This window comes from Marmota flaviventris, chromosome 1 (genome assembly GCF_047511675.1).
Source record: "Marmota flaviventris isolate mMarFla1 chromosome 1, mMarFla1.hap1, whole genome shotgun sequence".
Taxonomy (NCBI): domain Eukaryota; kingdom Metazoa; phylum Chordata; class Mammalia; order Rodentia; family Sciuridae; genus Marmota; species Marmota flaviventris.
In genome coordinates, this window is record NC_092498.1 from 23,955,309 (window position 1) to 24,177,247 (window position 221,939).

At 41.4% G+C, this 221,939-nt stretch overlaps 1 protein-coding gene, 1 non-coding gene and 1 pseudogene across 16 annotated transcripts; 1 reads left to right on the forward strand and 2 right to left on the reverse strand.

Annotated features, from left to right (window-relative positions):
• Positions 1 to 54,345: 54,345 nt before the first annotated feature.
• Trnaa-ugc (transfer RNA alanine (anticodon UGC)) lies at positions 54,346 to 54,418 on the reverse strand. Its single transcript has one exon. It is a non-coding gene; the product is annotated as a tRNA-Ala (tRNA).
• Positions 54,419 to 61,230: 6,812 nt separating this feature from the next.
• Nrf1 (nuclear respiratory factor 1) lies at positions 61,231 to 197,903 on the reverse strand. Of its 15 annotated transcripts, none has more exons than XM_071611913.1 (14): positions 197,797 to 197,903; positions 179,604 to 179,695; positions 147,815 to 147,977; positions 146,190 to 146,421; positions 146,027 to 146,065; positions 136,295 to 136,409; positions 133,130 to 133,256; positions 121,964 to 122,104; positions 105,234 to 105,392; positions 104,245 to 104,436; positions 103,548 to 103,649; positions 99,068 to 99,225; positions 90,649 to 90,773; positions 61,231 to 63,230 (listed from the first exon to the last, which is right to left on the reverse strand). In XM_071611913.1, exons 4-14 carry the CDS (start codon positions 146,410 to 146,412, stop codon positions 63,067 to 63,069), a joined length of 1,545 nt encoding a protein of 514 aa, XP_071468014.1. In that variant the 5' UTR covers positions 146,413 to 146,421; positions 147,815 to 147,977; positions 179,604 to 179,695; positions 197,797 to 197,903; the 3' UTR covers positions 61,231 to 63,066. The 15 variants fall into 15 exon arrangements, with proteins under 15 accessions (XP_071468014.1, XP_071468012.1, XP_071468009.1 ...); XM_071611911.1 differs by lacking the exon at positions 197,797 to 197,903 and adding an exon at positions 182,287 to 186,533; XM_071611908.1 differs by lacking the exon at positions 197,797 to 197,903 and adding an exon at positions 182,287 to 186,533 and having other exon boundaries at positions 179,604 to 181,984.
• On the forward strand, positions 141,469 to 144,342 carry LOC114104101 (cytochrome c, somatic pseudogene; annotated as a pseudogene).
• Positions 197,904 to 221,939: the final 24,036 nt, after the last annotated feature.

Here is a 221,939-nt window from a genome sequence, read left to right on the forward strand (position 1 = left end):
CTGGACTCTTCAGAGCTCTTTGGAGTTCAGGACTTGGCTCCTAAGTCAAGTAGTCAGAAGGAGCAGGAACAGACTTGGGCACCCTAACAGAAAAACTCAAACTTTCTGGGAGCCCCGTAGTCAGTGAACCAAAGAGGCAGTGTCAGATGGCAGATGCAGTTTGGGCTTTGGGTCTCCTTCAGTTTGCCCTCCTATATCCCTAGCCAGCTATAGGCCACTTGTATTCATTTAAAAGCATGAAATGACCCATTCATTCATAAATTCATTTTGGGTACTGGTGATTAAACTCGGGTGCTTTACCACTGAGCTACACATCCAGCCTTATTTACTGATTGATTGATTGATTGATTGGTACTGGGGATTGAACCCAGGGATGCTTAATCACTGAGCCACATCCTCACCCCTTTTTTATTAAGACAGTGTCTGTGTCACTAAGTTGCTCAAGACCTCACTAAACTGTTGAGGCTGACCTTAACTTGCAATCTTCCTGCCTCAGCCTCCTGAGTCACTGGGATTACAGGCACTATGCCAGGCTGAAATGACCCTTTTAAAAAATACATTTCTACAGGTTTTTGTTGTTGTGGTGGTGGTGGTGGTGCTGGGGATTGAACTCAGGGCCTTGTGCATGCAAGGCAAGCACTCTACCAACTTAGCTATAACCCCAGTCCCCGTTTCTACAGATTTTTTAAAAAATGTGCCATCAAATCATTCCAGAAACATGTAGACTTTTCCATAACGCCTCCTTCCAGTGATGCCCACCACCAACCATGACTGAAGAGGGCTCTCCTTGTGAGCCTCACGGAGAGTACTCTGGTAAGCAGAACAAGCTTTGACTCTTTTGCCCATTAACTTCTTGTGAGATGCCAAGCAGTGTAGACACACAGGGAGAGGCATGGTTGAGGCTTGAACCTGGGGCCTCAGGCCCCGCCTGAGTGCCTTTCCAAGAGCTTATGCTGTGCTAAGCCCGGGTCCCATCTCCAGCCCCACTAGCTGTGGGCACCTATTATCTGTTATCCTGCTATTTGGGACCCTATCAGATGTCACCTATCTGAGCTGTCCAGTGGTCCCTCTTCTGATCCTGTGCTACATCTAAGGATCAGGGCTTATCCCCACATACATCCCCAACCTCTGAGGCCTCCAAGGGAGTCAGAAAATAAAACCAGATTTACTGGGGACCTGCTCCCTAGAGCAGAAATATAAAAATAGAATGTGGTCTACGTGAACGTGAGTAACCAAAAACTTTCTAGTGCCCACATTTTGTTAGCTTTGTTTTAAAATAAAATTAAGCCCGACAGTGGCACAGAGTCTGAGGTGGGAAGATAGTAAGTTCAAGGCCAGCCTGAGCAACCCAGCAAAACCCTATCTCAAAAATCTAAAAAATAAAAAGAACTGTGGATGTAGCTCAGTGGTGGAGTGTGCCTGGTTTCACTCCCCAGAGGCAAATATTTTAAAAAATTAATATACCCCAAATATTTCAGTGTATAATTAATATTTTAAAATTAATTAGTTATTTTTAAATCTTACCTTATAATTACTTCTTTGAAATCCAGTGTGTACTTCACATAACATATCTCAATTTGGACATTAAATCTTTTGTTAAATATTTTTTTAGTTGTAGTTGGACACAATACCTTTATTTTATTTATTTATTTATTTATTTTTATGTGGTGCTGAGGATGGAACCAGTGCCTTGCACATGATAGGCGAGTGCTCTACCACTGAGCCACAATCCCAGCCCCTGGACATTAAATCTTCAATTCACTGTTTAAAGTGATACCTAGACCTACCAAAACAGTTGTTTTGCAGAAAAACACTGCTTGTTTTCAGATTTTAATTTATTTGAAATTACATACCAGGGCTGGGGATGTGGCTCAAGCGGTAGCGCGCTCGCCTGGCGTGCGTGCAGCCCGGGTTCGATCCTCAGCACCACATACAAACAAAGATGTTGTGTCCGCCGAAAACTAATAAATAAGTATTAAAAAAAATTTTAAAAAAAAGAATTTAAAAAAAAAAAAAAAAAAGAAATTACATACCATGAAAAATCTGGTGCTCGCCCCACACCACAAAAAATAAAACATTGGGTACTCAATAGACACATGATTACCTGTTGCACAGGTAGCCCTAGAAAAATCCCGGCTTCTGCAAGAATTTAAGTGGTGGTTGGGGGGGAATCATAAGAGTGGAAACGCTGCTTTTCTTGGGAGTTTGGAGTCAACTCAGGACCTCACACTCCACAGAATGATCAGGGTCTGGAAGCAAAGTAGCCAGTCTTTACCAAGGGATGTCCCTGCAGCTGGGACCTTGTGTCCCTGTGGCCTTTGCCCTGACCCTGTCAGGGTGACCCCAACAGGCTCACAGGGACTCTTGGGGAGCACCTCCAACCCCTGTAGGGTGACTTCCAGAAACAGAAGGCCCAACTGGAGTCACTCTATGGGTACATTTCTCCACGGAACTCAAGGGTCCCCCAACTATCCCCACTGGTCGGGGACCCTTGAGTTCTGCCACCTGCAACAAGGAGCTCGCTTTGTCCTCTCCTTGACCACCAGGGGGAGCCCGAGCCTCACGTTGAGCCTCGACTCCAGTCTGGACTGGAGGCCCAGGAGCCAGCCCCGCCCTGGTTGGCAGGTACAGACTCCACTGCTTGGGAGGGGACCAGCCCCGACAGAAACGGGGTGAGGCCCTAAGTTCACTGCCTATGGGACAACACTGCCGACCCTCCCCTCAGGGGCTAGGGGCCGAGGGAGGCCAGGCGAGATGAGGAGACTGCCCTATCCTCCTCCCTCCACCTCCCCTCTGACTTGCCCACCTTTGCTAAAGGGAGGAAAAAGCAGGAGACTCCATAAAAAGGTCGGGACTCCCGGGAGGAGGGGCTGCCTTTGGGAAGGAGTTGGGTGAAGGGTGTGCCGGGGAGTGCAGGGAGGTGGGAGAGGACGGAACAGGGGGCTGGTCAGGACTACAGGGAAGAAAGTGGTGCCTTGGGACCAGATCGTGCATCAGAGGGACAAGGGAGGGTACAGAGCAGAAGAGACATGGCCAGGACCTGAAGCGTTCTGGGGGTGAGGGGCAAGAGGGTGAAGCCCAGGAGGAAGCTGAGCGCATGGGCCTTCGGGACTGCAGGCCGAGGGCCCTGGAGCCACGCACTTGGGCTAGAGGAAGGGCCAGGATGCAAAAAGGGGGCTTCAGGGCGTTCAGTGGCAGGCTGAGCCCAAGATTATGCTGCACCCTGAGGCGGCCCAATCATTCCTCTTTCTGCTTTGCATCTCCAGCTCTGGGGAAGCCCGCTGCTACTTTTGCGCTGACAGCTCTCTGGAGAGACCCACGTGTCTGGGAACTGAAGCTTTGAAAATGCAGGTTGGCAAGAGCCAAGGGCCACCAACCCCGAGGAGAATGAGCTGGAAGTCCATCCCCAAGACCAATCCAGCCATGGGGAGACCCTGGGCCATATCACCTGAGCGCAGCTTCCTGCCTGAACTCCTGACCCTTGGAATTGGATGGAAAGACATGTTTATTGTTTTAAGCCTGGAAGCTTTGGGTGTAATTCATTATGCAGCAATAGACACCCAATACTCCATGCCTTTGTGGAAGCACTGTTTTAGCCCGAGACTGCACATCTCTAGCCTTACAGAAAAATAATTTGTCATATTTAAGCCACTGCTTTAATATTTTTGTTTTCTATTCATTACAATTGAAACTAACCTTAAATTATTTGATAATAAAGTCTGGGAAGGATTGGAGATGTAGTTTTAGTAGTAGCAGTACACTTGCCTAGCATGCCTGAGGTCCTGGGTTTGATCCTTGGCACCCCCCCCCACACACACACACAAACACTGTAAACAACAGTAGAAGGGTTAGTTTCCTTCTCTCTGTCTGCAACCCCAGCTTTGGCCTCCATCTGCAAGGTCACCCACCTCTTGGTCCAAGATAGAGCTGCTAGAGTTCCAGAAATCATATCTCAAATTCCAGGTAGAAGGAGGAAGGGAAGAATAAAAGGTGCTCATCTCTCAGCCGACTGCTCCTTATAAAAAGTCTTCTCGGACGCTTCCACTTCCACTTACATCTCCAGGGCCAAACTGAGCCACGTGGCCACACCCTGCTTCAGGGAAGTTGGGAAATTTACTTCTTCAGCAGAGCATATTGTCCCCTTGAATAAAATTAGGATTCTAGCAAAGCAACATGTGGATCTTTTGTTTTTGGAATCTGTTGGAACAAGTCAGCTTTTTAAAAAAAATGACACATCTCATATATGTTCAAAAACACACTGATTTTAGCGGCTTAGGAGGCTTAGTAAGGAGGATCTCAAGTTCAAAGCCAGTCTCTGCAATGATGAGGGGCTTAGCTTACAAACAGTGAGACCCTGTTTTAAATAAACTACAAAAACAGGGCTGGGGATGTGGCTCAGTGGTTGAGTGTCCCTGAGTTCAATCCCCAGTACCAAAAACAAAAACAAAAAAAACACTGAATTTGTGGAAGAAACAATGTGATGTCTGGGTCTGTTTCAAAATAATACAATGGTGGGAGGGGTGTAACAAGCTGAGGAAAGGAGAAGAGCCACGTGTTGACAGTTGCTGAAGTGACAGTTACTTGCGAGTTCCTTACGCCATTCTCTCTGCTTTAGATTAGATGAAACATTTTTCATAAGTTTCTTTTTAATTAATTCATTTATTCTAATTAGGTATATATGGTAGAAGAATGCGTTTTGATCCATTGTACACAATTGCCGCACAGTTGTAAGTTTCTTTAAAGTTCTGTTTTTAAGTAAAAGTACTAAGATCCATATTTGAAAAATTGGAATCCTAAAAACTGGGATCCTTTTTTCTAAGAAATAGGGGAAATTGGCTCTGGGGAACATGCAGAGCAGTCTGTGTGTCAGTTACTGGAAGGTGACATTCCATGATCCAGTGTCCCAAATAGTCTTGTCCCTGCTCTCCATGCCAGGCCACCAGACACTTCACTGGCCTGCATGTGCCCAGACTTGCACTATGGGCGTGGGAGGAAGGAGAAAGCCAGCATTGGAGGCCTAGGAGACCCCAGCCCTGGCCCAAGCGGTTTCTCATTTATTTGCCCAAGGCCCACGCAATGAGCCTAGGCTCTAAGGAGCCAAGTCTGGCCAAGCGCACTGCATGTGCTATCAAAAAGGGCGAGGCCTGGGCCCTGACTTGACTCCATCAGGAGGCTCTGCCAGCTTCGCTGCCCACAGTGTGGCTTGGGGCCACAGGAAACGGTACCTCTGTGTCTATTGCTGTGGCTTGGGGCCACAGGAAACGGTACCTCTGTGTCTGTTGCAAGGTTCAGCATAAAAAGTTGGGCCATGAAGTCTCTCATCAATAATGACAGTGACCAACAGCGACAGCAGCTAACGCTGTCAAGTTCCAGCCACTGAGCTGAGGGCTTAACTTACATCAGGGTTGCGAGGCTGGTGCATCAGCCTGCAGAGGACACCTGTTACTCCTGCCTGCCCAGCAGCTGTTCCCTCCTGTGCTGCCACAGGTACTGCAATGCCATTTTGCTCATTCTCAGCCATATGGGTTCTGGAGGTTCCGCTCTCCCTCCCTCACAGGCAGGTGACTTGTTCAGAGAGGAGAACAAAGCCAGGGCTGCTGTTGGAAGGACTGGAAAAGAGAAAGGCTTTCTTTCCCCCCTCGGTGGCAAAGCTGATGGGAGCCTGGAGCCGGGCCAGGAGAGTCTGCCCGTATTAAGCCAGGTGGCATTGTCTCCCTGTCACCTACAGCCAAGAATCCTGACTAATCAGCGTTTTCATTATTAGGCAAGAAAACCCAAAGGGGCTGCTACAAACCCAAGTTTACTCTGTCCTCTCAAAAATCTAATGCAGTCAGGCATGGCGGCGCATGCCTGTAACCCCAGAGATTCCAGAAGCTGAGGCAGGAGGATCCCAAGTTAGAGACCAGCCTTGCAACCTAGTGAGACCCTATCTCAAAATGAAAAATAAAAAGTGCTGGGGATGTAGCTCAGTGGTTGAGCACTTGCCTCACACGTGTGAGATCCTAGATTCCATCCCCAGCACCGACAAAAGAAAAAAGAAAAGTGTCAGAGGCCGGGCCTCCCTCCCCAATTTTGTGCACTCGGTCTCTGATCCTCTCCCAACTGAGCAGATGACCAGAGGATTTTGCTAAGGAAAAAGTGAACCAGAGGGACAGGGGCACAGTTAGGGGAAATGAACTTCCCAGAAATCCAGGCTCAAGGTGAGAGTCAACACACTAAACAGTAGTACCTCAACTTCCTTCTCTCACAAAAGCCAGGCAGGAAATGGAAGTGGTCCTCTTTGGACACTTTGATCAACTCAAGAAGAAAAACCCAAAGATGCTAACGTTAGAAGTGCCCCAATGAAATCTGATCACAATGAATGAACATCACCCATTGACAGTCTCACCCACAGACGCAGAGCTTCTGATCAGCATTTTAATATCCCTCTTCTAAATACAAGGGAACAGGGGCTGGGGATGTGGCTCAAGCGGTAGCGTGGTCGCCTGGCATGCGTGCGGCCCGGGTTCGATCCTCAGCACCACATATAAACAAAGATGTTGTGTCCGCCGAAAACTAAAAATGAATATTAAAAAAAATTCTCTCTCTCTCTCTCTAAAAAAAAAAAATTAAAAATAAATAAATACAAGGGAACAAGTTCCAATATCATGCTATCTACAGGTGACACTTTAGATTCAATGATACAAATAGGTTAAAAATAAAGACTGGAAAAGATACATCCTGCAAATGGCAGCCATAAGAAATCGAAAGATACATCCTGCAAATGGCAGAAATCGAGAGTTACAATGCTAAAATCAGGCAAAATAGAATTTAAAACAAAAATCTGGGTGCAGTGGCCCCCCCTGAAGTTCCAGTCACCCAGCAGGCTGAAACAAGAGGGTCACTTGAGCCCAGGAGTTTGAGACCAGCCTGGGCTACATAGACCCTGTCTCAAAACGAAAAATATGTTACTAGAGGAAACGAGGGAGGTTTTGATTGACCCAAGGGCCACTCCATCAGGAACACCCTGTTACAGACATCTAAGGACCTTACAGCAGAACCGCAAAAGACATGGAGCAAAAAACAGGATCAAAGGAGGAAACAGACCCTGCCGAGATAATAGTTGGAAACTTCGGTGCCCCACTTTCAATAATAGATGAAAATCTAGATAGAAGAGCAAAAAGGAAATAGAACTGAAATGAAATAAGCAGGGAATTACAAGCCTGTGCACCAGGCCGACCTAATAGTTAGCCACAGAACACACCCCCTGACTTTTATTTTTCCCCTAGTACTAGGGATTGAACCCAGGGGTGCACCGCTATTGAGCGACATCCCCAGCCCTTTCTTTATATTTTTTATTTTGACACAGGGTCTCACTAAGTAGCGTAGGGCCTCTCTAAGTTGCCGAGGCTAGCCTTGATCTTGCAATCCTCCTGCCTCAGCCTCTTGAGTCCCTGCTGTGCCTGCCACATGGGACATTCTCTAGGATGGTACATCTGCTAAGCCATAAAAACAAACCCTAATGCATTTAAAAGAACTGAAGTCGATCCCAGAGACTACAGAGACCGAGGCAGAGGATGGCAAGTTTTAGGTCAGTCTCTGCATCTTAGCAAGACTCTCTCAAAACAATCCAAAGAACTGAGCTGGGGATGTGGCTCAAGCGGTAGTGCGCTCGCCTGGCATATGTGCAGCCTCAGGTTCGAGCCTCAGCACCACATACAAACAAAGATGTTGTGTCGGTCGAAAACTAAAAAAATAAATATTAAAATTTTCTCTCTTTCTCTAAAAAAAAAAAACAAAACAAAGAACTGACCCTGGGTTCAACCTCCAGTACCAAGGCCAGGGGTAAGGGGGGATCTCAAGGAAAAACAAAGAACTCAAGAAGGGACATTATTACTAACCTTACAGAAATAAGGAAAGAAAAAAGTGAATATCATGAACAACAACAGCCATCAAGTTTGATAACTTACATGATACTGACAACTTCTTTGAGAGACAAACTAATGACTTGAGAATTTCAAAATCTGAACAGACTTACAACAAAGCTTAAATCCGTAATTACAAAACCACCCACAAATGAATACTCAGGCTCCATAAGGCTCCCTGGTAAACTCTACAGAAAATGTAAAGAGGAATTTATATCAACTTTATACTCATATACATTTTTTTAATTAAAAATAAAAGAAGGGCACACTTCACAACTCATTCTGTGAAGCTAACATCATCACGATACTGAAACCAAAGACATTATAAGAAAACTGTTCACCATGATCAGCTGGGATTAGTCCCAGAATTGCCACATAGTTTTAAGGTGTAAAAATGAATTAATGTGGTGCACACCTATAATCCAAGAGACTTGGGAGGCTGAGGCAGGAGGATCACAAGTTCAAGGCCATCCTCAGCAATTTAGCAAGACCTTGTCTCAAAATAAAAAATAAAAAGAGTTGGGAATGTAGCTCAGTGGCCAAGTACCTTTGGGTTCCATCCTCAGCCCCAAAGTAATAAATAAATAAAATAAAATACTGGAAAGTATCTTCTTTAAAAAGAAAAAAGAATTCATATAATATACCATGTTATCAGAATAAAGGTCCAGGGGTGCATTTCTGTAATCCCAGCAACTGGGGAGGCTGAGGCAGGAGGATCATATGTTCGAGGCCAATCTGGGCAACTTAGTGAGACATTGTCATAAAATAAATAAAAAGTGCTAGGGATGTAGCTCGATGGTAAGGTGCCCCTGGGTTCAATTCCCAGTTCAACCAATAACCAATAGTTCTGGGACAACTGGTTATGCACATGCAAACAGATGAATCTAGATACCTATCTCACACCATATATAAAAATCAACTCAAAGTTAATCTAAGTATTTATAGAACTTTTAGAAGAAAACAGGTGTAAATTTTTTTTTTCTTTCTTTCTTTTTTTTTTTTTTTTTTTGGTGATATGTACCCAAGGGCCTCACACATGCTAGGCAATGGCTAAGCTCCAGCAATTGTTATGCTTTTAAGCAGAGTCTCACCAAGTTGCCCAGGCTGGCCTTAAACTTTCTATCCTCTTGCTTCAGCCTCCTGAGTAGCTGGAATTATAAATGTACCCCACCACATCTGTCTGTTTGCATCCACTGAAAATTAGGTAACAGTTTCTTAGATATGACACTAAAAAAACATACAAATAAAAAAAACCCCAGCAATTTTGAAACAATTTTGAAAAAATAAATTATTTTCAATTTAAAATGGTAAAAGCTTTTATTCTTCAAAGGACACTATAAAAAAGTGAAAAGAAAATATTTATAAGTCATTTAAAAACAAAAATACAAAGCCATCCTTTCACTGGTTTCCATGTTTAGATAATTTATTTTTCCACTCATATTTAAGGTATAGCAATGCAATTAATGTGTTAATAAAATAATAAATTTAATGATTATTAAAATCATACATTGCTATTTATTATTTAAATATCATAAGTAGCCACAGAATTCCTCCAATAAATGTGTGGCTATGAGTGTTTCAATGTGGTATTAGGACAGATGTGGTGGTGCACACTTGTAATCCCAGCTACTCAGCGGGGAGTCTGAGACATGAGGATAGCAAGTTTGAGGCCAGCCTGGGCACTTAAGGAGAATCTAATGTAGTTCAATGTCCAGTGCTTACCTAACATGTGTGAGACCCTAGGTTCAGTCCCCAGAACTAAAAAAAAAAAAAAATAACAAACAACAACAACAAAATAACCTCTGGTGTTAGGTTTTGGGGAGAAATTAATAAGAATCTTGTATTTGGAAATCAAAAAGAAGGCCATCATTTTTGTTATACACATATTTAAACTCTTCCAGTAATTCTAAAAGAGAAAAGCAAAAGAAGTAATCAATCTGTCAGCTGGCATATAATTTTATTTTTGTTAATAGAAGAAGGAAACATTAAAAATATTAGTAGATAAAATAAAGGTTAATTAGAATTGGAACATTATATTAAAATAATTTTTAGGGTTGTGGGTATATCTCAGTGGCAGAACACTTGCCTAGCATATGTGAGGTCCTGTGTTCAATTCCAGGACTGCAAAATCATATTTAATAATAATAACAATTTATGACAAAACTTAAAAGAAATTTTAAGTACCTTAGTATATAAAATATATTTTAATTTAGAAAAAAAAAACCACAATCATATGCAAATTCAAAAAGTGGATTTGACCAAAAAGTCAAAGGTCAAATGTTTTCTCTGATACATAGACACTAATCCAAAGTAAAGAGAGAGAGAGAGAAAGGAAAAAGTGGGCAGGGAATTCCATCAAAATAGAAGAAAGATAAATGGAGTAGAGGAAGAAGAGGGAGGGGGATGGGATAGGGGAAGAAGAGTGGAATGAATGTGGCCCAACCTGCCTCTGTGCACACATGAATATACCACAGTGAATCTCACCTTCAGTGTATATCCACAAGACTGCAATTAAAAAAAAAAACACCCAAAACCTCTAAGTAAATAACAGAAAGAACGGTAGAATAAAAGGAAGGGAACAGGGGGAAAAAGAAATAATTAAAATGGCTTACCAAAGTCCATTGTTAAGAAAATAAACAGCCTGGGCGTGGTAGCACACGCCTATAATCCCAGCGGCTCTGGAGGCTGAGTCAGGAGGATCTGAGTTCAAAGCCAGCCTCAGCAACTCAACAACAACAATAAAAAACTAAAAAAAAAAAAAAAAAAAAAAAAAAAAATACTACTGTTTATCCCAAATGAGTCCCCAGATACAAAAATAAAAAAATAAATAAAACATTAATGCTTTATAACACATTCTGATGGTATAGGGCTAGACCACCATTATGTCATAATATCTGAAATGATTGTCTGTTTCTATTTTCAAATGAATTGTACACGTATTTTGTCAAAACCCAAACAATTTTTTTTGAGATTTTCATAAGGATTGCAAAGTAACATAAATTTATTTGAGGCAACAGATACCTATATAATGTTTAGTCTATTCATTCAGGAATAAGGAAATTTTATTCATTTACTTTTGGTGCTGGGGATTGAACCCAGGACTTGTCTGTGCTAAGTAAGTGCTGTTCCACTGAGCTACACCCTCAGCCCTGGGAGTATTATTTTTAAAAAATATTTTTGAATAGATGATACAGAAACAAAGCACAAAATTTCAAAAATATATATGGTGAAAAATAACTCTCTGCTCCCACTTATACTTTACATTCCCATTCCTGTCTCAGAACAACCAACATTCACAGCTTCATAGGTGCCTGCTACAGATGAGCCTACCACTTTTTTTTTTTTTTTTTTAACCCAGGAGTGCTTAACCACATCCTCAGCCCTTTTTATTTTTATTTTGAGACAGTGTCTTGCTAAGTTGCACTGAATTGCTGAGGCTGGTGTTGAACTTGCCATCCTCCTGCCTCAGCCTCCTGAATCTCTGGGATTACAGGCATGCACCATGCCCTGCAGCAACAGATCCTTTATATGCAAGTGAAAGAAATCACACATACTGCTATGCATCTTGCTTTGTTTCATATAGCAATAATTCTATATCAGCATACAGAGAGCTGCTATGTTCTTTTTAGTAGCTGTGTATTATTCCATTGTCTTAAGATATCTTTAACCAATTCTGTTGTATTAATTTACTCTTTTAAGTAACCAATCCTTTGTTGATAAATGATCTTTTCCCATTATAAACAATATAGGAGGTGGGGATGTAGCTCAGTGTGATAGAGCACTTATCTAGCATGTGTGAAGCTTGGGATTCAACCCTCAGTACCAGAACAAGAGTACAAAAGGTATGGCACACATCTCAGTATGTATATATGTGATAAATTCCTAGAAATGGAACTACTGAGAAAATACGTACATTTTAAACTTTGACATATAGTTCCCCAGAAGAGCCTATGCAAATTTACACTCCCACCAGCCATGCTTGTATGTTTCTCTATACCCTGCCCCATAATAACCAAATTAATGATGAAGACAGAATCAAAGATAACCAAAGTAGCTCGGGAAACAAGGAAACATAACTGGGACATGCAGGAAAAAATAATAACAGATGACAGTCCTACAAACACTCCAGACATTGGAATTATCATATACAAGCTAAAAAAAAAAAACCCTACACAAACTCTGTTTATAGAAATGAAAGACAAGATTGAGAATATCTGTAAGGAAGAAGAAATAAAAAGTGAGATAGTAGATATGAAAAGAATCAACCAGAACTTCTAGAACTGGAAAACACAGACTGTGACCAAAATTAAGAATTCAATGGGTAGGTTTAACAGCAGATTAGACACCGCTGAAGAAAAAATTAGTGAACCTGTAGAAATTCTCCATAGGACCGTAGAGAGAGAGAAAGGGTGGAAAACACAGAAGGTCAGGGGAGAGAGCTCGGCTACAGGGGAATCTAAAAGTGCAGAGAGAAGATGCAGCACAAGGAACAGCTGGAGCAACGCTGGCTCAAGAAACTTCCTGTGCGATGCATAATACCAGTACCCAGACCCCAACGTCTAACAAATCCCAAGCAGAATGAATGAAAAGAAATTTACACGTCCATACTTCACATTGAAACTACAGGGGAAAAAAAGAAAGAAAGAAAGAAAAACTTACGAAGCAACCAGAAAAGTGACTGGGCAGTAGTCACCAGTAGAGTGACGGGCAGCTATTCTGCTATTCTGTAGACAGGAAGCTCTGTACGGGCCATGGGGGTAAGGCGGTGGGGGTGGGGCGGTGGCTGTGACTCCTGGAGAGGACAGTGGGGTGCTGGCCTGGACCATGGTAGAGTCAGGCAGATGGAGGAGTACAGATGTATCAAAGGGCTTTCGGTAGAACTGCAAAGGCTGGGCGACTCAGGACGAGGGAGAGGCGGGACAGATGGCTTTGGTACTGTCACAGCTGTGGGGAATGCAGGGCTGGAGGAGCAGTTTTGGCCTGGGGGGGTGGGGTAGGAGACACTCTAGGGTCCAGCTGCCCAGGGAGGAGGTCACACCTATAGAGCCGTGGCTGGTCCCACCCTCCATAAGGAATCAAGTCTTCCCCACTTCCCATTTAGCACCCCACTGTTTTCTGGTTTTGTTTTTGTTTCCTTTTGGTACTGGGGATTGAACCCAGGAGCACTTTGAACCACTGAGCCACATCCTTAGCCCTTTTATTTTGAGACAGCATCTTTTTTTGCTAAGTTGCTGAGGCTGACCTCAAACTTGTGCTCCTCCTGCCTCAGCCTCTGAGTACCGGGGATTACGGGTGTGCACCACCACTCCCGGCTGTAGTACCCGGCTGTAGTACCCGGCTTTTTCAGTGCTCAAGGCTCTCCCAAGCCCTCACTTGCCCCACATAGGATGTAGCCCCTCCCTCTCGCTTCCTCCTGACTCCTGACACAGGCCTCTCAATTCCCTCGCTGATGGCCTAATTCCTGGAGGCGGTTTTTTCCTCCAGCCAGATAGGTGGTCATGTAACAAGCCTTATCTCTCTGAGGGAGAATTTCAGGGCTCCTAGGAGAAGCATGTTTTGGCAGCCAGGAACCTTTGACCCAAGGAAAGCTGCTAGAAGCAGGCCACAAGCCTAGGACAGAGTCTGGGACCCTCAGGAGATAGCCCAGAGCTGCTCTGGGAGTGGAAACTGCCAGGTGGGTCCAGGGAAAAGGCTCAAACCCCTGCCCAAGAAGGGAAGGAGCTGCCTCCAGGCCCAGGCTGGATAGCTTCCCTCTACCAGGCCTGAGGACACTCTGTACGGGCCATGGGGAGAGAGCTGGGCCCCCTGGGCCCTGGCCTGCCCCTGAGCTGCAGGCCCCCTGCCCTGCTCTCCCTGAATCCTCTCATCCTCCTGGCCTGCTTAGTTAAAGTGCCTCAACAGGGGTCCCCCACCACTGAGACCTCCAATAGGGCAGGGGGTCAGATCCCAGATTCAGAGAGGGCCTCAGAACAGACCAGACCACTCCCCAAGAGGAAACTGAGGCTCAGCCCAGGGAGGCCTTACACCCTAGCAAAGGTGTCCTAAGAGGCCTTCCAGATTCTGTTCTCACTCTTCTGATGGCGGGAGCCTCTGTAAGAACTGACCTCACAACACCCGTTGGGGGAGAGGTAACCTGTTTGCATTTCTCTTCATTTCAATACAGAGGCTAAGGACAAGAGGCGGTGTCCAATGGCCCCACCAATGTACGGTGGAGTCTGGCGGGTAGGGGCGCCCAGGCTTGGGTTACTATCCTGCTCTGGAAACAGGGCGCGGGGCCAGCGGATCGGTGGCCATTACTAATGCATGTGCTGGCTGTGCCTGACCAGCTCTCTCAGCCTCCCCAGGTGGCCCCACGAGGGGACTGGAGGCACTGGGGCCTAAGGCCCATGGTCACCTCTGGCCCCAGCAACAGTCCTGGGGAAACACCAAGACTGACCTGGGGCAACAATTAGCCCTCCCAGCCTGAGAGCTCAGACAGCAAAAAAGAGGGGTCAAGCAGAATCCTGGCCCAGCACTCTTGTGTGACATGATCCCCACCCCTCAGAGCCTCCCAGGACCCATCTGTGCCCAGCTGCCTCCCCTGGAGCTGATACCTCCTTGGATTTGAATTTCATTTTTGCAAGGGAAATGGCCTGCCTTCCTTCTCGGGCCTCCACCTGGATGGTCTCCTCATTCATCCCAAGGTTCCCAGTACCCCAGGGGCTGCTCAGGACAGAGAAGCCCCCAGGAGGCAGTCTGCTGCTCCCTGAGGTAGGATCTGGGCACTTCCTGCCTTCCCGGGCATAGGGCTTTCCTGGGCAGGGCCTCAGTTTCTCCACTGGGTCCCTGATGCCTTGGGTATATTGATCGTCTGTCCAGCTGTTGTCTATACCTTGTCTTACTGCTGCAAGGACTGAAATTCATACCTAGTGGCCCATTCAGTCCTGGAAGGTGCTGAGGACAGGCTCATTGCCCTGTGTCACTTGTGCATTGACATGTGCTCAGAGAACTAAAGCAACTCGCTCAAGGTCAAAAAACTCACCCAAGGGCACACCTCCATCTCATCACCAGCCCAGGGAGCTTTCCACTGTGCTCATGTGCCGCCCCATGAATACTCTGCACCCAGCTGGCAGGGCCGACAGCAAACACATTCCTCGTCTCACCTTTCTGGAACATCGACACCAGCCTCTCTGTGCTCCCTGAGACTGTAGTGGCCCATGTTCCTGTGAGCCAGAGGACCATGTCTTCAAAATGCTTCGCCAGTGTCTTCCCCTCCTGGAGAGAACACAGTCAAATAAAGCTTCTATCCTCAGGTAGACGCATGTCCTCCCCCTCAAGTTGCCTTGTGTCATAATGACTTGAGTCTCATTCTCAAAATCATTCATTCAGGTCTGGCCCAAATGCAAATATGAGACTTTCACACCAAACACACACACACCAAACACACACACACACACACACACGTGCACACATTGCTCTTGTTGCAAGAGCATGTGCAAGAAAACTATTTTTTTTTTAAGTGGTGAGGACAAGACCCGGGTCCTTGTGTATGCTTGGCAAGCACTTTACCACCGAAATACACACCAGCCCCTTAAACCTCTTTAATTCATAATTTGACCTTCTAATGACAAGAGCAAGGAGAAATGCCCCTGTACACCCTATATGCAAAAATTAATCTCGAGTAAATAAATAGCACAATTGAGAACAAGGCTTAATATCCTACAAGAATCCAATTCACTCAGTTCAAGGTTGCCTTCCAGAGCAGGGAGACCCAAGGCCCAGGCAACCGTCTCCTTATAGTGGAGCCCTGGCTGTCTCCTGAAACCCTTCTTATGGAACAGATCTCAGGCTATCTGGGACAGTCAGGGCACTTGTGACCTCCTTCTTTATATACTACTGGAGGTCACGCTTCCTAAAGCAGAGGCTCTGATTGGGTTCTTCACCTTCCAATGTGGAGCCCCCCTGTCGGGCTCCACAAATCTTCAAGGGCTGTTGGCCTCCCTGAAGTCCAACATGTTGGCTCCAGCATCAGCTCTTGATGCAGTTAATCAGGGGCAGCTGGCACAGAACAGGACTGTGGGCACAAAACCTTCCAAGTGCCAGTTTCCAGTTTCATCAGAAAGAAACCTGACAACCCAAATGTCCACTAAAAGGAAGGACTGGAATAAACTACTCTACTGCAGTACAAACAAGGTAGACTTTAAATACCTTTTTCCACTACAAGGACCCAGGGCTCCCTGGAGCAATGGTTGATGCCAGGCAAGAAATGTTTTCAAAGAGGGCTGGGGTGTGGCTCAGCACTTGCCTAGCTTGCGTGAGACTCTGGGTTCATCCTCAGGACCTCCAAAAATAAAAATATAAATAAGAACAAATAAGCCTTGGGACATCTTGAGGCAACAAATAAGGACATGTTCAAAGAAATATAGGGACATGTCAAAAGGACATAGGAGCCTACTTGAGTGGGGTCCCACTGGCCAAATCAAAGGTGAATTAGCATCAAATATATCTAATGATATTAACAAATGAGAATCCATTGAATAAAATCTGAATCCATGAATTTATACTGCTGTAAATAAACAAATTAGGGTGGGAGGTATAACTCAGTTGTAAGCACTTGCTTAGCATGCACGCAGCCCTCGGTTTGATCCTCAGCACTGAAAAACACATAATACACTAATGAACAAACTAAGTGAAAGTTTGGTGAGAAACAGGATATCAACATAGTGCCAAAGCATTTCCTCATAAAATACGTATCATTAACAAAGCGGACAAGAGTCATTTCATCCTGAGACTCCATCTCTCTGGTAGGATACGGTGGGAACCCAGCATTCATGCAGAAGATGCACATCCTGAGGACTTCAATCATGAAGAGTCACCAGATAAATCCCAAACAAGGCCCATTCTGCAAAGTAAGTGGCCTGGCCAGGTGTGGTGGTGCACACCTGTAATCCCAGAAACTCTGGAGGCTGAGGCAGGAGAACCACAGTTTGATAACTTAGCAAGGCCCTAGCAATTTAGTGAGACTCTGCCTCAAAATAAAACATAAAAAGGAATGGGGATGTGGCTCAGGGGTAAAGTACCCAAGGATTCAATTCCCAGTACCAAAAATAAAAAAGAAAGACAAGGAAGAAATTTAAATGAATATTATAAGATGAACCATGAAAGAGGCCAGTTTGAAAGCTGCATACTGTATGAGTGTGAGAAATAAACACTAGTTGTTTAAGTATTTTGTTACAGTAGCCTTATTTATTTATTTATTTATTTTGAGGTATTGGGGATTGACCCCAGAGGCATTCTACCAGAGCTATACCCATTCCTATTTATTTATTTATTTATTTGCCCAAATTGGCCTCATAGAGGACATACCCCTAGTGCCATGACAGTTGACAATTGCCTTGAGGATAACTAGGAAAAAAAAATAAATGTAAAAGGAACAAAAATGCGTGTTGGTAACTTCCTAGGAAATCTCTGCTCATTTCCAGAAAAGAATATTCCTCCCCTTTATTAGCCTGTGTGTCCCCCCACCCCGAGTTCCTTTGCTCTATAGCTATAACCTCCCAGCTGCCAACTGGGGGAGAGATGGATCTGTTTGTCTGTGAGTCTGTCTCCCACTTCTCCTGTTCTCAGCCGAGAACAAAAGTCTCAGTCAGTGCCCTCAGTCTCATTATCCACAATTCCAAGAGGGAAAAAGGACCCAGTCTGGGGTGAAAACACACTCTGCTCATTCACACACACACACACACTTCTGACTCCAGATATGGGTTCCTCATCCCACACACTAAGCCTCCCTCGCACACCAACTGGGAGCCCCATACGTCAGTCCTGACACTGTCTACCTGCAGAGCCTCAGTCCCACAGACTGGCCGCACTTCAGGTGCCAATCACAAGTCCCAGGTGGGCACCTGTACTTCTGACCCACCAGCTATAAGTAGGGGTTCCCACACCTCTCTTCAAATTATTGGCTTCAATAATTTGCTAGGATGATCAGAGCCCAAGGAGATGCTTTATTATTGGCTTATTATTTTTAAAAAGGCAGATAAACAGCTTGATGAAGAGATGCCTAAAGCAAGGTATCAGGAAAGGGCCCAGAACCCACCCTCTCTCCAGGCATGTCACCTCCACACGTTCAGAATCTCATCAAATCTTAGTGCTCAAGAGGGGCCAGGTATAATCCCCGCATGCCTTTAATCCCATCCATGGAAGGCTGAGGCAGGAGGAACGCAAGTTTGTCTTTGTTTGTTTGTTTGGTACTGGGGATTAACTCCAGGGATGCTCTAGCACTGAGCCACATTTCCAGCCCTACTTAATTTTTATTTTGAGACAGAGTCTCACCAAATTGCTGAGGCTATCCTTAAATTTGTGATCCTCCAGCCTCAGCCTCCCAAGTCACTGGGATTATAGGCATGCACCATCATGCCCAGCAAGATGACAAGCCTGAGGCCAGCCTAGCAATTTAGTGAGATCCTTTCTCAAAAACTTTTTTGTGTTTGTACCAGGAATTGAACCGAGAGACCCTTAAACCACTGAGCCACATCCCTAACACCCCTTTTTTTAAGACAAGGTCTTTAAAAAAATATTAAACATTTTCTTTCAAGACAGGGTCTTGCAGAGTTGTTTAGGGCCTTGCTAAGTTGCTGAGGCTGGCTTTGAACTCACAATCCTCACACCTCAGCCTCCCGTTCCGCTAGGATTGCAGGTGCCCTCAAAGACCTTTTAAAAAGGTCTGGGCATGTCGCTCAGAGGTAGAGCACCCTGGGTTCAATCCTGAACACCGCATTTTTTTAAAAAGAGAGGATTTTGTTAGGAATTGAACCCAGGAGTTAGAATACTAGGCAAGCGCTCTACCACTGAGCTGTCTGCCCCAGCCCCATTCAAGAATCTATAGAGGGGCTGGGGATGTGGCTCAAGCGGTAGCGCGCTCGCCTGGCATGCGTGCGGCCCAGGTTCGATCCTCAGCACCACATACAAACGAAGATGTTGTGTCTGCCAAAAACTAAAAAATAAATATTAAAATTAAAAAAAAGAAGAAGAAGAATCTATAGAGTTTAATTGCATTTAATCCCAGCACCTGTTCCCCCTTCCAGAATTGTGTGGGGCTGAGTGTCCCAACCCTCTGATCACTTGGTTTCTGGTGAGCAGCCTTACCCTCAGGCTATCAGGGGCCCTAACCTGCCACCTCATCAGCATAAACTCAGGTGCTTTGGAAAGGAGCCCATTAAGAATAAGGAAAGTCACTCCTATGGCTAAGGAGGGAACAGAGACAGAGGTCTCTGTGAGGCCACAGAGAACCGAGATCTGAAACTCAGGGTGGAGCTTTGCCTGAGAGACAGACCTGGCTGTCAGCAGCAGGTGGTGGAGGTGGAAGTTGGGGGCATTGGGGACACCCCAGAACACCAGTTGTTTCCGTTCCTTGAGGCTGCTGTAACAAATGACCTCAACTGGGTCACTTGCAATGACAGAAAATTATCCTCTCCACAGTTCTGAAGGCCAGAAGTCCATAATCAAGGTGCTGACAATGGTCGCTCACTCCTAGACTCGGGAGGGAATCTGTCCTTGTGATTCGCCCACCTTCGGTGGTTGTCACCAGTCCTCAGGGTTCCTTGGATCATAGACGTGTCACTCCAAACTCTGCCTCCTCCTCTGCTGAGTCTGCCTCCTCTGTGTGGCTCTGATGAGGACACCTGTCCTTGGACTTAGGGCCCAGCTGCATGATCCGGGATCATCTCATCTCCAAATCGTCAACTCAATCACATCTGCAAAGACCCTTTCTCCAAACAAGGTCTTTCTCCAATTGCAGGTGCTGAAGATTAGGACATGGATGTCCCTTACTGGAGCTGCCATTTTACCCACCATGCCCATCTTAAAGAGAAGAAAACAGGCAAGGACCCTGAGAATCAACATTGATGCCACAGGACTACAGGGGACCTGCTAGGGACTGGAGAAGGTGGGAGCACACGTCTTTGCTTTCCGTTGATGCCACTTCTGTTTCCTTTGAGACTTAGCGAAGAAGTCTGTTTGAAAGTTCTGGTTTGGGTTGGGAGTTCAGTGGTGGAGTCCTTGCATGTCACAGGCAAGGCCCCCAGAAGCTCAGCTTCCTCACAAGAGACAACAACAGTACCTGCCGCATGGGCCATTGTTTGGGGAGTAAAATGGGTGACTGTGGTGGTTGCCAATGGTAGTAACTGTTACAGCATTACTCTTGGAGATGGAAACAGATTGGGTCTGGGGTGACAGGAGCAAGGGTTTGGGAGAGGGCGCTGTGAGCACTGGGACCATGATCCGTCTCTGTGAGGGCCTCCCACCTTGGGAAGTAGGAGCTCAGGAGCTGAAAGCAGAGAATTCCCGTGCCACATGAATGCCTTCCTGGACCTCACCAGGCTGATCATGGGAGGTCAGCAGAGTGCTTCCAAGACAGGAGGGCCCTCTTGTCCAATCCTTGTTACCCAGAGTGCTTTCTCAAAGAACTCTGGGAAAGATCCCACACTCTGCCTCATGCTCAAGAACCTGTCCCCAGGAAATCCTGCTTAGTGTCTCCTCTGTCCTAACGCTGGAGTCCTGTCGCATGGCCCTATATTGGGGGCTGGGAGATCAAAGGCAAAGGGTCTTTTGGTAAAAAGTGCACATGAGAATTGGAGGCTTCTTCCCAGCAACCCAGCGACAAGTACACACCCTCTGCTTTGGGGGACAGGTGGACAGGGAGGGGCCGAACCGCCACCTGGAGAACTCAGGCCTGTCCTGGAGCTCTCTCCCCGGCCTCTGTCAACTTCAAAAGCAATTTCCTTTATTGCTGGCGCCATTGGCTGGATCTCTGGAGGAACAAATTAATGTTGGGCGCAGGTGGGCACAGTTAATACCTGCGTAGGGCTTTATGTTCCCTCAGCGGTAAACAAAGATAACCTGAACTCTAAACAGGCACTTCCAGGCTGCCCACGCCGCAGATCCTGGGCTTCTTTGTGTGAAAGGCCTCGGAGCCCTTCCTCCTCTCCCCTGGGACACCAGGCAGTGCTGACTGACCCAGGATTCCAGGGCCAGGGGCCTCACTCCACACCCGCAGGCAGCAGCTCTGCCCAGAGGATCCTCCTGCCATCCTGTCAACCCTGCCGCTCCAGCCTCCCAGGGCCCCACCCGCCGCAGGAAGTCCTGTCTTTCTGCAATTGCTGTGATTATCTTGTGCCCCCTGGGGCCTCCAGGCTGGCTGGGGACCAGGCGCCTGGCTTCCCCATATCCACATCCACCTCTTCTGCTTCCTGCTGCGGGGTGGGGTCAGCTTTCCCTGCTGGTTGGGCTCCTGAGGCTGCTGGGGGTTAGTGGGTCCCTGTCCCTCACCATGCCTTTGAGGGCAGGCCCTTCCTGGGCTCACAAGCAGAGGCCCTCCGGGGGTGACACTGCAGAGTCCCGAGCTGACCACATGGGGGTCCCAGAGAAGGTCCCACTGGGGCCCCGAGTAAGACTGCTAGGCACTGCAGCCTTTTCACACTGATTAGGACGCGCTGACCACTTGGCTGGTCAGGCTCATTTTACCCTCCCAACAACAGTCCTGTGAGGCGGGCACCCTTGTGCTCATTTACCTGGCCTAAGAGATGAGACTCAGGGACAGATGGTGCCAGTGCACAGCTCTGAGTGGCCCCCTCACTTTCCACCCATTGCCTCATTTGACCCCCTCACAATCCCTTGAGGCAGGTGCTCTGATTACGGTCCATGCATGGGTCAGGGAATGGCATGTCTTGCGTGAGGTCAACCAGCTGTCTGGCTCTCAGACAGTCACTGAAGAAGCCAGGACACCTGAACAGAGGACTTTTTCCCCCCTATGGTGCTGGTGGGCACGGTTAATACCTGCGTAGGACTTTATGTTCAGGCCCCTCATACTTGGTAGGCAAGTGCTCTACCACTGAGCTACCTCCCCAGCCCAAATGGGACTTTTGACTACTCCTTTTCAGTGCTGCCCAGGTGGTAGCCAAGAGTCAGCTCTGGAAACCTTTCTCCGGCAGCCTGCATGCCCCTGCCTGTGCTCACAGCCAGCATCCTCGGGGACCCTGGGTACCAGGTGATGCCAGGTCATGGGCTTTCCAGAGATTCCTCTTACCTGCTCCCTCTGCTCCAGTCCGTCTTCTGCTTTGTCACCAGACCACTTTCTTCATGTCCAGGCCCCTGCTGACACCTACAGAATCACATGGAACGTTGTCAACCTCAACTCCTCCCAACCTTGTTCCCCAGGCTTCCTGCCCAGGCAAACAGGGCTCCCGCCAACCAGGCCACTGCTCTCCAACGTGAGGCCCCAAACCTTAGGAAGGAGAGGAGGGGTCTGTCCCAGGCAGCACGGGGGGGCAGTGGCTGGGGCCAGGAAGCTTCCAGCAGGAAGCATCCTTTAGGGTGGATGGCAAAGGAGCTGGCTGAAGGAGGGCCAGGCAGAGGAGTGGCCATGGGCAAAGCTGAGCAGCCCCAGAACATAGGAGGGGACACTGCCATCCCTAAGACCTCCAGGAGGGGCCTGGAAGCCCCAGGGTGGCAGATGGGAAGTGCTGGGTCTTGAAGGGCATCCTCTCTGCAGGTGAGGAGGTCTGATGGGACCTCCGTCTGGTTCCATCTCTGCCTCTCACTGTTGCCTGGTCCAAGCATTCTGACCTCTGGTTCAGTGTCCTGCTCTGTAAAGTGGGGGTATGGAGGACAAAGTAAACCAATAGTCCTTTTGCAAAATGTTTTTAACTTTAGAAGCTGGAGGGTTTTTTTGTTTTTTGTGGTCCTGGGGATTGAACTCAGGACCTCATCCACATTAGGCACGTGCTCTACCAGAGCTGCACCCCTAGCCCTTTTTTAAATTTTATTTTGAGACATGGTCTCACCAAATTGCCCAGGTTGGTCTCTATTTTGGGACCCTCCTACCTCAGCCTCCAGAGTAGCTGGGATGGCAGGGGTCACCACGTCGGACTGAAGCTTTTCTTTTCTTTTTTCTTCTTGTCTGAGAGTGGAACCCAGGGCTTTGAGGAGGCTAAGCAGGAGCTCTACCACTGAGCGACACGCTCAGCCCTGGGAGCTTTTTCTCAGAGCAGATCTTTCTAGGAAGCCTTAAGAACAGTGGATGTGATGCTAAGAGAAATAAGCCAATCCCGGAAAACCAGAGGTCGAATGTTCTCTGATAGGTGGATGCTAACACATAGTAGGGGGTTGGGGAGATAGAAGTTCATTGGACCAGACAACAGAGAATGAAGGGAAGGGAGGGGGAATGAGGGCGGTAAGAAGCGGAAGGGCAGCAGAATGAATCTGACATAACTTTCCTATGCCCATATATGAATCCATGACCAGTGTAACTCCTCATCATGTACAGCCACGAGAATGGGAAGTTATACTCCACGTGTGTATGTCAAGATACATTCTACTGTCATGTATAACTAAAAAATAAATAAATAAATAAAAGTTAGCCTGGACTGGTGGCTCATGCCTATAATCCCAGTGGCTTGGGAGGCTGAGGCAGGAGGATCAAAAGGTCAAAGCCAGCCTCAGCAGTTTAGCAAGGCCCTAAGCAACTCAGTGAGACCCTGTCTCCAAATAAAATATAAAAAAAGGACTGGGGATGTGGCTCAGTGATTAAATACTCCAGGTTCAATTCCCAGTACCAATGAATGAATGAATGAATAAATAAATAGAAGAACGGTGGAAGTAAACAGATCAGTAGGAATAAATGAGAGAGTAGGAGCCCAGGGGCCATGGGCCTCCCCTCCTCCTCTGTGTCTGCCGAGGAAGCAAAGTTTGACATTCAAAGTCCCTCAGATGACAGTCTCACTCCACCGGTGATGGACCTTCCACCTGCATCGTTTATCCCTGGCTCAGGCCAGGCTGAGGTCCTGCTTCCCCACAGTCCCCTCTAGGTCTGTGATTGATCTTGAAGTGGGGACAAAGAACCCCTGCCCTAGAGGAGAAGGAAGGGCCCTTCCAGGTATCGATACTGACTTGTCTGAATTTCTGTGGGTGCTGGGTCCCTGCAGCCTGCAGGAGGAGGGACACCTGCAGGGACCAAAAAGTGGGACTGGACCCTGCCTCTTCCAGTATAGAATCTTCTAGGCTCCCTTGGCCAGCAGGCTTAGATGGGCCCTGCCATGCTTCTGCTCTCCAATCAGCAGTGGCCGCTGGAATTTGCAACCCTGCACCACCCCTCCCAGAGCCAGGGCACCTATTGCATACAGGCCCTGCTTGTTGAAATTTAGGATAGCAAGTGTGTGCAGCTTCTATAACATGAACCAAAAATATTTTCAATTTGCACCTTCTTTGACCTAGAGATACCACTCCTTGGAATGGATCCTAAAGAAATTCACTATTGGGCTGGGAATGTGGTTCAAGCGGTAGCGCGCCCGCCTGGCATGCATGCGCCCCGGGTTTGATCCTCAGCACCACATACAAACAAAGATGTTGTGTCCGCCGAAAACTGAAAAATAAATATTAAAAATTAAAAAAAAATAAAAAATTTAAAAAAAAAAGAAATTCACTATTTTCTGATAGCAGGGAATTGGAAACTGCCCACCTGACTTAAGATGGGCTTGATAGATGAAGTCATCGTCATACTGTGCAGCTGTTCACTGTCATAGAATATGACTTTTCCCAAATGGGAAAAGGAGCCAGGTGTGACGGCACATGTATGTGATCCCAGTGACTTGGGAGGCTGAGGCAGGAGGATTGCAAGTTCAAGGCCAGCCTCATCAACTTAGCAAGGTCCTGTCTCAAAATAAAAATGCTGGGGATGTGGCTCAGTGGTAGAGGACCACTGGGTTCAACCTCCAGAAGGACAAAAAGAAAGAAACCAAATGGGAAAAGGTCACTTTGTAAGAAAAGTAAGACACTGGATGAAACAGAATGTACAAAAAGGCCTCATTTTTCATTAAAAACAACATGCACATAGAACAAAGACAGGAAAAGCATGATGCTTTTAGCGATTTTAGCGATTTTCTGGGGTTCACATTGCCTGCCATGGTCTCCACAGTCTAGTGATGGGGACACCAAAGATTCGTTTTTAAAGAAATCAGAGAAAAAGGAAAAAAATCAAAATTTCAGTGCACTCAAAAAAATTCTGTTGGGTTGCACACCCAGGCCTGGCACCCCCATGGCACGATTCCCCACTCCCTTTTGCCATCTTCTCTCAAACTCAGGTCATGTGATGTTCTCCATGAGGAGGGTCCCTGTCCCTGGGCTCTTCTGCCTGGGGCCAGCTGGGGTTCGTGGGAAACCCGGAACACCTGCAGCTCAGACTGAGCCCCACTCCAAGGGGCAGCCTGCAGCCGTGAAGGGGAGAGCCTTGAGGGTGAGCGGAGAATGGGAGATGAGGCCTCGCTCCCTCACAGTGAGGAAGACCCCAGGGCTCTAGGCCACAGCTCCTGCCATCCTGCCCTCCAGCCTCCTGGGAGACCCTGCTGCACCAAGGAGCAGGTTGGGGCCAATCCAACTGGAGCCTTGCCCTAAAGGGGTCAGTATTGTCCCTTGTCCCAGGGTAGGGGAAGGCAGCCATCCGTGGCTGGCCTCCTGGGCCCCACCTGCGTGGGGCAGAGTCGACTGGAAAGGGAACTTTGCCAGACTTGTCCCAGCAGGGCAGCAGGAGGACCTTCACAACCCGGGAAAGTTCCTTCACAACCCGGGAGAGGGACAAGGACCTGGCACCATCGGAACAGGCCTCCTGGCTCGTGTCACAGTAAACGAGTCACCTCACCTCTCTTCAGCCTCAGTTTCTTCATCTTCGTGGTGGGCTAAAAACAACTCTCCCTCCAGGGAGCCTTAGGCTTCCATTCTGTAATCTACAGAAAGCACAGAAATGGGAAGCCTGGTGCCATGTTTCTTCCCGTCCCTGCCGGCCCGAGCCATCCGAGTATCTCATTACAGGATAGCTCGCTGAGGGGAGGGGGCCTGGCAGAGAAGACCACCGCTCAATCCCAGGGGACCCGCAGACCCACCCCAACCACTGGTAGCACCCTGTGGGGGAGCCCTGAGGATTTGCCATCGTGTAGGGCAGCAGGATATGTGGGAGGGAGGCTGAGGAGGGACGGTCCAGATAGACAGCAGGGGACAGAAGGGCAGGTGTCAGGCCGACGGAGACAAAAAGGAGAGAGAAGCAGCCAGCAAGAGCAGGACCAGAGAGAGTTCCGGAGACTCCAAGGGACTGCCAGTGTCCACAGGGTCAGGGATCCTGGCTGCCTGGGCTGCAGGGGTGAGGTGGGGGTCGGACATGGTTTGGGACCCCAAGTAGAGTTGCCAGATTTAGAAATAAAATATATAAGATTTCCAGTCAAATTTTAATGTCAAGTGAACAATACTTATTTTTTTTTTTAATATTCCTATATCCTCTGGCTGTTCAGTACCATACTTATACTAAAATGTTTCCACTGTTTACCTTGAATTCCAGTCTGACTGGTGTTTGGGGTCTTACCTGGCACCCTAGGCCCAGGGCCCATGCTTTCCTCAGCTGCAGATGGAACTCAGTGGGCGATTGCTCCCTCTGGCCACTGATGCCCATCTCCACACAGTCAGGAAGGGGCCCTTCCTGTGCTGGTCACACTCAACGTTTGTCTCCTCGCACAGGGAGGCCAGGCCTTGCCCCAGTGCAGGGAAATGCTGACCCACGACAGGGCCCCTCCGTCCAGGGCCAGAACAGATCTAGAAACCATTCTGTCTGCCTGTGCCTTGCTGTCCTGCGCTCCCAGCAGCCTGCCAAGGGGCTCAGGTGGCCTGAGAGACAGCGCCTGTGAGTTCCTCAAGGATGGGTGGCAGCCGCTAATCTGGGACAAGTGCCCAAAGGAGGCACAGCCTCTGCTAAGGGTATTCAGGGGCCCAGGTGTGGGGACACTGCCAGGGAAACATGTTCACCCTGTCCCCAGACAGCTCTAGGAACACTGTGAATGCCATGGCTGGAGAGAGCTCTGACACCCCCTCTTGTGTTTTTTGAAATGGGATCTTGCTATGTGGCCCAGGCTGGCCTGGAACTTGGGATCCTCCATCCTCAGCCTCCTGAGTATCTGGGATTGAAGCTACTGGCTTAATTCTTTATTTTAATAATCTCTTGAGGCCCAAAGAGGCAGTTCTGGGCCCAGCGCCCAGGCCCCTTGGCCCTGTAGTGGTGCTGTGTTCTGCCTTGTGAAATGCTACCTCACCTCTGTGGCCTTGAGGCCTTTTTTCCTGTCTTTCATGGGGATCTAGCATTTTCTGCTTTGCAATATTCCTTTTTCTCTCATCTCTTCGAGGCACAACAAACGCAACTGTAAGGTCCAGCATTGCCCCTGGTTTCACAGCTGCATCAACAGGCACACACAAGCCCGAAGGCACACAGAGAGACGATGGTAGAGTTACAACCAGACCCTGAGCCCATCTTGGCCGGAGGCAGAAGGAAGAACTCCTGGCAACTAGTTGCTCATTCTTCATCCAGTCTGGGGTGGGACCCCAAGAAGATGCAAGCTTCTGCAGAAACTCTAGTTTATGGGCATGCTCAGATGATGAAATCGATTTTCTGTGAATTGGCCTACTAAAACCCCCCATAGTTAATAGATGTCATTTCATGCTTGAAAGGACTGTAAACTCATCAAAGGCAACAGAGTTGCCTGCAGCAAAGCCCCCCAACCCCTAGGTGAACCCCCACCCTGCTCTCTGCAAAAATGTGGGCTGATCCTGGGGCCCAGAGCTCTTGAGTTCTCCACGGCCCAGTTGGCTCAAATGGATGGCTTCTGATCTTCCCCGCACCTCAGTTTCCCCACCTGTAAAGTGGGTGGAACGGCACTGTCCTCTAAAGCTTGTGGGGCCCCCAGTGATACCCTGTTTGATTACAAAGTGGATTAAAAGTTGTGGTGCACTTGATACTAGTAACTTGATCAGGCACACAGATAGTTTCGTTGAAAAGCAGCCTCAGGTGGCCTTTTGCCAGCCTCCCTACCCCCCCTCCAAAGCCCCCATGGAACGGGCCTGGAAGGAAAGAGACAAGATAATAGGCTCCTGCTGAAGCCCCTGAAGTCTCTCCTACCAAAGGCCCCCGGGGAGACTCAGCTGGGCAAGCCCGGGGCTGGCCCCACCGGAGCTCTGTTCCTCCCCAGGCTGGGAGCTGCTTCCTGTAGAAAAGGTCATAATGGCCCAGACCACAGGACAGAAGATACAGGACTCCTGAGAGCACATGGGGGGTGTCCAGGTGCCCAACCACCTGGCCACTGTGTCCCACCCCAAATGCAGCCCACACCAGGTACCTTTGTGGAGCCTGTGTTTCTTTTTTTTTTTTTTTAGAGAGAGAGAGAGAGAGAATTTTAATATTTATTTTTTAGTTTTCGGCGGACACAACATCTTTGTTTGTATGTGGTGCTGAGGATCGAACCCGGGCCGCACGCATGCCAGGCGAGCGCGCTCCGGCTTGAGCCCCATCCCCAGCCCGAGCCCGTGTTTCTTAATGCAAGAGAATCTCATGTGACTCAAACTCAGGATCCGACCTCTGGGCAAGACCCCGTCCCCTCATGTCCCCTGGACATTCAGGTGGGGGAAAGGGTGAGCTGAGCCAGGGGAAGCAGCTGCCAAGGCCACTGTCAGTCTGTTCCTCACCACGTGTCCTAAGGGGTCACTGGGACCCTGAGGTCAGCATGTAGAAAGCTGGCCACGTTAGCCAGGGGTCCCAGAGGTTTTGTCCCCTTCCTTCTTGGGAGGAGGGAGATTGCTGCTCCTTTTGTGTGGACAGCTCTTTTTCAAGGTCTTCTACTGTCCACTCCTCAGACTTCTTCTAGAATCGAGCGTCAAGCAAACAAGCATGTAAATGAAACAGGTCCTGTTGGTCTTCAGGAAGCTGGACACTAATGGAATAGCATTACCCTCCCAGGGGTGGATGGGACTCAGAATGCTGATATCCAGGCTTCCGGTGGCCTAGGCCAGCTACACCACAGGCCACCAATGGCCACTGAGAGGCCGAAGGCAGTGAGGCTGAACTGTTTCATTCTCTGTTCTTAGTTTCATTCACGAGGGACAGAAAGTCTCCGGGGCCCATTCTTTGGCGCACAGTGACTTGCTCTGTAGGGGTTGACACTACATTAGAAGACTGAGTTCCAGAGAAAAATGGAATTCATAGTTGTGTGGCCAGCACACGTGGCTGGCATAGTTGGCCAGGAGGGGCCACGCCCTGTCAGGGACCCAGAGTCTCAGGTTGCCTCCTAGGTTGACCTGACCTCTGTGACCTGAACAAGTCACTTGGACCCTGCTTTCTCTCCTCTGTGTAATGGGCAGAGGGTCACCTTGGCACTCCAACAGACTCAGTTTGAGTCCTGGCTCCACCCATGCTCACTGACTGGCCAAATGACCAGAGCTGTTAAATCTCCATTTTCTCAACCATAAAGTGGGTGTAAAGACACTAACCTCACGTGCCTGTGCTGAGGAGGCTGCACACCTGCCTGGAAAATGTGATCCCCTTCCTCCTGGGTTTTTTAATTAATTACAAGTCCAGAAAGATATACCATGCTCATGAACAAATGCCATCATTCATTTATTCAATAAATTTTTTTTAAAAAAGTGCCTTTGATGTGTCCAAACAGATGCTGTTAACACCTGGACTCTCAGGCCATCAGAGATGGGGTCTGGGCCTGCAGGTAGGAGTATAATTCAGGGCAAGCTCTCAGCCTGCCAGGTGCCGAGGCTGTGTATGGATTATCTTCATGAAAACAGGGTGCAGCAAATGTGAGAAGGGTCTCCAGGAGGGAGAGCTTGGCTTTTTAATCTCAAGGCTGAGGGCCACCTGAGGCGGGGAGTGCATTGGCCTGACCGGCAAGGTCAACACCACCACAGCAGGTGGTGAGACAGCAGGTCTCCAGACGCGGCTCAGCTACAATTCGCTGGGACTGGCTTGAGGGCTGAAGCCCCCGTTAGAACCCAGGGCAGGGTGGGGGACACTCCTTCAATTCCACCTAGAATACTGGAAGTCAGATGACCTCCCCAGGGACTAACGAGGGAGCCAGAGAATTAAGATACTCTGATGGCCTGGCGTGTGACGCACACACCCATAATCCCAGCTGGGGATGTGGCTCAGTGGTCAAACACCCCTGGGTTCAATCCCTGGTACGAAAAACAAACAAACAAAACAAAACCAACTCTCTGTTCTTTTCTCAGCTCTGCCAGTCCCTGGCTGTGTGTCCTGAACAAGTCCCTTGATCTCCCTGAACCTCAGTTTCCTCACCTGTACTGAGAGTTTTCCTGAGAATCAGAAGGACATTGTGTGGGAAAGCTCTTTGCCAACCAACATCCAGCCCCCTTAAGGGGCTACATGAGGCGACCTGGGTCTGAACTTGACCCTGCCCAGTACCTTCTCGGTGAACTTGGAAAACACACACTCCCCTCTAGGTTCAGATCTTCCCGCCCTGCTGAGATCTGAGGGAAAATGAGAAAGTGAGAGGAATTGTCTAAGCTGTGACCCATCGGGCCTTGGTGACAGCTTCCTGCTTCCTCACCCATCCTTGACCCAAGTGCCTCAGGTTTCCAGGGCTCCGAGAGCCCTGCAGGCGGCACCTACTTCCCAACATTGCCTTACCACACTCTGGAGCCAGGCCCTCCCCGCCCTCCCCCTCATACCTACGCTCCCAGCACCCAAAAAGGGGCTCAGCATCACCAATCCTCAGGAAATGCAAATTAAAACCATGAGATATCACCACACCCCACTAGAATGCTAAAATTAAAACATGGGTGAACCTAGCGTCGGTGAGGTGGTGGATCTCAATTCTCTCGGGGGCCAAGGGAAATGGGATCAGTGGTATCATCCACAGCTGCGAATTGGTATAATGGGAGAATTTACATCCCAGAAACCCCCAAATACTACAAGTTAGAGCTTCCCCATTCCAGACAGCCAGTTGTTAAACACTTATCAGTGCCACCTCTGATGGAAACATATGTACACAGAGACTTGTACATGAATGTTCATAGTAACTTTATTCATAATAACCAAAAAATGGAGCTGGGGTTGTGGCTCAGTGGTAGTGTGCCTGCCTAGCATGTGTGAGGCACTGGGTTCAATTCTCAGCACCGTATATAAATAAATAAATAAAGAAAGAAAGATCCATCAATAACTAATAAATTTAAAAAATAACCAAAAAGTGGAAACATTCCAAACGTTGATCAACTGAGGAATGGTCAAAGAGACTGTGGTACTTCCCTATGATGGACTATTACCAAGCAATGAAAAAGGAACGGATTAGTTGGACTCAGTGGCATATACCTGTAATCCAAGCATCTTGGGAGGAGAAGGCAGGAGGGTTGCAAGTTTAAGGTCGGCCTCAGCAACTGAGCAAGACCTGCAGCAACTTAGTGAGACCCTATCTCAGGGAAAAAAAAGTGGGGGCTTGGGTGTAGCTCAGTGGTAGAATGCCCCTGAGTTTAATCCCTAGTACCACCAAAATAATAAATTAAAAATAAGTAAAAGAACCCGATTCAAAAGGTCACATGCTCCATGCTTGTATATAAATGGAATCTGGGAAAGGCAAAACTGCAGTGATAGAAGGCAGACTAGTAGTTGCCAGGGTTGGAGTGATAGTGTGGGTTGTGGTAGGGGGAGGGGATCACCACAAAAGGCAGGAGGGAAGTCCTGGAGAGATGGAAATGTTCCACTTGCTGGTTGCAGTACTGCTCACGTGGATCAGATAAAGGTAGATACGAAGCTCATTTAATTGTGAGTTTAACTTGATTCATTTTATTCGGTGTAAATCATAATTCAACAAAGCTGTCCAAACAAACCAGAACCCACCCTTACCATGCTGCGCCCCGCCCTCTGTGGGAGACTCAGGCTCACCCCACAAGAGTCTCCAGCCGCTGTCTCTGGAGGAGAAAGGGGCAGGGAAGCTGTTCTGAAGCCTGCCGCATCCTCCGGAGTCAGGGATGCAGACAGGCAGAGGCCACTCCCCCTTTGGGGGCCACCCTCTTCATTTCTTCCTTGTCCATTGAAGAAGTGGGTGACCTCAGGATGCTGACTGGCAAGTCCTCGTCTTTTTTTTTTCCCCAAAAGGGGTGGACTTGAGAGAACCAGGGTCATTAAAGCTTAGAGGAAAGATGATGGGGGTGGGGAGGAATCTAAGACCAGGAGGGACCAAGACCCAGCTATCATTCCCATGTGTGCTTGGAGGGTTAGCATATGGCCGGTAATGACCAGCTGTTCTCTGTCAGTTCCAGATGGATTCTGAGAAAAATGGGCTTTCTGTGTAGCAGGAAAGATGATGGTGGGATATAATGATGAACTTCCTGAGAAGGTTCTTGATAAAAGTGAACATGGTAGGGCTGTGGTGGAGTGCTTGCCTAGCATGTGCGAGGCGCTGGGTTCGATCCTCAGCACCACATAAAAATAAATAAATAAAATAAAGGTATTGTGTCCAACTACAACTAAAAAAAAAAAAGTGAACATGGTACGTGTGTGTGAGAGTGTGTGTGTGTGTGTGTGTGTGTGTGTGTGTGTGGTAACCAGAGCAAGGGAAGAGGGCACTTGAAATAATGCCTTTCTCTGAAGCACTTTAAGAATTGGAAAGATAATGGGGCTGGGGATGTGGCTCAAGCGGTAGCGCACTCGCCCGGCATGCGTGCGGCCCCGGTTCGATCCTCAGCACCACATACAAAGATGTTGTGTCCACCGATAACTAATAAATAAATAAATAAATAAATATTTAAAAAAAAAAAAAAAAAAAAAAAAAAAAAGAATTGGAAAGATAAACCTTGCTCTGAAAAAAGCCTGGATCCCTCTGGGCTGAGGACAAAGGGGTAGACTTAGGCTCTTTCGCTAGGTACCTCTGAGGGCAATTAGCTAGCTGGCCCATCAGTGAGACCCCAAACCAGGAGTCCGTGGAGCCAGATGGGTACTTACTTTCATGGCCAGATCCCCTCGCAGACAGCCCTTGCACTCCTCTCCCCATTAGGGCAGAAGAGACCATCCATCACCATGGCAGGGGGGCTGGTGCTATTGGAGGCAGCTGCAGGCCTCCATCCGACTGCTCAGGAAGATGGTTCCAATCCCTCCGAGGTGCTAAATCATTCATGGAGCAGAGAGCCTGGGTGGCAGGAGATTTACTGCTAAGGAAACACTTTAGGGACTTGTAGAAATCAATTCCTTACAGAGACCCCATCAGCTGGCAGGTGGCCTAGGGGTGAGGCTTGCGTGTGTGATGGGGACACAACAAAGTGGAGAAGGCGGGGGCGGAGGGGGGACAGCTCCTGGACTCTCCAGCAGAAGATGGAGGGGACCCAAGGCCTGGGCCCAAGGGAGGCCCGTGGTGAAGGAAGACCCCCAGGCCCTGCCTGCAAGGGGGCATCGGGAGAGGAGTTCCCAGACACCAGCCGAGCTCACCCACCCCTCCTGCCACCTGTAGGGAGCTTCTGTGTCCATTCCCAGCAGGGCTCTGCAGGGGAGTAGGACCCAAGGAGAGGATCGTTGTCAAGGTTGGCCCTTCAATCACAGACCACCCCACCCAGCTCTGGCTGGAAAGGGAACCCTCGCCAGTGTTGGTTCCTCCCAATGCAGCTGGAGCTACACACATCTTCATATCTCAAGGAGAATGTCAGTCCCCTGAAGGCCCATACAGTCTCCATTTTGTGATTCAGAATTCTAAGATTGGATCATTTAGCTTCTGGAGTATCCTCATGTGCTAATTTAACCAGCAGGAGACATCCGTGACCCCATGCCCCTTGGTGCATAGTGGAAGCCCCGTGTGTGGCCCAGCTGGGCTTTAGTGTAAAGTCCAAGTATGGCCAGCTTCTCTGCCTCCATTTCTATGGCTATAGCATACTTCCCCAGTGTGAGTGGGAAAAGAAAAATGAAAGGATGAAGGAAGACAGGAGGAGCACTTTCAGACCAGTGCTGCTAAACAGATCTAATTCCAGGGCTTCCTTCTGGTCCTCACTGCACAGATGAACCTGCTGGGAGCGCAGCCAGAGAATCAGCTCTTCCCAGGCTCATACCTGTGAGAAGGGAGAATGAGAAGAAGATGCCCCCCATGCCCAGAAGTTCACGGAAGAGTCTGCGACTCCCTGGAAATGATCTACCGAGACAAAACCCAGGCTGGACATTGCTGGCCAAGGCGGGTAACATAGAGCAGGAGGCTGTGGTGGAGAGGAACAGACCAGAGACAGTGCTGGCCCCTTTTCTGCCTGTAGTCTGTGCCTCCTCTCAGTGTGGCAGGGAGAACCGGTCTCACTCTTCTTGTGGCTCTTCACAGCAGGACCCTGGCGTTCCCTGACTCACCCAGCACCTTCTATAGGAAGGCATGGGATACAGTGATGGAGACAGATAGGGCCCTTGCCCCTCTGGGGCACCACTGGGGACTCATGCTGAAGGTATGGGCAGGTGTTTTCCTCCCCAAGCCACCCACCTTGGAGGCCCGGGCCAGGGTCCACCCAGCCTCTACTCTGAATGGCTAGCAGCCTGGCAGCTGCTGAGGGAGCTTCCCCACCTGCTTCATTCGCCCTGGGTCTTGGGAGGGCTTATCAAGCAGGTTCCCACTGGGCGAAGCGAGGGTGCGATTACCAACTGCTGGATTCCGATTATTGTTGGAGGTTCCAGAAGAGCAGATCAAAGAGAGATCAAAGAGCTTCAGAAATTCTTGATTGCTCTTGATTAAACGCTACAAATGCTACCAGCCCCCCACCTCTCCCAACTGGCAGTGGTCCTGCGATCCTGCCCCTATCTTCTGTGAAGGACTATTTCCCACCCACAACAGCGCATCCTCCCCAGGCAGGAGGGGCTGTCAGCCTGCAAGCAGCACCCCCAGGATAATCCTCTTTCTAGGCAATGCTCCCCTCAGGTGTGTCCCCAAGAACAGCCCTGCAGTTCCTAAGGTTCCTCTGGCCCCCTTAGCTAGAGGCTACCCAGGGAACCTGCCGGGCTCCATCCAAGCAGGTCCCTCACCATTTTAAAAAAGTTTATTTTTATTTTTATGTATTTATTTATCTTTTAAAATTTTATTTTGTGGTACAGGGGATTGAACCCAGGGCTTTTTGCATTCGAGGCAAGCACTCTACCAACTGAGCTATATCCCCAGCCCCAGCATTTTTAATTTTTAACTTTAAAAATATTTTTGCTGTACTGGGGATTGAACCCAGTAGGGTTTCACCACTGAGCTACATCACCAGCCCTCTATAATTTTTATTTTGAGACAGAGCCTCGCTAAATTGCTGAGGCTGGCTTTCAATTTGCCATCCTCCTGCCTCAGCCTCCAGAGTCTCTGGGATTATAGGCGTGCGCCACCGCGCACGGCCCGCAGTGTTTCTTCGTGTCCGGCTCCAAGAGTTCTCTGTGGATCTGTGGAAAGACTCCGGAGCTGACATCCAGAGAATTGGGCTCTGGTGCGGCTCTGCCCAGAATTTGGGGCCTAGCTGGGCTTCGGATCTCTCACCTAAGAAAACGACAGTTTAGTCCGCTTGACTCTCGGTCAGCGGCCACCACAAATGAGCAGGACCAGGGCGCGGGGCCCTGGGAGAGTTTGAGGGTCTGGGGGCAACCGGGAGGGATGCTAAGGCAGTCAGTCAAAACCAAAGCCCAAGACTTCGGGGCTGAGAGCAACAGGAGCGCTGGCACGCTGCAGGGCGCGGAGGAGGTGTCCGCGCCGACGACGCTGGACGCCGAGCGGATGCGCATGGGGAAAAGCCGGGTTGTGGGGATGGGGAGGAAAGAACCCGACGGCCCTGGACAGAACGCTAGTCCCCTCCACAGAACCCTTGGAGCAGGAGCACGTTCTCATTCTAGAAAGGCGGCAACTTCATTCCGGCAAATTTAAGGGGCCACGGCAAGACTAAAAAGAACTGTCCCCTGAAGAAGCGCTTTGCTGCCACAAGGCGCTGGGAAGAACACAACTTCGACTGATTCCCCCAGTAGTTCTCTGATCTGGGCGAGCTCCCACTCCACAGAAGAAACTAAAGCTCAGGCAGGCACCAGGCACCGAACGAATCCTTGTTGGAAGGTGAATAACGAAGATCATTCTAATTTGAAACATTTAAGACCTAACTCCTCCAAGCATCCCCAGCCCGAAAAAGCATTTGCCTGGTTTGGGGGCAGAATTATTCAGCTAAATTCTGCTTTGGACACAGGGAGTGAAACATGGCCTGTGGCCAAAACCATATTTGGGTCACCGACCTTTGGATAATCTGCTGAAGGCTGTGGGGGCCAATCCCCCAACTGCAGACACAATCTGGTTAGAACCTCGGTGTTTCTGATCCCTGACGCCATCCCCGGGCCTCAGGGCTGGTAGGCGGGCTCTGGAGTCTGAGTACCGTGAATGCGGGAGGGTGGGGGCCACTTCCCGGATCCCAGCTGGTCGCGGGTGGGGAAACTACGCTTCCACCATCGGAGGGACCCAAGCAGAAGCGGGGCCACGCGGTGGGCACGCCAGGCTCCTAGTGCACCTTCTCTAGCGCATCCTCTCCAACTTCTCCAGAAAAATGAGCGGCGGGCGTTTTTAGCTTTATTTTAGAAATGAGGCGACTGGGGTTGGATGCAGTCCCCTATCCCGCCAGTCCTACTCCGGTTGGGGATCCTCTGCAGTGGACTCTCGAGCCTCGGAGGCACAGGATCGAACTCAGTCTGGGGGTCCCCATATAGGGAAAGGGAAAAGACCTGGAGCTGAGAAACCGCAAAGCCCCCTGGCTTCACTCCCACTTCGAGCTTTCACTGGACTCGGGTTCTGGAAGCACTTCCCCCGGGAGCCAGAGCCCGGGGGGCTCCCTCCTTCTGCAGCCTCAGTCCCTTCGCTCACTCCGCGTCTCGCCCTCGGATTCCACCTTGTCCTGGCTTCGACATCCCAAAACATCTTTTTTTAAAATCGAAAATTTAATAAAGCATATAAACACACATTCGCTTCGAACAGTCCAGAAGGCCATAAAACGAAGTCCTTTAAAAAAAAAAAAAAGTCTTCAATGCTGGGGCGGAGCCCTTTTGTGCATAACAAACCTCATACTTAAACCCTTGCCCCATTTATATTTTTACACAATCGGGAGCCCACGTGCCCTTTGCGCTTTTCACTAAACACCCAGGATATTTTCCAGGATATATAACGATCATTTATATTTTCCTCATTCTTTTGAAGAGCTGGGTCGATTCCTTAAGACAGAATCGCCTTTCTTTTGTCGGTCTTCTATTTCTCATTCTTTCCCCAAATCCCACTCCACTCCCTTGCAGCCCGAACAGTACCCGCCGGGCTCAGGCAAATAGAATCCTACAGGGCCCTTTGCCGCCTGGAGAAAAACGCACAGATGCACAGACACACCGTCTTAAAAAAAAAAAATACTAGCATATTAGCTGGGTTTCAAATACCCCTGGAAGTGTCGGCCCACGCGCATCTAGATTCCCGAGGCCTGGGGCTCTGCCAAGATCAAAAGGCCAGCATCCCCAGCTCGTGGTTCTGGCCACCAAAGTCTAGGAGGGGGCAGCTTCAGGGGCCTGGAATACCGCGGCGGGGGATGGACACCCGCTGATGGTCGCGTGTGGAGGGTGCAGGGATCTCAGGGTCACCAAGTAATCGCATGCTCACGCGTGTATTTTCTTTATCTCCCTGAGAGGTCGGGGTTCTTCTAACCATTTTGCAAAAGGAGAAACTGAGGCTCAGAGAGGTGAAGTGAATTGCTCTGAAATGGCACGTATGGTAAAAAAACACACATTCACTTCAAATAGTCCAGAAAGACTAAGCAAAAACGTGGCTAGAGAAAAGGAAAAAATTCGGGGTTCTTTTCACTGGAGTTATGTTACTAGTGCAATATGGTCCCAGGTTAGCACGAGGACCTCACCATTCCACAGGCCAATGACAGAATTACCTGACTTTTGTGGGTATGGGTCGGTACTAGGGATTGAATCCGGGGCCTCCCATATGCTAGGCCGCTGAGCCACACCCCCAGCCCTCAGAACTACCTCTAGAGGCCTGAGAGGAGGCTTGTATCCCAGACACCCTTCTGCCCAACTCTGGCGCACGTAGAGAGGAAAGTGAGTTGGTTACTTCTTCGCCCAACACCTTCAACACCACGGGGACTGTCATGTAGAGGGCGAGGCGCTGGGGTTAGGAATTAGAGAGCCTGAGGACAAGACACTCAGCAAGAAAGAAGGGCCGTGTTTGAGGTCCCAGGGCAAGGCGCTGAGTCTTCTGCGTGCCGGAAGGAAAGGCAAACCTTTCCTAAAACTGGCGAGAGGGTCAGGAAACCCAAAACTACGCGTCCCGGGGAGCACGACTCCCAGCAGAGTGGGTCGTAGGGCGAGAGGGAAAGGGATCTCTTTAGGAGGAGGGAAATGCCGCAGCTGGCAGGCAGACGTCGGACTGCAGGAGGAGGGTAGGTTGCTTGCGGGCGTTAAGTGTGCTCCACAGGCCAAGAAAGTTGAGGACCCAAGGTCGGCCAGAGCCACCTCTTCCCCTACTTGAGCCCCGAGCCGTAAGAGATCCCGGGTATCGGGTCCCCAGGGGCCGCCCCCTCACCGTCCGGGTCCAGCTCCAGTTACCCGCCGAGCCTGCTCCCTAAAATATGCATGAGACCCTTGCGGGTGCAGTTTCCCGGCCCCTCCCAGAGTGAGGCTGGGGGCTCGGGGTGCGCAGAGAGCTGCGGGGGGAGGAAGCGTCGCTGGCTCCTAGGCCGCGACCGTCTCGACTTTCAGCAGCGCATTTAAGAAAAGGTGGAAATTAGATCCGTCTCGGCTGCGCCCCCGTGCAGGCAGCCTCGACGGCCGGACCGCGCAGGCCAGAGGCTAGCTTTCCGCGGTGCGGTGTCCGGTTCTCAACAGCAGGTGAATGAGCTAAGGGAGGGGCCCCGAGGGCGGGGCCCACGCTATAAAGGGGCTCAGCAGGCAGCCGAGGCCGCTCGCTGCCAGTGTGGCCAGTGTTCTGGAGCTTACAGCGCTTAGGCTGCCCAGTACCCTAAGGGTCTGGGGATCAGGTAGGGCGCGGGTGGGGGCTCCGCTAGGAAGGCTCAGGGCAATGGGGATGGGAGAGGATGAGTGGGTCATGGAAGGGTTAATATGGGACCGCCCCCTCTTTTGGTCTATTGGGTTGTGCCCTTTTCATTATCTCCTCTGCCCGGGTTCTGGCGCATCACCTCTCATTCTCGGCTGTGTGGGGAGAGGGACACTCAGGTACCGAGACTCGCCTGGCCATCCCACCTGGGGTGGGTCTTGCCTCCTGACCCATCTATCCGCAACATCGATGGCTGGAGCAGGCCCTGCCCAGGAATCGGGAGTATAGAAGGGTTAGTATCTGCGTGGTCACTCTCGGGCCCCCGCGGCTCAGCAGGGGCGGGGGGGGGCGGGGAGACTGACTCTCCCTCCACTTAACCCCTTCCTTCGCGCGAGCCAAAGACAGGGTGCTAACGGTTTTCAATCTCAGCGCAACCCGCCTTTAGGTTTGGCGGAGGAATCCGCTTAGGCCCCCCAGTCCCTGACGTGCCTTTTTAGAGGTTTCTAGGCCACCAGACCTGCCGGGGTCCATTGGAACAACTAGGAGCTAAAAGGGAGGAAGGCGGATTAGCGTTTTATTTTAATCTGGTTTTGAACTGTCGTCTGGGCGGCCGGGCGCGGCAGCGACTGGGAAGGACGCCCAAACAGCGGCGAGGGGCGGGGCGCTCCTGTGATCAGGATGTTGGAAGAGGTCACCCCAATGCTGACAGTTTGGGAGCATCCGACCCGAGCCCCTTTTCAAATACTCCCGGTGGTAACTGAGCAACAGTGGTCGAGAAGGATCTAATCGGTGTCCGCGCCCCAGCCCCGTTCGGCCCCGCCCCCTCCCGGGGGAGCCATTGCCGCAGTGGTGGTGGGGGGGTGGGGAGAAAGGGAGATGGGAACGGGTCTGGGGGCGGCTTCCCTTCCCCTCCCCCTTCCGGGACAAGCAGCCTTTGTTCCCGCCAGCGGCGGTGGCCAGACACCTGTGAGGTAGCAGAACTGGGCAAAGGTGGGTGAGGACATAGTGGAGAGCTTCTAGTTCCCACTCCAGTCCTGGGCCTCCAGGTCTGGGCGCATCCTCTGAGATTGGTCAGCCTTGAGCCTCCTTCTGCTGGGAGACTGTGGAGATCCGTCTAGTGGTCCCACAGTGGCCCCGCCGCCAAACTCCCCTCCCCTCCCCCCAGCCCAGAATCGAATTTCCAAGCATGCTAAATTACACACACCTCGGCTAGCTTCGGGCTCGGAGGGTGGTGGAGTGGCAGGGCGTCGGGGCGCACCTCTGCTAGTGGAACCCCAGCCCGAAGGTAGGAGGCGGGGATAGAAGGTGGGCGATGGGACCCCTTGAGGCCAAACCCCGGAGAGGTTGGAGGAGCAGGCGGGGCTCCCAGCGTCTCTGCAGTCCCCGTCGGGCGTGCCCTGCGTGGCGCACCAACCCAAGCCACATTCAAGGTGAATCATCCCTGGCCCGCCTCCTGTCCCTCCCCCGCCTCTCGGCACCTGAGCCAATGGCACGGCGCGGGGGGCGGGCGGGGCACAGGGGGCGGTAAAACCCTCTTGGAGTCATTATCTCTGCACTCGGTCGAGTCCCAGCGCCTCCGCGCCGAAGACCGCAGGCCTCCCTCCGTCTGCGCGGTCGGAGGCAGGCCGGTGCACCCTGTTCTACGGCCTCTAGGGCCCTAGTACCAGGGTGCCTTCTGCCTGCCGCGCGAAGGTGTCTGCTCCTCAGGTGGCCCGGCCGGGGCCTTTCCCTGCAGACCTGTCACCCGACACCCAGGAAGCGCGCGGCCCCATCCCGGCTCCTCTTTGTTCCCCTTCTGGGCTCCGCGCTGGGGCGCCGCCTCCTCCTGCCCGGGCAGTGGAGATTAGGGGCGCCGCCCTGGCCCAACCCTGGCGCGCCTCAAGTTCCGTCCATCCGGCCCGCTCCAAACGAGGGCCCTTTTTTTCTTGTTCTTCCCGTGTGGACTCCGCGCGGAGCTGGGAGGCGGCAGTGCGCCCAGCCCCGAGCCGGCGCAGGTGAGTGTTCGGGGCGGGGCCGGGCGGAGCCTGCTCTAGGCAAGGAAGAGAAGGTGGAGGCGAGTGCCCCGGGGCCAGCAGTGCTAGAACCTGGGTTGGGGGCGGGCGGCCGGGCCAGCGGAGGCTGTTCTGCGCGGCCGGCCTTCGGGGATGACGCGGCAGTGCGGACTTCTAGCCCTTTCGGGCTCCTACGGCAGAGGTGTCCACGGGGCGAAGATCCAGGGGTCAGGGTTCCCAGTTGCTTGTGCCCTGAGCTCAGCCGTTACCCAGGATCTGGGCAGCGACAGTTTGGGGGTGCGGATTGTGTTTGGCGACGTGCGTTATGGGCGCGGGCCCAAGCGCCGCCTCCCTGAGGAATCCGACTGGGGTCGCGCCGGCGTTTCGCCGCCCTGGTGGGCCCCGGTGGAAGCGCAAGGCTAGGAGGCGGGCCGCGACGCCGGCTGCTGGGAGCGTTCCGGCAGGGAAAGCTCCTTTCTTCGGCTCGTTTTCGGGGTTTCATGGCAGGTTAGTTACTGCTTCCGTGGTCCCGGGCCAGCCCCGCCCTGTCCCTAGGGAAAGTAGGTCTCTGACCTCCAGCTCGCTTCCACTTGTCGGCCATCAGTCCTGGGAGTCTGGGAGCGCGCGGCCGAGACGCCCCCTCCTGTACCCGCTCCCATTCCTGTTAGGGCTGGTCAGCACCTGCGACCCCTGAACCCTGCTCAGGGGTTCGCTGCCGCCTGGCGCGCCTGGGCGCCTCGCCGGCCAGAGCATCCTAGGGGGTCAATGCAGTCAGGGATCGCCCAATTCCGTCGAGCCTTCCGGGCTGAGTCATTCGCTTTCCCTTTCTCCAGTTTTAATGTCCCTACTCTGTACTTAAAAATACCTGCGGTGGCCAAACGGGTAATGCGGGCTCAGAGATTAGGGGCCGAGAGAGGGAGGTGCCCTAATCAACTTCCCACCTCGCCCCCACCCTCACCCCACTGCCTTTGCAAGACTCCTGAGGACTAAAGGAACCCGATTTCCCTTCTGCGGGGTAGGTGGAGGATGCCTGCACAAAGACCCTGGTCCTCGCTCAGGGTCATTCAGCTCTGCGGAGAGTGCTTCACCTTCCACCTGTCCCTCAGTAAGCCAGTTGGGCTTACTCTGTCTGTGCTGTGCGGGTGTGGTCTCACTGTGGATGAGCCCACCTCTCAGCCTCAGGCGGGTGTCCAGGAGGCCCTTGGTTTGTTTGGCCTCTTGCTGTGGAATTGCAGCCACCACTTTCTTCGCAGCTCATGGCCGCCCCTTCAAGTTCCTGGGGGTGGCATAGAGGAATTTCTGGAGTCGGCCTTACGCAAAGAAGAAAAAATTTCAGTGTGCTAGTGTCATTGTGAGAATTTCGTTTATTCCTTTTCTCCATAAGGTGGGTTAACTGGCCCAGTGGCTCCTGAAGCTAGCCCGCGCAACTCTAAAAATCCAGATTATTAGTGGGGCGCTGGTGGTCTGAGCTGAGCTGAAAGCCACTTGGGGCTCTGCGCTGGGACCTCCTTAGGAAGACAAATTGGCTGGGGCGCACCCTGGGCTTGTCTGAGGACCTGGCTTCCTGCAGCCCTTTGGGCCCCAGCGCATTCGATGGAGACCCAGGGTTACAGGCCCCAGGTGGTTGTGGGTGGCGAACTTGGGCTCCATATTCGTTAGGTGGAAGCCATGCAGAGAGCTATCTAGGTATAGGGCTGCATGATAAAGAAGGAGACCTGAATTCTCACTGCCCTGTGACTTTGAGTCGGGGGAGCCACCAGCACAGAAAACACGCATGGGGCCAGCCCATTGCGCCTGGGTGTGGGTGCCAGGGGAGAGAAACCTTTAGGGAAAGGAGGACTCTGAGAAGCCTCAGAAGGTCCAAGTGGAGTTCAGGAGGGTGGGGCTGAGCCCAACTTAAGTGGGCTGAGGGTGTGCTAGCAGAGACCTTGTAAGGTGTTGAAAGTATATATCCTGGGCAGACCCCAGCCTTCCCACCCGACCTGCAAATCTCCCTGGCACATCAGCTCTGACGTTATTTTCATTGTCAGGAGCTCATGTCACGCAGAACTAGGAGACTACTGTCTTCCACTGCCAGAAGTGGATTTTTTGTCTCTTTGATCTCAAGGTCAGGGTTGTGGCCTGCAGGGAGGACAGGAGAGGCTGCTCTAAGGACTGGCCCCAAATCTTGGGCCTGCTTTCCCTTTTGAGATTTCCAGTGGGGCTTTTGCTGCTTATGTCCCCAAGCTCCCCTTATGCCTGGTTCCGGGAGAGCTATGAGACCCTGCTTCATTAGGGCCCAAGGCCACCCCACTGAGGTCCAAGAGTTACTGCTTGCCTCTTGGGTGGACCGGGGCTTCAGAGGCGGGTGTGGCGCTGCCGGTGCACTGCGGCACTGATCTCTGCGGCATTTGTGTTAGGAGGGGCGAGGCCGCGCAGGGGAGGAGCCTCGTTCTGCTGATTAGATCCGGAGGCTGGAGGGGATTTGGCTTTGTAAACTGTTCGCTGCCCCTCCACCCTCATCAGTTGTAAAGATGAGGGAAGGGGACCGAGGTTCTCCAGAGAGATGCCACAGTGGGTGAGAGGGAGCAGGCCTGCCGGGCCACTTTCTATTATAGGGCTCTTCTCATCCTATGGTTTGTACTGGGAGTGAGCCGGGACAGCAGAATCCCTAAGCCAGTCCTCTGTTTTCAGGCAGAGACCTGCTTCTTGATTGCAAAGCATCTCTGTTTTTTCTTCCTCAAATCACCTCTCCCCACCTTGGCACCACCCCCCCCCCCCAAAAAAAAAAAAAAAGGAATTCAGGATTCTGTTTCCTTAGGTCCCCTGTTTTGAGACTTCCTGGGAAGTTCCAAGACATTTGCTCAAAATGGATTCTCATTTCCTTGTTGGAGCATTGTTTGGGTTTCTACTGAAATGCAGATTTCTGGGTGTGCCCACAAATCTACATTTCAAGGGGTCCATTGAGTGATTTCCTGGGTCATACCCTAAGCCCTTTTGACAACTACCTACCTCCACTTAATCCACATTCTTTGCTACACCCCTATGACTTCCAGGCTGGGAGGTGATGTCCTTGTTTTCTTAGGCAGAGTTCAAAGACTTAGTGGGGAAAACTGAAGCAGAAGATCAGGAAGTGACTTCCTGGGACCACCACTTTTATCAAGCCAAATTGGCCCCTGGGGAGATGTTTGGGCTGGAGGGTCAGAGTCCTGCAGTAGGCCTGTGTTGAAGCAGGACCGGGAGGCCCTGGAGGTGGGAGGGTGGAGTCCTGAGCTGAGGGCTGCAGGTGAGGGTTTTGCCTAAGGGCAGCCTGAGGTCATTGGGAGAATGTTCCTGGGGGTAGTGTCACCAAGAAGTTTACATAGTTTCTGGATCAAGGAACTTTCACTCTGACCCTTCCAAGGTGTTTTTCTAGCCATTCTGCCCCTGGGCTCCAGGCTGGTGTGGAACAGGCTGAGACCATTCTGTAGAATACCTAGCCCTCCTGTCCTGGGCGCCTGTTCCCCGGAGAACCATCCTCCCTCTCCCCTCCTCTCCCTTCCTTCCCCAGGGTGTTTGGCACCAGAGGCAGGAGGCTCCACTGTGACTTCTCTGGAGGCAGCCGCTCTGGCAACCACTGATGCAACCTCTCCTGCCCCTCCCCTGACTCCCTGGCCTCTGCCTTCCTCTGCAGTCCCCTCAGCCAGCCAGAAGCTGCTCCCCTTGCCAGAGGGCAGCAAGTCTCCAGCTCCTCCAAGCTGCCTCCTTGACGAAGGCCTCTCACCCTCCTGCCCTCCTGCCCTCTTGCTGGCCTTCTGCTGTGATCCGATCCAGGCAGCCGTGATGCTCAGCCCAGCCAGGTTTGGGATGAGGGTAGGATGAGCAGCAGGTTGGATGTACCCCCTGGGGCTCTGCCTGTGCTGCAGGGCCGGCTGAGGATGGGGGCTGCTGGAGACCAAAGCTTTTGGAGCTGGGGCTGCTGGTGTCTGGCCTCAGAGGCAGGAGAGGCATCTTAGATGTCGTCCTTGTCACTGCTCATTTAGGGCCGGGTGGGGCCTGTCATGATAGGTAGAGAGAAGATCTGGCCACTGCTTGCTACTCAGGGCTGGACTGACTGACAAAAAGATGTCTGGACCCACCTCCACCCCCACCTAGGTGAGGGTGGATGGTCTCAGGCCTTTGGGTTGAGATAGGAATGCCTTGATAGGCTTTCTTTCTTGCTCCACCCTTTGTGAAGCCATATCTGCCTTTCTCCACTCCTCTGTCTGTGTCCTTGAAGGTCACCTTGGGTTGAGAAGGCACGTCAGGCGGGTCAAGAAGCTGGTGAGCTGTGGTTGGTGGCAGTGGTGGGGGCACAGTTGCAGAGCTGGTGGGGGCCCAAGTGGGTAGACAGGCTGGGAGGCCTGGAGCTGGACGTTCTGCTTCAGGCTGCTGCGAGCTGGGAGCCGGAGTTGGGGGCAGCTGGCCTCTCCTCAGGGTCAGCGGGCTGGAGAGTTGACTCCTGTTCTGTGTATGGCACTGGTAGAATTCACTGTGAACAGTCTCAGTCAGTGAATTACCGAAGGGCCATAAACAGAGCAGAGACAGATCCGCGAGTGCCTCACCTTCTGCTTCCGAGAGGGCCTGGACGACGCTGATTAAAGGGGTGCAGGGATGCAAAGACCTCGCTCAGTGTGTCCCCAGAGGGCTTGTGCCAGTCCCATCTGCTTGGCCGATTTTGGCACTAGCACATTTTTGCTTGTGTCTCTCCGCTCTGAGCAATCATGTGCAGTGCCAATATGGGAAAAGCAGGTGTTACAGCGGCCACCTCCTTCTGCACCCTTGTCGGGGCCCGGTGTGTGTCTTGAAGCCTCCATGGCCCATCTGGTCCTGCTGCTGGGTGAGGCGGCCCCAGCCTGGTGGGCAGCCAGATCGCCTTACACTGCCTGGGGCCACAGTGGAGTGGGAGTAGGGCAATCTGAGCTAGGCCAGCAGATGGAGCCACCCAGGCCGGGTGGGGGTGGGGGTCGCCATCTGTAGGGCCGACCTGAGTGATGCCATAGGTTGGGGAGGCCCAGCTTGGCTCCCAGTACACCCTTGGGGTGAGACCTTGGGTGGCAACACGGGTCCTGGCCTTCTGCTGCATGTTCTGAGGGAGGCAGCTCTAGGCAGTGGGGGTATCCTTATAGTCAACCTCCATGTTTTGTGAGGTCGCTGTCCCTGGAGGCTCTCATGGAATGGATTATCTCTAGATGGCCCTCAGAGAAGCGGGGATTTGGTGGGGCTGGATCCGAGTGTTCTGGGGCAGGGGGAGTGTTCCTTCACATCCACACACTAGATATTTTCCTGTGTCCCTGGATCTGGGCTATGTCTCACTGAGCCTGCACTGCTATCCATGTGACATTATATATGTAATCTTATGGCTCTCTACCACCCTATGGGGTGTACCATTTGTAAAACATCTTATAAATGGAGAATCTGAGGCTCTGAGAAGAGAACCTGGCTGAAGACATTGGTGAGATGTAGAACAGGGACAGGTGACTCTTGTCACCATAACACACCTTATATGGAGTTGGCCTTCTTGGTGGGCTTTGTGCTGCAAGCACACACCCCACCGTTAGGGCTGACATTGGGTGCGAAGGCTGTCCCTGATGGCAGAGGTTGAGGCTGGGAGGCCTGGACCTGGTCCCTCAAAGCTAGAGAAAGCCTGCAAGCCTGGCTGTCCCCATGTGAAGCCCTGGTGACTGGCAGTCAGCAAGATGTCCGCAAGCTGACCTGGGACACTGAAGTCACTGGGCCAGCCCCTGATGGAGCTGCTGCTCCTTGGCGAGCTTCAGGCAAGAGCTGGCAACTTAGTTTAATCATTAAGAGTCATTTTTAGGTTGCTGAGCTAGGGGCAGCAACTGGGTCTCCCTTCTGGTCCAGTCCCCCATCCCCCATACCCAGGGTCTGGTTCTATCTACTCCTGCTCCCACCCACGGTGGCTGGTCTAGACAGAGAGCTGCCCCTGAGGAGAGAGACCCTGGCAGTATCTGGAGCATCCCTGGAACTTCTGGAAGGTCTGGCCACATTTCTGACCCTTTCTGCCTGACTGGGAAGGGTATTTCTTCCAGGGGGCTCCATCCTTAGACCTCAGCCACCCTCAGCCCCTGGGTGGTCCCCCACAGGCTCCCATTTCCCATCCCCCCACCCTGTGGCTTGTCCCATGGCTTTGCCTCTGCGCAGGTCAGTACCTCTGTGGAGCCCTGACTAGCTGGTGCTGGTGTGGGCTCTAGCAAAGAGCCAGTTCCGTGCCTCCCAGCCCTGCTACCTCTAGGGCCTGCCCCAGCACTCTTGGGGAGCAACCCAGGCCATAACCACTTTCTGGTTCTTCTCTTTTTTGCTGATTTCAGGCGAGCCCTGGGTGAAAGTGCACCTACAGTATGTGAGTAGAGGCCACCTCAGCTGGGCTGCTCTCCCCAGAGAGGCACCTTCCTGCCAACCACCGTGCTGGGGTGGGAGGGGGCCCAATCCTCGCTTGCAGTCTGTGGTATGGCTGAAGGATTTATCCACCCAGCCTTACCAGGGCTTGTTGGAGAGGTTTATCTGGGAAGCACTTTGCCCTGTTTTTCCATATTTTTCTAGAACAGCCACTCCCAGGTGCCTGAGTAAGGACTCCCCCCTGGGCCCCCTGCTCTGCTCTCCAGTGTTGGAGCTGCTGGAGCTGACGGCTCCCCAGGGCCCCTGGCAGAGTGGATTTTCCGGACTCCCACCCATCCCCCACCACTCCATTTGCTTATTCAATCCAGGCCATTATCCCAGTCCCTGCCCCAGCTCTGCTGGCCTCAGGCTCGTGGAAATGTGATCTGGCTCCATTGATCACCAGCGGGCGGGGCTGCCTGCCTGAGGCTGGCTGGTGAGGCCCAAGATGGCAAGGCCACTGATGGGGACAAGGGAAGGACCCCCTCCACACACTCTGAGGAGGGGGAGTAGCATCCTGACCACATCTTCAGGCTTTGGGGATAATATGGGACCAAGAAAGCCCATTTCCTGCTGATATCCGCAAACAGGCCTGCTCACCATAGGGAGCGGCTTCAGGGGCTTTGCCCTTGCTGGCTTATGACCTTCCCTACCAAGCAGATTTCTTTCTGGGCAGAGGAGTCACCCCAGCACTCAACCCCAGGCAGCTGGTCCTGCCCAGCTCAGGAACAACCTGGGTCTGTTTTAGCTCTGCTCTTTACAAGCCATCATCCCCCATTCTCTCTCTCTCTGCCTTACACGGCAGGAAGGACCAAAGGGGTGATGGCATTGCTATCTCAGGGTCCCTGTGGGCCAGCTGCTCTCCCAGCTTGGCCTTCAGCTTTACAAAAGAGTTCCCTTTTTATTTGGGGACACAGAAATGTACTATCTTTGGAGTAAGTTCCTGGAGGACTGAGGAACTTCCTCTCTGGGAATCAGATTGCAGCCAACCCTGGGAGGGGGGCCGTGGGGTGGGGGGTGGAGGGTGGGCTGTGCTGTTTGGAGCATGCTGTGTGAGTAGGATGTGCAACTAGTTTTAGCTTGGTCCTTTCCTGCCATGCCCAGTCCCATGGGAGGGGGGGGGGGGCAAGATCATGGCTGCCCAGACCTCTCCCAGAGGGGAGACCTCAGGTAGTGGAATGGTTTTCCCTTAGGCTTGACAGAGAAGAGGGAAGTTATGTGCAGAAACTACCTGCCCTTCCCCCATGGGGTGGGGCAGCTGGGGAGCTTCAGGTTTTGGGAGCGGTTTTCTTGTATTAACTGGGCACTGCCATGGGGTACTGGGTACTTGGTGCCCAGGCTGAGAAGTCCCTGGCCTAGGATGCACCTGTTCCCCGAACCCCTGCCATCAGGAGCCTGGAGAGTGGAGATGCTCTCTGGAGAGGTGGACGACTGTGGGGATGGATTTCCATACCAGGCAGCTGAGCTGTGGAGGTGGACACCTCCTGGCCCTGCCTGGTCTGCCCTAACGCCCATCTCTTATTCAGCATAGGCCGCCCCAGCTTCCCAGTCTGGTCCTGCTGTCGCTTGCCTCCCACCATTTTTGGCAATGGTAGAACTCACACTGGTGAGGTAATGGGATCCGGTGGTTCTAGACTTGCCAACTATGGTGGAGGGCTCAGCTGCTGCCGAGGTAGAGGGAGAGAGGGAGGGTTCACCACATGCTGGAACATGCAGCTCAACAGGAAGGAGGGGACTGTAATCCCCAGACCACTGGGCAGTGGCAGAGGGCAGGTGCAGTTGGAAGTGACACTGTGTTTCCCTGCACCCCCCTGAGGTCACAGGTCTCTGAGTCAGCTGGGATGCCATCCTTTTGGCCTTTCGATGGTGCTACCAAGAGGGATTGGGGTTCAGCCCTGATGCAGGCTGCCCTCATATCTAAAGGAATCAGATCTAAAGCCAGGCAAGTGAGGTAACTGGGGGTAGGGGAGCCTGGGCTTGGGGAGGAGGGAGTGTGGAGTTCAAGTGTCCTCGCCCAGGTCTTCTGGGGGATGTGCCTTCTCACCTCTTCCTGGGAAGGCCCTGCTCAAGGTGGGCTCCGAGGCCAGGAAGGAGGGTCTCCTGTTCCACACACTGAGAGTAGGTCTGTGCTTTGGACTGCTAGCTGGGAAGATGAAAGCAACCAGAGAGGACACACATACACCCACAAACACTGGGTGATTTGCTGAAACTAGAGAGGGATGGGATGAAGGCTCCAGAAAATGTGATGGGGATATGGGTTAAAGTCACTTGTATAAAGGCAGGGCTAGCCTCCTGGGGCACTGGTGGCCCATGGCCTGGACCTCTGTGCCACCCACTCCAGCTCTGCCGCCTTTGATGCCTCTGAACCCAGCTCCAGGGTGAGCATGAGTGACAGTTTGCAGAGGGTCAAGCTTGGGCAGACCTATTATGGAATCTGGGCCCTGGGGTCTCTTTCCTGTGTCTACAGCAGGTTCAGATGAGCCAGATTGGGAGGTGTGTGTGTGTGTGTGTGTGTGTAGTTTGACCAATAGCGAACAGTACAGATGTAAAAATAAAGGCCTTCCTACTGCTTCCCAGGCCCAATCAACCTTTCTTCAGGGAGATTTTGTCACCCCAACTTCTATCTGCCTCCCCCACTTCCTCCCTCCCCTGCCCTTAGAGAGTCATTAGTGGTTCCAGCATCTGAGCTGGGCGGACGGGGCAGATGTCCATCACTGTTCCAGGCAGGCCTAGCCCTGTGTAGCTCAGAAGCACCACCCAGGAAGAGTGGGCTGAGTAAGGAGTGGGGAGACAGGAGCACCCCAGAGGAGAAGGGGACTGCCCTCACAGGGTGCACACTGGGGAAGCAGCCAGGCACATGCCGGGCTGTGCTGAGGGCGAGGGAAGAGGGCTATGTGGTCAAGGGCATGGCTGGGGGTCCCTGGGGAATGAGTGAGACTAAGAAAGAGGAAGGAGGCTGTTGAGAAAGCATAGATGTTTGGAGACCATGCCAGGCTGAAAGGAAGGCCAATTTTTAGGCCATAATTGTTCTTGAATCTAAAAGCAGCCTGAGCAGGGTAGAAGGGCATATGATCAGGTGTGTGTTTGGTGAGTCTCACTGTGGTTAAGTGGAGAATGGAAGGAGGATGGTGGGGATGGTGGGCAGATGGGTCAAGGGCAGTAGGGACAGCAGCTGGATTGGAGAAAGTCCTTGGAAAATACTTCCCAGGAAGGGGACCAGAGACTAATCCCTTAAAGGTCTTTGTCCTTAAACCTGAAAACAAAACAAGGAGGCTTGGGATGCAGGGTTTAGTGTGGTAATAAACCACAGGAGACTTGATTGTTAATGATGTGCCTAATCACAGTGCTGAGGACTTCTGCAAAACCAAACGGTGAGCGGACATGGTGATGAGAGCAAGAGTGCATTTCATAGTCAAAGCATGGATGCATGTGTCCCCCTCCTCCAGCTCCACTGGCCTCACCTCACTTGCTGGTACAGCTGAGGGAACAGGCTGGTTTGGGACCTGGAGGAGCAGACAGGGCTGAGATTATTCTCCCCAGGTTGATGCTAAAGAAGTCTTTGAGGGATGGGGGAAAGTTTAGATAGATTCAGTTTGGGAGCACTTGGTGTATGCTGTATTTTCATGATTTCAACTAATCTTCACAATTATGGACAGAGCACAGACGAGCAAACAGGATCCGGAAGCTGAAGCACTTTAGCCAAGGAGAGTGGTAGGCAGGACCCTGAGCCCTGGCAGCTGCCCCCAGAGGCTGTGATCTCTGTGTTCTCTGCCACGCAGCCAGGAGCTGGGCCACTGTGGCCCATAGACACTGGCCTTCTTTGGGTGTTCCCTTTAGCCCCTGAAGGGACTCCTGCCCTCCTCTGGGAGTCATGGTTGCTTGGGGCCAGAGGCAAGTGTAGAACCAGATGCTGGGGAGGCAGGACTGTCAAGTGGGGTGGCCCCATGGGGATAGGGGTAAAACTAGCACCATCACCACCACCAGCACCACTACCTCCCCTCTGGGCCTCCTGTCCTGCTCCACTGACTGTCCTCCAGGCTAATCTGCCATGGTCCCCCCACCCCTTCCCCAGGGATAAGCCCAAGCTCCTTACCTGGGTTGTGAACTGGTGTGACCTGGCCCTGACTTGCAGTCTGGCGCTCCCCACCCCCTTCCTTCATGCTGGCTAGGAGGAAACTGCGGGCATGCTCCTGCCCTCCCTGCCTCGGTGCTCCCCAGCTGCAGTCAGGCAGCTTCTCCCTCACTCTGACCTCATTGAAGTCACCTGTGAAGGGTTCTGCACCCCACCTGGAGCTCTCAAGAGCATGTGATTTCACTCCCATTTTCATGCCTGGTATGATGCAGGCCCTGCAGCAGGGAGGGTTGGGTCCCTCAGGCCTGGGAATTCATCCCAGCTCATACGCTATGATCTTGGACCAAAGTCCTTTCTAGGAGGCTGCAAGGGACTCTCATGTGCAGGTAGTCCATGGGCCCCTGAGGTCATGAAATGGACTTTCTGGCTTTGACGTGGATAAAGGGAGGTGCTTGTCCTGGGGTCAGTGCTGATAGCTGGCTCCAGCAGGAGGGCTGAGGAGGCTCCACACAGCAGCCTTCCAGGGCAGGCAGCTGGAGATCTGAGCACCTTTTAGAACACAGACTGTGTCCTTGAAAGTGTCTTTCAAACCACCTATGAGAGGCTCCTGCGAAACCCAACCCTTGTGCAGCTGCAGTGAGTCCACAGATAGGCCAGCCAGCAAAGGGCTGGTGTGCTGCTGGAGGCATGGCCACCAAGAGAGATGAGCTGACCTCTGCTACAAATAAAGGGGCTAGGGAGATAGGCCTCCTGGGGACAGCCCTGCTGAGCAGTAAGGACTAAGGAAGGAGGCAGGTGGATGTTACAGACAGGTACTGGCACTGAAGAAAGGAATAAATAGCCCAGGACTGGGTTGGAGCAGCTGGCTTTGAGGGCAGGTAGCACCTAAAGTGAGCCTTAAGAAAGGAAGAAGTAGCTGCAGGAGGAGGAATGAGTGGCCAAGTATGGCGCTTAGAAGGAACAAGCCATAGCCACGTGATGGCAGGAGATTCACAAGAGGGTATCATGAGATGAAGCCCTGGGCACTGCCCTTTAGGCTGTGGGCTTAGTCTGCACGTCAATGCTACGATGTGTCCTGTCCCCACCTCAGTCATTTGCCACCAATATAGCAGAGATTGTGGTTAACATCAGGTCAGCACAGGACAGTGGATCTCCATGGGAAGTGATTTTGTTTTTTGCCCCTTCTGGGGATGATTGGCAAAACCTAGAAACATTTTTGATTGTCACAGCTGGAGAGAAGGTGCTGCAGGCATCTGGTGGGTGGAGGCCACTCAACATCCTACAGTGTACCGGATGGACCGTTTCAACAATGAATTATCTGACTCCAAGTGTCAGTAGAGCTGAGGGTGAGAAATGCTGGCACAGCGATAGGGTTGAACCAACAAGTTGACATCCAAGAAGAACAAGTGTAACATCTTCTTTAGGTTAGAAGAAAATCAACTGTACAAGAACAGGAGAGCAGGGTGAACTGAGATGAAGGTGGAAAGAAAGATTTGGCGACTTCAGTTCAGCAACTCTTCACCTGGGATGTACCTGGAGGAGGCACAGCTTGTGCATCACGAGAGGGAGAAGAACATCCCTGTGCCTTGGTCAGCTTCTGACACCTTCTTCAGAAAGGTCTGCCTCTGAACTGGACCAGATCATTGGCAGCCTGGATACCCAGGTTCATTTTGTAGATTATTATTGTACATTTAAAGAGATAGTTAAAAATACATCTTTTGCAGGGTGCTGTGGTGCATGCCTGCAATCTTAGCGGCTTAGGAGGCTGAGTCAGGAGCATTGCAAATTCAGAGCCAGCCTCAGCAACTTAATGAGGCCTTAAGCAACTTAGTGAGACTCTGTCTCAAAATAAAAAATAAATAGGGCTGGGGATGTGGCTCAGTGGTTAAGTGCCCCTGGGTTCAATCCCTGGTACAATAAATAAAATAAAAATACATCTTTTGGGGCCTGGGGGTGTAGCTCAGTGGTAGAGTACCTATCATGTGCGAGGCCTTGGGTTTAATCTTTTAACACTGAAAAGAACAAAACAAAACAAAAACAACAACAAAAAAACCCCCTTGATCCAGTTTATTTAGTTTTCATGGGGAAAGCCATTCAGGAAATCTAGTCCATTCCATTACTGGAAACAACTCGGCTATCTCCAGGAAAAGCTGAAACCGGTGATTTTACCTAGGAAAGGTCTGGGTGGGAATGAGGATGTTAGCAGCATTTGGAGAAGGTGAGGACTTGGGCCTCAACAGGAGCTGAAGCAAAGGGCAGAGGCTAGAGGAGCCTGGCTGTCAGCCTCCCAGAGCTCCTTAGCCGGTGGTGAGGGACTTGGTGGCTTCTTCATCTCCGGAGATGATCAAGCAAAGTGTTGAGGTCTGTGGTGGGTTAGGTGGAGAACTAGAACAGAGAACCTGGTCATCATGACAACCACAAGTTTGCGTTTTGGCTGGTTCCTCACTCAAGTGTGGGGGGTCTCTGTCCCTAGGCCCCTAGCTGTGTGCTGGGCATCATTCGGCTGTCACTGATCCCAGCTCTTGTGTGTGAGTGCCAGGGTGATGAAAAAACTGCACTGAACCTTGTGCTCATCGTGGTTGTACCTTTTCTGGATCTGCAGGTGCTGCTGAGCTGGTCCTGCAGTGGGAGGTAGGCACTACTGGATACAGGTTCTCAAGGCTCTTCTCCAGGTGTCGGCCGAGGCATGAGCTGGAACTTCAAGGGATGGAGGCCCCCCCCTGCACTGGCCCTGCTGGGGTTTCCTAGGTGAGAGGTCAGTTGGAAAAGCAGGCAGCAGGCCATGGGGATGGCAGCGGAGATGACAGTTAAGGCTTCCTCTTCCCAGCTCCATCAAATGATGTTTCTGGAGGGTCTCCTACATGTGGTCAATCAGCCTCAACTCCTGCCCTGTCCTGGAGGTCCCTATCATCTGAGCCAACCTGCTGCCTCCTACACACTTCTGAAAAGGTGGACTGGGGCAGGATGGGGGCAGAATACCTTGAGGACGTGTAGAGAAAGGACAGCTTCCCTTGGAATGGTGTGTGTGGGTTGCTGCAGGCAGAGGTGCCTGCCCATTCCCCATGTTCTCAAGGAGGGTGCGTGGATGGGTCTCAAACTTTTATGAGAACAGATTTTTTTTTTTTTGGTGGTGCTGGGGATTGAACCCAGGGCCTTGTGCATGCAAGGTAAGTACTCTACCAACTGAGCCATATCACCAGCCCAAGAATAGATTTTTTTTGTGTGTGTGAGCAAATGGAATGCTTTGGTTCTTAACACAAAATGGTTTTATTTTTTACAGTCACTACTTTACCATCTTCTGTTGACTCCTTGCTGGACCCTTAAGGACGTTTTGGGTGAATTCCATAATTCTGTGAACATATCCCACCATTAAGTCATCTACATGGAAGCTTCAGTCTCTGAGGAAGGCAAGTCCCAGGGAATTGGGTGTTAGGATTGTCTGCCTCCTGAACCTTTTCTTTCTTTCCTTGTGGTCCAGATCCTCCGGGATTGGGGATCTGGGTGGTGGACACATCTTGGAGGACAGGAAGGGAAGGCAGAAATTCTCAAGTGCTTCCCCAAGATGAAGTGCCCTAACAGCCTCTCCCATTTCCTTGCAGTCTCAAATGGACCTGGGAGCTCTCCAGAAGCAGGCCCATTTTGCAGCTTCATGCTCCTATGGTTGGCGGTTTTCTAAAGCATGTTCCAATGTCAGTTGTGGCTCTGGTCACCAATCCCAGGGAAGGGAAAAGTCCAGGCAATTTCTTGCTACACCAATTGACTTGCTTACCACCCATCCCACAGATAATGATCTGCACATAAACATTTAGATGCCTTATTATTCTAACTCTCAGAATATCTTTGCAATTGAGATGTTTTAAAGTAATTTATATATATAAAAGTAATACTTACGGCTTTCAAAGCCTAAGGAAATAACCAAAGTTATTTTTCAAGCTGGGCACAGTGGCACATGCCTGTAATCCCAGTGGCTCAGGAGGCTGAGGCAGGAGGATAGCAGATTCAAAGCCAGTCTCAGTAAAAGCAAGGCACTAAGCAATTCAGTGAGATCCTGTCTCTAAAATACAAAATAGGGCTGGGGATGTGGCTCAGTGGTCGATCCAGAGTTCAATCTCCAGTACCAAAAAAAAAAAAAAAAAAAAGTTATTTGAATATAAAATAACTTAGAATTATCTTAAGCTTTTAAAGGAGTACTTGGTGCTTTGTTCTTTATTCCCTTTCTAGGAACCCAGACACTTTGCTAGGCCAGAGCTAAGTGGAAACCTTCATCATTTCACCAATGTTGACTTGGAGTTGGCAATGTGGGACTTCCTCTGGTCTGACTTCTCGTTCTTGTTTTTTTTTTTTTTTTTTTTTAAACTTCATTGTATAAAATCTTTTATGTAACCTGCTTCATTTTTTTTTTTAAGTTTAAAATGCCTGATTTTTTGGAGATAATAAAAAATGTTCTAAAATTAGAGTATGGTGATTGTTGTACAATTTTGTAAATATAGTAAAAACCATTGAATGGTACACTTCAAACGAATTAACTTAACGGTATGTAAATTATATCAATAAAACTTAAAACCAAACAAGGTTATTGGGGATGGTGGACGAGGAGGGATGCAGCAGTCACTCTGATGACCCGGGACGGATCTTGGCCACTACACAAAGGCAGAGCGCCCCATTGGGGAAGCCCTTAGGATCCCTGCTCCAATGTTGCAAGGCTGCTGGACCCTGGGGTTTGGATCTAGTGGCTCGGTCCGTTGGCCATTGCTGATTGTACTGTGGAAGGACATGTGACCTTGGCCGGCCAACCGGATGCGCTCTGCTGAGACAGCGGGGGGTGGGGGGGGGTGGCTGAGACTGGCTGCGCTTTGCCAAGACCCCACTGCCGGCCCTGTCAGCTGCGAGTGAAACCATGTTTGCCCAGGCCACGTGGCGGGGTCTTGCTGTGCCCGGCTCGGAGAATTCGAGCCCTAGCTGGTCCCGGCATCCTCCTGTCTCAGCAGGTGGGCAGGGCACCTGTACTCGGTGGACCTGCAGGAGTGTTGGGGTAGGTGTGGGCAAAGGGAAACTGAGGCCAGGAACTCACATGTGGCAAACAACCTAACCCAGGTCATCACACTGATAGCACACCACGAACTTTCCTTGTGGCGAAACTGCTTCTGAACAGACGTGCACATTAAGACCGCGGTAGAGAATCCTATTATAGTGTGATAGGACCCCTTAATTTTTTTTTTTTTTTTTTGGTGGTGCTGGAATTGAACCCAGGGCCTTGTGCATGCTAGGAGAGCACTCTACCAACTGAGCTACATCCCCAGCCGGATCCCTTAACTTTTGTGAGTTAATTTTTTTTTTGGTCTAAAAAGGGGTGATGTGGTGTTGGGAAAGGAGGGGCTTGAGGGTGTAGCTCTGTGCTAGAACACTTGCGCTTTGTGTTTGAGGCCCTGGGTTCAATCCTTGGCACTGAGTGTGTGTGTGGGAGGGGCACAGTTTTCTGCTTTCTGCACCCATTTCAGGAAATTCTCGTAAATTATAGATTGATTTCTTTGACTTAAACATTGGTATCTCCAAAATAGCTCTGGTAAGGATTCGTAAGGTGTGAGTTAAAATATTCAGGCAAGGGGAGAAGACCAGTAGGAGAGAGAGCAGAGCCAGGTGGCCTTGGGCCCATCCCTGTCTCCAGGTTGTAACCTTCACAGCCTGAATGAGCGGGTGCAGGCTAACATCCTTCCAGCTTTAAAGTTTTTTTGTTTTTTCTTTTTTGTGGTGCTAGGGATTGAACCCAGGGCCTAGTGCATGCAAAGTAAGCACTACCAACTGAACTATATCCTCAGCCCTAAAGTTTGTTTTTCAATTGGGCATCTTTTTTTGAGTTAAACTTTTTAAAGAAATTTGTTCTAATTAGTTATACATGACAACAGAATGCACTTTGACACATCATACATAAATGGAGTGTGATTTCTCATTTTTCTGGTGTATATGATGTAGAATCCCACCAGTCATGAGGTCATATATGCACATAGGGTAGTAATGTCAGATTCATTCTACTCTTCTTCCTACCCCCTTCCCTCCTGTTACACCCCTCTACCCAATTGAAAGTAGCTCTATTTTTCCCTAGGCTCCCCCTCATCATTGTGAATTAGCATCCTGATATCAGAGAAAACATTTAGCCTTGGTTTTTTTGGGATTGCCTTATTTTGCTTAACAGAATATTCTTCAGCTCCATCCATTTACTGGCAAATGCCATCATTTCATTATTCTCCTTAGCTTTAGAGTTGTCTTCTACAAAAGGGCACAAGAAAGGAGCAAGGCTGTTTAGGTCTTAGACCTAACTGACCATTACACAATCCAACAACTTTGCCCAATGCTACTCATCATTAACCAATCTTTTATTTGGGCCTTGGGGTTTTTAAAGACCAACATAAGGTAACATTGAGGCATCAACATTTTTACTACCTTTCACCCCTGGTAGGATAGCACCTGGCCAGTTTATTGAAGTTGGGGTGTAGCTCAGTGGTGGAGTACACACCTGGCATGCCCAAGACCCTGGATTCCATCTCAGCAGTCAAAAAACAAATAAACAAACATTTTTGTGGAGGTCTTGAGTAATGGAAATGTGTGGGAATATAAGTTTTAGGCTCCCTGAATTTTCTGATTAAGGAACCACCAGTAAACCAGTTTACTCATCCATGTGTTGAGCTCCTGCTACATTCAAGTCTGTGTATATGTGTGTTGGTACTGGGGAATGAACCCAGGCGTGCTCTGCCACTGAGCTATTACCTCAGCCTTTAAAAAAAAAAATTATATATATATATATATTTAGTTGTAGATGGTCACAATGCTTTTATTGTATTTACTTATTTTTATGTGGTGCTGAGGATTGAACCCAGGGCCTCCCATGTGCTAGGCAAGCACTCTACCGCTGAGCCACAACCTCAGCCCCTATTACCCCAGCCTTTTAATTTTGTATTTTGAGACAGGGTTTCACTAAGTTGCGGAGGCTGGCCTTGAACTTGCAATCCTCCCATCTCAATCTCCTAAATTGCTGGGATTATAGGTGTGTGCCTGCCGCCATAACTGCTGTGTGTGTGGGGGTGGGCGGAGGATGGGGGAGATACAGATATGAAAAGGCCTAGCTCATAAGCAGCTGCTATGGGCTGGGGTTGTGGCTCAGTGGCAGAGCACTTGTCTTGTACAGGTGAGGCACTGGGTTTGATCCTCAGAAACACATTAAAAAAAAAAAAAAAAGATACTGTGTCCATGTATAACTAAAAATATATTTAAAAAGAAAAAAGAAGAAGCAACAGCAGCAGCAGCTGCTGTGGGTTTGGCAAGCCCTGGGCAAGGATCGTGGCACAACCCTAGGACTGTCCCAGAACATACTGACCTTGGGAGGGGCTGCACCTGGGCTGAGCTCAAGATAAACCTGGAGGCTTACTTAGAATCCTGATGTGCAGTTTGTTTTCTGTGATCTGCCTGAGTGATTGGCACAAAGAGTAGAGCTGCCAGGGCCAGACACCTGAGGTTATGACAGTCCTCCATTTGCTAGTTGTGCACTTGGGGATGATTCCGAGTGTGAATTCCCACATCTGCAAGATGGAATCTCTCTCCTTACAGGATTTTGTAAAGGATTAGAAATAAGGAGATAAAACATTTTACATGGTAAAAGGCAGAGCAGCCATTTAGTAATGGGAAGCTATAACTGTTAGTTTGTGAATAAATTCAGAAGAATTTTTAGTTGAGACAGTTAATTTAAATTTTAACACTTTTTTTTTTTTTTTTTTTTTTTGGTGCTGGGGAATGGAATCTTGCACATGCTAGGCACTCTACCCTCTACCACTGAGCCACATCCTTATCCCTGTTACCAGTTTTACTTGCAAGTGCATTAAAATGGGGCAGGAGGTTTCTTAGCTTTTTCTCCCAATATTGGTTAAGTATTTTAAAAATATAGCTGAGTGTTGGAGAGAGATATTGGCCAAATTATATTGTTATATTGTGTGCATGTATGAATATGTAACAAATCCCACCATAAATGTACAACTATAATGCACCAATAAAAAAAAAGTGAAAAGAAAAAGAAATATAAACGAATGCTCTTATATCCTCTGCTTTCATCCATCACAGACCATAAGAAAAGCATATCAAGTGGCACAGTGCTGGAACCAGATTGCCTCACACATGCTAGGCAAGCGCTCTACCACTGAGCTACAACCCCAGCCCTCAATTTGTTCTGATGAGTTTTGGTACCAACACCAAAGGGCCCACCATGAGCCTGATCCATTCTGCCATGCTAGCAGCTGAGGCTTTAGGGGCCTTACAAAGGAAGAGCACTCTGCTGGGCCTGAGTGAGGCCCAGGGTGCACTGCAGCCTGAGCTCTTCTTCTCAGCATGGTATCCTTCCTCTTTCATTCATTCAAGATTGGATGACTCCAGTGGTCACCACCATCACCTGTGCTTGCAGATCTGTGCTTGCAGCCTGGGTGATGACTTAACTCACAGGGCCCTGAAGGAGATACGAGGCAATAGAATTCTTTCTTCTGTGGCACCCTGTCCAGATGTCCCCTCATCTCCCTGGGCGGCAGCAATTTGCTCATACGGATGTCTCCTTGTCTTGTTTCATGGCCACTGAAATGCTTCAATCACCTGGCATGAGCTAGGCATTTATGATGTCAAGCAAACTGACCCTCAGGCTAGATCTGATCTCTAGATGGGCTTTATTTTACCTGAAGAACATGTAAACAATTTTTGATTGTTGATGAAATCAAGAGATTTCATATAAAAACCTGGGTTCCTTAGATTCTCTGGAAAATTGTGAAGATGTGGCAGCAGGGCCCACCTTCCTGTGAAGGGAAGATCTGCCAGCACTTAGGAGAGTCTGCCGCTCTAGATAGATGCTTTCAGGCTGGGACGAGGCTCAGTGGTACATTTTGCTTGCCTTGCATGCACAAAGCCCTGGGTTCAATGCCAGCACTGCCAAATGAAACCGAAGATGGCTGCTCTCCACTCTGCCTGTGTCATCACTCCTTTGCCATCTGAACTGCTGCTGCTGCATCCATTGCACTTACCTACTTACCTGACTGCCCGAGCAGCTCAGTTTGTAGCATCTGTAGGTGACTTAGGCTCTAATAGAAGAGGAGGTCTCTTTCAGATCCACCAAAGACAGTTTTAACAATGCTTGTGACGAAAGCAGTGCCTGGCTCAGGCTGAAGAGGAAAGTGTATTGGTAACCTTGCTGTTCCCTGGGTGGCTGTAATCACTCCTCCTTCTGGTCCATCCTCTCTGGTGCAAATAGGTGGCACTATGCCATTTGTGCAAGAAGGTGGTGAGGAGGGTACTTGGCTTTACCGAACCACTGTCAGGCTTCAAGGAAAATACTTCTTGACCTTCTCATTTAATTATTCTAATCATTATCACCAGGAACCTGACCAAGACATCCAACAGCAAAAAGAGGGATGGCAGGACAGGGCATTCCAGACTGAGGCACCGTGAGTACAGTCAGGAAGGTGTAGAGACTTGGGCCTGAGCTGGGGATGGGGCAGGACACAACTGGAAAGGCAGCAGTTGCCAAATTAAGTCAGTCAACTGTGTGAGAAACGGGGTAGGAAGGATGGAAGAAAATAATTCATGACTTGGGGCTTCTGCTGGGGAAAGGTAATCCACTCAGGTATTAGAGCTCGTGGTGAGAGAGCCTCCCAAGATGGAGGTTGGTTTTTAACGTGGATATCAAATTAACCCCTAAAAATAAAAAGAACTCCAGAATAAAGACTCTCAAACCATCTTTAGTATTTTTCAAACTAGATTTTTCTTCCAGAACATCATTATACAGAAAACACATTAAATGAAATGGAGCTGAGCTAGGGCTGGGGATGGCAGAAGCCCCTGATCTGGCCTTGACCACCTCCTGGAACTCTAGTGCCATGTAGAACAAAGACCACTGACTCTGAGTACAAGCACCTTTTGAGAAGCATAAGCCAAGTCTTTTGCCCAAGAGGTCAAGGGCTCCTAGAGAGATGAACAGTTCCACTTCCTGTTGCCACATTTTTAACTATTTATTGAATGAGGCAGTATAGACAGAATGGAAAACAACACAGAATCCATGCTCTGCTACTGGGATTTTGCTTTTTTCTTCTTGGCAATTTTTCAAACTATTAGGAAGTTATCTCACCACAAAGGTACACGGACTTTAAAGCCCCTGGACAGCTTCACAATGATGATAAAAAATAATAATTAAAAAAATAACAAATTAGAACTAGGACCGTTCATATGTAAATTTCCCTTCCCTCCCTCCCACCCATTACGTACAGAAAAGAACATACAAAGAACATTGGATAGTTTTATATAAAACAAGCAAATACAAGAATCTGAAACTTTTCTCAAAGGCTGAGCAAGACATGAAGAATCTTTTAATGTTGCTTTAAAAAAAAAAAAAAAAACATTAAATACACTATCACACATGGGGGGACATGGGAGGGGGAAGGAAGAGTTGTCCCTATACTCAAGGAGCAGGGATTTGGCCTGTCAAAAAGTCGGGTGAATGTAGCCACAGGAGACTCAGGGCTTGCAGCTAGGGAAGGACAGAATTTAACTGACAAATAACACCCAGACCAATCCACACTTGTAAGCAGGAGGGCCACACAGGGCCTGGGCCACTAGGATGCAGCTAGGAAAATGGGCCTCTTAGAACCACTCCCAGAGCAGGGCCAGATCCAGGTATGAAGACCCTTTCTCTTCTGACACATTCCATTGTGATGGCCACCCTTCCTAAGCCAGGTGTCCCTTTTCATTGCAGAGAAATGACAACTAGAGGAAAAGAAATGGCTCCCATTGGTGTACCCTGGTCTATGAAGACTTTCTCCCTTCCTCCTTTCCCTTCTAGCTCCTCCACCTCTTCCCATTCTCTCCCCTACCATGCACGCGCACACCCACAAGCACGCTTAGCACGCACTCCTCAGACCCTTATTACTTCTGTTACCTTCAGTTCATATACATGACCAATTCAGGACTGACCTTAAGACCAAAGCAACTCTTTAATGGTCATAAGATCAAGGAGGATTCCTGGGATATGGAGGAGATGGGAAGCTGAGGAAAACCCTTATGTCCCTGGTGGGAGCTTCAAGACATTCACCTGCCTGTGGCAAGGTCAGCACCTGGGCCAGGAGTGTCTCAGCTGGCGGACCATGAGATCCCTGGACCTTGCAAGTACTTTCTGGATCCCACTGCATCTTGGAACCTCCTTCCTCAAGTGAGTCCAGCAGGGAAGTTCTGGGCGGCCACTGGGAGGCAGCTTTGGTGAAGGGCATGGTCACCTCTGCCTGAGTTTGTCAGTAGCTCAACGCATAACCCTGGTATGAACAAAAACCAGGTGACTGTATCTGGCCACGTACCCTACCACCCACTAAACTGGGTGGATAATTGTTTCCACAGCTCACCTTGATTTCATACAGATAATTCCATGCGGGTTTCATACATATATATACATATATATGTATGTATATATATATTTTATATATATATATGTAAATGTGTATGTCCTTATGTACACATATACATATATTCACACTCACACATACACACACATAAGTATACACACGTTTCCGCAGAAAGAAGTCCTGCCACAATTTGGCTTTTTTGGGACAGTGAAATTGACAATGCAGTTTCTTACTCCACCAATCCCAGAAAATCAAGAGTGGTGCTTTAAAAAAATGCAATTCCAAAATCTGCTGCCTTTCTTCCTTTTAAAAAAAAAAGGTTAACAAAACTTTTCTTCCAAAGTCGTGAGACTTAATTCCATTTGATTGCACCTCTGCAAACGTGTAAAAAATTTTGAAGTAGACTAGAAAACGATGCCATGATACGGCTGCATGTCACTGTTCCAATGTCACCACCTCCACAGCCTGGCCGTCCATAGTGACTGTGCTGTCCGATATCCTGGTGGTTACAGGTGCCATGGCCACCTGCACTGGTCCGTTGCCCTGGGCGAGGCTGGTTACCACAGTCTGGTACATACTCACAGGGATCTGGACCAGGCCTGGAGAGACAAAGGCAAAACCATTGGTGGGGCTCATGCTCAGGTTCCCAGACGCTGGCCGGATGGGTGGGCAACGGACGCTAGTCCTCCAGAGTGTCACTGTCTGATGGCTTCAGGTAATCACCCAATTTTCAGGCACAGATAATCTCTTTTCTCACTCCATTTTAATTTTCCAAAACAGACTCTCTGGAAAGAAAAGTCTGGAGAAATTGTGGAAACATGCCTCAGGGCGGGGCCTCTACAACTTGCCCTGAGAACTGTGTCTGCCTCCATCTTTAGGAAGTATAGGCCCATCAGGTGTACATCCTCCCCACTTGCTGGCCCTCTCCTCCCACTACCACCTTCTTCTGGGAACAGGCCACCGTTACTCTTCTTTGATATTCTGCTATACTACCTGTCTAATACACCACTTTTCCTGCCTGATCTCAAGTTTCTCTGAGCTTGGTAAGAAAAAACAAACAAACAAAAAAAAACACTTTTCCCTCTCCTATGTCATCTGGCCTCTGTCCCATCTATGTCCCTCCCTTCAAAGTCAAGAATGTATGTATGTATGTATGTATGAATGTATGTATGTGTGTGTATGTGTATATATATGTGTGTGTGTGTGTGTGTATGTGTGTGTATGTATGTATGTGTGTATATATATATATATATATATATATATATACAAAAAAAAAAAACCTCCCAAAAACCAAAAAACCCTGCTTGATTTTACTTACTTATCTGTCTGTATGATTAGTGGTACTGGAGATGGACCCAGGGCTATAACAAACATTCTACCACTGAGCTACAACCCCAGCCTCTGCTGCCGGGTTTTAGATTTCACAGACCAATAAAATTTTAAAATACATTTGGGGTCAACTCAACCAAAAACCAAACAAACAAAAAACCCCAATCCTCAACTATCATCCTATTACTTAGAGCTGAGAGAACAGTTTATAAAGAAAGTAGTGCCCAGGCATGGTGGTGCACATATAACCCCAGTGACTCAGGAGGCTGAGGTGGGAGCATTGAAAGTTCAAGGCCAAGCTCAGCAACTTATTAGCACTTGGAGACTGTGTCTCAAAAAAAAAAAAAAAGGGGGTGGGTGGGTGGGTGGGCGGGCGGGGCTGAGGATTAAGCTCAGTGGTAAAATGCCCCTGAGTTTAATCCCTACTACCAAAAAAAAAAAAAAAAAGACAAGAAACAAGAAAGCAACATGCAATGTCAGAGAAGGGTAGTCCATTCCAGTTAACTAAGGCTGAGTACGTGCACAGGCAGACCTTTTCTTCCTTCTGAAACTAGAAGTACAGTAAATGGGGTAAGCATATAAGAGGGATATTAACATAGTTTTCAAGATGCAGGGCATATATAAAGTTGTTCTGATTTCTTTTTGGAAGTAGAAGTTGCAACCTCTTTGGGATGAACTCATGACCTGGAGGCAGGCTCCTGCAGAAAGGGTGGATGAGGCTGAAAACAGGAACTGGTGTAAAGTTTGTATCTGACTGACTGGATCAGTTAGTACCCCTAACTCTAATGCTCAGGCCTTTGTGACAGGACATTTGAGGTTCAACCACTGTCTTGAGGAACTGACCTGAGAGGCCCCAAGAAAAGACCTACAGTTACATTTGGTGGGTGGAGGTAGGCCTGCTGTCCTATTACTAACCCTAAGTCCTATAGGTCATCTCACTTTTTCCCTGCACATCACAACAAATGGCATTTCCGTGTGTCACTCTTAAGGGACACAGAAGTATATAGGAATAGCAGAGAAATGTGGGGAGCAGGAGAAAGCAAAACATGCCCTCAAACTCTACTTCAGAGATAAGAGATCTGTATCATAAAAAAATAGGATGCTAGAGATTGAGGTATAGTTCAGTAGTAGAGTTCTTGCCTAGCACATGCAAAGCCCTGGGTTCAATCTCAGCACTCATAAGAAAGAAAGGAAAAGAAAAAAAAGATGCTATGAAAAATGAATAGGAAAAAAAATTGAATTAAAAAAATCAAACAGACCTTCAAAAGAAGGTAAAAAAATAAGTCAAGGAAATCTTACAGAGAGTAGAACAGATTAAAAGATGGAAAATAGGGGAGAAAACATGAGATCAAATTTCTGATAAAGCAGAAAAAATAAAAAAGGTAGGAAATTATTAGACACATAAGTAAATTTCTAGAACTGAACAAACAGGCATTTCACATTGAAAAGGCACTTGATGCAAAACACATTTAAAAAAAAAAAAAGGTTCAAACACTAAGACACACCAGGGATAGTAAAGCTCCTAAAATTTTCTAGAAAGGAAAAAAAAAAAAAAGTCATATATGAAGAACTATGACTGGGAACATCGTAGACTTTTCAAGCTAAAAGATGATAGAGCAATGCCTCCAAGTGTCAAAAAGAAAATGTTCTCAGCCTAGAATTCTACATCCAGCACATGAAACAATACCCATATCAGTTAAGCATGGGGACAGAATAATAATGTCTTCAGATGCATAAGGACCGGAAAACCTGGCTATCCATGCACTTTCTTGGGAAGCTTTGAAGAATGTGCTCCATGCAAGTGAGAGAACTCAGAGGCAGTCACTGTGGAACTTAGGGGTCCATAGCAGAATGCGGAGGGGAGGAAGGGATGGGGCGAAGGGCCTGCAGGAACCTGGTGGGTACAGAGTGCTGTGGAGGATGGCGAAGATGGAGTGACCCTGGAAAGAATACCCAGGGGTCCACAGCAGACCTGGATACAACTGGTGATTACTGGTTAGAAAGAAAAAACCCTCCTCCACCCCTCATCCCACCCCCATAATAAGCATTAACTTGAAGAAAAAATATAAGTTAAAGAAAAAGGGAAATGTAATCGTAATTATAGTACATTCATCTTGGCAATGAACAATTTTTATGTTATTATAATATAGATACCAAGTCATCCAAAAATTATGAAAATGTCTCACCTAAAAAAATTATAAGACTATTATTTAGAGTAGAGAGAATACATACCAGGAAAAAACCCAAAATATTACCTCTGACCTACAGACCTTTTTTTTTTTTAAAATAAAAGACTTTTAGTCCTTTTTTGGGGGGTGTATGTCAATTTAAAATATAGTTTTTAAAAAAATTAAGTTGTAGGTGGACATATACTTTTATTTTATTTATTTATATGTGGTGCTGAGGATCGAACCCAGGGCCTCACATGTGCTAGGCAAGCACTCTACCACTAAATCACAACTCTAGCCCTTAAAATATAGTTTTAAGATGATTCATCTTCCACTTACAATACAGTGCTTATAAGGTGTGATGGTATTTCTGTCCCCTGTGTACATTCCATTTTCAATTTCTGAGAATGCCCAGGAATTTACCATACAGCAGCCAACAGCTCAACTTTAAATCTGCCTCAGAATTTGCCACAAATTTGAGTCCTTTAGTGTTTTGCTGTGCGGAACCCATGCTACACCAGTATACAGACAGTATAATCAATCTTTTTAATAGTGGGCCCAGGGAAACAATTGCTGGATAGAGGAGCTCCATCCACTACCAGGGAAATTATTTCTAGCACTTTTGACATTTAAACCATATGCTACTTTGATGAAAATGTTTTTCTTCTAGTTCTGGGTTACTTTACCCAGGGATACTCTACCACTGAGCCACATCCCCAGGTCCTTTTAAAATATTTTATTTAGAGACAAGTCTTGCTAAGTTGTGTAGGGCCTTGCTAAATTGCCTAGACTGGCCTTGAATTTGTAATCCCCCTGCCTCAGCCTCCCAAGCCACTGGTGTGCCATCGCACCTGGAATCTTTAAATTTGATTTTGAGACAAGGTCTTTCTTGCTAAGTTACCCATGCTGGCCTGCAGCTTGCAATCCTCCTGCTTCAGCCTCCCAAGGGTGGGATTATAGGCTTGCACCACTGTACCAGCTAAAATGAGTTTGACCAATCACCCTTTGAATTTACCCCTCCCAGCCAAATTCTCTTCCCATAACACATCACTCCCCCAATCTCAACATTTCGAGCTCTATGATGTTAATGAAATTCCCAAAGCCTAAAATATAGTTCAAATGTTTTGGCATGGTGTTTAAGGCTGCTCAGAATTGCCTTGGTCTTTCTGTTGTTTTGAGACAGAGTCTCACTATGTTGCCCAGGCTGGTTTTGAACTTCTGAGCTCAAGTGATCCTTCTGCCTCAGCCTCCTGAGTGCTGGGACTACAGGTACGCTTGGAGAGTGTCCTTGGTCTATCTTCACTGTCTCTATTGTGTCATTTCCTATCCTCTCACAGGTATTCTGTGCTCACGGCATTTCCCAACCCCCGGCCTATTCTCAGTTCCACAATATGTTAGTTACACTCCTTTCTCTGGGTCTTTGCACAAGTTGTTCGCTCTATGGAATTCTTACTCTGACTCCTTTTCCTTTATTTACTATTTTTGCAGTGCTAGGGATCAAATCCAGGGCCTCATGCATGGTAGGCAAGCACTTTACCACTGAGATACACCCTCAGATTAAAACTCAGTCCAGTTGTCCTTCCTCTTGGAGGCCTGCCCCACCCCAGCCCATACTCCTAGTGTCCTCCTCATTAGGTACCAGGACAGTATAGTGGACACTTATGGCATGTACATGGTCCTTTCCACCTGGGTCTGGTCAAGCCCAGGTCTGTCTCTGGTTTGTTCCACGTTCCCCATAGTATGAAGTACATGTGTGTCACAAATTGGCAACAAGATAGCCTTGAGGGCAACAGACAAAGGGAGCCAACTGCTGGCTTCAACCAATATGCAGCTAGGCCCTAGTCCCCAATCACATGGGCCTAAGTAAATGTTAGGACCACATGGCTCCTTGGTCTCCCACCTCATCCCAATATATCTTGACCATCATCACTTTTAAACTCTCCTCTGATCAAAACAGGCAGTTAATGCAATGACCCCAAACACCTAGCAGCAAATCCAGGACACCTGTGTCATCTTCCAAAGAACTCAAATGCTAGCAAACAGCAACCAAAAAGAGAAGCAAGGATGTCTCATGTCATTCTTGCCACTGGGCTTGATTCAGTCCTAAAAGCTTCCAACTTGATGCAGTGAGCAGGGAGATCTTTTCTGTGAGCAACCATGTGGGTTAGAGCCAAGATGGTTCAAAATCTAAAGAACTATTGAAGTTAAAGCTTCTCCATCTTGGCTTAAGATGTTTTTGGGTTTTCTAGCATATGGGTTCATGCTGTAAAGATGGTTTTTAGTGTCGCAGAAGATATACTCCAGAAAAGATGTTTCAAAAGGTTTGAATGCAAACATAGATATTGGCTAGTACTGCTGTAATCAGAATGATCTTTCAAATACAACACACTGATTTTGTTGCTACCCTTTACAATTCTTTAGTGGTTTCTAATGGCCCATGGGCTGTAAGTCTAAACCCTTTTGTAGGGTTGCATTCAACTCTTTATGTTGGCTCCTCTTGCTCCCTTAAGCCCATTAATCCCCACTCCACACACGCCAACCAGGTGAACTAGCTGAAGTCCTCCAAACACTGCATACACTGTAGCTTCTGCCTGGAGTTACTGTCCTCAGCTTATTCCCTGAGAGGTCTCCTACTCTTCCTCCAATAGTCAGCTCCAGTCTCTGCCCTCCTCTGGCTTGTGCCCTCTTCCTCTGTGGCCCAATGGCACTTTGTACAGACCTCCATGGAGGCAATGTCACATTCATTATCACTATTTGCATTTCTTGTTGCCAAGCAGACTAAATTCCTTAAGGAAGATATTGATCTCTGAGTCCCTAACAATTAGCAGGTGCTCAATAAATGTCTCCTAGGCTCATAAATGAAACTTGATTTCTTCGATTTAATTTGTTCCCTTCTAGGGACTGGGTAATTAGGATAGGGGAGTTTTAAGGAAATGAGGCTGTGTTACAATAAGAGATCCCAACTCAGAAAAAAAATGTAAAATATAAGTGCAAAAAATACTACATTTGGGACTCGTCCAAATAAAATAATTTCTTATAGATTCCATTTTATGTATTACATACATCAGGGAAGGGGAAAATTTGGTCTCTGTAACTGGGTGATAAAACGAGTTTCATACAAAGCTGTCTCAGGGTGAGTAATTGGTGACAGCATTACACATCTTAAAAGCTTTTCAGAAATTCCATACACAAAGTCACTGCACAACCTCAAATGTCTTGAAATTCCATTCCACTGTTTTCCACATGCAGTTTCAGTCCCCCTCCACCTTAAATAAACACATTACCATTCTACTGTGGGGATTCTAAGATCTCCCTCCCTCTCTCACACAGAGACATTTTGACATGGGATTAGATTAAATCGCCTCAGTGTCTCTGACCTAGCAGCCTTTATGGCCACAGCAAGGGAAAGGGGGTGGGACTGCAGGCTTTGAAACCCAGTATGCACTAAGTCGGGTGGCTGCCCTTGGAAGAGAGATGATTAAATGCTGAGGTACAGTAATCAGGCTGGGATTGTCCCTGCATCTGCTCAGCCTGTCCCTGATTAGCCCTAATCTAGAGGCGCATGTTAATCCGAGATTGTATTCTGGGTCATTTCGATTGATAATGCAACAAGAAGCCCTTCATGTTCCACTTTAAAGGTTTGGAGTTATCCTTTTTCCTTTTCAGGGAGACCTTATACAATTCTAGAAATGACTCCCTTGGCATGTGTGTGGCACTCCTCAAAGCCCCCTCACATGGCCACTTATCCCTTGATTTCTGCTAGGACCTTGAGAAGGGTGGGTGTCCTTGCCTTTTACAAATCAAAAGCAAGCTCCTTTGGCAGAACCCTGGGCTCATCATGAAGATTTGTAATGTCCTTAAGACTTAGCACCCTAATACTTACTTTCTTCTTCTTCTTTTTTTTTTTTTTTTTTGGTGCTGGGGATTGAACTCAGGGCTTATACATGTTAGGCAAGTACTCTACCAATGAGCTACATCCACAGCCCCAGCATCCCAGTTTTTCAAAGCTATAACGGAACCTTAGCATTCATTCAGTTTAGTAAATCCCATCCATTTTTTAAAAAAATATTTTTTGGTTGTCAATGGACTTTTTTAAACATATAAGTTTTATTTTTTAAAAAGTAGCTGGGCCGGGGAGTGATGGTATACGCCTATAATCCCAGCAACTTGGAAGGCTGAGACAGGAGGATCACAAATCACAAGTTCAAGACAGCCTCAGCAACTTAGTAAGGCCCAGAGCAACTTAGTGAGATCCTGTCTCAAAATAAAAAATAAAAAGGGCTCAGGATATCACTCAGTGGTAAAGCCCCTCTGGGTTCAATCCTCAGCAACTAAAATAAATTAAAAAAATAAAGAAATAAAAGTAGCTGGGTGGAGTGACATACACGGATAGTCCCAGCTGCTTGGGAGACTGAGGCAGGAGAATCGCCTGAGCCCAGGAATTTGAGGCCAGTTTGGGAGACATAGCAAGACCCCTTTTCAAACAACAACAATAACAAAAACAAACTAAATTTATAGTAAATCTAGGTGTCTAGGCCTTGGATCTGGGAGCCTTTCTATGCCCCAGAGTGCCTCTGACATCTAACACTCAGGCCAGTGGACCCAGAAGGGAGAGGACCATCGTCTTTGGCTCACTGCTGCCTCTCATCTCAGGCTTCATGATGAGGCATATGAAATTGGCCAAAATGGAAAAAAAGAGGTTAAAGGTGACTTAGAAACTTCAGATCCCAGCACAAGAATTTTCTTGCAGCCATTCCAAACTCTCTGGGAGAACTGCTGGCTCCAGAGCCATGCTTCTCTGCAAAGGACAATGAGGACTGACCCTGAATGATCTTTTTTAAAAAAACCTGTTGGGTATCATTCTTGAGCCCAAATGGTGAAACACACTCCTCCCAGTCTTCCCTTATCTCCTTACCTCAGTAAGTGGCAATTACATCCTTCCCGTTGCTTGAGAAACTCAGAAGTCATCCTTGACTTCACATTCAATCCAGCAGTAAATCCTTCAATTCTCCCTTAAAATGTAAACTCAGAACTCAACACTTGTGCGGCTGCCCCCCTGGACAGGCACAATCACCTGGATTGCATCTTTGCTTCCTTTGAGATTGACCTGGTTTAGCCTGAGGAGGGATCTTCCAAAACTTCCGTACAAACTGATAGATAGATAGTGTGTGTGTGTGTGTGTGTGTGTGTGTGTGTGTGTGAGAGAGAGAGAGAGAGAGAGAGAGAGAGAGAGAGATTTTATGTGAAAACTCCCAGGCCAGGCCAGCTCTGGACACAAGTCCCACACTGTGTATATGCAACACCTTTCCTCTCTTCAAGTCCTGCATTTCAGGGGAGAACCTACAGGGAGACTGATAGCAAGACAAGTTTCTGCTTTGTCTTCTGGCTCTTCTCATCAGGGTGATTATTCCTTATGAGGTGTTGGTCAGTCTCTCTATCTCTAATAGTGGGATTTGAGACTTAAAGCTTTTAAGTGATAGGGAATATACTTTTGGACAGTGGATAATCTTTGGACCTCTCTAGTCATATTACATGGGAGGCAGAGTGTGCTATCTACTCATAAGCCCAGCCTTGTCTTCTAATATAAGTTATCATTTGCTCACCTCAAGAGGCTTGGGCCTTGTGTTCTGCAAAATGGGGTTGTGAGGTTTTACTGTGGTACAGGATGGTAGCACCAAGGGAGCACTGTGGTAGACCGTAGACGCCAATGTGCATAACCATAAAGGTTAGGGTCACAGCCTTGCACACTCTGTGTATTTATCATTCATGAGCTGATCTATTCTGTTTGTGACCTCTCCTGAGATGATGAGTTTCGTCATCTGCCTGCTGTGTAATGGAATTTTCTTTCGTGAGTGTGTGTGTGTGTATGTATGTATGTGTGGCATTTATTATTTGGAGGAACTTATTTTCCTAAGACTTAACCTTTTAGTATTCTGATTTGATTTTAATCAAATTTTTAAAACCTACAAATCAGTCAGCTGAATCTTGAAACACTGTTTAGTTGAGCAAGTTTATCTAAGCCTTTCCCATAAACATCCTCCATTTCCCTTCATTACAACCATTATTTATCCCTCAATGTATCCCAAACACCACGTATACTTAGGCAGTACAAGTACCTCAGCCTACATTTATCTCCTGCCAAACTAAGTCCTACACTTGCAACAGTTTCCACATCTTCTCACAGCTCCACAACCCTGTGATTTTACTGTTTCCACCATTCACTGGCACCAGCTCTGTACTGATCTGCTTCCAAGTAGTTAAGGCTTTTCTTTCTATAACTCTGCTTACTTAAGCTGCCAGTAGGACTATGTTGTTAAATACTGAGCAATTTTGGCACTATTGAGGCCCTGATATAACTTACAATTGATCACAGCCTTCACAATTTTCAGTAACTGAACTACATCCCCTCTGGCCTGGCCCTCCACAAACTGAAGAGCCTTGAAGCCTTTCACTGTGCTTCAGAGTAAAATCTGACTTCTCCACAAGAACTTTTTTTTTTTTTTGGTGGTACTGGGGATCAAACCCAGGGCTTCACATATACATGCTAGGCAAGCACTCTATCACTCAGCTACACCTCCAGCAACCCCGACCCTTTATTTTGTGATGCTAGGAATTGAACCCAAGGCCTTCTGCATGCAAGGCAAGCACTCTACCAACTAAGCTACATCCCTAGTCCTTTTTAAAAATTTTATTTTTGATAGTCTCACTAAGTTACATAGACTGGCCTTGAACTTGTGATCCTCCTACCTCAGCCTCCCAAGTAGTTGGGATCCTAGGAGTGTGCCACTGTATCCGGCCCCATGACAACATTTCTTAAGGTGCTGTAGTCAAATCCTGTATGGAAGTTCTTTTCATGGTTGAGTAAAATAGACTTTTATTTCCATCGAAGCCTTCCTCGTCAGAAAGACCTACATGTGAATCTTGATTTTGCCATTTAATACCTTGTGAGCCTCTGTTTTCTGATGTTTAAAATGGTAATTACAAATCTCACGGGGCTGTCGAACCAGATTTGTCAACACAAGTAAAGTTTAGTATAGTGCCTGGAACACAGCAGGTCTACAGTAAGTATCAGCTGCTTTTCAAAGATGACTTTGAATGAGAAGTGTGAGGAAATCTAGTTGAGGTCATCGATGTTCTCTCAGGAAACAGAAGAGAGGCAGAGGTAGCATGTATCTTGCAAGAGTGACTTGCAGAGGAAGCACATCATTCACCAAAGGCCTTTGAAGACGTAAAGATTAGAGCTAAAACCATGGAATCAGGCAGATGGACCAGCAGGCAGCTTCTTCTCTGAAATGAAGCCAGTGGTCACAACTGGCACTGGAACTCATCATAATGGAGACGAAGTAGTTGCTAATTCCGTGCAGTGGTAAGTGATTAATCAAGGCTAAAGCACCCATCAATATTAAGAACGTTAAAAATATAATCAGGAGTTGGGAGTGTAGCTCAGTGGTAGAGTGCTTCTCTCTCTCTCTCTCACACACACACACACACACAATATCAGGGGCAATATGATATGATGTCATCACTGACAAATTTCTAACCTCCAGAAACTAACTGCATAGGCATAAGCCAAATGGTACAGGCTACAGGTCTGGTTGGTTACCCAGCACCATGGCTTACCCTATTCCCATCCTCCCCATAGGGCAGGACAGGCAACCTGTGAAAGAATGGACCTTTCATGTGTTCTCCCACCCTGGGGAACCTTTAGGAATTGTTTGCTGTAACTGACTCTTTCAGTCAGAAGGCCTTCTGTGTTGGCCATGGAAATATTTTTAGTTGGGAGAAAAATACTGATGTTGTGAGAGAAAAACAGAAAGCTAAACAAATAATATACACAACGATTGGTGGAAGGAAAATTTATGGTAAAATGCCTCCTGTAGCTTACTGAGATGAAAGCTAACTATATACACCAGGAAAACACTGGTTTAAATGGGGAACTAGAAGACTGTGACTGGAAAGTATAAGAATAAACAAGCAAGGAATGATACCAACAATTATATTAAGTAACTTCTAAAGTTTTTAAGAGCCATCAAGGATATCTACAAGTGTTTTCCAGGGGTGACAGGCAGGAGGAAAGTCCTTTGAAATTTTTCATTTGAAGGCTTGGGAAATATTTACATCAGTGGCTGATCTCAAGGAGATACTGGTACAGAAGTGGAAGAAGAGAGAAGGAAAACAGATATAGAAACTAGTCCGGGAAACAGGCAGTAGACAGGCTGAGAGTAACGAATCAGGACCAGAGGGAAAACAGATAGATGTAGGGCAAGAACAGGGAGGAAAGAAAAAGAATGTTAATATCAAATCAAAAGGAGGTCCAGGTAACCCTTATCATAGTAAGACAAGAGAGAAAAAGAGAAAGCATTTCCTCCCTGTGCTTCTGTTATATCAGCTGCTTTTGGGACATTTAATCTTCCTTTTCCGTGCTTTCTAAGTCCAAGGCTTTTGGCTGCATTTGGGGGATTTATGGATTAAAATATGCCTTACATCTGGCAATACTGAATATTCTCATGAAACCAAGAGCAGCCTCACAGGTGCCCTGGCATGCTGGACACTTTTGAGCACCTGATCATGCTAGATAATCTAGAGACACATTTAGAAAAACTGTTGGGGGCGGGATGGGGTGTTGGTAACATTCACAGAAGTGACTCTGTCTGGTCAGGAAAGTGTCACTCTGTCCTTCACCTGCTTTTTGCAGACTACTAGGAACTCCTTGGTGCCCCCCCACCCCCCAACATACCATCCTATAAGCCAAATGTCAAAATTGAATTCATTTTTACTTCATTAGTAAATGTACCTCAAAATATGTGTGTGTGGTGTGTGTGTGTATGTGTGTATTTGGTGCTGGGAATGAACCCAGGGCCTTGTGCATGCAAGGCAAGCATTCTATCAATTGAATTATATCCCCAGCCCTCAAAACACATTTTTATGATATAATTTTCCTCTTGAAATTACTGGAGATGCCCAGAAACATTATGAAATCATAGTTTTGTCCCTTAAAACTTAAAACCACTGTGGTTGGGTTGGGGATATACCTCAGTTGGTAGAGTGCCTGCCCTGCATGCACAAGGCCCTAGATTCAATCAATTCCCAGCACCACACACACACACACACAAAAAAAAAAAAAAAAAAAAAAAAAAAAGAAAGAAAGAAATTATGGTTTATTATCCTGGAGACTGAGCTCTCAGTGTGGGGCTGGGGCTGAACTAGCTAACTTCTAGGCCAACTGACCTGACCAGGAAAGCTTTAAACTGAAAATGGTGGGAAAGAAAAGCATTCCACTAAAGCTTGTGGAATATGCAGCTGCTCAGGACATCTGATCTGACTGCACAGAGAAGGGCAGGGTGTGCCCAGTAAATTCCAACAAGAGATTTCTGGGTGGAAGGGTAAGATCAGCATCTGAGGCCTCCAAAGCCCATGTACTAGTGATGGTACAATGGGTTCAAAGTGTGTACCAGGACTTTTAAGGAGAAAGCAGAGCGGAGATGATGGGACTTCAGAAGAAAACTATCACACTATATAAGGGCTCGTAATAGTAAGGTATAAAAATGAAGAATAGGCCCACACAAGAGTTACCCAGAAGTTAGGGATGGAGATTTATTTTTCTGTTATTATTTTCAAACTTTTTATTATGAAAAATTTCAAATAGGCATGAGCAAGAATGGTACAACGAATTCTCCTGTGCCCATTACACAGCCCTGCCTCTTCTATCTGACCAGGGATAGACAAGGCAACGAAGCTTCCAATGATGTACTCTTGGTTTTCAATCCCTTCACTTGGCATAATCTGTAAAGCATTATTTATTAATCTCAAACTTTCTAAGAGCATACCAAGGGCAGAATGACATTTGCTATAGGTAGTACAATACCTAAAGGCAGATAGTAAAGTGGAAATATGTGGACAGTTATGGGGTTTGAGAGTCACACAGAAGCCTATCCCAGTAGGCTTCCTCATTTTTTTTTTTTTTTTTAAACCAGTCCCTTTTATTGGGCGTTGATTCTCAGGATGTGAAAAGATACAGCAATGATTAAGTTCTCAGAGGGAACTGGAGCAAGGCAGTCATGGTTAGGAGTCCAGAGTACCCTGCGCACTGGCCCCTCTTCAGTGGTATCTGAGTCACTGCTCACATTTGTGTTCCTTGTAAGAAAGGCAGTAGTTGAAAAGCAGTAAGCTGCCAGCACCATGTTAATTCCAGCGATGCTTTTTCTTCACGCTGACATATTGTTGTGACACGGCAGTAACCTCTTTGAACGGCTCCAACCACGCCTCTAGGGGTGAAATCCCACATCAATGTCCAGCTTGGCAGCTGCCCTAGCTTGACATCCATGAGTTTCTTCTTTGCTATTACGACTGATGCCATCTTGGAATTTGGGTGTCCACTGAGGCTAGTAAATTCATCTTGCTCAAGTACTTATTCTCCCTCTCCTATCTGAATGTACTTGGCAAAGCCAAATTGTCACTGGGGACAAGTTCTTTATGAAAGAACCCCAGCTAATCAGTGAAAAAGGAATGATAACATTAGAAATATCCAATTTTCAATGGTTACTAAAGCTAGGTGACGGACGACGGGGACTGCATTGTAGAGGAATTACACCATCCACGTAGGAAGCAGAGCCTGGAGTGGTAGCCTTGAAGTTACTCCACCCTCAGCTGCTTCCTCTTTTCCCCAAAGATGAACCCACCTGCGGCCTTCTTGTCAGGATCCACTTGCAACCTCCACAGTCTGCCATAAAGAGGCCTGACAAGAACACAGAACTGTTAAAAGGCACCGGGCAACTTGGGCTACCAGAACCTGCTGCGGCTCCGCAGCCTCCCACATACCCCATATCACAGGGCATACGCATGGCATGTCTGATGTCCACCCATGGGGTGTTTAACAAATCCTTTGGTAAACATGTCAGCTTGCTGAGTGCTTACAGTGCACATGTTTATAAAACATACCTTACAGTCAACTTGGATGAGCTGAAGCAAGAGTAGGTCAGTTCCCCTTACTTCCCCCTCTAAACTCATATTTGTGATGTGGTTTTCTTGTAGCAGACTTACCTTCCTAATTATGCCTTCCCTAAGCTAATATGAAGACTAATTGGTATTCCCTAAGTACCCAGCAGCTGGGTTGGGGGTGGAGGAGATGGTCCTGGCTTACACTGGCTTGCTTAGAGAAACTGTCCAAGGATTTAAAATGTGTCACGAGTAATCTGCATGACAGATAATCTGTATGTGACGACTAAGATTTGTCTATATTTACATTTATAAAACCCACAGGCCACTTTGGCCTCTTTCTTTTCTTTTTCTTTTTTTTTTTTTTTTTGTGGTACATCGGGATTTGTGGTAGTAGGTTAGAAACTAGGGCATTTACCATTGAATTACATTCCCAGCCCTTTTTGTTTTTAAAAATCTGAGATAGGGTCTTGCTAAGTTGTCCAAGCTGGCCTTGAACTTGCAATCTTCCTGCCTCAACCTCCCAAGAAGCTGGTATTACTGGTATATACCACACTTTTGATTTCTTAGGGCTCCTATGAGCATATGTAACATTATGTTTATAAGATTTAAGTTACCGAGAGAAAAAATCCAGTCCAAATTTGAGGTAATAATAATAATATGGACTTTCTCCCAGGAGTCAGAGCAACTGTATAATGGCTACTGGAGGCAGACTACAGGAAGAAGCAAGAATAAAGGCACATCTTGGTTCCAAGGGCTGCAAAGAAGGGCAGGTGCTAGCAGCCCACTGCTCTACTCCCAGAAGTGTGTCCACACACCATTTTGTCTACTCAATGAACAATTCATATATGTAGTATTTACGTGTCCTATTGTTAGAGGCTGTTTAAGGAGAAAAGAACTCTCTGTTCCAAAAGCACAGTGATGAAGTGACTAAAACTTAAGGAAGAAAAAATCAGGGAGAGAGTTCAAATTGGACATTCCTAAAATTAGATTCCTTTCTCATTTGCTATAATTCAGAATTTCTTATTTCTTTTTATGAGATGTAGGGTAGGGAAAATTTTTTTTTTTGGCAGAGCTAGGACTTGAGCCCAGAGCCAGATGCATGCTAAGCAAGCTTTCTACCATTGAGCTATACTCCTAGTCCTTTTTTAAAATTATTATTTTAAATTTTTTTGTTTTGAGATAGGAGCTCCCTAAGTTGCCAAGTCTGCTCCAGAACTTTTGATCTTTCTGTTTCAGTTTCCCAATTATAGGTGTTTGCCACTTAACTCAGCTAAGGATGATATTCTTGGATGAAAAACATTTTAAAATATGAAAAAACGAAGAACAGGCTAGGTAGTAACATGGCTGGAAGGAGTTGTTCAGAAACATTCAAATTTCTTTTCCCCCCTCCACCAAGATAAATAGAAATTCCAAGACCTCCTGAAGCAGTCAACACATTTCAAGAGGTTCAGACCAATCTCTAAAAGCACCAACCACTAGAATTCCCTGTTAACAATGAACACATTCTATTTGTGTGCTGTACAACATTGTGGCTACACAGCAATTGAAGATGACTGATGTGACTGAGGAACTAAATTTTTAATTTTATTTATTTTAATTAATTCAAGTTTAAAAATTATAATGATCTAAATCTTTCCAGTTTCTACTATGCCAGACTCCACATCATAAATGTGCATCAGACACACACACACACACACACACACACACACACACACACACAGTATAACACTATAAGAATTGCCTTTGTTTGGATGGAAACTCAGTCTGAACTTGGATACTTTGTATTTCCCTTATTTATATCATGGTTCTTTCCTATATTGCTTACTTCCTCAACTTTTAAATGCTCTCCAGCCCCTTAGGCCCATATGTGAGAAACTTTATCAGCATTTAAGAACAATTCAGTGTAGTTGTAAGCAGTAAGGAGATGCTGGACCAGGCAAAGTCAGAAGAATTGCTGGACACCTCTTTAGTGAGCCAATCTGATAGCAACGCCTTTGTAGTCTTGCTCAGAGCAGTGTCTCAGTTTCCATATTGAGACCCCTTCAATGATTCTCAGATCTAATTGCTGGCTTTACAACGGCAAAGATGTTTTTATCAATTTCATTTTGAAAACCCCACTTAGGCTCTGAAAATCTCTAAATTGGGGTCTTAATAGAAGACTTGGTGTAATTATAATGTCACAGGCAATAGTGATAACAAAGCAAAACCAACATGTCTCCTTGCTGGGTCTTTGCTCTCAGTCTGACCAACAGGAGGAGAAAAGAGGCTTTGTCAGGAACAGATGTGCAGTGGGAGGCCCCGGGAAAGTAGATCTGTTGAATGAAGCAGGTGCCACTTAGATATTCACTTTACTGACTCCAACCACAACCCCCTTCATTTGATATCCTGCTCCTGGCAGGAGGATGGAGAGAGAGCATCACACAAAGAGGAAGCGTGTTTATCCTGTTCAGATTACTACTTCTGTCAGGCTGCTGCTGTTGGGTTCTGCACATTTGCTCTTTATTAAAGCAAATGGCAGAACTGGGCTCTGGGAAGTGAATCCCTATATTTATACAGGTAACCTGAGAGCCAGAGGGCCCCACACCATCCTGGCTGCGATGTGCAAGCTATTAGAGTTAATAACAGTGCACTGACATTCCTTCAAAATCCTAATGGAAATGAAAACAAAAAGAGGAAAGTCTCCTCTACTCAAGAACCTTAAAAATTTAATTCTGTAAGAATGTCCTATTATGATATTCTAGTTCCTGTGTGAACAGTGACAAGTGCCTCCTTTACACACGCACTTAAAACTTACTTTTTCATCCATGATTTGCACAAAAGTGACTCCAATTAAACTTGTCCAATTATGGCTCTGGATTTAGTGTATACATATAAAGTCCCTTTAGAGAATGCTGATGACAGGCACTGAGATTCTGTCTGTCTTGGTTTCCTGTCATTCTGTAGGCATGACCCCCAGCTAAAGGAGCTGGAATCATTCTAGACTTTTTTATACATTGAGTCTCAGAAAGATCTGAAGACCTAAGAGGAAGGTGAATGAGATACGGAAGCATTCAACTTGGTGTCCAAGTGCCAGATGGCAGAAACCTTCTAGGAAACTCTGCCTAGCAGCCCTGATTCAAGTCTTCTGCTCAGAATGTCCCTAGCTCAGATTGGTGTCCTGTTCATAGAATGTTCCCCAAGCTGGAAATACATGAAAGTCTGTAGAGCAGATGAAGGCATGCCAGGTTGGCTTGTCAATAGGTACTAATTCCTTCTGAGGCCCTGAGGAGTCAACTGGAGACATCCAGCCTTTAATATAGACAGTACCTCAAATCTACAATTGAAGGCCATGGCCATGGCTCAGATGAATACTCAGAATAGTGACTAAGGTCTAGTGGCCTACCATTTCATTGTGAAGGCCCGCTATGCCCCTTTTGTTCTATAGTTTTTAAATCTTTGAGCAGTGGAGCCTAGATTAGCAATTCCTGGTGTACAAATAATGAATGTTCGAGACCACACCAGTTTATAAAGACAGAGGGAGAATGACACATCCCCTTGGGACTTGCAGACTGTGCAAGGAGAAAATGGGCTAAGCCTATGCTGAGGGACAGGAGATCTCTCACCAGGCAGTGCTGCTCCTTCTGAAGGTTCACAGTCTAACACCTTTGTAGGAGGAGAAACAAAGAATCCTCCAACTGGAAGCCCCTTTAGTTGTGGGGTCATGCCTACGGAATGACAGGAAAGGCCTGGAAATTCTGAGTCTCATGTGACTGAGAGATATACTACACTTTCATCAGAAAATTCCTGAAGTAGAGATTCTCAGTGTGAAATTCATTATGTCCTCCCCACAAACAAAAACTTACAGGTCCAGGTCTTAAGAATGTTTCCCAGAAATGTGAAGACTGAACCCTCTGAAGACTGATTCCCTTCCCCTTCAGTATGAGTTTTAATAATAATGATAATGGCAATAACAACAACAGTAATACTAGTAGGGCTGATAGTTAATAGTTACTGCATGCTCAGGCACTAAATAGAGTAGCAACAAATAGTCTGCTACTCCCAAATTAGTGCCACAATTACATCTTCCTGAATGGGAGAGACTGGGGAATCAGGAGAACTGCCACTTCCTTTTAAGATCTATTCTGGAAGGCATTTTGGATTTCGGGAGGTCATTCATTATGAAGGGAGTAAGGGAAGGAGGACAAGTTTCAGGAGTGAAGAATGACCACCCAGCTGGCCCTTCTTCCCCTCAGTGCTGTGAAGAGGGTAAGCTCTTTGAGTGTTCTGGAATAGAGAGCACGATTCTACATCTCTGTGTTCCCATTTCTCAGCAGCAGCAGCTGTGTTTTACTGGGAAATTTGGAATTCATCCAATAGTAACGGCTCCTTTCAGTCTGTGACCCAGCAGGCTTTAGATGTTTGATTTTGGGGGGCCATTATAAATCCATTAGAGCACCTAGCTACAGTCACCTATAATCGTGAGGAGAAATTTGAATTTGTGAGGAATCTAAAATGAAAATATGCAAATGGCCTGTGTCATGAATAAAAAGACTAGGAAGTGAGTTTTGGTGTCGCCACTGCCTCCTGTCTCAGGTTTTCTTGCTCAGGACTCTGCAGGGCATAAAAATAGTCCAGTTCCTCTTGCAACCCTTCTGTCTGCTGTTTACTGGCTGCGGATTACTGCAGTCACATGGGTAGCTTTTTTTCCCCCCAAAGCAAAGCCATGCTGAGAAGGTCACTAGGAGACAAGGCTCATGAAGGATTCGTGTGGCCCTAACCTGCACTGAAGGGACACAACTTTTCAGAGGGCTACCTGCTGTAGCTATTAGATCAACACTATCCAAGAGAACTTCCTGCAATGATGGAAATAATCTGCAGCTGCTTAGTCTACTACAGTAGCCACTAGGTACATGCATCTACTTAAATTTAAATGTGAACAAATCATAATTAATAGCCAGGCATGGTGGGGCACACCGATAATCCCAGTCAGTGACTTTGGAAGCCAAGGCAGGGGATTGCAAGTTTGAGGCCAGCCTGTGCAACTTAGCCAAACCCTGTTTTAAAACAAAAGGGTTAGGGATATATCTCAGTGGTAGAACATCCCTGGGTTCAGTCCCCAGTACCCCCCCCCCCCCCAAAAAAAAGTGTGTATATATTTGTATTTGTTTGTTTGTGTGTGTGTGTGTGTATGCATGTATGTATACAATAAAAAAATTTAGTACCTCAGGCCATATGTGACTGTTTATTCTTTGAAATATGATTAATGTGACTAAATAATTACCTTTAACATTTAATTTAATTTTAATTTATTTGCATTTAAATTCAAATAGCCACATGTAACTAGTAGCTACCATACTGTACAGTGCGATTCAGCTGTTTTTATTTTTTTGAGACAGGTTCTTGCTAAGTTTCAGAGGTTGTTCTTAAACTTGCAAATCCTCCTGCCTCAGCCTCTTGAGTTGCTGGGATTACAGGTGTGTAATGACCACAAATGACTAGTTTTTATTTAATTTTATTTTTTAAATACCACTGAACCATATTCCCAACCCTATTTATTTATTTAGAGACAGGGCCTCCCTAAATTGCTTAGAGCCTCACTAAATTGCTGAAGCTGGCTTAGAATTTGTGATCCTACTGCCTCAGCCTACTGGGTCACTGGGATTACAAGTATGCACCACCATACCCGGTTAAATCTTTTTTTTTTTTTATTCGTTGCTCAAGACAATACAATGATCTTTACCCGGTTAAATCTTAAGTTTTTATATCTTGTATTTATTTGCTTCTCTAACATTTAGCATGACTCTGACTTCTCAAGTGAATAAATAAGGGTATAGTTTCATAAAATAATCTTGCAAAATAGCCACCATACTAAGTACAAGTTTAATTAGATGAATAACAAAGACCACATCTTTCATTTGTTTTCCATCTTCTTTTACTTCATAGATTGGGTAGGCTGGCAAGAAGCAGTGAAGGGGAAAGAAGGCAGCTCATATTGGGCAGTGGAGAGAGCACTAGAGATCAGGGTTTGCTTTTTCCTGTACACAGGTAATGTGTCAGCTTGATTTGATTGAGACCACCTTAGTGTCTCTGTTTTCTTTCAAGTCATCTACCAACAAGGAAGTCAGTGGAAAAGGGGAGCTAAGAGCTCCACATATGCTGCTCTTTTTGAGGACCTTCAAGAGGGGGGTGAATATGCTGGGACTCAGCTCATGCAAAAAACTGATGATCAGAGGCTGCATGCTTTAAGCTTTGGAGGCACTAAACTTAATACCTTTGGATTAAAGGTACAAACAGAATCATAAAATGCAAAAACATTTTTAAGGCTATTATGGACTGAAAATGTACTCTTACAATAAAACTTTATTTAATATATTTATTTAAAATTCTACTAAAATACCAAGGCAAAAAGTGATGCAGTGCACACTGGAAATTCAGCACATCAGCACCCTGTTGGTGAACAACATGGATGGATCTATTTCCTAAATTAATTTAATACATCTCCACTGACTCCTTTGGAAACAATTTCATATGCTGTCATGTCTTGAGAATGAGGAGCAGAAAAGGTAGAATGAGAGATGTATTTTATAGTATATCAAAATAAGGGCTGGCATTTTATTTTTTATTATTATAAAAAAGCTGGGACCAAGGACATGTAATAATAATAATGGATGATAGTGGTGGTAGTAAGAAAAATGTTAAAAAACAAATCAGTCTTCCCAAAGGAAGGTAGAGTTCAATGCAGTCATTGAGATCTACAGAGAGATGTCACCACTTCAGAAGTAAAAAAAGCCAACTAACTACAGGAAACTATGTACTGGAAGAGAACAGCAGCCCTAGACCAAGGACAGTGATAGAACCCAAAGTCGGAGACTTCAAGCAATGTCTCCTTGTATTTCCTTTAGTCAAGATTGCAGAAAAGATTTCTGGCCTATTCCCACAGTATCTACTTCTGGAGCACAGATCCTTCAGTTGCATAGAGAGGCATTTGGATTTGTCTTAGGGAAAGCAGGACCTACAACAGTACTTCGCACTCTTTGTAACTTAAACTACTTCAAAGAATACAGGATACATGGATAGCAAATGAGAATTTCCTGTTTGCAGCATCTCTATGGACCAGGCACTATGCTAAGCCCTTGACAGGAATCATTTTGGTCAATGCTCACCCTACCTTATGATGAAAGAATTATCATTATCCTAATTTTATAGCTAAGGCTCAGAGAGGTTAATTTTCTTTCCCATGATCACAGAGTTTATTAGTTGTGCAGTGTTAAGAGCAACCAGCTCTTAACAGGTCCTTCTATCTCCCTTGTTCCTCTTATTCTCAACATCTTGCCAGACATATACAAGTTAAAAGTCCCTCACCACGTTTTTTTTTTTTTTTTTTAAATTCTATTTTTGTTTTGTTTTGTTTTTGTTTTTACATTGTAGGGATATTGAACCCAGGGCCTGGCACTGGGCTACTGCTGAGCTACATCCTCAGCCTCATCACAAATTTCTTTGACAGAGGTTTTTTTGTGATGCTGAGGATAGAACCCAGTGCCTCACATATGCAAGGCAACTGCTCTAACAACTGAAATACAATTCTAGCCCCACTGACAGAGGCTTATAATCTTTTGTGTGTGTGTGTTAAAGTATATTTTATCTACTTAACATGTGATCAAAGTTATGGATCCTAGAGAAATACAAACAGTAGGAATGTATATTCTAATCTCATGTGAGGACCCAACCCAAGAATCCTGCTCCCTTCCATAAACCTCATGTTTGTTCTGACCCATCTTCTCTGTTACCCTTTTGCTAAAAAGAGAACATTTTAAAAAGGTATTCTATGGTGCAGAGTTGAGATTAAACATACACATTTTTAAAAGTTTTAATAAGCTCAAAGAAAAACAGGGATGGGAAAAGGTGATGACATGTTTAGTGTGAAGAAGAGATATGTTTTCTAAAGGAATCTCTAAATTCATTTAGTTTAATTTGGCAGTGGGATGGGTAGTAAAATGTACATTTGTTTTACAGTACAGCAAGACTAGTTGGGCTTCTTGGTTGTGGGAAATTTTAGGTTGAAGAGTCTCATAGGAGAACCTCAGCAGAAGACTTGCCAGCGTCTGCCCTGAACAAAGAGGGACCTGATGCTTTGAAGATAAATGAGAAGGGCTGACCTTTCTGTAAGTGTGGTGTTAATGCCTTGTTATTTGTTTTAATTTTTAAACAGCCCTCCAATCCATTTCCCTTCCTTTAGGGCATGAAGACAGACTGAGACCCCAGATCAAAACCAGGACAGTATAGGTAGTGCTGCTAAAAGGCTTGTGAGGATAAAAATGGTTGAATAGGGCTATATTCCTCTAAATGAACTTCCAAATTAGTGTGAAGTTCACTCCTCCAAAACACACTTTGGAATTTTTTTTTTTAGTTGTAGAATACCTTTATTTTTTATTTATTTATATGTGGTGCTGAGGATCGAATCCAGCGCCTCACATGCGCTTAGGTGGGTTCTCTATTGCTGAGCCACAACCCCAATTCCTGGAATTTTTTTAAAAATGTATTTTTTTAGTTGTTAATAGACCTTTATTTATTTATATGCAGTGCTGAGAATCAAACCCAGTGATTCACACATACCAGGTAAGTGCACTACTGCTAAGCAAGAGCCACAGCCCAACATTTTGGAATTTTAATATTTTTTTCCCTCCAAATTTAAAGATGAGTCTGTCACTATTGCTAATACTAACATCACAATGATAAAATATTATTGGTACAAAGAACAGACTTAATAGATAAAGAGCTGGGGGGTGTTGTTTGGTGGCAGAGGGCCTCTAGGCTTAATTCTTTGTGTGTGTGTGTATGTGTATTTTGCATATGATATTAATGATATTTCAAATCAATGTAAAAAGAATGAATTTCAACTTTGTGTGTGTGTGTGTGTGTGTGTGTGTGTGTGTGTGTGGTGGTGGGGTACTGGGGATTTAACCCAGAGGTACTTTACCACTGAACTGTATTCCCAGCCCTTCATTAAGAATTTTCTACTTAAAGTCAGGGTCTCACCAAGCTGATTAGGGCCTTGCTAAATTACTGAGGCAAATTTGCGATTTTCCTGCCTCAGCCTCCTGATCTGCTGGGATTACAGGAGTGTCCCACAGTATCCCAACTGACTTCAACCTTCTTAATGGAGAATAGTGCTGGTAAAACTGGGCTATGCAGGGAAAAAATACCAACTTAGATTACTACCTAATGTCATATACTAAAAGAAATTGCAGGTATTTTATAGTATTCAAAATAAAAATTAAGACCACCCTAGAACTGATAGAAATTATAATTAGTTATCTAATTTTGAGGGTAGGAAAGATGTAACATAATATACAAGCAAAAGACAAATAATTAGGGAAATAATATGAAAGTAACAAGTAAAATAAAAATAAACTGGGAGGGGCTAGGGTTGTGGCTCAGCACTTGCCTAGAATGTGTGAAGCACTGGGTCAGCACTGCATATAAATAAACAAATTTAAAAATAGGTTCATCCACAACAACAACAACAAATACACACACACACACACACATACACACACACACACACATCTGGGAAAACTCATTTGTAACATGCACCATAAAAGTTACAACCTTAACATGTAAAGAGTTTTTCCAATATAAGATTGCCTCAGCACCACATAAAAATAAATAAATAAAATAAAGGTATTGTGTCCCACTACAACTAAAAAATAAATAAACAAATAAATAAAAATTAAGAATAAAACAAGCCAGGTACAGTGGTGCTTGCCTGTAATCCCAGTAGCACAGAGGCTGAGGCTAAAGGCCAGCGAGATCAAAGCCAGCCTCAGCAATGGCCAGGCACTAAGCAACTCAGTGAGACCCTGTCTCTAAATAGGGCTGGAGAGATGGCTCAGTGGTTGAGTGCCCGAGTTCAATCTCCAGTACCAACAAAACAAAAGCATTCTATCAGGTGAAATTATGAATGATTTTTATAATCAAGACCAAAAAATAAAAAGTCCAAAGCAAATGCTGTCCATGTCCCTTCTTTTTTCTTATAGCATCATAAGAAAGAATATCAGCTACTTTAGAAAATGCTGAGACTTTTTTAGCAGCTTTGGTAAGAGACTTGATTACTTATGAACTTTGGTCATCTTTTACCCCCCCCCCTTTTTTTTTAATAATGTTGATTCTAATCTCTGTTGTTTTTTTTTTAAATATTTATTTAGTTGTAAGTGAACACACAGTATCTTTCTTTATTTTTATGTGGTGCTGAGGATCAAACCCAGTGCCTCACACATGCGAGGCAAGCACTTTACCACTGAGCTACAGCCCCAGCCCCTTGCCCCATCTCATTTTTGGGAAGAAAAGATAGTTGGATGAATCTGCAATAAGATCTCAGACATAAGAGTGGCTTTCTGAAGTGACCAAGTACATATATAATTCTTACATTTATTTTTGCTGCAATAAGAGGGAGAATAGGTCTACAGGCCTGTTCTCTGAGGCATGCTCACAGTGGGTGGCCCAGTCTGGGTGAGTGGTGAAAGGCCCCCACAGTGAACACCTATATTTGTTGGTTGTGAGTCCCTGAAGAGAGGATGGTAGAGTGAAAGGGGATGAACAGGCTAAAGAGTCTAACCTCTTATATTAAGGCATGTTAAGGGAAGAAAAATATGGAGGAAATTATGTTAAAAAAATAAAGAAGTAAAGGAAGGAACCCATACAGGAGTCTTTCCTAGTCTTTGGCAATTTGATCTCTATCTCAAAGAAAAGACACCTGTGAAAATCTTTAAACTGAACCAAACCTAGCCTAGAAACGCCATCCTAAGACACCAAAAGACTTATTTATCTCTATTGAAAAAGACAAAGAACGTAAATGAAATGAAGTAATGTTAGTGCTTGAGTTAAGTAGTTTCTTCAGTGTTGGAGTGAGGCTGGTGTCCAGAAAAAAGGGTGTCTTCAGATACAGAGTATAGTTTTTGTCAGGTTTGCCTTGGTACCAGAAGTTTAAACATCTGCCATGAGTTATTTTATTTTTGTGGTACTGGGGATCAAACCCAGGCCCTCTCCCATGCTAAGAGTCATATTCTTTTAATGCTACACTATAGGATACAATTTCATACCCTCACCCACCATTCTCTGGTTATGGGACTCTATCAAGCTCCCCATGCACTTGTCCTCCATTGCTCCTAGTTGTATCCCACAAACTCTTTCTGCTTCAGGTCCAAATCATACTCATATTGCTCTTAAGAGTCATCTGCTAATTGGTTTGTTATTTAACCATACTCTAGAATCTGTGGTGCATTTTTTCTAGGCATGTCTTTTTCTAAGTTCTATGTCTACAATTAGAACCTTGTTCTTTCATCATCTCATTCTTCCTAATAAGAAAAAAACCTTATGGACAGATTTCATAAGTTTGTCATTACAGAAGTGACAAAGATGGGCAACAGGACACAATATGAAAAAAATGATAGCCAGATAACAAATTAAGTAGAAAAAACGATTCTAGTTCTAGAGAAAATACTGTGGCACTCTGGGTGAAAATGTTAGAAGACAGAAGGAGTTATCAGAATTATCTGGCTTATCTCCAACATTGTATTAATTCTCTGGATTCACACGGGTATATAAAATTATTGGCCTTTGCCTGACACTGCTGGGGTAAAGCAGGAGGTAGCAATCTGATTTAATTCAGAGAAGCTATGTTGAGAAAGGGATAAGTCCAACTCTTAAGGTTCAAGTTCGGCGAGTGCTGGCAGTCACAAACAGTATAGCCTGCTTCAGGGGAACTATTGGCCTTTTTTGGGGGGTTGAGGGTGTCTCACTCTGTTGCCTCCTGAGTAGCTGGGACTTTAGGCATGTGCTACCATGCCTAAATGGAATTTCTACTGGCATTTAGGATGTAGACCAGAATTTTCTCTTATAAATTCAGGCAACAACACGAAATCAACACCTACAGATTCACATAACCCAATGCTACTGAAAAGAGACAGCTTCCAGTAATCAATGGTAATAAGTGTGGTTCAATCTCATTGTATGGCTGAACAGGTGTACTTGGCTGGAACCCCAGAGGGTCCTTAGACTTAACCATGAATTTATACATCTGAAAGGGTGAGGCTGGGGATCAGACAGAACTATAAAGCAGTCTGTTGTCTCCCAGACGGGTCAAGTCCATTAGAATGGGTAACAAAGTCTCTTACCAAGCCCACACAGGGAAGTGTTTTTAACAGTTCTATTGTGAATAGCAACAACTTCAGAAGGATGCACACAGCTAGTTGTCCTACCTTTATTCAGGGTAGATTAGGACTCAGATGAGGTACAAAAAAAGCAAGAATATAGGTGTAGGATTCTAGCTACAGAGGAATGTTCCCTTAATTCCATCTAAGGTCTATTTCATTCTGAACACTTTATCTTGCAGTATTGTGGCTAAGATCAGCCCCATTTAGGTCAGTACAAGAAAGTACCTAGGCCCTTGGAAAAAGAAAGTTGTAGTTGTAGTATTGGATTTTCTTCCAAAAATGATTCTCAGAAGCCATAAATGCCCTGTACTTCCTATGTTTTTCTTCTATAGGGAGACAGAGTACTTTATATCTTCCCAGTTCCAAAGGAAGATATATTGTCTTTCTTCAAAGACTTTCCCAACAACTAATGGGGTATTCAGATCTTAGGAACCCACCATCAAAAAGGGGCCAGGAACTTCTCTGTCGGCCTCTAATGACGTTAAGGAACTTTCTGCCTAAATAAAAGTATATTATTTATCTATTTCATTTCCAGGATGTAAAGCAGCAATTTTCCCCAAACCAAAGAGTACTTAATTTCCTGCTTAATTATATACTTTTAAAGTTTAAGAAACAAGCACAGAGTCTCACAGATTGGGGCTGGTCCTCCTCTTTGATCCAGACTTCTGAGGCACTTCTCTGGGCAGCCCAAGTCTTGGCCACTGACTCCCAGAGCCTGCTGAAGTGGATCCAAAGAGCTGGATCGGAGTTGTAAGTTTTTGCCACCATAGTTCTATGAACTTTGTCCTTTTTGTTTATTCAGGATATTCACCAATATCCAGTAAGACAAAGAGCTGGGAAAGGGCAGGGTGGTGGCATGTTACTGGCTAAATCCAGATGTCCTTAGTGAGGCCACATATAACAGGAAGCAGAACCCACAGTACCAACCAGAAAAATGCCTTTGTCACAGCCTGCTGCCTGACCCTGGGGCAGGTGAAATGATGGCGCCTTTCTGGAGGGAGTCAGAACATTCCACCTGCCCACGGGAGAGTCTCTGCTGCAGTAAAGTACACTGATCTATTCTACTCAACAGGAGAGTAAAGGACAAAATGTACCCCACAGCAAATTCTAAAGTGCCTCCCAGCAAGTCTTGTCACAGCAAAATAGTCACTTTTAAATACACAATTCAAATAGGTAGCCATTATCATGGTGTTTTCCTTCAGGAAATCCCAAGTCTCTTACTTGTAAAGGAATTAGGAGCTCCCAGAATTTTCCTAGGCATTGAATACCTACCCATAAAGAAAAAATTAAACCAAGCTCAACCTCCTTCTGAAGGGTTTGTTATCAGTCATGTCACGAAGATTTAAGTGGAAACAGGGAAGAAATTCAATAAAATATTTATGCTCTCTTACCATTAGCATCTTGGACTCCAGTAAGTGCTCCAACGGCTGCTGCGGTTTCCCCAGACAGGACGATCTGTCCCCCGCCTTGTAAGGTGGCTTCAGCCAGGGTGGCGACAGCATGAGCGGCAGCTTCACTGTGGGTACAGAAACAGGAGAGAGGGATATGCAAGTAGATAAAGGTACAGCACCGCAGCAAGACAAACTGTGGATCTTTCTACTGACTTCATGGCTGCAAGCCTACTAGAAAATCTTTGATGCCAGTCAGAGCAACAGACAGAGCCAGGAGTAATTCTAAAATGATAATAAAAAGCTAGAAAAATCTCAAGCCATATATTTATAAAACTAATTTGAAATTTTCTTTTAACCCAGGTAATGAGTGTTTGAGGACAGAAGATGTTCATTATGTGTCTCTTCTTATCAATATCAACTGAGTGCTTGAAAGCTATAATGGAAGGTGTGATCCATATTCACAATGCAAAAGCCATTTTGATTGGCAATCACAGGTTTTCTCTTCCTCTTTATGGTAACACAGGGCTGACCAACTGACACTATCTTTTAAGCCAAGAATGGAAGATAATATGAAGAATCAGCAACCTGAACTTGCTATTTAACTAAATAAAAACAATTTAGTTTATATCTATACTTTTTTTTTTTTTTAAAGCTGAAAATTGAAGCCAGGGCCTTGCACAAGGTAGGCAAGTGCTCTACCAGTGAGCTGTATCTCCAGCCTTTTTATTTTTGAGATGAGTCTCACTAAGGCTGGCCTTGAACTTGCAATCCTCCTGCCTCAGCCTCAGGGGTAGCTGCATTACAGGTGTGTGCTATACTGCCTGGCTATATCCATTCATTTCACTTATTTATTATTATTATTATTATTATTATTATTATGTACTGGGGATTGAACTCAGGGGCGCTTAACAACATCCCTAGCTCTGGTTAGTTTTTACTTGGAGATAGGGTCTCATTAAATTGCTGAGGCTGAATTTGAACCTTTAATCCTCCCGCCTCAGCCTCTTGAGTCACTGGGATTACAGAGGTATGCCACTGCACCCAGTTTTCCATGCCTTTTATTTATTTTTTGGTACCAGGGATTGAACCCAGGGACATTTAACCAGAGCCACATCCCAAGCTCTTTTTCTTTTTTATTTTGAGAGTCTTGCTGTTACCTAGGGCCTCACTAAGTTGCTGAGGCTGGCTTTGAACTTGTGATCCTCCTGCCTTAGCCTCCCTAGTTGTGCCACTGCACCTGGCTCTCCATGCCTTTTTTTTTTTTTTAATTTTTTTTGTAGTTGTGTATGGACAGAATACCTTTATTTTATTTGTTTATTTTTATGTGGTGCTGAGGATCAAACCCAATGCCCCACGCATGCTAAGCAAGTGCTCTGCCACGGAGCTACAGCCCCAGCTTTTTTTTTTTTTTTTTTTTTTAGTTGTAGTTGGACACAATATCTTTATTTTATTTTTATGTGGTGCTGAGGAGGATCGAACCCAGGGCTTCGCACGTGCTAGGCGAACGCTCTACCGCTGAACCACAATCCCAGCCCCTCTCTCCATGTTTTTTAATACAATAAATGGTGACTGATACCCTGAAAAGTCCAACTCTTCTTTTTGCCTCTCTGTATATATAGATAGGGCTAAAAATGAAGGCTTAAAACTATCACTATATGCCTAAGTTTCTTGCCTCTATAAATACAAGGAAATAAACTCCCTTTCATTGTAAAGCAAACCCTGTGTAGAATAGAAAGACATTAACCATCTGTTTAGATGGAGCAGTATTTTAGCAGTTTATATCCTATTTCTCATTTTTCTTTCATTTCCTTGTTGTATGCTTTAACTATGAGCATAAGTATATACTTTTCTTGATTCTATGATGCTACAAACTATAAGATGTACTATTATTTTATGTGCCAGTAAAGAATAAAAGAAAAATTGGGGGAAATTATAAGATTAAAATTTGTTAACCAAATATCAGAGATGTTAATGGCATTTGCAGGTATGTAGATGGAGCTAGAGAAGATAATGCTAAGTGAAGTTAGCCAATCCCAAAAAACCAAATGCTGAATGTTTTCTCTGATATAAGGAGGCTGATTCATAGTGGGGTTGGGAGGGGAAGCATGTGAAGATTAGATGAACTCTAGACAGGGTGAAAGGGAGGTAAGGGGCGTAAAAAAGATGGGGAATGAGATGGACATCATTTCCCTAAGTACATGTATGAAGACATGAATGGTGTGAACATACTTTGTATACAACCAGAGATATGAAAAAATGTGCTCTATGTGTAATATGAATTGTAGTGCATTCTGCTATCATATATAACAAATCAGAATAAAAAAAATAAAATTATAAAAAAAACCCTCACAAATATCAGAGATGTTAAAATGTGAAAAAAACATAAATTCAGTATTCTTCATAGTAAAATAGAAAGTATCAATTTGCAGTTACTGAGGGAATATCAGAAGTGGGCATGTAGCAGAAAAGGTGGTATTATTTAGTTTTGCAGAGGTGGGCCAAGACCTGGTTTGATTCCCAAATAAACCAGAGGACTCAGCTTTACTCTGAAGTTATAGGCTTTCCTGTCATAGAGGCAGGCATCTTGCAGTCACAGGCTCTAGGTGGGGGGTGTGAGTGGACAGGGTTTTGTTGGTGCAAACATGTTATGACTGTGCAAAGCACAAAATTCACTGTCTCTCTTTATCCTAAGAAACTCAGCAGAGAAATAAGGTAACAGACATAGTAATTCCCCTTAGAAGGACTTCTTGGTTACTTCAGGATTCTAGGGAGCAGTAAAAGAAACTCAGTGGGCAGAAAAAATTCTAAGTAGAAAATTCTCTCCTTCTTACTAACTTACAACTAAAAATATTAAAAAAAAAAAAAAAAAAGAAAGGCCTTTCTTTTTTCTTTTTAAAAATATTTTTAGTTGTAGATTGACACAATAGTTTATTTATTTATCTTTATGTAGTGCTGAGGATCAAATCCAGTGCCTCACACATGCTAGGCAAGTGCTCTATCATGAGTTACAACTCCAGCCCTTCCTTTTTAATTTTTATGTCTCTATTTAAGAGTTAATTTTTTTTTCTGACAATAAAGCAATACATATGCAAAAATTGGGAACATTTTAGTAAGTAGAAAAGTTTAAATCTCATATAAAGATGGCAATTATTTTTTCTAATCTTAAATGTTAATCAGATAATCAGGATCATACTGCAATACAGTTATTTATTTATTGTATTGTATTGGGGATTGAACTCAGGGGAACTCCACCACTGAGCTATATCTCTAGTCCTTTTTAGTTTTTCAAATTTTGCAACAAGGTCTCATTAAGTTGCCCAGGCTGGTCTCAAACTTGTGATCCTCCTGATTCAGCCATCCTAGTAGCTGGGATTACAGACCAGTACCACCATGACCAGCCAGACCTCCTCTCCCCCCACCAGTAGTGGGGATTGAACCTAAGGTCTTGCATACGCTAAGGCAAACATGCTACCACTGAGCTATACCCCCAGCCCTCACATAGTTTTAAAAAATATTTTGTTTTGAGGTACTGGGAATTGAATCCAGGGCCTTGTACATGCAAGGGAAGCACTCTACCAACTGAGATACATTCCCAGTCCTAAATATTTTTTTAAAGAAACTTTAATCAATAAATAATATTACTAGTCAATTTCATATTATTTAGTTATCATGCCTTAATGATAAAAGTATTTACATTCAGACTGGATACAGTGGCCCATACCTATAATCCCAGGTACTCTGGAGGCTGAGGCATGGAGGATGGCAAATTTGAGGCCAGCCTCATCAACTTAATGAGATCCTGTCTCAAAATAAAACAAAACAAAACAGGGCTAGGGATGGAGCTTAGCCCTGGGTTTAATTCCTAGTACTGCAAAAACAAAAACAATTCTGACCTGAGACTTTATGGAAAGTGGAAAGTATCCAACCTAGACACATGCTGCAGGGCGAGGCAGGGGCAGTGAAGGGAGGCAGCTCCCAGGCCTGACTCGGCATGTCTGTATCTAAGCATGCCCTTTAGTCTTCCTAAAGCTCTATGTATTTGAAGTTATTTTCTTTAATTCTTTCTAAAATATGGTATGGAAGAAGAAGATTTAAAACCAGCAACAAAACAATCAAACAAATATAAAAAAAAATAAAAACCCAGCAATAACCAAAAACAATTTGTGATGACTAAGGATGAGTGGTCTGATGGGGGTGATGCACTGACAGGTGGGTGAAGTTAGTTATTCCCCTGGTCAGGAGCCAGAGAAAAAGCATAGGACATAAAGACAGCAATGACTTCTCGTGGTTAGCAGGCCTATCATTTCCATATTGGTTCTACTCATTTATACTAGATCTAATGGGAAATGATCAAACATAAGTAGAAGAAAAAGATTACCTTTACTTAAAGGTGAACAGAGATTAATATTTCCTTAAGCTACCACTTTACAGTTTTTAGACAAAAGTCATTTTCTTTCTTTCTTTTTATCCCTAGGCACTGGGATTGAACCCAGGGCCAGGCCAGCACTCTAACTCTGAGCTATATCTTCAGCCCTTTTATTTCGAGACAAGGTCTCACTAAGTTGCCAAGGCTGGACTTGAACTTGCAATCCTCCTGCCTCGGCCTCCAAAGTGACTGGAATCACAGGTGTGTGCCATCAGGCCTGGCTCCATCATCTTTTTAAGTTTCCAACCTTTATCTACAGGAAAGAAAAGCAGTTATGTAGTCTTTGCCCACTGTTTCCAGAAAGAATTTGTGATCTATACTATCCATTCCATTTTATGGATTACTATCAGTCTATATGGTAAAGCCATATTTTAATAATGTCTCTAACTTTAAGTCAATATTTTCATCTTAACAAAGAGTGTACACATGTATTAAAATATCATAGAGTACCCCATAGATAAGTACAATTTTTATGTATCAATCCAAAATAAAAGAGTAAATTTTTATTTAAAAATATAGTTCATTTTTTTATTAAGTCACATCTCTATAGCTAAAGAAAGGCAAGTTCTAAATTCCTTGAGAAGTGAAAGTGATCTAAACATCTGTTTCCCTACAACCCTGAGTCTCAGCACTATGCACAGTAGACACACAAAAAATACTCTCTCAGTATTAACATCATGTCTACCGGGGTAATGTAGGCTGGTCTATGAATCCATATCATGAATCTCTACGTGCAAGGGCTAAATTGGTCATACACAAGAATTGATTATGCAGGAAGTCCTGTTTAAGGGGGATTATAAATCAGGTGTGGTGGTACACATCTGTAATCCCTGCTACTCAGGAGATTGAAGAGGAAGGAGTACCACAAGTTTGAGGTCAGTCTGGGCAACTTAGTTAGACCCCGTTTCAAAACAATATTTTAGAGCCAGGTGCAGTGGTGCATGTCTGTAATCCCAGCAGTTCAGGAGGCTGAGACAGGAGTTCAAAGTCAGCCTTAGCAAAATCAAGGCGCTAAGCAATTCAATGAGACCTTGCCTCTAAATAAAATACAAAATAGGGCTGAGGATGGCTCAGTGGTTGAGTGCCCCTGAGTTCAATTCCCAGTACCGTCCCCAACCCATAGTATTTTAGAAACGGCTGGAAGGATGGAGCTTAGAGGTAGAATGCTTCTGGGTTCAATCCCCAGTGTGCACACCCATACACAAAAAGAAGTGGAAGGGGAACAGGAAGAAGAGGAAGAGGAAGGCGGACGCAACTCATAAGTCTCGGATAGCTATGCGAAGTAATGAAACTTCAAATTTACCACCGTATGGCAATAATTAAAAGATATCACTTCTTTCTTCTCTGGTTGTTTGGGCTGTGATGTTTTGCTTTTCATTTGTTTACCTTGATTCCCTCCCTACCTCCTTCCTAAAAGTGCTGTTTTATTCTTTATTTTGAAATTTTAAATTAACTTAGTCTTCAGTTTTCGCGATAATTTTTCCACAGCCCCTTTGGATTGTGATGAAGCCAGGGTGGGCTGCAGCTGTGGAGCCCTAGGCCCTTGTTCTGACTTGCTACACAAAACTATGTCAACACATGGTTGAAAAACAGGTCTGTCCTGCATCTGTCCTGATCCCCTTCCCCTCTAACGGATGAAGGAGTCCTTCTGCCTTCTTAGTCTGCCACCTGCCATTACATGCAGCTTGCCTCCCCTTTCTTACTCTGTGCCCGCATCTGCTGTTTACAGTGCAGCAGAGGTGCAGGTGGTTATTAGAGAACCATGCTTATTCCATCTGCACCTGAAACTGAGACAGGCTGGAAGGGGGCAGATTATGAAATCACTTTGTAACCATAGGAACAAAGACCAGATTTCTCTGTGTGTTTTTTCACTAAGATGACTTCCAACAACAAACTATGGAGAGGCTACAAGTGCAGAGCCTAAAGGATTCCACTGTGTCTCATCCACAGAGAAACAATCACCAAGAGCCTGCCTTAAATCCAACCATCCTAAGACATTAGACCATGGGTTATAGTGTTTGCTGCCAGGTTTGGTTTCTTCACCCCTGCAACCCCCTAGACTCACTGGGGCATTGGACTATCTGATTGCAAACAGATTTCAACATCTCTTTACTCCTCCTTCATGCCACAGTGAACCACATTCTCCTTCCTTTGGAGTAAACATTGTAGCCACCTCAGCTGCATCCTAGTTTGTTAACAAGCCCTCAGGGGATACCATTACCCCCCCTTTAGCCTTTAGAAATAAGCTCTAGTCCTCACAGCAAAGGGAGCCAGAACATGCCTCAGATTTTCCACTATGAATACAGAGTTCCCAGGACGCTACACTTCACTGGAATATCCAGGGTGTGAGTGGAAGGCTCAGGTTTTGCTGGTCTTTAATGCTGCCTGTTAGACCAGAAGTTGCAGTGAAGGGTTACTGGGGAGGATGGTTCTCACTCTGGCTGTGCCTTTCAGGAAGTTTATCTGGGTGAACTCTTTTAAAGGAAGGAGTAAGACTGAGCCAATGTCTAAGGAACCAAAGAAGACTTTCATGTTCCTGAAGAGTGACATGGTTCAATGGGCTGAGAAAAAAAGCTTCAATTCCAGGTCACTGAGAGACTCACGGGTAACACTGAGAGAGTGGGGGGAGGGGGAGAGAGAGAGAATATGAATATGTGTGTGTGTGTGTGTATTTCAGTCTTATTCCTGATTCACCTGGCCATTACTGCATTGCAATTCAATGCAGTCCCATTCTTACTATTTTAGTTTTCCAGATTTAACAAGGCACACTTAGACTGCCTCTTCCTAACTGATCTTCTAATCACCATAAACAATTCTAAACAAATCTTAAAATACATTTTAAATGTCAATAGGTATTAATTCCTAAGTGCTAATGAGTTGGACACCCTGATGAAAGTTTTATATATATCATATCATTGAATCATTGAATCTATTTGATGAATATTATCCTCTTAACAATGAGAAGGAAACAAGGCTCAGGGGTGAAATTTCTCAAGAGCTTATGGCTAGTAAGTGGAGGAGCTGGGATCTGGATCAAATCTACGTGACCTCTTCTCAACTACCACCATGAACAACCTCATACAATGCACTGTTTTTATTCAAACCCATCAAGGCTCTCCATCTGTTCCAACCAATCTAAATTTTGACTGATTTTTATATTTTTGGGGAGGTGACTCCCCCTCTGAATTTTACAATGTGCATAGTCTGTACTACCCAATTCAATAGTGAACTACTGTCTAATACTATTGGCTAGGTGATTGTTTTAGTGAAATCAGTTTCTTCAATAAGAGTATGATTTTGTCAAGAGCAAAGATTCTGTGCTGGATCACCCTATTTTCAGCCTTATCTAGCAGAGTGCTGGCATGGCAGAGTTAAATGGTTATGTAAGACTAATAGCAGCTGCCCACAGTGACAACAGTTGCAGCCCTTACTACATGCCAGGCGCTCATCCGAGAATTTCACTTGCAGTAACTTCTCTCATAACACTATCATAAGTACAGTTATTACCCTCATTTTACAGAAGAGAAAAGCCTGGGCACTGAGAGTTCAATTAAACTTTCCTAGGACAACCAGCTAGTAGGTGACAGGGCTGGGCTTCAAACCCATGTAGTTTGGCTCTAAGACCATATGCTTAACCATTAATTAAAATGTCTGGATCTGTTGAAATTAAAATTCTGTCGAGAATGAAAAAGAAGACTAATATAGGGATAATCTTTCCTTTCAACAACCAGTAGAAAGAACCAAGAAAGGAACAACACAATTCAGGAAGAAACCACCTCTCACTAGGGTCTCATTCCATAGCATCCTTCCTAAACATTCCGGAAGAAAAAAAGTTCAATGTTTTTGGTGAGGGCTTATTAGAAATCAACCCATGGTATCTTATGAGCTGAGAGTGTTAGGCCCAACTGCCAATTCTGACAAACTGAGGTATAGCGCTTCTCTTTAAAGACAAAGTCCTGCCATTCCCACTTATTCCCCTACCCCTGCCTCCACCTGTTGAGTGCCATGGTGACAGTAGCTCCCTGTTGCATTTCCTGTGAAGCTGCCACTGCGGCCTCTGCCAACGACGCTACCGCCTGTGTTGCCTCTGATGCTTGCGTCGTCTGGATGGTCATTTCTCCTCCCTGCAATGTGGCCCAATTTTGTTCCACCTGAGGCAGAAAGGACAAGACAATCAAAAATTAAAGCCATGAAAAAGTTATGAGTTTAAAAAGTAATTTTTATAATAAATTGCTATTTTCAAGCCAAATATATACTTTTAAAGCAAAGGACCTACTATGTACAGACAGAGTTTTTTAGTATGTTGTCTTTTGTATAAAAAGGGGGGTTTCAGAATAAATATTTAAATTCTTTTGAAGTTTGCATAAAGAAATTCTAGAAAACATACATATTCTCAATGTGGAGGATCACACTGAGAATACTTCCTCAGGGTTGAATATGTGACAGAAAGCAAGACTTTCCACTGCTTACTTTTAAATATTGTTTTAAAAGTTTGGACCATATCAATATTATCTATTCAAAAATTAAGGTAATTTTTAAAAATAGACAATAAATGTAGTTACCAAAATTTTTATTTAAAGCATTGTATTGAATTCTGGAAAACTGTTAAGAGAGATTTCAAGTGTTCTCACTATACCCCATAATGTATATATACTTCAAAACATCATGCTGTGTTTGATAAATTCAAACTGTGTCAGAGGAAATGCCAGTACTCTAGGCATTGATTACTGTTGTTTGTTTTCCTATGTATCTTTGCAGAGGTATTCTCTTTATATGCAAGCACATTCTCTCTCATATACACACATCTATTTCCTTCTTCCTGTGCTGAGCTACGTCCCTAGCCCTTATTCCTTCTTGGTTATTTGTTTATTTATCTATACATACATACATACATACATACATACATACAGGGGTTGTACCCAGGAGTGCTTAATCACTATGCCATATCCATAACCCTTTTTATGTTTTGTTTTAAAGGCAGGGTCTCGCTAAGTTGCTGAGGCTGGGCTTTGAACTCTCCATCCTCCTGCCCCGGCCTCCCAAGTCACTGGGATTACAGGAGTGTGCCACCAAGCCCCGCCCCTATTCCTTCTTTTTAAAAAATGAAAATGACAATTATTTTACATACCCTTTATACCTTGTTTTTTTCCCCCACAAACAATACGTCTCTGAAATGATTCCACTTTAGAACACAGAAAACTTCCTCATTCATTCATGATTCAGAATTCATAATAATGGTTGCAGGGCACTGTACTACACAGAAATACCATGACTGACATAGCAGCCATTTTTTAATGGACATTCAGGTTCTAGTCTTTTGCTATTACCAACAATGCTGTGGAATATCTTTTTTTTTTTTTTTTTTTTTTTGAGTGTGTGTGTGTATGTCTGTGTGTGGTGCTGGGGATGAACCCAGGGCCTTGTGCAAACAAGGCAAGCACTCTACCAACAGTATCCTCACCAGTCATGACAATCAGATATGTCTCCAGATACTGTCAAAATGTCCCTTCTGGTTCTGGGTTAAGAACCACTGATTTTAGTAACATACCTTCTATGGAAAGACTTCTTGTTATGGATATCAGTATCTAGTTACTTTAATTCATTTGGCTCAATAAATACTGGTTGATTAATTATCACACACACCCCCCAACCAAAAAAGAGCAGGGCAAAGATATGGGGGTGGTGGTGATAAATCAGTTCAGGCCTAAAACCTCCTTGAACTCCTAGACCTTAGGATGTTAGCTGTGCTTCAAAGGGTTCTTGTTGTCCCTGCTTCACATTGCTAGATCCATAGAAAGTGCCATAGCTCTAGGAGAAACGTTTAAAATAACCTGGTTTGGTCCTGTGAATCATAAAATTACATCCTAAGATTAGGACAATGCTTCTCAGCATGTTTCTCAAAAGCCTCCCAGAGGAGACATTCCTTAGCTCCTTAGTGTGTGTTCTTGGTTCTCTTGGGCAGATGGCTGTGCCAGCAAGCCTTCATGGCTCCTCACTACAAAGGAAGAGATATCCTAGAGCTGCAAAGCTGCCTACTCAGAAACTTAAAAAACTCTTGCTTCCCCAGGTAGGATCACTTTGATCTCATTTCTCTAAGGAGCATTGTTACCAATAATGCCACTTTCGATGGCAAGCTACATTGTCAATTCTTAGATGGTTCGTGATTCCAATCAAAATAGCTGCTGAGGGTTGGGGTTGTAGCTCAGTGGTAGAACGCTTGCCTTGAACACGAGAGGCCCTGGGTTTGATCCTCAGCACCACATAAAAATAAATAAATAAAAATAAATATATTAAAAAAAAATAGCTGTTGAAGCTGGCAGCACTGTCACCTATGGCCCTTACACAAGTCTTCCTTTGTCCTGATCCAGCCCTCTCTTTTAGTGATCCTATTGCTGCTGCTCTTATCTGAGCTTGGTCTGGGGCAACTTCCAAATCTCCATTCTCCAGTGGCAGCAATTCAGCATAGACTCATTCAGTTACAAGTGCATTGTGGTAAAATAGTTTTAGGATGTAGCCATAGACAACATAATTTAAAGAAGTTAAATTATATGGCACAAGATTTACAGGGATGACAGCAAAATGTGGAGAGAAAATGGGAGTTTTCTAATCAGAAATATGGCAGGTGAGGAATAAATTAGCTTTTGTGCTACGATCTCTTTGGAACTTCCTATCCTAGAGTCTTAGTACTTTGCTTAAACCCTTGTTGCTCTCTGCTCCCATCTGTTGGGGGGAGCCAGTGTATGATAGTCTATGCCTAGATGTCACTATGACCTAAAGAAAGGGCTACAAACCTGAAGACAGAAGATATTCAGAGAAGGCCTATGAGTTTCTATGCCTGAAAGATCCACTGCACTGGGGCCCTTTGAATTGTGGCTTCTTCATGCTTTCACAATGCAGTGCATAGAATGTGTTGCTGCCTTCAACATGAACCCAACTCCCATCCTTGAGTCTTTTGTTTTCTAGTTATGCTCCTAGTCTGAGCTCAGGTTCTACTCCCCCCAGGAAGTATTTCCTGAGAAAACCCATCAGCCTATGGTTCAAAGTTAGGCTCTCTCCTCTGAGTTCCATAGCATCCTGGGCTCACCTGATCTAGCTCACTGCCATGGTTCTGCATGGATTTTTCCTATCACCTGCCTAGTGCTCCTTACCAGCAAGGACAGTCTTTACTGTCCTGCACCTGGCACAGGGCGCCAAAAGTGTTTGCTGAATGTCTGGATGGAGAATATACTCATTTATTTACATTTTTCTACTTATTATCCAGCTTATCCCTATTTCAGTTAAACTGACATTCATTAAAAACTCACTAAAATGAGTTGTGCAATTTCAAAATGAATATATGTACTGATAGTTCCATTTAAAATTCATGTCTCTAATGTCTTTGAACGTTGGTGTTTTTTCCTTCTTCCAGCAGAATCATAGATCATTATCACTGGATATTCTATTTTGATTTTTTTGACACCTATGGCTGTTAATATCACCAATACCAACTGTTGGTCCCATCACACAATGGAATAAATTCTTAAAACCATTTGCATTTTTACATATGCCATCAGCATAAAATTATTTATTTAATTTATTATTATTATTATTATTATTATTATTATTATTATTTTCAGTATTAGGGATTAAACTCAGGGCCTTACAGATGCTAGACAAGTGCTCTACCACTGAGGTACAGCTCAAGCTTCCCAAGTAGCTGTGACTACAGGAATGGAATACCACACTCAGTTAGTGTATATTTTAAAATCAACATGTATGTCCATAAGCAATGTTCATATTTTTTGAAATTCTTTCTTTAGTCAATTCTAAATATCTATGTAATTTGTACCTGTCTCTAATTAATTTTATTTTGCTTAAAGCTACAGAATTTTAATTTCTTCATAACTATAGATTATTGCATACTCTTGGCATACCAGGCTCCCAAATGGTCCTTCTCATGAAAGTATTAAAGAGACAATCTCTTTTACTGTGTATTATATAAAATGCTATATTGTAAATGCAAAATTACACGTTTCTAACAGCTAGGTTCAGTTCATAATGATCCATGAATTTTCACTTTTTTTTTGGAGGTGCTGTGGATTGAACCCAGGACTTCACGCACCCTACAGGCAAGCGGTCAACACTGAGTCATATCCTTAGCCCCTGTGGATTTTAATTGTTACAATTAAAATACACAGTATAAGGGCTGGGGTTGTGGCTCAATGATAGAGCGCTCGCTTAGCGCATACGAGGCCCTGGGTTGGATCCTCAGCACCACATAAACATAAATAAATAAAATAAGGGTGTTGTGTCCAACTACAACTAAAAAAAAACAGCATAAGATACCCCCCCAAATTGTCAAAGCATGATGTTAAAAACACTTAATACAATGTTATAGACATAGAGGCTACTTCTTCATCTTCTGAATCCTCAGCTCTCCCTCACCTAGTCATCTAGGTATTTAAACAGATATAGACAGAATCCTCTTTCTTACCTCTCCATCAGCCACAGCAGAATAATTCACTTGGGCAACAGTGACTGTGGTTGGCAGTTCTGAAGCATCAGCCAATGTGGCCACTGTTGCCCCTGTACCAACCTAAGGAAAAACACGGGAACTGATATCAGTGATTAGACCCTCTGCCTTGTCTCTCCTCAGGAACTAAGATGCATTGAACCCCAAATTCAGCAGATAATGATTAATATGTAATTGTGATATAAAATCAGCTACTAAACTATTTCTGAGACTCATATGAGTTTCAGAAATTTATTTCAACCAAATAGATCAGTATTAGAAGAGCTATTACATGTCTAATCAGTGGCCAGAGCTAGTCAACTGGTTTCTTACTCTCATCCCAACCTGAAATTTAGAAGTTCCCCTCCTGTCAATAAATTGGGTTTGCCACAGAAGAGGTAATTCAGAAGGAATATTCCCTGGCCACTGATAGTGAAACAGTAAAAAAGAAGCCACTTTAAAGGGTTTTATTTTGGAAATGTCCAGGAAAGCTACTCATAGCTCTGAACTGAGTAAAATGAAAACAATTTAAAATACTGTTTAAAAGTCAATTTTAGCCAGGAGAGAGATCTAGGGGAGGTGTATGAAGCTTATACAAGAGTTTGCACAAGAAAACTTCCTGCAGTCTGGGGAAGGTGTCCAGTGACCCACCTCTCTGGTAACCATTAGGTTTACTCACCTGGATGAGTGAGACAGTGCCGTCAGGGTTGCTAAAGGTCTGCACTACAGTCTGTGATGGTACAAGATGGGCTATACTGTGTGTGGTAGTAGCCTGTGTTTGTTGATCTTCAAAAGCATATAAAAGATCCTCCCGCCCATGCTGTTTATAACAGTTTTTAACTATGGTCCTTAGTGCTTGTGTCCATGAAACCTGTCACCAAAAGACCAGAAAAGCACATTAAACCACAAAGTACCATAGTATCTAAACCCAATAATGCAGCTGCTTATGTTTCAAACCAAATCAAATCTTATGCAGAGTAAACTGTTTTAGGATTATTTCCCACAGACTGATTCTGGAATAAGCAAACTGAGCACCAAATATTAAAGGAGGTTTCCCAATGATTTCCTTCCTGGTGAAAGTCTAATTTAGCTTTTGGGTTTTATACCCTATTCCAAACTAAGGCCAAACTCTTATTAAACTTCTGACAAAGAAACATTATTCTAGTCAAGAATCATATATTAAGATTCTCAGTAAACTTCAAAGTTAAATTTAAAAAAATGCAGAAAAATAGGGATGTTATCTATTATCTAGTTTAGTCTTTCTTCTCAAAGTTTTGTTATTAGTAGGCTCACTTGGAAAAGTTCATCTCTCTCTAATTCATACTTGTATTTTTCAACAGTGATTCTTACTAATATTTCTATGTCTTCAAGTGATTAATATTTTCACTTTAAGTTTCTTGGGTTTTCCCAAGCACCTCATAAAATTAAAGCTGCTTCAAAAGGCAACTAAGAAGACAAAATATAAATTCATGGACCCATCCTGGACTTTTTATAGGGAAGAAATGACAAATGAGCAATGTTATAAAATCAGTGACCAGTGAACTTCTTGGGAGGGATAGGTCTATTACACAAATGTTTTTAGACGTTTTAGAAATAGTAATGACAAAATTTGAGGTGATTAATTCAGAGTGGAAAAACAATGGGTAACTCAGGCTGAGGAATGCTCACCCTCTGCTTTTGCTCTTCTGTGCGGACGTCACTCCGGACATTTGCCCATGGGATATCTTCAGGCCACCAGATAGGCTTGCAGCTTTCTTTCCCCCAGCCTGGTTTTCCCCGACCTGTGGAGTACTTGAGCATCTCTGGGATAAATGCCCGAAGCTGGGCCTGAAAGAGAAGAGTGTAATCATTAGTATTCATGAAAGCCATCTCAGGTATGTCCATGTCCCCTAACAAATTCTAAGATTATGAAACCTTCCTCCAAGGTCCCAAATAATTTCTAATGTTAGTGCTGAGAACACCCTGTTTTCCACAGGTTACTACGTTTCATGGGTGATGGAGAAGTGTAGATTTGCTGGTAAAGGGCCCCTTTTCTTTTTGTAGACCTGTTCCTAAAAGAACTAGCACATCTACCCCCAAGTTTGATTTTTGCCTCCTAGGATACTACTGGCACTACAGCTAATTTCCCTTCTGTAGTTTCCACGTACTTGAAGATGTCCAAGTCAAGCTGTTTTAAACATTGTTCTGGAGTTGGTAATTAACGCAATTAGATACGAGAGGAGTTAGAAGTGAGGAGCAGATCAAATCATCATTATTTGTAGATGAAATGACTGAATCGCTCCAGAGAATCAAATGAAAAACTACTACAAATATCAGAGAATTCAGTTTGGTAGTTGATTATAAAACACATGAAAATAAACAGACTTTCTACTTAATAAAGGGGGGAAAATACCCTAAAACTCTTCTAAAAAGCTAGGCCACTGTGAGTCTTATCTATAGATACAATGAAGCTTGCATGATTTTTTTTTCTTTCTTTTGTTTTTGTGGTACTGGGGATTGAACCCAGAGGTGCTCTATCACTGAGCTACATTCCCAGCCCTTTTAATTTTTTATTTTAAGACAGGGTCTTGCTAAGTTGTACAGGCCAGCCCTCCTTTTGCTATTCTCCTGTCTCACTCTCTGAATCCTTGGGATCATATATGTGTGTCACCACACCCAGTTGCTTGGATGATTTTTAAATACATTATGGACATCAATCAGATTTTTAAAAATTTTGTTTTTTCAGTGCTGAGGAATGAACCCAGGCCCTGGGGATTGATTGAACACAGGGTCTTGTGTATTCTAGGCAATTTCTTTACCACCAAGCTATACCTCTAGACCCATTAAGACTTTATTTTACAATTGAATTCAGACCAAACAGGTTTTAAACCACAGAGACAACTACCATTCTTCTTCTTATTTGTTTTAAAAAATATTTTTAAAATTGCCAATGGGCCTTTATTTATTCATATGTAGTGCTGAGAATTGAACCCAGTGCCTCACATATACCTAGGCAAGCACTCTACCACTGAGCCACAACCCCAGTCCTGCCATTCTTCTTTATTTCTTGCACTTTGAACACACTCTGGGTGTGTGCTGAGGAGGGGGGGTTTGCTTTGTGAATATTCTTCATAATTGATAATGAGTTTTGGCAAGAAAAGCAGTTCCTCAACTTATGAGCTTAGAATTCCTCCAAGACCTACTGCTCCCCTTTTGACCCGGTGGTCTACAGCACTGCACAGAGAAGTAACATCCTACATCTTCCAAAGACATGTCTGCACTATCTCTGCAGCACACAACCAAAGAGAAAGGACATTCTGAACAATGAGTCAGACTCAAGGACCTGGCTATAGCTATAAAACCAAAAAATAAACAAACAAATGAACAAAAATACTTAAGTATTAATGAGAGAGGAGTATGGTAGCCTTTAATATTAAAGATCTTATTTAACTATTCCATATTCTTATAACAAATACCAGGTATTATTTTACTAAGAACATGACACAAATTGTTATGTAATAGGGATGAACCATGAACCAAATCAGTAATATTTATCTAATAAAGACAGGTCTAATGGGCAGTATTTATACTGTAAATTCCTCTACGGAGCTTGCCATTTCATTCCCTCCCAGATAGTCTCCTGCCTACAGGATATGATATCATATACTCCATATATATTTGGCTCTGCGGCATTGGGCAGCAGACTAATAGAAAAGTATCCATTTGCAAACCCATGCTATCAGCTGGCTCATGAGGTCATTTACCCAGTTATTTTAAGAAAGTGCATCTCAAAGTCATTTTTCCCCTATCCTGATTTCTTGGGAGTGCTCCTTTTTTAGCTTTAGATACTCAGTGCAGAAAAAGGATTAGTCCTTATATTTCTTCATAAACAAAAGAACAGCTTTCTCAAATGCATAAATTAAATAAACTGATACCACAGATTTTTAAAAGTTCCCCTTTATTTTAATCCTATTACTAGGCTTCAAAAAGGAGAATCCTTTATATCATACCTAGGTGAGTCTGGAGAAAATGAAAAGTGAAGGATAACTAAATCTAAATTAATAAAATTCTAAAGTTTTCAGAAAGAATGTGTTGTGGAGGACAGAAGGTTGACAACCTGCTCAAATACAAGTGGAGCCCATACATTCTCTAATATGATGATCTCTCTGCTCCTGATCCCTCACATTACTTCTCTATGCTCTGAAGATCTTGGTGACTCTGACACCTGGCTATAGAGATCTTTCATACTCAGTCTTGCTTTGGTCCTCCTAATAGGCTTTCCACAGAATTTTGGTAACCCACTGGTTCCTTGACATATAGGCCTATGCCTCCTCACTTAAACCCTACTCTACCTTTTCTCCAACCACATGTCTTCTCAACTTCTCTGTTTTTGCCAGTAGAAACCCCCCTTCCCCCAGCCACCCAAGCTCAAAACTTGAAGGTTATCTTTATTGTTATCTTATTTTTAATACTCACTTAGATGCCAAGTGCAAGTCCAATTCTTTCATTTTCGAAATGTCTGTGGTGCCCATTCCTTTTTCTCTGGTTTCACCTTCACTCCCCAATTCCTACCCCAAGGATAATGTAACCAGAAAGTTGACTTTCTTGTGTAACTCAAGTTCTCCCATGTCTTTCTCTCATCCTACATATCCTTGACAGACAGTTTTCCTTAATGCTACACAGATTCAACACTCAAAAAAATTTTCATATGGCTTTAAACTACTAGCAACTACCCCTCTGTCCAGCTCCTCTTGCCCACCACAATATGGCCTCACGTTACTCTCATTCCCACAGTAGCTCTGGTCCTCTAGGCAAGTATCCATACTGTCTTATGAGCTGTTGAGCTCATTCCTGCTTCTTTGCCTTTTAATTTGCTCCTTTACTGGACTATTTCCTCATGCTACTTTTCCAATGCCAACACTCAATTTTTAATGCCCAACAAGTCCTACATTCTTCATGAGATATATACAAATTTTCAAATCAGCTCTTTTTATCAGCACAAACTCAGGAGAGTTGGCTCTGAATCCCAACTCTTTCTAAATCTTAATGTTCTCATCTGTGAAATAGTAATGATATTGACAAACATACAGGGTCAATTGCAAGGATCAATGATAACAAATATGTAGATATAGTGCACAGAATTAATAGCAGTTTTATTATCACTTCAGTCATGTCATTGTCCTCAGCAACTCCTATGGCATTCATAACTCTGTCATAAAATTTAGAACTTGACATATTAAGTCTTTTAGACACCATTTATCCTCCACATAGGTAGATCATAGTTATTTGGCAACTGACTAATATTTCTAATTTTATGAAGAGGAAAACAAATGTTCTATTTTTTTTTTAAACCAAAAGATATCTTAAACAGCAACTCTTCAAATTTTGTATGCAAAACATATAAGGTTGAGAGACATCATGATGCTAATTCAACACAATTTTTTTTTTCTTTTGCAGTATTAGGGTTCAAACCCAGGGCCTTGAGCATGCTAGGCAAGCACTTTATCACTTTCTATCACTTCAAAATAAAGACATTCTGTCCATCTACAACTACCAAAAAAAAAAAAAAAGCTAGAATCAAGGATTGGGACGGTAGCTCAGTAGTTGAATGTTTGCCTAGCATGCATAAGGTCCATGGTTCAATCCTTACCTCCACCATAAAACAAAAGAAAGAAAGAATGCTAGAACCAAGGAGGAACCGAATTAACCATGTGAATCAGTCCTTTGCATTAAGGAAACAGTTGTCACTAACCTACCCTCAATACATAGGTAGTTTAGGTGACTTGTTCTGCTGGATCCTTCAGCATTAAAAAATGTACAATGTTCATTACTAATGAAAATTTTAGAAAATGTGACTTGAGGGTAATTAGAGAAAATACAGACTAGAAAACTTCTCAAAAACATTTTATATGCTATAAATTCCTGGATGAGAAACGTTTCAAAATTCTAAGAATAAGCTAATATGAAAGGCAGGAGAAATGGAAGCAGCATGAAGGGAAGGTGACTTCCTCAGGCAGAATCGCAACAAGTAAAACAAAGGAACCAGAGTTAAATTATCTGCTAGCTTACAAGTTCTAATTTGGAGACAGACATAACTTTTCCAAGTACCAATTACCAAATATACAAAATTTGTCCCTGTATTAAAACAGGAGTTAAAAGCATTTTTTACTATAGAATTTCATTTTTCAAGTTATGCATTTTGGGGATGGAGGATTCTTTGACCTTTTTTGGTTACTGTTTTAGTACCAGGAATTGAACCCACAGGTGCTCTACCACTGAGGTATATCCCCAGCCCTTTTTATTTTGATAGTATCCTACCAAATTGCTTAGGCTGGCCTCAAACTTGTAATCCTCCTGCCTCAGCCTCCTTAGTAGCTGGGAATACAGGCATGTGCCAACATGCCTGGTAGATTCTTTTACTTTTAAAGATAATCTGACTTCATTGGAAAAGACTATTTTCTACTAAACTTTTTATTATTATTATTTTCTTCTGCTACTAGGGATTGAACACAGGGGTACTTTACCACTGAGCCATATCCTCAACCCTTTTTTATTTTGAGATAGTCTTGCTGAGTTGCTGATACTGGCTTTGAACTTGTGGTCCTTCTGCCTTAGGCTCCTGAGTCTCTGGGGTTGCAGGTATGTGTCACTGTGTGCCTGGCTCTAACAGACCATTTATACACTGTCCCAAATAAATATTGTTAGGTCTAAAGAGACTATTATAAGGGAAAAATGAGCTGTCTAGTATAGAAAGAGTTAAGTGATTTCTTTCTAGAATTCAGCATTATGTCCTCATTACCAGTTGGATTAATTATTTGTCCTAGAGTTTTGGAAACCAAAGCTCCTCAATGTGCTTGTTAAGGAAGGTCTGTCTTTAATCCACAGGGAGACAATCAACAGGAACAGCCAAGATAAAGCCTAACCTCTCCCATTGTCCTTTAATTGGGCTGGAACAAGCTTTTCTGGGTGCTTTCACTCTGATTTAGAGCTATATATAGGCCTAAAGTGCCCCAGTCTGGTTAATAAACCAACCCAAACCAGTAAAAAGTAGAAAATACTACTCTTTCTAAGGGCACAATCAGAAAAGAAAAGGATATCAAATTCATATGACTGGCAGTCAATAGCAAAGATGATGTGGGGACTATAAATGTTCTAAAATAAGATTTCCTAAAACTCTAAAAGCCTGGCGGTATAGCTTGCCTAGCAATGTGGTAGGTCCAGGGTTCTATCCCTAGAACCAAAAGAAAAAAGAAAAGCCTAACAATTATTACTATGTTAGAAATCTGCCACTTGCAAATTCAGTTAATTCTTTGCTTCTCCTCTCATACCCTCTATCTTTGCTCTATTACCCCCAAGTCCTGGGATTTTAAGGCTCCTCAAGTCTATTTTAGGTTCAATTACCAAGAAAAGGACTTTCAAAGCAAAATGTGTCCCAACTCTTTCTCTATTGAAGAGGTCTGTGCTCTTCCACATCTGAATGAAGTATCCATGGATTCAAGCAATTATGGATCAAAAATTTTCAGGAAGAAAAATTTCATCTGTCTGTTCTGACTTTTTTTCTTGTCATTATTCAGACTACAGTATAAATGTAGTATATAATATACAGACAACTATTTATATAGCATTTACATTGTCCTACTTATAAGTAATCAAGAGATGATTTAAAGTACATGGGAGAATGCAAATACTATGCCGTTTGATAAAAGAGATGTAAATATTAGTCAACTTTGGGTCCTGGAACAAATCCCAAATGGATACCAAGGGACAAAAGCATAATAAATTTTTAAAGAGAACACAATGCAAATCAAACAAAGTTGAAAGGTTAAGTTTTCTATAGCTTACAGGAAAATAGGAATATGAAGAAAAAGAAGGAAAACTAAAAAAATTTCAGACAATATTGTTATTTTTTTAATTTTAAAATTATGAACTTCCAGGTTGATAAACCTAATTATACTCAAATAGGCATTTTAAGGGCATTATAAATAATTTCTTAGCTCATTCTCTGCACTTATATTTGTACTATTAGTCTCTGTTCATAGAAATGACAAAGGTGGATATCCTTCTCTGATGCACTGTTTCCCTAGATTTGCCAACAGATACATTGGCTTCTCTCAATCTCATTGTCCCACAAAACACATTCCCTTAGAATATACAGGAAGAGCCAGTTTGGAAAGAAAGAGAAGTGTAACTTCAGAATGAGTAAATTCAGGGCCAGCCAAAGGAGACACTCTCATTTAGAGACTTCAGACTTCTCTCAGGTCAAAATGTCTGCCGCTTATCTTTACACCTTATCCACCTATTAAAGTACTCCCTCTTGGTAATCAAAATGCTCTTAAAGTCCTACCTTCTCTTTCAAAAAGAATCTCAGATTGGTCAGTTTCTGTTATCATGTGCGGGAGTAGCACATGATTTTGTACAAAAATGATACCGATGAAGGCACAGGCGTTCATGCCATTCACCCTCCCCAGTTCAGTCTCCTGCCAGAGGCATTATTAGGTTGATCAATAGCCTTCCTGATAGCCAAATTCTATACATTTACATAAATATATGCTGAAAAGGCAGAGTTATGTGATTAAAGAAAAACACAATGGTACCATAGTGTACAAATTTTAAAACTTGCTTTTTCCCCTCCATATTTTGTCCTAGAGATCTTCTCATAGTACAACTATAATGATCTCTTTTTAAAATTTTTTTTATTTGTTCTTTTTAGTTATACATGATAGTAGAATGTATTTTGACATATCATATACACATGAAGTATAATTTCCCATTCTTGTGATTGTACATGTTATGAAATTATATTGGTCATATATTTATATATGAACATAGGAAAGTTATGTCTGATTCATTCTACTGTCTTTCCCAATCCTCCTCCCTTCCCCCTATTCCCCCTTGTCAATTCAGTGAACCTCCACTCCCTGCCTTGCTTATTATGTGTTAGCATCCACGTGTCAGCGAGAACACTCAGCCTTTAGTTTTTTGGGAGTGGCTTACTTCACTTAGCATGATAGTCTCCAGTTCCATCCATTTACCCACAAATGCCATAATTTCATTCTTCTTTATGGCTGAGTAATATTCCATTGTGTGTGTGTGTGTGTATATATATATATATATATATATATATATCACATTTTCTTTATCTTTTCATCTGTTGAAGGGCATAGAGGTTGGTTCCATATCTTAGCTACTGTGAATTGAGCTGCTATGAACATTAATGTGGCTGCATTACTACAGTATGCTGATTTTAAGTCTTTGGGTATATGTTAAGGAGTAGGATAAATAGGTCAAATGGTTTTTCTTTTTAACAGTTGCTTAGTATCCATAGTATAGGTTTTCCATTTTATTTCATCATTCCTCTATTGATAGTTATGGTTTTTGCTCTTACAAATAGTGCTTGACCATGTCTCTTTGTGCACATGTACATCTCCTGAGGAGAAATTCAGAAACTGGACTCACTGATTGAGGGCTTTAATAACTACTGCCAGACTGTCCTCCAGAAAGACTTAGCCAATCCCATTCCCACCATACCCATTGTTTCACACCCTCCATCCCATTTTTTTTTTTTTTTTTGCCATTACCTAGATCCCCCTATACTGGGGATTGAATCCAGGACCTTTTGCAAGTGTTCCTACCACTGAGCTATATCCCACGTCCTTCCCCCACTCCCAATATCTTTTTTAGTTGTAGGTGAACACAATGCCTTTATTTTATTTATTTACTTATATGTGGTACTGAGAATTGAACCCAGTGCCTCATACATGCTAGGCAAGCACTCTACCACTGAGCCACAACCCCAACCCCTCCCCAGTCCTTTTAAGTTTTTATTTTGAAACTCTGTCTAAATTGTCCCGGCTGACCTAGGACTTGCGGTTCTCTTGCCTTAGTCTCCTGAGTACCTAGAGATTATAGGCAGGTGCCCTGTACCTGGCTATTATGAGCATTCTTATTTTGGTTCATCTGATGTGGGGGAAATGGTTTTTTTAATTTCCATTGCTAGTGAATTGAGAATATTTTTATATGTTCACTATTTTTTCTTTCTGTGCACTACTATAATGCTTTGCATATTTTTTCTAATTATCTTTTTATTAATTTGAAGGAAATATTAATCTGTCCTGGATACTAATTCTTTGCCATATAAACTGTAAATATATCCCTAGTCTGGTTGTATCCTGAATATGTAATCTATATGACTATTACCATCTTTTAGTATTACTGAATATAGCTTAATTCTTCTCTGTTTAACATACTCTATGTTCTATTTAGGAATACATCCTATGTTTTCATTTGTTACCTATATATTTTAAATCTCATCCTGCATGTGGCATGGTGTCATGTACAAAAACACTTTCTGATAATATCAGACAGTAAAAAAAACAAAAAACAAACAAACAAAAAAAACCACCTCTTTTCTAACACTGTAGCACAAGGAGGTGATTTAGCATTGTTATCCACAATAGATAAAATGAAACCTGAAGAGTTTAAACATCAGACATACTTGTATCCCATCCTCAAAGATTTTGATTTAACTGGTCTGGAGTATGGTCTAGGCACCAGGACTTTAAATTCACAGGTGATTCTATTGTGTAGCCACCTTTGAGGACAATTAAACTCAAATACTTCTTATCTAACTCTTCTTTTAATAAACTCTTTTTAATTGTGGTAAAATACATATAACATACACATAAAATTTACTGTTGTAACACATACAATTCAGTGACATTAATTGCGCTCATTGTTATATAACCATCCTCATTATCTATTTCCAGAATTGTTTCATTGTCATCCCAAACTGAAACTCTAAACCCATTAAAATATTAACTCCTCTTTTCTACTCACCTCAGCCCCTGTAACCACTATTCTACTTTTTGTGTTTACAATTTGTCAATTCTAGATACCCCATACAAGTGGAATCAGACTGCATTTTCTTTTTTTTTAATATTTACTTTTTAATTGTAGTTGGATACAATATTGTTAATTACTTAATTTACTTTTATGTGGTGCTGAGGATCAAACCCAGGGCCTTGCCTATGCTAGGCGAACACTCTACCGCTGAGCCACAACTCTAGCCCCCAGACTGCATTTTCTTTTTGTATCTCATATATTTCACTTAGCGTAATGTTTTTTACTTTTTTGTCAGAAGAGCTATGCCATGTGTAAGCTTTTTCAAAACCAAACCAGACCCTCAAAAGACCTAAAATGATAACTGGCTGAATGTTTCCTAAGTAAAACAGGTCAAGTCTGGTAGATAACTTCTTCCTAATGAAGAAAATCGCTGTGCTGTTTCTGAAGGTTTCTCTGAAACTGGTGAAGAATTACTATATTGTTGCATCATCACTCCAAGGGAATATTAAAGAACAAAGACTGCCCAGTGAGAGTAAGAGGAGGACAGAAAGTTCATGGCGGGTGGGGTACACAGGGAAGGGAGAAGGGATAGATGAATGGATTTTAGCCAGCAATACTGAGCAGGTATTTCCAGAGATGATTCTTTTATAAAATAATCTTTGCCTGGATCTCTTGAAATACAGATCCCAAGATTTACAGATTCCCAAGAACAAAAGAATCCTATAATATTCAAGTGTGGGAGAGAACAGAACTGATTTTTCATTAGCAATATCAATTCCTTGAACTCAAAACAGCCTGAGAATCAGCACTGTTGGCATCATCTGGGAACTTGCTGCAACCGCAGAATGTCAGGTCCCACTCCATACCTATGACTCCTTTGTTTATTTATTTATTTGGTACTGGGAATTGAACCAAGGGGCACTTTACCACTGAATTATATCCACAGCCCTTTTAATTTTTTGTTTTGAGACAGAGTCTCACTAAGTTGCTGAGGTTGGTCTCAAACTTGCCATCCTCCTCCTACCTCAGTGTCCTGAGTCACTGGGATTACAGGTGTGCATCACATCGCCTGGCCAATTTGCATTTAAAGAAGACTCTCCAGTGATTCCTATGCACAACGACATCTGAGAAGCTCCAATTAGCTCAAGCTCTAGGCCCTGACTGATCTGAATGATTTTAGAAAAATTTGCTGACCTGACTTTCAAAATCTCTAAAAATGGTGACTTCATTATTTCATTGTTGATGAATTCTGGAGTTATAGGACCTACCCTAAACTAATAATATCTTCTGCTAAGATTTATTTCAACCTCCTCCAATTTTTACACAGGATGGTCAGAAAGACAGGAGATAGGGGCTGAGTTCCAGCCACTATTTTTAAAGGTGCCTTAAGTTTTCGTTTTATCACAAAGAATATTACAAAGCTCTGCATGTGTGTATGTTTGTGTGTATTAACCATAAGAAAAGACTATTATCAGAATTAAGACATAAGAGTAAAGTTTTTCAGGAAACATGTTCTATTCACCAATGAAAAATTATACTTTTATCAAAAAAGGAAAAAAAAAAAAAAAAGACAAAACACCCCAATCCATACAGAGCTACTTCCTAAAAGAAGGACAGTTAGTTCTGACAGAAGTTCTGATACTCTGTTCTACGTAATTTCTATCCATGGAGGAGATGGTTTTGAGAGTCTCTGAAGCAAGTCCAGAAACTCTTTTAAAGATTAGCTGAAACATTCAACCTGGGTGGTGATCACATATAGTTTTATAGAACAAAAGAAAAAATCATTGGCAATATGAACTCTAAGTTCTATTCCTGTTTTAGTTTTAATTTGTTTCATAAATTGCTTTTGGCTGGGTGCAATGGGACATGCCTGTAATTACAGTGGCTCAGGAGGCTGAGACAGGAGGATGGTGAATTCAAAGCCAGCCTCAGCAAAAACCAAGGCACTAAGAAACTCAGTGAGACCCTGTCTCTAAATAAAATACAAAATAGGGCTGGGGATGTGGCTCAGTGGTTGGGTGCCCCTGAGTTCAATCCCCAGTACCTCCCTCCCCCAAACAAAAAACAAACAAACAAATAAATAGCTTTTTCTATTTATGCCTCAATTTTAAACCTGCAATGTATGTTATCACCTATATTGACCAACTTCATTGCTTAGAAAAATAAAAATTCTTAGTTCCTTAACTTTCCCTAATATAACATGGGTGAGAGATGGTTCAGGTTATCCAAAAGTTAATAATAATTGTATGATGCATTTTTCCTTACAAAATCTCACTTTTTTTCTTCCACTGACTTCATAAATGTAGGAAGGTATGCATTATTTCTCAGAAGATGAAAGTGAGAATCTGGGCTAACACAGTAAAATTTAGACTGTAGACTAGATCTTTGACTCTAAGTTAGTATATGATTCTTTCCAATAAACAAGCAAACTTTCTAATTTGTGAAGAATTAATGAACCACTTAACATGGGAACAATATCAACTATTGTTTACTCTCTGAATGGTTCGGAACACATCACATGATCATATATATAGAATTATATTTGTAAGTTAGGGTTATCAGCATAAACATCAGTCATCCCCATAGCATTAAGTGCAGATAAGAAAATTAACAGAGATGTCTGGTTAAACCAAGTCTACCTCTATTACAGTCCAGTTTGACAATTCTAGGATTTGATCACGTTAAGGAAATCATGAATTACCAAAATGGTCTGAAATCTAGAATTAGGTCTAGTTATAGTTATTTTGTTCTTTCTGGGTATAGCTCATAACTGAGTTCTACTTCCTTGAATCAACGAACGAACACATACACATACATACATACATACATACATACACACACACACACACACACACCATACACACATAAATATCCCCTGGAGGGTAGATTAAATTATATGCCCAGTAAAGAATTGAGGAATGTGCCTTCAAACATACGGCAGCTATTTAAGAGAAAAGCAAGGTGGGAAAAAGAGATGTTGGCATTTTTACCCTAATATTAAAAAAAAAGTAATCTTTCGGTAAAAAAAACCAGAAACATCATCAAACTTATACTTAAAAAAAAAATACAAGTTTAGCTACTGCCTGTAATCTCAGTGGCTGGGCAGGCTGAGGCAGGAGGATCGAAAGTTCAAAGCCAGCCTCAGCAATGGTGAGACACTAGGCAACTCAGTGAGACCCTGTCTCTAAATAAAATACAAAATAGGCCTGGGGTATGGCTCAGTGGTCGAATGCTCCAGAGTTCAATCGTGGGTACCTGCCCCCAAAATGCAAGTTTAATATAAAATATTAAAATACTGTTTTGCATTTCTGTGATTATAAAAGTAATTTATGCTCACTAAAGAAAGGGAAAATCATCCATAACACCACCAAGTATAAATCACTATAAATATTTTGGTGTATATCTCTTCAAAAGTTTAACACATACACCCACCTGAATACATTTTATGTACATATTTTAGAAAATGAAATTAATTAGTTTAATTCTGGGTACCCTGAGCTTAAAAAAAAAAAAAAATCTAGCTGGGCGCAGTGGTGCACACCTGTAATCCCAGCAGCTTGGGAGGCTGAGGCAGGAGGATCAAGAGTTCAAAGCCAGCCTCAGCAAAAGTGAGGTACTAAGAACTCAGTGAGACCCTGTCTCTAAATAAATACAAAGTAGGGCTGGGGGTGTGGCTCAGTGGTTGAGTGCCCCTGAGTTCAATCCCTGGTACAAAAAAAGAAAAAGAAAAAAAAAATCTAGCCATTCAAAAGAAATAAAAAGAGTCTTAACCCTCTAAAATTGCAGTATGTAAAAAATGCTATTTTATAGCCAGTTTGTTAACATAAGGTACTACAAGTATTATTCTACTGTAACAGAAAGCAAATTATCATTTTCAGTATCTAATAATTTGGTGAATAGTAAACCTCTAGTCTTTTTTGAGCTGTATTGTTCTTCCTTCCATGTAAATACTGAACACCACTATTATAATTAAACTAAACACATTGCTCCTAGATTTCCCTATTGTAAATAATTGCTGTGGAAAAACAGACACCAAGCATCTTGCTTAATTGGAGGGCACAACATGCACATTTTAAAGTTTGCTATGCAATGCCAACCTGCCCTCTAGAAAGTGTACCTGTTTACAATTCTATCAACAGTGTAACGAAGCACTTACTTCCCCATACCCTTGCCTGTCTAGGTTCACTCTATTAATAGTAAAAAGCTTTAGGATCAATTAGAATAGAGAGGTATTTAGCTTAGGTTAAGAAGTATTTTAGGAAAACAAAGCAAACAATGATAACAAAGGTTGAAGAGGAAAATTTCAGGCTGGTTTTTAAATTTTTTTCTGCTCACTCCTCCTCACTGTTTGTTTCATTTCTTAGTCATCACATACGGTGAGAAGAGAAAGGAAAATGAATGTATGATGACAAGAAACCTCCAACAGTGTCCCTCTGTTGTGACTGATGACACCAAATACCAGAGCCCCTTAGATCCACCAGAGCACCATACTCTACTGAGTGCAGTTCACAGAAATGGAAAGCAACCAAGACTCCAATGTTTTACCTCCAAAATGATAACTAAACTGAATGTTCTGTCTTCTGTGGTCATCAACCAGTTTTCATAAAAATCAGTATCTGATGATTTAGTATAATCAAAACTTTGGACTTCTTCAACTTTAAACATCAAATATAACCATGACAGAAAAAAGCACCCCTCAGAGGAAACAGTCTACCTAACAGTATTCTAAAGCAGAGGCTCAGTCAGCTTTAAAGTTAGCTAAATTTACATCTGAGGTACAGAGTTGATTCTTCACATCAGGCAAAAAAATTTGCCTTTGGTGTTCTTTACTTTAACCTATCAGAGTGGCCCTAGGATAGAGTAATAACAACCAACGAAAGGACAGTTTAAAAAAACAAAACCAAACCATTATTTAGAGATCCTTCAAGTGTCCATAGAAAGGTCTATAAACCCAACAATCAAAAATACAATTTAGCTTCATTTTTATAAAATGTGGTATTACTTCAGTGTTGCTGTTTCAAACCTAAGGAAGCAAAGTGTCATTTTGTGAGCAACATCATCAGCGTCTGTACTGAATGTACACTTCTACTCAGGGGTCTCACCTGTCACTGCACTGAATACATTTTTGCTCTGATCCTTAGGTCATTTACTAAATAGATACTAGTGTTTAGATGGTGTGTTATTTAAGGTGCTGGGCAGCTGTAATAAAGAGCAATAAAGAACAAGAACTTTAAGTCCTCACTCTCAAATTTTAGCTGGAGAGACAGACCACAAACTAGTGTGAAAATTCATGAATAAGATATTTTGGGCAGTGCAAGTGCTACCAAGACAACACTACCAGGAATGTATTTGCCAGTAACTTGGAGGGTGGGAGGGAGGAGAAACTTTGATTATATGGGATAATCAAGGAATGTTGTCTCAGGGATTTGCATAAGGAAAAGCCAATCCTGCAGTGATCTAGGAGGACAATGCTTCAGGCAAAGGGAGGAGCAAAAGCAAAAGTATGGCTTTGGGGTATATGAGGAAGACAGCCACTGTGGCTGCAGGCTTGACTGAGGGGATAAGGACAATTTGGAAAAGGTAAGATTAAAAAGGGCCTTCAAACCTTTGAATTTGATTCTAGGAACAGTGGAAAGCCACTAAAGGACTGAAACAAGTAAGTTTAAAAATAAAATCTCTATGTTGGCTACATAAGAATGAATTGCAGAACAAAGGTAGCAGTAGGGAGGATCAGTGACAACTGAAAAAGCTGACATGAGGGATGCTAACGGCTTGGCCTGGGTGCCGATGGGAACTGAGAAAAACAATCAGATTTGGGATGTGATTCAGAAATGAACTGAGCTGGGCATGGTGATACATGCCTGAAATTCCAGCAGCTTGGGAGGCTAAGGCAAGAGGATCACAAATTTGAGGCCAGCTTCAGCAATTTAGCAAGGCCCTAACCAACTTAGTGAGATCTTGCCTTAAAATAAAAATTTAAAATAACTGGGGATGTAGCTCAGTGATAAAGAACCTCTGGGTTCAATCTGTAATACAAAAAAAAAAAAAAAAAGAAAGAAAAAAAGAGAAAAGTGAATTGACATTTACCAATAAATTAATGGGGTAGGGGTAGAAAGTAGAACAGGAAAATAAGGATTATTCTTTTTTTATTTTTAATAAATGGACACACAATATCTTTATTTGTTTATTTTAATATGGTGCTGAGGATTGAACCTGTTGCCTCACATGTGTTTTACCACCTCAGCTCAAAGGATTATTCTTACCCTGGGACTTTAACAACCAGATGGATGGTGGTGTTATTAACTGATAGAGGTAACATAGGGAAGGAACAGGTTCGGAGTGGAGTGAGGGCAACCAAAGGTCCTGTTCTGAGCATGTTAGGTGCTAGACATTTCAGTGATCATAAACTAGAGTATACACAGGCTTTAGCTCTGGGACACAAAAACAGTGATCAGGAGAGAAGAGGAGAAGAGCCAGCAAAAGAGCTGGTAGGTAGCAGCCAGTAAGGCAGGAGGATATTCAGGAGAGTGAGGAGTCACAGAGACTGAGAGAAGCAGCTACTTAAGAAGGAAGGTGAAATCAACTCAGTTAAATACTGCTGGAGACTCAGTCAAAGAAAGAAAACTGAAGACTAGATTTAGCAAGACAGAAATACATTAATAAATAGACTGGAAAATGTTATAAAAAATGTTGATCTTAACCTATCACTTTTAAAACTAGAAAACCACAAAAGGGATAGCCTTCGACAAAGTTAATGAGGTATACTGATGTCTCAGAGGAAGAGGGAAAGAATGAGTGAGTCCGGTAGGTGTCCTTCCGAGTTTTGTGGGGTTTTTTTGTTTGTTTTTGGCAATATTGTTTATTTTAATATGGTATTGAGGATTGAACCGCAATCCTTAGGGTTTGAAACAAAGGCCTCAAGTGTTCTACCACTAAACTGAACTACATCTCTAGCCCTTTCCATTTTGAGACAGAATCTCCCTAAGTTGCCCAGGCTGGCCTTAAACTTTACAATTCTCCTGCCTCAGCCTCCTGAGTAGCAGGGATTACAAGTGTATGACACTCTGCCTGGAAGTTTTGTGTTCTTATTCTCTGGGGAGGGAGCTTTACTTGGCAATAATGTGGTGGTATTCAGAATTTTCACGGAAAGAAGCTCAGCTTGAGACTAAACTTGTCCCAACTGATTGTGATCACACTCTGAACAATCTCACATTCACCTGTTCAAACCAACTCCAAGCTAAGTTTTTTTTTGTGTGTGTGTGGTGCTGGGGATTGAACCCAGGGCCTTGTGCATGTGAGGCAAGCACTCTACCAACTGGGCTATATCCCCAGCCCCAAGCTAAGTTTCTTTATCAACCTAAAGGTCCCAGTGAAAGAAGAGAACTGCCAACAAAAGGAGGAGAGCAAATGATGCCCTTGTTTGGGAGCATACTTCTGGCACTACCATGTCTTCTCCAAGGCTGATACTGCCTCACCATCACACTCCAGTCTCTGAATCACCAAGGAAAAGTGATCAGAGGCCCGCCCACATGAGTGCCTCTTGCCTTTGCATCTCCTCTTCACTTCCCGCCCCTTACCTGGGTCATTTTGTCCACAGAGACTGGGATCCCATCAATGGTGAGAGGCGGCAGTTCTGAGTTAACCTCCTGTGGTGCAGGGGCGTGTTCTGCCAGAGCAGACTCCAAGTCTTCCAGGATCATGCTCTTGTACTTTCGCACCTGTAGGGAATTAACAGCAGAAGTAAACAAGATGCCCAACAACCACAGAGGACTTGTGCCAAGCAACAAGCAAGTGGGTGAAGCAGACTTCCCCAAGCTACTTCAGAGCCCTAGAAACAAACACGCCTACAACTAGCAGGTAAAAATACTCGCTGGCCCCAAAGACATCATACTAAACAGAATTAAATGAAAGATGATGAAATTACAGGTAACAACAGTGGAAAGGAACCAGTGGGAAAAGTTTTACAAAAAGACTGCTTCTCAGAAAAAAAATTATGTTTTTGCAGTCAACACAGGCCCATCACCTGTTCCAGATCTAACAGGAATGGTATTCATTATTCTGCATTTCTCAGGCCAGTTGATAAACACCTACCTGTAGAGTTAATTGAAAAATCACTTTCAAGATCTTTGAAGACTTATGTTTCTAAAACTCTAAGTAACCTGCTAAGAAACTGCTGCTATTTTCCTGCAAAACCAGATTACCACACAGGAGACTCAAGGGCACAAGAGGTTGGACTGAAGAGAATCAGGAAACAAACAAAAAAAACAGAGGCATATATTATAGCAGAGTGTCAAAAATGCCATTACCAATAAAGCTTAGGACTAGAGAGAGCCCCAGTGGTCAACCCTCCTCCCTTTTGTTACTCTGTTTTATACTGGTGAGCAAGGTGAACTTCAAAACCATCTAGCTCTAGCCCCAGTCTGAATTAGCATTGGTCTTTGACTCCATTCCTCACCATTGCCAATGAAACATCTCTCAAAGGACAGAGAATCTTGCAACAGCACAATGTACATACATGTACACCAACAGAAGGGGAGACAGACACTGGATCTTACAACCACCAGTGATTGGTTCATTCACTTAGAAGAATACCCAGGGGACTGGCTGGGGGACAACTCTGGGGATAATAAAGAAGCAAAGGAATTGTGGAAATGTGACAAGATGGGAGAAAAAATGAACTTGCTTTCAAGCCTCAAGATATTATCTTAGGATATAAAATAAAGAGAAAATGAGATTTTCCCAGAAGTTCTGATAACGTTTCAGTCCTTGGTTTTTTGCTAAGTAAACAGGACTCTGAGTCAGGATATACTTCCCTATTGATACCTCATTATGAGGATTAAAAAAGAAAGATTTCCATACTCTATCCCAAGTACCTGGAAAAGTAAATATTATTGGCTGTGTGGTCCATAACATAAGCACTACATATGTTGTCTCAATCCTTCTGGAGTTAAAGGATCCTTCAAATAGGTCTATAACTAAGAGGATGAAAGAAAAATTTACTTTAGTAAGTTTTCTTACTTTAGTCATTGTTGTCTGTGTTTTTTCGTGCAATATTGTTTTCTGTGCCATCAATAGCATGGACATTACTGTATTTCTTTAAAAGTTCTCTAAGATTATCTCAGATTTTGTTTTCCCAAGTCACCACAAGTAAGAGGTACTTCTTGATCGTTGCAGAAATTGTCATTGGGAAGGTTATCATATCACAACCAAGACTCACATTCCTTTCTCAGATGGTACTAAATGATTTGCTGACTAAAAAGGTAAGGTGTTGCAGTATGTGACCAGATATAACAGTCATGTATGTGCAGGAGTGACAACTGTGCCTCCATATTGCCTGGGCCACAGCAATATTAAAATGTATCCCAATATCAGAGGACAGGTAACTCAGGACACTGAATAATGTAATAACTAACTGGTTTTACAATTACAATTAAAAAAATACTTAAAATCAAAATCAGGTACCAATCTTTCTTTCTCCAATTCATCTTATATACTAATGATATTTAAAATTTCCTAAACACATATCATCATAAAATACCATCTACTGAACACTTACTAAGCACTACATATGTTGTCTCAATCCTCACAATAATTCTGGAAAGAAAATAGTGTTATGTCCACTTTACAGATAATAAAATTGAGGCTTAATAAACTAATTTTCTCCATATCATGCAGTTAATAAAGGAGTATTGTTGGAAATCAAACTGTTTATCTAGCTCCAATACCTGAATATTCAGTTATTTTACTATCAATTATCTTTTTTTCTCAAAAAAAACTCCCACAAGTCCCTGCTTCTTATAGGATGAAGTTTAAGCTTCTCATTCCAGTACTTCTACTTTTTCAGTCATTTTCCGCTTTTCCAGTACTTACTTTGCCACCAAATTCACCTGCACAGACTATGTGAATAGCATTCCTGAGTTCCCAGTACAATAGTCCCCTTTATCTATGGTTTCGGTTCCTATAGTCAAATGTGCTCTAAAATATTACTATTTCTCTTGATTCTTTCAAGAAAGAAAGATCATATTCACATAACTTTTATGTCAATATACTATTAAAATTATGATTTTTATCATTGGTGTTAAACTCTTATTATGCCTAATTATTTATTTATTAATTTTTAAAAAAATTGTAGATGGACACAATATCTTTATTTATTTATATGTGGTGCTGAGGATTAAACCCAATGTCTCACGTGTGCAAGGCAAGTGCTCTACCATTGAGCCACAACCCCAACCCTTACTGTGCCTAATTTATAAATTAAACTTTATCATAGGTGTATATATATAGGAAAAGACATAGTATACATAGTGTTCAATACTACCTGTGGTTCAGGCATCCACTGGGGATCTCAGGGTGTACCCCCCACCCCATAGACAACTGGGGCCTGTTGTATACAACCCACTTTCCTTTTCCCACTTTAGCTGGCCAGTCTCCTCATTAACCTTTTTACATCTAGCAAGTTCTTACCTTTAGGTCTTTAATTATGCTTCTTATTCAAATATTACCCATCTTCAAGGCCTAACTCCATTCCCATGTTCTCTGAAAAGCATTCCAATTATGGCAGTGTTACTGCCATAACTCTTCCTCCTTTAAATTTCCATAGTCTAAATAATCATGTATTGCTTATAATGTTGTTTCCAGAATATCCTATATACAAGAGTGCATGATTTTATTAAGCCCAGAGACTAGGTCTTTTGCATATTTTTAACATAAAATGTTATTACTTTTTAACATTTTTAAAGGTTATATAACAACAACATCAACATCTCTAGCAACATGTTTCTTGTAGTTAGACACATAGTTCTGGGCACAGCATGTGCTTATTGAAACAGACCCAGAAAAGACATCAAAATTCTTTTGTATTTCTGAAGCTTTTCTGGATACAAGAGGAGTCTTGAAGAAGTCATATATATTTAATAAAAAGTTTATCTACAAACTCCTATGACATTAAAAATACATTGTCATTGGGGGTGTAAAACTAAGAGCTGCCCTACTACAAAGATGCCCTCAAACTAGTGATTCTGAGCATACCTGGTCTTGAGCCAGGACTGGGTTGTGTCCATGAATTTATGCCAGCTTCATCCTGTTCTCCTTCTAGCCCCAGTGACAGATTCGTTTCCTCTCCTGCTTCAGTCCTTCCCTCTAGTTTCTCCCTAGACCTGAGGGTTCCTAGTTTTGAACCTGGAAACTTCAAAGGATTTAGATGGACTCTTTATCTCATACTTTGTACCTAACAGTGTTAAACAGTTAAATGCTTCTACATTTTATGTAAATGAAAACATTTTTAAAGGTTATATAACAACAACAACAACATCTCTAGCAATTAGAGAAATGCAAATTAAAACTACACTGAGATTTCATCTCAATTTAATCAGAATTATCGAGAACAATAAATGTTGGTGTGTATATGGGGAAAAGGTATAATCATACATTGCTGGTGGGAATTGCAAACTGGTGCATCCACTCTGGAAAGCAATATGGAGATTCCTCAGAAAACTTGGAATGGAACCACCATTTGACCCAGTTTTCCTACTCCTCGATATATACCAAAGGACTTAAAATCAACATACTATAATGATGTGGCCACATCAATGTTTATAGCAGCTCAATTCACAATAGCTAAGCTATAGAACCAATCTAGGTGCGCTTCAACAGACGAATGGATAGAGAAAACGTGGTATATATACACAATGGAATATTACTTAGCCATAAAGTGCTGAATGATTTCTCTGATTTAAGGATGCTGATCCATAATATGCTGGGATGGGGATGGGAAGATTAAATGAACTCTAGAAAGAGGAAAAGAGTAGGGAGGGGAAGGGAGGGGGCATAGGAGTAGAAAAGACAGTGGAATGCAATGGTCATAATTACTCTAAGTACATGCATGAAGACACGAAGGATGCGACTCTACTTTGTATACAACCAGAGATATAAAAAATCGTGCTCTATACGTATAATATGAATTGCAATGCATTCTGTTGTCATATATAACAAATTAAAATTTTAAAAAATTAAAAAAGAAAAAGAATGAAAGTATGGCATTTGCCAGTAAATGTACAGAACTGGAGACTATCATACTACAAGTGAAACAAGCCACTCCCCAAAAACTAAAGGCTGAGTGTTCTCTCTGATATGTGGATGCTAACACACAATGGCGGGGCGGGTAGGGAAAAACAGAAGTTCATTGGATTAGACGAAGGGGAATGAGGGGAAGGGAGGGGGGATGGAAATAGAAAAGAATAAAATGACTCAGACATAACTTGCTTATGTTGTTATATGAATATATGACCAGTGTAACTCCACATCATGTACAACCACAATTATGGAAGTTATACTTCATATGTGAGTAACATGTCAAGATACATTCTACTGTCATGTATAACTAAAAAGAACAAATTAGGGGCTGGGGATGTGGCTCAAGCGGTAGCGCGCTCGCCTGGCATGCGTGCGGCCCGGGTTCGATCCTCAGCACCACATACAAACAAAGATGTTGTGTCCGCCGAGAACTAAAAAATAAATATTAAAAATAAATAAATAAATAAATAAAAACAACAAATTAAAACAATTATAAAAACAGAAAACTCAGCTAAAAGTGGCATTTGGGGTACTTTATCTTGCCAACCTGCCCTCTAAAAAATTATAACAATGTAAAATGTTTGACATTACAGTACTGTAGGTTAAATATCTTTTCTATGTTTGGTAACATGAATCAAGCAAGATGACTTTTTGTTTTAATTCACATTTCTTTGAAATTTTATGTCTGGTCATTTGTATTTTCCCTTTTGGTTCAGGCCCTTTTTCCTTTTATCTTTGCCCTCCACCCACATCCCCACACACCCTTACTGGGGATTGAGCCCAGAGAGACTACCACTAAGCTATGTCCCCAGTCCCTTTTTAAATTTTATGAGAGAGATCTCGCCAAACTGCCCAACTTGGCCTGGAACTTGTGATCCGCCTGCCTCAGTCTCCCCGAGTAGATGGTGTTATTTTTTCAAAATAATTTCTAAATGAAAATTTGTAAGCACAAAGGTAGAAAGAATGGTAAAAATAAGTGGCTCTGTATCTGCTACCAAGACTCAATAATTGCCCACAATTATTTCACCTACCATCTACATGCATATACACAATTATTTCTGGAACACAATATTTTGTGTGGCCATTTAAGGTGGATTTTACAGACATTGTGATACTTAAACACTTGAGCACGCATCTTGGAAAAATAGTATTATCATATATAAATACAATACAATGAAGGGGATTGAACCCATGGGCACTTGACCACTAAGCCACATCTCCAGCTCTTTTTATATTTTATTTTGAGACAGTGGCTTGCTAAGTTGTTTAGGGCCTCGCTAAGTTGCTGAGACTGGCTTTGAACTTGCAATTCTTCTGCCTCAGCCTCCTGAGCCACTGGGATTATAGGTGTGTGCCACTACACTGGTTCTTTTATTGAGTTTTGGGAGCTCTTTTTATATTAAGAATACTAATCATTAGCTTGGCTAAAATATTTAGGTATCAAACCCTAAATTTCCACTATAAAGCACAGATAATGTCAGATATATATATCATATAGTTATTTTAATGATAAAACAAAAACCATACACTTAAAAAGTGCTCAGAATAAAACAGGTATGTGTTATAAACAATAAATTACAATTGTTATTTTTTTTAAAGAATTCTTATTTTTTTAACCTTTATTTTATTTATTTATTTTTATGTGGTACTGAGGATGGAACTCTGTCCTCGCATATGCTAGGCAAGCACTGAGCCTCAACCCCAGCCCCGCTGTTATTATTAAAAAAAAAAAAAATTTTTTTTTCAGTTGTTGTAAGCCATTTAATTTTGTTCCCAGTGGCTTAATACACACTCCAACTGTGGGCAAGGAGGTAATATGGGCAAAGTACAATATGTAGAAACAAATAACACTCTAGAAAAGAAATTTTAAAAATCCAATACTATTGGGCTGGGGTTGCAGCTCAGTGATACAGCACTTGCCTAGCACATGTGAGGCCCTGGGTTTGATCCTCAGCACCACATAAAGATCAATAAAATAAAGGTAATGTATCCATCTACAACTACAAAAAATTTTTTTAAAAAAAATCCAATATTATTATAAGGCTTAGTACATCTTTCAATCTCTTCTTAACAAATACTTAAAGCAGTCTCGAGGGGCTGGGATTGTGGCTCAGCGGTAGAGCGCTCGCCTAGCATGGGCAGGGCCTGGGTTCGATCCTCAGCACCACATAAAAATAAAGGTATTGTGTTGTGTCCATCTACACCTAAAAAAAAAAAAAGTATTTAAAAAAAAAAAAAAAGCAGTTTTGAATCTGAAGTCTATATTCCAAAAATAAACAGGTCTATTGCATTTTAATTTTTCTATAACTTTGATTAGCCTCCAGCTAGAAGAGCAAAAGAAAAATTTATGATGAGTTTAGGCAGAGGAACAAAATGCAAACAACCCAGTTTTCAAATTATTAAATGAATAACACAAAGTGTTTATAATTATACTTTGAACACAGTAAGCACTCTATAATTGCTAGCTATTAATATTATAAGACCTAAAATCTAAATAATTTCTTTTAACTATTATTAATGTGAAATTATGTGATAAAATATGCTGCATAATTGATTACAGTAAATAATGGGCTCTAGTTTTTTAACACCATTGGGAATACCAGGACCACTGAACATAGCAGAGAATTACTCATAACTTAATAGTTTAACAGAAATCTTCTGAGGTGATGCAGCACACCTGTAATCCCAGTGACTCATGAGGCTGAGGCAGGGCTGAAATTGTGGCTCAGTGGTAAAATACTTGCCTGGCATGTGTGAGGCCCTGGGTTTGATACTCAGCACCACATATAAATAAATAAAACAAAAGATTTATTGACAACTAAAAAAAAGAATTTAAAAAGAAAAAAAAAAGAGGCTGAGACAGAAGAATTGCATGTTTGAGGCCAGCCTCAGCAACTTAGTGAGGCCCTAAGCAATTTAGCAAGACCCTGTCTCCAAATAAAAAGGGCTGGGGATGTGGCTCAGTGGTCAAGTACCTCTGGGTTCAATTCCTGCTACCAAAACAAAACAACAACAAAAAAAAGGTTTAACAAAAAGTCAACCAAAATAATTAGGGCCTAGTAGTTCTTTGAGGAATATAGTTCTTTAGTTACTTTTCCAATTTTATATGTTTATTGCTCTATTGAAGTTTCAGTTAATATTTTTATTATTCTGCTGAGGTTTGGATATGTTTTGGCTATTTTTTCTTATCACATTTTGCTGCTTAGCTGGAGTTTTTAATTTATAAGAACAGGATTAAGGACTGGGGCTGTAGCTCAGTGGCAGAGCACTTGCCTAGCTTGTGTGAGGCACTAGGTTTGATCCTTAGTACCACATAAAAATAAACAAATAAAATAAAGGCATTCTGTCCATTTATAACTACAAAATTTTTTTTTAAAGAACAGGATTAATATATATATATATAGAATGTCCTTACTGTATATTTCTTATAACTTCCTTTTTTTCTTATCAGTATTTATTAAGTTTACTGATTTAAGTTCCTTGACTTAACAATGAAGTTACATTCTAATAAGCCCATCATAAGCTGAATAGTGTTTAAAAGACAGAGAATGGTTGTATATGTTTTTGCACCATTAGTAAAGCCAAAAAATTGGTAAAACCAACCATCTGAAGTTGGGGGCTGCCTGTATTAACTGTCTATATCTCATCTCTAAGGCTGCAAATTTTTCTTCTCCCTTTTTCTTCCTTAATATACAAGAAGTTTTTCTATCTTATTAGACCTTTCACAGAACCAATTCTTGAATTTCTACATCAATTTCCTTTTGTCTCCCTCTTATACTTTTTTCTGTTTGTTAACTTGTTAATTTCTTCCATGTGTTTGTTTATTCTTATATAACAACCTTACCAGTTCCATTGTTCTAATTTTTATATTCTCATTTATATTTTGTGTCTTTGTTCTGGCAAAGATAATAAAAGCTCTTACTACCATTTTTGGAATTCTCCCTTTTTTCATTTATTACATTTTTAACTTTTTGATTTACTTGTTTTGCTCTAATGGTACTTGAGGCATAAAAATAAAAAGTTCATTATAATTTTATACTGTTTATCAATACTAAATAACCTCTGGTTCTCAGTTAATACATTTTTGCCTTGAGAATCTGGCTTCGTCTGCTATTAGTACCGTGATCCATGATTTATTTATTTATCTGTTTATTTTTGGTTCCAGGGATTGAATCCAGGGGTGTTCAACCACTGAGCCACATCCTCAGCCCTTTTTTTGTATTTCATTTAGAGACAGAGTCTCACTGAGTTGCTTAAGGCCTTGCTAAGTTTCTGAGGCTGGCTTTGAATTTGCGATCCTCTTGCCTCAGCCTCTCTTAGCCATTGGGATTACAGGCATGAGCCACCACACCCAGCCATGATTTATAGATGTTTGTCTGACACATTTTTGCCTGGTTTTACTTTTAACATTTAAAACAGCTTTATTAAGATATAATTCACACCATACATATTTGTTTTCTATGGCTACCACAAACTTAATGGCTTAAAATCACAAATTGATTTTCTTGGTTCCTCTGGGATAAAGTCAAGGTTGTCAGCAGGCTGGAGCCTCCATTTCTTTGCCTTATTTAGCTTTTGCCTAGCTTATATTCCCTGGTTCCTGACCCCTTCCCTGTAGATACCCAACCTCTTGGCTTCCACCAACATATCCACTTCTATATTCCACTGTATAGATATACCAATTTTATTTATCTATTCATCAGTTGGTAAATATTTGTGTTGTTACCACTTTTCGGCTACTATAAATAATGAAGATTGTATACAAGCTTGTTTATGAACATATTTTCAGTTCTCTTGGGTATAATTTAGGAGGAGAATTTCTAGAGCACATGATAAGTCTGCTTTTAACATTTTGAGAAACTGTGAAACTGACTTCTAGAGCAATTGTGCCATTTTACATTTTCACCAGTTTCTCCATATCCTCACCATCACTCATTATTGTTTACTCTTATCCTAGTGGGTATAAAGTGTTATTTCATTGTGATTCTGACATTTCCCTAATAACTAATGATTATACTTTCTTGGTATAATCATTGGTAGTATCATTTGCAGCTACTTTTGATATTTTTGATTGGCTATAAACATTTCATATAAATTGATTACAGTTTTGATTTGGATTGTTGTTCTAATCTGAAGGAAAATCTTTGTTTTTAACAAAGCAGTTTAAACCACTCATATTTATGGCTTAAAACAGAATTAGTTGGCCTTGCTAATATTACCTTGCTCTATATTTTGTGTTTTTGTCTTTCTTGTTTTAAATTTCTTCCCTTGTTCTCTATCTTTTGCATACTGACTTGGCTTTTTGTTTTTAATTTTCTTTAGATGTCTGGAAAACTAGATACATAGATAAACCACATTTTATTAATTCCTGCATATTGCTTCTAATTTTGCTGGTATTTGCATTTTTAACCTATATTTTATCAAACACTGCTTTTTAATCTTAGTCTGGTCCATCTTGTTTATAGAGACAGTATCTTTTTGTATTCTATGGAGGAGGCCAACAATTTCCCAAAACTTTTTTTTTAGATTTTTCAGTGACTAATTTTCAGAAATGTTGTTCTGGGTCTTCCAGATGAGTCTTTTTCATAGATCACATTATCACTTTTATTAGTAGTAGCACTGTTTAAGATTTTAAATACTGAAGAGGAAAAGCCATGTCCAAATTTCTTATTTATTAAAAGTGTGATGGTAAGGAATGCTTGTCAGGCATCATTTGAACTAGATGGCTTCTATCATATTCTTCTAAGGAAAAGTCCTAATATGCATCTTAATTCTAGGTTCACAGAAACAAATGTAATTTAAATCCTGTCAGATTATTATTCTATTAATGATTAAAGACCACAGAAAGAGTAGTTGATGTTGTATATGTATGGAAAGGCAAAATATTATTTTTAGAAAATTAACGATAGTTATAAAATAAAAATACTCAAGGTGGGTGAGTTGGCACATGCATTTAGTATCAGCCTCAGGAGCCTGAGGCAGAGGACTGCTTGAGGCCACAAGTTTGAGACCAGCCTGAGCAACATATTTTTCAAATGTATTTCTCAATTGAAGCAGAGTATTAAATTAATTCTTTGAAGAAATGCAAAAATGTAACTCAGTTATCTGGTCAATAAAATGCTCCTGGCCGGACACACCTGTAATCCCATCAGCTTGTGAGGCTGAGGCAGGAGGATCATGAGTTCAAAGCCAGCCTCAGCAAAAAGCAAGTTGCTAAGCTACTTAATGAGACCCTATCGCTAATTAAAATACAAAAAAGGGCTGGGAATGTGGCTCAGTGGTCCAGTGCCCCCAAGTTCAATCTCTGGTCAAAAAAAAAAACCTCCCAGGTTTTCCTTAAAAAGTTGACACCTTAGAACTATCTAGCATTTGTTTCAGACATAAATCACTCATTTTCTTACAAAGTCTTGCATTGGCTTCTTAATAAACAAAACATTATCTTTCTCCTATTGCATCTGACGAGATAAAATACCTTGTTATAGAAAGTAGAAACACTAATAATCCTTTTTGTTTTAATCTGCATTAAAAGGTTTGAAAACCGGTTCCCATCTTCTATCCCTAGAGGAGAAGAATACAGAAGTGCTAACTATTGTACTGGAAAGAAGATCAAAAGACAACACCCACACAAAGCAAAGGGCATCTGAGCACACAGCTTAGTTCTGACTTACCACATTCTCCAAAGGTGCTGCACCAAACACTTTAAAAACGGGGTTGGGTTTGGAGGGTGAGATACAAAGGACAATAGCTTGCTGTCCCACTCGAGTTGTATATTCATCTAATGTGGCTCGAAGTTTCCTGAATCAGAATGAAAAGAGAACAAAAGCAGTTAAAGAAAAGAAATTATAGTGACACAAAGAAAAATCAAACTTACTTGGTAAGTAATTCTGATCAGATATTCATTGTTTTACCTAAATGTGAAAAAAGGAGTGTGAGGTGTGACAGCCTCTTTAGACCATTCTCCTAAAGAACAAAAATGAGCCCGGTGATACAAAAATTTTGCCTTGGATGATTTTTTTTTAAGAGAGAGAGAGAGAGGGAGGGAGGGAGAGAATTTTTTTAAATATTTATTTTTTAGTTTTCGGTGGACACAACACCTTTATTTTATTTTTATGTGGTGCTGAGGATCGAACCCAGCTCCCTGCGCATGCCAGGCGAGAGCACTACCACTTGAGTCACATCCCCAGCCCCTGCCTTGGATGATTTTGAACACAGCAGTAGTCTTCCTAATCTTAACCAACACCATCTATTGCTACTTTCAAGGATTATGGCTGAGATCTCCTCTTACAAACGTTATTATCATGTCTATGCTTAATGAAGGGGTTTAAATGACTTGCTTCTAATTTCTTTTATTGACAGTCATTTTTTATTTCTCACAGACATAATTTTATCCAAAAATACTATTTAAAAAACATTGTAGTGTCAGATTTCCATTGTGATATAAACAATAACTCTTATGCATCTTAATTCTAGGGTCACAGAAACAAACGTAATTTAAATCCTGTCAGATTATTATTCTATTAATGATTAAAGACCACAGAAAGAGTAGTTGATGTTGTATATGTATGGAAAGGCAAAATACTATTTTTAGAAAATTAACTATAGTTATAAAATAAAAATACTCAAGGTGGGTGAGTTGGCACATGCATTTAGTATCAGCATCAGGAGCCTGAGGCAGAGGACTGCTTTCCAGAATTTACAACTTGATGGAGTAAGAACTTTTACAAATATAATAGTTCCCCCTCCTTCTCTTTACAAATATAGTATTCCTCCCTTCTCTGTGGGGGATATGTTCCAGAACCCCCACTGGATGCCTAAAACATCAGATAGTATCAAATCACACACACACACACATATATATATATATAGTTTTTAAATATATTTTTTTAATACATACTTACCTATGATAAAGTTTATAAATTAGGCACAATTAAGAGATTAACAACGGTCATCATAAAATAAAACAATTATAAAAATACACTATAAAGTAAAAGTTATTTCCAACTCATCGATTATTTATTCTGGAATTTTCCACTTACTATCTTTTGGACCACGGTTGACAACAGGTAACAAACCTTAGAAAATAAACCCGCAGATAAGACTACAGTATAGCAACAATGGATGAAATAGAAGCCTGGACAGATTATTCTAAAGTCCTACATTTCATAATTCTTCTGGGTTCTAGTCTACCCTTTCAATGTACTAGTAAGCAAAGACCACATACTCAGCAAGAAATCTGGCAGCATTCCTTGATTCCTTATATTCACTGTATTCAATTCCTATCTTTCTGTTCTCCCCAATCCTTTTACCCTCATTCCTATGAAAAACAGTCAACAAATTTAATCATGAGGTCTATGCTGATCAATCTAATGGTCAATTTGCATCTTATTCAATCACATTTGACAGGGTTGACATAGGTTATTCTTTTGAAACACTTTTTGAACTTGGCCTTTGGGATACCACTCTTTGGTTTTTTTCTCCTGACTTGCTGGTTGCTTCTTAAGACTTCTTTGATGCTTCCTTTTATCTCTACAATCTTAAAAGGGTAGAGTGGGTCAGGTCTCGGTACACACAACTCCTAGTCTCTGTGTTTTAAACACTATCTATATGTATATAATGCTCAGTCAAGAACTCTCTTTTAAATTCCAGACTCATATATCCAATTGCTTCTTCTGTATCACCATTGAATGGTTAAGAGATATACAAACTTAACAAATCAAAAGGACTGATTCTGCCCTGCCTTCACTCCCATACCTGCTCCTCCTCCAGCAAATGCCATCTCTATTGGTTCCAGTAATCAAACCAAAAATCTTGAGGTTACTCTTCACTTCTTTTTCTCTCTCATTCTCCACATCCAATCCATCAAGGAATCATGCTGAGTTGACTTCTGAAATACATCCAGAACCTGACCACTTCTTACTACCTCTGCTGCTCTGATATTGGGTTGTCTGTTTTGTTTGTTTGTTGTTGTAATGGGCATTGAACCCAGGGATTCTCTACCACTGAGCTACGTCTCCAGCCCTTTTTAAATTTTTTTTTAAAATTTTGAGACAGTGTCTAACTAAGCTGCTGAGGCTGGCCTCAAACTTGTGCTTCTCCTGCCTCAACCTCCATAGTCTCTGGGATTACAGATGTGTGCTACTGTGCCCAACTTACAACACTGGTTTTAAGACTATAAGAGTTAAAACACTGATATAAGAAGGTAAGACCTCATGATTGGGCTCTACTCCAGCATGCTACCATCTCTCCTCTCTTGTTCTCACCAACTGTCCCTCAACATGACTGCGAGTCCCCACCTCAGAGCCTTGGATCTTGATATTCCTTCTGCCCGAAATGCTCTTCCCCTGTACTTCAACATGGTTGCTCTTTCAGTTCCTTCAGGTCTCTGTTCAAAGGTTGACTTATCAAAAAGATTTCTCAGACCATCCCTATAAGAGAAAAACTACTATTTCTCCCCACCTCCTTTCTTACAGTAATTTTCCTTACTCCACTTTATTTTTTTCCACTACATTTATAATCAATCTGACATGATTTGTTTCTCTTCTTTCCCCCTCTATCAGAATATAAGCTCTTTAAGGGAATTTTTTGTTCCCTGATATATTCTCAATGCCTAGAATAATGCCTGGCACATAGAAAGCATACAAATTTTCTCTGAATGAATTAATGGAATATAACACATCTTTTAAATCATATTTCTAGATTTTCATTTCTTTAATTTTATAATACTACTTTAGAGTAAATCTGTCATTAAGGACTCTTGATGTCCTTGAGGAACCCTGTCATCTATTCATGAAGCATTTGAGGGAGGGTTATAATAGGGATAAGGGATCCCTCACCGAAGCAAACGTGTTTGCTGTCTCTTCCGGATAGATGGATTAGACTCAAACACATGAGGCCGTTTCCGTTTCTTCCCTGTTGCCACAGCAGCAGCAGCAGCCATTCCCACAGGACCTGAAATAGTAAGTATGTGCTGAGATTGAAGCCTGCAACTGTATAAAACAGAAAGCAATTAAAGATACACAAAAAACTTAGCATTTCTTTCCTAATATATTGTCAGGGAAAATGGAATGTTTCTGATACTAACAATATACTTCACTATTGTTTAACATGAATCATACTGCGATTTACTAGTAAAACTTACAATGAATCTTTTTACAGCACAAATGACTTATACCTCCTCACCACACACCAGCTTGAAGTTTGTATAAAGCTGTTTTGCCAGCATGCCTGGTCTGTAATGGCAATATTCTCAGAGGTGCTAGGACAAACTGTGGCATTAAGATGAAGGTTTGTCAAAACCGAGACAAATTACTTTCATTTGCATTCCTGTGCCCTCTCCCATTACTATAACACTCAGCCAAGTTAAGGTACAAGAGAAAACACTCACACCTGAAACTGCAACAACATCACCTATAAGAAGAATATGTAAAAGAATACCATCTTAAATGAAAACTTTTCTTGTTATCTCTGGGAATTTTGCCAAAAAGGGGAGATGTTGGCCATTAGGTCAAGTTGATGAAAGCATCCTGGCAGAAAAGAGATGAAAACTTCCCTGCTCTAAGGAGGAAATCAGAATAAAATCTGGTCTGGCTTGCCCTAAAACTCATGTATTTTGTGTGTGTGTGTTTTTTGCAGGGTGGATGAAAGGTAACCCTAATGAACAATGAGAGTCTCTGATACCTGCACTCTCAATATGTCAAATACATTTCTTTTTCTTTTTAAAAAGGTGTTCTACCTTTATCCTAATTAGTGAACCCTCTAAAGGGTTAAATAAATCTAAATTGAATTGCTCACAATGATACCAGCATGTATATTCTAAGTGACTGAATTAAAATAAGCTTTCAGGAAAACCCAGATGAGCTTCTGTGCATGTTGTTTAGTAGCCTAATCAGCCAAACTTGATTCCCAAAAGCAAGTTGAAAATATTTGACTGCTTTCTTTCAGTTGGTACAGAAAGAAATCTTATTGATGCATTCTTTCCCAATGTTTTATTTTACAAAATTATAGTAAGCATACTTAAATTTCTGAAATCTACCTTAACAAAACTTTTAAGTATGTACAATATTAATTAACTATAAGCATAATTTTGTACAAGCAGATATCAAGAACTTATTCCTCTTGCACAAGTGAAGCTATCTTTGTGTGTATGCATGCATGCACATGTGTGGTGCTAACGATCAAACCTAAGGCCTTGCACACCCTAAGCAAAAACTACCACTAGGCTACATCCTTCAGCCCTGAAACTCTGCTGAACATAAACTCCCCAGATCTCCTTCCCCTTAGTCCCACCATCCTACTCTCCGCTTTTACGAGTCTGATTATTCAGATACTTCATAAGTAGAATCATGCAGTATTTGTCCTTTTGTGACTGGCTTATTTCAATTAGCAAAATGTCCTCAAGATGCATCCACATCGTCACACAGCAGGATTTCCTTCATTTTGTATGGCTGAATATTCCATTTTGTGTACATATATGCTGTATCTTCTTTAGTCATTCATCCATCACTGGACATGTAGATTGTTCTCACATCATGGTTATTGTGTACAAGGCATCAATGAACGTGGGATACCTCTTTGGGATCCTGATTTAAAATCTTTTGGGTAAATATCCAACAGTTTCTATTTTGAATTTTTTGAGGAAACTCCAAAAAAGGGTTCCAATTACTCTGTAACCTTGTCAAAATTAGTTATCTTTCATATTTTTGATAACAGCCATCCTAACAAGTGTGTGGTGCTACTTTATTGTGGTTTTGATTTGCATCTCTTGATGTTCTACGATGTTAAGCATCGTTTCATATAGCTGTTGGCCATCTATTTAACTCTTTAGAGAAACATTTATTCAAGTCCTTTGCCCATTTTTAAATCAGCTTCTTCATTTTTCTATTGAGTTATAGGAATCCAACATTTTATCATGAATACTTCCACACATTAAGCAAAGTTAAAAGAATTTTAACATTTCACTACATACATTTATCCACTCACCAATCCAAATTCTTTTAAGGCATTTCAAAATAAAATGCAAATGTCAATGATAGCCCTAAATACTTCAGCAGGCATATCATTAGCTACAGTTCAATATTTGTTTGCATTTTTTTCATGAGGTAAAATCTACATATAATGAAACACACAAACTCAAGTATATAGTGTGTGTATATATAAATAAAAAAGGTTATTTCATGCCCCTTTCTAATCCTCCCAAAGGTACTACTATTTTCTGATTTTTTTCACGCTACTTTGGTGTTACTTATTCTAGAACTTCAATAAACAGAATTATACAACATATACCTCTTTAGTAAAGTTCTTTTACTTAGAAAAATGTTTTTAGAATTCATCTATTCAGTCATTTGTTCCTTTTTGCTTGTTGAGTAGTATTCCAGTGTAAGAATAAACTAGTTTAATTAATCCATGGCACTTGGGCTATTTCCAGTTTTATGCTATTATGAATAAAATTGCTTAATTTGATCAATCTATAAATTCAACACAATTCAAATGAAAATCCCAGTAAGGGCTTCTGGGGAACTTGATAATTGAATCTATTATTTAAATGGAAGTACAATGGCCAAGAATAGGCAATTTAAAAGATATTAAGAAGAGAGGACACTCATTCTATCACATATTAAATAATAACTATAATTAAATAGTCACTATAAAGCTATAGTTATTAAGTGTAGAACTGGCTCAGGGAATGACAAGCCAATAAAAATGAATTGAAAAGTTCATAAACATTCTACCATATGAGCAGATGGGTAAGAAAAGAATAGACTATCAAAAATATGGTGCTAATTGTCTGTGTGGAAAAACAGACTCTATCTTGGAGAAATGCAAATTAAACCAACACTGAAGACTGAGGACACAGCTCTGTGGTAGAAAAGGTGCCAAAGTGAGCTTGAGGCCCTGGATTCAATCCCCAAAACTGCAAAAAAAATTATATTAAATTAAACTAAAAAAATACCAACATCAAGATATTATTTTATACCTTCTAGATTGGGAACAATGAAAAAGACTAATAATACCAAATGTGAGGATGAGAATCAACAGGTACTCTAGTGTAGTGGGAATTAAGGGTCAGGACCCCGAGATCTGGAAGCAGCAGCACAGTCCAAAGTCTGAACCCTGATCAAAGTAGGGTTTTAACTTTTATGCATAAGCAAGTTTTGGGTACACACAGGCAAGAAAGTTGGTGTCATTTTCTTGGAGGGTGCATTCTTCATTTCTTATATGGATGAAGCTTGTCAACAGCCCAGGGACTTGTAGCTCATGTAGTTTAGGGACTTTTATTGCACTAAGCCTAAAAGGGAATTGTTCTGTCCCTGTTATTGTTTCCTGCTTCCACTACTGCTGTTATCTGTAAGGTACCTGGTTAGCGGCTATAAGCCCCTATGGGTTAAATGTCAGTAAGCAGAGCTGCAGAGTGTCAGCATGCAAAACCACAGCCTGTCAGCTCTTAAATTGCTAAAGTTCCCATTTTTGCTCTACCACGGTTTATGAAAATTTAAGTTAATACACTGATTTGGAAAGACAATATTTAGTAAAGTTAAAAATGTGCCTATCTTTGGCCCTCTAGCTCCCCTCCTGCGTATACCCTCAAGTAGTATTTTTAAAATTGTAGATTATGACCATTTGGTGGCTTGTGAGCAGTTTTTCCCCCCACTAAAATAGAATAAAACAGAACAGACTAGAAAATATTACAGAGTAATATCACTTGTAATAGGGATAAGTATTATTTCAAGAAAAATTGTTATTTCTGTTATATGTGCACTGAGCTATACCCCCACCTTTATTCTTTACCTTGCACAGCTCCTAAACCTTGTGTGGTTTGACTGTTTGTTTATTCTGGATCACAATTTAAAATATATTAATGTGAGACATTATAAAGAGTTTGAAAGCCATATTTAGAGAAACTATCACACATATGTATAAGAATATATGTAAAATGATTTTCATTTGCAGCAACTATGATGGCAAAAAATTATAAACCACCTAAGCATCTATGAATGAAATGTTCAGGTAATGAATGCAATCCCAAATAAAAGTTGAAATGAATACACAGCCATATTATTGCCATGAATAAATCTCAGAGAATAATGCTAAATCAAACATAGTATTATAGAAATATAATATAATATAATATAGCCAGGCGTAGTGGCGCATGTCTATAATCCCAGCGGCTCAGGAGGCTAAAACAGGAGAATTGCAAGTTCAAAGCCAGCCTCAGCAATGGCGTGAGGCACTAAGCAACTCAGTGAGATCCTGTCTCTAAATAAAATACAAAAAAGAGATGGGGATATGGCTCAGTGGTCAAGTACCTGCTGAGTTCAATCCACAGTACAAAAAAAAAAAAAAAAAAGAGTAATATCATTAATATGTAATTTAAAATATGTAAAACAATGCCAGGTATTATTTAATGATAAATGTACACAGAACAAAAATATAAAGAAATGCAAGACAATGAGAAAGACCAAATCCAGAATAATGGTTCCTTAGGGAGAAGAACAAGATTAGAAAGAGGAACACTGGAAGTTTCAACCACATCTGTAATTCTTATTAAAAAAAAAAAAAAAAAAAAAAACTGAAGTAAACATGTCAAAATAGCAGCCATAATTGACAAAGCTGGGTAGTGAGTGCATGTGTTTGTCATATCAATCTTGAATGTTTCTATATTCAAATATTCAAGTATTTTATACTTTAGTATGAGGCAACTTTTCCAAACATCACATTGAAGGTACTAATTATGTCTAAGACCATGTGACATAATCTGTTACCCTATCCCTTATCACTTTGAAGAAAATAAAATAAATTCAATTTTTCTTAAAAAAAAGAAGTCCTCTAAAATTCACATTGGTGATTGACACCAAAACATTTGACTATCTTGAGATATTATTGTTTTTATTACCTACTGACTTCATTTTGTTGTACTACTTCTAAACTTTCTGCCTTGAAAATCAACACTAATTAGGGGCTATCAGCATTAAAATGGGCTGCTGAGAATTAGAAGCATTTTTGAGGTACAATGTGGTAAGATGGATGGTCATTTACCTTTTCTGGGTTTCCTTCAAACATGATGCATGCTATAGACTCACTCCTTAGAAAGATCTTCTAGCTAGTATTAAGTGGAGTTAGGGTTCAAATGCAAGCCCAGGCAATTAACCATGGCCTCTGCAGTCTCTGCAAATTCTTTACCTTACACAGCTCCTAAACCCTGTGTGGTTTGACTCACACCTGCCCTCTTGCACCATTTTCTCTTCTGGCTTACAAAGCTCCAACCACCGCTTCCTCCTTCCTATTTCCCATTAGTGAGTTCTTGCTCTGGTTATTTCCTCAGTCTGAAATGCCCTTTCCTTTGTTGATACTTAACTGCCTGTCAATGACAACCATCTCCAGAGAACGTTCTCCAACCACTCACTAGCCCACCTTCTCTCACCATTACTTTACCTTGTTATTTTCTTCAGAGCATTCAATGTTCACTGAAATTATATCACTTTACTATTTGTATCCCTCCTCCACCACTAGACTGAGAGCTTTCTTGGGAGCAAGTTCTTGCCTGTCTTCTAGTAATAGTTCCTCAATAATTATTGTTAACACTAAATCTTTTTTCCCTCAGTTTCCACACATGTCACGTGAAAGGGTTAAACTACAATACTTATCCTAAGTTTTTTTTTTTTTTTTTTTTTTTAATGCAGTGCTAGGAATTGAACTTAGGGAATATGCATGCTAGATAAGCATGCCCACTGAGCTACATGCCAGCCACCTTTTCTGATCTTAACACTATGACAACGCAGTATCTTCCTTTATAGGAAAAACATTGACTTAAATTCACTGTGTTAGGATGCCCTCTTCTGGGAAGTGTATGAATTTCACAAAACATATGTTAAACATCTCATCTGTTACACCACTAAGCCTTTTGGGGGTGGGGGTGGGAGTGCCAGGGTTCAAATCCAGGGTCTCATGCATACTGGGCAAGTGCTTTACCACTGAACTATATCCCCAGCTCTAAGCCTTATTTTTAAATCACTATTCCAGAATTAACACATTAGATAATAACCGAAAATATAAGATTACTCATTCTTCATTGTATCCGTCTCCTTCCCCTTAAATACAGCATTCATTTATAAAGATAGTATTTTTGCCACTCCTGATCACTGATTTCCTGTCCAGCTTTTCCTAAATATCTTCTAAGGTATTTATTCTTTATATAACACTAGACCCATCTAGGCATAGTTTTTATGGTGCTATTACAATATAAATAGAATAATATAAAATACAGCCCAGCTTTAAGTCACTTAGTACTCTAGAAAGTCTCAAAATCTTAAACTGGATTAAGATGATCCAGGATTCCCACTGCCCTCAGATATTTGGCAGAAGCAAACAAAAATCATTGTGAGCTGGGTGCAGAGACTCTAATCCCAGAGACTTGGGAGGCTGAGACAGGAGGATTGAGAATTCAAGATTATCCTCAGCAACTTAGCAATGCCCTAAGCAACTTAATGAGGCCCTGTCTCAAAATAAAAAATTCAAAGGGCTGGGAATGTGGCTTAGTGGTAAAGTGTCCCTGGGTTCAATCCCTAATACTCCAACCCCCCACTCCCCCCGCAAAAAAAAAAATCTCAAAAGGAAATTAACATTATCCTAGACCCAAAATTTATTTCTAAAAATAAGTTTCCAAAAACATCATCCAGCATGCATTCAAACATAACTAGTATATGAAGAGACAAGCCAACATAAACAAGAAATGGCATTAAATAGCATACAACAGAGATCCATAAGTACTGCAGAAAGTTGAATTACCAGATAAATTGTAAAATCGTGTTTACTTTATTCAAGGGGATTTAAGAATACTCCCCTCCACTACCACCACCACAACTAGAAACTGCAACAGTGCAGATTTGTAAGGGAAAAACACACACTAGAAATTCTAGGGCTCGGGATGTAACTCAGTGGTATAGTACTTGCCTAGGCACAAAGCCCTGGGTTTGATCCCTAGCACTGTGAATAAATAAACATCTAAAACTAGGGAGAGAGGGGGAAAAAAAAAAAAAAACAGCCCAAACCACTAACAATTATCAAAATTAGTTATTCAGTGAACAGATTTAAAAGCATTTTAGATACAGCTAAGAAAAAAATTAATAAATTAAAAGACAGAACAAACTACACAGAATGAAGCATCAAAAGACAAAAGAATGGTACAGACAGAACAAAAGGCAAGAGACATGAAGGATTCAGTGAGGGAGACTAACGAATATAATTGGAGTCATAAAGGCAAAGAGATGGAATGAATCATAAACAAAATGTAATGGCTCAGATTTCTCAGAATTGAGATTCAAGATATCTAAAGAATCCTAAAGAGAAGAAATCAGAGCCAGATACATCACAAAACTAAAGACAGAAAATCTTAAAAACAGTTAGTAGGGAGGCACCAATATGGGAGATAACCTTCAAAGAATTAGTAGATATTAGAAACAGTTGGATTCTCAATAGCAACAATGGGACCCAAAAGACAATAGAACGCGCGAGAGAGTGGGACATTCAGCTTCTGATCGGGAACCTTCTTTGCACTAGCGACAAGAAAGGCAAGAAGATTTTTGTTCAGAAGTGTGCCCAGTGCCACACGGTGGAAAAGGGAGGCAAGCACAAGACTGGGCCAAATCTCCATGGACTGTTTGGGCGGAAGACAGGTCAGGCTGCTGGATTCTCTTATACAGATGCCAACAAGAACAAAGGCATCACCTGGGGAGAGGATACACTGATGGAGTATTTGGAGAATCCCAAAAAGTACATCCCTGGAACAAAAATGATCTTCACTGGCATTAAGAAGAAGGGAGAAAGGGCAGACCTAATAGCTTACCTCAAAAAAGCCACTAATGAGGAATAGCTACTGCCTTATTTAGTACAAAACAGAAATGTCTCTTGGCTTTTTTATGTGCACCATAATTTAATTGATGTGATACACCAGAAATCAGATCATGAATGACTGACAAAATTATTTTTGTTGGACAATCCTGATTTAAGTAAAACTGACTTGTAGTTAAATTAATATTTTGGTTATATTCCCACTTCAGTAAATTCTATCACTGTTTCCCCTTTTTAAAGTTGTGGTTGGACTTAATTAGTAATGTTCAGTATTTCACAAAAATGGTGAATGACATCTGAAAACTGGCTTTATATTTAGTTTTATAGAACTGATTATGTGAATATGTTTAAAATATGGGTGAAATCACTTCACTCTCTCAGAACCAAGCATGATTCACATTTGTTTCAATTGGTGTTCATTAGCCTATTAAAGGCAGTGGTTGAAGATAAGGAAGCAGTGTCTACTTTATATTTTTGTTGACCATGCCCATTTAATTAGAATTCCCTGTATCTAAAATGCTGTTGTTTCCTTATGGAAAGGCATTTTAGTGTGGTTTATGTATGATATTAAATAAAGAATATTTAACACTTCTCAAAAAAAAAAAAAGACAGTAGAACACTATCTTTAATATTAGAAAAGAATATAACCACCAATCTAGAATTTCATACCTAGAGAAAATATCCTTCAAAGTTGAAGGATAAATAAAAGCGTTCCCAGATAAGCTAAAGCAGAATATGCTACTAGTAGATCCATACTAAATGAAGTATTACATGATGTCCTTGGGGCAAAAGAAAAATGATCTCATAAGGCAGCTGGAGACATAGAAAAAGTGAATATCAACTATGTATAAAACAATATCTTGTGGGGTTTAAAATATTCAATGAATGAATACACCAGATAATAATAGCATAAGACAGGAACACAGGAATGAAATTATATCCCCATGAAGGACAAAAGTACCAAGTATATAAGACTCTGATAAATGAATGATGTATGATTTAATTTCAAGGGGAATCATCAATAGCAAAGGCATATATATCTTCCAAATTAACAAGAAAAATAAAGAAAGAAAACTTTTCAATCACTCAAAAAACAGAAAGGTAAATATAACAGGTGAGCAAAGATAAAACATGTAGTAAATATGTCAAATAAATAGGTGAAGAAATTATTTATTTTTTAAAGGTTTACATAGACAAATTATTAAAGATTTAATGTTAAATAAAAAATAATAAATTTACTTATTTATTTGGTATTGGGGATTGAACCTAGGACCTCGAGCATGTTAAGCATACACTCTACCATTGAGCTACATCCCTTGCCCCAAGATGACAAATTTAAATCTAAATATATCAGTTCTTACATTTAATATAAATGGAATAAATACTTCTGTTAAAAGCCAAAAGAGAGCCAGGCCTAGTGGCACACAGCTGTAATCCCAGTGGCTTGGGAGACAGAAGCAGGATTGTGAGTCAAAGCCAGCCTCAGCAACTTATCCAGGGCTTAAGCAACTCAGTGGGACTCTGATTAAATAAAATATAATGAAAGGGCTCGAGATGTGGCTCAGTGGTTGTTAGGCGCCCCTGGGTTCAATCCCTGGTACCAAAGACCTTCAGAATGGGATAAGACAATAAAACCAAAGTCATACATTAATAGTAAATGACTGTAGATCAAGTCCCAGTAATTATATGCAAGGCTTAAAAAATTGTGGTAGACTACTTACCTAGCATACGTGAAGCCCTGGGTTTGATCCCCAGCACCGCTAAAAAAAAAAATTGTGATGAAGATAAATGTGAGAGTGCCTGCCTTGATCCTAAATCTTTCAGATAAGAATGGTACCACAAGCAAAGGAAAAAAAAAAAAAAAAAACCCAGTCCAAATATTACCTGCAGCAGCCAGATGGGCTGTAACCTCATCAGCCGCTGTTGAGTTGAGAATATCTGAATCATCATAAGAGGTGTCCTCGGGAGAAGAAGGGGAGTCTTCATCAGCACTTAGCATACTGTGTTCAGTGTAAGTAGCCACGTGGACCTGTTGTACTTGTTGGGCCACTGCATGGGCTTCTATGGTAGCCATGTGTTCAGTTTGAGTCACTCCGTGTTCCTCCATGAAGATCTACTGCCAGAATAAAAGAAAAACAAAACAAAACAAAAAAACAGAATTCAGTGTGTAATGTAGCACAATTCCTAAACTAAGAAAAAGATTGACACTTTCTCCAAGAACAAAAGGACTTTGACAAGCCTGATTTTACTACTTACCTCATCACACCAAGCCACGGGAAACAGAAAGCACTATTCAAATATAACATAAAAATGGAGGGGGTCTGGGGCTGTGGTAAAGTGCTTGCCTTGAATATGTGAGGCACTGGGTTCGATCCTCGGCACCACATAAAAATAAATAGATACTGTGTGTTTATCTACAACTAAATAAATATATATTTTTTTTAATGGAGGGACGTTTTCCTTATGTGAAACCATTTTGATGGAAATTCACTATGATAATTTTATATCTCATGTCACAACTAACAAATATTCTTGACACAAATAACAAAAAGACTTTAGAACACAACAAAAATTGCCAGGCATGATAGTACCTGCCTGTCATCCCAGCTGTTCAGGAGGCTGAGGCAGGAGGATCACAAGTTCGAGGCCACCATGAACAACTTAGTGAAATCTTGTCTCAAAATAAAAATAAAAAGGGCCAGGGATGTAACTCAGTGACAGAGCATTTGCCTAACACATGCAAGGTCCTAGGGACCTGTCCCTAGTAATGCAAAACGCAAAACAAAACAAAATATCCCAGTGACTAGCATTTGACATTATGGACAAAAAAACTGTAAATAAGTGAAATACTTAACATTTTCTTTGTATTTCAAAGAAAATGGGAGTTAACCCCCTCATACAATTATTCAAATTGACTTCTCTGCTTACAAAGCTACATTTCTTGTAAACCCTAAACTGAAGCAGTAAATTATAATGCAGCGAAGTTTGCTCTCCTGCTGTACTTACAATCTCCTTTCCCTTTCTAGTTCATTATTCTTGAAAAAAAAAATGAGCACAAGATATATGTATATAGATTTAAAATTAAAATGTGCATATTATATATATTGTTTACCTTTCTCATATTAAAATATATCTGGACATTTTAACACATTAAAACTATATAGAGGGACTGGGGTTGTGGCTCGTGGTAGAACACTTTCCTAATACATGTGAGACACGCAAATAAATAAATAAATACATAAACGAATAAATAAATAAAAATAAATTTTGAAAAATCACTATATAGATCTACCTTATTGTTTTTAAAAAGCTACAGAATACGTCATTGTATGATGTGCTGTAATTTATGTAACCAATCACCTACTGATGAAGCAAGGCTGCTTCCAAAATTTTGATGTTATAAACATCAGCATCGTGAATTCTTGCATATAATATTTTGTATATTGGTCCCTGAAAAAATTTAAAATAGAACTACCGTACAATTCAGCAATTCCACTTCTGGTACTTACCCAGAAGAATTGGAAGCAGGGTCTCAAAGAGAGATTTGTATACCCATGTTCATATTCATAGCAGCATTATTCACAATAGCCAAAAGGTAGAAGCTACCCAAGTGTCCATCAACGGGTGATTGGGAAACAAAATGTGGTACATACATACCACATATTATTCAGCCTTAAAAAGGAAAAAAAAAATGCAAATTAGGAATAAAGGGGAACTTCCTCAACTTGTTAAAAGACATCTACAAAAAACCTACAGCTAACATTATATTTAATGGTGAGAAACTAGAAGCTTTTCCACTAAAGTCAGAAAAAAATAAGGATGTCTCCTCTCAATACTTTTTCCAACATTGTCCTAGAAATGCTAGTTAATGCAATAAGACAATACATAAACAAACAGTACCGTGATTGGGAAGGAAGAAACAAAACCGTTTCTGTTAATGGATGGCATATTTTTCTATGTAAAAAATTTAAGACAATCAACAAAAATCTGGAACTAATAATAATTATAGCAAGGTTGCAAGATACAAAATGAACATTCAAAAGTCAATGTTTTCCTATACAGCAGCAATGAACAAATGGAATTTGAAGTTAAAACATGATATTATTTATATTAACACCCACAAAAAATGAAATCCTAAGGTATGAATCTAACAAAATAGGTACTAAATCTATACAGGGAAAATTATAAAACTCTGATGAAAGAAATCAACTAAATAAATAGATATTCCATATTGATGGATAGGAAGACTCAATACTATCAATTATCAGGAGTAACAAATGAATTATGGGTCTCTGAACTGCCCAAAGACAGAGGCAACATGTCTCTTGAGACAAGGGAATTTCTCAGTGCAAAGGTCCTGATAGAAAACTGCCCAGTTATTTAGTGATGCCCTGTTCAAAGGGAAATTCTTTGCTAGTCAAGGAGTTTTATTATTTCAAAACTTTGGGTTCAAATGTCTGCTGCCTGGAAGTAGAGTTCTAATTGGGCTGTGTTTACCCTCAGCTTCAGTGTTGTTTATCTTATAATTTTTTTTTAAGTTGTAGATAGACTCAATACCTGTATTTTAGTTGTTTTTATTTTTACGTGGTGCCAGGGATGGATCCCAGTGCCTCGTGCACGCTAGGCAAGTGCTCAACCACGGCCCCTGGTTTTGTTTATCTTGAAGCAGCTTTCTCACAATAAATCCTTCTGAAGTTTAAACCTATATAGTAAACGTGCAAGCTTGCTCGTGGTCAGTCTTCCTCCACCAGAAGCAGGCTGGATCACAAAGCCCTAGCTTTTTCTTTACTTTTGTGTCTGTCTGTTTTTTTCCTAATCCCCTTATCAACCAGTTTGGTTACCCGTAAATAAACTGTTGCTCAGGATGTGACAATCAACATGTCAGTTCTTTCAACTTCATCTCTAAATTCAACATAATCCCAAACAAAATCTTAGCAAGCTATTGTGGATATCAACAAACTGTTAAAATTTATACTGAGAGGCTAGGCATGGTGGCACACACCTGTAATCTCCGTGATTTGAGAGGCTGAGGCAGGAGGATCACAAATTCTCAGCAATTTAGTGAGGCTCTAAGCAACTTAACGAGACCCTATCTCAAAAAGGCTGGGGACATAGCTTAGTGGTACAGTACCCCTGGGTTCAATATTCACCCCGCCCCACCCCGCCCCGGGCTGCCACCAACACACACACACATACAAATGTTTATCGGAGAGGCTGGAGACCCAGAATAGCCAACAGAATACTGAAGAACAAGAAAGTAAGAGGATTGACACCATCTGACTTTAAGAACAGAAATCAGGACAGTATGGTACTGGCAAAAGAACAATTAGTTCAATGGAACAAAAACAGAGAGCCTAGAAATAGACATGCATAAATACAGTCAACTGATTTTTAAAAAAATATATTTTTTAGTTGTTGATGGACTTTTTTTATTTATTAAATTCAGTGCTGAGAATTGAACCTAGAGCCTCACATATGCTAGATATGTACTCTACCACTGAGCTACAACCCAAGTCCCAGTCAGCTGATTTTTTTTATAGGGGGGGCAAAGCCAATATGAAGTTTCAACAAAGTTAGTCTTTTCAATGAATGGGTGCTAGAACACATATACATTCACATCAAAAAACGAATCAAGACACAGACCTTATTCTAATTAATTATTTAAGATGGAGTCTTGTCCAGGCTGCCTTGAACTTCTAGGTGCAAGGAATCCCCTGCTTCAGCCTCTTGAGTAGCTGGGACTATAGACACCAACCACTGTGCCCAACCAGATCTTCTATTCTTCACAAAAATAAGCTCAAAATGGATCATGTACCTAAGTATAAAACGACTAGATGATAATATGGAAAAAAAATCTAGATAACTTATGGCAATGACTTCTTAAATACAATGCCAAAGTCAGGATACATAAAAGAAAGAATTGAGAAACTGGACTTCAAAACAATAAAAACTTTTACTCTAGACAGGCACAGTGACGTTATGCCTGTAATCCCAGTGACTCAGGAGGCTGAGGCATGAGGACTGAAAGTTCAAAGTCATTCTCAGCAACTTAGTGAGACCCTATCTCAAAATAAAAAATAAAAAGGGCTGGGGATGTGACTCGGTGGTTAAGTGCTCCTGTATGCAATCCCTGGTACCAAAAACAAAACAGAACATAAAACCAGAAAAATAAAAAAAAATTTATTCTGTGTAAGACACTGTCAAAAGAATGAGAAGGCAAGCTCATAGGTTAGAGAAAAATATGTGTAAAAAGACGTATCTAATAAAGGACTGTTATCCAAAATAAACAAAGAATTCTTACAACTCAACAATAGTAAAATAACCAATCTGAAGAGAGATCTCAAAGAAGGTATACAAGTGATAAATAAGCATAGAAAAAAATTTTCAACATCATATGTCAATAGGGAATTGGATATTTAAAACAAGATACCACTACATGCCTATTAGAATAGGTACAATCCAAATCACTAGCAACACTAAATGCTATCCAGAATGTGGATCAAGAATTGTCACTCATTGCTGGGTACAGTCATTTTCAAAGACAGTTTGGCATTTCTTACAAAACTGAATACACTCTTACTATACGATCCAGCAATTATAGTTCTTGGTATTACCCAAAGGAATTGAAAACTTAAATCTGCACATTGAAAACAAAAATCTGCACATTGATGTTTACAGCAGTTTTATCTGCAATTGCCAAAACCTGGAAGCAACACAATGTCCTTCAGTAAATGAACAGATAGAAAAATGTTGTTGATCCAAACTATGAAATTATTATTTGGCACTAAAAAGAAATTAACTATCAGGCCATAGAAAAACCTTAAATTAACATTACCAGGTAAAAGGAGTCAATCTGAAAGGATTATATAACACATGATTTTAACTATATGACCTTCTAGAAAGGGTAAATTATGCAGACAGTAAAAGGTTCAGTGATTTCCAGGTATTAAGGGGAATAGAGGGATGAATAGGCAAAGCACAGAGGATTTTGAAGGCAGTAAAACTACTCTGTATGACACCATGGTAGTAGATACATATCATTATACATTTGTTCAAACCCATAGAACATACAACACCAATGTAAACACCTAATGTATACTTCTGGAATTTGGTGACAATGATGTGTAAATCTAGGCTCATCGACCAGGACAAATGCACCTCTCTGGTGCAGTAAGTTGATAGAGGGGAAAGCCATGCATGTATGAGGGCAAGGATTATAAAAGAAATCTCTGTATCTTCCATTCAATTTTGCTGTAAACTTGAACTACTGAAACAAACAAACAAAAAAAAGTAGTCTATTTGAAACTAATTTTTTAAAAAAGGAAATTCTGACACATTGCTACAACCTGGATGAGATTTGAGGAAAAGGCATTTTGCTCAGTGAAATAAGCCAGTGGCAAAAATAAATACTATATAATTTCATTTACATGAGGTAGTTAGAGTAGTAAAAATCACAGTTAAGCAAAGTGGAAATGTAGTTGCCAGAGGCTGAGGGGAAGAGGAAATGAGGAGGTGCTTCATGGGTTCAAAATTTCAGTTTTGTAAGATGAAAAGAGTTCTGGAGCTTGGATGCACAATATGATTTTACCACAACTTGAAATTTCAAAATCCTTATACAAGTTTAACTTCTATACAAAGAATGAGATTAATCTCAGAACAGAATTAAAAAACTAGCCCTTTATTTTCTTTATTTAAAAATTGTACACACTATTTGATAATTGTTTTTAAGAATAAATTCTTGAACTGGTGATGTGGCTCAGTGGTATAGCGCTTGCCTGACATGAGGCCCTGGGTTTGATCCCCACAACCACAAAAACAAAACCAAACAAAAAGAATAAATTCTTGAAGATATAATTGCTTGGTCAAAGGACATATACTTTAAATTTTGACCCACCCATATTGAAAAGTTGAGTAGACAACCTTATGTGTATAAACCCACACAAAAATGTGAAATTTGACTATTGTGATAACATACATCACTGCATATCTAGAACTTACCAAAAGAAATTGCAACCATATAGATACAGACATATGACTTTTATGGCTACATCTAAAAGGAACATAATAATCTATTTAAATTCTTGTCACTTTTACTCTGCTCTATTATAAGTCTCATTTTCCATCTTTGGGGACTTCTAAAATCCTTTGTTCCTCTGAGTAATCACTTTAAGTTTCATCCTGCTGTCTTTCTTCTTCAGGTCAACTGTTTGCATGCAGATGACCAGATTCTTATTTTTTGTTCTTGATTCTGTTTTAATTCTTGCACTATTCACAAATCTTTTTGCTTTTTTAATTGCCTTTTTTTAAAAAAACTCTCATACCATTCTACACATATGACAATTCATCCTTCTAACATAGTAATTATTAACTTTGGAACTATTTAATTATCTCAAGGAGTATGCTGTATTTCAATATAAAGTTCACTATAATTACAAAATAAAACAACCACAGGGTTCCACAAATCCAAAAAGATTAGCAAGCACTCAGCTATCACACCAATCCCCTTCTCACTCTTCCTTTCCTGTTGAGGTCATCTCCCCCCGCCATCACACCCTCCTTTTTCCAAATGAAGCTTTTCAAGAGGAACATGGCAAAATAATATTTATTTAATAGAGAAATAAAAGGAAGAAAAACAGGGTAAAATGTTAACATTTGGAAAATGTGGGTAAGGAGACTACAACAATTATTTGTATCATATTTGGAACATTTCTAAAAGTCTGACATTATGGACTATTAAAATCTTTTTTTTTAAGAGATATACTCGATAAGCTGCCCCAAGATTTCATCCATATCTTGTATTTGGTGCAAGTTTCAGAAAATCGAAGGGAATATGTCCTTGCCCCCAGATTTGTACTTATCTAAAACGTAATTGAACACACTAAGTCACACAGTTAAACACAATATATGAGAAGAAAATACCAATAAAGTGCTATTTTTCCATCCATTTCTCTGTTCTCCTAATCTAAGAGACAAATTGCATAGGGCATTTTAGAATTCTGGGTACTTCAAAATTGTTTTCAAATGATTTGGGATTAGATGGCATCAAACTGCTTTTCAAAGGGATTTGTACGCTATATGCTTGGCAAAATGGATTTCAATTCTTTGCTCCCAAATGCAGTTCACAGTATAAATCAATAGGGCTGTCTGCTCCACAGGCTTGTCACTTCTGCCTAGTGCCCCATCTCTTTCCACCTCCCTCCCTCATCCTAGTCTTCAGTCTCTCTAACCATTTGTATTCTACACACTCTAAAATGCAAAGGCAAGGGTGTTCTAGTTTCTTTGAACCAGAGTGAGATATCTGTAAATGTTGCTTTCAATGTTTTCATAAATTAAACAGGTTGTCTAAAGCCAGATATGACTGACATACACATATTACATGAGATCATTAGACTCCATCCAGTTAAGTCAATTTTAGTGAAGCAATTTAGCTTTCATTCATGAGCAATCAGATTCTCTGGCTAGCAAAACTGATGGGAATTGCTAAAAGGCTGAAATATATTAGATAATGTGAATTTTTAAAAACCAGGGTCTGGGGTTGTGGCTCAGCAGTAGAACACTTACCTAGCATGTGCGAGGCCTTGGTTTCAATCCTTGCACCACATAAAAATAGATAAATAAAATAAAGGTATTGTGTCCAACTAAAAAATAAAATATTAAAATAAAATAAAATAAAAAAACCAGCATAGACTATTGCCCAGATATATAGAACCCCTGGACAAGTTACTTAATAACCTCTAAGCTTCAATTCTGTCATTTTTTAAGTGGAAAAAAAAATGACAGTACCTATCCTCAAAAAGATGAGGTGAGGATTAAATGAGATGATCCAGATAAAAGTCAGGAACACAGTGCCTAGCACACAAGCACTCAACATTAATTATGATGATGCCAGAATCCATGTGACTTTATAACTCTATTCTTCCTGACTAATGTCCTTGGCTAGTCTCCTAAGCATCAGGCCTCAATTTTTCATCTTTAAATTAGACACCTATCTCTGAGGATGGTTTTCTTGATTGTATTCAAAAGATTTGCACCCTAAAGCCCTATATTATATTAACTCGAGCAACTGAAATACTGTTCTCCTAGACACAAAATAAAGAAACTACAAGAAACCAATACTCCTAGTATAATTTTGTGATAACTCACAAAATGGAGAGGATCATGGCTGGGGTGTGGCTCAGTGGCACAGTGCTTGCCTAGCATGTACAAGGCTCTGGGTTAGATCCCCCAACACTGACCCCCGGTGCCACCCCCACCTCTATTCCCACCCCCAAAAAAAGAGAGGCTTGGATGGACCTGTCAATGATTCTTCTGAACCAATGTGAAAAGATGAAAATAGTGGTAATACATATGGATTCAAATAAAAGGGTATAACCAGTTTATTAAAACTTCTTCCTAAGCCTGAGGTATAATCACCTGGGGTACAATATGTGCTTCATCTAAAGGTCCGAGTAGAGATGAGTATCTACTTTTGCCCTTCTAAGCCAGGTAGGGTAAGACTGAAGATAATGGAGGAGAGTGCAGAAAAAGACTTCTTCATCCAGCAAATCCTGGTACTTGTGGTCAATAATATCTAGGGAACTGCTGGAGTCTGGAGACATGTTCAAGGGAGCTAAATTTAGTCTAATCCACACATAATGGATAACATTATGTGTAGAGTATTTTTAAAAAATCAAAGTGCAAAGAACAGGTTAGGAAATCTAATCAAAGTATAATTAAATGTAAAAGAAAGCATTAGTCTAATCGATAGCATTATCATATCAAAAGAAAAACTGTAAGAACTGCCTAAGGGAAAAATCTCAGACCAAGCAATGTGCCTACCCAGGAAAACCCAGAGAGGCTCAATTTACATTCTTGGACACATCTAGAATTCAAACTATCACTAAGACAGAAATTACACTCAACAGAACAAAAAAGCCTGAAGCCAACCCTAGAATTTGCTTCTTGTAGGACATAGAGTAATGGATCAAACCTCACACCACAGCAGAAAAAAAGTAAACTGCACAAAAAAGTCAGTTGAAAACAGAAGTTGAAATATGGCTTAATTCTGAGTAGAAATGGAGTTTAAGACTAGAAGAATCTACTTGAGCAGGAATATTCTCTTTCACAGTGTAATATCTGAATTGTTGAAGGGGAAAAAAAAAAAAACACACACAACCAAACCAACCTCCTATATGACTAGGCACTACCGAAAAAAAAAAAAAAAAAAAAAGAAAGAAAGAAAGAAAAAGAAAAGTCACAGTCATATGTGTAGTTATTGTTTTCCATTTCCAAACTCCAAGTATGGACCAAAATACAATTAAGTGTGATACCAAACAATGTAAAAGTTAATGACATAAAAGCGAAAATAAGGCTGACAGAAATCAGGAGGTAGGGGCAGAAAGGTGGAGCAATGGTCAGGAGTATTAATGTCTTTTCCTTCATAGTAAAGGAGGCCGCAGATCCTATCATAACAGGAAAATTTAATTTACAATGTAACTATCAAAAATAGAAGGAATGGGCTGGGGTTGTGGCTCAGTGGTAGAGCACTTGCCTAGCATTTGTGAAGCACTGGGTTCAATTCTCAGTACCACATATAAACAAACAAATAAAAAAGGTCCATCAATAACTAATAAAAATTTAAAAAAATAGAAGGAAATACTGTAAAGTAATCGTTACATTTCATAGAAGGAAGTCAATAATGCCCAAGTGTGATAAATCAAGAAAAAATAGTATAGATGTTTTAGAGTTATGGAGGTATTACTTTTTGATAACCCTACTAAACAAAATAGTTAAAACTGTAAACAAAATGTTAAAGTAACTGCCACTGTAATAGGGACTGCGGGTAGGAAGAGTGTGGCAAAAGACCATTGACTTTTATAATCTTCTATCTGATCTTTTATCATATGAATTATGACTTTTAACAAATGATTTTTTTTATTTTTAAATTTTTTTTTTAGTTGTAGGTGGACAATACCCTTATTTTATTTTTATTTGGTGCTGAGGATCAAACCCATGCCTCACACAGGCTAAGTGAGCACTCTATCTCTGAGCCACAACCCCAGTCCCTTAACAAAATGATCTTTAAAAACAAATAAATATTGCTTTCTAAACTGATCCTTTTGAAAATTAAAATCAAATGATATGCTAGGAAAACTGTCACTAGAAAAATCAAACCCTTCTCATGCTAAGAACCAAGAGAACAGCCCCATTAGAGTTTAGAAATTGCCTTATCTTGAATAAGACTAATTTAACTTGGAGTATCTGAAACTAAAAGAATTTTATATGACTGTAATCACAACATTTTTCATACTAATGTTGATTAAATTTGTAAACAGTCATTAACAATGACCATCTGGTCGATAATGATGCTTTTACAGAACAAGATTTACCATACAATTTCATGATGACTTGAGGATGAGTGGATGGTTTTATTAAAACAATATTGTGCCAGGCATGGTGGCACATGCCTGTAATGCCAGCAACTCAGGAAGCTGAGACAGGAGGATCATGAGTTAAAACCCAGGCTCAGCAAATTAGTGAGGCCCTAAGCAACTGAGCAAGACCCTGTCTTTAATAAAATATTTTTAAAGGGCTAGGGATATGGCTTGGTAGTTAAGTGCCCTGGGTTCAATCCCTGGTACCAAAAACAACAAAACATTGTAAGCTCATTGAAGGCACTGTTGGGTCCACAGGTCTCTTAAAGTATGTCATAATTTGTCCCTTAATAAAAGATTGGGAGGTGACTGGTTGCACTTTAATTACTAAAGCTAAACCCAGAAAATTACAGTTTCTCTATTCATATTTAATTTTATTATAGATATAATTTTGTTAATTATATATAATCGATGTGTGTATGTATGTGTATCCCATTTCCAAGACTTCTAACAGTTGTCCTTTAATATTCATGAAGGGGCTGGGGTTGCAGCTCAGTGGTAGAACACTTGCCTTGCACGTATGAGGAACTGGATTCGACCCTCAGCACCACATAAAAATAAATAAAATAAAGGTATTGTGTCCTTCTACAACTATATTTTTAAAAATTTCATGAAGGATTGGTTCCAGGACTCTGCATGGACACCAAAATATATGATTTCAAGTCCCTTATATGACATATGAATCATTTGCATAGGACTTATACACATCCTCCCATATATATATTTTAAATCATCTCAAGATTACTTATAATATTTAACATAATGCAAATGATATGCAAAGTATTGTTAGACTGTATTGTTTAAAGAATGATGATAAGGGAAAAAAGTATGCATATATTCAGTACAGGTACATTTTTTTTTCCTGAATATTTTTGATCCATTGTTGGTTGAATCCATGGAAGTGGAACTCTTGGAAGCAGAAGGCCAACTACACTTGTTCTGAGTGGCTCTATACCCAGCTGGGGGATGGATCAGTTAAGGAAGTTTTCCAGACTTGCCAACCAGCTTCCTTCTTAAAATTTTGCACAAGGAGATTGGAAGAGGAGAGAAGGTATTTCATTGATGTTTTCATTCACATCAGTATTGCTCCAATAATAGAGGACACTGTATCCCCCAGCTCCAGCTGTGTCCTTCCTTTTGTCCCTGGTGGCTGAGCACCAGCCGGAAGGCATCCCACCCAGAGGTCAGACTGTCAGCCTTGTCCCCTCTGAGCTCCTTAGGTTCTTCTCTTTTTGTTCCCCTACCCCTAGGGGTGGCAGCTGTTTCCTGTATGGATTATCTCAGTGTATACTTTATTCTTCTTTCAGTCTTCCAACACCTGGAATTAAATTTTCTGAAATACCCTCATACGTTTTCTAGGCACTGCTTGATACAAAGGAAAGAAATTATGTATCTTCATCAGAAATTACTCCTAGAACACTGCTAAACAACAATCTGGGCTTCTTATGCTCTCAATAAAGAAGTGAGTCTAAGCCCAATTTTAGAAGACCACCATTAGGGCTTCTGTTTCCAGAAACTGTTTCTGTTTCCATAAACTGATGAAGGATAGTACAAAATCAGTTTCAAATCGTTAAAAAATTAAAGAGTATAAAATCACTCACAAAGAGAGAAACGGGTAAGAAGTGAGAAGAGGGTACAGACGGAAAAGGAAGGAGATACAATCATTTATCCAAAAATTTCAAACATTTATGGATAAACATAAAACCCTTAAAACTTATAGACTGTTTATTTCTGGAATTTTCTTTTTTATATTTTCAGACCATAACTAAAACCATGGAAAATAAAACTGTGGATAAGCGGCAGGTAGTATATGTAGGTCTATATATATGTACTGAAAATAAGGCATGGATGCTGACTATAATTTCCAGCACAGGCTAGAAGTGATTTAATTATTATTATACAAGGGACCCATTGTGTATAAGGGTCCATTCCATCTCAATCCCGATCCTCACTGCTATAGCAGGATGGTTAAGAAGAGACTCTAGAGTCACAATACAGAATTTGAATCTCTGCTTTGCCACTTATTGGCACCTTTTCACTGGGCTTCTGTGACTTAGTTAAAATGGGGAGAATACATTAATCAAATGAGCTACTATTTGTAACAGGGCTTAAAATGGGACATGCAACACAGTGAGTGCTGTATAAGTATAGCTTATCAGAACAGTATTTCACATACAAAGACAGGTAAAGTATAGAAATGCCAAAAGTTACATGATTTTTTTTTTTTTATACTGGAAGAAAAAAATGCTTACAGATCACACAAGGAGTTTTGACTACACAAAGATGTCTATCAGAGAACAGTTCTTAATCTTTTCTGAATCATAGACCCTTTTGAGGATGAGTAAAAGCTACACAGCTTTTCCCTAGAAAAATACATATACATAATGAAAAGCTCTTTAACTCAAATGACATACAGACCATTTCATGATAGCATTGTTATAACAAAGATGAAACACTAGAGGGTGCCACAACCAAAGCAAAAAATGTAAAGACAGCATAAGGTATTTAAGGTTGCCTCACATTCATCAACTGGAACAAATAAAAAAGTTAAGTGAATCTACTTCACCAAATGCTTTAAAATGCCAACTTACAGTTTCTAGATTAGCAACACCCAACAGAACTTTCTGCAATGATAGAAATGTTCTAAATTGGCACTGTTCAAAACAGTAGACACTGACTACACTGAAATATAACTACTGTGACTAAAGAATTACATTTTTAATTCTATTTAATTTTAAATCTAATTAATTTACATGTGGCTTGTGGCTACTACCGTACTCTGGGAAGTTCTATATTCTGTTTTTGTTTTAAAATGATTTCTAATCACAGACTACTACATATGGTTGTTACTAGGAATTTCTAAAAGAAGGGGTTCATCGAATAATTCTCACCAATCTGTCTTTCATAATAATTCAATATTTCAGAGATAAAGATTATCTTGCCTGCTCCCCACCTTGTAGGTGTTCACAATCAAAAATAAAGCTTTCTTCTACTCTTCACCAAATACTCTACCTACTGAATTCCCTGTTATTTAATTCAAACATATTCTTAAGCCCTTGGGTTATAAAAAGCTTTTGAAAAAAAGTGCATATTGAAAGACTGAGTCAATAAATTAAATATGTAGGCTTTGCTATTTAAAAAAAGAACAAATCCTATTATAGTGAGAGCAAACTGCCAAGGGCTAAAGGAACACTATGAAGATTGCCAGGATGTGAAGCGGGATCCTGAAAGGGAAGACAAGAGTCTTCGGGCTCTGGAATGAAAGAGGGAATTGCAGGCAGAGGCAAGAGCCTACAAAAGCACATGGCATGACAAGGAGGCATCAATGAACACTCAAGACTACAGATACAGGAAGAATCTGGGACCAAAGAAACCTGGCTCTCAGCTGCCTCTGCACCAGATTCTTTCTTTACACTGCAACTTGGTCTGCTAAAAACAAAGCCAACACTGACCCATCTATCAAAGATGAAAGCACGTGGAACAGCACATGGTTTATAACCCAGTGTCTGGCACAGTGCCTTGAATGCAGTAGGTACCTAATAAATGTTGGTGACTATTATAAAAAGGATTTGAAAATGCATTCCCAAACATTTAGGTGCTTATTAAGTAGCCACAAATATCAATTAAAAAGCAGGTGACTTGACAAAATTATACCTGGTGTAGAAACATGGTGGATGGAAAGTCTGGTTGTGCCCAAGCAATTGTGATTGGGTCAGAATGCAGCTGGCCTGGCTATTATTACAGAATAATCGTTTATCCACAGCTGCTCCCAAATTACCAAAAATCAAATAAGTAGTTGTCATGTGATAGCAGGATTAGAGACTGCCTCAATTTCCATTAAGGAGAAATAACATAAATTGCCACAAATCCCGCCCCTCAGTCTGAGATCAACACAAAGGACACTTTCATTCAGACCCTGCATACTGTGAAACACAGCATTGTTGCCTGGCTGCTTCTGTGGCGGGCCTCAATTCTGCTGGTTCTGTCACTGCACAACTGACATTCAGTAAAAGCTGTTTCCTAGCTTCTGCAGAACACTTCAATGCATGATTTTTCTTTTGAGATAACTGAACTAAGGACTTACTTCTGCATCAAATTATAAAAGTATAAGTGCCAATGACACAGATCTAGGAATCTCTGCAATTCAATCTTATTCATTCAACATATCTTTACTGAATTCTTATCAGATACTCCTATTTTATTTTAGCACGAGTTTTCAACTCTCACTTTATATATTATGCTCAAAAAACACTCACTCTTAAAGAAGGGACACACACTTTTTTATGAGGGGAGGTTATTGAAAATATACAGGTGTGAGAAAACAGAAACTCAAACCACCACCATTACAAGTTAACCATTTGGTTTACATGCTTCAGGAATCCACCCACTACCCCTACTCCAGTTTCTCATACAGTTGGTTTTGTTTTGATGCTTTTAAACAAAAGACAGCTTATATTGTACAAACTGTTTATAAACATTTTTCATTTAATATGGAGTAAAATTTGCCATTAATTTAAAAATGTTTACAGAGTATTCTTTGTATTTTCCTAATTCCTTAAAGTCAGTCACTTAGATTGTTTCCAATTTTTCACTATTATAAAAAACACTGGGGCTGGGGATGTGGCTCAAGTGGTAGCATGCTTGCCTAGCATGCGCGGGGCGCTGGGTTCGATCCTCAGCACCAAATAAAAAAATTAAAAAAATAAAGACGTTGTGTCACCGAAAACTAAAAAAATTCTCTCTCTCTCTCTCTCTCTCTCTCAGGAAAAAGAAAAATAAAAAAAAGAAAAACACTGCTAAACACTGCTATGATAATTTTGGTATTCAATAAATATCTATTGGATACTTATTTGAATAAACAAAAGTTTTTTAGGCTAAGTTTTAAGCACATAGCCTTTTTTTTTTTTAACCTTTAAAGGACATTAAAAATGTTAAGTAATCATACAGTTATCATTCTGGACACACTCTTACTGCAGATATAAAAAGGTCATGTAGTAAGAACAATAATCCAAACATAATGTTATGTAGATAATACCTGATGTTAGAGGACAGAATAAAAAATATTAACCCATTAACCTTGACTTTATATTTAAACATATATTTAAAAGCAAAGTATGATTTGATGCTACAGTCTCAGCAGCACAAGAGGATCACTTGAGCCCAGAAGGTAGAGGCCATCCTGGGCAACACAGCAAGACCCAAAGAAAGAAAGAAGGAAAGAAAGTCAGAAAAGCTGTTAGAAGGTGGAATATAGAAAGAGGGAAGTGTTGAGGCATAAAACCCCATTTTCCAAAATGGCAAGCTAATAAACCCTACAAAAATTGATGAATTAAAAAAAAAGCTTACCTTCTGAAATTATAAAGATAATTAACAAGTAACTTTCAAGATAATACCAAATAATGATAGATGAAGAGAGGATAGAAAAAATTATTATTTTTCACATTAAAAAAAGCCAAAAATATTGCCTAAGGTTGATAAATGAGGGAATAGAAATTTAAACACATTATTTAGCCTTATGGAAATAACCACAGAGAAGCTAAAAACAAATGATGAAACCATCTTTAAAGACTATCTCTGGACAATGGGATGGGGCTAGGAATGGAAGGAAAGAGAGACAAGAGACTTGAGGGTACTCATCTTAAACTCTCCATGGTTATTTGATTTGTCAGTGTATACAAAACCTGGCTGAAAAATCTGCAACTATTCACGTTGCCTCTGCAGCCCTCTTATCTTGATAAATGGTCAGATCCAACTGGCCACAGAGCATTCCTTAACCAGATGCAGACCTAAAATCTTGGAGATCACTTATTCTGAGCTTCTCATTTTACAGATTAAATTATGATCCCAAAAGGTCAAGTTGAATTATCCAAAGTCATATTTCTAGCTGATGGCAAAACTCAAATCCATATCTCCTGCTTCCAAATCAAGTGCTCCATCTGTTCCATCAGAGACTCACCCTTTTTAATTGAAGTACAGTCTCTAAGCTTCATTTAAAAACAAAACAACAACAAAAAAAAACATCTATTTTTTAGTTGTAGGTGGACACAATACCTTTACTTTATTTTTATGTGGTGCTGAGGATCAAACCCAGTGCCTCACGCGTGATAGGCGAGCACTCTACCTCTGAGCCACAACCCAGCCCCTCTAAGCTTCAATTGCTTGGGCTCCCTAACTACTATCATACATTATCATGTATGTTATAAAAATGATATGCATATTGCATTGAAGTGGTTGTTCAAACTGCACCAGCAGTTACCCATTGTAGTACCTCTAACATATCTCCTGCTCCTCTCACCTTCTACACCAATGCCGTATAAGGGGATACAGCTACTTTGAGGACTGCTGCCTGCAAACTGAGAAGCCTGATAGCATGCTTCTAAGCCACAGAAATAAATGTCATTCATAAAGTTTCCAAAGAAATCCTCTGTGAGCACCCTGTCAACTGATTTCATATTCTTCTTCACAAATATTAAATGATTTCACTATGTATCCACTCTATTTCCAGTTGATGGAACAAAATGGTTTAAATTTTAAAAAAATGGTAGTTGGGGGACTGGGGCTGTGGCTCAGTGGTAGAGTGCTCACCTAGCACATATGAGGCACTGAGTTCAAGCCTCAGCACCACATATATAAATAAACAAACAAACAAATAAATAAAATAAAGGTATTGTGTCCATCTATAACTAATTTTTTTTAACTGATGGTAGTGGCACAAGGGGCTGACTTTTTTTTTTTAAAGAGAGAGAGAGAGAATTTTAATATTTATTTTTTTAGTTTTCGGAAGACACAACATCTTTGTATGTGGTACTGAGGATCGAACCTGGGCCGCATGCATGCCAGGCGAGCGCCCTACCGCTTGAGCCACCTCCCCAGAAGGGGCTGACTTTTTAAGGAAAGGGGAATTGGGCATCCAAGTTTTTGTTTGTAATCATTATACTACTTTATAAAAATTATTTTAATTTTTATAAAGTGTGAAAGACACTATAGATTATTATTTATATAAATTCCGGAGCAGGGAAACACAAATTAACATGTAAAAATGGGGGCCAGGCCAATCACTGGAAATCAAGTACATATAAATGTATGAAGAGCTAATGACAAAACCCCAACATCTACTGTATTTTCCACAAATTATACACAACTTATGAATAGTACACTCACTAATCTAAAATAAACATACTGAATGTTTTAAAGCTTTCTCACACGAGCTGAGCCTAAGGTCTGTGGGGCAACAACAGCAGCATTGCTTGACGAGGCAGTCTGAACAGCCAGCCTATCATTCATTTCTTGGTTTATTTCTCTCTTTGATCCACTGTGAAACTGAGGGCTAAAAATCCTTCTAAGTTTGGTGGTGACAATACCAATTGAGGCTTTTTAAACAATCAAATAACATATATAAAAATACACTGTAATGGAAACATGCTATAGAAACATAAGGCAATATTTTGTCTCACGGTGGAGCAAGCAAGAGAAGCAAAGGAACAAACAATTGCTGCATACATTCATGAAACCATCCATTCAGCATCAAAGTGCCAGATCTTCAGGCAGTGTAATGGTCAATTTGAATGACTGAATTAAGAGTGGCTGGAGATTAAGAGGCTTAAAGGTGTGTCTGGGAATGATTGGCATGTGGGATAGCAAAGTGGAGACCCTTCCTAAGTGTGGGCAGCAACGTCCAATAGGATGGTGGCTTGGATGGAATAAAACTTGGAACAAGGAAGCAACAGTAGATGCTAACTTCATTCTTCTTCAACAGGTTCTTGATTACTGTTGTAATCACATGAAGACATCAAAGTGGACTCAGCCAGTGATTCTCCAGAAGGCTTCTGTCTCGGACTAGGGTAACACCACTGATCCCTCTTGTTCTGAAGCTTCAGCCACTTGGACTGTGCAGCTACTAGTTCCTGCCTACAGACAGCCACTGTGGACTATCCAGCTTCTGGTCATGTAAGCCAACTTAATAAATCCTATTTTTATAATCATACTTCCTGTTGATTCTGTTCCTCTAGAGAACCCTGACTAATACATGCAGGAAGCTTCTGGTCTGATCAGAGACATACCATGTGAACTAAAGCATCAAAATGGCAGCCTGCAGGATGCAGAAAGCCCGTATACGTGTTTTGCTTGGCCTGCAATAGTTTTTGTTTGGTCACTGTTTAAATGTAAATGAATGGTCAAACATTTAAAAATTAGAAGATAATATAAAATTCCAGATTTCTGACTTTTCTCAAAAACTCAGGAAGGTTGGGAACATCAGGAAGCAATACTGTATATAAAGCTGTGCTCTGTAGACTTCTTGGATTAAAAAAATATGTGTACAGTTCTGGGAACTAGGAATAAGGCTCAACGGTAGAGTGCCTCCCTAGCATGTGTGTTTGATCCCTAGCACTGGGGTGGGTGGTGGATAAAGGAAAACAATTCTGTCATTTGTTAGCCCAAAGCCTCATATCATTTTTCCATGTTGTCTCTTCTCATCTCCCACTTGATGAGAGGCAGCCTGAGCAGTCAGTCTATCCCTGTGTACCTCACTTTCTCTATTTGTAAAATGGTGATAATATATTAATACCTTCCTTATAAGATATTAAATGAAATGAAGTAAAGCACTCAGTAGAGTGCCCTATCAATAAATGCTAACCATTATTATTATTATTTCAGCCTGGCAACAACTGACTGCAAAAGGGAGCAGACCCTGCTTGTTCCTTATCAACCAGCAAGTTCTCTTCAGGATGTTCACTCCTGGGCTACCCTACTTATTTACAATGCCTGCCAGTCCACCCAACATCAGAGACTGCAACCCTAACAAAGACTTTGTAAGACAATGTATACGTGCTAAGGAAGATAATGGAGGGAAGAGAAGGCTCAAAGGAGAGGTCAGGTAAATAAATCATTCAACAAAATTTATTGAGGTCCAGATTCTAGGACAGAGACACTTATGATGAGCAAGAAGGCAGAGTCCCTAACCTCAAGGAACTTAAAAAAAAGAAAAAAAATTTTTTTTTGTTTTTTGTTTGGCAGTGCTGGGAATCAAACCCAGGGCTCACACATGCTACACAAACTACCACTGAGCTACAGGAACTTACATTCTGATAGCAGGAGCCCATAACAATAAAAATATAAAAGAATAAACAAGAATTTCAGAAAGTAGTATGTGCTATGCAGAAGGTACCACAAGACAATGTAACTCTTAGGCACATTTAATTTGCAACCTGAATAATGAAAGGCAGCCCTGTGAAGGGCTTGGGAGAAACGTTCTCCAGGCAAAAGGGACCGCTAGAGCACAGTGAAAAGGGGGAGGAAGTGGAGATGAGAAGAGACAACATGGAAAAATGATGTAAGGCTTTGGGAAGAATTTGGATTTAATACTGATCAGAAAAGATCTCTGGAGGAGCCATGTTAGAGGTGCTGCTGAGGTTTGGCAGCATTCTGAGTAGAGAAAACAGTGCCACACAGGAGCACAAAAAGCAACAGCTGGCAGGGGTAGGTGGGTGTTGGATGGTGGAGGCTTATGTGCTCTGTAAAGTAATATGTAGTTCCTCCTATAGTTCAGTGGTACCCAATATTATGAAGATCTCTTCTTAATGACACAAAAAGAACAAAAGAAAGTAAAAACAAAAAAAAAAAAAACCCTTGCAGTGCAGGAAAGATTTCAAGACTGCTTGTAATAGGTGGATGCAGTGGTACCAGCCTATAATTCCAGTCAGTTGGGAGGCTAAGGCAGAAGGATCGCAAGTTCAAGGCCAGCCTCAGCAACTCATGTTAAAAGGAAAATAGGACTAGGTTTGTGGCTTTGTGATTAAGCATTCCTAGGTTAAGCATCCCCACCCCCTGCCAAAAAAAAAAGACTGCTTGTAACCTTACAAGACAGTTGTACTTATTAAAAACAATAATGAGAAGAGTATATTACAAATAACTTGAAACTTAGTAAGCAATACTTTTGAGACAGCACCACCTATTCCACCTATAAACAACCACAGGTCACAAAAGCCCTCTGAATAACTCCCAGCCACTTTCATGGTTACATGATGGAAACATTGCTAAGGATGAATGGCTGCCTTGAGTTTTGCAAACATTCCAACTGTGTGAAGAATGGTTTAGGAAGGATTGAGGCTACAGGCATTCAAACTAGTCAGGTGACTAACTCAGTAGTCCATGAAGAAGACTACTAGCCTGAAAGAGCACAATGGAAACTGAAAGCTCCAGTGAAACGTTTATTTGGGTGGTGAAAACCCCCAAGGACTTGGTGAACTGGATGTGAACAGCAAGGAAAGGTTATGTTCAGCATGACTCCTACCTTCTGGCTTTGGTTCATTAACCAGGCTACAAACAAGAAAAGTGCAGATTTGCATTGGAAGATAGTACCTGATGGTCCTTTACAGGAGCTGCCCACTCATCAACAGAAGTGGGTAATGAAAGCAGAGAACACGAAAAAAATTTACCAGAATAATGTGTAAAGTGTGACAATAACAAAAGCAAGGAAACTTGGGGAATATTCAAAGGGATATATCGAAGGCAAGAGTATGATAAAATGGAGATGTCAAAAGGAAAGATGAGAAGCAGGAAACGGTGTCCTGAAGCTAAAAGGGAGAGGTCAACAAGATCAAATGCAGTGAAAGAAGAAAAAGAATTGAAATAATGACTTGCCAAGAAGTTCATTCATTCACTCAACACATACATAAGAGTCATCTACTGTGTGTCAAACATTGATGCAGTGAACAAAAATCAACCCTGACTTCTTGTATTTTATATCTGCCAGGTGGGAAATAAACTACAAACACACCAACAATAGTCTTTTTAGGAGCAATAAGTGCCAAGGGAAAATATAATGAAGCTGTATTAGGGAGATAGGGCAGGGAAGGGTACTAGTCAGAGAATGCCTTTCTGACAAGCCATCTAAACTCAAATCTGCAGGAAGTAAGGGAGACAGCATGAAATACTAGGGCAAAGTGTTCTTGCAGGCAGCAAGAACATCACATGCCAAGACACTGAGGCAGGAGTGCACTTAAAGTGACAGAGGAACAGCAAAATGGGTCTTGTGCCTGAAGGCACTAAGCTTGAGAGGAGTAGCAGGTGAGGTCAGAGACATTACCTGGAGTCAGGCTTGTAGGACCTTGAGGGTCACTTAAAACTGTTGCATTTTACCCAGAATGAGATGGAAAGGCTTCAGAAAGTTTTGAGCAGGGGAGAGATATGATCTGATTTACATTTTTAAAGGGTTACTTAGGGTGGTAGATAAAAACAGACTAAGGGAGGGTGGAGAGTGGAAGCAGACACAAATTATAAAGCTAGTGAAAGATGAGTGTGGCATGGACCATGGAATAGTAGTAGAAGTGGTAAAAACCACTGATATTTTGCATGTTTGGAAGATAGAGATGCCAAGATTTCCTGATGATTTGAATGAAAGGCAGAATGAAAAAGAGGAGTCAAGAATGACTCAAAGAGTTTTTGATTTGAGCAACTGGATGAATATCTATCATTTTCCCAAGACAGTAATGACTATCAGAAAAACAGCTTAGATGCCGACTAGATGACTATATCTAAATGGAAATGCTGAGCAGAATGTGAATTGGCGGCTTATTTTTGTTTTGTTTTTCCTAGCTACTTTTATGCCCTGTTTTAAAGAACACAATTAAGAATTAAACTTGTGTTAGGCGCAGTGGTGCATGACTATAATCACTAGCTTTGGAAGCTGAGGCAGGATTGCGACAGCAAGGTGCTAAGCAACTCAGTAAAACCCTGTCTCTAAATAAATAAAATACAATGTAGGACTGGAGATGTGGCTCAGTGATTGAGTGCCCCTGAGTTCAATCCCTGGTACCACCCCCCCCCCCCGCCCCAAAAAAGAATTATACTTATATTTTGAAAAATGTTAAGTTCAACTTTATCTAGGATCATTAGTTTTTCAAATCACTTATAGAACTATCATTGTTGCCAGACACAGTAGTGCATGCTTATAAAACCCAGTGACTCTGGAGGGTGAGGCAGGAAGAGTACAAATTTGAATCCAGGTTCAGCAACTTAGACCCTGTCTCAAAAAATAAGGTCTGTGGATGCAGCTTGGTGTTAAGGCACTGGGTTCAATGCCCAGTACCAGGATGCAGGGGGCACTGTTAACTTTTTTTATGGTAACAACACTAGATCACAATTACATATTTTATTTGTTGCTATTTTCTTTAAGGATGTCAAGACAGTCCACCAAAACAAGGTAGCTACACAAATGCTGGAGAGATTAAAGAATGTGCTCTGCAAATTACTATAAAAATATTCCCCCTCCCTCCATCCTTTTCTGGGGCAGGGGAGGAGGGATACTAGAGATTGAACCCAGGGGTGCTTTACCACTGGCCATATCCTTAGCCCTTTCTAATGTTTATTTTGACACAGGGTCTCACTAAGTTGCTGAGGCTGGTTTCAAATTTGTAATCCTCCCAACTCAGCCTCCAGAGTTGCTGGGATTACAGGTATACACCACTGTGCCTGGTGTTCCCTTCCTTCTTTATAAGAGATAACTGTATTGTAAGCAGAAGGGGGAAAATGCCAGAACTTGGAGTTAACAATATGTCTGCTTTTGATTTCTCACTATAGATTTTTTTTTTTTTTTGTACTGGGTATTGAATCCAGGGCCTTGGGTGTACAAGGCAAGCACTCTACCAACTGAGCTATATCCCCGGCCCTTGATTTCTCATTATAAACGCTTGGGAAAATACATAAACTCTGAGCTTGTTTCATCTATGAAACTGAGAATGATAATGCCTGTCTTACAGGGTAGTAATAGTAGTAACAGCTTACAGTTATTGAGCCCTTACTATGTGCTAGGCACTTATTCTAAGTACTTTTACATATACAATCTCATGTAATATTTGCAACTCTGTGAGGTATTATGATGGTGACACACGACATGACAGTGAGGTTAAATAACTGTTTTAGGGAACACTGGAAGTGAATGGCAGAAAAAATTTTAAGCTTTAGCAATTTGGTGCATGGTGCTTTATATTTTAAGATATTTTCACATTTTATTTTTCAAAGTTGGTATAGCACAGAATTAGACTAAACAATGTGAAATTACTTTTTGTAGGTCCAAAATAAACATTAGCTATTTCAAATGGTTAAACCTTGACTATTATGCTATACCACTTTAAATAAATGAAATGTGAGGGCTGGGGATATAGCTCAATGGTAGAGCGCCTGTCTAGCATGTGAAAAGCCCTGAGTTTGATTCCCAGGACTGTAAAAAATAAAAGGATAAAGGAAAGAAAAAAATGTGAAAATGTTTAACTGTAAAGTACTATGTAATAATAAATGTAACTAGACTAAGAGGTATAAACACAATTGTGAAACTGGAAATGTTAAAGAGAACAGACATAGAGAAATCCATTCAAATTACATATCAATTGATAATCAAGTCAATCAAAAAGTTCCTTATACACCCAGCCCAGGTTTCCATCTGCAGCCTTGGTACTTTAGAGGCTTAATCGTCTGATCAGTATGGAAACAATCTCAAGCTGACATCCTTTTCCCTATGGCACTCATTACTCATCACACCAAGTATAAATTTGTTTATTTATTATCTTCTTTCTCATCCCACTAGAAAGTAGGCTCATGGTGGCAAAGATTTTTCTGTCTTATTCAGTGTTTTATCCCTATACCTAGAACTGTTCAAGGCTCACTATAAGCACTCATATTCAAGGGTTGAAGGAACGAGAAATTATAACATCCCAAACTACTTGGACAAGAAAACAAATATATGAAATACATGTGAAGACAAAGATAAATAGTACCTAAATACTTAAAAAAATTTTCTGTAGTTGTAGATGGACAAAGTGTCTTTATTTATTTTTATGTGATGGTAAGGATCAAATCCAGTGTCTCACACATGCTAGACAAGTGCTCTGCCACAGAGCTATAGCCCCAGCCCCTAAATACTTTAATGTAAATAACAAACCTTTCTAAAGGATTTAAGATATAAATGGTTCCTACCCATAACATAAACACTTCGAAAAGTATCAGACATATAAATTTGAACTGTACCCATTCAAAAAAATTAATATCTCCATATCTACTTTGTAACTCATTAAAATAAATTATTTTGAATTATTAAACAATATTAAATCTAGGATAGTGTGTGGGGGGGGTGCCTGTCTTACTTTCAGATAAGGAAAGGAAGAGAAAAGTAAAAAAGCACACATTTCAAGACTGAATGAAATTTAGGAATGTAAAACTAAAACAACTTCACCAAAAATAAGGAACAACATATCCATTTTAGAATTTGTTTAACCTTTAAAAGATATCCCTAAACTCAAAGAGGCATAGATTGCTAAAATGTTACCCTAGGTTTCTAAAGAAACTAAAACTGCTTAAATCCATTTACAACACTGTATTTCCAATTTTAAAAACTGCCATAACTAAGTGTTTTATCGGTTTAGAATATGTATTTTAAAAAGTATAGAGCACCGTACAAGGGAAAGAAGATAATTATCCCATGATGATAAAAAATATTTTTTCTCACTACCATTTTCTCAATGTGATCTTTGATGAAATTCTTAAAAACAGAAGGGGAAAAAGAGGCCATCAAATATAATTTACCATATACATTTATCAGCAGCCGCTTGGGCCTGGCCACAATGGGCATCCTGCAGCTGGCTGTCAAAAAACCAAAAGCTGCTTGTCACCCACCTTCCTAGTCTCTTAGAACTAAGCTCACTTGGGTCAAAACAAATCAACTGCCTTTCTCACCAGCAGTAATATGCTAGAATAAAAGTGTCACAGATAATTCAGGCTGCCAAGATTTTGTTCTTCAGAAAAGACTTGTAACTATTAAAGGGAACATTAAATTAGAGCTATTGCCTAAAGAAAAGGGCTATCTCCATCTGTAGCTTGCCTGGGATAACATTTACTGGGGTCTTGGTATGTAGTAAAACCAGAGGAAAGGGAAGAAACCGGAAAAAGCAACATGTATCATAATATTCCCAAAGAGTGGCCATTTGAAAAACACAATGAGTATGCCCGTACCGATGCATAAGTAAAACTAGGGTTATGCTTTATAACAGATTCCCTGTATTGTGTATGACAGAATATTGGCTTTTAGTGAAGCTACAAATTATTAAAACAGAAGACGACTACAGAAGTCTTAAAGGATAAAGTTGACCTGTGCGTATTGACATAGAAAAATATCCACAATGTTAGAAAATGGAAAAACCAATGATAAAATCTACTAGAATGAGTATGGTCTTTTTTTTTTTAAAGTATGGATATGACCATGAACAAACAAAATAATCTAGAAAGACACACAGAAACTGTTAAGAATGCTTTTTTTTTTTGTCTATGCAGAATAGAATTTTGGATTATAAAGAGGTTTTTTTGGAAAGTAATTACATACTTAGTATTTTAAAGTGAGATAGAAATCTAAGTATGTAATTACTTTCCTAATAGTAGCTATTTCCAGTTTTGGGAAAGAAAAAAAAAAAAAAAGATAAACACTTCTCTTCACCTAATAAAAAATCTGAGGTGTCCAAACTCAGGGAGTCAGAGACATAGTGATCTTCGAAGTGGCCCAATGTCCTCTGGGAAACAATTTCTTTCTTTTTTTTTCTCTTTTTAAACAAAGTTCTTTCTTTAAATAGACTCCTCTATGGAACTTCAAAAGTATAAATAAAAGTGGAACTTCTCCTGTGAGCGGGGTATGGGGACTATGGAGAGCAATGACCATTCTTCTTCCTTACCCCCTGCAGTACTGCTGAGACTCCCTAGAAGGCCACAGAGCACATCAATTAAGTACTTCTTTGTGCAGTTGGGAAACTGGGTCCCAGCCTATTAAGACATCTGTCTTACTGATTAGCCTAAGGTCATTTTATCTTAGAAATTACAAATACATTGGGCCTTGGAGCTTTTCATATACATACAAAAAGTTTAGAGAAAACTGAAAGCACCCATGAATTGGCTCCAAAATATCAAAAGAATACTGCATAATTAAAACTAATAAACTAATAAAAACTATTAAATGTCAAAAAAATAAAGAATCATAATGGTTTTTTGAAGTTCTACATGATTCAAGCATATCACATTCCTTGATGGCTTTGCAGATGTATGTTTTTCTATTGAGTTCATGTTTAGCCAAACGTATCCACTGCGGTAATGGAAGCAGCCACTGAAAAAGGTAGATGGAAAAAACAAACAGTACCAAGGGGCTGTTTGTGAAGGTATGTTCACCAAGTAGACAGGTAACTAGTAAAATCTACCCTTAGGGATAAAATCAATTCCAAAATGGCTCCAATAGCCTAGAATAATATGAATATCTAACATAATGGGAGGGGGCAGAGTAAAGGGGATTGAATGCAGGTTGCTTAACCACTGAGCCACATCCCCAGCCCTTTTTATTTTTTTAAATTTTTTAATATTTATTTTTTAGTTGTAATTGGACACAATACCTTTATTTCACTTATTTATTTTTATGTAGTGCTGAGGATCGAACCCAGGGTCTCGCACGTGCAAGGCGAGCACCCTACCCCTGAGCCACAACCCCAGCCCCCTTTTTTTATTTTTAGGGTTTTGCTAGGTTGCTGAGGCTGGCTCAAAATTGTGATCCTCCTGCCTCAGCCTTCTGAGTTGCAAGGATTACATGTGTGCCATCATGCCTGGCTTATAATTTTTTTCCCAGTGCTGGGGATCAAACCCAGGTCTTTGAGCACACTGGGCAAGTGTTTTACCACTGAGCCTCTGGATAAATTTTAATAGACATGAACATATCATTTCTGAACTTTGGTCTCTGCAGAAAAATATAGATGATGAGCTTATGTCATCATCACGGAAAGAAAAAAATCAGGGGGAACTGATTCACACTAAACTTAGTATGGAAAGAAACATTACAAGCAACACACACAAAATGTGGATAACAACCAACTTGTATTTAGTGCTGAGTACTATACTTTTCAAAGATGTAGAAAAACCCCATTGTATTTCATTGGGACTATGAAAAGACCCAGTATTATAAGGAATAGTTGGAAGAAATAAGAGATGTTTAAATCTAGAAAAAGGACTCTTCCTGAAAAGGATCATTCTCATTAAAATACTACTACAAGGAAGAGGAAGTAGACAATTTGGGACCCTAATAAAAGAAATGGATGAGAAGTTAAGGTGGGGCTGAACTCAGAACAACAGATTATTTTCTAACAGGAGTGTGAAGACATGGTGAGTTGTCAGAAGTAGTGAATTAGTTCTCCCACCACTAGATGTTTTCATGCAAATACCAGACAACCACTTGGGGGCACTGGAGACGTGGCTCTTGCATGCATCCTGGCTCCAACTAGCATACACAAAGATAGCAAAGTCATTTCATTCTAGGAGATTCTGAACCATGAGATCCACAAGCTTATAACAGAAAGAAAAACTGGATCAGGTCATTTGGCCATAATTCTACAACAGTTAGGGGTATGGAGAAATATACCCACAAAAGGAATTATAAAACAGCAAAAAACTAAATTTTGGATTATAAAGAGGTTTTTGCTATTCTATAGATTTCTTTCTCACTATAACAGAAGCTTAGGGGTAGAGAAATGTAGGGAAAAAACCCTATTATATCATAGAATTAAAAATTATTAACAAATTACAAAGGAAAGCAGGTTTTAGTAACATACCACTCCCTTATTTCTATTTCTTTAGATTATATGTCGTGAAACTAATAATCCAATGTGTTACCTAATGCTGCAATCTCAACCATATCTACAACACAGCCAAGAGAACCTTGGGAAGGACTTTAGTTTTGTCTTACTTTGCCTTTTAAATGTGTACATTATTCCAACAAGTGTAGTCCTCTGATTTCCAAAGTAGGAGAAACAGTATAATACAGTAAAGAGAGTAGGAGCAATATGGAAGAAGGAAAAGATAGACAAATACAACATAAAACACACAAGAACAAAGTACAACCAACCAGTATTATTTATGTAGGAAATACCAGTCCTATTAACCTCAATTTCTTGGAAGAACAACATCCGATCACAAGGCAATCATTCCTTTATGTACCTGAAAAATGTGTTTTTGAAAAGCATGTGCAAGCTAAAAGTGCATGTCAGCCATTTTGAAAGGCAGTGGGGCAATTTCTTACAAAACTAAATATACTCTTATCACATGATCCAACAATTGCACTCCTTGGTATTTACTTAAATGAGTTGAAATCTTATATCCGTACAAAAACCAACACACAAATATTCAAAGCAACTTTATTCATAATTGCAAAAAATAAAACAAAAACTTGGAAGCAACCAAGATGTCCTTCAGTAGGTGAATGGATAAACCATAGTACATCCATACAATGGGACATTACATTCGGCACTAAAAAGAAAATAAGCTATCAAGCCATGAAGACATGGAAGAAACTTACTTCTAAGAGAAAGAAGTCAATCTGAAATGGTTACAAATGTATGATTCCAACTATATGACATTTCAGAAAAGGTAAAACTAGGGAGACAGTAACAAGATCAGTGGCTGCCAAGGGTTTGCAAGTAAGGAGGGAAGGAGAGTATAGGAGATTTTTAGGGTAGTGAAACCATTCTGAATGATACTGTAACAGATGATAGATATATCAATATGCATTTGTCAAAACCCATAGACAGCAACACAAAGAAATCCAATGTAAACTATGAGTTTTAGTTAATATTGGCTAATTGACTGTAACAAATTTACATTAAAGTAAGATGTTAAGGGAAACTGGGGATAGCAGAATAGATAGGAAGGGAACTCTCCATATTTTCCATTCAAAATTTTCTACAAATATAAAACTACTTTAAAAAATAAGATATATAAAATTAAAAAGGGTTTTTAAAACGTTCCCATTAGAAATCATAGTAAATGTGGAGTAGAGGGTTTTTCAACTGCAGTCAGGAACTCTTCCAATAATTTCACCATGATGCCAAATATTTTTAGTTATATAGTGTTATCATTTATATATAATAGTTTATACATAACTATATTCTTCAAATACAGTTTACATATAATATGTACATTATTTAGTTAATAATCATATAATGTTTAACACATGCACATAAAGGATGTACTGGCAGGAAGAGACTGAAGAGATCAGGAGGGTGGGTCAGCTTCATCCAATGAAGAGACAAGGCTGCTGGTGGCCTTTCCCACTACTGCCATTGGTGAGAACTGCCTTTAGATTTTATCATGCTCTTCCAACTCCCTCCTTGCAGTGGCATGGAATGCTGATAAAGATCTAACTAAGGGTGCACAAGAGGCTAACAGAAATTTCAACAGAGTTCAGTCATCAGTGCTTTTCATGGTGATGAACAAGAAAAGATAAAATTATAAGTAGTACATAGTATTACAGTTTAAACAGAACAATGATACTCATCATAGGCTTCTTTTCCAATTTTTTTCCATTAAAAATGGTTAAAAACAAAATAGCTCTAAATGTTTAAAGAGATAAGTGTCATCTACCTGGTAACTATGCTTATTAGAAAAATCTTTAATTTTTAAGACACACTAAACAATATGACCCACCTCTTCCCAGATGCCACCTATATGGTGCTTCTATACTAAGAAATAAATCATCAATATCTATGTATATCTGATATGCAGTATTCATCCATATTCTTTCCTTATTCAACTAGGAATCAACTAAACTGGGATTATAGTCTTTATATGGCTGTTTTACAATTTTATGTAATCCATAAAACATGATCCCTTTGATATTAAAAGGTACCAAAAGTATACATACAAAAGTTGGAAATGAGGAAGTGAAGGAAAAAAATATCAAATGTGATATTTCTGGATGGTAGGTTTACAAATTTTTGTCATCTTACTACTTTATTTTTAAGATGCCTTACAAAATTATTTTCACATGCCGTTATATTAGATATTAATAGCATTTAAAATGAGTATAACTACACATATCAATAAAGTTTAACCACTTATACAAAGTTTTAAAAGATATAAAACAATATACTTTTTCTATGGATATATATTTATATGGATATATATATCCATAGAAAATACAGTTGACATATAATATGTACATTATTTAGTTTATAATCATATAATCATATATATATATATATATATTAAAAGTTTGTAAAAATGCAGGGGAATAAAATATAGGTTGAGTATCTCTTGTTCAAAATGTTTGAGGCCAGAAGTGCTTTAGATTTTGAAATATTTGCATATACATAACAAGATACCTTGGGAATGGGACCCAAGTCTAAATATGAAATTAATGTTTCATACTTCCTTATACAAATAGCCTGAAATTAATATTTTTGTAATGTGCCTGTGTTTTGACAGTGACATGAGATCAGATGTGGCAACCTAGAACTTACAAACACACAGGATTTTTATTTACTTTTCTTAAAAGTGTCCATACTTACAAATGACTACATTGGCAATGTCTCAGAGAAATTCATTTACTTTAATAATTAAACAATTATTATTTTCCTGGTTATCAGATAGTTTATCATTGTGGTATGCTATGCCAACCAGGTAGAAGTACAATGAAACACTAAATAGGTTTCTCCCTAAAAAATCAAGTTTCTGAGAAACATTCAGATATATTCTAGGATATACATGAGTTTGCTATACAGTCTCACTCAATTTTATTTTAAAAAAAAATTACGAAAATTAAATAGCTCACAAAAATGTCTCTTATTCATAAAGGCAAAAACTTCAGTTCAAATATTGTCTCAAATTCAAGATAATATTTCAATATAAAAAAAAATTGTTTGGGGGGCTAGAGTTGTGGTTCAGTAGGAGAGCACTTTCCTGAAATGTGAGGCCCTGGGTTCAATTCTCAGCATTGCATATAAATAAATAAATAAATAAGATCCATTGACAACTAAAAGATATTTAATTTTTTTTGTTGTTGTTGTTCAACATAAGATGAGTAATTTGTTGGTCCTCAGCATTTAACATTATTGGTTTTTTTTTCAGTACTCAGAATTGATCTCAGGGCCAGTCTACCACTGAGCTAACCCAGCATCCCTTTTTAAAAATTTCTGAGATGAGGTCTCTTTAAATTGCCCAGGCTGACCTCAAACTCGAGAGCCTTTAGTCTCAGGATCCCCACATAAATGGGATTACAGGTTTATACCATCTTCCCCATCCCCACCTGATATTGATTTAAAATCCATTTAAGACAAAAAATGGGGTCAAAGTTCAAAATTCCTACAACAGTTTTGTGTTAAACTATTTTAAAGGTATTCTAAGTATTTGATGTGACCATTCCCTTTGTTAATTTATTTCCTTAAAAGAACAGAAAACCAATAACCCCCGTTTTAAAGCAATGTCCTAACCTAATCTTATACTTTTAATTCCCATGAGGATGAAATAATATGACAATTTACCTTGTGTGGTCAGACTTTCTTATTTGGGAAGCAATTTCCTCAAATTCAAAGAATATAAAAAGTTATAGAAAAAGGTTTCCTTGAACCAACTTCCCCCAACAAGAAGAAAAGAAAAGAAAAAGAGAGAAGAAAGAAGAAAGCAAGTCCAACATATTGAATATGAATTAGAAGAGGAACAACAAAATTTATTTAACTCACAAGGGAAAATGAAATTATTTGTTCACATTTTACCTTCTGTAGTCTACTTTGAAAAAATAAAATCAAGCACAGCAGTGACCTATTGAAATTGAAATTTGCTTTTCAGGTTAAATCCATCCTATTTAGAATCCTCTTTTACACCACTAAAGACAAAAAGCAGAGGACTCACTAATAGCAACCTAACAAGGCTCAAAGTGTTAGCTCTGTAGGTACTATCACCTTATATTGAGTTCTTTATTTCATCATTTGCATTGCCAACACATATCACCTACATTCCATTTGTTCACTTTATTCTCACAATATCTGTGGAAAAGCTGCTCGATCAAACTGCCTGGATGGACATCAGTCTACATACTTTCATTCACCAAATTTTGACATGTTTAAATGCCAGCATATCACATTCATTAAGTAAATATTCTTGAGCACCTTTTCCATGTCACGTTCTGGATCAGGAACTGCAGGAAAACATCAATAGCAGTTCTCAAAGTGAACCACAGACTCTCAAGGGATCCATGAGATCTACATCAATTTCATAATAATTAAAAGCTAGTTGCCTTTCCCCCCACTGTGTTTATATTTACACTTATGATACAAAGCAATGGTGGGGTAAAACTACTGACAGCACAATTTAAGATAACAGCTACTAACTACTATAGTAGCCACAATATAGTAGCTATTATACTCTTCACCATCATGTGCTCACAAAAAAAGGCAGGATAAGGCAGTTTATTTTATTTATGAATGGGCTCAATGAATGAGTAAAAATTAATAATTTATTAAATATTCACCCTTGAGTTCATGTCTTTCTTATTCTATTCAACAAACAGAACATGCACAAAGTATTTCTGTTACATGTGGAAGTATGATGATGGTCACAAAAATATGGGCACCATTCTCTGAATCAAGCTAAAATTAGCTACTTTTTCCTAAAGGAATATTATTTTTACTTGAAAGAATGGCTGTCACACAAATTATATGATCAGACCTGGGTATTTGACATTTTCTCAAAAATTAAAAGTCAGCCTGTCACTAGCAATATTTGTTGTCAATGATGAAATTTGATAAATTTTAAGTGATAATTAGAATTCTGGAAAACTTATCTGCCACAGTGAGCTTGATAGCTTTTCATTACTTAAAAGGCTTTTCTTATGAAATCAGTTGGTAATATTAATATGATTTCTGCATCAGCATTTAGAAAATCTGTACAACTCAGTGAACTAATACTTTCCAATGACCAATGCTACAATATTACAAAATCATGCATAGGTTAAAAGAGCCATTCAAAGTACATGACAAACCAGTAAGTTTGGGCATAACAGAGTACAGTTATGGTTTCATTATTCCATATTACAACTCACCTTTAAAGAAATTATTGCTGAGGCTGGGGCTGGGGCTCAATGGCAGAGTGCTTGCCTAGCATGTGTGAGGCACTGGGTTCGATCCTTAGCACCTCAAAAAAATAAACAAATAAATAAAGACATTCTGTCCAACTATAACTACAAAAAAAAATTTTTTTTTTAAGAAAGGAAGAAAGAAAGAGAAATCACTGCTAATGAGTTTGGGCATAACATCAAAGAACAAGAAGCATAAAAATCTAAAATGGAGGGCTGGGGATGTGGCTCAAGTGGTAACACACTCACCTAGCATGCGTGAGGCACTGGGTTCAATTCTCAGCACCACATAAATGTAAAATAAAGATATTGTGTCCACCTAACACTAAAAAAAATATATTAAAAAAAAATCTAAAATGGCTCTTAAGATACTCCTCTTTTCTAACTACATATTTGGTATGAGAAGATCTTTTTTTTTACTTTAACCAAATCAACATTCTGCAGCAAAATGAGTGCAAAAGTAGGTATGAGAATCCACCATTTCCTCTCAAACCAGACATTAAAAAGATTTGTAAAAACTGAAAACAAAATCTCACTAACTTGTTTCAGAAAATTGCTTTGTAGAAATCTTTTTTTTTTTTTGGTACCAGGGATTTAACTAAGGGGCCCTCAACCACTGCACCACATCCCCAGCCGTTTTGTATTTCACTTAAGAGACTGCCGAGTTGCTTAAGGACTCTCTAAATAGCTGAGGCTGACTTTGAAATAGTGATCCTCCTGCCTCAGCCTCCTGAGATACTGGGATTATAGGCATGCACCACCACACTGGCTATAGAAACACCTTTCAACATGCAGTAAATTTACTATTATCTTAAAATCAATTAATGAACATTCTTTAAATTTCTTAGTCTTAATATCTGTAGTCAACATATACAAAAGCCCTTTAAAGTCCTCAATAATTTTTAAGAGAATAAAAGGGTTTTGAGACCAAAGATTAAGAATTACTGGCTTACTACGGGTATGGTGGCACAGCCTATAATCCCAGTGGTTGCGGAGGCTGAGTCAGGAGGAACATGAATTCAAAGATAGCCTCAGCTAATGTGAGGCACTAAGCAACTTAGTGAGACCCTGTCTCTAAATGAAATACAAAATAAGGCTGGGAATGTGGATCAGTTGTTGAATGCCCCCGAGTTCAATCCCCAAAAGAAAGAAAAGGAAAGAATTATTGGTTTAGTTGGACATGGTGGCACAAGCCTGTAATCCCAGCAGCTCAGGAGACTGAGAAGGATTTCAAGTTCAAAGCCAGCCTCAGCAAAAGCAAGATACTAAGCAACTCAGTGAGACCCTGTCTCTAAATAAAACACAAAACAGGGTTAGGGATGTGGCTCAGTGGCCCAGTGGCTCTGAGTTCAATCCCTGGTACCAAAAAAAAAGAAAAGAAAAGAAAGAAAGAAAAAATTACTGGCTTAAAATATAAGAGGGAGAAAAACAAATAATAATCCAAGGCAGAATGTGCGCCATAGCCTTTCTATTCCTGGATATTTTAGTTATTCCTAGACAAACTAGACCTATTGATGTCAATATAATCAAAATGAGTAATTCATTTAGTAAGCATGAAAAAGGCCCAAGCAATAATAAGGTATTGTGTTAAGCCAATTTGAATTGGTGAGTTTTTATTTATTCTTTTCTAAATAAATAACTTTGAGTCAGCCTTTTAAAAAGAGTTCTTACACAGGAGCTAGCTCATTCACAATTCTCTTGGAAATGGATCCCACACAACCTAATTTATAGTGTAAACAGAATTTGGTTCCCTGATTCTCAAAAAAGGGCAAAAAAAAAAAACCCTTGAAATCCTACATTGGTCCTATATTTTTTAAAAATTCTATATCTTGTTAAGAAAGCACTTGTTTATGTATATATGCTATCATTTATATGTTTAATTTTTGTATTATGGCAGTACTGGGAATTTAACTAAGAAGAGATTTACCCTTTTCATTTATTTATTTATTTATTTGAAATTTTGAGACAGGGTCTCACTACGTTGCCAACACTGGTCTTGAACTTGAATTCACTACCTCAGACTCCAAAACAGCTGTGATTACAGGTGTGTGTCACCATGCCCAGCTTCATGTTTGTTTTTAAAAGGGACGGATACAAACATTTTTGTTTAGCCTACCTAGAAGGACAAAAAAAAATAGGGGTGGTGGTTTCCAGAAAGGGAAACTATGGAAGAGAAAGTCGCAGCACTGTATTCCTTTTTACATTGTCTTCTTAACCACATGCATGTAATACTTACTCACAACTTGATATTTTTAGGCAGGCACAGTGGCTCACAACTCTAATTCCAGAGACTCCAGAGGCTGAGGCAATCACAAGTTCAAGGCCAGCCTCAAAGAGTTGGTAAGACCCTGTCTCAAAAGAAAAAACTTAAAAAGGGTTGGGGAGGTAGCCCAGCGGTGAAGTACCTCTGAGCTCAATCCCAGTATCAAGGCAGTGGTGGGAAGGACTAGATATTTTCAAAAATCCATCTCTACATCACTGATTTCTCTAGTCTTTTATCTCAAATTCAAATGCCAAAAAATGCTAGTATGAAAATAGATTTGAAAAATCACTGGATACACACTTGTCACATTAGTAATGACATACATCTCACACTTGAAGACATTATCAAGAACTGTCTATTAACCAGAAGTGATCAGCCATTGATTACCTGAAGAGCATCTTGTTCACAGGAGACTCTAGTGATGCCATTCAACTGCCCAACATTAACCGATATAGTTGCTACTCCACTGGTAACTTTTTTTCCTTTTTACATTAATCACAGCACTTGTTTTAAAAAATACTCTCTGAATAGCACAAAGGAGCTAAATTTAAATATTTCTTAAACCACAGGCAACATTAAATTCAGCATTCATGGGCTGGGGCTGGGGCTGGAGCTCAGAGGTAGAGCGCTTGCCTAGCATGTGTGAGGCACTAGGTTCCATTCTCAGTACCACATAAAAAATAAAAATAAATAAAGGCATTATGTCCATCTACAACTAAAAAATATATTTAAAAAAACTCAGCATTTAAAAATTGGGAGCTTTAGCTCCCAATATGCACTAGGTACTATGACTTGATATTATCAGCACTTGTGATATACAATGTAATTTTTGACAACATGCACTTGAACCTACAAATTCCACTACACAATATAGATTTAATCATAAATGAAAAAGGCTTGGGGATTTTAACCAATTCTAAGTTCAATAAAGCCCTATGATGCAGCTACAGATAAACCTAAATTTAAATTTGGGCAACATCATAGTTGGCTAAATTGTGTCCATAACATAAGAAAACCTGCATTTATCAGATCAGTCTTGCAACTCATGTGAGATTCTAGGACACACATGATGTCCAGGGATGCTGACCAAGCACAGTAGGATCTGGGTAGTTAGACACGTAGAAGGCAACATTTAATGCATTAGCTACCGTATGCTAAGTACTTCACATGAATTTTCTTTATATCTTCACATCAGTGATAAAAGCATTATTGTCCTTGACTTAAAATTTTAAGGAGATTCAGACTCAAAAGTTAAGCAACATGTTCAAGGTTGCAAAACTAGTAGGTGGTATTACCATAATTTAAGCCTGTAGCCTGGTAATGGCTTGAATGGTAGCTCTCAAAAAGACATGGCCATGTTCTAAATCATTGGAATTAATGAATGTTTCCTTATTTGGGAAAAGTGTCTTTGCAGATGTAACCAAATAAGGTTTTTTTTGAGGATTGAACCCAGGGCCTCATGCATGCTAGGCAAACACTCTACCACTGAGCCATATCCCCAGCCCTAAATTAAGGATCCTGAAATTAGTCACAAGATGATACAAACCAACAACTGTCCTCATACAACTCAGACAGATGGAGATTACAGACAGGAGAGTAGGAGAAAATGGGGCCATGGAGGCAAACACCTGACTAATGTAGCCACAAGTGACGGCAAGCCACCAAAAACTACACAAAGCATAAAAGACTCTTCCCTAGAGCTTTCTGAGGGAGCATAGCACTGCAAACACCTTGATTCTGAACAAAGGGTCTCTGGATCTGTGAGAGAATATATTTTTGTTTTAAACCAATAAGTTTGTTGTAATTTGTTAAGGAAGGTATTTATATTTAGCCCCCAAACTTCATATTTCAAGCACACCCTATCCCAGAAAGCTGAAGGAGGCTATAAGGATATTTACACTAAAACAGAGTTCAGAAGACTTTACAATGAAAATGGAAATTATGTTTTTGGAAGCCCCACACCCCAAAAAGAAGTAAGATCAGTAGATAAAAGTTCCAAGGAGAAATTTCAGTTGAAATTATACTTTCTAACCACCTAAATGTGTTAAAGACTAGCCAGACTGATGTGTTCAAGGAGTGACTCATGACTTTACTTTTAAGCAACACAGCTGGCTTAGAATCTCTTTCCACCATGAGTCCCTAAAATTATAAAATGTTAGATGGTACCACAACAGCCTAACAATAAGGTATAATAATACAAATTAGTTTTGTGAGGATTCTACAATCATTCAAATAATTCTGACAGCTTGTTATGTGTCAGGTACTATCTCCTGGTAAGTCTGGTGCCTGAAAATGAACACAAGCACATTATCCACTCTTATAATCTGGTGGGTAATATGCAATAAAGATAAAATTGCATAAATGAATGCATAAAGAAAAAGCTCAAAAATGAGGGAAATCAAGTATAACTTGGAAATTATGCTTGAGCAGAGACTCAAAAAATTTATAAGATTTCCTACATAGAGAAGAAATAAAAGGTTTTCTAGTCAAGAAACAGAAAAAAATCTAATAGTTAGGGAAAATGGTTGGTACAAAATGGTCCAAAAGTTTAGCACAGCCACATTAAGCAACTTCATCTTCATCCTAAATTCCAAGATAACATGTTCAGACCTATGTATTTAGAAAAATCAATTCATTCTGGCTGCACTAATGTATGAGTGGCTGGGTCACACTGGATGCAAGTGACCACTTGCAAGTGTCCAAGAAAGACAACAAGCAGCTAAGATAGAAATGTAGTGGTAAAAATGAAGAGGACAGACTAAGCTTATTTAGAAGGTTAAATGAACAGGATTATAAAATATGGAAAGACAAGGAGTCTGCTGTGAGAAACTGGATGAAATGGCACTAACCAAGAATGGAACAGGGCAAGTTTGAAAAGGAAGTTCATTTTGTAATGCAGTGTGTTCCAGGTATTCAAGAATAGGCAGTGTACATAGAATCCTGAACCTCCAATGGTTGGCCAAATCTGAGTATGCATATTGATGCAGAACACTTGCACAATCTTTTATCTTTAAAGAAAAACAATTATTTCATAATAACATCATTATTTCTAGTTAAAAAGTTCAAAACAGTGCAAATCTGAAAGAATCACTACTGTACCACAAGCACTAAATTAATATTAAACAAAGACTATCTATTTAAAGAATATTGAGTAACATTTGGCTATAAAACTTGAGAGATGACAATCCATCCTCTTGGTGGACTCTCATGTGAAAATTAGCTACTGCTCTCACTCTTTTCAGATATAAAAAAACTCAAAACAAAATCTGAGACAAAAACATCAATACTTTTTAATTCCCAGATTCTCTACCTCCCACTACATCTACAAGACACTGAGTTAATATCTTGTCAAGCATAAATAAAGAAGGAATACACTGCTGAAGAAGAGGCAAGAGAAAAGGAAACTACAAAACACTTTAAAAGATAAAAAAATCAGTCAAGGGTTTAAAGCTTTTGCAGACTTCAACCAGTTCCCTAAAGTTCAAAACCATGAACACCAAGACCAAAAGGTTTTTATTAATAGAAAGGAATGCTAATGGTGCAGTATCTGCTAACACACAAATCTATGATGAATTAAAGAAACAAACCAAGCAAGCCCTCTAGACAGATTTCAGAAAAGAGTGACAACTCCTCAAGAAAAGCCACAGACAGGTCTTTGAAGGGGAATTTCAGAAGGCAGCATTGTTATCTTAAGAGATGGCAGTTCTACATGTGTTCTTGCCTCTGAAGACCTACCAGTTGGAAAAGATGTGGAGATAGGACAGTAATATTGATGATCTTGACCCTCTATAGGTCTAGATTAGTTTTTAACAACAAGTTTTTTTTTCTTTAATTTGTTTTAAATAACACCACAAGTTTTAAAAGTAAAAAATTAAATTAAAAATTTTAATTTGATTCGCCTGCTGTAGTGCACGCCTATAATCCCACCAATTTGGGAGGCTTACACAGGAGGACCACAAGTTCCAGGCCAGCCTGAGAAATTAAGTGAGACCATGTCTCAAAAAATAAAAAGGGCTAGGGGTGTAGCTCAATGGTAGAGCACTCCTGGGTTCAACTTACATTATTCCTCCACCCCACAAAAAAAGAAACTTATAAAAGAAAAAAAAATGTAGTTATAGATGGACAAAATGCCTTTATTTTATTTGTTTATTTTTATGTGGTGCTAAGGATTGAACCCAGTGCCCCACAGGTGCTAGGCAAGCCACTGAGCTACAGCCCCAGCCTAGAAAAAATATTTTTGTACAGCTATACAATGTTTGTTTTAAGTTAACTGTCAGGAAGTTAAAATGTAAAAAGTTTATTAAAAAGTTATAGAAAGGTATGAGAAATTTATTACTGAAGAAAAATTCATAAATTTTGTGTTGCCTAAGTATACAGTGTTTATAAAATAGTCTACAGTGATGTCCTAGGACTTCACATGTACTCACCACTCACTGACTCACCCACAGCAACTTCCAGTCCTGAAAGCTCCATTCACTAGTGTTTGATACAGATGTACCCTCTTTTTATTTTTTAGTTGTAGTTGTCAATACATTTTATTTATTTATTTTTATGTGGTGCTGAGGATCGAACCCAGGACCTTGCACATGCTAGGCAAGCGCTCTACCGCTGAGCCCCAACCCCAACCCCATACCCTCTTTTAAGTAGTATTTTACAGTCCTTTTTCCATCTAGATATACAGGTATTCACCATTCTATTATAATCAACCACTGGGATTCTGTACAGTAAAATGCTGTACAGGCTTGTTGCCTAGGTGAGATTCACTACCATATAGCCTAGGTGTGAAGAAAGCTGTACCATCGAGGTTTATGTAAGCACAATTTATGGTATTCTTAAACAACAACATCACCTACCAATGCAATTTTCAGAACATGTCCCCATTGTTAAGCCAAAGTATGACTGCACTTAGATGAAAAATGTTACCCAAGATTTGGTTACCACTTTGTACAAAAACTAAACAGCTATCAGAAGGATTAAATACAGAATTAAGTGAGTAGTCAGGAAAATTGGGTTATATTAATAGTTCTAAAGAGGATTCTACTGTATAAAAATCTTTGGGAAGCTTTGAGAAAGACCAGTTACTTTATATGTAAAATTAGAATTTTATATACACACATAAATTATATCACTTCATTGGGGGAATATGAATTACATATTTCATAGAAATAAAAATATTTATATTTTATAGATTTAAAGTCTTTTGAGCTTCCAAAGATTTTCTTCCAAAAAAAGGTATTTTTTTAAATATTTATTTTTCAGTTGTAGTTGGACACAATACCTTTATTTCACTTATTTATTTTTATATGGTGCTGAGGATCGAACCCAGGGTCCCACATGTGAGGCAAGCACTTACCACTGAGCTACAACCCCAGCCTCCCAAAAAAGGTATTTTTAACACAACTATATTATACCACCGCTAATAATAATACTTAATTTATTATCAATGGGGATAACAACTCAGAAGGTCCCAGGGTAACATGAAAGACCAACAATATACTGAAATAAGATGTTCACTTCTGAAATTACCCTGCAAATAGAAATCTTTGCTTAGGAAGTATGATGCCAGAGTGGAGAAGCAGCAAGTTAATATGTGAATGAAATTGAGGTTAACCCAGGATTTAGCTTTCAGTATTTACTAAGTAAGCTCTCATTAGCAAGCCTTTACACCCTTACTCCAAAGTTATCCTTACCTCAGCAAAACCACAGAGCATGGAATAAATAGCAAGCATTTCTCAAGTAAATGTGTATTTGAGAGAAAATTTTAAACTATAGATTTGTAACTGCCCCATTAAGAATGTTTCAGGGCTCACAGGTAGTATGCTTGCCTGGTACTGAGTGAGGTACTGGGTTCGATTCTCAGAACCACATGTGAATAAATAAAATAAAGGTCTATCAATAATTTTTTTTTTTTAATGTTTCAGGACAAAAATTGATCGTGGGCCAGGAGCTGTGGCCCACACCTGTAACCCCGATGAATTGGGAAGCTGAGGCAAGGGGATCAAAGTTCAAAGTCAGCTTCAGCAATTCAGCAAGACCCTCAGGAACTTAGTAGGCCCCTTTCTCAAAAAAAAAAAAAAAAAAAAAAGGAATTGGGGATTGTAGTTCAGTGGTAAAGTGTTCCTGAGTTCAATCTCCAGAATAAAAAAAGGCTGATAATATCAAATGTGCTTAGACATTTTTGGTCCAAGACAGTATGCACTGTATTATTTTGTTTTATATTTTTATATATGCATACATATGGTGTATAATCATATAAATCAACAATTAAAATATTAATTTTGTGTAGAACCATGATTACTCTTCTGCTGTTTTACAATGAGCACATATTACATGCCTTTCTAAATTAAAATATATAAAAATATATAGTATAAAATGTTATATAGTCTCTACATAAAATATACAGTCTATAGTCTTATAAGAGACTCAGATTTTAGAAGGAATTTTTATTTAAGAGAAACTTTAGAGTCAAGAATTTAAAAAGGCAAAAATTTTAAGTCATGTAATTGGTGATATATCAGGATTATTATTTTTTTCTTCGGATTTATTACCTGAAGCTAGCTTTTGGGTCAAGATGCTAGTTCTATGACATTGTTCTTACTTAGCAAACCTTGGCTGGTTCTATGACTTATGGGCTATTTTTTTAATATTTATTTTTTAGTTGTAGTTGGACACAATACCCTTTTTTATTTATTTTTATGTGGTGCTGAGGATCGAACCCAGGGCCCCACAAGCACTAGGTGAGCACTCTACTGCTGAGCCACAATCCCAGCCACTTATGGGCCACTTTTATATGGAAGATACATTACCAAAAATTGTCATAATTGTTTAATGAAAGACAAAACAAACACAAGTGCCCAAAGGAAAAGACAAAATATTCTAGTTTTATTTGGACACTCTTTGTAGATTTAGCAAATGTAAAGATAATCCATTTTGTAGCACTATGAATGAACCTGGAGGACATTACGTTAAATGAAATAAGTCAGGCAGAAATACCCAATGTTCTCACTCATAATAGAAGCTAAAGTTGATCTCATAGAAGTTGGTAATAGAATAGTGGTTACCTGAGGCTAGGAAGAGTACTGGGAAGAAAGGGATAGAAAAAGGTTAATTAATGAGTACATAAATAATATCAAAGGATTAAGTTCTTGTGTTCTATATAGCATAGTAGGGTCACTATAGTTATTTATTAATTGCATATTTTAAAATAGCGATAAGAGAGGATTTTGAATGTTTACAACATAAATGATAAATGAGGTAATGGATACGCTAATTATTGATTTTATCATTGTACATTGTATATAAAAGTCAAAATATTACACTGTAGCACAAATATACAATTATTATGTGTCAAAACAGGTAATCCACAAACAAGCTACTTACAAATTAAATAACACAAGTTTTCTGTTTAAGATTACCCATTATTTCATATCATTCTTGCTTTTACTAATACTTTCATAGGGTATCCTACAAAACAATGCCAACTGATATTAATTATTTTAATTATAAAGTTTGGCAATTAACAGTGTGGAGATTGGCTTGAGTTGTGACTCAGTGGTACAGCATTTGCCTGGCATGTGTGAGGCCGTGGGTTTGATCCTCAGCACCGCATGTAAATAAATTAAAAAATCCATTGACAATTGAAAAATATTTTTTTAAAAAATGTGGAGATTGTGCTAATGGTGTAGCTCAAGAAAAAAAAAAAGTTTGAAGATCACTGCCCTGGCAACTAGGGACTAGCAGACAAAACTGTCTCCCAATCTGATTTCAAAGATCCCAAGACTTCAGGAAGAAACTAAAAATGAACAATTATCTAAAGTTTTAGAAAGAAATATTGTAGAAATCAAATAAGTTCTAGTATGGAATATTTTATAAATAATGTGTTTAAATACCTACATTTTATTCATGACTTTAGAAATGTGAACACTACAATGTGTTTCCATTAAATCACCTTAGATCTCAAGGTATTCTATAATTGTTGTATTTCAGAAAGACCTTACAAAATAGTTCAACAGTACTTTCATTTTGTGGTCAGAAAAACTAAATAAGAAAATTTTTTCCTTTTTCTTTATCTTATCCCATATCACTGAAACATTTGTACACCTTTGAAATTTTCCAAAGTATAAGCAACTCCTAACTCAAAAATGAATTTTGTCTACGAGTATAATTGATGAAGTAAAACACACTTTTCCTTTAAAACAATAGTAAACATATAAAATATAAGTAAAAATATTACACTGTAGCACACATATACAATTATTATGTGTCAAAACAGGTAATCCACAAACAAGCTACTTACAAATTAAATAACACAAGTTTTCAGTTTAAGATTACCCATTTATTCATATCATTCTTGTATGTGAACACTACAATGTGTTACCATTAAATCACCCCCAAAGCCTACTGTATCAATAGTGCATAAAGAGTCATCTATTAGTATGAGTTCTGGTATATTAAAAACAAACAAAAAACAAGGACTCCAATAAAATACTTGGCAAAATTATGAAACTGGTTATTAAGCTTTATTTTAGCATTCCCCTTATCTTCCTCCTGGTGGTCCTTATTCCCATCTCTGAGGTGAATCAGCCAGGCACGGTGACATGTGCCTGTAATCCCAGAGGCTTGGGAGACTGAGGCAGCAGCATCACCAGCTCAAAGCCAGCCTCAGCAAAAGCACTAAGCAACTCAGTGGCACCCTGATTCTAAATAAAATACAAAATAGGGCTGGAGATGTGGCTCAGTGATTGAGTGCCCCTATTCTCGGTACCTGCCCCCCCAAAAAAGAGGTGCCTCATATCTTCCAAAAGTTCCTCACCTAAACACTCAAAATTTCTTTCCCTTGATTTATTCCAGTAGTAAAGATAACTGGTTTCAGCCAACTAACACAATCAACACTTTATTTAATCATTAATGTTAGTGAAAAGACCCTTAACTTTTGTGTCAAAATCTCCTTGAGAATCTTTTTTTTTTTTTGGTGGTGGTGGGAGAGGGTAGTCAGGGATTACCCAGAGCACTCAATCACTGAGCCATATCCCTAACCCTTTTTATGTTTTATTTTTGAGAAAGGGTCTCCCTAAATTGCTTAGGCCCTTGCTAAATTCCTGAGGCATGCTTTGAATTTGTGATTCTCCTGCCTCAGTCTCCTAAACCACTGGAATTACAAGTGTGCACCACGAGGCCCAGCTCCTTGAGAATCTTGTAAAAGTGAGAAGGAACCCTTGTCCCCACATTATTGCACAGGTACTCGTAAAAATTTTTCATGCAGTTTCAAGAGATTCAGGGTCATGCAGTCAAAATATATTTTCTTGAACCCCAGAACCATAAATCTTAGGTATGAAATCCCTATATTTAACATACTAATATCATAAAACCTCAAAATCCTCCAAGAGGAATTTGTATTTTAAGAGACTAGCAACTCAAATGGATTCTAATTCTCAGAATTAGAAACAGGCTTTCAAGATGGTGTTAATAAAAAATTAAACAACAAAAGCCCAACAATGGGGAGAAAAGATTTTTAGGCAGTCCCCACTGGGGGTCACCTCCTGAAACTTTCAAGCTGCCATTCCCATAAGAGAAAGGGAAAAACAAAACCTATTTCTAAGCATGGGTCTTCTATTAAATTGGGTTTCAAAGGCCTCTACCCATATTTAGAATTGCTCTAGAAATATATTGTCTAAATTATCATGATGCCTGGCAAAACAATACATGCATAATACATATATACAGGGATATTTTGAAAATTTCTTTTACCTCTTAAATGCCAAATCCAATTTTTATCCCAGTAAGTTCTCTGTAGTATTTCACATGGCAAACTTCCCTCTTAAGATTCTCTTAATCCCTCTCCTCAGCTTCTTCAACCCTACATCATTCTATTAATTATTCACAATTTCATCAACTTCCCTCTAGGATCCTCTTCTAGTTGACCCTCAGATGTTGATGTTCCCAAGGCTGCCCTTAGTTTTTTCCTCACTTCTAATATTATACTATTTTTACAGTTTCCATGACATTATGCTGATGAATGCAAATCTCTTATTAATTAATCCCTACATTCGCTTCAGTCAGTTCATTCCCTCCCCAAACTAAACACATCTGGAATAATGCCCTATTATCTTCCTCCTCAAATTCTGTTCTTCCTACACATTCTCTAACTTAAATACATTTTCATCCTTTAACCAGATTATAATCTTGTACTCAAATACCACCAAAACCTGACAATTTAAAAAATAATCTCCAGAATTTATCTCCTCTTAAATCACAACTTAGTAGTCTCAAAGATATCCAATCCAATCTTCACATCATCTTTTTTTAAAACCAGAGTAAGAATTGGGGGTGTACCTCAATGTAAGAGCATTTGCCTAGCATGAGCAAGGTCCTGGATTCAATCCCCAGCATTAACAAAAAAAAAAGTTATTACTTTAAAAAATTCAAAACCAGAGATTTCCTACTCAAATTTCATATAGTCCCCAAAATACCTACAGAATAAAATCCATGCTTGTGAGCATGCGATTACAAACTCTTCCTATGAAGCCACAACTTTATTGGTTCCATTTTCTAGTACTCACAACTACAGTAAACTTTACTTGCCATTTCTCAAATTATACTGTTGATGGCCTTCTTGTAGCCGCCTCTTCTCTATCAGTAAAATGGCTATTTTTCCTTCAGAGGCCTCAAACCTCTCCTACATGAAAAAAGTGATCCCTAACCTCACCTATTTTCCCTGTCACTGACCCCTTCCCAAAAGGTATCCCTCCCTCTCTTCCCAATCCCACACCACTCTTTCTTTACTCTATTTTGGTTTTCAACAAGTTATACTATAGTTTGAAGAGCCCAATCTTTATCCTTTCCTAGACAAGGCCCCCAGTTCACTTGTGACTCTAGCACCTAGCACATGCCAAGAATGTTCAATGTCTTTAATCAATGTCTGGTAAATGAATGGCAAAACTCTAAAAAAAGGACACACTTATGGAGGTTATTTCTCAATGGAGGGTATGCCTCACTCTCTTCTGAACACAAAACAAAAATTAGGTCTCCTGATCCCTAGCTCCCCATTTCTAGTCCACTGCTTTAATAGCTTTAAGCAATGTTTCATGGGGACATTTCCTAATTTCCTCTTGTTATTTGTAGGTTTAGCTGCCAGCCTAACCACATTAGCATTTAGGAGCAGCAACAAAACAGACTAAGTTCTAAAGAGCAAAGACTTTACAACTAGCAACAGTAAAATACAAGCTCTCAAAAAAAAAAGGTCTTAACATACAAGCATTTGAAGTCCTTCACAAAGATGCCTTAAAAAGGCCCATATAGTTTATCCAACAGGCACCACTTTAAGAAATCTTAAGATAGATAATGTCCACTTAAATTATCAAACTTTTCACATTTCTAACCACAGAAACCAGCATACCCCAATTAAATACAATGCTTATATAATAAAAAATGCAATTACCACAAACAAGAGATACTCTAAATCACCAAAATGATTAAAGTAGGTTTAAAAATATCTTCACCTTAGGCTGAGGCTGTAGCTCAGTGGCAGAGCCCTTGCCTAGCACGTACAAGGCATTGGGTTCGAGCCTTAGCACCACATAAAAATAAACAAGTAAAATAAAGGCATTCTGTCCATCTACAACTACAATTTTTTTTTCAAATATCCCCACCAATTTTTTTTAAATCAGATATCACTTTCCCTTTCCCTCTTCTCCCCACCAACCCTTCCTCAATACACACATACCTTCTTTACAAGACATGGCTTCTTAAAGAAATTGCCTGATGGTTTGGTGCAGGTGGAATTTTAAACCATTTGTGGTTGGCCAAAGCAGATGTCTCAGTCTGGGATTCAGAAGATCCCTCATGGTCAAATTATCTCTTTTAAGTAAGTGACTGATATCAGTGACAGAATACAGATTTGCCTCAAAGGATCACAAATGTAGTAGGCCTGCCACAACTGCAACTAATTTTGTTCCTTAATATACTCAATCATCTTAAACAGCTGTATTTCTGGCATTTCTTCAGTGCATAGGTTTAATTTGATATCACATAAATGCACATATTTAGAACATTTTAGGCATAAAGAACACAGGATGAGGGCTGGGGATGTGGCCAAGCAGTAGCGCGCTCGCCTGGCATGCATGCGACCCAGGTTCGATCCTCAGCACCACATACAAACAAAGATGTTGTGTCCACCAAAAAACTAAAAAATAAACCTGTAACCTGCTTAAAAAAAAAAAAAAAAGAACACAGGATGAAACCTTTTTAATATCTCAGCAACTAAATTGCATTGCATGAAGTTGAAAACACATTAGCCTAACTCTGAACTGCACTTTAGAAAAATATATATATTCCAAGATATATATATAATCCCATTATTTTCCTTGAGCAGTCTAAAACTCATTATTCAAGTTTTGTCCATGCTACATAAAATAATCTCAAACAGGGCTGGGTTGTGGCTCAGCAGTAGCGCATTTGCCTGGCATGTGTGAGGCACTGGGTTCGATTCTTAGCACCACATATAAATACATAAATAAAATAAACGTCTATCAACAACTAAAAAAATATTTAAAACAATAATCTCAAACAAAGCATTTTTGTTACTCTGAGATTAAAAGTTTCCAATAACTCAATGTGGTTGTAATTTGCAAACACCAAAATAGATTTTACCTTTATTATTTCTCTTCTAGCCTGTTCACCTTAAAATACTGATGGATAAAATCACTAAACTGAACACCCAACAAAGTGGATAATGCACCCCCCTAGTTAATAAAGAAGTAACTATATGATACATAACACAAAAATTAATATGTATCCAGAGACTCAAAAAACACTGGACTTGGACTAAATAAAATGTTTCTAAAAGAAATTTAACAAGTGGGTTTCTTTTTCATGGCTATTTTACTCAACATTCATGGGTAAGCTTAGGCTGAAAACACTAGCCTTAGCTCTCAAGGAAAACATGAAAGAGCTGAAAGAAAATGTCCTTAGCATTGAACAGTTTCTGAAATGTTTTTTACAAAACCAAAGAATGATATTTTGTAAAATGGATTTTCCAAATACTATTTCTATATGTTAATAAGCATCATATATAGTCACACATACACATCTCAATTCTCAAATATCCCATTTCCTGGACTGGCCTTGATTACAGACCCAGAAAGGATGCATATAAACTCTTGAGGTTAGAGTAGGTATTTGTGAAACTCAACAACCCACAATTTCCCCTCACTCTTCAACCTGGAGTAGATGAATAAGCCTGCTTCAGCATCAAGCACAGGGCTTGTCTAAAGACATCTGACAGAAGTTGACATACACATTAACTTCCTGAAGTGTGTGCTTCTGAAGGCTGAGGTTCATAGCCCTCCCACCAAACCAAAAATTCATCATGCCTTTTCAAATACTTATGAAAAAAGCTTAATTTCAATAATTGTCATTCATCATTATTGTTCCCCAACAAACATTTACTGAATGCCTTACTACATATAAGAAAAGTTGTAAAAAATTAATCCTAGACAAAAAGCTTAATTTCTCAGTCACCCATTTTTGGGTACTTCACTTAAAATGCTTCTTGAAAACAACACAGAGGTCTGGTTAAATCTGGTATACAGGCAATGTAAACTCGTATTTTAATTGTAGGAAGTTGGCCTTCAACACCCTACCTAAAACAGCAATGGTTGCATAACTATGCTTTAATAAAACAAAAAAACAAAAAACTCCAGTTTTGGATTCCACTGGACTACACATGAATTGGGAGGAAAAACTGAAATCCTTTCTGCTTTTATTCCCTCTGTATCTGGACAAGGACATTCATAACTCCTATAGTCCCTTAGGTGACTGTAACTAACTCCAGAAGCTACATTTCCTTAAAACACAGCAATAAATTATTTGCGTGAGATTTTTTTTTTCTTTTTCCCTCTAAATGAGAATATGGACTACTCACTATAAAGCAAAAGGTCATTTTCCCTTCTTTATGCTGAGTGTTGAGACTATGATATTGCAAATAAGGTGAGCCAAAGGATTAAATAAACAGTTATTCTAATCAGATTTTTGTTTTGTTTGTTTTCGTCAAAGACCCTGTTGAAAGAAAGTGTACTATCAGAAGAAAAAAAGGGCTGGGGAGTGCAGCTCAGTGGTATAACATTAGCATGCCCCAAGGCTCTGAGCATGATCCCCAGCACCAAAGAAAAATGGGGCAGGAGGAGTCCCCAGACACAAAAAATTCTGCACACAATTTAGGAGCCAAGAGTTAAATAAACTACATTACATATGGTAATTGTATGTTGCCTTTTGCACTCACAAGGAAATTACATTCAGATACACAGATAAAACTAGTCAAATTTTCACTAATTTATAGGATAACTTGTCAGGAACTTTCAAACAATTCTAGGGAGTCAGGATACTACTGAATTAAGAAACCAAAACACACACACATCTCCAAAGCTTTCCCTGAGTGAAGAAGAATCCAATAACCTATTGTTCAAGGCCTAATAATAATAATAATAGTAATTTTTTAAGAGACAAGGCTGAGATAGAACGGGAAAAGGACCACTGTGAGCACAGAAGATGCCCTGTTACAAAAGCTGTACCCATACTATTGAACACCGTCCAGGTTGACAGGCTCACTCACACTACCTTTCTCCCAATGCAATGATATCCTTTAAACGCTTTTTTAATATGTGAATTTTGCTATGACCACAAAAAGAATTCAGCACAACTGACACCAGCTCTAGAGCAAACAATTAATATACAGTATTCTAACTTAATGATTGGAAGAAGGGAAGGTGAACAGGCAACAGCTCCTCCAACTGGTTGGCAGATATCATGTGAAGCCCTAAAAACATTAAGATTTTAAAATAACTTCAAGTTTTGGTGGGCACAGTTAGATGCACAGTAGAAACTTTGGGACCAGAAGCAACAACACAACAGGTGAGAGAAGTGGTGGACATCACGGTACAGTGAAGTGCATAACATGCAATGGCAAACCCTCGAATTCCCCCAAAAGGCTGGGAATACGGTAATAATACCACGCACAAGACCATCTCCGAGCCCCGTCTTTCCAGTGGCAAAAATTCGGTTCCTTAGGAGGGGCGCGCCACTCCCCGCTCCCTTACCCAAGAGACCACCACCCCAGGCACAGGAAGAACCGAGACCCCGCCACGGTCACATCTCCGCTGGGGAAAAAAACACAATGTCGCTCCTTATTTCTGCGTACAAAAGGACTTTGCGCCCTCCTCCTCGAACTGCCGCCTGGGCCGCCTCCTAACAACTTGCAAGAAGGTGGGCAACGCGCCATATTCCAGCGTCCCCCAGTCCACCTGGGTAACAAGCCCACGCCACCCCGGCGGGAGGGAAGCTTCGGAGGTCGTCAGCTCAGCCAGCCTCTTCTCCCGCAGGAGACAGCAGCTCCCGCGCCCCGCCCGGTCCCGCCGGGCCGTGCCGCCAGCGAACGAGACCAGGGAAGGGCCCAGGGGGCGAACGCCGAGCCGCGGCTCCGGTCCCGCGCAGCCCGCCCACCTCCCGCTCCCGGGCCCGGCGCGCTCTCCCGGGCCGCCCGCTCCCGAGCCCGCGGGAAGGCCGGGCTCTGGGTTCCACCACGGGGAGGAGGCCGCGGCCCCGAGAGCCTCGGGCGGCAGGGCAGGCCGGAACCCTGGAGCTATCTGGAGGGCAGCGCCTCCCTCCCGAGCCCGCCAGGACGCCTGGGGCCTAGTGCGGCCTGCGCATCCTCGGGGTGGCGGTTTGACTGGGCCGGGCCGGGGCCCCCAGCCCCAGGCGGGCCGAATCCAGCGGGGGCCCAGGCCCGGAGCCGGGGGCGGCAGGGTGCCGGCTGCGGGGCGGGCCGGCCGGCCGGCGGGCGGGCGGCGTGTTGCGGCTGCGCCGGGGCTGAAATAGCTGGAGATTGCGCGGTAGGGCACTCACCTCAGAGCGGCTGCGCTACCGTGGGCCTGCGCCGTGGAGACTGCGACCGCGCCGGCTCCTCGCAGCCTCCTGCCACCAGCGGCAATGGCGAGCGCTGCCGCCTCTGCCGCCGCGGCCGCCGCCGAGGAGGGGGAGGGGAGGGAGGAGGCACGCACGCGACGCACGGCTCGGCTTCCCCGCCCGCGGCCGCCATGATGGGGAGGTCGGCGCTGCTCCTCCGCGCCTGGTTGGGGAGGGGGCTTTCGGCTAGGTTTCTGGCGTCCTCCCCGCCTACTCCTTGAAGTCTCCTGTCACTGCATACGTTTGTCTGGGGCCGGAACCATGAAAGCGACTGGATGAACAAAACGTGGTCGCCGCAAGAGAAGGGGTGCATGAAGCATAAAATGGTTGCTGATCTGAAAAGAGTGTCATCTCTCGCCCCCAGCCCGAGGAATTAGGACCTCCGGAGTGTGTCAGGACGATCGGAAAGGCATTCACTCTCGCACTTTTCTCCGCTTTGTCGGGCCATTTGCACCCTCACCCTCTCTTCGCAGTGACTTTTCAAGCCCTACCCAGATATTTAAAAGCAAAAGTTTTTATACAAAGCAAGATAATAAAATTTATTCACTCATTCGTTCAGCAAACATTTCTAGGGAGCCCTTTATGTGCCGAATGTTGTTCTGGGTGCGCTTAAGATACACCTATTATCAACGCAAAATACTAAAAATAAATAAATAAATAACGTCATTGCTCTTGCTCTCATGTAGTTTTATACGAAGCAATTGGGATCCCCCAAGCAAGTGCCAGACAAATGAATGGACAGTGGGAGCACAACCTGATTTTGGAGACATGAGGAGTAGTTTTGTTGTTTGTTTTAAAAGTAAGCAGGAGACCACCTCCATAAGAATCACTCAGACTCGTGGTTTAAACGTAGATCCCCAATTGGTATCGTTAGAATCTTGGCTCGTTAGCATACCAACCAGCATTTTTCTCCTTCCCCCGCCCCCACGTTGGAAATCGAATGTAGCTCTACCACTGAGCTACATCCCCAGTCCTTTTTATTTTTTATTTTAAAACAAGGTCTCGCTAAATTGCTCTGGCTGGCCTAGAACTTGTCATCCTCCTGCCTCCGCCTCCTGAGTAACTGGGATTACAGGCAAGCTCCACTGCGTCAAGAACCTGCATTTTTAACATCCCTAAGCCATCCATGCCTGGTGATTTTTATGCATATCATAGTGCAAGAGCCATAGTATTAGGGACTTAACATCCTACAGGTATCAGAAAACAGCTTAACAAAATTAAGAAGCATACATTTTCAAGAAGATTTCAATTCCTCAAAATCTAACATCCCAAAATGAAATATCTTGGGCTGGGGGTATAGCTCAGTGGTAGAATACTCTTCTAGCAAGTACAAGACCCTGGGTTCACCCCAGCACAGAAAATTTTAAAAGTTGAATGTGCTTTTATCTTGGGTTTTCTAAGACAGTGAGTGTCACCATCAACTACCCAGATGCTCAAATCAGAAACCTGGGAATGATCCATTATCCCTTCCTCTCTTGCTCAGGTCCTCCCAGACAATTTGAGCTTTTAAACTTTCTCTCTGCCACTTCTTACCATGGTTCAGGATGCTGGCTTCTCTGGTGGATAGACTCTTCTTGGTCCCCCTGTTTCTGGAATTGCCCTCTCCTATCCATTCTCCACACTACAGCTTGAATGGTCTTTCAAAATAGTAAATCAAAGGCTCGGGTATAGCTTAGAAGTAGAGTCCTTGCCTGGTATGCACAAGACCCTGGGTGAGACTGGATTGATCCCCAGCAGTACAAACGAAACAAAAAATCATAAAAGATTAAAAAAGAAAATCATGTTATTTCCCTGTTTAAAATGATTTATGAGATCCCATTACACTTAAGTTAACCTCTAGAATTCTTTTGAGGTGCCTTTGGGGCCCTTAGTGACCTCATCTGCCACAGATCTCTCTCATCAAACTGGGATGCTCTCAGGTCATATGAGTCTAAGAATTCTGCCACTTCACAACTTTTGCAAGGACTGCTCCTTCTACCCACAGCCTTCTGCACTTTTTTCTTACCTACTAGAACCTTCATCTGAATAATTCCTACTACTCTTTCAGGTCTCAACATTAATTCCATTTCTCTCAGGAAGCATTCCCTCTTTTGGCCCTTTCCTCATCACACCCAGTACTTGCACTAATAGACATATTATCACCCTCCTCACTTCATTTTCAGGGAGAGAAACAAGAACATGTAGAGGTTACTTGCCCAACCCCAGATTGTAAGAGATGGAGCCATTCTGAAAGCCATCAGCCTGACCTCAACATTACACTTTTAACCATCACCAGGGGCTTTCAGATTGCAGAACAGTACCCACTCGTGAAGCACAAAAGTAATTTAGTTGGTCATGACCAATGTTTCATAAAAGAAATAGAAAACATCAAACTCCACAAGGCTCTTGGTCAGATTCTCTAATATGATAAATTCTCTAAATGGTACAAACATTGAAAATACCAAACTGCCCAGAATATGACCAACATTAACACAAGAAGAGTATGCATACTGTGGACTTGATTTATTCACCATTCTTATATTTAATTTTGAACCTCCTTAGGATTAAATGATGTTTATCCTCCCAAGAAAATTGAGGTTACTGCCCCCAAACTGACCAGGTTAACCTCTGCAGGAAAATGGGAATTCTTAGCTCATCAGGCTGAGGCTGCCTTTCAGCCCTAGATTTTTGGCTGAATTGCATCAGAGAGAGTCTGCCGTTGCTGTGAAAACATCAGGTCTCCTATATTATAGATGATGTGTCTACAGGGTTCTCCAAGACCCTGTCCTACAATTAGATTCTTATGGTTACCTACTTAGTTCTTTCTGGACTTACTGACAAGGTTATGAGGTTGATGACATTCTGGTAAACTGCACCCAGGTTTCTTCACCTCTTAATTAAATTCAACTGATCTTGTCACTGGACAATTAATTTGACAGACCTGTTCTCCATCTGCCATAGTCCTAAAGCCACACTAATGACAAAAAATTTGCACATGGGTCCTCATGACCTCCATGAAAAATGGTGCTTAACTCAGTCCAACAGATAGTTTTTGACAATTTTGAGCAAAGACTAAGATCATGATAATGTAGACTCACCAGGGAATACAAATAGGAGTTGAGCTTCTGGTTATCTAGTGGGCTTCCAGCTTCTCTGCCTCCTTACACCCCCTAATGTGGAGACAGGATAGACACAGGATGGTAAACAAGAAACGCTACTCCTCTACCCCACTACACAGGCACACATGAAGAAAATTTTGCTGAAATTGGAGAATGCAGAGTAAGTTCCATTTTCCTGGGGTAGCACCTTTAAAAGAAAAGGTTCCCCAGGGATGATGCATGAGGTTCCTTGTTATTCTTCCCCATATCCTGAGTGGGCAGGAATGGGGCATTCCCAGACACCCAGCCAAATATTATCTCCATACCATCTTCATATCAGTTCTTGAAAGATACTTTGAGGGCATAGGGATATATCTCAATGGTTGAGCACTTGCCTAGCATATGCGATGCCTTGGGTTCAATCCCCAGCACCACCAAAAAAAAAAAAAAAAAAAAGATGCTGAACTCCCTGACAGACCAGAGTTAGTCCAGAGATGCAAATGGAAAGGACCAACCAAGGAGGTAAACAAAGGAAAAGTCAACAAGAAAGTTGAGGGACTAAGAGGGCAAAAGTTCAGAGGTAATTCTGGAAGGTTTTTTTTTTTTTTTGGTATTGGAGATTGAATCCAGGGGTGCTTCACCACTGAGCTACAGTAAGTTGCTTGGAGTCTCACTAAATTTCAGAGGCTGGCCTCAAACTTGTCATCTCCTGCCTCAGTCTCCCAAATTGCTGGGATTACAGATTTGAGCCACCATGCCCAGCAATTCTGAGGTTTTAAGGACTAAATGATGGAGAAATATGGGAGTGCTTTATATTTATTTGGTACTCAGGTTTGTTTTACCACTTAGATACATCCTCGGCTCTATTTTCTTTTTTTAATATTTTTTTAGTTGTAGTTGGATACAATATCTTTTTATTTTATTTATTTACTTTTATGTGGTGCTGAGGATCGAACCCAGCGTCTCGCACATGCTAGGTGAGTGCTCTACCGCTGAGCCACAACCCCAGCCACTCTTTACTTTTTATATCGAGACAGGGTCTTGCTAAATTGCCCAGGTTGACCTTGAACTTCCTGCCTCAACCTCTGTGGTAAATGGGATCATAGGTGTGTATCTCCACAACCTGCTCAAGGGAAAAATCAATCTAAATAAAGGATGTGTTTGGTTTCAGACAAATTGAGTGATAGCTGGTAACAAAAGCCTTGTGTTTGGGGAAGATTACTCTGGCAATGTCAGCAGCATGGAATAGTAGGGAAGGCAGCAGAATAACCAGGCCCGAGTGCAAACTGTGTGGAGTAATAGAATAAAGGGGAGAGAAGGATTGGAGTAATGTTGGGAAGAAAGTTTCATTAGGGCGTAGAGATGGATTGCATATTGAGAATAATGGAATGAAAGAGTTTTCAAATAACACCATAATTCCTAGCTGATAGCTTTGGACAGTTTGGGGGGATATTTTGTTTGTGTGTGTGTGGGTGTGTGGGTGTGTGTGGGTGTGTGTGGGTGTGTGTGCTGGGGATCAAACCCAGACCTTGCACATATTCTGCAAGCACTCTACCATTGAACTACCGGCCCCTGTTACTCTTTTTAAAATGAGGTCATTTCATCATTCCATTTATTTGTTCAACAAATATGTTCGTAACAGTCACTTTTAGGTGTGACTCACCAGCTCAACAAAGCCCCCCTTCTCTGCAAGCTGCCCCTACTCACAGAGGTGGCCCCCTCCGCTCATGCCTGTACTGTAGAGCTTCCCTCCCCACAGTCCCCATTAATGGTGGTCATCTGACTGGAGCTATGTTCAGTGTGTTCTCTGTCTCAGGAATTTAGAATGTTTGGCTGAGAGACACAGAGACTAGAAGCTGAGCTCCTTGATGGAGCTATGATGATAAGGGTGTGAACATCATTGAGGTCCCCGTGTTTGCCCTATACCTTCAGTGCCTTCTGGCCACAGATGATTGGTCCAGAAGCAGGTTCCTGGCTCAAGCTGGGCCAATTGGATCCTTTCATGGTGATTTTGAAACTAAAATTGGAAGTGTCCCCTCAACACACAACACACACACACACACACACACAATTTGAGCTACAACTTAGGTGGCTTTGGGAGCTATAAGCAGACAGGCAGAGGCCATTTTTCATCACACTAGGAAACAGAGAGAGTCCATCAGTAGTGAGAGAGGAAGAAGGCAGATGCACAGAGAAGCCTAGGGGTGGGGGAAGTGGGAGAGAGAAAAATCCACTTCTCAGGATTCCCACAGAACCCCAGCCCTGCCTGTAGGTTTCAAAATCTCCTAGGTAGCTCCTCATAAATTGCCTTGTTTTTGCTGAAAAGAACTTTGAGCAGGATTTTGGATGGACAGTTCCTTTCAACCTGAAGAATTCTAATGAATCCCATCTGCATCTGCAGGGCTATGGGTCAGAGAGGGCCAGGGGTGCTGCCACCCTCAGAGAACTCTGAGCTGTAGTGAGAAGATCAACATCATACTTCAATAGCCAAGAAGGAGGCAGAAACAGAACCTACCTATCAGAGATGTACCAGTCAAGCTCTCAAGATTTAGAGGAAGCCTGGTTTGTGACAGCAAGGCTGGACTAGGGAAATGCAAGCAAGGAACAGAGGGTGCAGAATTTAGGGAGATGCCCATGCTTGGAGACTCCGAGTGCAAGAACTTCACGATGCAAGAATCTGAGGGTGAGCGCCTCCTTCAAGTTTGCAGGTTAGGTGTCTTGCTAGGCTCCCTATAAGCTTGCTCAGCCAACAGTGGGGATCAGGAGGACTTCACAGAAAAGTTAGTAATTTGCATTGAACCAAGAAAGGAACAGGAGGATTTGGATTTCATGGCATGGTCGCATACCTCGAGGTAAAGAAACACTGTACACAAAACTCAGGTGAAGAACTCACCATGTCTGTTCTAGCATCATCAGATTGAATGTGACTTAAGTATACAGGTGATGAAGGAAAAAGGTACAGTAAGAAGAAAGGAGAGAATACAGAGCCAGATTTTGCAATCATTGAAAAAATTGTGATCCAAGATTGTGTGTGAAAAACACAAGTGAAAGAAATGTATATGCAGTATGTTATCACTTGCCTTTTTTTTCTTTTCTTTTTTTTTCTGTAGCACTGGGGACTAAACCCAGGGGTGCTCTATCCTGGAACTACAACCCCACTCCTTTTTAAAAATTTTTTAAAATTTTGAGACAGGGTCTAAGTCCTAAAGCTGGCCTTCAACTTGTGATCCTCCTGCGTCAGCCTCCCAGCAGGGATTACAGGCCTTGGCCACCATACCCAACTATCACTTGCATCTTTGAAAGGCAAAATGAGGACCTAGTGCGGTGGCGCAAACCTGTAATCCTAGCAATTTGGGAGGTTGAGGCAAGAGGATCACAAGTTCAAAGCCAGCCTCAGCAATTTAGGGAGGCTGCCAAGCAACTCAGTGAGACCCTGTCTCTAAATAAAATACAAAATAGGGCTGGGAATGTGGCTCAGTGGTTGAGTGCTGCTGAGTTCGATCCCCAGTACCAAAAAAAAAAAAAAAAAAGGCAAATGGAAATATGTAACTTATATTATATATATATATATATATATATATATATATATATATATAGAGAGAGAGAGAGAGAGAGAGAGAGAGAGAGAGAGACATGTGCTGCATAATGTTTTAGGCAATGACAAACCACATACACAGCAGTAGCCCCCTAAGATTATATTGCCTAGTGATGTTGTAACTATCTTATTTGTTTTAAGTACATTCTGTGATGCTCACACAACCATGAAATTACCTAATGATGCATTTCTGAGAAGCTGTCTCTGTCATTAAGGGCTGCACAACTCTCTCTCTCTCTCTCTCTCTCTCTCTATATATATATATATATATATATATATATATATATATATATATATATATATCCCTAGAGTAATATACATGAAATAGATGACATTATTGGTCTTTTGAGAGGGGAAATGGGTGACTGGAGGACATTAGTAGGAGAGAGCCTTTTTAGTGGTGGTAGTTTTTTGTTGTTGTTTTTGTACTAAGGATTGAACCCAGGGGTACTTTACCACGGAGCCACATCCCCAGACCTTTTTATTTTTCACTTTGAGTCTTGCTAAATTGCTTAGAGTCTCACTAATATAGCTGATCTGCCCTTGAACTCATGATTCCCCTGCCTTGGTCTCCTAGGATTACAGGCATGCACCACTATGCCCCAGTTTCTTCAGTGTTTACAATTTGAATGTTTTGAATCTTGAACTATTTGGATGTATTGCCTAATGAAAACAACTATTTAAAATTGCTGAACAAACAACAACAACAAAATCCCAAACCCAAAGATGATACCGAAGCATATAACTGGGTGACAGTAGCTCTATTAACAAAAATAAAGAACTCAGGAAGAAAAACTCATTTGAGAAAAGAAGAATGTGTGTGGGTTGAACCTCAGATGTCAGTTGTCCATGAATACAGGTGGACGAGGCCCAGCAGTGGAGGAGGGAGCCAACCAACAGCTTGTGAAAGAACTTTCTTTCTTTTTCTTTTTTTTGTACCAAGAATTGAACTCAAGGGCACTTGACCACTGAGCCCTATTTTATATTTTATTTAGAGACAGGGTCTCACTGAGTTGCTTAGCATCTTGCCATAGCTCTGGCTGGCTTTGTACTTGCAATCCTCCTGTCTCAGCCTCCCAAGCCACTAGGATTTACATGCGTGTGCCACTGCACCCAGCACTTGTGAAAGATCTTGAAAGGCCATCGCCAGATGATTTCTGTGCAATAATGGGAGCAGAAGCCTGAACTCATGGGACAGCCGAGTGAATAGGAAATGAAGAAGAGAGTAAGAGTAGAGGATTCCATTAAGAATGGTGAATAAAAAGAAAATAAAGGAGAGTTTGAGGTAGCTAGAGAAAGCTTAGGGTCAAGATAGAGTGAATTAGGCATGAGGGAGATTGAACTTATTTATATACTTCTGAAAGGAGCCAGTAGAGGGAGGGTGAAGTTATGATAAAAAAGAGAGAAAGAATAGGGGAGGGATTGATGGAGGAAGCATCCTAAGGAGGTTAGGAAGCCACAAAGAACGGGGCTGTACATGGTGAGGCACTGCTAGAGGAGCCTGGGGTATGGCTCAGTGGTTGAGAGCTTTGCTACAGGTACAAGGCCCTGGGTTTGACTCCCAGCACTCCCCTCCCACACACACACATACAAATTTGTGGGAGGAAAAGAGAGAGAAAGTAGAGGGAAAGAATAAAGGATAGGAGAGGGTATGGCAGTGAGGGTTTGTAGAAGGCTCAGAGGGGAAGAAGAATGCAAGTTGGTTGGTCCCTGTTTTCTCCACTAAGTTATCTGCTGAGAAAAAGCCCTAGCAGTCCACATAGTTCAGTGGACTTGGTCAGGTGAAGGCTTGGTCTGGGAGAGAGCCCCAAAGAAGGATAGACAAAAGGGCCGCCCACCAGTGTTGAGGGCTCAGCTGAGATTAGGACGCACTTGGATATGCTGGTCACCTGGGATATGCCTCACACTTTCTATCACTTTCCACAAGCTCCCAGACACTCTGTGGCCAATATGTAGTATTGTTTGCTTGTGATGATGGGCTCTCTCTTTTTTAAAGAGTCAATTTAGGGTTTTTGTTTGTTTGTTTGTTTTTGTGTGTGTGTATTTGTTTTTGATATTATGGCAAAAACGCACTGTATTCGTTTGTTGGGGCTGCCATAATAAAATACCACAGATTGGGTGGCTTACACAACAGAAATTCATTTTCTCATGTTTCTGGAGGCTGGGGTCTAAGATCAAGGTGATCAAGGTGTCAACATCAATAGATTTGGTTTCTTCTCCTTTTCTCCTTCTCCTTCTCCCCCTCCTCCCCCTCCTCCTCCTCCTCCTCCTTCTTCTTCTTCACAGGGTCCCACTAAGTTGCCCAAGCTGTTCTGAAGCTTGCAATCCTCTTATCTCAACATCCTGAGTTGCTCGCATTAGAGTCATGTGTCTCTGGGCCTAGAAGGTCTGTTTCTGCTAAGGCCTCTCTCTTTGGTTTATAGACACAATCTTGTTGTGCATGAGCCTGTGTTGTGACATGCCTCTCTGCACAGACATGTCTGGTTCTCTCCCTGTCTCTCCATGGTCACCTTTCTTCTTTTCATAAGGACACTAGTCATATTAGATTATGGCTCACCCTAATGATGAAGTCCCTATCTCTGAATAGTCACATTCCAAGAGGGGTTAGGGTTTCAACACATGAATTTGAGGGGGACACCACCCAACTTTAACACACACATAACATAAATTCACCATCTTAACCATTTTATTTTATTATTTTTAAACTTCTTTTTTTTTTTTTTTTTTACTTTTTGGAAGTGTTTGGAAACAATACCTTTATTTTATTTATTTATTTTTATGTGCTGAGGATCCAACCCAGGGCCTCACATATGCTAGACTAGCACTCTACCCCTGAGCCACAATCCCAGCCCCATCTTAACCATTTTAAAGTGTACAGTTCATTGGATTTTTTGGTTTTGTTTTGGTTCTGCATGTCTTCATTATGGCTCATGTGTCTTGCTCTCTTGCTTTCTGTAACAAAAGAAAACAAATTGTCTCAGGCTCACTCCTACCACATACTAGCAATCAGTATTCCTGTAAAAAGTTTCCTTTTAGTGGGAATGGTGTTTATAGACCACAAACGAGAGACTAGCAGTGATCATTACTACTGGGGTGTCATTTCAATGGACATTGCTATGAGGTATTTTCTGAAAACACAGATATTTCCAATTCAAATTTAATTTCACAATTATTTACTTCTTAAAAAACTTACCGATTTTATGCTTATATCACTTTTCTCTTACAACTGAAAATATTAGTTCATAATAATATTAAGACAATTATCCGGCTGGGGACGTAGCTCAGTAGGTAGAGTGCTTGCCTTGCATGTACAAGGCCCTGGGTTTGATCCCCAACACCAAAAAAAAAAAAAAGACAATTATCTATTTGCTCTATTATATAATGTATGTAAAATAGTTCTAAGTAATAATGCCAATATTACTATTTACAGTAAGATTTAATAAAATTTAAAATTTCTTGCCAGGTGTGGTGGTGCAAACTTATAATCACAGAGACTGCAGAAACTAAGGCAGGAGAATTGCAAGTTCAGAGCCAGTCTCAGCAACTTAGGGAGACCTTGTCTCAAAATAAAAAAATAAAAAGAGTTGGGGATGTAGCTCAGTGATAGAGCACCTGAAGGCTCAATTCCAAGTACCAAAAGAAAAAAGAAAGGAAGGAAGGAAGGAGAAAAGAAAAAGATTTCTTTGTACTAAGAACATACTCTGAAGAAAATACCATAATGTAAGGTCACTTGTAATATTTTTTCCTTTCTTGTTATGGCTCTACCAATATATGTTTAGGCTCATTCCTGTCTGTTATGTTTAAACTGTGTATTAAATGTCTGCATACTGCTGTGGAAAGTCATGGAGTTTTATTTTGAACACACAAAACATTCACATTGCAAAATTGAAAAATAAAACACAGTGTATTCACAGTAATGGTTATTCCAGCCTGGTGCTTTTCCCTTGTCCTCTTGCATGGATAATAGTTTTTTTTTTCTTTCCACATTTTTTATTGGTGCATTATAGTTGTACATAATGATGGAATTTGTTGTTACATATTCATACATGAACACAATATAACAATAAAATTTGGCCAGTATCATTCCCCAGCACTCCCCTCCATTCCTCCCCTCTTCCCACCCTCTAGACTTTTTCCTTTGATTTTCATGAGATCCTGACTCCACCCTTCTTTTCCTTTTCCCCCTCCAGCTTCCACATATGAGAGAAAACACACCCTCAACCTTCAGAGTTTGGCTTATTTTGTTTTACATAATTATCTCAAGTTCCATCCATTTTCCTGAAAATGACATAATTTCATTTTAATGACTGAATAAAACTTGATTGTGTATATATACCACATTTCCTAACCCATTTATCCATTAATGTATACCTAGGCTGGTTTCATAGTATGGCTATTGTGAATTGTGCTGCTATAAACATTGGTATGCATGTATCACTTTAGTATGATGCCTTTAATACCAAGGAGCGGTATAGTTAGGTCATATGGTGGTTCCATTCCTAGTCTTTTGTTGTTTGTTTGTTCTAATTAGTTATATATGACAGTAGAATGCATTTTTTAAAATATTTTGGCTTACTTAGTTGTATCCAGACACAATAACTTTATTTTATTTTTATGTGATGCTGAGGATCGAACCCAGTGCCCTGCATGTGCTAAGCAAGTGTTTTACCTCTGAGCCACAGTCCCACCAGTAAAATGCATTTTGACACATTGTACACAAATGGAGCACAACTTCTCATTCCTCTGGCTGTACATGGTGCAGAATCACTTCAGTAGTGTAACCATACGCATGTAACAATAATAATGTCTGTCTCATTCTATTGTCTTTCCCATCCCCACAACCCCACCCCTCCCCTCACTCCCTCTGGATAACAGTTTGATTATATTAGTTTTTATTTCTCCTTCTGGTGTTTCTTTTTTGCAAAGTAAGCACTTAAGAACACACAGGCAAACATTTGCTTCTACACACAATCACACTTCTTGAACAAATATTTAATATTTTATAGTTAGGTTTGGATGGAATATCATTTTCCATCCTTTTACTTTCCAACTATATGTGTATTTATATTTAAAATGTGTCTCTTGTAGTTGAGGCTTCATTTTTCATCTAGTCTGATAATTTCATCTTTTTTTTCCCCTAGTACTGAGGATTGAACCCTACAAGTTGTTTTCTATTTGTTTCATGTGTTTCTTGTTCCTTTTTCTTACTTGCCTATCTTCTTTTGGATTGAGAATTTATTTTTCTTTTATGATTACACTTTATTTCTACTATTGACTTTTAGGGAGACCTCTTGTTTATTCTTTTATTTATTTTACCAATGTATATTTTCTTTCTTTTTTTTTTTCGTGAATTATCTCACCCTTGAGCTTATGGGGACACCTCATATCTAAACCATAGCACCCATCTTATATCTTTTAATTTTTTTTTTCTAAGAGAGAGAGAGAATTTTTAATATTTATTATTTCTTAGTTTTCGGCAGACACAACATCTTTGTTTGTATATGGTGCTGAGGGTCAAACCGGGGCTGCACGCATGTCAGGCAGGCGCGCTACCACTTGAGCCACATCCCCAGCCCCCAATGTATATTTTCAGTTCATCATTCTATCTTCAGTTGATATTATATCACTTCATATTTAATATAAGAACTTAATTGAAATATAAACCAGTTTCTTCCTACCCTTCTTTTCAAATGTTAATTTTGTCGTAGGTTTTTGCCTACATATGTTATAAACATCACAAACATTATCCTATTTTCTTTAACAGTGATCATATTTAAAATGAATTTAGAAAAGGGGGACAAGCATATGAAACAATGTTCAACATTATTTGTCATTAAGGAATTGAAAATTAAAACAACAATGAGGGCCAGGTATCCAGCTCGGTGGTATGGCACATGCCTAGCAGGCACAGGACTCTGAGTTCAAACCCAGTACCACCACCAAATCAAACAAACCAACCACAGAAACAATGTGGTACCACTACATACTTAGAATGGGCATAAACCTAACAATACCAATTTCTGGCAAGATTGAGGAACAACAGAAATTCTCATGCACTGCTGATGGAAATGTAACATGATACAGACACTTTGGAAATCAGTTTTGTAGTTTCTTACAAAGCTACACTGTTATGGTTTAGATATTAGGTGTTCCCCAAAGGCTCATGTATGAGACAATGCAAAATAGCTTAGAGGTGAAATGATTGGGTTTTGAGAGCCTTAACCCAATCAGTGATAGGGATTAATTGAGTGGAAACTGAAGGTAGGTAGGGCGTGGCGGGAGGAGGTGGGTCATTGAGGGTGTGCCTTTGGAGTATATATTTTGTATCAGGCGAGTGGATTCCCTCTCTGCTTCCTGGTGTGATGTCTTGAGCTGCTTTATCACACTGTTCTGCCATGATTTTCTGCCTCACCTAAAGTCCTGAGGAATGAAGCCAGCTGTGTATGGACTGAGACTTCTGAAACCATGATCCCCTTTTCCTCCACTAATTGTTCTTATGAGGTATTTGGGTCACAGCAGCAAAAAAGCTAACTAAAACAGAAATGCAGTCTTAACATATGCTCCAGCAATCATGCTCTTAAGTATTTACCCAACTCACATGAACATTTAAGTCTACCCCAAAACCTACAAGTAATTGTTTATAGCTGCTTTATTTATAATCTTCCAAACTGGAAGCAACCAATGCTTCCTTCAGCAGGTGAATGGATAAATAAACTGAGATCCATTCATACATAAAATGTTTTGTTGTTGTTGTTGTTTTGTTTGGGGGAGTACCAGGGATTGAACTTAGGGGCACTCAACCACTGAGCCACATCCGCAGCCTTATTTTGTATTTTATTTAGAGACAAGGTCTCACTGAGTTGCTTGGCATCTCACTTTGGCCAAGACTGGCTTTGAATTCACAATCCTCCTGCCTCAGCCTCCAGAGCTGCTGGGATTACAGGCATGTGCGCCCAGCTGAGTTTTACTTCTACAAAATTCTCACAATGAAAATACAAGAGAAATTCTCTCATGCTTCCAGTTGGGAGGAGTGGGAAAGTAGCCATTTTGAAGTATGCCCAGAACATTCTGTTCTTCCTGAAGATAATCACACTCAAGAGAAACCATTTAACCAGAACATAACTGGGTGGAGAAAAAATACCTCCAGCCTCTCTCCCTCCTGTCATACTTAGGCAGGTAATGGACATTGAGAGGCACTTTTAAATGTCATGATCCAGGAGCAATGGCTCCCCCAAAGGCTGAGATCTAATCACAGGACTCTGCATACTTCTCCTCCAACCACCTAAGCCTGGGAACCAGACTCAGATGCTGGAATTATCAGACCCAGAATTTAAAATAACTATGATGATGATAAGAATCTAATGACAAAAGTACAAGTAAACAACATGCAAGAGCAGATGGGTAATGTAAGCAGAGAAATGGAAATTCTAAAAATGAATAAAAAATAAATCATAGAAATCAATACTGATAATATTGATAATGCAGAGTAATTTTGATGGGCTTATTAGTAGACTGGACAAAACTAAGGAAAGAATCAGAGAGCTTGAAGATGTGCTAACAGAAACTTCCAAAACTGAAATCAACAAGGAGAAGAGAGAGAGAGAATAAAATAGAATATTCAAGAATTGTGGGACAATTACAAAAGGTACAGATGTGCAGAATGGGAATACCCAAAGGAAAAAAAAAAAGGAAGAGAAAAAATATTCAAAGCAATAATGACAGAATTTTCCAAGACAAATCATAACATAACATATCAGTATTGGCTTCCTCTTGGTCCTGCTCTAACTAAGGAAGTGACAGAAGTCTGGACACTTAGACCCCCAAGAGTAGCCCTCAGTCAACCAACAGAGAGTTGGAGAATAACTGCCCCACCTTCCTGAACACTCCCTGACTGGGACCAGGTGAGGCATATCTTGCACTATCTTCCCAAAGCAAAATACATCCTTGAAGTCCACAACAGAGCCCTGTTCTCTATCACACCCCGTGTTAGCTTCTTTTCCTCACCTGTCTCACTTCCCCTTTCCCAATAGGGTCTGTCTCCTGAGATCACTTTCCAATAAAATATTGGGCTTATATCCCTGCCCACAGGACCACTTCTGGGGAACCCAATCCAGTCTAATAAGGTATATTCCTTAAGATTTGTTATAAATAGAGGAGATGGAAAAGAATCATCAAACCTACATGTACTTTTTTTCAGTACTAGGAATGGAACCAAGGAGTGCTTTAACACTAAGTTACATCTCAGCTCTTTTTTTTTTTTTTTTTGAGATGAGATCTCACTAAATTGCTAAGGCTGATGCTCCTGACTCAGCCTCCCCAGCAGTTGGGGATTACAGGCATGATAGCATGTGCCACCATGCCCAGCTATTTATATAGTTATATAAAATATTTTCAGGCATGAATCTGAAGACAATATTTTATAAAATCTAAATGCCAGTCATTAATGAGTTTGGAGAGCAGGGAATGGAAGAGAAGCATCATTAAGTATTTCTTAGACGAGGTAAATGTTCTTTAAGTTGGGTGTTTGATATTTGTTTTAGTCACCTTTTCCACAACTGTGACTAAAAGATCTGACCAAAACAATTATAGAGAAGGAAAAGTTTATTTGGAGGCTTACAGATTCAGAGGTCTCAGTCCATAGTCAGTTTCATTGCCAGGGCTCAAGGTGAGGCAGGACATCATGGCAAAAGAGTGTGGCAGAAGGAAACAGCTCACATGAAATTCAGAAAGTAGAGAGAGAGACTCCACCTTCCAGATACAAAATGTATATCCCACAGCTATGAGCCCAATGAACCACTTCCTCAAGTCACACTCCACTTACCATTTGTTAATCCCATCAGGGATTAACGCACTGATTAGGGTAAGGATATAAACCAATAATTTCTCCTCCAAACTTTCTTGCATTGTCTCATGTGTGAGTTTTGTGGGGACACCACATCTAAACCATAACAATATTCTAGTGACCAGACTCACTGTGATGTAGACACTGGATAGGAAAGCTTGCAATCTAGTTGTAGCCCCATGATCAATCAACCATATGCAATGTTTTTTTTTTACCTAAAGAGTAAAGAAAATAAAACACTGTCCTTTTATGTAAATTAGACTATCAAGAGTGTAAACTGCTTGGAAGTACTTAGAATTCAAGATACATTATTATGCTTATTTTTTTAATAGCTAAGTGAAGTTTACTTTGTATTTCTATGTGGCATATACTCATAATACTAAGTGTTTTAGAGATGACCTTAAATACTGGGTAAATATTAAACTTAAATATATTTTTCTTTCCTTTTCTTGTGATTGAACCCAGGGCCTTGTGCATGCAAGGTAAGCATTCTACCAACTGAGCTATTTCCCCAGGCCCTAAATTTAAATATATTTTAAATTATGGACAAAGTAACTAAAATTTTGAGAAAAAAATGTTTTACTAAATTTAAAACCATCTAAATGTGAAGGAAGAAAAATTCAAAAAGTATAAAAATTATAAAGCAATTTGTGTTTAAATTGTTGGGAGAGGATAGTTTCTGTGATTACGTTATTTTCATAAGGAATGCAATGTTTTAGAAGAATGATTTACAGAAGTAAATGACATCAGATTTAATTAATTAGCTACTCTAATATGCCACTGTCTTCTTGTTTACATTTGAAATTTTCACAATAGGAAAGGAAGATTTAGAAAAATTGTAAGGTCCTTGCTTAGTATCTGGACAGCCATCTTTTTTTTATTGTTGGTTGTTCAAAACATTACATAGTTCTTGATATATCATATTTCACACTTTGATTCAAGTGGGTTATGAACTCCCATTTTTACCCCGTATACAAATTGCAGAATCACATCAGTTACACATCCATTGATTTACATATTGCCATACTAGTGTCTGTTGTATTCTGCTGCCTTTCCTATCCTCTACTATCCCCCCTCCCCTCCCCTCCCCTCCCCTCTTCTCTCTCTACCCCCTCTACTGTCATTCATTTCTCCCCCTTGTATTATTTTCCCCTTTCCCCTCACTTCCTCTTGTATGAAACTTTGTATAACCCTGAGGGTCTCCTTCCATTTCCATGCAATTTCCCTTCTCTCTCCCTTTCCCTCCCACCTCTCATCCCAGTTTAATGTTAATCTTCTTCTCATGCTCTTCGTCCCTACTCTGTTCTTAGTTACTCTCCTTATATCAAAGAAGACATTTGGCATTTGTTTTTTAGGGATTGGCTAGCTTCACTTAGCATAATCTGCTCTAATGCCATCCATTTCCCTGCAAATTCTATGATTTTGTCATTTTTTAATGCAGAGTAATACTCCATTGTGTATAAAAGCCACATTTTTTTTTATCCATTCATCTATTGAAGGGCATCTAGTTTGGTTCCACAGTCTTGCTATTGTGAATTGTGCTGCTATGAACATCGATGTAGCAGTGTCCCTGTAGCATGCTCTTTTTAGGTCTTTAGGGAATAGACCTAGAAGGGGAATAGCTGGGTCAAATGGTGGTTCCATTCCCAGCTTTCCAAGAAATCTCCATACTGCTTTCCAAATTGGCTGTACCAATTTGCAGTCCCACCAGCAATGTACAAGTGTACCCTTTTCCCCACATCCTCGCCAGCACTTGTTGTTGTTTGACTTCATAATGGCTGCCAATCTTACTGGAGTGAGATGGTATCTTAGGGTGGTTTTGATTTGCATTTCTCTGACTGCTAGAGATGGTGAGCATTTTTTCATGTACTTGTTGATTGATTGTATGTCCTCCTCTGAGAAGTGTCTGTTCAGGTCCTTGGCCCATTTGTTGATTGGGTTATTTGTTATCTTATTGTCTAATTTTTTGAGTTCTTTGTATACTCTGGATATTAGGGCTCTATCTGAAGTGTGAGGAGTAAAGATTTGTTCCTAGGATGTAGGCTCCCTATTTACCTCTCTTATTGTTTCTTTTGCTGAGAAAAAACTTTTTAGTTTGAATAAGTCCCATTTGTTGATTCTAGTTATTAACTTTTGTGCTATGGGTGTCCTATTGAGGAATTTGGAGCCCGACCCCACAGTATGTAGATCGTAGCCAACTTTTTCTTCTATCAGATGCCGTGTCTCTGATTTGATATCAAGCTCCTTGATCCATTTTGAATTCACTTTTGTGCATGGCGAGAGAAAGGGATTCAGTTTCATTTTGTTGCATATGGATTTCCAGTTTTCCCAGCACCATTTGTTGAAGATGCTATCCTTCCTCCATTGCATGCTTTTAGCCCCTTTATCAAATATAAGATAGTTGTAGTTTTGTGGATTGGTTTCTGTGTCCTCTATTCTGTACCATTGGTCCACCCGCCTGTTTTGGTACCAGTACCATGCTGTTTTTGTTACTATTGCTCTGTAGTATAGTTTGAAGTCTGGTATCGCTATACCGCCTGATTCACACTTCCTGCTTAGCATTGTTTTTGCTATTCTGGGTCTTTTATTTTTCCATATGAATTTCATGATTGCTTTCTCTATTTCTACAAGAAATGACTTTGGGATTTTGATTGGGATTGCATTAAACCTATAGAGAACTTTTGGTAATATCGCCATTTTGATGATGTTAGTTCTGCCTATCCATGAACAGGGTATGTTTTTCCATCTTCTAAGATCTTCTTCTATTTCTCTCTTTAGGGTTCTGTAGTTTTCATTGTATAAGTCTTTCACCTCTTTTGTTAGGTTGATTACCAAGTATTTTATTTTTTTTGAGGATATTGTGAATGGAGTGGTTGTCCTCATCTCCATTTCAGAGGATTTGTCGCTGATATACAGGAATGCCTTTGATTTATGCGTGTTGATTTTATAGCCTGCCACTTTGCTGAATTCATTTATTAGCTCTAATAGTTTCTTTGTAGACCCTTTTGGGTCTGCTAGGTATACATGTCACCTGCAAATAGTGATAATTTAAGTTCTTCTTTTCCTATTTTTATGCCTTTAATTTCTTTAGTCTGTCTAATTGCTCTGGCCAGTGTTTCGAGAACTATGTTGAACAGAAGTGGTGAGAGAGGGCATCCCTGTCTTGTTCCAGATTTTAGAGGGAATGCCTTCAGTTTTTCTCCATTCAGAATGATGCCAGCCTGAGGCTTAGCATAGATTGCTTTTACAATATTGAGGTATGTTCCTGTTATCCCTAGTTTTTCTAGAGTTTTGAACATAAAGGGATGCTGTACTTTGTCGAATGCTTTTTCCGCATCTATCGAGATGATCATATGGTTCTTATTTTTAAGTCTATTGATGTGGTGAATAACATTTATTGATTTCTGTATATTGAACCAGCCTTGCATCCCAGGGATGAATCCTACTTGATCATGGTGCACAATTTTTTTGATATGTTTTTGTATCCGATTCGCCAGAATTTTATTGAGGATGTTTGCATCTAGGTTCATTAGAGATATTGGTCTGTAGTTTTCTTTCTTTGAAGTGTCTTTTTCTGGTTTAGGAATCAGGGTGATGTTGGCCTCGTAGAATGAATTTGGAAGTTCTCCCTCTTTTTCTATTTCCTGAAGTAGCTTGAAAAGTATTGGTATTAGTTCCTCTTTAAAGGTTTTGTAAAACTGCTTTATACCCATCTGGTCCTGGGCTTTTCTTAGTTGGTAGTCTTTTGATGATTTCTTCTATTTCCTCAATTGATATTGGTCTGTTTAGGTTGTCTATATCCTCCTGACTCAATCTGGGCAGATCATATGACTTAAGAAATTTATCGATGCCTTCACTATCTTCTAATTTATTGGAGTATAAGGATTCAAAATAATTTCTGATTATCTTCTGTATTTCTGAAGTGTCTGTTGTGATATTGCCTTTTTCATCCCGTATGCTAGTAATTTGAGTTCTCTGTCTTCTTCTCTTCGTTAGCATGGCTAAGGGTCTGTCGATTTTATTTATTTTTTCAAAGAACCAACTTTTAGTTTTGTCAATTTTTTCAATTGTTTCTTTTGTTTCGATTTCATTAATTTCAGCTCTGATTTTAATTATTTCTTGCCTTCTACTTCTTTTGCTGTTGTTTTGCTCTTCTTTTTCTAGGATTTTGAGATGAAGTATGAGATCATTTATTTGTTGTTTTTTTCTTTTTTTAAGGAATGAACTCCAAGCAATGAATTTTCCTCTTAGAACTGCTTTCAATGTGTCCCATAGATTCCGATATGTTGTGTCTGTGTTTTCATTTATCTCTAAGAATTTTTTAATTTCCTCCTTGATATCTTCTATAACCCATTGATCATTCAGTAACCTATTGTTCATTCTCCAAGTGATGCATGATTTTTCCTTCCTTCTTTTATCGTTGAATTTCAGTTTCATTCCATTATGATCAGATAAGATGCATGATATTATCTCTACTCCTTTATATTGTCTAAGAGTTGCCCTGTGACATAATATATGATCTGTTTTTGAGAAGGATCCATGTGCTGCTGAGAAAAAAGTGTAACTGCTTGATGTTGGGTGGTATATTCTATATATGTCAATTAAGTCTAGGTTATTAATTATGTTATTGAGTTCTATAGTTTCCTTATTCAACTTTTGTTTGGAAGATCTGTCCAGTGGTGAGAGAGGTGTGTTGAAGTCTCCCATGATTATGGTATGGTGGTCTATTAGACTCTTGAACTTGAGAAGAGTTTGTTTGATGAACATAGCTGCACCATTGTTTGGGGCATATATATTTATGATTGTTATGTCTTGTTGGTGTATGGTTCCCTTGAGCAGTATGTAGTGTCCCTCTTTATCCCTTTTGATTAACTTTGGCTTGAAATCTATTTTATTTGATATGAGTATGGACACTCCTGCTTGTTTCCAAAGTCCATATGAGTGATATGATTTTTCCCAACCTTTTACCTTCAGCCTATGTATGTCTTTTCCTATCAAATGCGTCTCCTGTAGGCAGCATATTGTTGGGTCTTGTTTTCTGATCCATTCTACTAGCCTGTGTCTCTTAATTGGTGAGTTTAAGCCATTAACATTTAGGGTTATTATTGAGATATGGGTTGTTCTTCCAGCCATGTTTTTTTATTTATGTTACTAAACATGGTTTGTTTTCCTCTGATTATTTTCCCCCCTTTAGTGTCCTACCTCCCACTGTTGGTTTTCATTGTTATTTTCCATTTCCTCTTCCTGTAATGTTTTGCCGAGGATGTTTTGAAGAGATGGTTTTCTAGCTGCAAATTCTTTTAACTTTTGTTTATCGTGGAAGGTTTTAATTTTATCTTCCATCCTGAAGCTTAATTTCACTGGATACACAATTCTTGGTTGGAACCCATTTTCTTTCAGTGTTTGAAATATGTTATTCCAGGATCTTCTAGCTTTCAGAGTCTGTGTTGAAAGATCAGCTGTTATCCTGATTGGCTTACCCCTAAATGTAATCTGCTTCCTTTCTCTTGTAGCTTATAAAATTCTCTCCTTATTCTGTATGTTGGGCATCTTCATTATAATGTGTCTAGGTGTGGATCTCTTATGATTTTGCACATTCGGCGTCCTGTAGGCTTCTAGGATTTGGGATTCTGTCTCATTCTTCAAGTCTGGGAAGTTTTCTCATATTATTTCATTGAATAGATTGCTCATTCCTTTGGTTTGAACCGCTATCCCTTCCTGTATCCCAATTACTCTTAAGTTTGGTCTCTTTATGTTATCCCATATTTCTTGGATGTTCTGCTCATGGTTTCTTAACAGTCTTGCTGAGCTGTCTATGTTCTTTTCAAGTTGAAATACTTTGTCTTCATTGTCTGATGTTCTATCTTCTAAGTGTTCTACTCTGCTGGTAGTATTCTCAATTGAGTTTTTAAGTTGGTTTATTGCTTCCTGCATTTCTAGGATTTCTGTTTGTTTGTTTTTTATAACCTCTATCTCCCTGTATAGTTGATCTTTTGCTTCCTGGATTTGTTTGTGTAATTCATTGTCGAAGTGATCTTTCATTGTCTGATTTTGCTGTCTAATGTCTTCCTTGAGACTCCAGATCATCTGAAGCATGTATATCCTGAATTCTTTATCTGACATTCCATCTGCTGCAGCTGTTACCTCTTCTAAAGTTGAGTTGACCTGCATTGCTTGTGGTCCTTTCTTTCCTTGTCTTTTCATACTGCTTGCGTTTCTTTCTGCTTGGTGAAACTGTTGTGTTTTTGAAAAATTTTTCCCCCTATATATTTATATTGCTCTTGTATAGTTGAAAAGTCTCTCTTGCAGGGTCGGACGATGGTCTGCCTACCTTGCAGGCGCGGGCGGCGGCTCTGCTCTGCCCCTACTCCAATTGGGGTGATGTGACTACCGCGCCGGTGGGCCGCTGGGCCTGTCCCGGGTGCGGGCGAAAGCTCTGTTCTGCCCCTACTCCAATTGGGGTGACGTGTGTACCACGCCGGCAGGCCACTGGGCCTGATCCGCTGGTCGGTTGCAGGTCTGCCTACCTTGCAGGTGCAGGCAGCGGCTCTGCTCTGCCCCTGTGGCTTGATGACAAAGTGAGAGAGACTCGGGTGTTTGTGACTCACTTTCTTTACCAGGAGACCAAGTGTTTCTGTCGCCGCTGGTATCGATGAAGTTCTCTCCTCCGCCGCTTTCTGATGACATCAGATCTCTGCCATGTTGGTATCCCATGCGAATGGCAGCATTTCGTTCCCTTTGCCGGGTGACCAAAGCAATGGGTGAGTCCTGACCGGCCCTCACAAGCCCCGTCTCAGTCCTGTTGCCACTGCCTATGAAGGCTCGGTTGGTATTTACCTCCACAGTATTCAGCAGGACCCGGACCAAGAAGCAGTTTCTGCGGGTTCTTTATCCCTGGGCCAGAGCAGTTCCGGGAGCCGGAATTCGGCCGCTCCGTGCTCGGTGTATGTTCTGATAGGTGCAGGCTCCAAGAAGCAGTTTCCGCGGGTTATTTAGCACTGAGCCTGAGTAATTTGTCTGTGAGCCGCAGACAAAGAACATTACCTGTTCTATGGCTGAATGAGCTGCGATCAGTCGAAAACAGGGATGGTGACGTCAGCTCTCCAGGATGGTGGCTGCTGGCTTTCTCTGTGATCTGACCGGTGTGGAGAACCGAATTGGACCGCTTCCTTCCCCCGTCTCAAACCCAGAATTCAGCACTGAGTATGGTGATTGCATAGCTGGCAGAAGCCCGCGGAAACTGCAGCGCTGTATCTTTGCGTTGCTATCTCCTCGTTTCCCAGCGCGCGCCGCAGACTCTAGCCACGGAGCGATTTGCTGAATAAGCAGCGTGACCCTCGGTGCGGACAAATCTCTCGCGTTTGAGCCCCCGTAGCTGATCCTCGTGGGATGGACATCCTTCCTCTAGGTTTTGGAGCACCCCAATTTTGCTGGAAATTCCTAACAAGATAGCTTTTAGCCGTTCTAACTCATCATTCTCCCGCATAGTGACACAGTACACGGGGGTAATGCTCTCCCTTCGCCACCATCTTCCCCTCCTCGAAACCTGGACAGCCATCTTAAGCAGCCATTTTAAGAAAAATTTCGCTTTCTTGCCCAAGGGCGTTTCTGAGAAAAGCTCACCACTCCCTCATACCAACCCCACCCTTAACTCCCATCCCCCTTCTCGTTTTAGGACCCACCTGGCTCTCATCCCTAATCCTGCTCCATAAAATTCCTGAACCCCAATCCTGTTTTACTTCTTTCCATCTATGGAGAGATGTGCCTTTATTTGTTAGCTCTGACAAACTCTCTATGTATCTCTGCCTGGTCTCCGTCTTTCATTTCTCATTAACCATCTCTTAGTTCCTCACTTTCTTTTCAAAAATAACTATTCATGATTTTGCCAATCACTGAATTATTAATTAAATGAGATCTCCTTGCTGATATATATATATATATGTTTTGGGGATTAAACCCAGGACCTTGTGAATTTGAGGCAAGCACTCTACCAACTGAGCTATATCCCCAGCCCTTAAACAAATATCTTAAGCAATATTTAGCACACAAAGGAAAGAACACAAATTGGTGGAAGTATAGCATTCAATGAAATTTCGAAATTGATACACCTGGATAATCACCACTCAGATGGAAAAGTAGGATGTCACCAGCACACCAGAGTCCCTTGCTCAGGTCACCTTCCAGTCATTACTACCCAATCCTTCCCAAAGGTCACTATCACCAAAGACTAGTTTTACCTGGTTTTGAAGCTTATATAAATGAAAATTTATGGGATGAATCCTTTTGTGTCCTGTTTCTTTTGTTTGACATAGAGTAACCATAACATATGTAACTGCTGGTCATTCCTACAGCTTACAAACATACCACAATTAATCTCTTCTTCTATTCTGAACATTGGAGAAATTTCCAGTTTGGCTGCTTATGAAGGATACTCGCATGTTCTAGTTAGTTCCTCTGAATGTACACAAACACACAACTCTGTTAGGTAGACACCCAGCAGTAGAAGTGCTTGATCATCAAGCATGCGTATATTCAGTGTTTCCAGTTCTCTAGGAGATCGGTTCACCGT

Bases quoted from the DNA above. Each gene is read 5' to 3' on its own strand.
- Nrf1 (XM_027950103.2), bottom strand. From the start codon at position 146,412: ATGGAGGAACACGGAGTGACTCAAACTGAACACATGGCTACCATAGAA. The intron at 146,066-146,189 runs GTAATATTTGGA...TTTTTTTTTTAG, and splicing joins AGCCCATCTGGCTGCTGCAG to CGGTGCTGGGGATCAAACCC. The intron at 99,226-103,547 runs GTAAGAAAGAGG...TTTCTGCCTCAG, and splicing joins CTGCTGTGGCTGATGGAGAG to GTGGAACAAAATTGGGCCAC.